General features: G+C 38.1%; 2 protein-coding genes, 1 long non-coding RNA gene and 1 pseudogene across 5 annotated transcripts; 2 read left to right on the top strand and 2 right to left on the bottom strand.

Moving 5' to 3' along the window:
- Positions 1–49,275: 49,275 nt before the first annotated feature.
- On the bottom strand, positions 49,276–160,801 carry LOC129012264 (uncharacterized). 2 transcript variants are annotated; one of them, XR_010123959.1, is made up of 5 exons: positions 160,558–160,801; positions 160,342–160,440; positions 145,332–145,448; positions 123,002–123,133; positions 49,276–49,324 (listed from the first exon to the last, which is right to left on the bottom strand). It is a non-coding gene; the product is annotated as an uncharacterized LOC129012264 (long non-coding RNA). The 2 variants fall into 2 exon arrangements; XR_008493590.2 differs by lacking the exon at positions 49,276–49,324 and having other exon boundaries at positions 122,043–123,133.
- On the top strand, positions 160,790–209,866 carry PALMD (palmdelphin). The gene is made up of 8 exons (XM_054447826.2): positions 160,790–161,374; positions 177,209–177,289; positions 182,449–182,573; positions 202,173–202,287; positions 202,427–202,460; positions 202,573–202,686; positions 204,266–205,363; positions 209,505–209,866. Exons 1-8 carry the CDS (start codon positions 161,330–161,332, stop codon positions 209,546–209,548), a joined length of 1,656 nt encoding a protein of 551 aa, XP_054303801.1. The 5' UTR covers positions 160,790–161,329; the 3' UTR covers positions 209,549–209,866.
- A 1,701-nt stretch (positions 209,867–211,567) lies between these two features.
- LOC129042909 (high mobility group protein B3-like) lies at positions 211,568–214,809 on the top strand (annotated as a pseudogene).
- Positions 214,810–222,867: 8,058 nt separating this feature from the next.
- On the bottom strand, positions 222,868–284,582 carry FRRS1 (ferric chelate reductase 1). 2 transcript variants are annotated; one of them, XM_054450987.2, is made up of 17 exons: positions 284,204–284,582; positions 266,287–266,391; positions 265,958–266,153; positions 264,702–264,838; positions 259,153–259,247; positions 257,753–257,900; positions 253,792–253,971; positions 245,690–245,788; positions 244,531–244,678; positions 235,592–235,705; positions 233,456–233,571; positions 231,627–231,713; positions 227,898–227,995; positions 227,584–227,642; positions 226,287–226,430; positions 224,670–224,731; positions 222,868–224,588 (listed from the first exon to the last, which is right to left on the bottom strand). In XM_054450987.2, exons 3-17 carry the CDS (start codon positions 266,151–266,153, stop codon positions 224,496–224,498), a joined length of 1,776 nt encoding a protein of 591 aa, XP_054306962.1. In that variant the 5' UTR covers positions 266,287–266,391; positions 284,204–284,582; the 3' UTR covers positions 222,868–224,495. The 2 variants fall into 2 exon arrangements, with proteins under 2 accessions (XP_054306962.1, XP_054306953.1); XM_054450978.2 differs by lacking the exon at positions 266,287–266,391 and having other exon boundaries at positions 284,204–284,240.
- Positions 284,583–288,358: the final 3,776 nt, after the last annotated feature.

The following is a 288,358-nucleotide window of genomic DNA, read 5'->3' as shown; positions in this document are numbered from 1 at the left end:
AGAATGCAGGGTCCATAAATACACTGTATCTGTCTTTCTGGGAGCAATTTGCCTATTCTCAGCAGCTGGAGCAGAAGGGAGGCCATACACACACATTCTAAGATAGCATTAAAGGCCTATGTTTAAAATACCTTTAAATCTGTTCAGTAACACCATGTGCCAGCTCACAGTCCCTCCCTCCCAGCAATCTCTCCACATCTCAGCCCCCTTTCCTATGGAGCTGCACAGGGGCCAGATCACCACTGTCGGAAAGAAAGAAAAGATAATCCTTCTCTGAATTAATGAAAAAAGCTTTATCTCTATGCTCCTTTGATGAGGTTGGGTTTTAGTATTTCTGCCGGTGCATTGTAAAGTATTTATTTTCAAAAAATTTGTTACCAGCAGATTGTTGGTGTACTCCTGTTTGAATACTGCAGCCCCCATACACCCATGCTAAAGAACATCCTGTGTCCTTAACATACTTCAGACAGAGTAATCATCACAGGTGTGAAGTGGTGCTCACCCGCAGACCATTGTGTACCTCTCCAATTTCCACCCTTGTCTACAATGTGTACAAAAATCTGTGGTCTTTAAAAAAAGGGGGAGAAGGTTCTTTCTAAAAGAAACCAATATACTTGCATATTGTTCTCAATTAGAAGACACTGCTCAAAGCAAGAGAATGTGCCTTCATGTACCAGTGGCTTGCTTTGACTCCACAAACGCTAATGTGATTGTCACTGCTGGCAAGTGTCATTGATCACAAGTGCTGGTATCAGTTGATACAGGGCACCTCAAGGAATCTATTGAAGGCCACAGTCTCAATCTCAGCAGAACTTTTAGAGGCCAGGTAAGAAAAAGGGAACTGCTTGTCACAGCTTTCGATAATTCCTTTCTCCCTTATGCCTAACTAAATCTAATTGAACTCGAGTTTTCAGAAGTCTCTGATGGCTAAGGATCTCCAAAGCTAAGTATCAAAGAAAAAAAATCATCCTCCAATCACAGTTAATTAAATTAAATTAAACTCATTAATTCAATTAATCCCTTCTCTGTTCAAGACACTGCTTGATGGATGATTGAAATACAGTATGTTTTGAAAGTTTTAAATACCATAGGAAATATGATGCTCTGAAAATGTAAGTAAACTTACATGAGATCAAGCAGCCAACAAAACAAAATGATTCTGGGCCCACTACCCTTATTACTATAACATGTTTAATATATAAATATATCAGATATATTTACATTTAACATAAATATATCAGATATATTTACATTTAACATAAATATATCAGATATATTTACATTTAACATAAATATATCAGATATATTTACATTTAACATAAATATATCAGATATATTTACATTTAACATAAATATATCAGATATATTTACATTTAATATAAATATATCAGATATATTTACATTTAACATAAATATATCTGATATATTTACATTTAACATAAATATATCTGATATATTTACATTTAACATAAATATATCAGATACATTTATATTTAACATAAATATATCATGTTGTAGACAAATTCTAGGTCAAAAATCTATAGATTTAATAAAATACTTAATGCTAATGTCAGAATTGAAGTTCTCTTTATTCTTATAAAGGAGTGGGTACACTTATAAATTATCTAAGTGGAAAAAAATTACTAAATTTTTGAACACCTTCAATCTCTATTTTTAACTAGAAGATGAAACTATACTATTTCTTCCTAATCTAAATTTTAATGACTTTAGTACAACCTTGTTTTTGTCATTTCTTTATTTTATAGCTGTTACAACAATACAAATTTGAGCTTTATTAAGGAGGTATCCAAGTACCTACTGTGTAAAGCACTGAAAATAATTATTAGAACATAATTAATTTGTTTTTTCCTTTCCCCTTCTTAGTGTCTGGGCATGGCTGCTTAACAACTACAACCACCACCGTGAAAAATGTGTCCTCTGACATATCTGAAGGTATCATCCTGAAAAGAAAAAGAAAGTGTTCTTTTACCTGAACTCTTCAATTTTCTCATTCTGTTCTCCACATTTCTTTTCTTTTTTTTTTTTTTTTAGACAGAGTTTCGCTCTTGTTGCTCAGGCTGGAGTGCAGTGGCGCGATCTCGGCTCACTGCAACCTCCACCTTCCAGGTTCAAGCGATTCTCCTGCCTCAGCCTTCTGAGTAGCTGGGATTACAGGCGCCTGCCACCACTCCCGGCTAATTTTGTGTGTGTGTGTGTGTGTGTGTGTGTGTGTGTTTTGTATTTTTAGTAGAGACAGGGTTTCATTATGTTGGCCAGACTGGTCTTGAACTCCCACATTTCTAAATCAACCTGCAGGACCAGCGTACAGGAAGGATTGCAAATGCTAAAGGTACAGTTGCAGCAAAGGGCCCTTCCTAACTCCCCAGAGAATGGCGGGAATTCATTTACCTAAGAGGTAATACAACAAGAAACAAGATTAGGATCTGCCCATTTCATCACAGGATCATTCAAGCAGCTTCTGAAGTTAGTTCTCCTGGTCTCCACATAAAATCTATTTCCCACAACCACAGTTCCTTTTAAATGTGTACAAAATGCCCTGACAATAAATAAAAACCCAACTGCTCTGAGCTGACACTTCCACCCACGGGACGTGGTCAGACATAGGTAATAAAACTCTGGCTGACAGTCTGTCAAAGGATCATTTATTTTCATTCTCTGCACAAAAAGAGAAAGAGCTTATGAACCTATGAAAGATACCGATGTGTATATTCAAATAAAATTTTCTCCATTGGAAGTTTGACTTTTGATGCAATATAAAGGTCACAAATCAAAATAAAGCAGGTGCAAGGAATCGGAAAACATTAACAATCCAAGGGCTAGAAATGTGAAATGGTTCAATAAAATGCAAATATCTATATTTTATTCACCAAGTGAAAAGTATTTTTGAGTCACTACAGAAAATGGAAGAGTGAGAAACCTAACAGATTAATAGACAATTCTAGCTAACATATTAAGCCCAAGACTTTAAGAAGTAACTCAAATTACCTTCAGTTACAAGTGATATAAAATGAAAAGTCACAATTTAGTTCTAGGAAGCAGATGGGAAAAAAATTCAGCCAATTTCTCAGTGTAGGAGAGATAGCTACTTGGTGATGCTTTAAGTGAAGAGCAGAGTGAGGAAATCTGTGCAGACTTCAGAGTTAGAAACTGGAAAAAATTTCTTTCACCTGTTAAAATTTGATATGGTGACCAAAAAATTACCAGTATTATATCATAGGAATGAAGGATGCTTCTTCACTCCCTACACACACTTACAAAATTAGACCTTTTTTTTTTTCTTTTGGCCACTGCTAAGGAGACAGTTAAGCATTTTGTTGTTATTGAGGGCCAAAAATGTTGGTACAGTACAGGTGGAGGTAGAACTACTTTGAAAAAGAATCCCCACTAATATCTCTATGTTGAAATATCTAGACAATTGATCTTATTGAAATGCCTATAGTGGCCAAGTCAGTAATAATAAAATAACTATTTAAAAAGCAATAATAATAACAATAACACCTACAAAGCACTTACTATGTGTCAGATAGAGTGATAAGTGGCACACATACACAAATCTGGCTACTCTTTACAACATTGTTATGAGATAGGTGTCTTATAGTATTTGCAATTTATACACGGGAAAACCGAGATACAGAAAGTTTACATAACTTGACCAAGCCACACAGCTAGTATGGGGTGGAGCTCAGAGTCGACCTTGGATAGTCTGGCTCTGGGGGTTGTACTCTTAACCATAAATATAAGAAAAGCAACAGTGAAAGGATGATAGCACAGATGCTCAGTTTCAATATTGGGAATCGAAAAGGAGGGGTGGAGACTGTAGTAAGTTGGGTAACAAAGCTGTCTGACAACAAATTTAATCTTTGGACTATAGGTTTGCAGCCTTATGCCTGAAACAGATAGTGACTATGTTGCCCAAAGTGGAACACGATGGATGACAGTGTGGCCTTGACTACTGAGTAGGGTCATAGTTCAAAGCCCAGATTGATCCCCAGAGACTGGAGAGGTTGGTAAAGGTAGGTTTTTGTGAAGTACCAGACACCAGCCTCCTTGTTCACAGCACCATTTAATGCACAGGACATTGACAGCTACATGAGTTCTTGTGGAAATGGAGGGCAATAGTATCTTGGCAAAAGTTCCTAGAATAAAACTTGGTACCAGAGGAGAGGTGCTACACACACACACACACACACACACACACACACACACAATTAGACCTTTTTTTTTCCCACTCCTAAGGAGACATTTGAGCATTCTGTTGTTGCTGAGGGCCAAAAATGTTGCTAGGGTATGAGTGGAAGTAGAACTACTTTGAAGAAAGTCCCCACTAATATCTCTATGTTGAAATATCTAGTCAATTGATCTCATTGAGATGCCTATGACAGCCAAGTGAGTAATAATAAAATAACAATAATAAAAAGCAATAAAAATTATTTATTATTTAAATTATTATTACTAATTATTTTCATATGTCTGGCAGATCCAGACACTTCAGAAGTATCTTACAGGTCCAGACACAGAGCGATGGTAACTCTGATGATGGCCAGATACAGAGAGAGGCAGGGATTGCTCTTGTTTTTCCTGGACTGTGTAAAATCCCAACATTCTGAAATAACCTAAGAGACAGAGCAGACTTTATGAAAAATGAGTGATACTGAACTTCATCCTGTGTAAATGAGAGCTAGAATAAGCTTCAGGAGGGCAAGAACTTGTCTGCCTTCTTTTCCAAGAATATCTGCAGAATTGAGCACATGTCTGACATACAGAAGCCATACAATAACTATTTGTGGAATAAATAAATTAACCAGATTTAATTTCACCTAGAAGAAAATGTGTGCTATTTCTTACATCTCAGGTTTTGGAGCAGTTCTTACTGTTTATTCACCACTGACTTGTAGATTATTTTTAAACTGAAAAGGACCTGTGCAATCATCCCTACATTTTATAGACAAGAAAACTGGATGACCACCAAGAACACAGTCAGTTAGCAGGAGAGCTAGGACTAGAGACCAACCAATCCCTTTTCACTTTAGCAATATTACTACATAGTTTTCTTCTTAGAAATTCTTATGGATCAAATTAAAATAGCTAATTAAGGGTCACAAAGTTTTAGACAACTACTCTACTTTTGCATTACAGACTTTCCGCTCTCCAATGCTGTTGCAATCATATGAAAGTAATTTCTACTTCTTACACATGCCCTTTGTGGTCTCATCTTCAACTTGCACTCATGTCATTTGCTTCCACCCAGAATACTCTGCCATGTGATTTCTTTGTTGGAACATTCCTGCTTAGAGAACAGCTCAAACTTTTCTCACCACGGAGTCTTCCTTAACTAACATTAATTCCTTCATTGGAAGTCTGCCCATTTTCAATTGGGAGCCACTATCTGGCCGGTGGGCCCTTCCCACATTTGAAGAGACAATTAGGGTCATTCACTGTAAACTGGGTTAAGTGAAACAACTCTTTGTAATAGATAATTCATTCAGTTGCTTTTTTTTTTTTTTTGCCTCTGAGTCATTAAAGCATACATTTCAAAAAACAATTGCTTACCAATAATTTTTAGTCAGTGTTTTATTTATTTTTAACTGAAGTTAGAGAGATTAATCGTACCCTTCCTTATTATGATGTTACTTTTCTATCCTTTTCTTACTCAGAGGTATGAGAAATATTTTCTCTCCATTTGATTTTGAAGATAACTGCTGAAAAAAAGAGCCTCAGAAATAGAGGTGCCAAAATGCAAGAATACAGTTAGATAAGAAAACTGAGGGCTCATTTTTTAATACTTTTTGATCAGATTTGTTTTAAATGATCACTTTCTTAATTAAAATGAGAAGAAATTCTTATTCCCACATTTGAGTTAAATCAGCTAATGAAGGCTATGGAAAAGTGATATTCATTTATCCATTCAATTAATATTTAGAGTTAGGCCTATTATGTGTCAGATACTATTCTAGATACCAAGGAAACAGCAGTGAGGAAAAAAACAAGCAAAAGTCCTTGTCCTTTGTAAAGCTTACATTCAAGTTGAAAAGAAAGAAAACAAACAAAATAGATAAGTTAAACACATAGTATGCTAAATTTTTGTGTGTTATGAAGAAAATAATAAAAAGGATGGGGGATAGAGAGTGAAGGTAGCTCATAGCGGAAGAGGTGAAGAAAGACTTTAAACAAGAGATTAAGAAAGGCCTCACAGAGAGGGTGACATCTGAGTAAGGACCTGAGAGAAATGAAGGAACAATTGTATGGTTATACAGGACAGTGTTCCAGACAGCAAGTGCAAAGTCCTAAAACAGAGACACATGTGAAGACCAACAGCAATAACAGTGAGGCGACTGACTGAGAAGAATAGAGGCCACAAGACCAGAGAGCAAGGTTACAAAGGGACTTGTGTACCATGTGAGAACTTCAGCTATTATTTAGAGTGAAATGAAAGCTATTGGCTGGTTTTGAGCATAGAAAGAAGACATTCTTAGCCTTCTCTGATAAGGCGAAGTTTAAGCAGAAACTTTAATTAGGCAAGGCAGCAGTCTGTGTGGATATCTGGGAGAAGATAGAGCTGTAAATGCAAGATCCTGGAGAAAGGAACAACCAACACTGGTACATTGGAGAACAGCAATGAGTAAAGAGTCACAAGAATGGGGTGAACAAAGTTGGGGTGTAACCATAATATGGGTTAGGAAGAGGAAGTGGCATTATCATGTAGGGCCTTTTAGACAAGGAGTTTGTGTAAGCTTGTCATGAAGTACAGCACAAGTATAGAAAGGTACATAAATCATAAGTGTACAACTCAGTGAATTTTTTCTTGTTTTTTTTCTTTTTTTTTTTTTTTTTTTAGACAGGGTTTCACTCTTGTTGCCCAGGCAAAAGTACAGTGGCACAATTCGGCTCACTGCAACCTTGCAGCCTTTGCCTCCTGAGCTCAAGCAATCCTCCTGCATCAGCCGCCTAAGTAGCTGGGACCACAGTCACGTGCCACCACACCTGGCTAATTTTTGTATTTTTTCTAGAGACAGGGTTTCACCATGTTGCCCAGGTAGGTCTCAAACTCCTGGGCTCAAGCAATCAACCCGCCTTGGCTTCCCAAAGTGCTGGGACACAGACGTAAGCCACCGTGCCAGGTCTGAATTTCCACCAACTGGCAAATTTTCACCAACCCACACATTTAGGTCACCATCCAAACCAAGCTATAGAACAGGGTACTATAGAACAACCCTGAAGCCTCCTTCATGTCTCCTCTGTCATTACTATCTGCCCATCCAAGGATAACCACTATTTATTTCACTTTCCATCACTCTGGATCAGTTTTTCCTGTGTTGAACTTTTTGCAAATGGAATCATACAGTATTACCCATTGATATCAGGCTTCATTCACTCAGTGTTATGTTTGTGAGATATGTTATTGTGTGTAGCGATGGTTCATTTTTTTCATTACCATGTAATATTGCACTGTGTAAATATACCACAATTTATTTATCCATTCAGAAAAGAAAAAAAAAGAAAGTGAGGTGGAAAAAGACATTTCATATAAATGGAAACCAAAGATAACCAGTAATAGCTACACTTATATCAGGTAAAGTAGACTTTAAATTAAAAGCTGTAAAAATATTACAGCTTGATTATAGTATTTAATATATTTAATATAAATATTAAACTTGAACATAATGGCAAAAACCACAATTACTTTTGCACCAACTTAATGACAAAGAAGGACATTATATTATGATAATAAAGGGATCAATTCAGCAAGAGGATATAACAATTCTAAATGTATAGGCACTCAAAACTGGAGCAGCCAGATATATAAAGCAAATATTATTAAATCTAAAGAGAGATACAAACCCCAATACAATAATAGTTAGGGACTTCAACACCCCAATATCAGCATTGGACAAATCATCTGGACAGAAAATCAACAAAGAAGCATAAAATGTAAACTATACCATAGACCAAATATGCCTAACAGACATTTACAGAACATTTCACCCCACAGCTGCAGGATATACATTCTTTTCATCAGCATGTGGAATATTCTCCAGGACTGACCATATGTTAGGACACAAAACAAGTCTCAAAAAAATGTTTAAAAATTGAAGTCATTTCAAGTATCTTTTCTAACCACAATGAAATAAAGCTAGAAATCAATTAACAAGAGGAACATTCGAAACTATACAAATACATGAAAATCTAACAACATGCTTCTGAACAGCCAATGGGTAAAGAAAGAAATTAAGAAAGAAATTTTAAAATTCCATGAAATGAATAAAAATAGAAACACAGCATATCATGTCTGCAACACAGCAAAAGGGGTATTAAGAGGCAAGTTTACAGCAATAAAAGCCTACATCAAAAAAGTAAGAAAACCTGGTATGGTGGCACACGCTTGTAGCCCCAACTACTTGGGAGGCTGAGGCAGGAACATCCCTTGAGCCCAAGAGTTCAAGGCCAACCTAGGCAACATAGTGAGAGCCCCCACCTCCAAAAAAAAAAAAAAATAGTGAAAAGATCTCAAATAAACAACCTAATGATGCAGCTTAAGAAACTAGAAAAGGAAGAACAAAGCAAACCCAAAATTTGTAGAAGGAAAAAATAACAAAGAGCAGAGCACAAAGAAACAAAATTGAGACTAAAAAGAATATAAAATATCAACAAAATGAAAAGTTGGTGTTTTGAAAAGATAAAATCAACAAACCAATAACTAAGCTAAGAAAAAAACAGAAAAGATCTAAATAAGTAAAATTAGAAACAAAAAAAAGATGTTACAACTGATACTAAGAAATGCAAAGGAGTATTAGAGTCTACTTAGGAAGAACTATATACCAAAACTTCAGAGAACCCAGAGGAAATGAGCAAATTTCTAAACACATATCAATACTGAACCAAGAACACATATAAGAACCTGAACAGACCAATAATGAGTATTGAGATTGAATCAATAATAAATAGTCTCCCAGCAAAGAAAAGTTTAGGACCAGAGAGGTTTACTGCTGAATTCTATCAAGCTTATAAAGAAAAACTGATACCAATTATTCTCAAATTATTCACCCAAAAAAGAAAGGGGAGGGATTTCTTCCAAACTCATTCTACACGGCCAGCATAACCTTGATACCAAAATCAGATAAGGACACACAAAAAAGGAAACTACAGGCCAATATCCCTGATGAACATAAATACAAAAATTGTCAACAAAATACCAGCAAACCGAATGAGATCATGTCAAAAAGATAACACACCAAGTGGGATTTATCTTTGGGAGGCAAGGGGGGTTTAACATATGCAAATCAATACACATGATACAGCGCATCAATAGAATGAAGGACAAAAACTCATCTCAATAGATGCCAAAGAGGTATTTGATAAAATTTATCATCACTTCATGATAAAAACTCTCAAAAAATTAATGATAGAGCCATAAAACCTAAAGTATAATAATAATAATAGTAATAATAATAAATATAAAAAAATTAATGATAGAATGAAAGTATTTCAACATAATAAAGGCCATATATGATAAACTCACAACTAACATCTTACCGAATGGGAAAAGCTGAAAGTTTTTTTTTTTTAAGAACTAGAACATGGCAAAGATGTCCACTGTCACCACTTCTATTCAACATAGTACTGGAAGTCCTAGCCAAGAGAAAGAAATAAAGAGCACTCAAATTGGCAAGGAAGAAGTCAAATTGCCCCTCTTTGCAGGCAACATGATCTTATATATAGAAAAACCTAAAGACTCTAAAAAAAAAGACTTTTAGAATGAATTCAGTAAAGTTGCAGAATACAAAATTAGTATACAAAAGTCAGTACCATTTCTGTACATGAACAACAAACTAGCTGAAAAAGGAATCAAGAAGGCAATCCCATTTACAATAGCTACAAAAAATAAATAAAATACTTAGGAATAAATTTAACCAAAGAGGTAAAACATCTCTACAAGGAAAATTACAAAACACCAATAAAAGAAATTGAAGAAGACATAAACAAATGGAAAGACAACCCATTCTCATTAGCCAGAAGAATGAATACTGTTACAATGACCATGCTGCCCAAAGCCAGATTTAGTGCAATCCTTACCAAAATCCCAGTGACATTCTTCACAAAAATAGAAAAACAATCTTAGAATTTATATAGAACCACAGAACACCCCAATAGCCAAATCAATCCTAAGAGAAAAGAAGAAAGGTGGAGGCATCACACTATCTGACTTTAAAATCTACTACAAAACTGTAGTAACCAAAATGGCATGTTACTGGCATTTAAAAAGACCAATGGGGCTGGGCACGGTAGCTCACACCTATAATCCCAGCATTTTGGGAGGCCGAGGAGGGCATGTTACCTGAGATCACGAGTTCGAGACCAGCATGGTGAAACCCCGTCTCTATTAAAAATACAAAAATTAGCCAGGCATTGTGGTGTGTGCCTGTAATCCCAGCTACTTGGGAGGCTGAGGCAGGAGAATCACTTGAACCTGGGAGGCAGAGGTTGCAGTGAGCCCAGATCATGCCACTGCACTACAGTCTGGGTGACAGAGCAAGACTCCATCTCAAAAAAAAAAAAAAAAAATGGAAGAGAATAGAACACAGAAATAAATCCATGTATTTTCAGCCAACTGATTTTCAACAATGGTGCCAAAGTCATTCATTAGGCAAAGTACAGTTTAATACATGGACCTGGGAGAACTGGGTAACCATACACAGAAAAATGAAACTAGACTCCTATTGCTCATCTTATACAAAAAAAAAATTAAAATGGATTAAACATTTATATGTAAGACCCAAAACTATAAAACTTCTAGAAGAAAAAGTAGGGGAAATGCTTCAGTACATTGGTCTGGGAAAAGATTTTATGAATAAGACCTCAAAAGCAAAGGTAATAAAAGCAAAAATAGACAAATGGGATTATATCAAACTAAAAAGCTTCTGCACAGCAAAGGAAACCATCAACAGAATAAAAAGACAACCTATAGAATAAAAGAAAATATTTGCAAACTATTCATCTGGCAAAAGATTAAAATGCAGAATATTCAAAAAACTCAAACAACTCAACAGCAAAACAAATATTCTAATTTAAATTGGGCAAATGATTTGAATAGACATTTCTCAAAATAACACAGGCAAGTGGCCAACGAACATATGAAAAAATGCCCAACATCACTAATCATCAGGGAAATGCAAGTCAAAACCACCATGAGATATCATGGCACTCCAGTTTGAATGACTTTTATTAAACGTACAAAAAAAAACAAAGCTAGTAAGGATATGGAGAAAAAGGAAACTCTTATACACTGTTGGTGGAAATGTAAACTAGTACAGCCATTATGAAGAACATTATGAAGGTTCTTTAAAAAACTACAAATAGAACTACCATATGATAACAGTAATCTCATCACTGGATATATATTAAAGGAAAGGAAATCAATATATCAAAGACATATATATGCACCCACCTATTTACTGCAGCACTATGCACAGAGCCCAGACACAGAATCAACCCAAGTGTCCATTGACAGATGAATGGACAAAGAAAATGTGGCACATATACACAATGGAAAACTATTCAGCCTTTAAAAAAATATAAAATCCTTTTGTTTGCAGCAACATGGATGAGCCTAGTTCCATGAGAAGGATGAGCCTTCTTTCACTCAAGTGAAAGAAGCCAGGAACAGAAAAATAAATGCCACAAGTTCTAACTCATATGCAGAAGTTAAGAAAGTTGATCTCATAGGAAAGAGTAGAACAGTGGCTATCAGAGGCTGGGAAGGGTTGGCAAGATAGGGATAGACTTGTTAAAGGATACAAAAATTACAGCTAGATAGGAGGAATAAGTTCTACTGTTCTGTAGCACTGTAAGATGACTATAGTTAATAATAATTTATTATATACTTTCAAATAGCTAGAAAAGAGGATTTTGAATGTTCCCAACACAAATAAATCATAAAACTTTGAGATAATGTGTATAATAATTACCCTGAGTTGATCACTTTACATTGCATGTATCTAAACATAACTATGTACCCCAAAAATATTTAAAATTATCATGTGTCAATTTAAGACATTGAAATGGGGAAAAAAATCATCTCATGCTCAAATGACCCCAGTGACTGCCATTTGTTTCCATAAACACCTGAAATCTATCCTCAGTTGCCATTTATAAATGCAGGAGGAACGTAGAACATTTAGCAACAATCAATCAAACTGCTCTCATGAGAGAATGCTGAAAATCTTTTACTGAGAGTCTTAACTCTATTCATTCACCATTTTGTGGCATCATGTAGTGAGATTAGATATAGTAACTCCTCAGGGTCTGAAACAAAATTAGCAAAAATAGTGTTTTTATCTCTTATCTTTTGTGAGAATTTCATGGCAGTTTTTTAAAAAATCAATTATAAGGACACATTTAGGATATTCTGGCCACATGCACTCTCAACTTACAAGTCCCTGGTCCATCATGGGACCATAAATATAAGGGATAAAATATCATAATATTTAAAATAAGTAATTGTTTAATAAGGAAATACAGATATGTACACCCCTGCCGCCCCCCCAAAAAAACAGAGTTCGTTAGAGTGTGTGCCAATGATCCTACTATGTTCTTGGCTGATAGAGAAGTCACTGATAGGCATTCACAAGTGTCCCAAAGTGATATCAAGTGTGGATCAGTTTTCATAATTCCCAATACCCAAAGCAAATATTAAGTCATTCTGATTTGTTTCTTTTTTTCCTTAGCAACATACTCCCTTGGTCACATTCCATTTTAGTTTCCTGGATCATAAGAATAAAATGCAGGAATAAAAATTTAACATAAATCTGTACCTAGATTTCTCAACAACCACCAAAACATAGCATATATTTTATTAAAAAGAAGATAAAGTTGTTGAATTATAAAGTTCGATTTGGGGAAGCAGAGTAGTGTTAATATAATTCTAATTGGATAGAGTCCTCTATTAAATATTTCCTTTAATTTCAGTGGGAAAAAAATCTTATCAATGCTTTTGATTATTATAAATCATTGGATCTTTTAACACTCTTAGTATTGAAATGGATGTAAACAGCACAGAATGTGAAACTGGAAAGACAAGTATTAAATGAAAGGTTGATACAGGTAACAGTATGAGCACATGCATTAAAACTATTACAGAATTTACTGAGACATATTAATGTATTGTTATTTAGTAACTCCTATATTTTTCATGTTAACTTTTATAAGGAAAAGATCCTGGGCTTGTACCAAAAGTTACTATGAATTAATTTTAATTATATTGAGATGTGTGCTAAAAAGTGGGAATAGAATTACATTTGAAACTGCTGCAGTCTGTAGGCTGCCTCAGCAAGTTTCTAATGCAACTGAATTTATTGTTAGCTTGGTGCTAAAGTAATTTCAGTCTTTGCCATTACTTTCTCTCTCTCTGTGTGTTTTTTTTTGTTTGTTTGTTTGTTTGTTTGTTTGAGACGGAGTTTCGCTTTTGTCACCCAGGCTGAAGCGCAATGCCACAATCTTGGCTCACTGCAACCTCCGCCTCCTGGGTTCAAGCAATTTTCCTGCCTCAGCCTCCTGAGTAGCTGGGACTACAGGTGTGCACCACTACACCCAGCTAATTTTTTTGTATTTTTAGTAGAGATGGGGTTTCACCATGTTGGCCAGGCTAGTCTTTAACTCCTGACCTCAGGTGATCCGTCCACCTCGGCCTCCCAAAGTGCTGGGATTACAGATGTGAACCACTGTGCCCGGTCTTTTACCATCACTTTCAATGGCAAAAACTGCAATTACTTTTGCACCAACCTAGTATGAGTATGTCCCAGATTTTAGCTGGGCATACTCAGAATGTTGACATTTCCCAACTATTTTTGTACCTATGTATGGCGATGTGACTGAAAGCTGGCCTGTGTCAATGTGGAAGTGGCATAAGGCACCTTCCAGGAAGTTTTCTCAAGGACAGGATGCTTCCCCTGCTTTATCCCTTTCTACTCTCTGGCTGGAATGTAGCCCTATTGGACCACCTGGTAAACTTGGAGATGAAGCCCACACATATATAAGAAGGTAGGAAGGAAATAGAAGCCTGTATTCTTCCATGATTCTTTTTTGGATGATGTGAGGTAAAAACAAGGAACAGAAATACCAAGAATAATATTTGAGAGATTTTTTATAGAGGTGAAACGAGAAATATAACCATATATAGGGTAATTAATTGCCTGAAATAATCTCTTCATTTCTGATTTTATCTAAGATGTTTATTTCTTAACACAAAAATTAAAAAGTGCTATCTTACACCTTGTTCTGGATCACCCATCCCCAAATAATAACAAATATCTTATCAATAACAGTGTACCCTAGGTACAAAACATGACACCATTTCTTACTAATGAATTTCACATGCCCAAGCAAAAGTGAAACCATGGATTTGGGTTAAGCAAGAGGATGGTTGTCTGTGCTGATAATGGTCTTGGAAGAAATAAATTCAGGGGATATTAGACAATAGTATCAAGCTATCCTAAAGGGGAAAAAAAACCAATGATAACTCTTTTCGGTAGAAATGCCTTTGATGAGAAAGACAGAAGGTAGTAAATATGGTCAAACAAGTAAATTGATGGTGAGGTTCACATAAGAAAACCCACTTGTCACATAACACATTTTGAACCTCATGAATAAAAAGGGTACCAAATTAAAATTTTTTCTACAACTTCTGATATGATTTGGCTCTGTGTCCCCACCCAAATCTCATCTTGAATTGTACTCCCATATTTCTCACATGTTGTAGGAGGGACCCGGTGGGAGATTATTGAATCACGGGGGCAGTTTCCCCTATACTGTTCTCATGGTAGTGAAAAAGTCTCACAAGATCTAATGGTTTTACAAGGGAGTTCTGCTTCCACTTTTTTCTCTTCTCCTCTTGTCTGCTGCCATATGAGACTTGGCTTTCACCTTCTACCATAATTGTGAGGCCTCCTCAGCCACACAGAACTGTGAGTCTATTAAATCTCTTTCTTTTGTAAATTGCCAATCTCCATTATGTCTTTATCAGCAGTGTAAAAACAAACTAATACATTCCAAAACCAATACATTTACCTTTTCTTCTCTGAATTAAGATTTTGTAATTTTTTTATTCAAAAATAAGGGTGTTTCTCTTTCAATAATGAGCACTGTTACATATCTGTGTGAACACAAGAACGTAACAGAGAATGGACAATTGTTCATATTTAACTCTTTAGGTATTCACACTGAAAATGGCAAAGAACATGTTTCAAAGTTCCTTTCCCCAAGATGCTTAGGTCTCAATATTACAGGACACCTATATCTCCACCTATCTCACTAACTTCTATTCTCAGAAATGCATAAGACTTTGAAACATTACACTATCAGCTGTCCTTACAAGAAAAATAGATTAAAGTCTAGAAAAGAGGTAAGTATATTTGGTCTTTCGTACATGAAGTGGTATACAGATTTTTGGAAAATGGAATGACATTTTTAAAATGCCTTCACAGAGAGGAGCAATCAAATTACAAAAACATCTTGATACCTGGGTTAAAATAAAGACTCCAAGGTAAAACCAATATGCCTGTGTATCAAAGAGAATGCACCTGTGATAAAAGTGCCTGTGCCTCTGTGTTGTGCATGAGTGGTAAAAAAAAAAAAAAAAAAAAAAAAAAGGCAGGAAAGGTGAAGGTATGTAACCAAATTTCTACCTCTGCATTTTAGGCACAGCTCACAAGAACCTGGTTTTGCTTCTAACAGTTAGAGTTAGAGAAGAGATGTACAAGTGCAATAAACTACCACAGGTACAGACCTAATACAATTAAACATGGTCTATTATTAAATACTATTGAACACAATAGATTGAGTAGCTTTTTTACTGGAAGATGACTGCTGCTTGGAAGACTCAATGACAGGAATAATCAAATGCCCTAAAATATGCCCAGATGATAACAACAAAACCCAAACCCAGCTCAGTTTCTGACTAGAGTGACTCAATTCCCATGCAAAAGGTTTAGCAAGTGGTATTACAAATCTCATGCTCCTATTCCATTTACTTCAGTCTCTACGTTCCTACACAAGATAAATGACATGCACACAAAACCTACAAAATACATGAGAAAGGAATAAACAAAAACACTGTGTCCAAAGACAAAATAATCAGCAAAACCAGGTTCAGACATGACCCAGGTGTGTAAATATTAGGCAGGGAATTTAAAATAACTATGCTTAAACTGTCGAAGATGCTAATGGAAGAGGTGGGAACACCACCTGAACTTATGAGAATTTCAGCAGAGAGGTGGAAACTATAAGAAAAAATAAAAGGAAATGCTAGAAGTAAAAAATAAAGTAACAGATGAAGAATGCTTTTAACAAATGTATTGGTAGACTCAACACAGCTGATGGAAAAAAAAAAAATTGGTGAACTTTAAAAGAGGTCAGTAGAAATCACCCAAATTGAAACACAAAAAGAAAAGATGAGGTAAAAAAGGAATGGAACATTCAAGAGCAGTGGAACAAAATCAAATATACATACAATTTAAATCCTAGTAGGAAAATAAAGATATAACAGGGGCATTTGCTGTGAATTTTCCAAAACTAATGAAATATACAAAACCATAGACACACTTACACATCCATGAAGATATATTAAAACTGTCAAAAACCAAAGAGAAAGGGGAAATTTTGAAGGAACGTAGAGAAAAAAAATTACGTATGGAACAGTAAAAATAAGAATTATAGCAGACTTTCTGTCAAAAATCATGCAAGCCAGAAGGCAGTGGAATGACACCTTTAAAGTATTGAAAGAAAAAGAAAAGGAAAAAACCCTGTCAACCAGGTATTCTAGACCTAATTAAAATATCTTTCAAAACTAAAGCAAAAATATACTATACTATACTACAAGGCTACAGTAACCAAAACCGCATGGTACTGGTACCAAAACAGAGATATAGACCAATGGAACAGAACAGAGCCCTCAGAAGTAATGCCACATATCTACAACTATCTGATCTTTGACAAACCTGACAAAAACAAGCAATGGGGAAAGGATTCCCTATTTAATAAATGGTGCTGGGAAAACTGGCTAGCCGTATGTAGAAAGCTGAAACTGGACCCCTTCCTTACACCTTATACAAAAATTAATTCAAGATGGATTAAAGACTTACATGTTAGACCTAAAAGCATAAAAACCCTAGAAGAATACCTAGGCAATACCATTCAGGACATAGGAATGGGCAAGGACTTCATGTCTAAAACACCAAAAGCAATGGCAACAAAAGCCAAAATTGACAAATGGGATCTAATTAAACTAAAGAGCTTCTGCACAGCAAAAGAAACCACCATCAGAGTGAACAGGCAACCTACAGAATGGGAGAAAATTTTTGCAACCTACTCATCTGACAAAGGGCTAATATCCAGAATCTACAATGAACTCAAACGAATTTACAAGAAAAAAACAAACAACCCCATCAAAAAGTGGGTGAAGGATATGAACAGACACTTCTCAAAAGAAGACATTTATGCAGCCAAAAGACACATGAAAAATGCTCACCATCACTGGCCATCAGAGAAATGCAAATCAAAACCACAGTGAGATACCATCTCACACCAGTTAGAATGGCAATCATTAAAAAGTTAGAAAACAACTGGTGCTGGAGAGGATGTGGAGAAAGAGGAACACTTTTACACTGTTGGTGGGACTGTAAACTAGTTCAACCATTGTGGAAGTCGGTGTGGCGATTCCTCAGGGATCTAGAACTAGAAATACCATTTGACCCAGCCTTCCCATTACTGGTTATATACCCAAAGGATTATAAATCATGCTGCTATAAAGACACATGCACACGTATGTTTATAGCGGCACTATTCACAATAGCAAAGACTTGGAACCAACCCAAATGTCCAACAATGATAGACTGGATTAAGAAAATGTGGCATATATACACCATGGAATACTATGCAGCCATAAAAAATGATGAGTTCATGTCCTTTGTAGGGACATGGATGAAGCTGGAAACCATCATTCTCAGCAAACTAGCGCAAGGACAAAAAACCAAACACCGCATGTTCTCACTCATAGGTGGGAATTGAACAATGAAAACACATGGACACAGGAAGGGGAACATCACACTCTGGGGCCTGTTGTGGGGTGGGGGGTTAGGGGACAGATAGCATTAGGAGATATATCTAACGTTAAATGACGAGTTGATGGGTGCAGCACACCAACATGGCACATGTATACATATGTAACAAACCTGCACGTTGTGCACATGTACCCTAGAACTTAAAGTATAATAAAAATAAAAATAAATTTAAAAAAGAAAGAAAAAGAAAAGGAAAAAAAAACCCTGTCAATCAGGTATTCTAGACCTAATTAAAATATCTTTCAAAACTAAAGCAAAAATACTTTTTCAGACATGTAGAAAGAGACAAATTGTTACTATCGGACAAGTACTATAATAAAATGTTAAAGATAGTTCTTCAGGAAGCATGAATACAATGCCAGACAAAAACCAGGAGCAATACAAAGAAATAAAAAATGCTGAAATTGAGACAAATAAAGATGAATATTAAATTTATTTTTTCTTATTTTTAAAAGCTCTGGAAGACAGTTGGCTCTCTAAAGCAAAAAAAAATAGTAACAGTGAATTGTACATTTATGGTGCACATAAAGTAAAATATATGTTAACAATAGCACAAAGAATTAGAAAAAATGAGAATATACTGTTGTAAGGTCTTTACATTATTTTAACCTGTATAATATAATTTAAAGGTAGTGTATAATTGATTAAATATATATAGTAAATACTAGAGTGTCTTAGTTCATTTTGTGTTGCTATAACAGAACACCACAGACTGGGTAATTTATAAAGAAAAGAAATGTATTTTCACAGTTCTAGAGACTGGGAAGTCCAATATCAAGGTGCCAGTATCTGGTGAGGGAGGGCCTTCTTGCTGCATCATTTCTGGCAGATGAGAGGATATGAGAAGGTGAGAGAGAGAAAAAAGGCAAGAGGGGGCCAAATTCATAATTTTAACAAGCTCACTTTCAAAATAACTAACTCAATCCTGTGATAACAACATTAATCTATTCATGAGGACAGAGCCCTTATAACCTAATCACCTTTTATTAGGTTCCACCTCTCAACATTATTGCATTGGGGATTAAGCTTTTAACACACAAAGTTTAAGCGACACATTCAAACCACAGTAAAGAGTATAGGTAATAAGCTAAATATAAAAAGCATATAAGATTTTTATGAAGTCATAAGAAATCCTCACTCCAAAGGAAATCAAAAGGTTGGGGGAAAAAATATAGAAAGAAAACAACTAGCAAGATAACAGATTTTAGTACAAGCCTGTCAACAATTACACTAATTGCAAACAGTCTAAACACATGAATTAAATGAACACGTTGGATTGGATAACAGAAGCAAGGCCCATTTACATAGAAGATATAGATAGGTTAAAGTAAAAGGATGTTAAAGATATACCTTGAAACACTAATCAAAGGAAAGTTGAGGTGGCTATAATAATATTAGACAAAGTAGACTTCAGAAAAAGACACTCTATCAGAAATAGAGTTTTACATAATGTTATTATAGCCACCTCAACTTTCCCTTCCGTCACTTAAAAGGCTCATGCTTTTTTTTTTAACTTTTATTTTAGGTTCAGGGGTACATGTGCAGGTTTGTCATATAGGTAAACTCATGTCACGGGTTTGTTGTACAAATTATTTTGCCTAGGTACTAACGCTAATACTCAATAGTGATTTTTCTGCTTCTCTCCTTCCTCCCACCCTCCACCCTGTAGCAGGCCCCACAGTCTGTTGTTCCCCTCTTTGTGACCACATGTTCTCATCATTTAGCTCCCACTTACAAGTGAGAACATACAGCACTTGGTTTTCTGTTTCTGGGCTAGTTTGCTAAGGATAATGGCCTCTATCTCCATGTTCCTGCAAAGGACATTATCTCATTCTTTTTTATGTCTGCACAGTATTCCATGGTGTATATCTACTACATTTTCTTTATCCAGTCTACCATTGATGGGCATTTAGGTTGATTCCATGTCTTTGTTATTGTGAATAAGCACTAAATACTTCATTAAAAAAGAAGAAATCCTCAAATCAATGATCTACACTTTCAATTTTAGAAACTAGAAAAAGTAGACCAAAACAATCTCAAACCAAACATAAGAAAATCACAAGGAAAAGAGCAGAAATCAATGGAATTGAGGACAACAACAGAAAAAGACAAAATAGATAAAACCAAAAGTGATCAGCAGGAAACAGCCAGCATAGCTATTTTCCTGGCACCTCCATTGCATGATTTGTAGCAACATACTCCTAGTAAGATACCTCCTCATTAGCATCTTTTCTTAGAACCCTAGATTCAGATTTCCAGCAAGTTCCACGTGTGCAGCACCCCCCAGTGAGTTCTCCACCATCTAGTTACTCATAACTGTCTCCTCCAAGAAGGTTTGTATCTCACCCCCAGGGGTTGGGGCAACGGGCAGGCTCTTTTTTTGATGTTCTATCCCAGCCCTGGAAGTAGTGGCTGCTTCTTATATGTGCTATTCTGTATTCTTTAAACTTCTGTTTGCTTTATATTAATTAACCCTTTATTACTCCAAACCCCATTACTACAAATTATTATACGTAACAATTCTATATATTTAACTTTGTCTGTTCAAATTACTTATCACTGTGCAGTTTCTGTCTCCTGATTGGACATAGACTGATACAATTACACATTATTCTTTTTCAGACTCAGTGATTTGAATATCATATGGAAAGCTTTTAACTACCCTGCTTCTAAAGATCTTCAAGCCACCGCACTGCAGTTCCTATGTTCAATCCCACTCTAAAGAAGAAGTGGGGAGTCTATTTTAATTTTCTTGTCATACAGGAAATTGCCAACATAGCATCTGCATATAATACGTAAGTCAGACGCCCAAAGAGGCTCGTATCTTTTTCTCCTTGAATAGAGCACTTGTGCCTTCCATCAATTATTCATTAAATCTCTCCCATGAGATGAGCCAGCCAGGAGAAAAGAATTGTTCAATACAGGAATAAAGCTTCCATTGATAGAAAAGCCCAACAGGAGAGCCAAAATCTTGATTTCTCATTTCACATGCCACCTAAGACTTCGTTACAAGACTGCATTTCTTTCCAAATTAAAAAAAAAAACAAATAAGTAAAACTCTGTGCATTTCCAAAATCCCATGTAATTTTTCATACTCTTAATATTTTCATATCATATACTTTTCTACTTAGAGGCTTATTCCTTCCATGTCTCTAATTAGTATATGTTAGGAGATGAGAACACCATCTACAATAATTAAAAGAGTATAAAAAAGGATACAATAATTTGCTTTTGATGTGTTTATTCATTTGTAATCAACTGATTTGGAAAAAGAAACGGCAAAATCCCTAAACTATAGACTCCAGGTAAGAAAAAGAATTTGAATCCATTTATTCACATCATTCACCAATACTTGAATACCCCACAGCACTCTCACCTATGTGAATATCTCACATTATGGGAAACTCAGTATCAACATGATGGTTCATCCTATATATGGACAACTCATTGTTAGAAAGTTCTCCCATTTATGTTGAACTATTATGTTGCTCTATTAGCATTGTTCCTAGTTTTGTTCCTTGGGTTCATGGGGCATGTGCTGCAGCAAGTGTTTCAAATAGCTAGACTTCTGTCATGTTCCCCTTGCTACACTCTGCACTTTTGGTAATGAGGAACTTTAGCCTACTCTGTAAACAAGATTCCTGAAACAACAAAGATAGTAATTCTAATCAATAATGATATGAGACAAAGATTTCCTCGCCAACCTCCACGTAATTACAAAAGATTATTAAAGAGGCTAAACACCCAGGTCCAACTTCACAAGAGTCTGAGAGAAGTAAAACTAAACCACCTGTCCAGAATCTCTTCTGACCAGGAGCCAACTCAGCTCAGAAGTACTTCCTTCTTCCCGGAGCACTCCCTTAGAATACCAGAACCTGTGAGATCTCTGCACTTCCGGAGAATGAGTCTCTGACCCCAGGATCTGGCCAATTTTTTCACAAAGGACTTGGCAGTATATGGCTATCTTGTTGAATATGAGATGTGAAGGAAGATATTTTATACTTACTTTCTCCAATGACAGGTAAATGCTGACAGCATTCTGTTTATAGCAGCTGGTTAGGATACAGACAAAAGGTTAAAGCTCAAGTTCGAAGACCTAGTATTTTTCATGGACCCAGTATTTTTTCACCAAGGGAGTGGCCACCACATGCTAAAATATACATTCAGTTTTACACCAGCTAAGAAGAGATGAAAAGATTCCAGGTCTCGTGGGAAAAATGACTGAAAAACAGCATCAATGGAATCTGGAATTTAGAGCTCGCAGATGGGGCCTTGCATATGAATCTTGGTTCTGGGAAATACAGGCTCCAATCATTTGCCCTCAAACCCACAAGGTAATCATTATTTCTTCCTTTTAAAATGTCTAAATGTTAATTAATATTATATTGTGTACACTATTTAAGGTAACATACGCATCTCAAAGGAAGTTCAAAATTGAAGATACCCACTAGTTATGTTCACTCTGTGACAGAATGTCTTGAACTCCAAACACAATTGTAAGCACCAAGTGTACAGATAATATCAAAACCTAAAGCTGGGCTAGATTACGGAAATAATATCAACTCTGTGAATGAGCTCCTCCTTTATATTGGGAGGAAGGGGCGATATGTTTCAATAGAAGACAGCAGATGCTAAGGGCCAAAATAGCTACGTACACAAAAAGAGAGATATGTCCTTGGAGGATCCAGCAGATGAAGAAAGCTTCCCAGAGAATGTAGCCCTTAAGCTGTACCCACGAAGGAAAAGTAAGATATAAATAAATGAAAAGGAGATTACAGGGCATTTCAGGTGGTAGGAATTGTGTGATTAAAAAATGGAGAAGCAGGATATGCAAAGCATCTCCATTGAACAATTTGTACCATTGGACTGGAAAGGATTCAGGAAGCGAAAAGCATAAAAGGCAGATAAGTCAGAAGCAGAGGGTAAAGGGTCTTAAAATGCTTAAGATGATAATGAAAATTTCAATTTGCTAGGAAAAGTAAGGTTCCCATAAAGAAGAGTTTTTTTACCATGACATTGCTTGGAGTTGCTGGTTCATGGTGATTATAAAAAGTAGACTGATTTTAATTGACATTGTTAGTATTTTTAAACTCTCTACGGACGATGCATCTCCTTTTTACCTGCACATAGGGACTGACTACTGCTCCCATCTTCCTTTTGTTATCCTACTGATTTAGAAAAAGTTACAAAAACTTTCTTTTGATATGTGATGTTCGTATCTGACATGGTTAAATTTCTCTCTCTCTCTCTCTCTCTCTCTCAATCTCTCTCTCTCTGTAAGTACTTACAATATCCTTGCTAGGAAGGGCTAAGTCTTTAACATACATTATCTCCCTTAATCCTAAAACAATCCCATAACTATTAATGTTCCCACTTCATAAATGAGGAAACAGAGCTTAGAGAAAGAAGCTAATTGGCTTGCCCAAGTTCACACAGCCAACACGTAGGAACACAGAGTCAAATTCAGGTATTTCTGGTACTACATAGCATGTCTATAACCAGTTTCTCTATCTTAGTTCTCGTCAATAATTAGTAGTTTTGCTACTATTTACAACATATTTGTATCATGTTTTTAACATTGCTCATGGAGTTTTTCTCACACATTCTGTGCTGCCACCATCTGGTCTCTTATAAAACTTTCAAGCTTTTCTTCTGGAGTCATTCTCAGTCTTAGAGTTTTGCATTCCCTTGAAAGAGGGCTGAAATTGGTGTGAACTGGATTTATATAGCTTGAAAATTCTTCATCTTATCAATATACTCCCCTTTACTCATCTGCAATGTGTAAGGGTCATAAAAGATTAAAATGGAAATTAATTGGCTAATGAAATTTTATTGGCAAAACAGAAATTCATAGCAAATCAGCCACTGTGCAAAAATGCTCCTGAGGGGATATGTGAATTCCAGATTCAGAGTACAAAGTGAGTTTGATGCACTTTTCCCTTGGTTAACTGTGAAAGCCTTGCATTAATGAGTAAGGAAAGGTAGGCAAAGAGGAGCAAATCAATTAGGTCATATAGAAGAGACTGAAAGGGCAGGGAAGGAACCAGGAGAGATTTAGTGCTTAAGTCATCAGTTTCTAAAAGGCTGATGGCCATAATCCTATGAAAAATGAAACATGTTCACATTTGTAAGAACAATGAAACCCTTGCCAAGTCCTTACTAACATCTGGTTTCTTCTGCCCAGTTTCTATCTACCACCAACCACTGATTGCATTAAATGTGATTCTCCCTCATGTGAGAGGCAGGGGAGAGAAAAAAAAAGGTTGCATGATAGGAAGACAACATGTTGATGTATGTACTTATCTATCTTGCATTGCTCTTAAGGAATACCTGAGACTGGGTAACTTAGAAAAGAAATTTATTTGGCTCATGTTTCTGCAGGCTGTACATGCATGGCACCAGCATCTGCTCAGCTTCTGGTGAGGCCTCAGGAAGCTTTAAATAAGGTGGAAGGCAAAAGGGAAGCAGATGTGTCACAGATGAGAGAGCAAGAGAGAGAGGAGGTGCTGGGCTCCTTTATTTTACTTTTATTTTTTATTTTTTCACTGAAAGTAATCAAGAAACTGGCTCCTTCCAACAACCAGCTCCCACATGAACTAACAGAGCAAGAACTCATCTGTTACCATGGGGAGGGCACAAAGCCATTCATGAGGGATCTGTCCCCATGATCCAAACACCTCCCACCAGACCCGACATCCGACATTAGGGATTACATTTCAACATGAAATTTGGTGGGGACAAATATCCAAACTATATCAACATGGAAGGAGGGAGAAACAGGGAGACTGTAGTTCTGTGTTCTGATGTGCCTCACCATCCTCCATCTGTTTGTGAATAGTTAAATCAGTTGATCTTAAAGTGCCTTTGCGGTTCCCACACCTTGATGCCCTTGTTAAGAGTATAACCTTAATACCATATTGAGATTATGGGAATATTGAGGATGAAAAATAAGACAGCAGGTGTTTAGTGCCTACTACTTTCCAGGCACCATGTAAGGTACTTCAAACCCATTGTATCATTTAATTAGTCTTCACAGTAGCCCTGTGAAATAAAGATCATTAAGCCTGACCTGGCTCTAACTGTGTGTCAAGCCCCATTCTAAATACTTTAATCGATTAATATTCACCACAACCCTATGAGAGTAGGGACTATCACTGACCCCATTTTCTAGATGAGAGATCTGCGGCCCTGAGAGGTTAAATAACTTACCCAATAGTACACAGTAAATGTGGAGCTGTTAGGCTCCATTTGGTTGCAGAGTCCATGCTCTTAAGAAGTACTATACTCTAACTTCTCTTCAATACACACATAACACCCTCACATACAGGTATGCACACGTGTCCATGCAACCTGACTTCTTACACACAAGCACATGGAGCCATAGGGAAAGTAGATTCAGAGTTCAGATGAACCAGGATGCATCACACTCTCAGTATCCATTGCAACACTCTTTCTCTATCTACCTGACAAGGAGTCAGAGGAAATAAACCAGGTGACAGAGAAGCTGACTACGATAACATTTACAACTGCCAGGGCTTGGAATACATACAACCTCTTAGAGGACAGAGATTGGCCTTAGAATTTCCATAGCTATAGCTGTAACTGTATTATAATAGCTTGCTCAGGTTACCATAACAAAGTACCACAGACTGGGTGGCTTAAATAAGAAATTGTTTTCTCACAGCCCTAGAAGACAGAAGGCTGAGATCAAGGTGTTGGCAAAGTTGTTGTCTTTTGAGGCCTCTCTCTCTGTCTTGAAGATGGCTGTCTTCTCCCCATGTTTCCACATGGTTTTTCCTCTGTTCATGTCTGTGTCCTAATCTCCTCTTCTTATGAAGACAACAGTCATATTGGATTAGGACCCACCCTAATGACCTCATTTTAACTTAATTATCTCCTTAAAGACCCTGTCTCCAAACACAGTCACATTCTGTTCTGAAGTACTGGGTGTTAAGAAATCAACATGTGAATTTAGAGGTATACAGTTCAACTCTTAACAACTACTCAATAAAAAATGACACTCTAACAGTTCATAAATTAATTATGCTCAGAGATGGATGCATAATTCTCAGTGACATCAATGTAAATTATCTAGGTCAATTAAATATTGAAATCAATAATGTTTAAAACTGTCCTTTTTATCTTTTATCTCTGTAACAAAATGAGAGATAAACACCTTTAATACAAAGGCAAAATAAGATTCAGAAATTTTTAAAAATTAATTTTGAGAAATGACTCCCTTTTGAGAAATGCCTCACCAAAATAAATACACAAACTACAATATCTGATATTTCCAGAAATAAAGTTCTGCTTCCTTTTGTGAAAATTCTTATCATAAGTCTGGGGTTTAAGCTTTCCAATAAAAAATAGACTTGGACTCTGTGACTTACAATTTTAATGTATCTGTAAGCTGGGACTATAGAGGGTTTGTTTCAGTACAAACTGATTCTAAATACTTTATTTCTTCAGTAACCATGTATTTGATTGCCCATAGAAGAACAAGATTTCTCAAACAAGTTACATTATTATTATGTCTAGACTACCAAGAACAGCCTGAGGAGATCCGTGTTTTCAGATATGCAAAGCTTTGGAATAAATTCCTATTGTCAAAATAAATAAAAATAACTCAGTAATTGGTTTTTAATTAAGTATCCATGTATATCATTATTAATTTTATATATTCAGTATAAATCAAACTGTCTCAATATAAAAGAAATTACTAGTGCATAGTAATTATAAGCCTACTATACTTATATTTTAAGTTCATGACTAACAATCAAAATAATAATAAACAGATCCTCGAAAAGTAAAATTTGCCGTAAGAAATAACAGAAATACCTTTTCATTCTAGAGCTGTATGCACACCTGGCTTGTGTTTTAGAGTTTGTTTTTATTTCTTCCCATAGCACCCCAAAAATAATAGCACCTGAGGAAACTCTGGGGTGATTTGCTCACTTCTAGAGTCTATTTCAACATCACCAAGCAAAGTTGGTTAATACTTAAAGACAAATGATAAGCAACATAGGAATCTTGTTTGTCTATAAAATTATGTCAAATTAGATTTAACTTGTAAAAAAATGATAAGCCAAAAAAAAAGTCCATTCAAAAGAATATAAACTCAAAATCACAATCACGCCTACTCTCTGTGTGTCAGGGCACTGTGTCAGACACTGCATGCTAAGCCAATGTGTCCTCAAACAAGAGGTCTTCAGTCATCTGTCTGAGAATGGCCCATGGAGAAAATCAAGAGAATCTAATTAGGCAACATTTAATTCCACTATGATAAACAACTTAAGCTGCATCTCTAAGAGAAGGTAATTATTGGCCCTTAGAGCTAACAGCAGAATCAGTTAAGGGTTTTTAAATTCACAGCTAAACAAACATTGTAAAGATAAATAAAAGGATAAGAAAGATAAATTAATAATTATATTCCTATTCTTCATTAATGGATTAATGACTTTCTACAGTATTATATGAAGATTTTTAAATTCCTTTTTACAGATAAATTAATAGAAATATAAGTACAAGAATAATTATAATTAAGGGAAAATGAAAAGTTTCATATCCCTTAAAATCCTAAAAGCTGTACACCACCACCAATATGTTCACTAAATAATTTAATTACATTACATGCTATTTTAGCCAAGCCTCAGTTATATGGACAAATTATTCAAATCTTTTGCCCTACCTCTTACCTTCTAATAACAATTCTTTGAGAAGGTTACAAATCATCCTTATCAAAATTGAAACATGATTTTTTTAAGTGGAATCATATCAATTTGTTATTTATTAGCTACTCTAGTAAAATATTTGCTCTTAGTGAGAGATTGAACCTTGTATCATGACTAATTGAGGTTTGAGATTGATTATTGGTAGATGCCATTATTCATTATATCACTATGGTTAATAAAGGTAATTCATAGTTTTCTCTATTTTAAAGTACTATTTTTAAACATCTATAAATGTCATGGAACTTCTTTGACCTCTACTCAAGGTTTCATATTGCATCACCCAAGATAACTATTTATTTAATCTTAAAGTGCTCCAAATGACAATGCATTTAAAATACTAACTTTTTTTAGTTCTGCAGAATGACTCAATATAGACAATCTGCCTTGAAAATAATTGTTCAATTTAAAGATTTTTGCAAAAGGAGGCAATCATTTCAAGCCTCTTCAAAGTAAGCACGAGATTCCCAGTCCCCACTTTGAAGGCTGTAGTAGAAATAGATAGTTGGAAATGTAGCCAATGATATTTTTCTATGTTAGGGATTTATATGAACAAACTGTCTTTTTATTTTTATGGCCCTTGGAGATATTTCTCTTCAGCTATAGAGAGCTTTGAACCCTGCCATAATTGATCCATTTCTCCTACTTTCTAAGGAAAGCAAACATCAACAGAATTCTGCTTGTTACTCCAATAACCATGTATGTTTTTTAGGAGCAGCACTTGCTCCAACATTCCTCTTAGATCTGCATGACACAGTGAACTGACTTCCTAACAAGCTGGCCTCTTAATTTCATCTTGCTCTGAAAGTAAAGGAATAATGAGCTCAGTGATGCTGAAGCAACACTCCCAGCCGCCAAGAAGAAAACCTTAGTGCCCATTCTGTCACCAGCCGACTGGGAGCAAGACTAATGAATTTCTGCCACAAAGAAATGTTTGCTCCCATATAAGACTAAGTCCTGATCTTTAAATTGTGACAGTCTTGCCAAGCAGCATAGCAATCAGCTGATGAAAGGATATGTCTTTGTTTGGTTTTTGCTTTTTGTTTTTTTGTGTTTTTTTGTGTTTTTTTTTTTTCTAAATACTCCATGTAAGAGAATGAAAACATTAGGAGAGCTGGAAATAACCATCCATTTCTCCCATCTATCTTGCCAGTTTTCTGACATGACAGGTTTACATTTACGTTCACTTATTATTCCTTTTGTAGTCTGGCTTCTGGCCCCAACCATTACCCCAAGAGTCATCAGACACTTTCTGCTTTTCAGATCCAGTGGTTTCTTCTTAATTCTTATCTGCCTCAGGCTCTGACATGTTTGACAATATATCTTTAAAAACCCCTGTTTTCCGTGGCTGCCCTGTCCTTGTTCTTCTCCCTTTCCTCTCATTTCTGCTCTACATTCATTCCCCAATAAGGGATTAGCACACAAGCTAATTCTTTGGGATGCAAAAATATTCTACCTTCATGTAAATCAGTAGAGAGGATGGTATTTAAGAATCAAATAGGCTGGGCATGGGGGCTCACATCTGTAATCCCAGCCCTTTGGGAGGTTCATGTGGGTGGATCATGAGGTCAAGAGTTTGAGACCAGCCTGGCCAACATAATGAAATCCCATCTCTACTAAAAATACAAAAAATTAGCCTGGTGTGGTAGTGGGTGCCTGTAATCCCAGCTACTTGGGAGGCTGAGGCAAAAGAATCTCTTGGACCCAGGAGGCAGAGGTTGCAGTGAGCCGAGATGGTGCCATTGCACTCCAGCCCAGGTGACAGTGAGAGACTCCATCTCATTAAAAATAATAATAATAATAAAATAAAATAGGCTCTCAAAGAATCAAGTTCTCAAAGTTGACATATCTGAACCTGACTCCCAACGGTACCACTGCTATGGACTGAATGTGTGTGTCCCGCTAAAATTCATATCTTGAAACCTAACCCCCACAGTGATGATATTAAGAGGTGGGGCCTTTGGGAGGTGATATGGTCATGAGGGCTCCACTCTCAGACATGGGACTAACGTATTGATAAAAGAGACTGAGAGGCCCCTTGCCTCTTCCATCACATAAGGACACAGCAACAAGGCATCATTTATGAAGCAGAGAGTTCTCGCCACACATCGAATCTGCTGGCACTTTGATCTTGGACTTCCCAGTCTCTAGAACTGTGAGAAATAAATTTATGTTGTTTATAAATTACTCAGTCTATGGTATTTTGTTACAGCAGCCTGAACAAACTACAACAATCACTTACTATGGACACATTATTTCTCTGAGCCTCAGTTTCCCTCATCTGTGAATACTGATCATAATAATGTTACCATTTTTTAGGTTTGTTTGAGAGGATTCAACTAAATATTTTTTAAATATTTATCATGTTCACAACACATTCACGTTTCAGTACAAAATACTATTATTATTATTTCTAATTTCAGTAGCCTTTGGTAGACAAAACTAGAGATCTTAACCAAAGAGTAACCAAATGACAGCTGGCTTTCAATTTGTTTGAATAAAATTACAAAATCAAGGAGCTAGAAAATACCTTTGCATCCAGGGTCATCAAGTTATATCTGCAGAATAAATGCAGCCCGCCTCCTGTTTTTATAGTCATTGGAACGGAGCCACGCCCATTCATTTATGTATTCTCCATGGCTGCCTGTGTTCCTTAACAGCAGCATTGGGTAACTGTGAAAGAGACCGACCGTGAAAAGAGAGCCTAATCAAATCTGGCCCCTAATCTAGTCTAACCACTTCATTTTACTGATGAGAAAATTAAATACAATCATTTAATTCAGAATATTGCTAAGAAAATTTTCCAATATATCATCTTTGTTAGTTTACAGGAAGACTTATGTGTATGCAGACTATTAACTGATATAAATAAAACCTGCTTCATTCGTTTGTTTTGTTGTTTCTATGGCACAGTTATAGTTCCTGGGAGCCCCGCAGAACATGGTGTTTTATTCTGACACTATATATCTAGCACTTGCACTGTAAAAATGGAAGTAATTCCCATTAGGACCAGCAAAACCTGAGGCTAAAAAAAGACAGTAAAAGCTCATGCCAAAAGCTGAATTTTACTTAATATAAAGAAAGGTGGCAGTTTCCAATTTCAGTAGAAAGTAGGAGTGTCAAATTGCTACAGAAACTGCCATCCTCCAGAGATTGATGACCCGAATGAACCCAGAAGCAATTTTTTATTCTCATGAGATGGCTTGCTTAGATATTTCTGGGAAGGAGCAGTAGGTCTTAGGAAAGGTTAGAATGTTGTTGTTTCCTGGTAACTACTTGCAGAGGTTGATAGGAGTCAATGAGACCAAACAAAAAGCAGGAATAGGGTGGGTCTGTGGCATTTAATCAGCGGCTATAGAGGATTTCAGTGGATTTTCCAAAAAGAGGAACATTTCATGGTTGAAGCTTTGATTTGCTTCTATTATTTCCACATTCTTCCCTAATGCAGTATGAATATCACAAATAGAAGCCACTTCTAGGATTCCCATTAGAAAAGCTTAGCTTCAACTTGAAACTTCAAAAAGAGTCAGATGCATGCCTTTTCTAGCAGTGGCATCAGACAGGCAGAGAAAAAGAAAATAGCATTTCCCTTTTGTGGAAACCAGTTCTGTTTTCTTCTCTCCTAAAAGGAGTGGCATTAACCCTAAATTGCACAAGATGTTTAAAAGATGCAGAAATAACTAATAGTTTTTGCTCTCAGAGCCTTCATATGTGATCCCTATGGTGTTGTCCTACAATCACCTAATTCAGAATCACTAGGCGTGTTTGTTTAAAATGGAGATTTCTGGTCTCTGTACCAGGCATTGTGATTCAGCACTTATGTGTGTCACAACCAGGCATATATATTTTCAACAAGTTTCCCGTGTGATTCTAATGCATGTGAGAGTTTCGGAACCATAGGTCTACTGAAGAGGGAACTGTTATGGGAAAGGAGTCCCGATTCGGACCCCAAGAGAGGGTTCTTGGATCTCACACAAGAAGGATTTCAAGGTGAGTCCATAGAGTATAGTGAAAGCAAGTTTATTAAGAAAGTAAGGGAATAAAGAATGGCGATTCCATAGGCAAAGCAGCGGCATGGGCTGCTAGACTGCATATACTCACAGTTACCTCTTGATTATATGCTAAACAAAGGGTGGGTTATTCAGGAGTTTTCTGGGAAAGGGGTGAGCAATTCCCAGAACTGACAGCTCCTCCCCTTTTTAGACCATATAGAGTAACTTCCTAACGTTGCTATGGCATTTGTAAACTGTCATGGTACTTGGGGGAGTGTCTATTAGCATGCGAATACATTATAATTAGCATAGGATGAGCAGTAAGGATGACCAGAGATCACTTTTGTCACCATCTGGATTTTAGTGGGTCTTGGTTAGCTTCTTTACAGCATCTTATTTTATCAGCAAGGTCTTTGTCACCTGTATCTTGTGCTGACTTCCTACCTCATCCTGTGACTAAGAATGCCTAATTTCCTGGAATGCAGCCCATTATGTCTGCCTTATTTTACACAGCCCCTATTCAAGATGGAGTTGCTCTGGTTCAAATGCCTCTGGCAGAACTAGCACTAAATTTTTTAGCTCTGCCACTGTCTAGCCCTGTGACTTTGAGCAATTTACTTAAAAATGAGTACAATCTAAGAGTTAGCCAACAAGATTAATACTTTTTTTTTGTTTTTTTGAGACGAGGTCTCGCTCTGTGGCTGGAGTACAGTGGCTCGGTCTTGGCTCACTGCAAGCTCTGTCTCCCGGGTTCACGCCATTCTCCTGCCTCAGCCTCCTGAGTAGCTGGGACCACAGGCGCCCACAACCACACCCGGCTAATTTTTTGTGTTTTTAGTAGAGACGGGGTTTCACCGTGTTAGCCAGGATGGTCTTGATTTCCTGACCTCGTGATCCACCTGCCTCGGCCTCCCAAAGTGCTGGGATTACAGGTGTGAGCCACTGGGCCCGGCCAAGATTGATAAATTTTGAGAATTAAGAGAGCAGATCCCAAGGTGTGATAGTAGTGTGAGGTATAATTACCTGGAAGATATTAGTACACCAAGCGACAATGGCTAAATTGCTTGAAGGCAGGATTGTGCAGAAGGTACCATGTTTGACAACATTGCCTTAAAAAATAATGTATTCAAGACAAAATATTCTGATTTTATAAAATGTTAGCTTAGCTATTCATGTTGTGTAGTCTCTTCCCTTTATCCTGTAAATTTGATAGGGTAGACTAAAGTCTAATACATATTTTCATGAGAATGAATAAAATCTCAGAAATAACCAATTCACCAGGGTTTCATGCTAGTCCTGCCTGCTCAATATATTCTGCACAATTAAAATGTCTTAGGGGCAGAGCTTGAGTTACCCCAGATGAGAAGCCATCTAAACATTTGCATATTGCTACAGACTAAATTAATGAATATTTTACTCTCACCAGCTGCTTCATAATCCTTCTCCTGCCTAAAAGCCATGAGATTACAAAGTCTAATTTCACCTTCTCTGTGGCTTTTATACCTTGTATATACAACACCCAAATCCCTCTGGTATTTTACTGACAAAACAAAAGGCGGCAAAAGAAGCTGTGATTGAAGTCACTGCTACTAGATAAATCCAAAACCTGTTCATTAGCAATTTTCTGCTAAACTATAGAGTTTAAAACTGGGCCTACACTCTTGATGTCATTATAGTTCCTGGGACTAAGGAAATAAGTAACCACTAAAATTAACATAGGTATGCTGGAAAGCAATACCTTCTCACATTCAGCTAAAAAAAAAGATTGATTAGAAGATAAATCTGAGCATATTAATATTAATTATATATATAACATGTACTGATTATGTAACTGACCTTAAGTACCTTTAATACATTATCTCATTTAATCCTCACAACAATTCTATGAAGTAGGTGTTATTATCCCCTTTTTACAAATGAGAAAAGTGGGAAAGAGCTTAAGGTTACAATGAATGTCACAGTACATGTGGTACTGAAAATCACCAGTCAGGTAGCCAGTCCAGTTTTACCTGGCTCCAAATAACACATTTCTAAGTATTACAACAAAACAGACCTGACAGTTTTTATGTCTCTACCTCTATTAGAATTGTTTGATTCTTGTTTGAATTGAATCAAGTATCTCCATTAGATATTATTATCATTTTTCTTTACTAGGGATCATCCCAGTTGAAGGGACTGTATTTTTAAGGCATGTAGTCAGGAACTCAGCAAATATTTGTTGAATGAATAAATGAATACTTCAGTACTCAGAGGACTTGCTAGGTGCTTAAACCCTAAATTCTCTTCTTTTCAATAACCAGCCATCAGCCTTATTCTTATATCAGCTGTTCATGTTAACAGTTCTTCACAGATTAATTTAGCGTGATTAGTAATTACAGGAACATAGTTTACAAATTATTTACTTTTTGAGTGGGAAGTTAAAGGGTAGTCCACAAGACTACCCCTACTTCTGACACCACTTCAAGTTTAGGATCTCTAAGACCATACTTAGGTTTAATAATGCACTAGAAAGACTCACAGAGCTCTCTGGATGCTGTTATACTTGTGATAACAGTGTAGGATGCAGGTTAGGTTAGGTTGAAAGGCTTGCATTCTGACTCTGACTAAAGAATCCTGTCGTGAGTTCCTCAAATCTTGTCGGGAGTTCCTCAAATTGTTGACATACTAATTAATATGTAACCTACAAACACTGAAAAGAACACTGATTTGTTTCTGAGTCATGAACTTTTACTGGTTGTCTTGCATGTAGAACATTTTAGCTTGTATGTTGTAATCTGTAGCCAATGATTATAACCTCTGTATTGCACCCCGCAATGAAAAGGACAATTCTGGTGTGAGGAGTCCTCCTCCCTTCTTCTAAACTTTCTTGTAAAAGCCTTCCAACTGGTAGTGGACTGTGGAATATGCCCAACTCTTTTGGTGTGTTTTCCCAGGTCAGTCCTCACAATTGGCTTCCAACAAACTTTTGTCAAATTATTTCTGCCTCAGCAGCCTTAATTTTGGTTGACATGACTCAAAACTTCCATCATAAATTGCACTGTTAGGCTGTCTGGCATAGCCTAAATTCCCAAATAAGACACTCCTATCAGGTATGACATTGCAAGAACATAGAGATTACCTCCCAGAAGCTGAGGGCAAAGACCAGATCTCTCTTTGGAAAAGGTTAAATTCCTTATTCCACAAAGAATTTAAATAAGTCCAAGGTTTTTTTGTTTTTGTTTTTGTTTTCAAAAACACTCTTTTCACTTGTATTTTGATACACTTTCTGAAGTAGGAGATCTAGAGGTCCAATTATAGCTACGGGGTCAGGATGTGAATGTGAACCTCATCTTCTTGGCATGCTGTTATTTCAGTGTCTCTACAAGGGTAAGCATAGATTAGCATCAAACTACAGTAGAGACCAACCTGCAATTATAGCTAATTCATATGACCAAATTAGGGAATCTAAATAAGGAGAAAGATTTTAGAGTGTCCTTAATTTAGGATCCAGCCCAATAATTAGACTCTGAAGCCAGGCCTATCCCGCATTGTTATCCCAAAAATCAGTCCTCTTCTTAATTCTACCATCTTTTCCCATAGCACATTTCAGACTCCTTGTTATTCATTTTTTTTGACTACCGAAAGATAAATAAATGGACCAGGTGCAGTGGCTCACACCTGTAACCCCAGCACTTTGAGAGGCCAAGGTGAGGCGATCACCTGAGCCCAGGGATTTGAGACCAGCCTGGGAAACATTAGGGAGACTCTGTCTCCAGAAAAAATACAAAAATTAGCTGGACATGTTGGTGCCTACCTGTAGTCCCAGCTACTTGGGAGACTGAGACAGGAGTATTGCTTGATCTCAGAAGGTCAAGGCTATAGTGAGAGTGAGCCATGATAATGCCACTGTACTCCAGGCCAGGCAATAGAATGAGAACCTGTCTTAAATAAATAAATAAATAGATTATTTATCCATCTGGATCTCCAAGTTTCACTCCATTCTGTCTAGAGTTGATCTTTGAACAATGTGAGGTTAGGAGTGCTGACCTCCCACACAGTCAAAAATTCACATACAACTTTTGACTCCCCAAAAACTTAACTACTAATAGCTTACTGTTGACAGAAAGTCTTACTGATAACATGAACAGTTAACATATATTTTATATTGTCCATGTATTATATGTTGTATTCTTACAATAAAGTAAGCTAAAGAAAAGAAAATGTTATTAAGGAAATCATAAGGAAGAAAAAATACATGTACTGTTCATTAAGTGGAAGTGGATCTTCATAAAGGCCTTCATCCTCATCATCCTCATGTTGAGTAGCCTGAGGAAAGGAGGAAGAGAAGAGGTTGTTCTTGCTGCCTCAGAGATAGCAGAGGTGAAAGGAAATCCACATATAAGTGGACCTACACGGTTTAAACCCATGTTGTTCAACAATCAACTGTATTAGCAAACCTACTGAAGTCTCAAAGGCCTAGGTCTTTCCATTGAAAGCAACAGTAACCTAATTCCAGTAAATCTGGGCAAAAAAAAATAAAAAGACACTGACATGCTCAAAGAGAGAACTCCAGGTAAAGATGAAGACAGAGATCAGGGTAATGCAACAGAGCCAAAGAATGCCAAAAGATAGCCAAAACCCACCAGAAACTAAAGGGATGCATGGAACTGATTTCTGCCTCACCCCCTAGGAAGTAACCAATCCTACTGATACCTGATACCTCCAGAACTGTTAGACAATAAATTTCTGTTGTTTAAGCCAGTTTATTCCCAACCTTTTTGGAACCAGGGACCAGTTTCGTGGAAGATAATTTTTCCACAGCCAGGCATGAGAGTTGGCTTCAGGATGATTCAAGTACATTACATTTATTGTACACTTTATTCCTATTACTATTACATTGTAATATATAATGAAATAATTATACAACTCACCATAATGTAGAATCGGTGGGAGCCCCGAGCTTGTTTTCATGCAACTAGTCAGTCCCATCTGTGGGTGATGGGAGACAGTAACAGATCATCAGGCATTAGATTTTCATAAGCATACAACCTAGATCCCTTGCATGCACGGTTCACAATAGAGTTCACACTCCTATGAGTATCTAATGCCACTGCTGATCTAACAGGAGGCGGAGCTCAGGTGGTAATGCAAGTGATGGGGAGCAGCTGTACATACAAATGAAGCTCTACTCACTCACCCGCCTCTCAGCTCCTACTGTGCAGCCCAGTTCCTAAAAGGCCACAAACAGGTACCAGTCTATAGCCCAGGAGTTGGGGACTCCTGGTTTAAGCTACCCAATTTGTGTTACTTTTTTACAGAAGTCCTAGCAAATGAACTCACAGACTAAATATGTACTACTAGGTCATTTTGAATGTCATTTTTGTAATTTTCTCATCTTATTGGTCAAATCAGTACAGTTCAGAAAAAGAACTTTCTCTTTTGCATATGCAACTTCAGTCTCTTCTTTTTCATTGTCTTTCATTAGCCTGTACTTACTCTTTTCTCTATTCACATCCCAGATTTTATTCTATGTGGTAGATAAATATTATTGCAATGAGAGTCCAGACTTGTGAGTCAGTTATCAAGCATGAAGAGCTTAACTTCAAATATTGTATTTTGCAAGCTCAGAATTTCTATTATGTTATTTTAATAAATTTCAATTTTCTGTTGAAGTACTCCGTCTTATATTGATTTTGACTATCTTTTTAATACATTAATTACAGTTATTTTTGAACTGTATTTACCAAATCACATATTTATATCATCTCTGAGTTTGCCTTTATTTACTGTCTTCTCTCTTGATTATTAGTTGCTTTTCCTGCTTGTTTGCATATCTAATACTTGCTTATTATATGCTTGACATTATAAATGATACACCATAGATGCTGTGGAATGTGTTATCTTCCTCTAGAGATTAAGTTTTTATCTAGCAGGCAGTTAAATTATGAAAAATCACCCTTATCCTGCCACAGTTTGATTTTAGTCTTTGTTAGAGTGGGTCTATTTCACTTTTTCCTTTATTCCTAGAGTCTAACCCTTACTCCTAGCATGCTCCTTACTTCTAAGATGTGATACTACCATAGTAACATCAACAACAGGCCCAAGGTAGGTATTCTTTAGCTGGACTCAAACGTCAGTGTCTCCCCAGAGTTGTGCAATTTCTGAAATCTCTGCTTATCTCTCAGCACCCCACATCCTTTCTCTGCTGTATCTCCTGAAATCTCATTATGTGAATACACACCTTTATGCATCAAAGACCCAATGTGAATTTTTATGTAGATTTTTGGAGCCACTTCTCTGTAACTCTCTCCTAATACCCTACCCCTCAAATCCCAGTCACCATTGTAACTCCTAAAACCAGTCTCTGTTTTCCCTGAGAGCAAGAATTTTGCTTGCTGCTAGGGCTGTATGCTCCCATACAGTGGTTTGAAAATTGCTCTTTGGGAGAAATCCAGAGTGAAGGCAGGGTGTAGGTCATGTGTTTTCCTTATCTCAGGGATATCAGCCTTGCATTAGTTGCTGCTCACTTTCTGCAAACACTCGTTTAAATTTTTTCCATATTTTACATATGTTTTGGTGGGTGGACAAGTCTAACATAAGCTACTCAATCATGGCCAAATCTTAAAGTCAGGCATAAAGTGTTTTTATTGTATTTATTTATTTATTTTTTAGAGACAGGGTCTCACTCTGTCACCCAGGCTGGAATGCAGTGGCATATCATAGCACACTGCAGCCTTAAACTCCTGGGTTCAAGTGATTCTCCTGCTTCGGCCTCCTGAATAACTGAGACTACAGGCAGGCACCACCATGCCCAGCAAATTTTTTAACTTTTTGTGGAGACGAGGTCTCCATATGTTGCCCAGGCTGGTCTCGAACTCCTGGCCTCAAGTGATCCTCCTGCATAAGCCTCCCAAAGTGGTCGGATTACAGGCATGAGCTACCACACCAGCCCATGAAGTTCTTAAGCACAGAATTAATCCTCATGACCCATTTATTTGCTCTTTTATATCCTCGCTCCTCTCTTTCTATACCTTACTAACTATAACATAATCAAAGCATGTTTCTAACAGATAATTTCCACAAATAACTATAATCCTACTATTTAAAAACTCAACATGCTATCATCCTAGAGAAGAAAATCTATAATATAGTGACAGTAGGAATGCCAACTAATAACAAATTGGTGTTTAGACTACTTACCTTCTGTAAGGCTCATGAAAGAAATATGTATTCATAATTGTCCAATTTCTTAAACACAACCTTATGGAAAGACAGAATCAGGGCAAAGACAAACACTAAGAACAACGCACAGTGGAGACATAAACAGAGTTCTTAGATTAAGATACAGGTAGGGGCTAGCAGAATTCACACTGTTTTCCAGATTCCCTAACCCATGAAGAGACACTTTGTCCAAGCACAGCCAGACATACTTTAGTTTTGTTTGAGGAAATAAACTCTGATTTGTCTCCTAATATTTACAGAGGGGTTGGGAATAAGGAGGAAACATCCACAATGAGTAGAAAGAGTCTTAGTCTTTGCAATTGGAGTGTCATTGATATCTACTCTCAGATACCAATTGCTCAATAAGTTTGAATAGCCACCTGTTTTCAACTAAAGACCATGATACTCTCCTGGATGAGCCAATGAGTCTATTTGATAAAGAAAACCAGGTTGTCTCTTTGCAGACAGTAAGTAACTGCCTACAGGTTATTATTTCAAGCTTACCATGAAGGTTTTTTTTTTGCGTTTTTTTGGTTTTGGGTTTTTTTTTTCTAAGATGGAGTCTCGCTCTGTTGCCAGGCAGTGGTGTGATCTTGGCTCACTGCAATCTCTGCCTCCCGGGTTCAAGTGATTCTCCTGCCTCAGCCTCCCGAGTAGCTGGAATTACAGGCACATGCCATCATACCCAGCTAATTTTTGTATTTTTAGTAGAGAGGGCATTTCACCGTGTTGGCCAGGCTGGTCTCTATCTCCTGACCTCATGATCCGCCTGCCTCGGCCTCCCAAGGTGCTAGGATTACAGGTGTGAGCCACCACGCCTGGCTCATAAAGAGTTTTTTCTAGCAGGGCCTTTGTTTCTGGTTAAAATACAAATACAGAATATCTAGGAGAGGTATTACAGATTAGTCAGTTACATTTCAGAATGATGTTTTTATTGACTCCTTTTCTGATAACTTATTTTGATAGTTAAGAGAGAGTAGAATCAAAAGCTGTGGGTTGTGAAAGGTAAATAGGAAGAGGAGCAAAAAGAAAGAAGAAAGAAGAAAGAAGTTTGGAGGCTTGAGGAAACAGCTTCAGATTTAGCAGTTTGGGCTCCTGCTTATAAATCTTCATGTCCGTATTGATATGTTACTAATAGCATATTTGTACACTAAGTGGTATTATACATCTCACTTACAACAGTGGTCTTCAATCTTGAGCTACACAGAATCATCTACAGAGGTTTTACAGCTCCAGATGTCCTAGGTACACCCCAGACCAATTACATTAGAGACCCTAGAGATGGGGCCCAGGCAGTAATGGTTGTTAAATCTCTACAGGTGATTCCAATATGTAGCCAAGCTTGCGAATCATGCCAAGACATGTTCTCTTGGCTTCAGCTCTCTTTCATAACAATAAAGCATCAGCTAGACAATCCCTGAGCATTCTTTCCAGTCCAAGTTCTTCAATTCTGTGATAATGCATGAAAAATTTCCCTTTTCTTTCACTGCTCGCAAAACTGAAGCAAATCCACTGAGTTGTTTTTTGCTTTGGCTTTCTGACTTAGGTAAATACAAATGTTCTCCAAAGTTTATATTGTTTCATAAGATGTTTTCCATCTCTGCTCACCTAGACATTCATCAGAGGAAAGGGGGAAACAGCTATTAGCTGTCCAAAGAAAAGCATAAGTCTAACACGATACATATTATAAAAATAAACACTTTACAAGTGGGATGAGCCCTTTTTGTAAACAAGGAAACACCTGCTTATTGATGCTTTGCTATTGTGGAAGTTTTGTGTAAGTGTTTTCATAATTACAGATTCATATTCCCTATATGTTAAGCAAAACTGTTTGCATGACTCATTTGGAAAAGACTTTGAAGTCTCTTGCTTAAGACCTAACAGTGCTCTCTTCTCTTCCTTTCTCTCTCCCCCAGAAGAGATGCCTAATGAGAAATGCCGAGATCGGCCACTTGAGCTTTCACAGAGAGGCTCTGGGAAGGAGAAAGCCTGGAAGTCAGGCCCATCTGCACAGCACACTCACCTGCTGTGAGTCATTCAGTCCATGTCAGGCATTTTTTTCCCACAGCTCTTCCTACCTCACAGATGTGATATTAAAGAGCTATATAATGTGTAAGACACTCCAAGGTACTGTGAAGCAAGAAAAGAAATAAATATACGATCTTTACCTTGCCAAAAAGCAACATCTCAGAATTTGCCAAGCCACCTGCTAAGGTCAAGTCATTTGTCATCTGAAGCAAACTGCCTCTATTAAAGACAAATGGCATAATATCCACAGCCCCCTCCCCAGGAAACCTTCAATATGGTTCACTTATATTCTCCTTAAACATAGCTGCATATTCAGACCTTCTCAACCTTGAGCATGTCTTTGTTCCACCAGCAAGATCCTCTGCCTTTTTTTCTGCCCTGTCTCCCCTTTTCCCTCTACCCCCACTCCTCACTATGGAAATACAATACATCATTCAAGCTCCTGTTTAATTAATAGCGCTACTCTATTGAGCATGTTCCAAGAACTTAGCTGAATGCTTTTCATGCATTTGTTTACCTAATTCTTCCAACACATCTACAAAATAAGTTTTATTAAGCCAGTTGAGTCAAAGACAATCAAAACTCAAAGAGGTAAAATAACTTGCTCAAGATCACAAAACCAAGATTCAAACCCAGGCCTATCTTGCTCCAAAGCTGATTCTATTACCCACTACATTGTACTGTCACTCTTTCCACAGAAGGGTGAAAACTTTCTTGATGACTCTACCATGCAGCAATTTCTCCCCAGTTGAAATCAAGCTCCCCTCCAGTATATCTTTTTACATGTTGCATAGTCTTGATCACTATTTTATATTGCTATTTAATTTAAAATGAATGTTTTCTTTCGTTCCCTTATTACAAGCCTATTAAAGCCACAGAACTATTCAAAGTGCCTAACACAGTGCACTTACATTCTATAGGCACATACAAAAACTGGTCTTATTTTTCAGTCGTGGTATATGCTTTTGTTACCCTTTTATCACCTAGCACATTGCTATGTACAGTAGTCTAACCCAGACAATAAATCCTTCCCATTTGTGTAGGGCACAAATGGAGGAATTAAATAACAAGGCATGAGGTGAAGAAGACCAGTAAAGGTGTAATTGAAGATGAACCTATCTATCTACTTTTGGGTCATCTTGGGTTATGATTTTAATGTTGATAACAGCTATCAGAACTTAAGAAGCATTTCTTTTTTATAATGTACAGAATACCAAAATACTGACATTAGACAGTATTCCATATTTGCATAAATTATAATTTCTAATCAGTTATTAATATTTACTAGTGTCTTTGTGCAGAATGTTTATCAATATGTCATAGCACAAAGGTAGAAACAAGCACAAAATAAATTAACATAGTATTTTACATTTTAAGAATAATCAGCCAGGCGCAGTGGCTCACGCCTGTAATCCTAACACTTTGGGAGGCCAAGGCAGGCGAATCACTTGAGGTCAGGAGTTCAAGACCAGCCTGGCCAACATGGGAAACCTCTGTCTCTATTAAAAATACGAAAATTAGCTGGACATGGTGGCACACACCTGTAATCCCAGATACTCAGGAGGCTGAGGCAGGAGAACCACTTGAACCCGGGAGGCAGAGTTTGCAGTGAGCCGAGATTGTGCCAATGCACTCCAGCCTGGGCAATAAAGCAAGACTCCATCTCAAAAAATACAATTTTTTAAAAAAGAGAATAATGAACACAAGATTTTTCTATGCAAAGCGATTTGGTAGGTTAAGAAAAATATTTAGAAAAGTCAGAAACAAAAACACTCTAGCCAGGCAAACTTAGGAAACTGAGGGAAAACTTTTAGAGCTTGACTAAGTAGATAATTACTTAAGATGAAAGAGTAAATTATATAAAAGAGAACTTATTGATGAACTAAAATAAATCTGATTATAAGAGATAAGAATAACTGGCATGCAGGAGATACTGACTCACAAAGCTTCCTGTACCAACCAGAGTACCATTTTTTCAGATAGGAGAGGAGTAAAGGTTATGCACTGTGGCTTCCTAGTGTGTATGAAATTACTCTGATGCTCATTTTTCTGATTCCAAGACTCTTGACTAAGAATGTTCAAGCTCTTATTTGAGACCATAAAATAGAATATGAAAATAAATAACTTGAAATAGAGAGGCAGGCATCTCAGCGAGTAGCCCATATGCACTCACCCCTAAACCAGTCGCGAGTACCTCCTCAGTAACACACCCTCTTCAGCATGCTAGAAATATGAAGCCAGTACATGACACAGAAAGACTAGAATATGATATTTGTCTTACTCTTGTCTACTGTGTAACGTGTGAGAGTGTAAAGGGTATTCTTCCCTCATTTATGAGTTTGTTTCCCTTTGTGTAGAATGTAGTATAAGTCCATCATATATAATATATAATAAGTGTGATGTATACATATATGCATTTTCATGCTGTTAAACATTATTTCTAAACATGATTAATGATGGCTGCCTTGTCTACTGTTTTACTGTGTGAGAGTGTAAAGAGTATTCTTCCCTTATTTGTGAATTTGTTTCCCTTCGTGTAGAATGAGGTAATATCCGTTTACTTTCCTTCAAAGTTCTCAGGAATGACTCATGAAAAAGGTTCTTCAATTTAGCCAGTACACTAAAATGTTTTCAATAACAAATAATTTCCTTTATGCCTGTAGAACATTCCATCTGCATGTAACTACAATCTAGACTCTCAGTACACATTTTCTATTTCTTGCTAATGCCCATGAGACTTTCAGGAATTAGAACTATAGGTTCCACCATTCCCTGGCCTTTCTGTATCTATAGATTTTCTAGCCATGTGATCTTACAGTCACCTTAGTTTAGTGAAGGTAGCTCCAGACATGGCGTCAAATGACCCATGTTCAAATTTCAGCTCTCCTTTTCATTATAGCCTTGTGACCTTGACTAAACCAAGCATCTCCCCGAGCCTCAGCATCTTTTCTATAAAGAGGACAAATAATACCTGCCTGCACTTACCCGTAGGATTGTAATGAGACTCAAGATGAAAACTATGCAAAAATGCTGCATAAATCACATCTCTGTAGCAGGAATTTTCTTGCTATTTTTAGTTGCTTGCAACTCTTTTTTCCCTATTAGCGAACAATAGCTACTATCAAAATTTTCATTGGTTTTCTTCTGGTCTTTAGTTTCTACAGTACGTATATATGTGTTTATGTATTATAGATGTACTTTGTAAAATATAAGTATTTTATTGTAATACAGTTATGTATTATAATAGTTTTATCCTACTTTTACAAAATGTGTTTTATAATACACATGCAATTTTATATATTTTATAATGTATTATGGTAAAATTATGAATTATACTGGCATATATAATAACATATGTGTATGTATATGTCCCTAGATTAATAAAATTTCTTCCAAATAACAGCTTTGTATAAGTCCATCATATATAATATATAATAAAGTGTGATGTATACATACACGCATTTTCATGTTGTTAAACATTATTTCTAAACCTGATTAATGACGGCTGCCTTAAAAATATGGTGGGTTTTTTTTTTTATTCTACCATACAAGTAAACTATAATTTATTTGATCATTCCCTATTTTTAACTCATTAGGAATACTTTTTCCCAGGTTTTCCCAGGTTTTTGTTTTGGGTTTATTTGTTGTTGTTGTTGTTGTTGTTGCTGATGTTGTTGTTGTTGATGATGATGACGGTACTGGGTTTATTTGCTATATAACAATACTGTAGTAAACGTATCTGTGCAAAAATCTCTGATTCCATGGGGGAGATTTCTAGAACTAAAATCACTGGATCAAAGATATGGAGTTTTCTGAGTCCCTTTCTAACATACGGTCAAATTCTATTTCTGAAGCATTGTACTAGACAATGTAAAATGCAATCAATGTTACAGTAACCTTGTCAGAATTATTACCTATTTCAATCATTACTAATGTCACAGGCCAAAAATAATATATCTTTATTATTTATGTTTATGTGATTATTAGTGAAGTTGAAAACTTGTCATGTTTATTGATTTTAATTATCTCTGCCTAGAATTATCTCTTCTCATTCTTGCTCCAATTTCAATATTTTCCTTATTGATTTATGTGTCATTTTTACTTCAGTGAAATTAATTTCTTTATTTTTCTTATAAAATTTTTCAAATTTGTCATCTGCATTGTAACATTGCTTATGATTTTTTATATTGTGTTTTAAATTTATGTTTTTTGAAATCAAATTCACAGCCATTTTCTTCCATTGCTTTCTTTTTATGCTTTGTGAATTAAGTAAAGGGAATTCCTACTGCATCCATATATCTATTCATTCTTTTACTAAAAACCAGCCCCTATGTTCAAAGACTTAGCAATCTAGAATAAAGTTAAAGCTGAAGATGCTGATTGTTGCCATTCTGCTAGGAAGCCAGTTTGAAACCATCAGCCAAGAGATTATTAAGTATTTCTGGTACAGGAGGAGTTGGCACCAACCCAGACATAGCTCTATTTATAGGCAGCACAGATACCTCCTGTGCTGTGGCTTTTAGCCAATGCTGAGGACCCAGAAGTTCTAACACTTGTAAAGCACGTCTGTACCAGTGATCGTATAAGTCAGAGGGGGTCAGGCTCAGGGCTAGCTGATACCTGGGGAACGATGAGAACAGAGAATAGGACACCACCACCAGAATCAGCTCTACTGGAGGAGAGTAGTTTGCAAATGTCTAGCAGGCAGAAATTGTAATTAGAAAGATGAGTCTAAAAGCAATTCATGACCTTCCAATTCTAAGGTTCTCTCTGTCACTGTTCTCTGGCTGTATTCAACTCTATGCTGAGTAAGGACAAGCCTCTTGCTTGCCTTATATTTAAATTCTACACTCCTGTCTTTAGAAATACCCCTGGACAGGCAAACGTGCTTCCTCAGCAGCAGGAAGATTAATCATGGCTAGTAACAATAATACTTAACATCAATTAAGCTATTTTTATATTCCAGACCCTGTTCTAAGCCTTTAATATTCATCAAACCCTTCAAAACTCTTTGAACTTATAAGAACTATAATTTTCTCTATTTTATAGTTAAAGAAACTGAGGCATGGAGAAGTTAAGTAGCTTGTCCAAGGTTGAGCCAAGACTTGAAACCAGACAGCCTGGTTCCAGAGTTGGCACCCTTATGATATTCCACGTTATTCCATATTAATATAACACAAATTTTGAGAACAAGTGTTAATTTTAATTTATGTATGTGGAAAGACATACACATATATTTATATATAGAAAAGACATATAAATATTATGCCCTTGGATATCTGTCTTTACTTATTCTGGTCAATGGAGGGGGAGGGTTAGAAATTAATTAAAGAATTATTGGATTATCCAGGCCTCTGATGTTCCCACCTTCTGATGCTTCCATCAGAAAACAGAAGGGAACAAAGGAAAAAAACACACATGGCAATTTTGCTACAGTTTGAAGTTAGTTCTGCTTGGAGTTGGCTTTAAAGGGACAAGAGAATGAATATAATGGTCAAAGTAACATCAGTTTTCATAACCACCCAGTCATCACAGGTGCTTCCCTTGGTACCAGCTTAGAGCTGAACAGTGGAGGGTGCAGAGTGTGTATGGGTGAATTCCCAAGAACAACACAATTTTAGCCATCTCTGAGTGAACTTTGCCAGATGGCAAGGTTGTTATTGGGTTGTGTTGTCATTGTATTGTTCTTAGGAATTCACCCATACACAGTCTGCACCCTCCACTGTTCAGCTCTAAGCTGGTACCAAGGGAAGCACCGGTGATGGACACTTGTCCCTGTAATCCCTTACTCTTCCCACCCGGTACCCCACACAGACTCGAGCTTTCTCATGGCTGCTGTTTCAGAAACATTCATTGCCAATTCGCTGCTCGAGGCCTCACACAGTGAGCAGGAGAGGTGCCTCCTGCCATCTCTTTGCCTCTCGTCGTCTCATTCCCACCACTCTATCCTCCACAGCACTGCTGGTATTTTACATTTGTGAATATAATCACATTCCTTCCATTAAAATTCTCCTGTAGGCTGGGCACAGTGACTCATCCCTGTAATCCCAGCATTTTGGGAGGCCAAGGAGGGCAGATCACTTTAGGTCAGGAGTTCAAGACCAGCCTAGCCAACGTGGCGAAACCCTGTCTCTACCAAAAATACAAAAATTAGCTGGGCCTCATGGCGGGCGCCTGCAATCCCAGCTACTCGGGAGGCTGAAGCAGGAGAATCGCTTGAACCCAGGAGGCGGAGGTTGCAGTGAGCCGAGATAGTGCCACAGCACTCCAGCCTGGGCAACAGAGTGAGACTCTGTCTCAAATAATAAATAATAAAATAAAATAAAATAAATAAAATTCTCCTGTAGATTCTCATCTCCTGTGGGATAGAATCTAACCTCCCCGACACAGGATACAAGACCCTTGAGGCTCTAGCTCCACCTCCCCTACCCTTGAAGTTTGCATTCTAAGCTTCACAACCTACTTGTAAGTCCTCAAATATGCTTTGCTATCCCACAGTTCTGTGTCTTTGCCTAGTCTATTTCTCTCCTGGAGTATCCTCCACTGTCCGACACCCACGTGAACATACACTTTATATGATTTACATCTTTGGATCTCATTTTAATTTCTGCTTCCTATGTGAAGCCTCTCTCACTGCATCAGCCTACTTTATGTCATTCAGAAAAACTAATTGTGTTCCAAACCTGCCTCTCATGTGCATGTATCACCTTGTATGCTAGTTGCTTGTGTATCTGTCTCCCACTTAGATTGTGATCTCCTTAAAGAGGGGACTATAATTTTCACCTTTGCAAATGGCATTTAATAAATATGTTTTTATTGGATGGGTAGATGAATGGATGGCTCAAAGAAAGAATGGATAAATAGTATCGTTTACACAGTGATAATTGCTTACATTTGTATTCTTTAAAATTAGCAAAAATACCAGTTTATATAATCTCACTTAAACATGACAACAAATCTCTGAGATAGGTATAACTGACAATTTACACATAAGGAAACAGATTCAGAAAGGTTAAGACACTTGCCAGAGGTCACATAGTTTTGGTCATACCAAAATCATAAAAATGATTTAAATGTATTCATTTACTGGTCCATAAATGTATAGAGTTTTACAGCTGGAAGACTTCCCTAGTCAATCCTTTTTATTGGAACCATGAAAAACTGAGGCCCAGAGGCTTAAAAAATTTCTTGAATTTGCACCACTTATTAGTGGCAGACTCACAGCTGGTAAAAAAAAAATGCTTTATGGCTCTTAATGCTAACTTTCTAGGTTCATAAATCTAGGGTCTTCCACTCATTGACTGCAATGATTTTAAACAAATTGCTTAACCTCTCTGTGTCTGTTTCCTATAGTGATAAATGGGGCTAATAATAGTACCTACCTAACAGGCTTGTTATGATGATTTAAATGAGATAATCCATGGGAAACTCTTACAAGAGCATCTGATCATTGTGAGTGCTTTAAAAATGTTAGCTATTAATCTTCATCATTTTACTCGGGTTGGTTCTGCCTCCTCCATGAATCAAGAGCATTAAAGAGGTGCTAGTGTAGTGATAACAGTCACACTCAAGGGAAAGAAGGTAAAAGGCAAAAAACAATATCATTCATGTGGCAGAAGAGAAATAGTAAGTTAGAGCACTGGAAGAAATTATGGGAAAATGATAGAGAAACCCAACCCTGAGTTCACAGGCAAACAAATTGTGTTAGGCTTTTCCTTCCCTGAAACTATTGAAACTACCCACTTTCTGAGGGAAGCCAATTAATATGAACTACATTGAGAGGTTGAAAAATAATAAAGCAATCAGTAACCCTTTCCATTACTTATCTTCCGCCTTTGAATAATTCGTTTTATTCCTCTCTCTGCTAACATAAATAGATAAATGTACAAATATATATACATAAAATATAACCAAGCAATAATCGCACTGCCTTATCTATTGAAGGACCATTAGACTATAAACATTGCCTCTCCTATTGAGTTCCATCAAGCTGGTTTTCTCTAGAAGTAAGGATTCTCCACAGTTTTCATTTATCAGCCTCATCAAAATTGCATTTATGCATTTATATCTTGCTAGTCTAGCTTTCAGTAACAGTCAGATAAGGCTGGGCTGTAGTAACAAACACAATTAGCTTACAAGAGTTGAAGTCCATTTCTCACCCATGGTTCACTGCAACTTTGCATCTTTTCTCATTCTGGGACGAGCCTGAAGGAGCAGCCTCCTTCTGAATCAATTGTAAGCATTGCTGCAAAGAAATGAGGGTGTTCAAGTTTCAACCAGCTGTCAAAGCTTCTGACTGGGTGTGATTCATATCAGATCTGCCAACCTTCATTGGCTGAAGCAAGTCACATGACCAAGTCTGTCTTTGGTAAGATGGGGAAGTAGATATTGATCAATAGTAATACAATCTATTACTTTATTTTTTCTTTGAGGCAGGGTCTCACTCTGCCACTCAGGCGGGAGTACAGTGGTGAAATCCTGGTTCACTGCAGCCTCAACCTCCTTGACTCAAGTGATCCTCCTGCCTCAGCCTCCTGAAAAGCTGGGACTACAGGCATGTGCCACCATGCCTAGCTAATTTTTACTTTTTTATTTTGTATTTTGTCACAACAGGGTCTCACTATGTTTCCCAGCCTGTCTCAAACTTCTGGGCTCAATCAATCCTCCTGCCTGGGCCTCCCAAAGCTCTAGGATTATAGGTGTGAGCCACCACATCCAACCCTGTCACACATTTCTACTCACTACTATGGTTGATTCTTTCTTCCCCTGAGTATCAGTAGATTCTGTTTTTCCAAAATAAATGTAAATTGTCTTTACCATCCTTCCTACTTATTTCTGTGAGACTCCTGATGAGTTCTGTGAAGTTTGTTTGTTTGTTTGTTTGTTTGTTTTGAGACAGAGTCTCACTATGTCACCCAGGCTGGAGTGCAGTGGCACAATCTCCTCTCACTGCAACCTCTGCTTCCTGGGTTCAAGTTATTCTCCTGCCTCAGACTCTCGAGTAGCTGGGACTACAGGCATGTGCCATGATGCCCGGCTAAATTTTTTTATAGTATTTGTAGAGATGGGGTTTCACCGTGTTGGCCAGGATGGTCTCGAACTCCTGACCTCAAATGATCCACCAGCCTTGGCCTCCCAAAGTGCTGGGATTACAGGCATGAGCCACCATGCCCAGCCAGTTCTGTGAAGTTTGTATTGAACATATTTCTGCCCCAAAGAGAACACATGTTATATAAAGACCAAATGTTTTGTTTTGTTTTTGCTTAGATTAGATTATCAGATTACTAAATGAATTTATTCTAAAGTAAATTCTCATTAATTTCTATATTGTTTCTCCATTCTCTATTAGACTAGTGAATTTCTCTTTTTATCTTCTAAATCTTTTGCCTCATAGGCCTGACATTTATATTCATTACATTTTTTGTGTTTCACAAATATTTGCTAATAAAATAATTAAAAGAAACTAAGTAAATCCCCTAAAATAAAAGTAATAGCCTTGAATCCCAACTCTACCAACAAACTGTTCTGTAATATTAAAAAGGGCTGGTTCATGCCCTTGGGTTTAGAAATTGATGATGTCATTCTTAATGGAATTGGTGAGAGATTGAAGAGTGTTCATTATTTAATGACTGTAATGGGCTCTGAAAGCCTTCTGCAATTCATGTGACTTACAATGCCAAGCCATCAAAATCAAGAGGAAAAATAAAATTACCCTGGAAGTCATTATTTCCATGAGTCAGGGAAAAACTAACTTCTACATAATTTACCTCACACATAGTTTCCAAATTATATCCACCAATTTGAGCTTGTAACATATTTTTACCCAAATTACCTAGATTCACCTCAATTCAGTACTCTATCTCGGTGAAAGGAACCAGAATCAGATCTAAGGTGGGACAAATTACTTTCTTCAGGGGCTCAAAAAAAGTCACAGTTTGGCCAAACCCGTCTAGAGCAGTGTTTCTCAACTTTTTTTTTTCAAATCATTCCCTTAAGGATCTTTTTATGATTTTTTCCTAATGCCCTTCCATGCAAATTTAATACCACAGATATACCTTGTACCAGATTACTTATTTTATATATACATATATATATATGCTTTATACATAAAAAAGTAAGAGTCATATTTTGCCCAGCCATGAACCTAAAGGAAGTTTTTATGTCTGAGGGTTTGCTCCTTATGGACATTTCAAAATAAACTGACTAAGTAGAATAGTAGAGATCTAGGTAATTAAGCTTTGCTCTATGTTTTGGAAGACGATTTTTTCTCTTTCTAAAGTTAAAACAAAAGATTTTAATTTAGACAAAATCATTTTAAATTCAAAGCTATGGATTTTCTTTTTAGAGTTAATGTAACCCCAAACAATGATACTCGGGCTTTATGTTGTTTTGTGAAAATGCTTTTGCACATTTTATGTGTCCTCCAGTGTCACAGAGTAGCATTCTATTCATTTTGATGACATAATCTTTTATTTAGACAATGCTTATACAGAGAAAAAATGTTACACTATGAGAAGATTACAGACAGCCAAGCATAATTCCAAATAGACCACTCAGTCCCTCCACTCAGTCCCTAAAACAGACTTTTATTCATAGCCAAAAGAAGCCCATGTTGTCCATTACTTTATTGTCTTTAAGGAGCTTAAGGACCACCCATGTAAGCTCCCCTTTCATATCCCATACGTGTCTTGACATCTTTGTGGAGGTCATCATCTTTCATCAGCCCACCTGATGTCCCCACATGGGGGAGGCCTCATTATGCAGCAGCCCTGCCATTTTAAAATTATGAATTATGTACAAAGTAGATGGATTTCACAAGTCTTCTAGTGCTATGAAATTAGGGATAACAAACCCTTTTCTGGGAGGTGTTTTGCTTCTAGAGACCAAATTATTAAGCAAACTTAATCAAATCTTTGGCAGTTTTTGTGCATCATTTTCCTCTTCTTCTGAAATAGAAACAATAGAAGTCCTAGCCAGAGCAATCAGGAAAGACAAAGAAATAAAAGGCACCCGAATTGCAAAAGAGGAAATCAAACTATCACTGTATGCCAGTGATGTGATCATATACCTAGAAAAGCCTAAACACTCCTCCAAAAGACTCCTAGATTTGATAAATGAATTCAGTAAAATCTCAGGTTACAAAATCAATGTACACAAATCAGTAGCACTGCTACACACCAACAACAACCAAGCTGAGAATCAAATCAAGAACTCAATCCCTTTTGCAACAGCTGCAAAAACAAACAAACAAAAAAATACCTAGCAATATACTTAACAAAGGAGGTGAAAAATTTCTACAAGGAGAACTACAAAACACTGCTGAAACAAATCATAGATGACACAAACAAATGAAAATGCATCCCATGCTCATAGATTGGCAGAATCAATAAATGTCATGAAAATGACCACACTGCCCAAAGCTATTTACAGATTCAATGTAATTCCTATCAAAATACCAACATCATTGTTCACAGAATTAGACAAAAAATCCTAAAATTTGTATAAAACCAAAAAGGAGCCCAAATAGCCAAAGTAATTCTAAACAAAAAGAACAAATCTGGAGGCATCACATTACCTGACTTCAAATTATACTGCAAGGCTATGGTTACCAAAATAGCATGGTACTAGTATCAAAGTAAATACACAGACCAATGGAACAGAATAGAGAACCCAGAAATAAAGCCAAATACTTATAACCAACTGATTTTGACAAAGCACACAAAAGCATAAACTGGGGAAAGGATACGCTATTCAATAAATGGTGCTGGGGAAACTGGATAGCCACATGTAGAAGAATGAAACTAGATCTCTATCTCTCACCGTATACAAAAAACAACTCAAGATAGATTAAAGGCTTACATCTAAGACCTGAAACCATAGAAATTGTAGAAGAGAACCCTAGGAAAAACTCTGCTGGACATTGGCCTAGTCAAAGAATTTATGACTAAGACCCCAAAAGCAAATGCAACAAAAACAAGAATGAATAAATAAATAGGACCTAATTAAACTAAAAAGCTTCCACACGGCAAAAGAAATAATCATCAGAGTAAACAGACAACCCACAGAATGATAGAAAATATTTGCCAACTATGCATCTGACAAAAGCTAATATCCAGAATCTACAAGGAACTCAAACAACTCAGAGAGAAAAAAAAAAACAACAAATAATTCCATCAAAGAGTAGGCAAGTGACATGAATAGGCATTTATCTAAAGAAGATATATAAATAGCTAACAAACATATGAAAAAAATGCTCAACATCACCAATCATCAGGGAAATGCAAATTAAAACCACAATGAGATACCACCTTACCTCAGCCAGAATGGCCATTATTAAAGTCAAAAAACAATAGACGTTGGCATGGATATGGTAAAAAGGGAATGCTTATACACTGCCAGTGGGAATGTAAATTAGTACAACCTCTATGGAAAAACAGTATGAATATTTCTTAAAGAACTAAAAGTAGACCTATCATTCAATCCAGCAATCCCACTACTGGGTATCTACCCAAAGGAAAAGAAGTCATTATATCAGAAAGACACCTGTACACATATGTTTATTGCAGTACAATTCACAATTTCAAAGATATTAAACCAACCTAAGTGCCCATCAACCCATGAACGGATAAAGAATATGTGAGATATATATACCATGGAATACTACTCAGCCATAAAAAAGAATGACATATACTGTATACTCTCACTTAAAAGTGGGAGCTAAAAAAAATTATTTCAACAAAATAAAAGTTAGAAATTATTGAAAGCTTGCTGAGTGTCATTTACTTTACTAAATTCTTTGCATGCACTGTTTCATTTCTTCTACAGCCCTACTATTATCTTTATTTACAAGTTAGAAAATTAAGGCATCAAGAGGATATACAGTACATGTCATGGGGGATTGGTAATAAAGAAATGTTGGTCAAAGTGTAAAAAGTTTCAGTTAGACAGGATGAATAATTTCTGGAGCTATATTGAACAACATGGTAACTATAGTTAATAATTTACTATATACTACAAAACTGCTAAGAGAGGAGATCTTTTTTTTTTGAGAGGAGATCTTAAATGTTCTCACCAAAAAAATGTTAAATATGTGAGGTGATGAATATGTTAATTAGCTTGATTTAATTATTTCATAATGTTTACCTATATCAAAACATCATGTTATACACTAGAAATACATATAATTAAACATTAATAAAGTTGGGAAACACACACACACACGCATACACACATACTACTAGGGAATATTGAAGCCAATGCTCTTTATCATTACATACTATTGTATCTGCATGTTTTTCATTGGGAACTTGACTTCCATTACCAGCCCCAGTTTCAGCCCCACTGCCAGCCTGCTAGTTCTACCCTAGAAGCAAACAGAAGTTACTGAACATAACAGAGAGAACTAACTAGATGAAATTGTGTAGCAAGTTGGTTAAGAATTAGACTGCCAACTCCATTTTACTCCTATTTTACCTGGGCCATTTGTTTAGCCTTCTTGTGTTTGATTTTCCCGTCTGTAAAATAGAAATGATGATACTGACATCTACTTGCAGGGCTATTGTAAGGATTAAATGAGATAATCCTCATAAAACATTTAGTGTCTGCCACTTACATCATTGATTTGTGTTAACACACAAAGGCTATCTTTTTAAGCTTTGTATTCCCCATGCCTACTTAATGCTTGGCTTATGGCAGGTTCTAGATAATTGATGAATTCATGACAAGGTAGGTAAGGATTCATTATCAAAGAAGTGTAATCCTACATCACAACCAGGTTTCATAGAAAATGTAGTCAGAGAAATTATTAAGGTCAGATATTGAGTTACCTAAAGGAGAAATAGCAGATACAAGCAAAATAAACATGACCACTGGGGCTAAGAGCAAAATCTAGGTCAAAGCTGGTAAAAGCTAAGGGAACAGAAGCAGGGCATTGGAATATGGGTGCATGCACCAGATTATAAAAGGCAACCTGTCTGCTATTCTTCTTCCCTTCCTACTGTAAACAAACATTTGCTGACTATTTTCCATGTATCCAGAACTGTACTAGGCTCTGAGAATACAAGTAATAAGGCCATTGGAATTACTTGATTTGCCTATTTCCTCATCATGCTTATTTGAACTGCAAAGCAGATTGCTACTAAAGTACAGAAGGATTTCTCCTGCCTTAATTTCTACTGAGGCACCAGTATGTTCTATATCATATGCCAAATTGAGTGTGAGACAGATCACCATATACAGAATGTGTCCCTACCAAAAAGTTAGAGAAATGGTTCCCTACGTCATCTCACTCACTTTGGACATATAAACGGGTTAGAGAGAGAGAAAAAATGAAAATGGAAAATAATTTGAGATTTCTGCAAAAAGAACCATGCTCTAAGTTCCTCCCACTTACCCAGAACAGAGGAGTTTCTGGTATTACCTTACTTCTCTGCCATAGTGAATGGACTTTCAAAGATACCAGTTGAAGAACAGGTGTTTCCTGAAGTTGATGGGAATGGAAGACTGCAACCTGGGCTAGCTAAAGTGATCTTTTGGGGGACAAGGGTTGTGTGAGTGGTTTAGGTGGATCAGACCTGGGTGCCTTGGTAGAGAAAGCTGGCATGGCATTGAGTTGGGTCCTGTGAGGTAGAGCCCCCTGGAGTAACAAGGAATCCCGGGATCAAGAAGCTAGAAGACATTGGATTCCTCCTGGGGACTGTGGAAGGGAGTCATTGTGGCTGTGCAATATAGAGATGACTCTGACAAGGTCAACAAACCTCAAGGTCAGGGTATCCAGAAATGAGAATGCCAAAAGAACTCACAAAATGCCCACTGGAGAGAGTCACCTTCGGAATAAACCCAACCCACAAGAACCAATGCATGACCTTTTCTACCCCAATACCTTTCAAACCTCAACAGCATCAGAAACATGCTCAAAAGGTGGGATGAGATGATCGTTGAAGAGAATGACAGCAAAGCATAGAAAGACAGATGCCAACCATGACACTCTCACCATGTGGAGTTTTTCTTCTGCCCTTCCCTGCTCCAAAGGCAAATGGTAAAAAGTGCCCAATTTTTCAGCCATCCAATATTACCATAAAATTAGAAAATCCTAAATTTTCTGTATTTTTATGAGAATATACATTCACATAGTCAAATAATGATTAACAATTTTATGAGTCATTGTGGTATACAGAGCACTTCCAGTATTCATTGCTCTTGCAATGCCCCCCGTGAATCATATCAGCTAGAAGAAGGCCTGACTTGGGAAAATGAACACATCTGGCATTGAATTAAGTTCAGTTTGTATTAACATCTTAAACTTGGCAAATCTTATTTATTCATTGAAACTATGTTTGTTTTTGTTTTTGTGTTTGTTGTTGCTGCGTTACTTTTTTTTTCTTTTGACAGAGGGTCTTACTCTGTCACCCCAGCAGGAGTGCAGTGGCACAATCTCAGCTCACTACCGCCTCCACCTCCCAGGTTCAAGCCATCTTCCCGCCTCAGCCTCCCGAGTAGCTGCGACAACAGAGGCATGCCACCACACCCAGCTTACTTTTGTATTTTTTGTAGAGACAGGGTTTCACAATGTTGCCTAGGCTGATCTCAAACTCCTGAAATTAAGTGATTCCCTCAACCTCAGCCTCCCAAAGTGCTAGGATTACAGGCATGAGCCACTGTGCCTGGCTAGGTTTGTTTCTTTTTTTTTTTTTTCCCAGTCTGTGACTTGTTTTGTTTGTTTGTTTGTTTTTTACTTTTTTCATACTTTAAGTTCTAGGGTACATGTGCACAACATGCAGGTTTGTTACCTATGTATACATGTGCCATGTTGGTTAAAAGAGAAGGTAGGATATGCTAATACTTAAGTGTCAGCAGAAAAGTTATGGAACCTACCCAAGTTCTGACTCAGCAGCAAGAGATCATTTCTTTCACTGGATGTCTGAAATAGCAATTAAAGGAGATAATAATAAAGTCGTGTTTATTTTACATGTCATCAGTCATGTTTTTCCAAAAAGGTCTAATCTCACAACTAATCTCTCTCAATCTCTCTCTGTGTCTCTCTCTGTCTCTCTCTGTCTTTCTCTCTCTCTCTCTCTCTCTCCTGTGTGTCTGTCTGTCTCTCTTTCTCTTTCTCAAGGGTCTTTGAATTTATCATTAAAAGGAATTTTAAAAAATAATATTATAACATGCCAACACAGGCAAATAACATACTCAACACAATTGAATTTGCATCCTCTATTAGGCAGTGTTCTGTTGCAGAGAACAGAACTCGCACACAAAGCACTTAGCCCAAATAGCATCTTGCACATACTAAGTGCTCCGTGAATAAAAGCTACTATTACTTTAAACACTACCTTTTGCGCATTGCTAAGGGATAAGCCATTCCTTATTTTTTCTCTTTATATGCTGTTCTGCCTGCTACTTACAAAGAAATGTATTATGCTTTCTCTTTTAACTCATACCTTTTATTTGCACATACCAAGACTCTTTCTAACCATTAGAAATAATAAATTACTCTTGTGCATTCCAAACCCTGAAGAAAGTTAAATATTTACAAAGTTCTGCATGGTAAATAAAGAACAATTCATGGAGATCGGCCCTATAAGAATGATTCTTTATACACTTTTGGAAAGCTCCATCAGAAATTTTGGCCTCAACATTACAGGAATAATTCATCTTACCTTTAATGTTATCACTGCTTTTAACTTCCTCGTGGACCCATGCAAGAATGAAATGCAGCAAAATTAACAGGAGCTACTAGTCAAACTCGTATTCTTCCACAGTCTAAATATTTGTTGCTCTCAATTGCAGTCGCTTGAATGACAAACTAGGGTGAAGCAAAATTTCTTCCCGTTTTTCTTCTACCCTTCCCTGCTCCAAAGCCAAATGGTAAAAACTGCCCAATTTTTCAGCCATTCAACATTACCATAAAATCAGAAAATCCTACATTTTCTGCATTTTTATGAGAATATACAGATACAAATATTCAAATAATGATTAACAATTTTATGAATCTTTATGGTATACAGAGCACTTCCACTATTCATTCCTCTTGCAATGAAGAGTACTTGTAATAAAGTCTAGCCCCCATGAGCCAGATTTTATTATTTAAAATTTAAGATTAAGATTAAAATTAAAATATTTAAGATTAAAATTCATCTTAACTTTAAGATTAAGAAACCAAAGTGTAAGATCAAGGAAGTAATAAATGCTGGAATTATTATATAACTCAACTATTAGAACTCTGAACCGAAATTCCTTGTTCATTTCAGTATTTCATGCTTTTTAAGTGTCTTCAAAGAAAAAAAGAAAATGCTTTCTGCTTTTCCTGAGAATTAGTCATCTATAAAGAAGTGGAGTGATCCAGCAGTTAGGACACGTGAGGAGGACAGAGGGAACTCTGATTCTTCTTTTATACTTATTGAATGACCAGGAAATATAGTAAATACTCTCTGGGCCTTCAGACTTCCTCTTGTGAATAGACATTTTCACTGCCTTCTGGGGCAGCTAATGAGACTGGGAAGGGAGAAGATAAGGGTGAGGAGGTGTAACCGATCTTGCAAAAAAAGTAGAACGGATTTCAGCCTTTCCAACTGTACAGCCTAGCATAGATCTTGGCAGGTGGTATGAACAAATTAAGGCAGGCTATAGAGAGATGATTAGGAAGATCTCAGCAGAACACCCAAAAGCATCTCTTGATAGCTGCAAATCCATCATTAGGCAGGGCTAAGGAAGCTTCATAGACTGATTCTATTAGTCAAAAACTCTGGTGAAACTCCCATTGTGGGCTGACTTAGTATAGATGCAGTGTAGGCTGATCTGAAAGGATAAGGGATCTAAAGAAATAGAGAAAATGTTCATGAAGCACTTTGAACTCTTAAAAACTAAACACTGCTAACTATGAAGTGCCATCAGCAATGACTGTTTGTGGTGCTAGAAGGGTGATGTTAATCGTGCATTACAAGTAAACTTGTTTTGCTTACGCCTACAAGAATAGTGGCTGATAAACCTGACTTACCAGATAGACATAGTTCTTAATCTCACTCTCACAAAGGAAAAGGTTTTATCATAACAGCATTGTTTGTTCTCTTTCTATGCCATACCTTAAAATTGCTCGCCTTCATCATTGCTTTGTGAGCTACGTTCTTCCTTTTTCTAAAGGCCTACAGTGAAGAGTTCCTACCTCCAAATATTATCTTGCCTTCTTCCCCTATTAGCTACCTCCTCACCCTTCTCTTACCTAACAATCCCTTCCATTTACATTCACATTATTACACAGATATGTCCAAATTTAAGAAAGTTTAAGAAATAGAAAAAAATTTGAACTTATAGTAATCATGAGACATGTTTCTCAAATATTCCTTTGTTTTACAAAATATTAGCATAATCTTGTAAATATTCTCCAAAGTACACTTTAAAATGTTTAACATATCTTTAAGTGTATTACCAAGAACCATTCCAATTGCATAAAATGAGGTGCCCTTATATTATCTTCCTTTAGAGAGTCATTGGAAAGCAAAAACAAAACAAAACAAAACAAACAAAAAAAGAATAGGATCAGATGTAATCCTCAATATTGTGTTATCATGTTCTTATACTGTGTTGGCCTCAGCAACACTATGAAATGGGTACTACTAGGTCAGCCAATAGATTTAGCAAAACTTACAGCTTAGTTTTAATTGGACTTCACTACAAAGATCATTTCAGGCCCTGATTACTTTTTGGCATGGACAATTTTGTATTTTCTCAACATACTAATGAGTCTTGGGATTTATAAAACGGAGGATTGGGCCATTTTAATACTCCACAGTCTACAAAAGACCACTCAACTCTAACCCATCCTTCAAAATCACAAGTAAATCATTGTGAAAAATATACTGGAGAAAAGTTTTGAACAGTTATTTCCTAACTATTTGCAAGGTATAATGTCTTGCACACAGAATTCTTTCAATATAGAAACCAAAAGCCAATTTTACATTTGTCAAAATCCCCTCAGCATGCTTGTTCTCTTAAGCCCCTCCAAGACATGAAGAAAACCAACATTTTAGAATGGTCTAAAATTCCATCCCATGAACACCATAGGAAGCTCTGTTGCAGAAAGAAAATCATGCTTGACAAATACATACAAGCTAATTTCTCAATTAGGTTAGCAAAAGAAAAATATATTATCCTCCTTACAAAAAAAATCTGTGCTTCTGTTCATAACAGCAAAGACATGAAATCAACCCAAATGCCTATCAGTGATAGACTGGATAAAGAAATGGTGGTACATATATACCATAGAATACTATGCAGCCATAAAAAAGGAATGAGATTATATCCTTTGCAGAGACATGGATGGAGCTGAAAGCTATTATCCTCAGCGAACTAATGCAGGAACAGAAAACCAAGCACCACACATTCTCACTTGTAAGTGGGAGCTGAACGATGAGAACACACAGACACATGGTGGGGAACAACACACACTGGGGCCTGTCAGAGAGTGGAGTGGGGAGAGGGAGGGCAGCAGGAAGAATAGCTAATGCATACTGGGGCTTTAACACCTAGGTGATGGGTTGATCTGTGCAGCAAACCACTATAGCACATGTTTACCTATGTAAGAAACCTGCACATCCTGCGCATGTACTCCTGAACTTAAAAGTAAAAGTTGAAGAAAAATATTTGACGGAGTCTTTCCCTGTCACCCAGGCTGGAGTACAGTGGCCTGATTTGGGTCACTGCAACCTCCGCCTCCTGAGTTCAAGCGATTCTCCAGCCTCAGCCTCCCCTGTAGCTGGGATTACAGGCCACCACGCCCGGCTAATTTTTGTATTTTCAGTAGATATGGGATTTCACCATGTTGCTCAGGCTGGTCTCAACTCCCGAGCTCAAAGTGATCTGCCCGCCTCTGCCTTCTAAAGTGCTAGGATTACTTCATCGTCAGCCACTGCGACTGGCTGATTTTTAAATTATCTTATCAAGTACTTCATCAAATTAAAATCCATTGAATTGTATTCAACTTCTCTACTGAAAAATTAATATGAAAGCAATCATATAGCATTCAGAATTAAATAAATATTTAGAGAATTTTAAAGAAAAATCTATGCTTAACGTGGAGCCAACTTTATACTCTCACTTTTCTTTCCCCAGAAGATTTTAAAACTAACAATCAAGGTGCTTCAAATTAATTAATGAGTGTCAGGCCAAGGTGATGTCACTGTCTGCTGGGGAGGAGACAGCCTTAGTGGCCTTAGCATCAGGAGACAGTTACAAAACAATCCCATGCCTTCTTCCAGATTCCAGAACTAACCAACTTGTGGGAGAATAAAGAGAGAAATGTAAGAGTCCCTCCTAACCCACTAAAAAGCTATAAAATTTTGTGTATTCTCACAGAGCTGTGGCTACATCCTCATAATATATATAGTTTGTTTCCTTAAGATAAAAGAAGTTACAGATCAAGACACATGCTTCTTCACTTCTATCTAGCTCTGACCCAGTATATAGATATCATAAATTTTTTTTTTATTTTTAGGTTCTGGACTCCCCCACTAAGATTATCAAATATCCAGCAACACTCAGTCTCCTTCAGATAATCCTGAAAAAGCTTGCTAGGGAGACATCACTCATCCTATGTTTTGATCTTTACAAATCTATACCATCAGAGTGAACAGGCAACCTACAGAATGGGAGAAAATTTTTGCAACCTACTCATCTGACAAAGGGTTAATATCCAGAATCTACAATGAACTCAAACAAATTTACAAGAAAAAAACAAACAACCCCATCAAAAAGTGGGCGAAGGATATGAACAGACACTTCTCAAAAGAAGACATTTATGCAGCCAAAAATCACATGAAAAAATGCTCATCATCACTGGCCATCAGAGAAATGCAAATCAAAACCACAATGAGATACCATCTCACACCAGTTAGAATGGCGATCATTAAAAAGTTAGGAAACAACAGGTGCTGGAGAGAATGTGGAGAAAGAGGAACACTTTTACACTGTTGGTGGGACTGTAAACTAGTTCAACCCTCGTGGAAGTCAATGTGGCAATTCCTCAGGGATCTAGAACTACAAACACCATTTGACCCAGCCATCCCATTACTGGGTATATACCCAAAGGATTATAAACCATGCTGCTATAAAGACACATGCACACGTATGTTTATTGCGGCACTATTCACAATAGCAAAGACTTGGAACCAACCCAAATGTCCAACAATGATAGACTGGATTAAGAAAATGTGGCACATATACACCATGGAATACTATGCAGCCATAAAACATGATGAGTTCATGTCCTTTGTAGGGACATGGATGAAGCTGGAAACCATCATTCTCAGCAAACTATCACAAGGACAAAAAACCAAACACCGCATGTTCTCACTCATAGGTGGGAATTGAACAATGAGAACACATGGACACAGGAAGGGGAACATCACACACTGGGGACTGTTGTGGGGTGGGGGGAGGGGGGAGGCATAGCATTAGGAGATATACCTAACGCTAAATGATGAGTTAATGGGTGCAGCATACCAACATGGCACATGTATACATATGTAACAAACCTGCACGTTGTACACATGTACCCTAAAACTTAAAGTATAATAATAATAAAATAAAATAAAATAATAAATAAATAAATAAAATCCAGAATTTCTGGGGTGTTCTCATAAAAAAAAAAGAAAGAAAATAGAAAAGAAATCTATCCAGGGATTTTGAAAGCCTTTTTGACTACAGGAACAAACTAGCTCTGGTAAAATACCCCACATTTTGGGTTAGGATTCCAAAGATTGAGCCTTAGGAATAAAGATAAACCAGAAGTGGGTCTATCTTTGCAGGGGCTGAAGTATAGCTTCATATTGTATCAATTTCTATAATTAGAATGAGATAATCTAGGATTACTGGTATCTATAGCCAAAAGAAAACATACAATTAATAAGGTCTAGGATGACACTATCCAGTGCTTCAAATTAATTTTATAGTTTTTCATATACATTGTTTAGCACAATCAAGAATAACCCAACAATGTATTTTAAAACCAAGAGAAATAAGAGACAACAGTTCTAGAGCTACAGAGCACCTAGGTGATGAAATTTTTATACACAGACTTTAAGCATTTAATAATATGTCCAAAGATACAAGAAAAACATACACTAAGAACTTTAAGAAAAAAGAAACTATAAAATAAAACCAAACAGATTTTCTGGACATGAACAGCATAATAATTGATAATAAAAAATCAGTGAATGAGTCTAAAATTAGATCATACATAGCTAAGGAGAAAATTAGTGAACTGGAAGCAAAATTGGAATACAATAATCAAAATGAAGCATGAAGAGATTAAAGTATGCAAAATACAGAATAGAGAGTAAGAGATACAGGAGATACCATGAAGTCTAACTTTGAAATCCCAGAAGAAAAGCAAAAAGTGAATGAGGCAGAAAGAAGGAATTTTAAAGTTATAGAAAAAGCCTCTTTCAAAGGAATTAAAATCAGCTGGCTTTAGCAGTACTTTCTGCAACAATCCATGCCAGAAAAAAATAAAATGACAGAATTCTCAGTCATGGCCCAAGAATTGTATAAGCAACTTAACTACCATTTTCCTAAATTCAGAAGCAAACTGTGAAAGTTATTCTTTTTTAACTAAAAGAAATGAGCATTGAAGTGCATGTTAATCATATTAATATGTTTTACATTTTAGTGATAAAATGGTTTTAATATGTTATTATGCTCTTCTGGACTTTAAATAACTTTTCACATATTATATATATTTTTTGCTTTAGTACTTGTGAATATAAAGTTTATTAGCCTAGAAAAATCCAAAGCAAAAAGTATCCTACAATTGCTTTAGGTAAGGTTTAAAATATACCTTAGGTTTCAAAGAACAAGACAGCAAATATTTGACATAGTCCTCAGTTAAATATTCTTAACAAAATAAATGTGACCAAGAGGTAGCTGAACTCCGGGGAATTTTTGCCTAGTGATGTGACACTGAGTAATCCACTGAAGATAAAATCAATGCCCAGGGAAATTTTTAGTTGTAAAAGCTAACTTTTAATATTAAAATATGTTCAAATTTCATAAAGTTTCTCTCCCAAAAGCTGCTGACAAAAATTTTGCAATCCCTGGGCACTACAGAAAGATGTCTAACGTGACAGCCAATTAACGTAAGGTGTATTTGGATTCTATTTGATATAGCATGAGATGAGCTTGATCAGACTAGTATTTAGCAGTGTGTGCTTTTGAAGTTGAGGGAAATTTGTTTATAAATTGCTTAACTCATTTAGCAACGAATGTCTCTGGCATACTACCTGGCACCAAAGTTATCTGAAAAGATTCATTCACTTCTAAAGGTGAATCATTTACTACTCACTCTCTAGTTGGATGAGGTCAGTATTGGTAAAACTTTTCCAATATTGTCTTAATAATATTCGTTTCCCAGATTCATAGAAGGGAAAATGTACTTGGTACACACAGCTTCTGGATAATTGTGCTTTATTATATCAAGCTTGATGAGTTGGCTCAAAAAACAATATACAAATGAAATTTCTTCACAATTCCTACACCTTGTAAAGGCCACTGGATTCCACATCCCTACAGGATCGACTTGAAGATCATTTCAAGAAGGGGGTCCTTTTAGATCATGTGGTAATGCTGTTGTTGTACAGAAAATAAAACTTAATGCTGAAATAATTATAGAGGCAACTCCATAATAGCAGTGATTTAGAAAATTATTATCTTTAGGAAATTGAAATATTTTTTGAAAGCCTCATTGAAATCAAAGAGAAAAGGAAATAGAACTCTGAGCAGAGAAAAAGCAAATATCAAACCTACAGAGCATACAGAGCATAGTTCATGTGTGAGTACTAGCAGAAAAGAGGTCAACAACACTAAAACTAGAATCCAAAACAGGGTTCACCAGTCAGAACAAAAGTCAAACTAAGAAAGATAAGAAGCCCAGTCCAGAGTCATTCCACAGATAAGCATGAAACTATTAGATGAACAAGGATACTGGGCAATCTATCTCATGTATGAAAGGAGAACTGACCAATAGCTTTGGACTTTGTATGATGCCGACGTGGGTCAATATCACTCTGCTCTCACCAATCAAAGGGCTTTATCTGGCACTTAGACACTGGCAGGACAATGTTTTCAATGTAAGTTCAGTGATTTTAGGTATAGTCAAATCTCCTCTTTAATGCAAAGCCTTCTTAGTTGACAAACTCATTTGATCTGAATAGATTTTCAAAGATCAAAACATAGGATGAGCAAATAAAATAAACATAGGATCCAAATAAATATGTCAACCTATGGATTAAATAGTAGAATGGAGGGGAGGGAAGAAAGAATTAGTGAACTGAAAGGTAGAATACTCAAAATTATTCTATGTGAAGACAGAAATTAGGATGAAAAAATAAAGAGTCTTAGGGACCAATTGGATTATAACAGATCTAACACTTGTATCACCGGTGTTCTGGAAAAAAAAAAAAGAGAAACAAAACAGGGTTTAAAAAGTGTTCAATAAAATAATGGATGAAAACTTCTCAAATTTGACAAAAGGCATAAACCTACAAAATCAATAGCTGGGAAAACCCCAAACAAGATCAACCTAAGAAAATTTACACCAAGATACATTGTAATCAAACTTGTGAAAACTAAAGAAAAAAATATATATATATTGGAAGCAGGGAGGAAAATGACATATTATGTATAGACAAGAAACAATTTGAATGACAGTGGATTTCTCATTAGAAACCACAGAGGCCAGAATAAAGTGGCACAATTTTCAAGTACTGAAAATAAAGAACTATCAACCTAGATCCTATATCTGGAGAAGATATCCTTCAGAAATGAAGAGCAAACCCATACATACTCAGGTGAAAAAAAAACTAAGAATTTGTCATTAACAGATATGTACTGTAAAAAAATAGATTAAATTCCCTAAACAGACAGAAACTGATTTTTTTTTTAAAGAGCCTTGGAACATCAGGAAGGAAGAACATGGTAAACAAAAATATGGTGAATACAATATTTTCCTTGTCCTCTTGAGCTTTCAAAATTATGTTTGGTGATAGATGCAAAAATATGATGTGGCTCTAAATGCAGGTAGAGAAAAAAATTTCAGACAATTTTATTGTGAGTGAGTAAGTGAGGGAAATATATATCAAAAAAGGCAATGTTTCTCAATGCCACTCAAATTAGTAAAATTATGAAACCAATAGACTATGATAAGTTATGTATAAGTAATGTAATACCTAGAACAATTGTGAAAAAAGCTATTCAAAAACACTATAAACAAAATAAAATTGAACTAATAAAAACCTTCCAGTAACTCACAGGAAGGTAGGAAAAGAAAAAAAAACAGAGGGAACAACAGAAAACAAAACAAAAACAATGATATGCTTAAGTCTTACATATCAGTAAGTACATTAAATAAAAATGGTCCAAATCTACAAATTAAAAAATAGAGGCTGAAAGAATAGACTGGCAGAGTATATGACCCAACTATTTACTGTCCACAATAATTCACTTCAAGTAAAACAATATAGGCAGGTTAAAAGGAAAAGGATGGAAAAAAACATCTAATAAAATAGGCTTTAAAAAAAGAGAAAATTATTAGAGATAAAGAGGCTCATTATAAAATGATAAAAGGGTTAATCCACCAAAAATACATAGCATTATTATAGTGTATGTGTCAAACAACAGAGATGCAAAATATGTGGGGAAGAAAATAATAGAACTGAAAAAATAAACCCACAATTTTAGTTGTTTTCTTCAACAACTAACTCTCAACAATTGATAGAACAACTACTCAGATAATCAGCAAGGATAAGGAACTCAACAACACCATCAACGAACAGGATCTAATCAACTTTTATAAAACAGTTCACCCCATAATAGTAGAATACACATTCTGGTCAAGTGAGCACAGAACACATACTGGGATAAACTATATCCTGAACCATAAAAGAAATATCAACAAATTTTTTAAAACTGAAATCATACAGAATGTGTTCTCCAACCACAAATAACTAAAATTACAAATCAATTAAGAGAAAGATAGCAGAAAGATAGCAGAAAAATGTCCAAGCTTGGAGACCAGACCACAGTAACCCATTGATAAAAGAGGAAGTCTCAAGGGAAATTAAAAAATATATTGAACTGAGTGAAATGAAAATACAATATATCAAAATTTCTGGAACACAACTAAAGCAGTGCTGAGAGATAATTTTAGAGCACAAAATTCATACATTACAAAAAAAAAGAAAAGTTTCAATTCAACAATCTAAGCTCCCACTTCAAGAACCTAAAAAAAGAAGAGCAAACTGAACCCACAGCAAGGAAAATGAAATAAATTATAAAGGTAAGAACAGAAATCATTGAAATTAAATACAGAAAAATGAATGAAACAAAGAGCTGTTTTTCAAAGATCAATTAAATTGACAACCTTTTGCAAGACTGAAAAAGTAAAAAAGATAAAAGACATAAATTACCAATACCAGAAGTGAAAAAGAGAATATCACTATGGACCCTACAAATAACAAAAGAAAAATGAGGAAATGCTATAAATTACTTTACATACATAAATTTGAGAAAGGAGATGAAATGGGCCAGTGTCTTAAGCTTTCACAATGAACCTAATATGAAATAATTTAAATGTGCTTGTAAGTATCAAGGAAATTGAATTTATAATTTTTAAACTTCCAAGAAAGAAATCTCCAGGTCCAGGTAATTTCAGTAGAGGATTCTTCCAAACTTGATGAACTCCACTGTTACACATTCGCTTTCAGAAAATTAAAGAGGGAAGAAGCTAATATTTTGTGATGTTAATATTACCTTGATACCAATACCTGATAAAGTTAGTCAAACAAACAAAACTATAGACCAATATCCACCATGAACATAGACACACATAATTTATTGCATATTTCAAAATAGCTAGAAAAAGAGAATTGTTAATGTTCCCAAAACAAACAAAAGATACATGTTTGAGGTAATGGCTATCCCAGTTACCCTGATTTAATCATTACACATTGTACACATGTATCAAAATATCACATGGACCCCAAAAACTATGTACAACTATGATATGTCAACTTAAATTTTTTTTTAAAAGTTAGCAAAACTTAGAGATTTTTTTAACAGTTGCTCATCTGAATCAGCAGGACCCCTAAGGTTTAACTCTAAAAAAGTCAATATAGCCCTGGTGTGGTGGCTCATTCCTGTAATCCCAGCACTTTGGAAGGCCAAGGCAGTGGATCATTTGAGGTCAGGAGTTCGAGACCAGCCTGGCCAACATAGTGAAACCCCCATCTCTACTAAAAAAAAAAATTTACAAAAATTAGCCAGGCGTGGTGGCAGGGTCTGTAATTTCAGCTACTAGGGAGGCCGAGGCAGGAGAATCACTTGAACCTGGGAGGTGGAGGTTGCAGTGACCCATGCACCGCTGCACTCCGGCCTGGGGGACAGAGCGAGGCTCTGTCTCAAAAAAAAAAAAAAAAAAAGTCAATATGATAAACATATATTTGTTTCACAAAGTTTATTTTTAACCACACTCAAGATTAAATATGCAAGACCTTTTAAAGACAAGCTAAAGACCAAGAGCAAACATTTGCAAACCACATGTTCAACAAAGGACTACTATTTAGTAACTAGAATATATAAAAAATTTTCAAACCCCAACAGAAAAAAAAATCCAATTAATAAGTAGGCAAAAGACATGAAGAGACATTTCACTGGAGAAGATCTACAGATGGCAAATAAGCACATGAAAAGATGTTTGACATCATTAGCCATTAGAGAAATGCAAATTAAAACCACAAAGACATATCACTACACACATGTCAGAATGACTAAATAAAAAATTGTGACAACGCTACGTGCTGCCAAGGATGCAGAGCAACTGGATTATTCACACTATGCTACTGGGAATGTAAAATGGTGCAGCCACCCTAGAAAATACTTTGCCAGTGTCTTCAAACACCAATCGTGCAACTACCATAAGATCAGATGGCAATTGCGCTCTTAGGCATTTATCCTGTAGAAATGAAGACTTCACACAAAAACCTGCACATGAATGTGTATAGCAGTTTTATTCATAATAGCCCAAAGCTGGAAATACCACACTGCACTTTGTGCACTGGAATTATACATTTGGAGTATTTTAGTTATTTGCTTCTATGTCTTTCTTCTCCAACTAAAAAGTGACATGTTTGAGGTCAGAGGGTTTACCTACCTGTGAAATGTAGTATAGAGTATTAAAGGAGGCCACATCTGGAGCCAGCCCAGGTGGTTCAAGTCCTACATGCTAACTCTCTGGCCTTGGATAAGTAATTTAATGTCTCTTTGTCTTTATTTCTTCATCTGTAAAAATGACAATAAAAAGGCATGTCAATAATGCCTTTTTATAATAAAGGCATGTCAAAAATGACAATAAAAAGGCAAAGGACTTAGAAAAGCTGCTGACACAAAGGAAGCCCACACCACAAACACCTGGCTTTTAATATCTAGCTCAGAGTTTGGCAAAATAGTAAGTGACTCAATAAATATTTATTGAATGAGTGAATGGGTAAGCAAATGAACGAATGCTTAAAGTTCTGAAATATTTTCCCCACCATATTTAAATTGTTGACTCCTTTCTATCCCTAGTACAATAAATCTAATCAAGGGCCTTATCATATCTCATTATTCTAACATAATAAACCACGACCTAATAAATGAGATAATGCTTAACACACTTAGCTGAATACTTGACATAAAATAAATACTCAGTAATTGTAGCCACAGTTAAATTACTTTAGTCTTTTGAACTCCACAATTCTGTCACAGGGAATCATTCTCTACTTGCTCCCATAATAAAGTTTAAGTGTAAATCTTTTAGCATAACATTTAAAATCTTACAATCTGACTTTAATCTAGTTTTATGTGCAAAGAAAGCACTCAGTAAATAATAGCTATAAATATATTTACTATCTTTCTCTCTAGATTCTTTTCCGCATCCTATATTTCAACTCCAAATTAGTATTTCCGGAAGAAGCCATGGCTTTATTTGAAACCTTCTGCCTCTCTTCCTTATCTGACAAATATTTTATCTTTAATAAAGCCTCCATGTCATCTCCTATCCCTACCTAAGCTCCACCTATCCATCTATCCTTCATAATCACTCGCCAATCATTCATAGATTATCTTTTTACCTCTGGTGGCCAGCACATGCCTGGCACATAGTAATGCTTACTAGAGTCTGTTGAATTGAACTGAGGAGAAGAGAAAAAAGTTCTAAAGCCAACAGTTTTCGAAAATCTTAAAACCTGTGCTGGTTTCTTCAAAATGTAATCATTATAATTGAGTATCACATGCAATGTTTGGGAAAGTGCTTGAGTTTCTAAGAAGTGGGGCACTTACTTTAAAAATATTATAAAAAGTTGCAACAGGAATTGCCTAGGAAACCCTAAGTGTGTCTCTAAGGGGTGCATCTAAGCTTGGTGTTAAAGGAGGCTGCATCATTCTTGGATCCCTTCTCTCCTTCAATCCCTGCCTTCAGGGAGCCCTCCTCCTAGACACCTTAGCCATGTGCTGTCAAAAGCTCCCAAACACACATTTACGGGTCCGCATTCTTGCTGTATCTTTTCCATCTTTTTTGGTGATATTCATTCTCTTTCCCATCAACAATCCCAATTCCTAGGGTCCTATTTGCAGCTACTTTAATCGATATTAATAACTTGAGAACTAACAGAATTTACCATTTTTCTTCTGTGTGTACCCCTGTTATATTATTTGAGCCCTTGAGTATTTGAGGTGGTTTCTGGTTTGACTTCAAAAGTCTCAGCCAGAAATTTTATCTCATCCTTCAAATTACTGCCATCAGATGCAGTGCCAATGATGAGAACGGAGGCTTTACAGAGCACTGAAACCAACTTTGTATAAACCTTAGTTTTCAAAAACTTAAACTTCTATTTTAAAATAAATCCATTTATATGCACTATATAATTGCATCAAATAATTCTCAGAGTAAAGACACCACTATCACGATATATGAATCCACTAAATACTTACATTGACTCAATTTTCTGTGTGGTAACTTTTCTGACAAGTTTTTGATAGACTTTTTTAAATAAATTTTTTATCGAAATGTTTCCCACTTCTTTCACTAGGTAGTTTTTTTTCATTAATAATTTACTCTTTGACCAAAATTGTCTATACAGAAATAGGGTGCTCTTTCCCTGGCTAGTTTTAACTCTTAAACATTGTTTCAAACTGACCGCCTATTTTAGTGAATCCTCACTTTTTCATCACTTAGGAAACAGAAGTATAACGTGATTTAAAATCTATGCCTTTGTTTTCTCTTTCCTTATACATGTGATACCAAGTCTGATTTTATACATGCATTTTCCACCTGTAACCCGAGCAAATGTCACAGGCTCCTCATACCTCTTAACATAGAACTTGCAGCAGCCCCAGGCTAATTCCACACTCCCAAACTCCCACCAGCTCGAGGCCTCTGATCCAGAAGTCACCAGCACCTGCAAAGCCATCTGGGGTGCAATGGGGCAATGCCTCTCTCCTACTTAACTTAATCTCTAAGGGTAGGAATTCTCAGAACTGTTTTTCAAACTTCACTGTTTATACTTCTAGTGAAATTTATTTTTCTATTTTCACTTATTCTCTCTCCCTTTCAAAGAACAAACACCACGCTTTCATGTTCAGAATGATTTTTCCTCTTCAAACTCTAAGGCTTTGTGGCTCAACCAAGCATGGAGTCTGGCTTTTTGCTTTGGGATAAATTTTCCACCCAGACATGCTCAGCCTGTACAAACAGTTCTGTCAACTGTCCCACTATCTCATCAGACATGTCCAGCATGCCTGAACCCTGGGAGGGGACAAAGCCTAGGCTCACCTTGATGCCCTACTTGCATAGTAAGACTAAATTAAGGATTAGGACAAACATCGGCTGTATGAATTTTTTTATTCATAGCCCTCTATGAATTTTTTTATTTCAAAAGAGAACATCTGAAAATGAGAATACTTTTACCCAAAGAAACAAATGCCTAAGGGCAAAATTTCTGACAGCAAGTAAGGACATATTTTTAGACACTTCTCTCAAATTACTTTGTAAACAGGACCACAGAAGCAGACCCCTCAAAAAATCTAGGCCTTTCTTAACTCAAGCACAGAAACACTCTCAAAGAGCATCATGGGCCTAGCAGACAGCCTGCAGCCCTGGGTCCTAAGTAGCCTGGGACATGCAAACGTCTGCACTCAGGGGCTGGCCAGCTGCCACCCACAAAGAAAAGCTTCCCATAGGTTTCCTACAGTGATTTTAGGATCCAAAAACAACCTGATATTTGTGTTTTACCACTAATTACTCAAACAATCAACCCACTGTTTTCCAATACCACCTCTAGTTTCTTTCATTTCCATCCAAGCTTTCTTTTTGAAATAAAAGTTATTTCTCATCTGACTGCTTTTGCTTTCCATTTATGGAGACTTGTGAAAATCTTTCCTCGAGATGTGTTTTATGTTTAAAACCATCTAGGACTGATCTTTATTCTATTTTTAGAGAGCTTCTTTTTCAAAGTATGTGAATAGTGTTTGATGGCATAGTTGTTAGATTGAGCATTTGCTCGATGTGGGGCTAGGGAGAAGCGGGGCGCTGATATTTATAGAGAACTATACTGGGCTCTTCAGGATGAGTAGTGCCGTATTGCCTTCATTTCAAAGATGAGGAACAGAGGCACCAAAAGACAAAGAAATATACTCAAGATCATATAGTTCTTAAGGCACAGAGACTGAGTTTGAACTCAGATGTGTCAGACTCTAGATCCCATTCCCTTTCCATGTATCAAAGCCTTCCATGAGTCAGAGAATTCCATAGAATTTCGTTCTCTTCAGGAACCAGCTCTTAATACATATAGCAATTCATTTCCCACCATGCCTCTTAATTGGCGCTCTTTTATTTACCATGTTAGAAGAGTATATTTGCCTTGTGTTTGTCTCCAAAAAAGTCTCCATTGTTTTGTCTTGTGTGTGTGTGTGTTTTCTATCTCAGAGGTGCACAGTTCTAGATTTAATCCATATTTTGTGACAGAGCCCTAGCCTGTAAATGTGCACTCTCTCTTTCCTGGAGAACTACTCTTTTGGATGAAATTACTTGGGGATATTTTGCCAAATTACAGCTATTATTGAGACATAAAATCAAGCTGAAAGATTTGAATCTGCAATCTCAAAAGATCTTGCTTCTAGATGGTAGAGTTAATTGCTACCTCTATCAATTAGTTGGAAAAGTTCCTTGTTATAAGAAAATTTTGGCATAGTTGACTGGGAAAACAGTGAGGCTGAAAGTCTATAACAATTTGATAAGCTGCAATGAAATGCAAAATGAATATTAATATAAATTGGTAAACATCAGTCAGACATATTAGGTGAAGGTTGCACAAAGTCAAGTATTTGTGTAGAACGTATCTGGAATTCTAGTACTTAACTTTCCTCTGTAAATGCTCCTGAATTTTTCTTTGTGTGGGCAGCTTTGCAAAAGAATCTCACAAACAAATACTCAACAAGTGAGGTCAGGTTGGTTAAGTATCTGTGGAAAAATAAAATGTGTATATAAGAATATAAATCTTTGGGTCAAGACTGCCTAGAAGAAAACATAGCACCTACGTACAAATACAACTAGGATTCCTAAACCCTGAAGTAATTTGCAATACATTATCTGGTTGCAATATCCTACAACAGCATCTTGCATATAAAGGACAAAGTGGCCAAAGCCCCGATTTGGGAAAAATTCATGTCACCTGCTTTGAATTGATCCTCATTTAAATAACTGAGTTATGTTAAAAACAATTTTTTTATTTTTAAAAGTATTTTCCCTTCAGAGGAAGATCTAAGTGTAAATAATATATATAGTATCTCTTTTCCTTATGTTGGGAGCAGATCTGTGGCACATCAGCCTACCCATTCTCAGTAAAAACACTCCCCAATTTTCCCAAAGTCCCCCTCCTCTGGAAAATATTCTATCATCTTCACAACACAAACACCATCTCCTGGTCCTAGTACTGTACTCATTGGCAGCATCTTTCACTTCTCATGTATTATGCATTATCTTATACTATTTATCTTTCATAATTGATTATTTGTATCTTACATGTACACAATCTGCACACCAACAATAGAACATAGAGTCCTAGAAGCAGAGGTAGACTAACCATCTTTATAGGATCCTCAGTGCCCAAAGTGCTGTTATACATGAAGAAGGTACATGATGCAGAGCTGTTGACTTGCTTAGCATTTATTTTATTTTAACCAGGGTTATCTTCTTTAATAAGCACAACATATTTGAGCTTAAATATTTTAATAATGTGAAAAGCAGAATCAGTTCAATTTTTTTAGTTCATATATAATATCTTTATTGCAATTAATATGTATATATATTTGGTGCTGAGATAGTCACTAATGAAAATTTGAACAATGCAAGAATTATAGAATTAAAATTCCAGAATAGACCTTGAGAGGTTGTCAAATCATCCTTCTCCTTCAGCATAAATGATCTTTTAACTGCTTGTTTCATAGCATAGAAAAGTGTTATAATGTCTAAAATTATTTTTATCTTGCCTTTGATATATTATGTTATTAATTAATAATTCTTGTATATTAAGATTTGATTGAAAAGTTTTGATACCTATCTACTACTCTATAGTTGCCAGACGATGCTGAGGTATAAATCTTTTCAAAGCTTTGAATCTTCCAGGCATTGGTTCATTTGCTGCTTTGGCAGATCTAACAAATGTTTCTCAATTTTATTATTCCATTTTCTTTTCAATGATCCAATGCTTCTTAGAGTTTTTCACCTCAGTATTTTGATATAGAAATTCAACTGACATTCAGCATGTACTTCATTCTAGCCTCGACTAATCCATAAAGCAAATATGTGATGAAATTGCCAAGAATCTCTAGACCTTACCAAGAATTTTGACTTTTTGGAAGGTAGAGGAGAGGTATACATAGCATAGTAATACAAAGCAACATGACAAATTAACTGATGAAAATGGTACTTTTTTAATTTTTTAAAAATGTATCAACCTTTAACAACCTAAGGTAATAAATTTTGAATAAAAGCTGAAAGCCTTCCCCTAGCTGTTTCCATACCATATCCAGTTTATGGAACTTGACCCTGTGTTAACTCAAAGCCTAATCTCAGGAGGCTAGCACTGAAACTAACATGGGAGGCTCATAATAATGAGCAGAAAATCCAGCGTGCCATCCAGTGCCCAAACTCCTGCTCAAATCTCTAATATCATTAACCTCGAGCCCTACTCCCAATGCTGAGAGAGATTTAAGAAACTGCTGCCCCATAGGAATATTTTGAGATGTGCCAGAATTGGGAAGAACTATATTGTTTGTGAGAGAACCTAGGGGACAACTCTGAAGAAGGAAATCTGATTTCACAATTGAAGTATAAAATCCCAGGGGACTTGAGACAAGTGGCAGCTTTAGAAGAGAAATCTCAATAAGAAGGAAAAAAATGGGAAATTGGAGTAAGGAAGTAGTGAAAGAGAAAAGGGAGGAGGGAGGCTAAGGCCAAATCTGAGAATTTCTTAGGGAGTAGGAAGGCGGGTAGCCCTTTCTCACCACTTTCTGAAAGCTGCCTCCTCAACTCTCTCTCTTTCTCTCTCTCTCTCTCACACACACACACACATGCACAAACCTATGCACACACAGACACACATATTCTAAAAGGCATTAGATTACAAAACAGTTGATTATAATAATCCTCACTGAGATGCTTGGCTAATCAAAGGAGAATGTCAGGAAAACAATCCTTGCCCTGCCCAGTAATGCAGGAGGGTTGATGAAGATGGGAGATGAGGACAAAGGAGTTGAACATTGAAGGGGAACTTGGAACAGCACCAGAACGCCTGTCAGCATATTCATATCTAGCATCTGCCTCCCTGACAGATTGGAATTTTCCCAGAGCACAGTGCCTTTGCTTAGTGGTTTCTCACCATGCCTGTAAGAGAGAACGCTGCTCCACAGGTGAAGACATCTGTTAGAGGTGGTGCTATTCCCCTTCCCTGAGACATTTCTGTTGTTAAAGTCTTAGACACAAATTATTTTTTAGACAAATCTGCCAAAGATTTATTATTACTACTACATTGTTTTAGAATTTACTAAGATTGGTTTATTTTATTTAATTATTTTAATGTCATTATATATATTTGTCTTTAAACAGGCATATATAATTGTACATAATTGCATGAATAATCAAATTATTTATCTTTATTTTACTTTAAGTTTTAGGATACATGTGCAATATGATTACTACTTTTTATAACATAAAAGCTAGCATTGCAATATCCCTAGTTTAACTTAATTGAGTAAATTTTTGTTTCAGCATCTTATTTCAAAAACAAGATAGCTAAATTGTGTTCATTAATAACCCCCCAAAAGTTCAGATTTTAATGCAATCAAGGGAAAAACTTTGTTAGGAAGTGTGACCCAAAACTGAATAGATTGCCTTTAGTGAGACTGAGATCATCACTACTTAACTTGTTCAAGCAGAATCTGGGCCTTAATTAATGTTTAGAAAACATTCATAAATCAGGTAGTTAGTGAAGTCAAATGTATGTGGGGCAATGTATGTACACAGAAATAAAGTAAATATGACAAAATGTTAGCAATTTTTGAATCCAGGTAGAAAATATATGGATGTTCATTATGTGTTCTCCTTTTCTGTATGCTTGATAATTTTTATAATGAGATATTAACAAAAAATGTGTGCAAACTTCCTATGTGCATGACATGACCATTTGTCAAATTATTATATTATAATTGAAATTTTTGTGACCCTTTTTCACAAACATATTATAGGTTCTTCTCCATAATAAATTTATGTTTACATTATCATTTGTAATAGTAGTCTATTGTATGGTTTTGCTTTTATTTTTTCAAACTAATTCTCAAATGTAGATATTTAGATGGTTTCCATTTTGTGTCGTGTGTGAAGCAGTAATGAGTATCTCACATATACATCTCATCTTTGAGGATTTTTTTCATTTTCATGTAACCAATCTACACATTTTTCTTTGGATTTTGGTTTTAGCTGTCATGTTTAAAATCATTCCTCATTTCTAGATTATGAAAATCTTGCTTAAATTTTCTTCCACTACCATTATGCCTTGTTTTTTTACATTTAAATTATCATCTATTTGGAATTTAATTTGATATAAACAGCCAGACCTTTTGCTTTGTTCTGATTTTCCCCAGATCCAGCAGGATAAGTATTTTTGTTTTTCATGGCTCCTTGTCTTTCCTAAATGTCATTTGCTAACACTGTTAGGGTTCTTCATTCAGCATCCTAATTGAGTTTACATAAAGCTCTTATAAAAGCTCCTAGGTTTACATCAACCTAAATTTCTTGCCAAAATGGACATTTTGAATTTAAAAAGTATTACTGACAAAAATATTCATGCAATGACATTTCAGGACATTCATACAAGTTTCTGAAGTTCTGAAAAATCTCTTCAAAACCACCCAAGTCCCACTTAAAATATCAGCTATTCTGCCACCCCACCAGCAGGAAATGGGCTAAGCGTCTCTGCTCATTTAAGAAGTGATTTGAGTAAAAGGTAACATTCCCAGCAGTCTGAGAGTCTATCAAAGTCTCCTGCTCACAGAAAAGGACTGGATTTTCTTCCATGCTGCTGTCACTTCACTTGCTCTACACATGTGACAAGTCAAAGTGTAAGGTTTCCTTTACAAAGACTTTTGAGAGGTCCTCTGATCACAGACATGACATTAGAAAGACAGGGAAACCTGAAGCCAATAGTAAAGAAAGAAATCTGTCCCACTGTATTTTGAAAAATTGGTCTTCCTTTTCCACTCAGGCTTATCCATAAGGATTTTCCCTTCACTACGTGGTGGCTGTGAGTCTGGAGTCTTCGTATGTATTTGGCAGAACTGAGGTGAGGGAAGGCATATTCCTATTCCTACAAAATGAAGTTTAAGGCCCTTTCCTTTTTTTAGTGGAAGTACTATGAAATCAAAGTACTTGAATAAAGTACTGTGAAAAATAGATTTCCATGAACCAGGCAGAATAAACAATGTGTTAGCTATTTCCACATCACAATGGCTCCATTTTCCTCTCTCAACCAAAAGTCAATAATCTCAGTGTTTTCACATCAACGAATTTGTTTTCTTTTGAGCCAGCTACTTTAGGCCTAAGGTTAAACACCCTTCTGTAAGTGTTAATCACAACTGTATTTCTTCTCATTCCGGCAGGTCATAACCTGTCCCTCCAACACCACCATTCTCCCCCTTATCCACCAGTTCCCCAGTGAAGAGGCTTCATTCTTGAATTTATTATTCTTTTGTTTTATTTTTTCCCAGTTACTAGAATAAGAATGAAGTCATCTGGTTAAACAAGTGTATTTCCCAAACAAGAAAAACCAGGCCATTCCCTTCCATAGGATAGCCACTGTGAGCTGTGGTCATTTAGAGATCTATTATTGAGCATGTGATCTACGAAACCGAAGCAGACGGCACTAGAAAGGTTGCCATGTTCTACTAACATGCTTAATAATGTAAGCAAGTATGGAAACTGTGAAACTGAAGTGCTTAACTGCTATAATCTAGCTGCATTCATGGAATTCATTACTTGAATTAGGGTCCATGAAGGATAGGAAAACTAGCATAAAATAAGATATTTTGTTATATATTTCTTTGAAGTGCAAGCTGTAAGCCAGTCTATTCTACTACTCTCTGTACACCTCAACTGTTTTTCTTCCTTTGGTCTCTGCCTAAACAGTGTCAGTCAGGTTCCTACTGAAAGATTGGCAGTGATACAGAAGATAGTTGGGAGGTACGATAGCATTTGAATGCTATGATTTAGCCATGTGGAATCCACCCTGTCTCAGATAGGGAGCTTGCAAGTGCTGGCATGTCTCTCTGTGCTGGTCTGCCAGCCTCCACACATTATGTTTTGAAAGCATTTCCTCCAACTGCCGCTGAATTGGCAGGGCGGATCTCCTGTGGATCAGTTTTTCCATTCTCTCAGTCCTGCTTAAGCACAGTGTTCTGTTGTCTGTCAACCTTCTATTCTAGACCAGGCCCCGCCCTTGGCCTACTGAGAAAGCTGGGAGCTATTGGAAAAGAAAGAGCCCTATTAATGGTACATACTATACAGCCAGGCATCTGAGTCTTCCCCACCTTTCCAGCCATATCCCACTGGCTTTGGACCAGCAATAGGCAGGGACAAAACAGAAGACATATGATAATTTGGTTTGTTTAAAACAGATAGTTTGACTGAATGTACACTGGGCACCTTGCATATCCCGTGCACATGCAATACATACCAGAATCTCTTTTGGTGCTCATGAAACCCAGAGATCATCTCTCTCTGCACCCAACCCAGAGCTATCAGTGACATCTCATGAGATGTCCTTTTGATTCATTCCTGTGGAAGAATATTATTTTAATGCCCTCTAAATACAAAGTAAAATCAATAGTAGTTTTCAACTACCATCTCTTTGCCCAAAACCATCTAGAATCTCAAGATCGTACAGATGTGGTATAAGGTATGATACCTCCCCCTGAAAGTACCTAAAATTCTATTAAGGAGACAAGACCATACCCAGAGCCACGTGAGAACAGTAAGTGGTGATAAATTAAATACAATGGCATAGGTCTTAGTAATATGAGTGATAAGAATTTTAAGAAAGAAAAGATACAAGTGAGACAGAAGTGCTGGGGGAATGCTTCATGAAGGAGATTGAGCTTAAAGGATTGATTTATAGTATTTTGCTTTGTAGAAAAAGTCAGGAAGTCACAAACAAATGGGAAAACATCCAATGCTCATAGATAGGAAGAATCAATATCACTAAAATGGTTACACTGCCCAAAGCAATTTACAGATTCAATGCTATTCCTGTCTAACAACTAATGACATTCTTCACAGAACTAGAAAAAACTATTTTAAAATTGATATGGAACTAAAAAAGAGCCCAAATAGACAAGGCAATCCTAAGCGAAAAGAACAAACTGGAAGGCATCACGTTACAGGGCTACAGTAACCAAAACAACATGGTACTGGTACAAAAACAGGCACATAGACCAAAGGAACAGAATAAAGAGGCTAGAAACAAGGCCACACACCTATGACCATCTGACCTTTGACAAAGCTGACAAAAACAAGCAATGGGGAAAAGATTCCTATTCAATAAATGGTGCTGGGATAACTGGCTAGTCATATGTAGAAGACTGAAGCTGGACCTCTTCCTTACACCATATACAAAAATCAACTCAAGACAGATTAAAGACTTTAATGTAAAACCCAAAACTATAAAAACCCTGAGAGACAACCTAGGCAATATCATTCTGGACATAGGAAGAGGCAAAGATTTCACGACAAAGACACCAAAAGCAATTGCAACAAAAGCAAAAAATGACAAATTAAGCTTAAGAGCTTCTGCACAGCGAAAGAAACCATCAACAGAGTAAATAGACAACCTACGGAATGGGAGAAAATATTTGCAAACTATGCATCTGACAAAGGTCTGATATTAAGTATCTAAAAGGAACTTAAACAAATTCACAAGAGAAAAACAAACTACCCCATTAAAAAGTGAGCAAAAGGCTGGGCGCAGTGGCTCACGCCTGTAATCCCAGCACTTTGGGAGGCGGAGGCGGGTGGATCACGAGGTCAGGAGATCTCTACTAAAAATACAAACAATTAGCCGGGCGCAGTGGCGGATGCCTGTAGTCCCAGCTACTCGGGAGGCTGAGGCAGGAGAATGGCGTGAACCCGGGAGGTGGAGCTTGCAGTGAGCCGAGATCGCGCCACTGCACTCCAACCTGGGCGACAGAGCAAGACTCCATCTCAAAAAAAAAAAAAAAAGAAAAAGAAAAAGAAAAGAAAAAAAGAGCAAAGGACATGAAGAGATACTTTTCAAAAGAAGACACACATGCAGCCAACAAGCATATGAAAAAAGCTCAATATCACTGATCATTAGAGAAATGCAAATCAAAACCACAATGAGATATCATCTTACACCAGTCACAATAGCTATTATTAAAAAGTAAAAATATAACATATGCTGGCAAGGTTGCTGAGAAAAGGGAACACTTACACACTGTTGGAGGGAGTGTAAATTAGTTCAATCATTGTGGAAAGCAATCTGGCAATTCCCCAAAGAGCTAAAAGCAGAACTACCATTTGACCCGGCAATCCCATTACAGGATATATACCCAGTAGAATATCTATCATTCTACCATAAAGACACATGCATGCAAATGTTCACTGCAGCACTATTTACAATAGCAAGGACATGGAATCAACTTAAATGCCCATCAATGACAGATTGGATAAAGAAAATGTGGTTTGTATACACCATGGAATACTATGTAGCCATGAAAAACAATGAGATCATGTATTTTGTGTGAACGTGGATGGAGCTGGAGGCTATTATTCTCAGCAAACTAACACAGAAGCAGAAAACCAAATACCACATGTTCCCACTTATAAGTGGAAGCTAAATGATGAGAATTCATGAACACAAAGAAGAAAACAGACACTGGGGACTACTTGAGACTGGAGGTTGAGAAGAGGGAAAGGAGCAGAAAAAAATAACTAATGGGTACTAGGCTTAATACCTGGGTGATGAAATAATCTGTGCAACAAACCCCCATGACACGAGTTTACCCATATAACAAACCTGCACATGTACTACCAAACCTAAAATAAAAGTTAAAAAAAAGTCAGGAAGTAGAAAAACTGAGTGCGTCATAATGAAAGGCTTTGACTTTTTCAAGAGACAGTTGAACAGAAAGTATCTTTTGCCAAAGTATATACTGGTAATGATAACAGTAAGTTACCACTTAATGAACACTTACTGTTCCACATTCATAGTGTAATATAATATATGCCATACTGTATAATGACATTTAATCTACATAGTAAACTCAGATACTATCATTAGCCTCATGTAAAAGATAATGAAACTAAGTTTAAATTGGCTATGTAGTTTCTCAAAATCACAGCAAGCAGCAGTGTTCAGATTCAAACAGGGCTCTACTGGACTCCTGAACCAAGACCTTGACCTGCTTCACTAATACCTCATGCTTTATTAATATTTCCCACAGAAAACAGTGTTTACTAGTTGTTCAAAAAATTCCCAGTCAGAACCCACCCATGTTGCTTAAGGTACCTAAAACCTCCATCCTTGAATGACATTAGTTTAGGGAATGATGATAGCAAAGCCCACCTTAGGAGAGCACCGTTCTCATTTGGTCATTGATTTTCTTAGTAAATAGACTGTGGTGACCTCTTGGTGAAGAATGTAGATTCTGGGGCCTAGACGGTTAGAGTGCTGCTCACTATAGTCTAGAGTAGTCCCAGAATTTACAACCTAGCTTTAGGTGATAAGCAGTCAAGAAAAGCCCTCAAGTTGTAGAGGGAAAGTATTCACTTAAGTCCCCATTGAGACCCTATAGGTTCCCTGGCTTGCTTTAGAACAAATGTAAATAACTCAGACCCACCTACTTGTGACTTGGCACAGTCTAGACATCTCAAACTGCTCTACTATGGGGCAAGACCCCTGGACCACCCAACCACCTAGAACAGCTTTGACATAGACTTCAGCAAAACCATCCATGGATCCATGTCTGTCTTCTCTTAATGCCTAAGGCATCATAATTTATTCATTTATTCAACTAATATTTATTGAGTGCCCACTAGTGCCAGTCCCTTTTCTGCCACACAAGCAGTATCAGGAAAGGAGTCTTTCTGCTTTTTTCGCTTTTTGTCCTTCCCCATCTTCATCCTTAGTGGGGAATGAGATATGTTGCCTAACCTAATAATATATTAAGGCTAATTCTTAGTTTTCCTAGGAAAGAACAAAAAATGGATCCCACTGGCCTTGTATATATTTTGGTGGCATCTGGACAGAACCAGGGAAGATTTCAAAGGGGTAAAACAGGAAGGAGGAGAGTTAGGGGGACAGGTCTAGAAAAGGAGTTTCTAGTGTCTACCTGTATTGCTTATTGATCAATAATTTTAAAAGTTACCTTCCAAAACTTTGAGACTTGAAACAAAAATAATCATTGATTATTTTTCAGGGTTTCTCTAGATAGATAAGAAATTCACAATGTACATAGGTGATGGCTTGTCTCTGCTCAAGGAATCTGGGTCTCAGCTGGGAGACTCACAGGCCAGGGGCTAGAACACCCACATGTGGTTTCTTCATGTGGCCTGGGCTTCCTCATAACATAATAGCTGGATTCCATAGGCAAGCATTCAACAGAGAGAGAGAGAGAGAGAGAGAAACAGAAGCTGTATCCTTTTTATTACCTAGCCTCATAAGTCACAAAGCATCACTTTCACCATACTTGATTAAAACCCAGATTCACAGGATGAGGACAGAGGACCCACTTCTTGGTGGGTGCAGTATAAGTCAAACTATAAGAAGAATATATGGATTGGAAGCTATTTGCATGGCTGTCTTTTAGAAAATACACTCTGCCATACCACTGATAGCCGAACCTGAATGAACTACCAGATGATCCAATGTGTATGGTAACTAGATGCTTTTGTACTCTCTCCTAAGCTCCATGCATATTGGGCATTTTTTGGTAGTAGACTATACCTATGTGCCCTTCCACATGCTACAGGATAGTGTTATTGGGCTGGCTGGATGGTTCTATTATCAACATCATTAAGCTGGAAACCAAAGTTCCCAGAATCCTCTTCCCTATATGGTTCTAGGTCTGAGTCGGCCAAAAGAGAAACTTGCATGAGATTTGGTAAGTGGAAGTAAAGCAGTAGGTATTTGTACTGAGATGTAGTGAGGGGCAGATGCAGAGTTGACTAGCAGGTTCAAACTTGTCTTTGTTCTCCTCCACTACACATCCAGCTCCTCTTCTTGACTGCTGACCCTGGTGACAAATGGTAACCTCATGTCCACCACCAGATGCCTCGCTGTGGACCCACAGAGGTGGTAGCTCCACAGATGCAACTTTGTATAAACATTTACATGAGCTTCTATTCCTATTCTCACTTCAATGGCTGGACATGCTTAGCTTCTCAGATTTTCCCTATGAACTTTGACTTCTCCATCTGTGAAAGTGCTTTAAAAGGAACAGTTAGTGACTCTTTTCTCATCCTCTAACTTCACTCGTTCAGCTACTCCCACAATTTTTTAAAGGTCTGATTCTTATAATAAATTCCAGATTCCATAACATTCAATAGTAGTTTCAGCTTTCTGGCTGGACCCTGTCTAACACAGTTCCATATGGGAAATTCATGGGAACATCTGGATCAGTGATAGCGAATCCTTTTCCTGCCTGTTAAAACGATGTGAACACTGGGGCACAAAAAGGACTTTTCACTCAATCGTGTGCATCTATCTCATACAAGGGCCCAAGCCAAGTATTAGAGTATCTGCTGTTTGTCTTAGCCTTGAAGATAAGCCATAGGAGGAAAAGTATTTATGAATATAGGTTGCAGATAATGGTGTATTAAAACTGTTTCTCATGTTTCTTGCCCTCCTGAGGCTAAGTACTTACATTAACATGAGAGAACAGAGAAATAATGGAGAGGTTGGGGAGACTTACAGGCATGATTTCTCTTTTTATTTTTAATGATAAATTAATCCCACGGATATTTATTAGGGTCTCTTTTGCCACCTCTGGCTAAACTCTGTCAGTGTCAAGCAAGGGAGATGAATAAGATATGAATTCTGCTAAAAACCTATAATCTATTGGGAGGCAGAGGTGGGTGGATCATGAGGTCAGGAGTTCAAGACCAGCTTGACCAACATGGTGAAATCCTGTCTCTACCAAAAACACAAAAATTAGCTGGGCATGGTGTCACGCGCCTGTAATCCCAGCTACTCAGGGGGCTGAGGCAGGAGAATCACTTGAACCTGAGAGGCGAAGGTTGCAGTGAGCCAAGATCGCACCACTGCACTCCAGCCTGGGGGACAGAGCAGGACTCAAAAAAAGAGAAAAGAAACTTAACAATCTAGTAGACAAGATGTCTAAAATGTAGATAACTCTGATGAAAATTAGATTTCTTTTAAAAGTGAGAGCAAGTTTATTAAGAAAGTAAGAGAATAAAATAATGGCTACTCCATAGGCAGAGCAGCAGCTTGAGCTGCTGGCCTAAGGATACTTATAGTTATTTCTTGATTATATGCTGAACAAGGGGTGTATTGTTCATAAGTTTTCTGGGAAAGGGGTAGGCAATTCCTGGAGCTGAGGGTTCCTCTCCTTTTTAGATCATAAAAGTGCCATGGCACCTATAAACTGTCATTTCACTACTGGGAGTGTCTTTTAACATGCTAATGCATTACAATTAGCATATAATGAGCTGTGAGGATGACCAGAGGTCACTTTTGCTGCCACCTTGGTCTTAGTGGGTTTTGGTCGGCTTCTTTACTGCTAGCTGTTTTATCAGCAAGGTCTTTATGACCTTGTGTCAACCTCCTATCTCATCCTGTGACTTAGATGGCCTAATCTCCCAGGAATGCAGCCCAGTAGGTCTCAGCCTTATTTTACCCAGCCCCTATTCAAGATGGAATCACTCTTGTTCAAATGCCTCTGATGTATTTCACCCCTCCCTTTCATAAGAGAACCCTTAACCCTAAGGGTTGTAAAGGGACAGAGATCCATCTTCTGTAACTTCCTCAGGCTGAATAGGGGTAATGATATTCCTGCCTAACTACTAAGGTCTCTTGTATTCAGGGTAGAGAGGAGTTCAGTCAGAAAGCTTCAGTATGATGAGGGCCATTCATAACTTCAGTATGATGAGGGCCATCTGACAAAAGGTGAAATTTGGAAGATTAATAAGTGTTTAATTTAAGAAAACATTCAGTAAGCTGTTTATCCTGCAGTCCTACACGAAGAGTACAATAGCGATACATTCCACAACAATAAAGCAAAATAAGCAAAATTATCCCAAGTAAACTAAATAAGAAAGTTTTCCATGAACTGGGTAAATGTTGGAACCAAGCTGCTACAGGGTTGCTAGCTGATTCCAATATGTGCCAAGAATTAGAATATTGATCCAGATTTTTACATCACCCATCTCTCGTTTCTTCTGAGCAGCAGTCAGATATCACTCATAGGCTCACAGGAATAAGCAGAGTTAGTCTAAATTGCAGAAAATAACTTAAAAAAAAACTGATGAGACTAGAATCTAAAAACAGGTGTACCATAGTTTGAAACATAATTTTTCTCTCTTCAGTTTCCCATTTTTACTAAAGACAAATCATGGTAAGACCGATTTGCTTTATTATACTTGGCCTGATTATTTGTATGAAGTGCAGCAAGAATAATTTTTCACAGAGGCTTTTTAAATTGGCTTCCATGGTACTTTGTTTCATAAAAGGAATCTTAGATAAGACTTTTTTAAAGCCTAGCCCAGCCATGGGTTTGTACTCTCAAATACCTATGAGTTGGATAAATTCCTCTTCTCTTGAGGTCCCAAGATAACTTAGGGCTCCTGGAGCTGTCAGAAAGTGACATTCTTTACTTACCACAGGTCAGGAACCCTGTACAGGGGCTGTGTAGACAAGGCATGAGGCCAGTTTTCCCAAAGGGCTCTTATTGGCTCTATAAGTCAAGTTTGATTCCTTAAAGGAATACACACCATTCCAGTCAAAGCCTTGGTAAAATAACCAGTTGTGTCCTATTGCAAAAGAAACAGATTCTTGTTGCACTTATGCAAATAACTACATTGCCATAAGTTAAGAATACTTACAGTTTCCAAATTCTGGAGAAGTCAGGTAGAAAGAAACAAATATGTTCCAAATTTTGTTCATAAGAGTATACTTTACTCAATTGCTACAAGCTGTAAATTGCTCAAAATAAAAGTTTCTTGACTCCAAAGTTGGCCAACTGGTGTTGCACACAAATGATTTTCCTTTGGGTCGGGGGTCTCTTCAGTATAATCTCTTCGTGGTTCACCACAAAGATGTTACCGTAAAGGGGTTCCAATCTAGACCCAAGAGAGGGTTCTTAGATCTCATGCAAGAAAGAATTCTAGAAGAGTCCATAGAGTAAAGTGAAAGCAAGTTTATTAAGAAAGTAGATGAATAAAAGAATGGCTACTCCACAGGCAGGGTGGAGAAGATATTTTTTAATGTGATGTGAGAAGTTCAAACATGGTAAATTAAGAGTTTACAACAAAATGAATTGCTTCTGGTATGTTACTGAGTTCATGCTCACTGGGTTCAGAGGGAGTTTCTTTGGTATTTGAGCAGGGCCAGAAAAAATTAGTAATATTTTATTCATTCAACAAATATTTTATTTATCTTACTGTTTTATTTCATCTCTTTTATACCAACACATAATCAGATATTGTGTAGACGTATAAATATTATCATATAGCCACACCTGGAGCTATGACTTGGAATTCAGAACCTTTATTTTGAAAGTGTTAGGAAACCATATACGCAAAAGGCAAGATGATATTCCACCTTTCTGGGACTTGAGGCCCTATAAAGCTAGGAAAATCTAGAATCATGAGGAGAGGAAGTATATTTTGGCAATGGACAAGTCTACAACAACACTGCTACCCATCAGCAGTGAGTTCCAAAGGTCACAAAAGCCACACCTTAGTTCACACAACCCACCAAACCCGAAGTGGAGCAACACACTCCCAGACCTTGAGAGAATGATTTGCCTAAGAAAACAAGGACAACAGTGAAAGTCTGTTAGAAAGAGCTTCCTCTATATGACAAGAGAAAAAGAACAGAACAGAACAGCTTCTGTTTCCAGCGCAGGGACCCTTTGTGAGAGAACATACTCACCTTTGTTTTCCTGCCTTTCCGATCTGGCTCTTCTTCATCAAGCTGAACCTCTTTGATCCCTGCCAGCAGGCACCAGCTTGAGCTGCCACCTTCCAGACGTCCCCTAGCACTCTGCATCATTGTCCTGTCCTATGGTAAAGCAGCAGGTGTCTACCACACACTCGGACCTCAGCCCAAGACCAGAGGAGCTTATGTCTCAGTTATTCCATAGGAGTAGAACTGTAAATCTTCATTGCAAAATAAAATTTCCAAGTCAAAACCAATCTTAAATCTTGGATTTCCTGAAGGAATGAGTAGAGCACTCAGGAAGGGGTTAGATTAGAGAGCCCCTAATGCAGACACAATCCGTTTTCTGGCCTAGCCAGAGTTGTCATCAGGAGAAGTGAAGAGCCTTTCACACAACAACCTCAGCCTCCATGTCTTTTCCCCAATACTGTAGCTAGACAAAATTATCCTATCAACAATGGGCTGGGCAGAGGTGGAATTTATGAAATGAAACTATTCATTGAAGTGGTATTATATTTTAAAGGCAGTGCTATCAAAGGGATTAGAACAGAGAAGGTCAAGGACAAATCAAAAGTGCTCAATCCCACTACTGTTTATGGGCTTCTAATGCCATCTAGAACATTGTTCCAAGTCACATATGCTCTAAAGCAACTAACATCAAAGTCAGACAACATCATCTTGACCTTCTTCATTGAATGCATTCAAAATCCAGTGCTCTAACCATATAAACTCTAAAAGAATATGCTAAATGAAAAATCAGTTTAAGTTTTTGTAGACTATAAGAATCAAGGACCCTGAGATGAGACATAGACAGAGTACGAAGAGAGACATTCATAGATGAGAGCAGTAGTTCTCAGCTGGGGGTAATTTTGTCCCCCCAGGGCATATTTGGCAAAACTGGAGACATTTTGGGTCATCACAACTTGGAGGAAAGGAAGACGCTACTGGGATATCATGGGTTGAGACCAGGGATGCTGGAGAACATCCTGCAATGCAAAAGATAATCCCCTTCCCCCTAACAAATAATTATCTGGCCCCAAATGTCAATAGTTCTGAGACTGAGAGAAATCCTGTACTAGAGCCATCAAAAGTTAACAGGTCTTTTCAGCAATTGTGAATGTTAAAGTTTAACAATTCCAATCTAAGTTCACATTTTGAGCCCCCCTCATCTTCCCTAAGGCCTTGTTCCAATCACAGTACTGATAGATAAAATAGGGAAAGAGTACATCAAAACTCAAAGCTGTGCTTATAAGCAAAATAAGCATCTCTGTGAACTGAACCAGGCAGCAATGTGAAATGGAGAGCCTTCCGGACTCTGTATACAAGGGTAGGCAGTGGCAGCCAGGAGTTTGGGTCCTACACAACAATGGAAAAAGTGGGGAATTAAACAAATATCACTATATGAAACCAGGTTGTAAAATAAGTTGAGAAAAGCTGCCACGTACAGCTCTCTGAGACAATAGCTTGCAGGAAGTGGAATGCTCGGAGGAGGTAAAAGAAACATACACAGACTCATGACCAGGATCTGAGCCCAGTCATTCAGAGCCTTAATTTGTCATGTCCTTAATAACACCATGGGATAGAAACCTCAGCCATCTATATGAGATGTGTTCTGGGCTTTGGGCCAAGCAGCCAGTGACAGCAACTACAACTAGATAGCAGAGAATGTGAGAGAATAAATCCACACATCATATTCCAAAACACATGAAGAAAACTAGCACTAAGAAAGTTACTTAAAAAAAATCAACAGAGCCTAAATTCACTCCAGATCAGTGGTTCTCAACTAAGAATGACTTTTTTCAACCACAGAGAACAACTAGCAATGACTGGAGACATGTTTGGCCGTCTCAAATGAAGGAGTAGAGGTGTTATCATCATGTAGTAGTAGGCAGAATCCATGGATGCTGCTAAACATGTTAAGTGCACAGGACAACCCACTACAACAAAGAATGGTCTGGCCTAAAATGCCAATAGTGCTGAAACTGAGGAACCTTGTTGTAGATGTAAAAAACATAATGGAAATGTCTAAAGTCTGCAAAGAGGTAACTGAGGAAATAACATCCATTTTGTAAATGACAAAATTTTAAAACAAAATCCGAGAAGTAAAACAAGTGAATGTAAAATGAATGTAAAATTAATGTGTTAGAAATTTAAAATGTTGTCACTGGCATTTAAAAATTCAAGCATGATAAAGTCTAAACAACACAGAAAATTAGTAAATTAGAAAATTAGTATGTAGTACCGGAAAAAGTTACCAAAATTCCAAAAAATAAAATAAAATAAAAAGATTCTGGACAAATATAAAAATTAAAAGAACTGAAAGACAAATTAAGGGTCTCTAACTCCTAGTAGCAGTGTCAATGATAGAGTATTAGAGGGAATGGTTTTGATGCAGTATTCAGAGAGATCAAGGCTACAGTCGCTTAAAATATGGAGAAGGCTGTGAGCGCTCATTAAAAGAGCATTCTAAGTGCTCAGTCAGGATAAACTAAGATAAATCTGCATCTAAACACAAGAACAAATCAGAAGAACATCACTGTGTAAAGAGAAAGCTTTTTAAAACTATGAAAGAAAAAGAGAAAATACCTAAAAAGTCATAACTGTCAACATTTTTCTTCACATTTTCATTGTCAGCAGATTTTTCATCAGTATGAATAGATGCCAGAAAATAATGGAGTAATATCTCCTAAAAGCTTAGGGCCAATAATGCTCAAGCTAAATTCTACACCCAGAAAAACTATCTTTCAAGAGTATGAGCAAAATGAAAATACCCTCAGAAAAAATAAGAATACTCACTGACTACATAAACAAGGTTCTATATGTGAGTGGAGAGAGAGACAAACATCTGTGTATGTATGTAAGATATACACATCTGTACATATATATAAATTCTTACAGGCATAATTGTATATAATCATGTATATTTGTATATACAATGCATGTGTATGTATGTGTACACATGTATGTGTGCGTAAAATTTTAATTTCTAAACCAGGAGAGGAACAAAAAGAGGAAGGATATAGAAAACTCTATCACTTCAACAGAGATAGAGAAGAAAGAAGGAAAGGTAAGAAGGGAGGGAGGGAGAAAGAAAGGAAATAAAAAAGAAGAAAAAAGCAAAGAAAAAGAATAATAACCAAAACACAGATATAAGATGGTAGAAACAAATCCAAACATACCAATAATCATAATTAATGTAAATACATTAAACCAGCCATTAAATAACAGATATCATCAAGAAAAAATATATATATGTGCAGTTTTAAAAAACACATTAAAAGTATACAGAAAGTTTGAAGATAATGGGCTAAAAAAGATGTATCATAAGAATACTAACCCAAGAAAGCTCATGTTTCAAACAAGAAATATTTTAAAGGGAAATAACTAATAAGAAAAACGGTGGGCACAAATAATAAAAAAGAGCATTCCACTAAGTTACAATAATAAACACATACACATCTAACAATTTGGCCTCAAATTTATAAAGCTAAAACTAACAGAATAATGAGAACTAAACAAAACAACGACAGTGGACAATTTTTAAATACCTCTATCAGAAACATATCAAGCAGAAAAAGAAACTGAGATTTAGAAAACTGAGGCTGGGCACAGTGGCTCATGCCTATATTCCCAGCATTTTGAGAGGCTGAGGCAGAGAGATTGTTTAAGTTCAGGAGTTTGAGGCCAGTCTGGGCAACATGGAAAAACCCTATCTCTACAAAAGATACAAAAGTTAGCTGGGCATGGTGGCATGCACCTGTAGCCCCAGCTACTTCAGAGGCTGAGGTGAGAGGATCTCTTGAGCCTGGGAGGTCAAGGCTACAGTGAGTGAGCCATGATTGCACCCCTGTACTCCAGCCTGGGCAACAAAGCAAGACCCTGTCTCAAAAAAAAAAAGAAAAAAGAAAATTCAGACAACATATTTTGACAAGATTAATCTAATAGAGATAAATAGAATCCTGCACCTCACAAATAGAGAACATTTTTATGCATATATGAAGCATTTGCAGAACAAATTCCATAAGATACTTTATTAATCTAAGAAAGTACATGCTAAAACTATTATATGCCTGGCCATTATCTAAAGAGAAGAGAGTTCTTAAGAAGAGGTGGTTAGAGGACAAACAGAGGTGAAAGAAATACATTCCAGTTTATTTAGTTGGCAATTACTTGTGGGGCACCTAGTATGTTCCATTCTCCCAACTCGTTTTATAAAAAGCATCCCGCATATTCCCTATTCATTCTCCCAAATATCTTTTTACCTTTCCCAAACAAGAAGCAGAAATTAATTTTGAAAGAGTCTCTCATAAAAATGGATGTATAATTCTTTTATGAATAGTGTAGCTATTATTATTTTAAATTATAGCAAACTTTAAAGGACAAAGTGGTCAGCACCTCATTAAAGGGTCAAGTGATTTATTTTGCCTAGTCTGCTAGTCAACATTTGTGGTCTTGGGTTTTGTTTCATTGCAGGAACTCAGATTTGGATGCAGATGCACTATTTTAAATCCTTTTTCCCACCTCCAAATCCACAAAACCTTGAACCTAATAAAAAAGTCTATGAGGCTGAAAGTCAGGGGAAAGAGGACTTAACGATGTTTCTGTCTTCTCTGAAAGGCAGCAGCAGTGTAAAGGAGAAATTTGTACAACAATCTGACTCCACTGTTTCTCAGTGTACAACATTCTTAACCTCTCTGAACTTCAATTTCCTTCTCTCAATTTCCTTCTCATAATGTATCCTATGCTATTCTCCCAGGATTGTTGTGAAGATTAAATAAATAATGTTCCAATGTTTAGTACAGGCCAAGTACAGAATAACTACTCAATCCCTGTTGAACCTAAATCTCTCATCCTGAAACAGTAAGCTGAGAAACCCCAAATCAGCTAAAGACTGTTCTTTCCCCTGTGGGCACCTTATCCTGTGATCCAGCCCCACCATTTCCTGAGTTGTTGACATCAACTTCCTGACAACTTCACTATTTCCATCCTGAAAAACTGACAGCTTAGATTCAGGGGGAAAAGTACATGTTAGGTATTAACGCCTACCAGATTTGGGTAGTCAGGGGATTTCATATGTGTATTAGGAAAATATGAAGACTAAAGTTAAAGCTCTGAAGTTCTGGGATTTAGGAGAGAAAAATATGCTTCTTTTCTTTGTGTTCCATTCTCATCAGCGTTTAATGTTAATGTTACTGGATAATGCAAAACAGTGGAAAAAAAACTTTAATCACTGAAAGATCTGAAGGGACACCTGACCATACTGTTATTTATGAAATAAAGTAAAATTTTGAAATCCTGCTAGATTAAAAAAATACAAAATGTTATTGTAACTTTTAGAAATTTTAAATGACAATACCTTAAATTCAATATGGTGGTTTATAACTGAGTGTTAAGTACTTTAATTTATAATCTTCAGCATAATACTCCTGTAAGAAAAATGTTCAGCTACATTTGGAAAGGCAAAAATATACCACAAATATAAGGCAGAAGATGCTTTTGACTTTTTATGATATAACAGCTACATTTATCTAGATATACACCTGGCCTTTTGATAGGTTTTCTTGGGTTTTTTTTGTGGTTTTTTTGTTCTTTCTTTTCCTTTGAAAAATTCCAAGTATTTTCTTTCACTAACAAGAAAATATTATTTTCCATGTTTAGCAAGAAAATATTTATCAGCACCTTCTCCCAACTTAGTGTCAAAGGAGATGTCACTCTGAATCAGTTCCCACAATCCTGAAGCTAGCCTGCAGTGAGACATCAACTTTCACACCAAACTTACATATGACTTTTAGCAAGATGCCCTCTGCCCCAGCTTTCTTTCAATGTAGCAAGGAAAAAACACTACTACTTTCCTCCTGGGAACTGGGAGAAGCGTCAAAGGAAATATTTTCAATGAAAGGAAAAAGAACATATCACACTTGTAATATTTTCTCTCTTGCTAAGCCATAGTTCCATGAAAATATTAATAGAAACCATGCCTTACTGCCCCATGCCAACAAGGTGAACCAGCAGATAGAGACTACACGCACGAGCTGCAACTGTGCCTGGTGTTCTGAGGGCAAAAGAATATAGGTACTATTTCATGCAAATCTCATGCAGGTTAATATAGTCAAACCCAGAATTATGATCCTTCAGGAAACAAATCCATCTGTTAGGAGGGCTCTAAATTATATATGGCATCCTAGCTGCAAGGGAGTCTGGACAATACAGTTCTGCAAGCTTTGCAAGGAGGCACAGTAGAGTTTGGAAGAGATGTTGAGCCAGCCCACATATGATATCTGTTATTATAACCAACACTTATTAAACGCATATTATGTGCTATGTGCTGCCCTCAATATTTCATATATATTAATATCACAGTTAAATCCTCATTACAATCTATAAAATGGATATTATTACTATTCTTCCCTTACATGTGTACCCACTGAGGCTCAGACAGTTAAGATCACAAAAGACCCCTTTAAACTTGCCATCTGACTCCAGAGCTCAAGCTTTTAACCACATTTTATTGTCTAAGTATTCATCTTGTTCACTGATACACTGTCAGTACCTTCTTTTTTTTTTTTTTTTTTTTTTTTTTTTTTTTTTTTTTTTGAGACAGAGGCTTCATCTGTTGCCCAGGCTGGAGGGCAATAGAGTGGTCACAGTTCACCGCAGCCTTGATCTCCCAGGATCAAGCAATCCTCCCACCTCAGCCTCCCGAGTAGCTGGGACTACAGATGTAGTCCACACCCAGCTAATTTTTGTATTTTTTGTAGAATTGAATTTCTGAATGGGTTTCACCAGGGAGCTGGCTTCATAAAAGGCTTCAGATTCAGGAGGGGAAGATGGCACAGCAATCTGTGTTGTGTGGACTAATGACCAGGGACCAGGTGGGCATGAGGACGCCTGGTCTCAAATGCTTGAACTCAAGTTCAAGCTCACCTTGGCCTCCCAAAGTGGTGGGATTACAGGCATGAGCCATCATGCCTGGCCACATTCTTGATAAATAGAAAATGCTCAATATGTGTATTAGTCCATTTGCATGCTGTACATAAAGACATACCCAAGACTGGGTAATTTATAAAGGAAAAAGATTTAATTGACTCACAGTTCCACATAGCTGGGAGGCCTCACAATCATGGCAGAAGATGAAAGAACAAAGGGATGTCTTACATGGCAGCTGGCAAAAAGAGAATGAGAGCGAAACAAAAAGGATTTCCCCTTGTAAAACCATCAGATCTCGTGAGACTTATTCACTACCATGACAACAGTATGGGAGAAACCATCCCAGTGATGCAATTATCTCCCACTGGGTACCTCCCACAACACATGGGAATTATGGGAGCTACAACTGAAGATGAGATTTAGGTGGGCACGCAGCCAAACCATATCAGTACATAATTATTAAGTTGAATACCCACCTCTGTGCAATTATGAAAGACTTTGGGTCTTTTAGTTTAGCTCTGTCCTATTTCTCCTTTTACTTGGCACATAATAAGTGCTTGGTAACAAATAACATTGGCTGACCCAATGAAACCTATTGAACCTTAAAGAGTTGTCAGCATTTGACAACTGTAAAGCTCTGAGAATCAAAATCTTGGCCTTGAAGTTGCAGCCTGAGACTCTTGGCAACTCAAGGCATCACAGAAGTTTTTGAAGAATTCAGCATAATTCAAAGACATCCCTGCCCAGAACATCACCCTCTTCCTCCATCTGAAACCACAGATGAGATAAATCTTCACAGCCAGATTAGTTGGGAAGGAAGAGCTGGAGGGGAGGCAGTGGCAACGGCATGTCCTTCAGAAGAAGAACTCTTCTCTTCCCTCCCTGAGTTGAGTCCTCTGTGATGGTGGAATTCACAGAAACCCAGATTGGTTTGGCAGATTCAAGAGCAAAGACTATCTTCACACTCTGGAGGAGGGATATCCTGCAGAGGTATCAAGAGCTAAAGTGCTTCTGTCACCAACTTAGTAAAGTAATAGTGGAGAAGAGATAGTTCTGTGGAGTGCTTAAGCAAAAGGAACTGGCAGAATTCTCTGTGTCCCAACAAAGTGTAAGAAGAGCCAAATGTTGCCTTTGTACCCAAAAGGCGCATCCAAGTAATGAAGGGAGCTGGCCACATAAAAGCATCAGATTCAGGATGGGAAGATGGCAGAGCAATCTGTGTTGTGTGGACCGATGGTCAGGAAGCAGACAGGATAAGGATTCCTGGCAGATGCCCACATGTCCAGACCAGGAATTCACTCCACTGCACTTGACCTCTTGCCTCCAAAATATCCCCCAAATGTAGATTTCAAATCAAGAATTAGAAGGAGAAAAATACTAACTGATGGAGATTAAGTTTTCCAGCTCCTGGTGGAAATATCACTTAAAATTTTTATCATCAGACAGAAAATAAACAAAATTAATTTTTTTCACACATGAGTTCTGGGCCAAAATTTACGTCCAAGAAGTTGAACCAAGCAGTCTACTAATACGTAAATACTCAATGAAATAACTTTTAAAAGTGCCAACTTAAAAAGTAGAATTGTCCTACTTTTTAAGGACTGCACAAGAAAGTCTATCAAAACGGAAAAAAAGAAGAGAAGAAAAAATACTGATTATTTTAACATTTTAATGTTAAATTAATTGATTAACACTATTATATTTAATATTGGCAAAACCCGCAATTACACCTGCACCAACCTAATATAATGGAAATTATAAATATGTGGAAAGTTTGACACCAATGAATGTGACTCTTTTTTAGTTCTTCTGGAATAGAGAATGTCAACATTGCCTCAGATGTAAATACAAAGTATCACTGTGAGCCTTCCTTCTTTCATTTATTCCTTCAACAGATTTTATTGCATAACTAGTACATCAAGAACCAAATAAGCACATAGAATAACCTGGCATCCAAAAGCAATATAGGAATCAGAACTCAAGACTAAGGAAAAAACTTTAAAAAACCATAACAGGACCATGCATAATCTATTATTTATTACCATAATATCTTATTAACATGTATTGAGTACCTACTAAGTGCCAAGCACTGTGCTAAATATATATGTGTATTATAGAAAGACGTGCTAATCTTCAAATCACTTTAGCAAATGAAATTGTTTCAGCTCTGGACAACTCACACTCCCTTACATAACTTCATATTCTCCTGTTTCTCCCTTATCAACAGGATGAAGAACATGGCTTGTTAAACAGCTCTCTCTACTATATATCAAACCTGATACCAAATTGATACCAGGGGTTGATCCAAATTCCTTTAACCTGGAACAGTTCACTAGCATTGTCGTCAGATTCAAAAGGGCTGGACTCCATCTAGATCACAATTTGTTCAGGAACACCTGAATTATGCGTTTCCTTCCCAAGTACACACACCCCTACCCTCTTATCAATACTCGCAGTCCTAGAAATGTGCAATATCCCACATAAACTGAAGAATATGGTTTTCCTGAGGCCCCTGGACCCTGTCGAGCTGGCAGAGGGACATCATGAGAGAGCTCCTGAACCCATATGAGTCTGTTCATCACTGATACCAGTACTGATACCTTGGTTTTACTTACAGTGAAAGTCAAATGAGATGATCTATGTGATAGGCTTTTTAAACATGCTATACAATACCATACAAATGTTCAGCCTCATAAGGTACTTTCATACTAAGCTCCCCTGGGCCAGGCTGGTACCTGGCTGAGGGCTGAAGTGACCCCCAACTTTTATTGAGTTGAATTTGACCTTATCTACTAATCTGTGTCTCCTCACTAGACTCCAAATGATGGGAAATTAAGGAAGAGGTACACATCATTTATATGGCTTATAACTATGGGAAGCAATTTTCTTTTGCACAACAGCCAATCCGGGAAAAAAAATTTATGTAGGCTGCAAAAAATTATTAAAGAAATGAAGACATTTTCTACAGGCCATGCAACCATCAGTTCTGAGCAGCAGCTGGAATTTGCACATCTCACTTAAGGCAATATTTACTGATGGGTGCTCAGGAAAGAAAGATGAATGAGATGAGCCTTCCATCCTCCACAGTTAGCCTTCATGGCTCTAAAGTTTTCATTCTTCTTGGCTGAATCATGCTTCTAGGAATGATACCATCACTGCTAGTTTCCTGGAATGACCAGCCTCCCAGGCTGGTTGGAGGCCAGGCAGCTGCACAAGTCTTTTGTGGTTCCCGATATCAGGGGGTCACACTGGGTCAAGGCCTGACTCTGCCACACAGAGTCCTCCACTCTGAAGACTGCACCTCTGGTTGCCAAACTGACGACCTGCAATTCTTTAAAGTCACTTCCGTGGTTACTCGAAAGGCCTCCCTCCCCAATACCTTTTCTTTGTATTAGTTGAAAAGCAGTGTTTACACTGGTTTGAGGCGTAAAACTACAGGGCCACTTGCTCAGGTTGCTGGTAGCTTCTAAGTGGACTCAAGTTTTTAAGTCCAAATACACAGGATCTTAATGTAAAACCCAGCACCAAGGTCAACTATCATTGCTGTATTGATGCTGCTGTCATGTTAGAAGGAAACATGACACAGACAACAGAGAAAGCTTGGCATCATAATTACTTACCTATATAATGGAGACAAAGTCCTTTGGCAACCTCTGTTAACAAATATTTGGATCTATATTGCCAAAATGAAGACCCTTAGCAATCTTCAGTGGCTTGGGGGAGTTCAATTTACCTAAGTAATAAAATTAGGTTAAAAAAATCTTAAAAAAAAAAAAAGAGAGTCTCAGACAGCCAAATCACTGGAGACCAACAGAGATGTACTAAGGATTGAGATCTGAAAAAGACCATAGGAGTCTTTCTATCAAGAAACAGTGACCATAGAGAAAAGACCACAGAAGAAAACAGTGACCATAGAGAAAAGATCAATCCAGCCCTACAGCTCCAAAGAAGACAAGTGGCGTATCCTGAGGGGAAATGTATAGGGGATTGAGAAACTTGTAATAAAAATGACTGAATTGGGAGATGTCAAGGGGAGGGGAAGACAGAGAAAAGAAACTGAGCTTTTTCTCCGCTGAGAAAGCGCACAATTTTTCGGAAAGCCCAAAACTCCATGAGAAAAAGGTTCTTCTTATTGTTTGCTCTTTCCTCTCACAGCAGCCTAGCTGGAAAGCAAAGTCAGCTGGAAAAACACAATGCAACCTTCTGTTCAAGGGAAAGTAGGGGAAAAAGAAGTCCAAGGTTGCCTCCTTCTTACCCACTCTTGAGGCACATTTTTATCCCATTGTTGGACTCTGCGTTTTCCCAGGGGTTGCCATGGCATCAAAGAGACAAATGCCTTGCTCCTGTTTTAAAGCTGAATTCCCTAACAAACAAAATTGTTTCCATTTGAGGATATTCTCACTCTCACATGCAACCAGAACTGCTTTCAAAAGAATGTGTCTTTTTAAAATATGGATGAAATGCATTGCATTCTTCTGGTAATAGAAGAAACATATTTTTATTTTTAAAATGCATAAAAACATTTGAAAAATGAAATGCAATTGCCCTATAGATCTTCACCTACAAATGATCATGGCTCACATTTTGGCATATTTATTTCAGGTCTTTCATCTATAAATGTATATATATTTTGTATTATACACTACAAAATTGCAGCCCAATTACATATGCAATTATGCATACTCCTATTTCTTCACTTGATATCCCATAGACACACTCTTCGGAAGCAGGGCTGTAAAATCCAGAGATGCTCTTTATAGAGCTTTAACATTTTGCTCATTTGCATCTTGCATATTCTTATGAAAAGAAGAATTTAATAAGACAGCAGTTTGGCCTTTATGTCCCCATGAATCTAAACTTTTGAGAGAAGTTAGCAGCAGGGAAGCATGGGTTAACTGTGTTAGAAAATGTTTGCAAAGAAAGGCCTTTGCTCTCCATTAATTTATGCTATGAAAGAGAGAACACAGATAGTTTCATATATTATCCTGGGACTATTTAAAGAAAAGAAACTGAGAAGTTAACTATAAAATGTCATGATTTTTCTTTCAATAGTTACATGTTCTTTAAAATTATAAGCATATTTTACAATTAGTAATTCATTAGCCCATTCATCCTTGCAAAACAGGTCAAGGTTAGTAGGAAACCGGACTCTGATGGGTGTAAAAACATGCATGAAGACAGTGTGCTATAGTGGAAATGTTTCTAGTTTCACATCAAACTAAAGTGGTTTCAAAACTAAGCCCTGCAATTAACACATGTGTGACCTTTGACGTTACTAAAGTTCCCTAACTCTCAATTTCCTTATCTCTAATAATTTAGATTGAAAAAATGTCCAGCCACAGGGTTGCACTGAGAATTAAATGAGAAGAAATATGAAAAAAAAAAACAAAAACAAAAAAAACAGCCAGGTGCAGTGGTTCATGCCTGTGATCCCAGCACTTGGGAGGCCAAGGTGGGAGGACTGCTTGAGGCCAGGAATTTGAGGCCAGCCTGAGCAACATGCAAGACCCTATCTCTATCTTTTTAAAATAAAAATTTTAAATTTAAAAAATGTAAAAATATGAAAAAAGTCTTACTCAATGCCTGACACATAGTAGGTGCTCAGCAAATATTTGTACTCTTCTTTCAATGGCAACCTGAGCTAGAACTTAAATTCTATCCTAGTATTACACCATTTCTATAAGCAATGATGTTTGCAGTGTTCATTATCCAAGTGGCTAGTGATTCTAGGTTGTTTTTTAGCTCCACATTAACAAACATTCTTGGTAAACACTGCGTCCAGTCTCCTCTTAGTAAAAGTTATGTGATGTAAAGTTTTCTAACGAAATTTAAGAGTCAGGAAGAATAGGAATGTTCACATTTCCAATAGGTTCCCTTTTCTGAATTCCCATCACAGTAGAGGAAACGAGTTAATTTGTGTACCATCAAAACCCAAAGAGAATAAAAGACTTCCCCTGTTTGCTGTTAAGAATTTCCTTAACTATTCTACCAGAGCTTCCAGAATCAAGATTAAAAAGAAAAAAGAAAAAAATTATGTCTCCACACATTTCATATCAATAGAAGGATGTTGAAACTGTACTGGTAAACAGAGTAAGGAAGCAAAAGCCTTGTTAGAACCTAATTGTTTTCTAATTAACCAGACTGGAAGTGGATGTTATCAGGGTTTGCTCAACAGACTTTTGAAGATTATGAGATTAAATTAGACCAAGTATTTACAAAAGCTCCTGAAAATATATAGCAGACACCAAAAACATTCTTGTTAATATGGCCAAGATTGATTTAAGGCCTAAGAAATAGTAAAAGCATGGTTTATTTTTGGATATTCGATTTATTTACTTAGCGTGTCTTAGTCAAGGTAACTAAAATCAAAACCACTTGCATAGGTAAATCAATATAACATTAGAAATGGGACAATTCATACCGCACATTTATATCCACCCCAGGTACTAATTAGTACCAGTATAAAATAGATAATTGATGGATTAGATAGACAGATAGATAGATATAAAGCAAAACACTATTTTTTTTTCTTTTTTTGAGATGGAGTCTTGTTCCCTTCACATAGGCTGGAGTGCAGTGGCGCAATCTCAGCTCACTGCAACCTCCACCTCCTGGGTTCAAGCAATTCTCCTTCCTCAGCCTCCCAAGTAGCTGGGATTACAGGTGTGCGCCACCATGCCTGGCTATTTTTTTTTTTTTTTTGTACTTTTAGTAGAGATGGGGTTTCGCCATGTTGGCCAGGCTGGTCTCGAACTCCTGACCTAGGTGATCCACCTGCCTCGGCCTCCCAAAATGCTAGGATTACAGGCATGAGCCACCACGCCCAGCCCACTATTTTTAACCATTTAAAAATTATTTAGTTACGTTAACTGACCTAGGCTGCTGAGATAACCTATAAATTTCTATATATTGATTTCATTTTACGGATGATGGATTTGGCTAATCATCTAAAGACTTGAAAATCAAAACTGAAATATCTGGATTTTCTTCATGCGACAATGAGGAGCCATTGAAAGTTTTTGATCATGAAGGCTATGGTTACATTGTCACTAAAATGTCTTTTTTTTTTTTTTTTTTTCAGAGATGAAGGACAATTTATTTTTCACAGCAATAGCAGTAGCAAAAATATCAACATTTTTGTCCTGTTCCCTGGGTCCCAATTTCCACAAGGCAACATGAAGTATACACATTACAAACCAAAAGGCCCTCAATTTAAGGAATGTCACCCCTTTATAATGGGCAATGAGCATGCCTCCCTTTGTTCCAGAAGATGCTATTTCTGTCTTCCAAGGCTGTCTGCTTTACAAACATGTTTTTAAAATAGTTCAGAACAAAAGCAGTCAATGATTCTTTCATAAGATGTGCAACATGTGAAAGACCCATGGAAAATTGTCTCCCAATAGTGACAAAAGACTTCAATAAGTGACTGTTTGGATAGGCTTCTTATCTGTGGTATGATATATGTTCATCCTTGCTATTTCCTAATGATGGAATGCATTAAACTTTTGTTATATGAGATTGATGAACCTCTCACTAAGACAGAAAATAAGAAGGAAGCTTTTGGAGCAAATACATTGTATTTAAACTGCAATATTAGAGTCTTAATTAGTAATTTCTGACTATAACCTATATAGATTACAGCATAGGGCATGTTAAAGAATTGAGAATTTCTACGTCAGGAAGTACAAATTTGAGCCTAAAGCACAAAATATATTAAGCAAATATTTTGTGTAATTATAATGTATTGTAAATCAAAATCATTAAGCAAAAATGTGTTATTACATATTTCCCATGGCCGTAATATTTCTCCAATGCTTATAGTTTGAAGGGTGTCCAAATTTTCCTAAATAATCACAAGAAAAAGGTGCAATGCTGCTTTAATATGTTTAGTTTTTTCAAGACTGAGCATAATTGTCATCTTCTCTAATAGGCATCTCCTATACACTAGGATTGGACACATGCCTTTCTCTGTATTGACACAATGGCAGGTTTATTTGTACCATTTTATGCCTTTACAACATCATGTTGGCCTTATATATTTATGTTTCCCTGACTGGATTACTCTGAAATTAAACCTTGTTGCTTATTACTCTTCGTACTCCTAGTGCCTACCTCCCCAACTGAAGCATGGTGAGTATCCAATAAATGCTAGTAGAGATGAATTGAAAGTAACAGTGTCTGTTAATGTTGAATTTACTTTCAGATATTTCAGACAATTATGTCCCATGAGGAATAACTGAATGGAAGATGTATAGCTGAAATAATTTATAAAATTTCTTAATGACCATTGTTTTACTTATAGTCATGTAAATATTGATATCCTGATACTCATTCCTAGTTTTGAGACATCCTGAAACATTTGAAATTTTGCATTTATAGTGAAACTTTAAGATTTTATGTCACTTTTATACTTTTAGACATTGAAGAGAGCGTCACAAAATTAAATGTAAGACATTGTTTAATTAGCAAAAGGTTTGGAGTCACTGATTTATATTATCCAGAATTTACTTCTATTCTAACCCTGCATTAGAAATTTCAAAGCATCTCGCCTTTCCTCTTTTTCAAAGAGGTACACTGGGTAGACTGAAGATGAATACGTGTCCCTTTCTCTGCCCTGATGCACAGATGTTCTTTCTTTATTTCTTTGTCATAGTTTTTTTCTCTCTCTTGCATTCAGATAGATGTCTGCTGCTCATACCTACCTTTGCAGTTTCTGTCACCACCCCACCTAATCATTATTGTTGTTATCACCGGTGCTGCCAACCCTGAAATCTGGTGTACTTCTCCCCTTCCTCTTTTCTCAAATTTTCCAATTTCTTCTGACTCTTATTGCTTACTCATATTCTAAAAACAACAAAAACATCAACAAAAGGACTGTCTTTAAGGGACAGCTGCCCTTTCCTTCTGCAGTGAACTTAAAGGATCAGATAAAGTGATGGGTTCTCTGGCTATTATTCTTTATTTGTTGGTTATTCAAGGGCTGGCTGTATCTTCACTTCACTTCAAGGGCTGTATTTTTCTGCTTTTTTTCCAGAGCCATTTTGGAAATTTAAGAATTCTAAATTCTTGGATTTTCATTAGCCAATGTTTTGCTGTTGTCTTCATAAAAAACAGGTTTTTGTAACTTTTTTGTCCCTACATTGCCTTGTTATTTAATAGCAACATTAACATGTGAATACCTTAGAACTTATAAAATATGTGTGTCATTTCAAGGAATAAAAAGTTTGGAGTGAATCAAACACAAGACAGATATGTTTTTATGGGAAGAATGGAAGGTCAGGAAATGACTGGCTTGCTTGGAGTATGAGAGTGGCAATCTTGTGCAGAAGAAAAGAGGGAGATATCGAACAATAGAAAAACAAATACTGTAGAGAGAAGAAGGGGCAAAGTAGAAGTTCTAGAAAAATAAAGACAAATATTTACCTATATTATAATAGGGCTTCATGGAAACACTGCATTATATGGGAAAAAAAAACACAGAGCTGTAACCAGATATAACTGGGTTCAAATTCTTACCTGTTTATTGAGTTAACTATTTGACTGGTGCAAAAGTCATTGCGGTTTTGGCCAGTACTTTTAATGGCAAAGGAATGCTTAATTAAACATTAAGTAATGTTTAATGTTTTTAATTAAACAAAGACTTAATATCAACTATTTAGCTGAGAGATTAAAGTCAAATTTCTTAGTATATCTAAGACTCTTTTTCCTATTACATAAAAATTCTGCTTAATTGAGTGTGGAATTTGATAATATGTAGAAATCTTTAAAACACTGACTGGCACTGTAAATTTGCATTCAATAAATGTTACATCTTCTCCATACTTAAGAATTTAAGAAGACATAATCATTTCGGTTTGTGACAAATAAAATGAGCCTATTTCCCAAATAGACAATTAGCAAGTGACAATTAGATAATCCAATTCGATAATCAGCAACTAGGAGAACTTTGGAACTTTCGGAATATCATATAGTAACGAAGGAAGAAGCATATAATGAGCACTGAAGAGCTAATTAGAATCATACTTTCCATGACAATATGAAGTAACCACTTAGAAAAGAAGTTATCTATTTTAATAATTATTCAATCACAGTGGTATAAAATTTTTTCCACAAGAATTAAAAGTCATGAACAGGAGGAGTTCCTCTTTTAACCAGGATGAACAAAACTGGAAAGAGTGTCAATCCCACCACCACAAGGCAAAGCCAGATGAACTACAAAACCAAAACTTGTTAAACCTGTTGTAAAACTGAGTTCACCGTGCAAACAAATATCTAGGTTTTCAGGAAATGATAGGTTCCTCCACTGAGAAATGAGTCATGGGGATGGTGTCATATGTGGCAGAGAATAGAATAGGACCTGGCTGTCATACAAGTGATGATAAAAAGTATTATTATCTAAATTGTCTAACAAGAAATTCTGTAAAAAGCTAAGATCATTACAAATTGCCAAAGACTGACTGACAGTTTAGAAACTCTGGTAATCCCTGACACAAGGGTAGTTTGATGTCACCCATTAGGGCTTATATGCGGACTTCCACCAGGTACTTATGAGAAATATTGGAAGCAGGGTGGGGACAGGAGGGAGCCTCTTGGTAATACAGGTGCAGAGTAAGGGATTGGCTGCCACTTCAGATAAAGCACAAAATCCCAGTCTATTCAAGCTCGCATCCCACATCCTAAGCACAAGACTAGAGGAGTGTGAAGTCTTTGGCACCCTAAAGGTCAACTCTTGACTAGAGTAACTCAATGCCCCAAACTAATGGCTTTAGAATAGCAAAAGTACACTCTGTTTCTAGGTATAAATGATTGGCATCATTCTCAATTATTTTGCACTTGATATTTGACATTTAATTGACAAATTATAAGATATACAAAAATTTAAGGAAAAAAAAACGATTGTCAAAAGAGGTCAAGCAATGAACAAAACCAGATTTAGGGATGATCCAGGAGTTGAAATTATCAAACAGGGACTATGACTAATGTATTAAAGAACCTAATAGGAAAAAGTGGACAATCTGCATGAAAGGATGGAGAATTATAGCAGAAAAATTGAAAGTGCAGGAAAGAGCAAAATGAAGGTGAAAAGTGAAAGGAAATATTATCACAGATCACAAATTCTACAATAAGTGGATAAACTTACCAACAACAATGCCAAATATGTGTGCAGCAAAGAACAGAGTTTCAGAATCCAAGAAGCAAAATTGATCAAACAGAAAGGATAAAAATATAAATCCACAACTGTGGGTTTTTCTGATGACCAGAACTCCTCTGTCTGTAGTTAATAGAACAAGTCGAAATCAGTAACTATATAGAAGGCCTGAACAACATCCTCAACCAGTTTGACATAAATGATAATTATAGAATACTCCACCCAATAACAACAGAACATGGAAGAAAATACTTACAAAATACACATCATAAAGGACTGATATGCAGGATATATAAAGAATTCTCACAATTCAATGATCAAAACCATATAACTCAATAAAACAAGTTGCAAAATATTTGAACAGACATTTTAACAATGGAGATACATGGTTGGCAAAAAAAGTAGGGAAAAGATGTTCAACACTGGTAATTACTAAGAAAATTAAGCAAATTAAAATCAGAGTAAGATATCACTGTAGACCTATTAGAGCAAAACGAAAACAGAACAAACAAACAAAAACATGACCTTAGCAAGTCCGAGTGAAAATGTGGAGCAGTTGGAACACTGGTACATTGCTGGAAGGGATGCAAAATAGTACTGCAATTTTGGAAACTGTTTAATAGTTCCTTATAAAGTTAAAAATACCAATACCATCTCACACCAGTTAGAATGGCAATCATTAAAAAGTCAGGAAACAACAGGTGCTGGAGAGGATGTGGAGAAATAGGAACACTTGTACACTGTTGGTGGGACTGTAAACTAGTTCAACCCTTGTGGAAGTCAGTGTGGCGATTCCTCAGGGATCTAGAACTAGAAATTCCATTCGACCCAGCCATCCCATTACTGGGTATATACCCAAAGGACTATAAATCATGCTGCTATACAGACACATGCACATGTATGTTTATTGCGGCATTATTCACAATAGCAAAGACTTGGAACCAACCCAAATGTCCAACAATGATAGACTGGATTAAGAAAATGTGGCACATATACACCATGGAATACTATGCAGCCATAAAAAATGATGAGTTCATGTCCTTTGTAGGGACATGGATGAAATTGGAAATCATCATTCTCAGTAAACTATCGCAAGAACAAAAAACCAAACACCACATATTCTCACTCATAGGTGGGAATTGAACAATGAGAACACACGGACACAGGAAGGGGAACATCACACTTCAGGGACTGTTGTGGGGTGGGGGGAGGGGGGAGGGATAGCATTGGGAGATATACCTAATGCTAGATGACGAGTTAGTGGGTGCAGCGCACCAGCATGGCACATGTATACATATGTAACTTACTTGCACATTGCGCACATGTACCATAAAACCTAAAGTATAATAATAATAACAATAAAAAAAAACAAAGAAAAAAAAAGAAACACATGTTCATTCTACTTGAGTAAATACCTAGAAATTGTATTGCTGGGTCATATGATATTTGTATTTTTAACTAAAATGTCTTAGAAAGATCATTCAGAAAGTAGTTTGCAGAATAAACTGAAGGTGGGAGAAATTGGTGGCAGAAAGGTAAAATAGGAGGCTAATGAAATAATCCAGAAGAGAGGTCATTTTTAAAAGTGTGGTATTAGACAAGTGTGCTTCCACTGAGAGGAATTTTATTTGGTTTGGTTGATTTGGTTTTGGTTTCAATTTCAGTGTTTTGTTCCTTCTACCCCATTAGTGATACCTTTTCTATTGTCTTTTATTCTTTCTTTTTTTTTTAAATTTACCAAATACCCAGACTTCAAAGAGATACCTGTTTTTCTTTAGAGGAAATACAGCTGCTTTCCCACTCCTTCCCCAACACATTCTCAGAAGCTTCTGGCTTGCGACCTTCCATTCATGTTTTAGAGTCCAGCCTCTGGTTCTCTGTAGCTATAGGAGCAGATGTTGAAATCAGCCACAGTGTTTTATATTCAACTCCTATCCTCTCCTCTCAAAGTACATACAAATGTGGGCCCCTCAAAGAAGCCACCTTTATATGCAGTCATAGACTATAAATTCTTTGTGAGATTACTTCTCAGCAAAAGAGAGACATGAAATGTCTACTAGCCAGCGTTCCCAAATGAATCTTGACTTTTAATCCCACAAGGTCTTTCAAACTGAGGTGAATTTCTTTGCAGTGAGACTTTGCAAATCCACAAAAAGTATTTCCTTTTAAGATGCCCATTCCTGAGGTTTTTGAGCTAAGGAAAGCTGACTAGGCTTGGCAAGTGCAGAATTTGTGATTCTAGTGGTCTGCATTTTGGGTCCCAGACTTTTTATGATGGTAACAAGGCTTCTCATTCTTTTGAAAAGTATTGCCTGCCTCAGGGAATATATGTATTTTCCTTTTTCACTATGGGAATATCTTCCTTCTTTGGAATACACTTTTCTACCTGAAATAAACTGAAGAAATAGGAATCTTGATGATGAAAGAAAAATATCATGTTTGTTTTTACGTGATCAATAAGTAAACCTTACTGATCTAATAAACAGCCAAGAAAATAGTACATAATTGACAAAGCTCAATGACGTTTAAAATTGAAAGATATTTTAAGAATTATCTAGTTTAACTTTTCTTTTTTTTTTTTTTTTTTTTTTGAGACAGAGTCTTGCTCAGTCGCCCAGGCTGGAGGCTGGAGTGCAGTGGCGAAATCTCGGCTCACGGCAAGCTCCGCCTCCCGGGTTCTCGCCATTCTCCTGCCTCAGCCTCCTGAGTAGCTGGGACTACAGGTGCCCGCCACTACGCCCAGCTAATTTTTTTTGTATTTTTAGTAGAGACGGGGTTTCACCGTGTTAGCCAGGATGGTCTCGATCTCATGACCTCATGATCTGCCCACCTCAGCCTCCCAAAGTGCTGGGATTACAGGCATGAGCCACTGCGCCCGGTCTTAACTTTTAGTTTTTTACATGAAAAGGGAAACAGTTCTCTACTTTGTAAGAAAATAATTCCTTGCTGAGTGTACTAGTCTGTTCTCACAGTGCTAATAAAGACATACCCAAGACTGAGTAATTTATAAGGAAAGAGTTTTAATGGACTCACAGTTCGACATGGCTGGGGAAGCCTCACAATTGTGGCAGAAGATAAAGGAGAAGCAAAGGCACATCTTACGTGGTGGCAAGCAAGAGGGCATGTGCAGGGGATATAGAACCATCAGGTCTGGTGAGACTTGCTCACTATCACGAGAACAGCACAGGAAAAAATCCACCCCATGATTCAATTACCTCCCACCAGGTCACTCCCATGACACATGGGGATTATTGCAATTTAAGGTGAGATTTGGGTGGGAACACAGAGCCAAACCATATCACTGAGCAAAGTATAATGAACTAAACTAAAGAATATTCTCAAATTTCTCTAATAAAAATCTAAAACAATACCTGGCAAATTGTTCAGAGTTTAAGGATTATCTGATATGGAAAATATTCAGGAGAAGTATTATTTGAGGACTAATATGTTTACTATGCTCCCAGATCTATTTAACATGCCAGATTTATTAATTTAAATATAGGAGAAAAATATTTTTAAAACCTCTGGCACTTTCTCAAAGCACTTATCAAATAATTTTGAACATCCCTGTTATCTTTATCTGCCAGTAAACTGTAAGCTCTGGAAAGATAGGGATGGCATCTGACTTGCTAATAACCATTATTATAGCAGTGACTAGGGACAGCAAGTTTTCCGTTGCTATGTGTTGAATGAATTCACTAAGTAAGTAATGAAGTTTCTAACATTAGGGCTGTTTTAAAAATAAACTTTTTACTTTTGAAATATTTTTAAGTTTACAGAAAAGTTGTGAAGATAGTAACAGAGAGTTCTCATATACTCCTTACCCAGTTTTAGTTTTTCCTAATGTTACCATCATACTTTTTCCATGGTACATCTGTCAAAAGTCAACATTAGTACATTGCTACAAGGTAAACTCCAGACATTTCTTGGGCTTGAATTAATTTTCCCAGTAGCATTTTTTTCTATTCCAGTATCCAATCCAGGGAGCCACATGTGTTTAGTTATCATGTCACTGTGACTTTAATGTACTCTGGTCTGTGACAGTTTCTCAGAGCATCCTTATTTTTCGCCACCTTGAGAGTTTTTAGAGTATTGATTATGTATTTTGTAGAGTGTCCTTAGAATTGATTTTGTATGATAATGCTTTTCTCATCACTAGACTGGGATTATGTGTTTTGGGAAAGAATGCCACAGAAGTCAAGTGTCCTCATTACACATATTAGGGGAACATGATATGCATATGACATCACTGGTGATGTCAACCTCGGTCACATGGTTAAGACAGTTTTCTGGGTTTCTCCACTGTAAAGTCACCATTTTTCCCATTTCCTACTCTATTCTTTTTTTCTCTCTTTTTTTTATTTTATTATTATTATACTTTAAGTTTTATGGTACATGTGCACAATGTGCAGGTTAGTTACATATGTATACATGTGCCATGCTGGTGTACTGCACCCATTAACTCATCATTTAGCATTAGGTATATCTCCTAAAGCTATCCCTGCCCCCTCCCCCCACCCCACAACAGTCCCCAGAGTGTGATGTTCCCCTTCCTGTGTCCATGTGTTCTCATTGTTCAATTCCCACCTATGAGTGAGAATATGTGGTGTTTGGTTTTTTGTTCTTGAGATAGTTTACTGAGAATGATGATTTCCAATTTCATCCATGTCCCTACAAAGGACATGAACTCATCATTTTTTATGGCTGCATAGTATTCCATGGTGTATATGTGCCACATTTTCTTAATCCAGTCTATCATTGTTGGACATTTGGGTTGGTTCCAAGTCTTTGCTATTGTGAATAGTGCCACAATAAACATACGTGTGCATGTGTCTTTATAGCAGCATGATTTATAGTCCTTTGGGTATATACTCAGTAATGGGATGGCTGGGTCAAACGGTATTTCTAATTCTAGATCCCTGAGGAATCGCCACACTGACTTCCACAAGGGTTGAACTAGTTTACAGTCCCACCAACAGTGTACAAGTGTTCCTATTTCTCCACATACTCTCCAGCACCTGTTGTTTCCTGACTTTTTAATGATTGCCATTCTAACTGGTGTGAGATGGTATCTCATTGTGGTTTTGATTTGCATTTCTCTGATAGCCAGTGATGGTGAGCATTTTTTCATTTGTTTTTTGGCTGCATAAATGTCTTCTTCTGAGAAGTGTCTGTTCATGTCCTTTGCCCACTTTTTGATGGGGTCATTTGTTTTTTTCTTGTAAATTTGTTTGAGTTCATTGTAGATTCTGGATATTAGCCCTTTGTCAGATGAGTAGGTTGCGAAAATTTTCTCCCATTTTGTAGGTTGCCTGTTCACTCTGATGGTAGTTTCTTTTGCTGTGCAGAAGCTCTTTAGTTTAATTAGATCCCATTTGTCAATTTTGGCTTTTGTTGCCATTGCTTTTGGTGTTTTAGACATGAAGTTCTTGCCCATGCCTATGTCCTGAATGGTAATGCCTAGGTTTTCTTCTAGGGTTTTTATGGTTTTAGGTCTAACGTTTAAGTCTTTAATCCATCTTGAATTAATTTTTGTATAAGGTGTAAGAAGAGATCCAGTTTCAGCTTTCTACATATGGCTAGCCAGTTTTCCCAGCACCATTTATTAAATAGGGAATCCTTTCCCCATTGCTTGTTTTTCTCAGGTTTCTAAAAGATCACATAGTTGTAGATATGTGGCGTTATTTCTGAGGGCTCTGTTCTGTTCCATTGATCTATATCTCTGTTTTGGTACCAGTACCATGCTGTTTTGGTTACTGTAGCCTTGTAGTATAGTTTGAGAAGTCAGGTAGTGTGATGCCTCCAGCTTTGTTCTTTTAGCTTAGGATTGACTTGGCGATGCAGGCTCTTTTTTGGTGCCATATGAACTTTAAAGTAGTTTTTTCCAATTCTGTGAAGAAAGTCATTGGTAGCTTCGTGGGGATGGCATTGAATCTATAAATTACCTTGGGCAGTATGGCCATTTTCATGGTATTGATTCTTCCTACCCATGAGCATGGAATGTTCTTCCATTTGTTTGTATCCTCTTTTATTTCATTGAGCAGTGGTTTGTAGTTCTCCTTGAAGAGGTCCTTCACGTCCCTTGTAAGTTGGATTCCTAGGTTTTTTATTCTCTTTGAAGCAATTGTGAATGAGAGTTCACTCATGATTTGGCTCTCTGTTTGTCTTTTATTGTTGTATAAGAATGCTTGTGATTTTTGTACATTGATTTTGTATCCTGAGACTTTGCTGAAGTTGCTTATCAGATTAAGGAGATTTTGGGCTGAGACAATGGGGTTTTCTAGATATACAATCATGTCATCTGCAAACAGGGACAATTTGACTTCCTCTTTTCCTAATTGAATACCCTTTATTTCCTTCTCCTGCCTAATTGCCCTGGCCAGAACTTCCAACACTATGTTGAATAGGAGTGGTGAGAGAGGGCATCCCTGTCTTGTGCCAGTTTTCAAAGGGAATGCTTCCAGTTTTTCCCCATTCAGTATGATATTGGCTGTGGGTTTGTCATAGATAGCTCTTATTATTTTGAGATACGTCCCATCAATACCTATTTATTGAGAGTTTTTAGCATGAAGGGTTGTTGAATTTTGTCAAAGGCCTTTTCTGCATCTATTGAGATAATCATGTGGTTTTTGTCTTTGGTTCTGTTTATATGCTGGATTACATTTATTGATTTGCGTATATTGAACCAGCCTTGCATCCCAGGGATGAAGCCCACTTGATCATGGTGGATAAGCTTTTTGATGTGCTGCTGGATTTGGCTTGCTGATATTTTATTGAGGATTTTTGCATCAATGTTCATCAAGGATATTGGTCTAAAATTCTCTTTTGTGGTTGTGTCTCTGCCCAGCTTTGGTATCAGGATGATGCTGGCCTCATAAAATGAGTTAGGGAGGATTCCCTCTTTTTCTATTGATTAGAATAGTTTCAGAAGGAATGGTACCAGTTCCTCCTTGTACCTCTGGTAGAATTCGGCTGTGAACCCATCTGGTCCTGGACTCTTTTTGGTTGGTAAGCTATTGATTATCGCCACAATTTCAGAGCCTGTTATTGGTCTAGTCAGAGATTCAACTTCTTCCTGGTTTAGTCTTGGGAGAGTGTATGTGTCAAGGAATTTATCCATTTCTTCTAGATTTTCTAGTTTATTTGCGTAGAGGTGTTTGTAGTATTCTCTGATGGTAGTTTGTATTTCTGTGGGATCAGTGGTGATATCCCCTTTCTCATTTTTTATTGCATCTATTTGATTCTTCTCTCTTTTCTTCTTTATTAGTCTTGCTAGCAGTCTATCAATTTTGTTGATCCTTTCAAAAAACCAGCTCCTGGATTCATTAATTTTTTGAAGGGTTTTTTGTGTCTCTATTTCCTTCAGTTCTGCTCTGATTTTAGTTATTTCTTGCCTTCTGCTAGCTTTTGAATGTGTTTGCTCTTGCTTTTCTAGTTCTTTTAATTGTGATGTTAGGGTGTCAACTTTGGATCTTTCCTGCTTTCTCTTGTGGGCATTTAGTGCTATAAATTTGCCTCTACACACTGCTTTGAATGTGTCCCAGAGATTCTAGTACGTTATGTCTTTGTTCTCATTGGTTTCAAAGAACATCTTTATTTCTGCCTTCATTTCGTTATGTACCCAGTAGTCATTCAGGAGCAGGTTGTTCAGTTTCCATGTAGTTGAGCGGTTTTGAGTGAGTTTCTTAATCCTGAGTTCTAGTTTGATTGCACTGTGGTCTGAGAGACAGTTTGTTATAATGTCTCATCTTTTACATTTGCTGAGGAGAGCTTTACTTCCAAGTATGTGGTCAATTTTGGAATAGGTGTGGTGTGGTGCTGAAAAAAATGTATATTCTGTTGATTTGGGATGGAGAGTTAGATGTCTTTTAGGTCCGCTTGGTGCAGAGCTGAGTTCAATTCCTGGGTATCCTTGTTAACTTTCTGTCCCATTGATCTGTCTAATGTTGACAGTGGGGTGTTAAAGTCTCCCATTATTATTGTGTGGGAGTCTAAGTCTCTTTGTAGGTCACTCAGGACTTGCTTTATGAATCTGGGTGCTCCTCTATTGGGTGCATATATATTTAGGATAGTTAGCTCTTCTTGTTGAATTGATCCCTTTACCATTATGTAATGGCCTTCTTTGTCTCTTTTGATCTTTGTTGGTTTAAAGTCTGTTTTATCAGAGACTAGGATTGCAACCCCTGCCTTTTTTTTGCTTTCCATTTGCTTAGTAAATCTTCCTCCATCCTTTTATTTTGAGCCTATGTGTGTCTCTGCACGTGAGATGGGTTTCCTGAATACAGCACACTGATGGGTCTTGAGTCTTTATCCAATTTGCCAGTCTGTGTCTTTTAATTGGAGCATTTAGCCCATTTACATTTAAGGTTAATTTTGTTATGTGTGAATTTGATCCTGTCATTATGATGTTAGCTGGTTATTTTGCTCGTTAGTTGATGCAGTTTCTTCCTAGTCTCGATGGTCTTTACAATTTGGCATGATTTTGCAGTGGCTGGTACTAGTTGTTCCTTTCCATGTTTAGTGCTTCCTTCAGGAGCTTTTTTAGGGCAGGCCTGGTGGTGACAGAAATCTCTCAGCATTTGCTTGTCTGTAAAGTATTTTAGTTCTCCTTCACTTATGAAGCTTAGTTTGGCTGGATATGAAATTCTGGGTTGAAAATTCTTTTCTTTAAGAATGTTGAATATTGGCCCCCACTCTCTTCTGGCTTGTAGAGTTTCTGCCAAGAGATCTGCTGTTTGTCTGATGAGCTTCCCTTTGTGGGCAACCTGACATTTCTCTCTGGCTGCCCTTAACATTTTTTCCTTCATTTCAACTTTGGTGAATCTGAAAATTATGTGTCTTGGAGTTGCTCTTCTCGAGGAGTATCTTTGTGGCATTCTCTGTATTTCCTGAATCTGAATGTTGGCCTGCCTTGCTAGATTGGGGAAGTTCTCCTGGATAATATCCCGCAGAGTGTTTTCCAATTTGGTTCCATTCTCCCCATCACTTTCAGGTACACCAATCAGACGTAGATTTGGTCTTTTCACATAGTCCCATATTTCTTGGAGGTTTGTTCGTTTCTTTTTATTCTTTTTTCTCTAAACTTCCCTTCTCACTTCATTTCATTCATTTCATCTTCCATCACTGATACCCTTTCTTCCAGTTGATTGCATCAGCTCCTGAGGCTTCTGCATTCTTCACATAGTTCTCAAGCCTTGGCTTTCAGCTCCATCAGCTCCTTTAAGCACTTCTCTGTATTATACATTCGTCTAAATTTTTTTCAAAGTTTTCAACTTCTTTGCCTTTGGTTTGAATTTCCTCCTGTAGCTCAGAGTAGTTCGATCGTCTGAAGCCTTCTTCTCTCAACTCGTCAAAGTCATTCTCCGTCCAGCTTTGTTCCGTTGCTGGTGAGGAGCTGTGTTCCTTTGGAGGAGGAGAGGTGCTGTGCTTTTTAGAGTTTCCAGTTTTTCTGCTCTGTTTTTTCCCCATCTTTGTGGTTTTATCTACTTTTGGTCTTTGATAATGGTGATGTACAGATGGGTTTTTGGTGTGGATGTCCTTTCTGTTAGTTTTCCTTCTAACAGACAGGACCCTCAGCTGCAGGTCTGTTGGAGTTTGCTAGAGGTCCACTCCAGACCCTGTTTGCCTGGGTACCAGCAGCGGTGGCTGCAGAATAGCGGATTTTTGTGAACCACGAATGCTGCTGTCTGATCGTTCCTCTGGAAGTTTTGTCTCAGAGGAGTATCTGGCCTTGTGAGGTGTCAGTCTGCCCCTACTGGGGGGTGCCTCCCAATTAGGCTGCTCAGGGGTCATGGGTCAGGGACCCACTTGAGGAGGCAGTCTGCCTGTTCTCAGATCTCCAGCTGCATGCTGGGAAAATCACTGCTCTCTTCAAAGCTGTCAGACAGGAACATTTAAGTCTGCAGAGGTTACCGCTGTCTTTTTGTTTGTCTGTGCCCTGCCCCCAGAGGTGAAGCCTACAGAGGCAGGCAGGCCTCCTTGAGCTGTGGTGCGCTCCACCCAGTTCGAGCTTCCTGGCTGCTTTGTTTACCTAAGCAAGCCTGGGCAATGGCGGGCGCCCCTCCCCCAGCCTCGCTGCCGCCTTGCAGTTTGATCTCAGACTGCTGTGCTAACAATCAGCGAGACTCCGTGGGCGTAGTACCCTCCGAGCCAGGTGCGGGATATAATCTCCTGGTGCGCCATTTTTTAAGCCCGTCGGAAAAGCTCAGTATTAGGGTGGGAGTGACCCCATTTTCCAGGTGCCGTCTGTCACCCCTTTCTTTGACTAGGACAAGGAACTCCCTGACCCCTTGCACTTCCCGAGTGAGCCAGTGCCTCTCCCTGCTTCGGCTCACACATGGTGCACTGCACCCACTGTCCTGCGCCCACTGTCTGGCACTCCCTAGTGAGATGAAGCAGGTACCTCAGATGGAAATGCAGAAATCACCCGTCTTCTGCATCGCTCACGCTGGGAGCTGTAGACCGGAGCTGTTTCTATTCGGCCATCTTGGCTCCACCCCCCTACTCTATTCTTTGAAAGCAAAGCTGTAAGTCTAACAACATTCAAAAACGGGAAAGGAAGTTTCATCTACATAAATTATTTGAAATTTTTCTGTCAGGAAGATTTGTCTCTTCTCCCCTATTTACTTTATTATTCAATCATATTTATCTATTCTAATACTGATATATATATAAATAGATATATATAAATTTATAGATACATTCATATATATGAAATAGAAAATAAATGTATGGATATATTCATACATAGATATTCATGTACATTCATACATATGTACATATATATTCATGTATATTCATACATACATATGTATTCATACATATGTATTCATATATATGTATTCATACATATGTATTCATATATATGTATGAATTTATCCATAAATTTATTTTCTATTTCATATTACATTTCTAAATTATGCTACTTATTTTGTTGCTCAGATTAGTCCAGCTTTGGACATTGGGCATTCCTTCAGTTTGACTACTGCATTGTATTGATATGCTCCCATTCTTAAATTTCATTTAGCACATCCTTACTTTTTTGTACTACAAGATGCTCCAGGACCATCTTGAATTTTTTTTCCCTGTTCTAGAACCAGCCATTTATCCAAGGACCCCTGGTTCATTAAATTGGAAAATCATATTTATAAACCAAGATCTGTTCACTGGAGTGCTTGTCTCTCCTGGGTGTGAGGGTGTGACTGCTTCTAGATTTTCACTGTGGCAGAGCCAGATAATGTACGTATATTATATGTATAATATATACACATATCAAAATATTTCCTATTTGGTTTTGGTTTGTTCCTTCTGTGTATGTATTTGGGGTTTTTTGTATGAAGTTTCCATTGTTTATTTATTTCCAATTTTTCCTGTCATTTATTACTTTTTTTAAGAAATTCAACTTCTATTTTGCATATGGGGTATGTGTGTTGGTTTGTTACATGTGTATATTGCAGCCAGGTAGTGAGCACAGTACCCACTAGGTAGTTTTCAACCCATGCTCCCTCCCTCTCTTCCCCTTCTAGTAGTCTTTAGCATCTTTTGTTCTCATGTTTATGTCAATGTGTGCTCAACATTTAGCTCCCACTTATAAGTGAGAACATAAGGTATTTGGTTTTCTGTTCCTGCATTAGTTCACTTAGGATTATGCCCTCCAGCTGCATCCATAGTGATGCAAAGGACATGATTTCCTTCCTCTTTATGGCTGTATAGTATTCCATGGTATATATGTACCTTATTTTCTTTATCCAATCAACCATTGATGGGCATCTAAGTTGATTCCATTATCTTTGCTATTGTGAATGGTGAGGCAATGAACATACAAGTAGATGTGTCTTTTTGGTATATGATCTATTTTCTTTTGGGTATAGACCAAGTAATGGGATTGTTGGGTTAAATTGTAGCTCTGTTTTAAGTTTGTGAGAAATCTCCAAACTGCTTTCCACAGTGGCCGAAATAATTGATATTTCCACCAACAGAGTTAAAGCATTTCCTTTTCTCTGCAGCCTTGCCAGTATCTGTTGTTTTTTGACTTTTTAATAATAGCCATTCTGACTAGTGTGAGATGGTATCTCATGATTTTGATTTGCATTTCCCTGATGATTAGTGATGATGAGTATTTTTTTCATATGCTTGTTGACGACATGAATCTCTTCTTTTGAGAAGTGTCTGTTCGTGTTCTTTGCCCATTTTTTAATAGGGTTATTTGTTTTTGCTTGTTGATTGGTTTAAGTTCCTTATCGATTCTGGATATTAGACTTTTGTCAAATGCATAGTTTTCAAATATGTTCTCCCATTCTGTAGGTTGTCTGTTTATGCTGTTGGTACTTTCTTTTGCTGTGCAAAAGCTCTTTAGTTTAGTTAGGTCCCACTTGTTGATTTTTGCTTTTGTTGCAATTGCTTTTGGTGACTTAGCTAAAAATTCTTTGCCAAGACTGATGTCAAGAAGGGTATTTCCTAGGTTTTCTTCTAGGATTCTTATCATTTGAGGTCTTACATTTAAATCTTTATCTTGAGTTAATTTTTGTATATGGTGAAAGGTAAGGGACTAGTTTCATTCTTCTATGTATGGCTAGCCAGTTATACCAGCACCATTTATTGACTAAGGAGTCCTTTCCCCCGCTTGTTTTTGTCAGCCTTGCCAAAGATCAGATGGTTGTAGGTGTTCCATTGATCTATATGTCTGTTTTTGTACCAGTACTATGCTGTTTTCATTACTCTAGCTTTGTAGTATAGTTTGAGGTTAGGTAGTGTGATGACTCTAGTTTTGCTCTTTTTGCTTAGGATTGCTTTGGCTTTCCAGGATCTCTTTTATTTCCATACGAATTTTAGAATAGTTTTCTCTAATTATGTTAAGAATGCCATTGGTAATTTGATAGGAATAGTGTTAAATCTGTAAACTGCTTTGGGCAGTACGGCTATTTTAACAATATTGATCCTTTCAATCCATGAGCATAGAATGTTTTTCCATTTATTTGTGTTGTCTCTGATTTTTTTCATCAGTGTTTTGTAGTTCTCCTTGTAAAGATCTTTTGCCTCCTTGGTTAGCTGTATTCCTAAGTATTTCATTTTCTTTGTGACTATTGTAAATGGGGTTGCGTCTTGATTTGATTCTCAGCCTGGCTGTTATTGGTGTATAGAAATGCTACTTATTTCTATACTTTGACTTCGTATACTGAAATATGACTAAGATCATTTATCAGTTCTTATAGCCTTTTAGTGAAGTCTTTAGGATTTTCTAAATATAGAATCATGTTTTCAGTGAAGGGAGATAGTTTGACTTCCTATTTGAATGACTTTTATTTCTTTATCTTATCTGATTTCTCTGGTTAGGATTTTCCATCTTTGTATATATGAAGCCATTCATGAGATATACTGGTGTCTCCAACTCCAGCCCCACAGAATTCATCCTAGCCTTCCCCTCTTGCTTACCTGTAACCTCCCACTCCAATCGTGGTACCTACCATCAACCACCCATTTACTTATTTGTTCAACTTACTTAGGTCAGCTCTTTTCCACTCACACCCTTTAGTGCAGTTATGTTGTATATTTGTAGTACAACTGTTAGATTCATTTGCTTCCATCCTAAGATCTGTGACATCCAAGCTGATTTTTTATAGTTTGCATACATTCAAGTTCACTGCTTGTGATGTGCAGTTCTATGGACTTTAAAAAATGCAGTTATGCACCCATCAACCCAGTACCATTCAGAATAGTTCCACCACCCTAAACTGTTCCTGCATGTCCCCTTTGTAGTCAACCACTCCTCCAATCCACCAATCCTTGGCAACCACTGACCTATTTTCTGTCTATACTTTTGCCTTTCCAGAATGTCATATGAATGAAATAATACAATATGTATCCTTTAGGATCTGGCTTCTTCCCCTTAGTAAAATGCATTTAAGATTCATCATGTTGTTGTAGGAATCAATTGCTCATTCTTTTTTATTGCAGGGTAGTGTACCATGGAATGTATATACCACAGTTTGTCTATCCATTCCCCTGCTGAAAGACATCTTCATTGTTTCCAGTTTTTAGTAATTATGGATAAAGCTGCTCCAAACATTTATGTGCAGGTTTTTGAATGAATATAAATTTTCAACTCACTTGAGAAATACCTAGGAGTATGACTTCTGGGTCATATGGTAAGTGTATGTTTAACTTTATGAGAAACTGGCAAACAGCTTTCAAAAAATATTACAGCATAGACTGCAGATTGAAAAGCAGTCTTAAATCAGTTCAACCATAAAATTCAATATAGCTTTAAGCATTAGTAGTTTATCAACATAATTTCTAAAACTGTTCTAGTTAAAAGCTCCTCTAAAAATGTCAACAATTGTGGGTAACTGAAGATCTCAGGCCAATTACTCATCTGTGAATAGCGCTGTATTACTCACAAACAAAAATTACCAGGTTAAATTAGTCTCTGTTTTGAAGATGTGTAGCCAATGTAGCTAGTTCATATGAGTAAACTAATATCAGACAAAGAAGATGGTAATTCTCCACAAAGCACATTAAAATTCTGCAAATGTTAATGAACAACTTGTTTGCATTACTTTAAAGCATCATACCTGTCAAATATAACAGTACCAAACTATTAATTTTCAGAAAAATTACATGATGGTCTCTCAGACTCATTAGTGAAACTCATCTTTTGTATATCATATGTCTTAAATGGTACCTTTTCCATTGACCCTCTGATTCATGTAGAATTACTCCAAAATTATTTGAAAGTTGTCTTTATATTATCCTCAAACTTCTTAAGTTCAGTCATACAATTTCTTAAGAAATTTTCTAAATATGTTTGCTAAAATGTAAGCTAAGTTGTCAGCTCTTCAAAAAGAAGCTTGTTTCTCTTATTTCTTTACTTTCTCTACAGCTCCAGAAAGTCAGAAGACAATTAGTAGGCATTTTCAATATTTGCATTTACAACTCAATGTGTAATTTATGTGCAACTTTTCTTTTATCCTCTCCCCAAGAAGAGAAGATAGAAAAGTAAGTTATCAATAAATAAAGAAAATACATTTTTTATGTTCTGATTACCTCCTCTGTCTATGATGCTATATGCAGTTTCTGAACAGCTGAGCTAATTACGAACTCAAATTCTCCTTCATTTATTCCAATAAATATCTCCCACTCTTTGGTCCTTCTCTCAAAAATTCTAGAGCTTTTCTGTGCCTGAAAATATCATGCAGACTAATTTTTTAAATTTAATTTGAACTTTTACTCTTTACAACCCTATTAATGGGTATAAACTATCAATCTTTATAGCAAGCTATCTTCAATGTAGATCAGTTTAAAAAATTGGGAGAGGTAATTCCTTCTCTGCATTCAGGATCCAGGACCAACTTCAAGGTATGCAATCTGTGTACAGCTGCATAGGGCCCTCACTTGGTTTAATGCTTTGCTGTCTCTGTCTTGAAATTAATAATTCTTTAACAAATTTAAATTCACTGCTGAGTAGCGTACCACTGAGTATACATACCACAGATTGTTTATCCTTCCCCTGCTGAAAGACATCTCCATTGCTTCCAGTTTTTAGTGATTTTGAACAAAGCTGCTCTTTATTCAAAAAATAAATTGCAGCAATAATCACTAAAAACTGGAAACATTTTCATTTTTCACTGGGCCTCACAAGTTATGTAGCTAGCCAGTCATGTCAAGACCATATTTCAATCACTAACCAAAGCACTTCAAGAGCTTTCTGTAGAACAGTGCATACTTTTCCTAATAACAGGATCATAGCCTCCTGAATTAGCCAACTTTGTTCTGCAAATACTACAGTTCTACAAATTCCTTTTTCCTTCTTTGTCAGAAATGAGGGAGGGGTGGGGAATAAGTGGGAAGGGATATTATATTCGAAAAATCCTTTTTGCAGTTTTTATACTCAGTAGACCCTCTCTAATGGCCCAGATAAACAAGGCTTATTACTTAGGGGCACATCTAGTAATCCCACCCCTATTTCCCTATAAACTCCATATTTTCTATTCCAGGACCTGAAATCAGAGGGAACAAGGTATGTTGGATGAAATTTGGCATTAGATAGATATGGTACGAATCTCATTTTTACCACTCCCCAGGTTTTTTATCATGGAGAAATTATTTAAACACTGAGGCTCAAGTTTTTTTATTGTATATATTTATGGGGTACAAAGTAATGTTGTGATATATGTATAATATGCAGAATTATTAAATAAACCTAATTTAGTATCCATCACCTCAAATACTTATCACTTTTTGTGATGAGAACATTTGAAATTTACTCTTAGCAATTTTGAAAGGTACATTATTATTAACTATAGTCATCATGCTGTGGAGTATATCTCAAAACATTTATTTCTCCTGTCAAAAAGTTAAACGTTCATGCCCTGTGACCAACATTTGCCATAACCCCAGCCTCTGATAACCACCATTCAACTCTGTGCTTCTAGGAGTTCGACTTTTTCAGATTCCACATATAAGTGAGATCACATGGCATTTGTCCTTCTGTGCCTACCTTATTTCACTCAGCACAATGTCCTCCAGGGTCATCCATGTTGTGGATGACACGTTGCAAATGACAGGATTTCCTTCTAAGACTCAATGGTATTCCATTGGGCATATAGAGCACCTTTTTAAAATTCATTCATCCATTGATGGTCAGGTTTTTTTAATTAAAAAATAGACAGTGGGCTGGGTGCAGTGGCTCACGCCTGTAATCCCAGCATTCTGAGAGGCCGAAGCGGTTGGATCACGAGATCAGGAGTTCAAGACCAGCCTGGCCAAGATGGTGAAACCCCATCTCTACTGAAAAAATACAAAAAATTAGCCGAGTTTGGTGGTGGGCACCTGTAATCCCAGCTACTCGGGAGGCTGAGGCAGAGAATTTCCTGAACCCAGGAGGTGGAGGTTGCAGTGAGCTAAGGTTGCACCACTGTACTCCAGCCTGGGTGACAGAGTGAGAATCCATCTTTGAAAAAAAAAAATAGACGATGATACTTTTCCACAGATTTTTATAAGAACTTTTTTGAAAACTAGAAAAGGCATATGCTCAATAAAATTACTATGGAACCATTTCCTCTACAAACATACACACCCTTGGGCCAGTAACACTGTAAAGACTCCTTAGGTTTCCTCCCCTTGGACTCTTCAGAGCTCTTCAGTTCAGGGATCTTTTCTATGTCATCATGTTGCCATCAAACTTTCGTTACATGTATTTGTGTCCTGGCTGAAAAACACAAAGGGATAGAGAATAAGTGCCAGCATATATCACTGTTCCTTACATTTGGCAGATCCTTATTAAATTGTTGAGATAGGAATGAAAGGAAAATGGGGAGTGCATCAAAAACAACCTTTATTCATAGTTTTTCAAGAGCTAGCCCAGTTGCATCACCAAAGGCCTAAAAGCCCACAGCTCTCCTTCTAGGTTTGATTGCTCCAGGTTTCTCTTTCTTCTTATTATTTAAGATATTAGAAGTAAAAAGAAAGTTTCTTAATCTAAGTTTTGCTTATAAATCTTAACTTTTGTTTGTGAAAAATGTCTATTTTTAATTCATCATCTTCCCTTGAACACTAATAATATGGTTTACTTCAGAAGAAACATTATACATTTTCAATGCTTGATACTGAGGAAATCAGGCTACAAATTGTTTCATGCAATTATCATCACTAAAAGATGTGGCCAAATTCCAAAGGGACGTCTTCATGGAGGACACTCCTTATCAAATCTTTTCAGAGTATTTATAATTGTTTCAGCTGATGAAGGTAATAAGTAATCTAGATGCTTTATCAAATTCCACCATTAAAACTCAACTTGCCACAGAAACTTTGACTCAATGGCTTTATATGGATATGTTTGATTGTTGACATTGGCTCTTGAGAAGAAATACGTTAAACAGATTGGTATGCCAGGGTGCAGTCTTGCAGCTAGCCCTCTCACCTTCCTCAAAAAGTTCAATTCACTTAAAGCCAGTTAGAAGATTAGTTTATCCTGTAAGACTCTGATAAAAGTTTTAAAGCCATAATAGGTCATTTAATTTATCTTTCAAATCTTTTTTCAGATTTTTTTCATTTTAATATGACTCTGTATTACTTTCCAGAATAATGACTTCAGTTCTGCTACTTAATAAACCTATATTTCCCATTATAATTGCCTTTAAATTTTAGACAGTACCTTTGGAATTAACTCATTCATCCCCTTTGTTTCACAATACAGAAAACTGAAAACAGATAATTTAAGTGATTTGCTCAACTCTTACAGCATGTCAATGGCAGAGCTGAGGCTAGATCTGAAGAGTCTTCTGACTCCTGGGCCCAGTGCTCTTTTCATTAGGAAGTGAAACTACTCTTAAGCTTATTATACCTGTCTGTGGCCCCATGCTCACTTCCATAAGAATTTACTGTCAGGGAAGCAAGATACTCAAATATGGATGAGAACCTTAGATATAATAAAAAATATTTAGTTTATTGTATCTGTAAATTCTTGCCCACACTTGGTTAAAGATTAGGAAAACAAACTTTTTGAAGTACGGAAATTTCCCCCATACACATGTAGCACTTTTAGAATATCACATGTCTAAACATCAAGAGAGTATAAGACCAGGGAGCCGATATAAACTGTCACACACATGAAAGAGCACAGAGCAAAGTAATTTCCTGATGGCTGCACCAAATTGGCAAGCTTTAAACTTCCTTTCCTCATGTGTTCACCATCTCATCAATGGTCTAGATGTGCATTTATTCAACTATGTTTTTTCTTGCCAAAACAGAAATGCACATGGCATAGTCTCGAGATCTTCCTGGAAACCCACAGATATGGCAGTGTGTGCAGCACCAGGCCCAAGGGAATTCATCCAAATGTTTAAAATGCTAGGCTCACCAGGCACGGTGGCTGACATCTGTAATCCCAGCTACTCAGGAGGCTGAGCTGGGAGGAGAGCTTGAACCAAGGAATTCTAGGTTATAGTAAGCTATGATTGCACCACTGCACTCCAGCCTGGACCACAGAGTGAGACCTCATCTCTAAAAAAAGGAAAAGAAGAAGAAAAAAAAGGAAAGGAAAGAAAATGCTATAGAGTCAGGGAGACATTGATTCAGTGCCAGACTGCCTTCAGGAGCAGTTTGTGCCTTCCCTTCCCAACTGCCTGTCCTGCAAACTTTGGGCTTCATTATCAGACAAGGAAATAATAGCCTCATACAAATTGTGCACTCAGTTCCCATAATTACACAAGGTTAAAGCTCTAAAATAAATAAATCCTTTTATACTATGTGTGTGTATTGATTTTTATATATTAAGGAATACACACACACACACACACACACACACACATAATCAGTGAGCACCTAAAGGACTTCGAGGAAACTGCTAGCAAAAGCCTGATGTGCAAAAGCCTGATATGCTTTAGTTTAAGCAGGCTTTGAATGAGAGTTTAAAAGAAAGTAAGTGACTAAACTTTGACCCATCCAGACAATAAAGTATTAATCGGTGCTAAAAAGAAATGAACTGTCAAGCCATGAAAAGGCATGGAGGAACCTTAAATGCATATTACTAAGTGAAAGAAGCCGATCTGAAAGGGGTACGTACTGTGTGATTCCAACTATATGACATTCTGAGAAAGGCAAAACTATGGCGACAGTAAAAAGATCAGTGGTTTCCAGGCACTGAAGAGAGGAGGGATGAATGGGCAGAGCACAAAGGATTTTTAAGGTAGCAAAAGTACTCCTTATGATACTACAATGGTGGATACATGCCACTATACGTTTGTCCGAACCTGCAAAATGTATAACACTAAGAATGAACCCTAATGTAAACTGTGGATTTTGGGTGATAATGATGTGTCAATGGAGGTTCACTGATTGCAGCAAATGTACCACTCTGGTGCTGGAGGTTGATAGTCGGGGAAGATGTGGATTTGTGGCAGCAGTGCGTATATGGGAAATCTCAACTTTCTGCCCAATTTTGCTGTGAACCTAAAACTGCTCTAAAAATAAAGTCTATTTTAAAAAGAAAATAGTGAGAAAATGTTATGGAAACCTGGAGGAAATGGTTTCCTTTTTATATAGTGGCAGAAAATTTAGTAGCATTGTTGCCTATAGTAATGGACAAAGTAAAAACATGTACCTGATGGACTGGATGACCAAGCCCCAGGAGATTTCCAGGCAGGGTGCTAAAAGTGCCACCTGGCTTCTTTTTGCTGCTTACAGTAAAATGTGAGAGGAATGATGAGATAAAGAAAAAAATCAGATGTAAAGAATCCAGGACTTGCTGAGTTCAAAAATAAAACTGTTTCTCATTCTCAGCACTTCCAAGATTCTCAAATTAAGAAATAACTTCAGAGCAAAAACCAAATCCAATGGAGAACTATTAAATCCTTTGTTAAAACCTTAGAAAGATCTAATACAGCCCCTGAGAAAACCATTCAGTCAGACAAAAGGCCTTCTAAGACTCCAAAAGTAAGCCTCACAAATTCACTCCTTTAAAGAAAACTCCCTCTCAGACTCTTAAACGGGATATTCCTCAGTCACCTTGCAGGAAGATCACGGTAAAGAGGGTATCTCTTGGAAAAAAAAAAAAAAGTATATATGTGACTTTTGTCTAATGGAGCGGTCTATAAATTAGTTCATTTTAAAATACGAAATTGTTTTAAAGAATTATATCTTCTTGGATTTAAAGGAACTGAAACAGTGCAAAATGAGAAGGCTTTGGTTCCCTAAACTTCTATGGGCAAGAAGCAGGTTTAGAAAACCACTCGTCTGCAGATACAGGCCATTTCTAATGAGAAAGGAAGGAAGACTCAGAAGATGATAGAACCAGGCTGGGCATGGTGGCTCACACCTGTAATCCCAGCACTTTGGGAGGCTGAGGCGGGCGGATCACCTGAGGTCAGGAGTTTGAGACCAGCATGGCCAACGTGGTAAAGACCCATCTCTACTAAAAATACAAAAATTAGTTGAGTGTGGTGGTGGGCACCTGTAATCCCAGCTACTCAGTAGGCTGAGGCAGAGAATCACTTGAACCCAGGAGGTGGAGGTTGCAGTGAGCCGAGATCATGCCACTGTACTCCAGCCTGGGTGACAGAGCAAGACTCCACCTCAAAAAAAAAATTAAATAAATAAAAATAAAAAAGAAGATAGAACCAAGAGCTCAGAAAGCAGAGGTAAGAACCTTAAAGAATCATTCTAAGGCAGCAGGATTGAGCCTGAATTAAGGACTTGGCAACATGTGCCTGGTTAGATTTCAGAACTGCCATGGACCAGTGACTGCTGTGTGACTCCTATTCTCCCCCCCTTCTAAAGAAAGTGGAATGCTACTACCCTACACCTTTCCTGTAATTTAGGGGTGCTGGTTGTATGAGGAACAGATAACTTGTCTCCATAGTTCACAGGTCTCCAGATCTAGAGGATCAATATTCAAGGAGCTATACCCAGATATGACTTAGGTGACCCAATCTTGGACTTTCAGCTGATACTGTAATGGCATGAGACTTGGTGGCCTTCAGGAAGGAGATAAGTATATATTTTTAAGTAGGAGGAACATGAATCACTGGATGCCATAGGGTGGACTAGGGTATTCAGTCTCAAAAATGGCCTCCAATGATCCTCCCCTCCATGTACTCATGCCCTTTTACAGTTCCCTCTTCTAATGTGTCAAGGCTGCCCCTGTGTGACCAGTACAACAGGGCAGAAGTGACAGTCTGTGACTTCTAAGACTTAGTCATAAGAAGCATTTCAGCTTTTGTCTTAGTATCTCAGTTCATTCACTCTAGGAAAAGTCAGCTATTTTACCATGAGGAGACTCAAACAATCCGTGGAGATTCCCATGGCAAGAGGAACTGAAGCCCCTGGCCAATAGTTACATAAGAAAGCTGCCTTGGAAGTGGATCTTCCACCCTATATCAAGCCTTCAGATGATGGCAGCCCCACGTGACATCTGACTACAATATCACAAGATGCTCCTAAATGCTTGACCCACAAAACCAAAAGAGATAATAAACGATTATTACTAATTTAAGCCACTAAGTTTAAATTAGCAACCCACAGAGCAATAAATAACAAATATAGCAAGGTTAAAAAGTTAGGAGATAATGGGGGAAAAAACTCTATCTACTATGATAGATAGCACCTCTCTGATATGATTAACAACAAAGTCCAGGCTACACAGGAAAGCAAATGACACCTAGAAGGAAGATCATGATTTTAATAGAGAAGTTTTACATGAAGTCTATGTATTATGGGAAATTCTGGCATTCCCTAATTAAGGTACCAAAATGGCATATATTCCTATGGTTAGAAAAGTATGGTTGTGGTGACAGTCATTCATATGTTTTTTGTTTGTTTGTTTGTTTTGAGATGAAGTCTCACTCTGTTGACAGGTTAGAATGCAGTGGTGTGATCTTAGCTCACTGCAACCTCTGCCTCCTGGGTTCAAGCAATTCTCCTGCCTCAGCCTCCTGAGTAGCTGGGACTACAGGTGCACACCACCATGCCCAGCTAATTTTTTTTTTTTTTTTTTTTCTGAAGTATTTATTGATCATTCTTGGGTGTTTCTCGGAGAGGGGGATATGGCAGGGTCATAGGATAATAGTGGAGAGAAGGTCAGGAGATAAACACATGAACAAAGGTCTCTGGTTTTCCTAGGCAGAGGACCCTGCGGCCTTCTGCAGTGTTTGTGCCCCTGAGTACTTGAGATTAGGGAGTGGTGATGACTCTTAAAGAGCATGCTGCCTTCAAGCATCTGTTTAACAAAGCACATCTTGCACCACCCTTAATCCATTTAACCCTGAGTTGACACAGCACATGTTTCAGAGAGCAGGGGGCTGGGGGAAAGGCCATAGATCAACAGCATCCCAAGGCAGAAGAATTTCTCCTAGTCAGAACAAAATGGAGTCTCCTATGCCCACCTCTTTCTACACAGACACAGCAACAATCTGATCTCTCCTTCCTTTCCCCACACTTCCTCCCCTTCTCTTCAACAAAACCGCCATCGTCCTCATGACCCGCTCCCGATGGTCGCTGTCTCTTCGGAGCTGTTGGGTACACCTCCCAGACAGGGCAGCCGGGCAGAGGCGCTCCTCACCTCCCAGACAGGGCGGCTGGGCAGAGGCGCCCCTCGCTTCCCAGACGGGGCCGCCCGGGCAGAGGCGCTCCTCTCCTCCCAGACGGGGCGGCCGGGCAGAGGCGCTCCTCACTTCCCCGACGGGGCCGCCCGGGCAGAGGCGCTCCTCGCTTCCCAGACGGGGCCGCCCGGGCAGAGGCGCTCCTCAGTTCCTCCCAGACCGGGTGGCAGCTGGGCAGAGGCGCTCCTCACCTCCCAGACGGGGCGGCCGGGCAGAGGCGCTCCTCACTTCCCCGACGGGGCGGCCGAGCAGAGGCGCTCCTCACTTCCCAGAGGGGGCGGCCGGGCAGAGGCGCTCCTCACTTCCCAGACGGGGCGGCCGGGCAGAGATGCTCCTCACTTCCTCCCAGATGGGGTGGCGGCCAGGCAGAGGCGCTCCTCACTTCCCAGACTGGGCGGCCGGGCAGAGGCGCTCCTCACCTCCTAGACGGGGCGACCAGGCAGAGGCGCTCCTCACTTCCCAGACGGTGTGGCGGCTGGGCAGAGGTGCTCCTCCCTTCCCAGATGGGGCAGCCAGGCAGAGGCGCTCCTCACTTCCCAGACGGTGTGGCGGCCGGGCAGAGGTGCTCCTCCCTTCCCAGATGGGGCAGCCAGGCAGAGGCGCTCCTCACTTCCTCCCAGACGGGGTGGCAGCCAGGCAGAGGCGCTCCTCACTTCCCAGAGGGGGCGGCCGGGCAGAGGTGCTCCTCACTTCCTCCCAGATGGGGTGGCAGCCAGGCAGAGGCACTCCTCACCTCCCAGACGGGGCGGCCGGGCAGAGGTGCTCCTCATCTCCCAGACGGGGCGGCCGGGCAGAGGTGCTCCTCATCTCCCAGACGGGGCAGCCGGGCAGAGGTGCTCCTCACTTCCTCCCAGACGGGGTGACGGCCGGGCAGAGGCGCTCCTCACCTCCCAGACGGGGCGGCCGGGCAGAGGCGCTCCTCACCTCCCAGACGGAGTGGTCAGGCAGAGGCGCTCCTCACTTCCCATATGGGGTGGCGGCCGGGCAGAGGCGCTCCTCACTTCCCAGATGGGGCAGCCGGGCAGAGGTGCTCCTCACTTCCTCCCAGACGGGGTGGCAGCCGGGCAGAGGCGCTCCTCACCTCCCAGACGGGGTGGCCGGGCAGAGGCGCTCCTCCCTTCCCAGACGGAGTGGCCAGGCAGAGGCGCTCCTCACCTCCCAGAGTGGGCGGCCGGGCAGAGGTGCTCCTCACTTCCTCCCAGACGGGGTGGCGGCCAGGCAGAGGCGCTCCTCACCTCCCAGACGGGGCTGCCGGGCAGAGGCACTCCTCACCTCCCAGAGTGGGCGGCCGGGCAGAGGCGCTCCTCACTTCCCAGAGTGGGCGGCCGGGCAGAGGCGCTCCTCACTTCCCATAGGGGGTGGCAGCCGGGCAGAGGCGCTCCTCACTTCCCAGGTGGGGCAGCTGGGCAGAGGTGCTCCTCACTTCCTCCCAGACGGGGTGGCAGCCAGGCAGAGGCGCTCCTCACCTCCCAGACGGGGCGGCCGGGCAGAGGCACTCCTCACCTCCCAGACGGGGCGGCTGGGCAGAGGCGCTCCTCACCTCCCAGAAGGGGCGGCTGGGCAGAGGCGCTCCTCACTTCCCATATGGGGTGGCAGCCGGGCAGAGGCGCTCCTCACTTCCCAGACGGGGTGGCGGCCAGGCAGAGGCGCTCCTCACTTCCCAGATAGGGCAACAGGGCAGAGGCGCTCCTCACTTCCTCCCAGACGGGGCGGCCGGGCAGAGGTGCTCCTCATCTCCCAGACGGGGCAGCCGGGCAAAGGCGCTCCTCACTTGCTCCCAGACGGGGTGGCAGCCGGGCAGAGGCGCTCCTCACATCCCAGATGATGGGCGGCCGGAAAGAGACGCTCCTCACTTCCTAGACGGGGTGGCGGTGGGGCAGAGGCTGTAATCTTAGCACTTTAAGAGGCCAAGGCAGGAGGCTGGTAGGTGGAGGTTGCAGAGAGCCGAGATCACACCACTGCACTCCAGCCTGAGCACCATTGAGCATTGAGTTAGCGAGACTCCGTCTGCAATCCCAGCACCTCGGGAGGCCGAGGCAGGCAGATCACTCGAGGCCAGGAGCTGGAGACCAGCCCGGTCAACACGGCGAAACCCCGTCTCCACCAAAAATACAAAAACCATTCAGGCGTGGCGGCGCGCGACTCCAATCCCAGGCACTCAGCAGGCCGAGGCAGGAGAGTCACAGGAGCCCGAGGCAGGGAGGTTGCAGCGAGCCGAGATCCCGGCAGTACAGTCCAGCTCCGGCAACAGAGGGAGACCGAAAAAAGAAGGAGAGGGAGACCGAAAAAAGAGAGAGGGAGAGAGGGAGAGAGGGAGAGAGGGAGAGAGGGAGAGAGGGAGAGAGGGGGAGAGGGAGAGGGAGAGGGAGAGGGAGAGGGAGAGGGAGAGGGAGAGGGAGAGGGAGAGGGAGAGGCAATTTTTATATTTTTAATAGAGACAGAGTTTCACCATGTTGGCCAGGATGGTCTCGATCTCTTGACCTCATTATCTGCCCACCTCAGCCTCCCAAAGTGCTGGGATTACAGTCATGACAGTCATCCATATTTTTATGAGCAAATACTCTGAATAATTATATGGTGTTTATATATTTATTCTCACCTACCTTACGTTTAATTCTCACATTAACCCTGTGAGATGGCTATTACAGATGAAGAAGCTGTGACTTGAAAATTTTGCCTAAGGTCACAGTGAGAAAACGGCCGAGGCAGGAATAAAATTCAGATCTTCTGATTCAATGCATGGCTTTCCTTCCTTTGGTCACAGTTTCCTTGTGGTGGACACAGAAGAAATGCAAGGTCCTGCAATTCAACCTTCTCAGAACATAAACCCTTGCTTCAAATCCTCATGGAGGTCATGGGTGTTTCAGTGAAAGAAAAGTAGAATGTGGATAGTGGGAGGAGAGGGCTTATTCCTCTCAAAGGCCACAGAATAAATCATAAGCAAAGCTTCAAGGGGGAAGCACAGCATATTTAGGAAACAAAAATGAGACTACTTGGATCCAACAAAAGATCCAAACTTGACTCCGAAAGAACTAGAGGTGAGGTATGTTGGAGGCTGATGTGAGGAATGAGCTGGACATGGTATATAATGGAAAGTCACTGGAGATTTCAGAAAAGGCAGTGACCCACAGAACTGTGTATTCACAGAGGTAAGACCCTCTTCCAGAGTCTAGCATAAATACTGGCATACCTCTTTTATCTTTCCAGTTAGTTGCTGGAAACAGCATCTGCCCTAGTAGGAGTCTAGCATTTTTCTCCTAAAGATAGCATCCCATCCTAACCCTGAATTGTGCAAGAATTCCAGGGGCTTTGACAATTCAATTCAGGGCTCACTTGTTCTTCCAAAAGTTAGGAAAAGGGAGACAATGGAAGGCCCCCTGTCCATTAGCACCATAGCATGGTTCATAATCACAGAGTTCCTGCACCACCTTTGAGACAATTGTTCACTGCTAAGGTGATGCCCATGCTGGACCACATCACAAGCGTGGCCACACGGCCACCCATACTCTCATTTCAAGCTTATTTCTCTTTAATTTCCGATGCTTACTCATTATTTCCAGTCAGGGCAGCTGGATCCAAGAGGGCATCCACCACACACTGTTTGGAATCAGTCACCGCCCTCCTTCGACTCTTAGCCCATGTGTGGAACCGAATCCCTAGCCATTCAGCCCTTCCCTTGAGTGGAGGCCAATAGGACCTATCCCACCAGGTAGTTCTGAGAATTAAGTGTGTCGATATACGTAAAGGATCTGCACTGTCTGTTGCATAGCAAGTTTTCCCTAAATGTTATTGTTACTATTATTTTACGTTTGAGAATGCCTACAGAGTGGTGGAAAACTTCTCACAGGTACAAGCTAAGCATACTATTATTTTCAAAATGATTTCTGGCTCTTAACAACACCTTAGAACTAAAATTTGATCCCTAGCCCTTTCCTATAGCAAACACTGAGCACCATCAAAAAGGCAAATACCTATGCTTAGGTAGCGATTAAAGGTGAGAATGAATGAATCAGGATTTCCAATCCACACTAAGCTATATGTGTTATAAATAGGACTTTGTAATAGAGTGAGCAAGTCAAAGCAGGGCAACTCTGTGAAGAAAAAGAAGACAAATTATTGTTTAAAAAAAAAAAACAATGGTTAATCCTCAGGAACTATCCTTTGCGGAGGTCATTACTGCTACAGTGAGATGGTAATTTAAAAAAAAAGTAGGCCCAATTCAAAGTCAGCATGTACAGTATAGAACACTGTGGACTGAGTGATCACTCATCCAGATTTATATGTATAAAATATAGGTACAATTAAGACACTAAAAGTGTTTATAGGACTTAAAACTTTGCATACAAAGCCCTTTTCTTATCCTGTATTCCAAACTTTGCCCAAATTCTGCACATTAAGTATGTATCAATGAAACTAAAAAAGAGTATTACTTTATGCCCAGTTTCTCTGCCATTAAGAACCACAAAAGGTACTAGGATGGGACAAGTTTCCTCAGAATAATCTGGATGGGTGAGCACTCAGGCCACAGTCTTCTATACTGTTTACACTGTCTTTGAAATGGGCCTGCTTTTTTTTTTTTTTTTGGAAATTATCAGCTCACAGTAGCAGTAATGACCTCCACAAAGGATAGTTTCTGAGGATTAACCACTTGGAAGCGGGGAGGATTTTAGGCGATATCAGCACTTCCTCCTCCTCTTCAGGAAATGCCAGGCCTTTACTTACACAGAACTGCCAAAGTAATTTCGTTTCTAATTAGCCTCAACTCCCCACATTTACCTGTGCACTGAAACCATGGTTTAACTAAAAAACAGTATTCCCAATTCTTCCCCTTCTGTTTCCCAAGTCTGTTCTGCATCGCCAAGATAGCGATATATAGTGCTGAGAAAACTTGAACCAAATCATCACTTCTCTTTTATGAAGAATTTATTTTCCTTCATTGGAGCTTTTTAGTAACACATCGTGACCCTTTTCTGTAGATGTTTCACCAGGTTTCAATAATAAAGCTGCCTTGGTAATGAAGAAAGCAATACTATAATCAAGTGTGACCGTGGGTGTCTGTCAGTCATATGGAAACAAAGAGGAACCTTCTGGAAAATAATACAAAATGTAGTAAGTTCCCTGTGCAGGTAATTTGCCTCCAGGCCCCTAATCCCCCTCCGAGAGAGCATTGCCTTGCCTGGGCACTGGGTCTAGCACCTGTTGCTCTATGGCTCCACAGGACTTACTGAAAGATTCATGTGACTGAGGGCATCTGTCCTCCCACACTCTGGCTATGGTGACTGACCAGCTATGAAGCAGGGATGACTAACAAAGAATGGAAGGCCCCATGTTTCAGAAGGCGTTTTAAATTTCAGGGAAATATCTGTGAGCTGGAAAGGAAATGCTGGGGTCCTGCACCTGATGAGCAGCTGATCACGCTCTCAATGTCATCATTATGGTGTGTCATCTAAGGAACAGAATTGAAATAGCTAGACTCTCTGGAACCAAAGGGTCAGACCCAGGCAAAATTAGCTTAGCTTGCTGTATGGGTAATGACTGTAATCCTTTGCGCTCCCTGGAGTACTTTATGGTCAAGGATCTTGGGGAGAGTTTGCCAACAATTAATCTCAGTAGAGGCCTGTGGGTTTCAGGATGAATCATACTACTCATTTACCTCTTTCTCGTCCATAGCATACTCTCACATGGAGCTGCCTGCAAGGACTGAGTCTATCAAAACATATGTAGTAATATTACACGTTTTAACAAGTGATCCTATTGAGGATTCAGTGGTCTGTGCTGAGTCCGAAAGCAGAAAAGCACATAGCAGAGCTGGCTGTGAAGCAATGCCTTGACCAAGAGTGGGAAATGCACCAGCATCTTGCCACCAAACTGCCCACCAGCCCCAGTTAGGGGCTTCAAATCCACACACCCAGAAAGCGGGTCTGAGACAGAACTGCCTTCTGTGAAATATGCTATAAGCAGAATACTATTTTAGGTTCAAATCATAGTCCTGTGACTACAAAAAGGGAGAGAGAGAGAGATTAACCAAACAAAAGGGATAATTCCACAAGCATGGTGAAAATGGCACAATTTTATCAGGAAAGTTATCATCCATAGTTTTTATTGCCTGAAAGGAGACTCACAGAATCACAAGATTTTAGAGCAGGGAGCGGTCGTGGATACCATCTAGATCAATTTTTTTATTTTGCAGAAATAAAAATGCAGTCTAATATATTTTCCTCAACAACCCACCAGTTAAGAACAGGCAGCCGGGCATGGTGGCTCACGCCTATAATCCCAGCACTTTGGGAGGCCGAGGTGGGCAGATCACAAGGTCAGGAGATCAAGACCATCCTGGCCAGCATGGTGAAACTCTGTCTCTACTAAAAATACAAAAATTAGCTCAGCGTGGTGGTGCGTGCCTGTAATCCCAGCTACTTGGGAGGCTAAGGCAAGAGAATTGCTTGAACCCGGGAGGCGGAGGTTATGGTGAGCCGAGATAGCACCACTGCACTCCAGCCTGGCAACAGAGCAAGACTCTGTCTCAAAAAAAAAAAAAAAAAAAAAAAAGCAGGCTTCCATTGAAGGTGAGGGAGCCAGGCAGATCCGAGGGGTGCATAAGGCACTTCTTGAGAAGGGCAGACCTCTGTGGGATTCCCCATGAGCAAACCCAATGGTAGGATCAAGATGCTGAAAAGAGAAATAAGAGTGCTGGAAGGGCAAATAGAAGCAAAGCAAACATGACATTGCTTCACGTCCAAAGCTCTACTAGACTTTGGACGCAGTGGCTCACGCCTGTAATCCCAGCACTTTCAGAGGGTGAGGTGAGTGGATCACTTGAGGCCAGGATTTGGAGACCAGCCTGGCCAACATGGTGAAACTCCTTCTCTACTAAAAATACAAAAAAAATTAGCTGGGTGTGGTGGCACACGCTTGTGATCCCAGCTACGTGGGAGGCTGAAGCATGAGAATTGCTTGAACCTGGGAGAGAAAAGTTGCAGTGAGCTAAGATTGAACACTGCACTCCAGCCTGGGCAACAGAGTAAGACCCTGTTGCAAAAAAAAAAAAAAAAAAAAGAAAGAAAGAAAAAGGAAGGAAGGAAGGGAGGGAGGGAGGGAGGGAGAAAAAATCCTAAATTCCACCACCTGCCCTGGAAGCTCACAAACAAAAATGAGACTCCTAGGGCTAAAATGAATTCAACAAATTAAAATCTGATTCTGAATAAAATTGCCACATGCATTTCTGGGGAGCCTTGAAAGTACTCCTATAAAAGGTAGCAATATACACTGCCCTTTGTCAAAGGCAGGTCTTTGTCCCATGTTCTCTCATAATAATGTTAAATAACACATGAATGCATAGAGAATGAATGAAACCTCCCTTGGGAGGAGGCAGGAGGTCCTACAAGCTATTCCATTTGAGTTTAGAACAGTAAAATATATCGTTAAGATATGTGCTATTTGACAATTAATGAGTATCATTTACTAAACTTTCTGAGAATGCTATAGTCTCACTCTGCTTCTCAAAATTCCTTTCACAGTTGGCTGTATGGAAGTTTACATTCTGCACTATTCTTAGCTCTCGCAGCTGGAGAATTCCGGGGAGTCCTCAACGCCAAATTCCAGGACATGAAGCTAATACCACTGTTTCAAACTTCTCTTTTTAAAATAAATGCATGATTTTAGAAGATTTTAGTTATCAAAAGAATGCTACTTTTAAATGTAATGTAGACTAAAAGATTTTTCTATTGCAAAATCTTAAAATAACAACCATGTCAATGAAAGCTTACAATATGGGTGGTAGTGGGGATGATAATATATCTATTTTTTAATAAGCATCAGATTTAATAAATGATTTCAGTATCAAAATTTCAAAGAAGATTGATATTTCACATAGTAGAACAATTTGGTCAATACATTTAATAGACGACCCTGAATGCATGTCTCAATTTCAGATTAATTCATTGATCAAATATTTACTGAGTACCTACGATGACCCAGAACTAAATGCTTGCGAACAAAACAATCAAAAGCCCCAGACTTTATGGAGTTTACACTCTAGTGGGGAGAGACAGACAGCAAAAAATAAACATTTTCTAAGGTGGACCTTTTTGATTTGAAAGGCAAGACCTAGGTACTGTGGACCCCACTGAAATGCTGCATGTTAACCCATGTTATTGGGTGTGAAATCCAGAAGGGAATTCTGGGAAGACACTAACAAGGATCACCAGTCCTTTTAGTCAAAGAATACTAATTGTTTAACAAAAGCACCTCAAACGTGGCAAAGCCTCAAAGTGTGACATATTCCAGAACTGCATTCATTATTTTTTTCTTCTCCCTATTTTTTCCTTTCTAGTGACAGCAACACCTGATAGCCAGTTGTTACAAAAATACAAACCTGGCAGTCAGGCTACACTCCTCACTTTCCCATATCCATGTCCTAGAGTGCTGACATGCTCATAGTTCACTTTTCTGTCCCCACTGGGTCCTGTTCCTCACTGCTGCACCTCCATCACTTTTCCCTGGGATTCTTGGAGTCATCAACAACCACCTGTTCTCCCTAGCTCCATTAGGCACTTCTTCCATCTCCTTTTCCTCACTGTTGCCCAATGATCTTTTTGAAATGTGATTGCATCTATTTCTTATTTAAAATTTTTCAGAGGTGTCAAGTGATTCTAGGCATAAAGATTTGGGGGATGTTGTTGTTGTTGTTGTTGTTGTTTGAGACAGGATCTTGCTCAGTAACCCAGGCTGGAATACAGTGGCACAATCATGGCTTACTGCACCCTCAATTTCCCAGGCTCAAGTGGTCCTCTGCCCTCAGTCTCCCAAGTAGCTGGGACTACAGGTGTGCACCACTAAGCCCAACTAATTTTCTTTTTATTTTTTGCAGAGACAGGGTCTCACTATGTTGCCCAGGTGGGTCTTAAACTCCTGAGCTCAAATGATCCTCCTGCCTCAGCCTCCCAAAATACTGAGTTTACAGATGTGAGCCACCATGCCTGGCCTAGGATTTGTTTTCTTTTTCAATTGAGAATTTTTTTTAGTCAAGGTAATACAGATACAAGTTTAACATTTTAAATATTACCAAAGGGTAATTTTTTGTCATTGAAACTTAAGGGTCATTTTCATGAAATGTAAGTTTTTCATTGATCCCAGTTCCCTCAGGACTCAAAAAATAAATAAATAAATAAAAATAAACATGTTAAAAATAAAAAAAACTATATGGTGTATTAGATGGTAACAAGCATTATGCAAAAACAGAACAGGGTAGGAAGATCTGGGTGGAGATGCTACAAAAATTTAAATAGTGTTTCCTGGGTGTACCTCATTAGGAAGGGACACTGGAGAAGGCTTAGAGCAAGTGAAGGGGGAGAGTGCTCCAGGCAAAAGCTATGTTCCTGTGCAAAGGCCCTGAAGTAGAATATGCCAGCTTCTGTGAATAGGAGGGGAAAGGTAGTAGGGAAAAATCCAGAGATTAGTGGGGGCCCAGTTTGTCCAGGTTTTTGTTGGCCATTGTTAGTACTTTGGCTTTTGCTTTGTTGAAATAAAAGGTAACAAGCAAGAATGGAATCAGGGGGATCAATTAGGGAGTAAGTGACAATGATTGGCTTATACCAGAGTGTTCATAGTAGAGATGATGAGAATGGATCAGATGAAGTATATAGCTTAAAGATATAGCAAATGGGATTTTCTGACTAATTGGATATGGAGTATGAAAGAAAGAGAAGATTCAAGGGTAACTAAGAATTTGACCCAGAGCAATTAAAAAAGTAATATTGCCGGCTGGGCACGTGGCTCACGCCTGTAATCCCAGCACTTTGGGAGGCTGAGGTGGGCGGATCACGAGGTCAGGCATTCGCGATCAGCCTGGCCAACACAGTGAAACCCTGTCTCTACTAAAAATACAAAAAATTAGCCAGGCATGGTGGCGGGTGCCTGTAATTCTGGCTACTCAAGAGGCTGAGGCAGGACAATCGCTTGAACCTGGGAGGCAGAGGTTGCAGTGAGCCGAGATTACACCATTGCACTCCAGCCTGGGCAACAAGAGTGAAACTCCATCTCAAAAAAAAAAAAAAAAAAAGTAATATTGCCATCAACTGAGATGAGACAGCTGGGGGTGAAGTACTACAAAGTTAGAGATCAGATGTTCCATTTTTGATATATTAAGTTTGAGACACTGATTGGCTCTTCTAGTGGAAATCTCAAGAAGTTGGTGATAAGAGACAACTGGTTCAAAGAGTTTTGCTGCAAGGGAAGGCCCAGGAATGGGGTAGTAACTGGCAGGGATGATGGAGTCAGCAGAAAGCTTTGGTTTTCATTGCATTAAGATAGGAAATCTAATAATATATTTGCATATTGGTGAAAATGTTCCCAAAAAGTGAGAAAATGATAAAACAGGAGAGAGCAGAACTGCTGGACCAATGATCTTTAGTAGGTAAGAAAGGATGAGATCTAGCACACAAGTGAAAAGATGACCTTTCTCTCTAAGAAGAAACAATAGAAATAAGCACAGATGTTAGATTTCATGGATGCAGACACTAGTAGATGGTAAATATGGTGGTTGGAGTCTGGAGAATTCTCTTTCAGTTGTGATTGAAGATAACGGAGGAAGTGTTGAGGTTTTAGGAGAGCTGTGAAAATTTAAAAATTAACTAGAGAAGTGGGGCTGGGCATTGTGACTCACACCTGTAATCCCAGTACTTTGGGAGGCTGAGGTGGGAGGATTGCTTAAGCCCAGGAGTTGGAGACCAGCCTGGGCAACATAGGGAGACCCTGTCTCTACAAAAAAAAAAAATTTGAATTAGCCAAACATGGTGGCACACACCTGTAGTCCCAGCTACTTGGGAGGCTAAGGCCAAAGGATGGCTTGAGCCCCGGAGGTGGAAGACAAAGTGAGCTATGAACTTCAGCCTGTGTGACAGATAGAGACCGTGTCACAAAAAAAAAAAAAAAAAAAAGTGGAAAAGTCAATGGACTAGAGAAACATAATTTCCTGGCAGCATTAAGGATGAAGCATAAAGCATCAGAGGCCCACATGAAGTAGGTAGTGATTAATTTACAATGGGACAAACCTATACAAATTGTACAGAGGAGCAAGATTTTCTGTTTTCTTTAGTCCTATTCAGATTCATTGGTGTAGGTATATAGCAGACAGAGAGGGAGACTTAACTTGTGGCTTTGTCAAGGAAGAAAACTGAAGCCAAAAAAGGCAAGGAATTGAGGGTGACCCCAAGGGAGTGACTAGAATGGTTGAAAATTGAATTTAAGTTTGGTCAATAGGGACGAGAGGATGTCAAGAAGATGATGGACAGTTAAAAAAAAAAGATGTCAGACAGATCCTACAGGTAGTAGGATCAATGAACTGGCAATGTAGGTAGGTTCAAATTGTTGGGATCATGGTTCTAGAAGGAGTGAACTAGAAGAAAGGGAAGGTGGTGATAGGGTGAGAAGAGATTATGGAAAGGTTGCAATTATGAGTAATGACAAAACTCAGGACAATAATCTTTTTGTTTACACAGAGAACATTGCTGTAGAGAAGAAAAATAGAGTGTGAGCAGAAGAAAATGAAAATGGATTAGACACTGAACTGCTCACAGGCTTGGCAGCTTTTCAGGAGTGGGATGCTAAGTAGCTTCTTTGGGCATTTTGTGGGTGTGGAGAAAACAATGACAGGTGGCGGCTAGTGTAAGAACAGGAAACTAGGAAGAGCTCGTTTCTCAAAAGGAACTGCCCGCAATGACTTCAACAATTAGAGGTGTATTGGGTTTATAACACTCCTCTTTTAAAATGCATATAGTGTATCAGTCATCTATGCTGCAGTATGAATTGTAATAATTAGACTATTCCAGTGTTCTCTGATCCCAAACTAACATCTGTGCAATGAGAACGTGGGAGCTTTGAGTAGAAATATGAAAAAAGGGCATAAGAAATTTTGAGTGATGTCCATAGCAGCATTATTCATAACAACCAAAAAGTGGAAATGAACCAAATTTCCCTTAACTGATGAATAAATAAGTGGTATATCCACACAAATGGAATATTATTTGGCAATAAAATTATATGAAGTTCTGATATATGCTAGAACATGGATGAACTTTGAAAACATTATGCTAAATAAAAGTCAGACACAAAAGGTCATATATTGTATAATTCTATTCATATGAAATGCCCAAAATAGGCAAATTCATAGAGACGGAGAGTAGAATAATGGCTTCCTAGGGTTATGGGTACAGTGAGATGGGGGAGACAGATAAGGAGCACAGGGTTTATTTGGGGGGTAATAAAAATGTTCTAAAATTGATTGCTGTAATGGATGTACAACTCTGTAAAGATACTAAAAACCACTGAATTATACACTTTAAATGGGTGAATTGTATGATGTTAAATTATATCTCAATAAAACTTTTTAAAAAAAAAACAGAAACTCTGAGTTCAGGTGAGCTTTGGACAGCTGCAAGCATCATTCAATAGACTATAAGAAAGAAGAATTCGGAAAACACTAAAAGAAACTCTATTTTTCTTGAAATTTGACCTAGAGCCCTGCTGATATGTCACACACCCAAGTGTCTCTTAAATCAACTCCAACATCATCTTGGGCCTTTCTGCCCAAGGTTGCTAATGCCTCCCCAGCAGAAACACACACTGACCAAGTCAACCTAGAGTTTTCAGAGCACAGTGATTAGGGTTCAGTCTCTAGATCCAGGCAGAAATAGTTGATATTCTCACTCTGCTGCAGGTTGTGTGTCTGTGTGACTTTAGGCAAGTCACCTTATGGCCCTTAGTCTCAATATCCAATGGAAATAATACAAGTACCTTCCTTACAGTATCGTTGTAAGAATTAAATGAGAAAAAAAGGCAAAGCACTTATTGTAGAAGCTGGCAATTAGGGACAGCTTAGTTATTATCATTATAAAATGTTAGGAATATAAAGAGGGATGGCTAGAGATCCCAATATATTTTATGGTACATACTCCGGCACTCCCCACGTATGCCCTTCCAGAGGAGTCAAACTGGAAAGAAAGAAGGGGAGTGCATTCAAGAGAAGTATGTTTCCCCACTTTCCTCTCTCTCCATTTGGCACTTACCCTGTGACAAATATTCCTGTCTTTGGGTTAAAGCTGTTCTTGCTATCAAGAAGAAATGATAATGTTGTAGGAGCAGCTGCATTTCCACCCAAATACCAGACCCAATGCAGAACTGCTGTGTCATTACCCTTTTGTGAAATGAATCCCACCCGATGCCATCAAATGGCCTTTGTAAACCTATAGAAAAAATTCTCTAAAAACGTATCTTATGAGTTTGGCATTAACAGTTAAACAAGCAGTTACTTCCAGATGACTAGAACATTTTCTGAACTTGCAGACTTCATGTACTAGCAGGCAGACAGATATCCAGATACATCTGAAGCCTCAATTTATTAAGGGATATAATAAAAGTAGATACAATGTGCTGTGGAGACACATATGAGAGAATGATTTGTTCTATTAGTAAAGGGAGGCTTCAGACAGCAGAGGTCCTTTCATCAGGCCTTGGAAGAATGAAAAGATGTTCTAAAGCTAGGGAGAAAAAAAGAATCTGTGTAGCGTCACAGATGTATTTCATATCAGGGAGTGGTTAGTAAACTGGGGAGAGTATGGGGGGCAGGTAGGTGAGCACAGGCTACAAAAGGCTTTGACTGCCAGGCCAAAAGTTCGAGACCAGCCTGGCCCATCTCTACTAAAACTACAAAAAAAAAAAAAAAAAAAAAATTTAGTGGTGGGTGCCTGTAATCCCTGCTACTTGGGAAGTTAAGGCAGGAGAATTGCTTGAACCTGAGAGGCAGAGATTGCAGTGAGCCAAGACTGTGCCATTGCACTCCAGCCTGGGTGACAGAACGAGACTCTGTCTCAAAAAAAAAAAAAAAAAAAAAAGGTTTGCACTTCATTTTGAAATTAAAGGGAAAAGCCAACAATCTTGTGACAAAGACTGCTTGTAACTCCCCCCAATATCATTTTTTTTTCTTCTTCCCTGGTAAGAAAATCCCTAGCTAAGCACATTACTAGGCAGAATGAAGACTCTATTCCAGTCTCCCTTGGACAAATGAAAAGTTGACAGCAGAGGCAGTACAGACCCCTGGGGGGAGGATGATATTCCATATGCTAGAACACATGGTTATCCATCTCCCTTCTAGAAAAGGCCAATCTTTCCACCTCCACTGGGAGATGCACTCCTCTCATCTTCTTAGTTATCCCTTATTTCTCTTACAAAATCAATTGTTTGCCTTTCATGGGATCATTACTATACATTTACAAGCATCTTCCAATATCTGCACTCATTGAAAACAAGAACGTTTACATACCCACTTCTAGCACTGCCTCAATCCCTGCTCCCATAAATAGCCAGATTTCTTGAGTTTTAAATACATGTTTACTCCACTACCTCATTTTCCATTCTCCCTTTAGCTTATTACTATCTTCTGAACTCAATATGTCACTAAAACTAAAGAAAGAAAGAAATCACCGAGACTTCCATGTCGCCAATATGCTTCTCTACGTTTCTGCTCTCTTCTCATTGGATACAGTTGTCTCACTTGATCCCTGATGTCACACCTTCTCATTTTGCACACTTTTCTGGCTTTCCTCCTACCTTTCTGGCTGCTCCTACTGTCTCCTTCTCCTGGACACTTTCATCTTTCTCTACATAGTCTCCCCCAAAATGATCACAACTACTTCCTTGGCTTTAAATACCTTCCATAAATGATGGCAACTCCAAGACTGATATCTCTAGCCCAACTCCCTTCTCTGAGCTTCTCTGTAGTGTATCCACCTCCACGTGAATGTCTCAGGTATTTCAAACTTATCATGTCCAAAACTATACCTTCAATTTATAAGCAAAACAAAACAAAACCATGCCTGTCCTTCAATCTATCATTCTCCTTCACTGAAGATAAAATTCTAGATATTAAGCCTCCCTTCAAGAAAACTTGCTTTGAAGGTATGATTGACTGACAGCCTCCAGGAACCCACCTTCAGATCCATCCAGGTGTTCACTCATGAGGCTAGGGGAGGCAATGCTTCCCCTGGCTGCTCCTGGGATGACTAAATGCAGTAGGAGAACTAGAGCCAAGTGGTTTCATCATGGGACTTCTCTAATGGGCAACCTTGGTTCAGGAACTCCCCATAAACCTATCCAAAACTTTCTCAAAACTGCAGAGGTCTGAAGCTCTTCCTACACAATCCTTCCTTTCTCGCCCTTCTCTTTTCACAGGTAGCAGACCTGCATCACAGTCTAACATCTCCCCACCTATCCATGCAATGCCTCCATAAATATTGGTGAATAAATGAATCCAAAATGAACAAAAACGCCTCATTCAAACATTCCTGTAAATCAGCATCACTTTTAAAAGGGCTTTTACAATTTTTCTGTTGTGGAGCTGTATTTTCTATTTAACTCTGTGGAGGAGAAGGACAGGGTGGCCTCCAGGGCAAACCCCCAATGGATATCTCCTGAAGCATCACAGGAGGGGGCATGAGGACAGTAACTGACTACTCTCTCAACATCTAGTGGAAATGGATTGGATTCGAGGGTACAAAAAATTATCACTCTTGCAAGGTTCACTCCAGAATCTAACTACACATGGAACTGGTTAAAATGAATAAAGAAGGAATGTCCAGCAAATTGATTTAACAGTGAAGACATGGGGTAGGAGGCTGATGGCTCTTCCATAGGTGGGAATTACCTAAATTAATTCTCTTTTCTCACAGCTAACCTCTGCAAAGGGCTGAGATGACTTCTTTGGTAACTTCTTTGAGTGGGAAGCCATCAATAAGACATAAGTACATAAGTACAGGGAATTACTGAAAGCAAAACAGCTTTTCATTAGGAAGAAAATTCTATTATCTCTGAAATAGCTATGTACACAACTAAAGCCTGGCTATTAAAGTCATGAGTTTCTTTTTTGTAAAGTACCACCAATTACCCAGAGGCAACTTCCCCTAGTTGTGAGATATTTACTGTGATTCTTAAAAGGAAAGAAACTCTTCCCTATGCCCAATTTGCAAGCTTATTAAATGTTTACATGGCAACAGAAAAAAACGTTTGCCTAATTTAGAAGGAGCAAATAAAAACCAAATAAGTACTATATTTAGCTGAACTTCATAGGTCCATAACTAAGAAAAGGGGAATCTAATTCAGAAGGAACCCTGAGTTTTCAGCTTGAGACAATTCAAACGTTATCTCCTCAAAGGCCTTCCTTGACTTCTCAGTCTAAATTAACTGCACATCTCACTACCACCACCACCCCAACCAGTAACTCTATTCAAAGTCCTGCTTTGTTTTCTTCATAGCACTTACCATGATCTAAGACTCTGTTTGCTTCTTTCGCGTCTTCCACCACTGAAGGCTAAAACCCAAGAGGGCAGAGACAGCTTCCATGTTGCTCAATTCCACCACCAACTCCTTGTACAGTAACTGGTTCATGGTAAATACACAATAAATATTTGTTGAATGAATGAAATCAACCATGCCACAACAATCATGACTTCAAGGTGTGCATCACTGAAAACTTTCACATTGCCAACAGAGTTTCAGATCTCAAGAGACTTCCAATTATCATTTGATTCCCAGCAACATGTTTGAACCCGAAATTATATTTGTCACTCCAAGCGACTTATCCTTTCCAACCAACCACATAGGCACCAACACATGACCAGTGGACACACAAGTGGTATGTAAAATGTAATTCCCACAGTAGGCCTACTTATTTCAAGCTAGTTCCTTAAGGAAAGGATCACTGCTTTTCTTTTTTATTTTTTTAAGTGAAAGCAAGTTTTTAGAGAAGCAAAGAAACAAAAGAATAGGCAAAAGCAGCAGTGTGGGCTACTCAACTAATTACACTTGTAGTTATTTCTTGAATATATGCTAAACAAGAAGTGGATTATTCATGAGTTTTCTAGGAAAGGGGTGGGCAATTCCCATAACTGAGGTTTCCTCCTTCTTTGAGACTATATAGTGTAACTTCCCTACATTGCCATGATTTGTAAACTGTCCTGGTGCTGGTGAGTGTCTTTTAGCATTCTAATGTATTATAATTAGCATATAATGAGCAGTGAAGACAAGCAAAGGTCACTGTCACAGCCATCTTGGTTTTGGTGGGTTTTGGCCTGCTTCTTTACTGCAACCTGTTTTATCAGCAAGGTCTTTGCTACCTGTATCTTGTGCTGACTTCCTATCTCATCCTGTGACTAAGAATGCCTAACCTACTGGGATCATTTCTTTTCATACATGAGTTGACCACTCAGTAAAGCATGAATGCATAGGCTCACATTCCATTTAGACTATGGAAAGTGTTTTCTCCACTAAATATACTATTCAGTTTGACCTAGACACTTTGAGAGGTGGTAGATTAACAAATAGACTCAGTTAGTTGTGTTTTCCCTTAGAATGACAATTCTGTGGTTAAAGGGAGGGAGGGAATATGAGAAGGGGCAAGATGGGCTTCATACAGGTAGTGAGGATACAGGATATAATCAAGACCTCTGTGCACTTTTGGATGAAAGGGAAGAAATTAAACTGGCCATGATGTGGAATTAATTATGCATGCCACTTGAGTCAGAATGTTAGCTACAAGTACTAAATGTGTTAGAACTCCTTGATTTGGCGAAAAGAACTAAAAGCTATTGTCAATAATAGGAATAAAAGCTGCAGCAATATTGCTGTATGAAGCAAGGGCTCTCAACTGTTATTCTAATACTTTAACAATGCAACTTCAGAAAAAATATAGCTTGTCTTCAAATTGTAATCTTTTTCTGTAGAGTGTTTAATTTGTATCTTGGTAGTGGAATAGCCGTTGTGCCCTGAAAGATCTTCCCCAGGCCACACCACTCCTAGAGAGCCAGGGAGACCACGAAAGACATAGTAACACTTGCAATTATCTTTGACTCTTTAGCTCCTAGCCTGTGAATGTGTGCCACTCCTAAAAGTCCAAGTCCTTTTCGTTCATCCCAGGGGGCTCCCATGCTCTCCTAGTTCTTTGTTGGAATTTTCTGCCCCATCCTCTGATAAGCTGTACTCTAGCAACTGCTACTTCAATCATGCTGGTCCTCTCTTTCTAGACTTCTCTCTTCTCTCTACTTACTCATGCTCAGAGCTCACTAATTTGGAGCTAGGACCTCTCCTCCCTAGTCTTTAGAGTTAATCTTATTAGGCCCCAAATGGCATAATTTTCCATTAGTTTTTACACCCCTTCCTACTGAGAGGACCTGAGGTCAGCTTCCTTCAGATTGAAATCAGAGACATTTAGGTCATACACACAAAAGTATATCTCCCCCAAAAATAATCAGTATCCTAAACTGAAATATATGTCTTTTCAATAGTCTCCTATATCAAGGTGAGTTTTCTTACTACTCAGGGTGCTTCTAGAAGTTCCTGGAGCCCCAGAATCAAAGGATCAGTTCTATAGTTGTCTCCCCATTTCTCCTAGAAGCCCGCATGCAAATACCCTGATCTCACAGCATTCCCAAAATGTGTGAAGATTAGGCTTCCTCCTACCCAACACCCTACCATCTTTTTCTTGTTAAGGTGAAACTCTAATGTAGCCTGAACTTGGTGCCTTTGAAGGAAATGGAGGTGAAAAATTATAAAGCTCAAATTCGCAGCCCAAAGCTACTTGTTTATTGCAGAATCTGACATGAAGTAGAGAAACATCCTACTGGTGAAAAAAAAAGAAATAAACTAAAGTCAGTGGTTTGGTCTTCAGTAAATACAAAAGAAAAAAAACTGACCATGAATCAGCTAACATTTAGGACTTCTCTGTAGGAGTTGAATATTTGTCCCAAATAGAGAGGTCAGTAGGCTGCCATGTAACATCTATTCTATCAGATGGAACATTTTGCTCTTTAGTAGAATAAAGCTTGTAAATAAAGCTAAGCTCTGAGTTGTTTCCTAAGGGGAAGATCATGCAGCCTGCTTTGGTGGAATGTCAAGACGTAAGGGGAAAAAAGAGATCATCAATAAACAAATGCACAGAACTGAATTGTTACATTCTTTTTTGTGAACAAACCCGTCTTTATTTTGAGCCGTATGTTAGGGAGTCACTGCTTCTCCTTTTTATAATTAACTTGGCACTTGGAGGCTACCATTTGTAATGGCATGTAAGAACATTTCTGTACATTTCCCCTGCTGTGTACCCATGGGGTATCATTTGTTTACATTCCATTTGTCACATGTACATTTGTGCTTAGTAGATCCTAGGATGGGGGAGAAGACCCAGTAGTCATACAAAGCTCAACACAAAACTGAGGGGTGTTTACCTTGCTCACTTAGAAGTGGGCTTACTGCCTTCAATAGCTCTGGGAAACATAATAATGTACTTACTCCATTAGGCCCCAAAAAATGCATTTCCTTGCTTCCTCACACAAACAGATTTGGTAAATTCAAAGAAAGGAAAATTGATCTGCCCCATACCCTAAAAGGTTGTGATTTTTATTTCATTCATATTCATTTCCAAAAGAGATATATAAATAAAGGATGGAGATAAGAATATAACTTGATAAAAATCAAATGTCAAATGGGCAAACCATAGTATGTTAATAAAGCCTTGGACAAAATTAACACGAGATATTCATCTGGTTTGACCTTTGTTTCTCAACTGAATTACTGTTATTATTCTATTCAGGGACTCCCTTTAGGAGGCTGGTTACTATTGCAATACCAAAATAGCTTAGGATTTCATATTTAAGAATTCCAAGGCCTATGAGGAAGAGTAGACTGCTCTTTGGAATTTCACTTAGAAAGAAATTTACACTTAAATTGCTTTTAAATGTTTTCTCTGAAGTATTTTTTATGTTATGAGGTTGAAATTAAATACATACAAAGGAATATTTTTGTTGCTGAGTTTTTTTTTTTTAAGTGGCTGATGGCCAACTAATGTGGGTACAAAGTGGCAGCTCCCTATGTCACTATTTGGGCTATGCTCTAGGCCTTCAAATTTCACAGGAAGTAAGGACTCTAATTAACCTCCAGCTCTAAAGGAGTTCCTACAGAACTGTTTGTGGCAACTATATTTCTTGGAACTTAATATTCTTTTAAATCTCACCCCACCCATACCACTGCTTCACTGCATAATGTAATTCTTTCAGTCTTTACCCTGGACACCCATTAAGCAATCTAACTCCTACAGTTAGAATCTCACCAAAAGGAAGAGAAGAAGAGGGAGAAGAGAGGGGAGGGGAGGGAAGAGGAGAGAAAGGAAAGAAAGGAGAGGGGAAGAAAAGAAAGAGGAGGAGAGGGGAAGGAAGGCTATAAACCCAAAAGAATTTCACTTTGCATGACAGATCTAATAATGAAATAACAAAAATTTTTTAACACTATGCAAGAGTAAAACTTCTAGATGGAAAATGTGTGGTTTTATTTTTTAGTTTTCTTTTTCAAAGCCTATCTAAGGCATGCAATAAACATTGGCCCCTACAAAGTATCCATCTCTCCAAAGAGAGGCCATTAAATATTTCGGAAGTAAACTTTCAGTTGGCATCTTTCAAAATACTTATTTCCAAAAATCTTCAAGCTAGAATTACAATTGTCTGGAACCCAATCTGTTGGTAAATGAAACCTCAGAGCCTTCACTCTTAATAGTGAAATGGACTGAAAGGCAGACACACTGACAGCTGGCTCATTTCTTGCTTTGCATGTAAATCCACTTTAACATAACTGGCTTGCACCCTAGCCTTCAGAGTGATGGCTCTGCCTAGAAACTGATCTAATTGGATAATCTTATAGGATATTTCCATAATGAAAAAGAATCGGACCTCAGACCGAGCCCTCCAAGATTTCCATAGGGAATCTAATGGGAAGACAAGGAGTGTTATTATTTAATGAATTGGCTCCTTGCCCAAATCAGTCAGTCCATCTATGCCTCAGTTTTCTCATACTGGAAATGAAGATATCTGGTAGCTTCTTGGTTCATGGGGAAGAATGAGACTCTGGTCTTTCTCCCGAACAAGTCAATTGCAGTATTAGGTTATATACGTCAGAAGAGGCATTCGGCAAATGTAATAGCACTGAAAGAAATAATAATACGCCTGCAAGATTTAATATACCTTTCTAAGAACAGGACTTGTACAATAAGATAAATAGTAATAGTAAAGTTGCCATTTATTAAGCATCTATTGTAGCCTATTACCATCTTTACCTAAATACTAATTTAATCTTGATGAAAAAAATTTTTGACATATTTCTTATTCCCATCATTGTACACCTGAAAAAATGCACTCTCTCAGATATTAAGTGATTTTCTTGAGTTCACTCATCTAGTAAATGGAAAGGTTGGAAAATAAGCCAGTATCTCTGATTCCAAAACCATCTACATTCATTAACTATCTAATGGAAGAGAAACAAGATTTTGATGTACATGAATTAGCTAAGGATCATTAATAGAGACAAACATATTTATAATACATATGTGTATATATGTATACACATAGAGTCTTTGAATATCACATACTTTACATAATAACCTGTGGATGTATAAGCCTGTTCATGGACAATTTGGTAAGATGTCATTCCATCACCTACTAAAAATTCTGCACCTAGAAAAATTATTCAGTTTATCTATAATGATCTAGAAATTCAGGGGCTGTGACAATGCCATGTCCCCCTTACTTCCCTATACCTCCTATCCCAGAATCATTATCTTGGTTAATTAACTCTTATTTGTCCAAATCTGAAAGACTCAAGCACTCAGCTCAACTGCTGTCTCTGCTAGGATGACTTCGCTGAACTCTGGCCTTCCTTGTCCTGATTCTGACTTTGGTGACCTTTTCACTTTTAATACAGTATTCACTTGTCTTCTGTGTACCTCTTATGTTCTCCACTAAAAAAGTTCATTGTCTTATTTATCTTTATCTCTGCACATAGCATGATGTCAGTTACACAGTCAATAGATGTTTAATCACTACGTGATGTATGAATAGATGAATGACTACGTGATCAGAACTCAAAGTACTGGGCTTCCACATAGCGGTGACTTCTTTTTCCAATTCCATATTCAGTTCCCAAATTGTATTCCTATGATGGCCAAACTGTTCTTCAAGACTTTATGGGGGAATATAAGTATTTTAGATATACATATTAGGTCCATATCTACATTTGGGAGTCTAGTAGATCTACAGAATCAATAACTTCTTTATAGGCAAGGCAGCTTCTCAACGATCAGTTTTAATTTCTCTATTTGCATTTATGAGATCAATATAAATTTGAGGGTATTTATTTTGCTATACCAACAAAAATTGAGATTCAAACTTAAGGAGAAAAAGGGAATGCAACAAGTTCAGTTGATAGAAGAAACCCCACTTAGTATGTCTTTGTGCAAATCCGGGGCAAAAACTACCCAAATGCTGAAACTTACAACCAGTTACTCTTTAAACTAAAATCACAAACTTTGAGAGAAAAAGGAGAAATAACCCTCAAAACAACAATCAAAAAAAGCTCACATTTTTAAAGCTCATATAACAGCTGAGCACACACAGAAGCAACCTGGATAATTTAAACATCCAGTTTAGTATGCACTACCACATATTATTAACATATTCAAGATGCTTTTGATTTCAGGAACATTTTTTGGTCCAAATATTTTAAATATTATGTTGAATTGACTGGCTAAAAATGAAAATGTCAAGTAAAGGTATCACAGTGGAACAGCATTTTTAAATACACCCAAATCCGAAAACAATGCTGAGGAAAGGGCGGCTTCCTTACACTACTAACAAAGGAAGGAAAGTGAATAAGGCAAATGGTCCACACTGAATGCTCTTACTCATACCAAATACATCTAAAGTTCAACCTAGATGGTCTTTTTCATCCTCCTGTATGGTACACACTGTACAAGGGTATAAAAGCACCACAAGTTGTGGACGTGTAAGTGGGAAATTGATAGAGAAAAATGCACTGTGCTGAGGTACCCTGTAGTACTTGATCTTTGTGGAATGATAATTACAGACTGTTTAGCCTCCTGCTTTTTCTCCAGTTTAAAGCTATGCTAATACTTTCTATGATGCTGATTATTTTCATGTCCATTTGTAAACTGAGGCAGAGGAAACTAAGATATAAGATCTCAAATATGTTAAATATTGGTTTCTCATGTTACATGGACATGAGAAGGGAAATAAATTATAGAAGATTTTCAATTTGTTTGATGGGTATTTGGGGAGACTTTGCTGTGTGCTTGGTTTGGTAATAGGTTATTTTTTATCTGTGGTTATTTTTGATAGGATATTAGATAACTTAGGCTGTGTTCAGAAAACAGCTGCACCTTTTATCTCTAAAAAGTCAATTGGTTTAGTTAAATATCCTTTTCCACTAAATGGAGCAGTTGTTTGACCTCTAGGAGACTTAGCTGGAAAGCACTGCATAGCTGTTTAAAGAGACAGCAGCATGCTTAACCACACACACACACACTATTTGACTACATGCAAGTAGAGGTTTTTTTTTGTAGTGGTATATCTCTGGAACACTTTGCTTACAAAAAATTATAGTCTAAGCTTCAAGTAAATTTCAAAGAAAAAGTGATTGTGGACTCTGTTTGCTTACAAAATGTTATATTCTAATCTTTAAGCAAATGTCAAAAAAAATGGTTGTAAACTGTTTCCAGTCTTAAAAATCAATTCCACAAATCATCAAAATGATTGAATTTGCGGGTCATGCATAATATCGTATTCTATGTCTGGTTAAACCTTGTGCTGTGGTGTCTCATTGCAACTAAGGAAAAAATAGAGGTAGGATAGTATGGTGAATAAAGATGGAACCTTTTGTCCAGACAGCTCTAGATTTAAATCCTGGTTTTACTGCTTATTAGATATATCACCCATTGGTAGATTAGTTAATCTTTTTGAATGTCAATTTCCCCAATCCATTAAGTAGGCCTATAAGGCATTTGACACATACTGTACAATCAAATGGATCATAATGATTACCATTCAACAATTATCTATTGTGTCCACTATGTACCAGTCTGCTCTAAGTACTTAGACTACAGATAAAAAATAGACCTTCTCTGCATGGAGGTTGCATTCTAGTGAAAGAAGACAGGCAATAAACCCCCCAAAAAAGTGTGTCATATAGTATTACAGAACATGATAAAGGTAAAAATAAAAATAGAGCCAGATGAGGAGGATACGTAGTTTCAGAAAGAGGGATTTGTGGTTTTGTATAGTGTAGTCAAGGTAGCCTCATTGGGAAGGCAGCATCTCGGCAAAGACCTAAGAAGGTGAGAGAATGAGGCATACAGATTTCTAAGGTAAGGGAGTTCCAGCACAGAAGAGAAGTCTAGGCTGGAGATATAAATAAATGCATGAATCTTAGCATCTAAATGGCATTAAAATGAGACTAAATGAGATCTTGAGAGTTAGTGGAAAGGAATAGAAAAGAAAAGATCACCAACAACTGCAGCTTTAGTGCACTGCAATTTTAAGACATTGAGAAAAGGAGAAAGAACCAGCAAAGAAGGCTGAGAGGGAGAGACTAATGACATGGGAATAAAATCAAGAGAGGTGTCCTGGAAGCCAAGTGAAGAGAGAAGGAGAGATTAACTCTGCCCAGTGTCATGGAGAGTTCAAGTAAGATAAGCATCTGAACTGTACATTGTCTTGAAGCCTATTATTTTTTCCTCATTTACTCTTTAAACCATAAAGCTCAAATTACCTCACAATGAAATGGGTATGTTATAGTACCAACAAATCAAAATAATTTTTATTTGATTTATGTGGTCAAATTTTTTAATTTGATTTATGTGGTCACCCTACTCACATACTATTTGTTACTTGCCTATGGCAATTAAATCCCTTCCAATGGTCTACTAAAGAATAAAAGGTCTTCTTCTAGGGTTTTTATGGTTTTAGGTCTAACGTTTAAGTCTTTAATCCATCTTGAATTGATTTTTGTATAAGGTGTAAGGAAGGGATCCAGTTTCAGCTTTCTACATGTGGCTAGCCAGTTTTCCCAGCACCATTTATTAAATAGGGAATCCTTTCCCCATTGCTTGTTTTTCTCAGCTTTGTCAAAGATCAGATAGTTGTAGATATGCGGCGTTATTTCTGAGGGCTCTGTTCTGTTCCATTGATCTATATCTCTGTTTTGGTACCAGTACCATGCTGTTTTGGTTACTGTAGCCTTGTAGTATAGTTTGAAGTCAGGTAGTGTGATGCCTCCAGCTTTGTTCTTTTGGCTTAGGATTGACTTGGCGATGCGGGCTGTTTTTTGGTTCCATATGAACTTTGAAGTAGTTTTTTCCAATTCTGTGAAGAAAGTCATTGGTAGCTTGATGAAGATGGCATTGAATCTGTAAATTACCTTGGGCAGTATGGCCATTTTTACGATATTGATTCTTCCTACCCATGAGCATGGAATGTTCTTCCATTTGTTTGTATCCTCTTTTATTTCCTTGAGCAGTGGTTTGTAGTTCTTGAAGAGGTCCTTCACGTCCCTTGTAAGTTGGATTCCTAGGTATTTTATTCTCTTGAAGCAATTGTGAATGGGAGTTCACTCATGATTTGGCTCTCTGTTTGTCTGTTGTTGGTGTGTAAGAATGCTTGTGATTTTTGTACATTGATTTTGTATCCTGAGACTTTGCTGAAGTTGCTTATCAGCTTAAGGAGATTTTGGGCTGAGACGATGGGGTTTTCTAAATATACAATCATGTCGTCTGCAAATTACCATTCAGGACATAGGCATGGGCAAGAACTTCATGTCTAAAACACCAAAAGCAATGGCTACAAAAGCCAAAATTGACAAATGGGATCTAATTAAACTCAAGAGCTTCTGCACAGCAAAAGAAACTACCATCAGAGTGAACAGGCAACCTACAAAATGGGAGAAAATTTTCGCAACCTACTCATCTGACAAAGGGCTAATATCCAGAATCTACAATGAACTCCAACAAATTTACAAGAAAAAAACAAACAACCCCATCAAAAAGTGGGCGAAGGACATGAACAGACACTTCTCAAAAGAAGACACTTATGCAGCCAAAAAACACATGAAAAAATGCTCACCATCACTGGCCATCAGAGAAATGCAAATCAAAACCACAATGAGATACCATCTCACACCAGTTAGAATGGCAATCATTAAAAAGTCAGGAAACAACAGGTGCTGGAGAGGATGTGGACAAATAGGAACACTTTTACACTGTTGGTGGGACTGTAAACTAGTTCAACCATTGTGGAAGTCAGTGTGGCGATTCCTCAGGGATCTAGAACTAGAAATTCCATTTGACCCAGCCATCCCATTACTGGGTATATACCCAAAGGACTATAAATCATGCTGCTATAAAGACACATGCACACGTATGTTTATTGCGGCACTATTCACAATAGCAAAGACTTGGAACCAACCCAAATGTCCAACAATGATAGACTGGATTAAGACAATGTGGCACATATACACCATGGAATACTATGCAGCCATTAAAAATGATGAGTTCATGTCCTTTGTAGGGACATGGATGAAATTGGAAATCATCATTCTCAGTAAACTATCTCAAGAACAAAAAACCAAACACCACATATTCTCACTGATAGGTGGGAATTGAACAATGAGAACACATGGACACAGGAAGGGGAACATCACACTCTGGGGACTGTTGTGGGGTCGGGGGAGTGGGGAGGGATAGCAGTGGGAGATATACCTAATGCTAGATGACGAGTTAGTGGGTGCAGTGCACCAGCATGGCACATGTATACATATGTAACTAACCTGCACATTGCACACATGTACCCTAAAACCTAAAGTATAATAATAATAAATAAATAAATAAAAGAATAAAAGGTCGATGAAAAACTCACCTTGTCCAGTGATGTGAGAGAATAAGGGTCAAGGATTAAAAAAAAGAAAATAGAAACAGACTCATTAGCACATGGTAAATCTGAAACTGAAGATTTTTCTAATGATTCCTTCAGAGATGTAGTATAAAAAGTAAACACCATATTCTTAGCGTGACACTAATTCTGGCCTCCAGAAGTCTGAGAAGTTATAAAGAGAGAAAGACGGGAAGAAAAAGAGAGAGAAAGAAAGAGAGAAGAGACAGAAGGAGAATGAGCATCCAGTTGTTTTTTTTTTTTAATTTATTATTATTATACTTTAAGTTTTAGGGTACATGTGCACAACATGCAGGTTTGTTACATATGTATACATGTGCCATGTTGGTGTGCTGCACCCATTAACTCATCATTTAGCATTAGGTATATCTCCTAATGCTATCCCTCCCCCCTCCCCCCACCCCACAACAGTCCCCGGTGTGTGATGTTCCCCTTCCTGTGTCCATGTGTTCTCATTGTTCAATTCCCACCTGTGAGTGAGAACAGAGCATCCAGTTTTTTAACATGGGATCTGGTTTCAAAAAGGCTCTAGAGACGTTTTTCACATATACATTCTAAAAATATTGACTTCCTGCCTTTGGCATCCTTCAATTTTCTCCTGTCACTATTTCATTAGATTTCATTTCTTTGCGATTTTCTATCTGAAATTTCTAATTCAAGCTCCTATTTTGTACTTCATTTGGAACCTATCAAATTCTCATCCTTCTCTCCAGTTGAACGCTCTTATTGAAATTTCTTGTAGATTTCTTCCTTATTGGTCATTCCCATTGCCATCCCCCTTGGGTTCTAACACATTTGTATTAGCACCTTAAATACTCCTCCTCTACTTACTTTGTCCTTCATGTTCATCCAGTTTGTGGTCCTGAGTTCAGACCTTCTGAAGGTGAGGAAGAACCCTGGGGACTTTTCCTTTTGTGGAACATCAGTAATTTTTTAGTCTCCTTCTACAGGCTCTTTCTACAGACTCTTTCATAGTCACCCTTCCTGATGGATCTCTTTACCTGAATTTTCCCTCTTTCTATATGTTCTGAGACAGTTGGCAGTTTTATTTCCCTGAAATATGAATCTGATCTTTTCTCTCTCACTTTCCCTGAACATCAAGTTCTATGTATAAATGTATATCTCTATCAATCTCTCTAATTTCTCCTTTCTGCTCCAGACAGGACAATCTCCCTTATGGACCTCTAACACATTGTTTCACCCCCTCTGATGCTCAGAAATGCCTTCTCTGTTTCTAAAGTCTACTTTCTCCCTGCAGTAGCTTTCCTGCAACTCACATTAATCTCAATTTTCAATTCATGTTGCACTCACTGCTAATCCCACACACTACTATCATTCACTATGATATACTTTTCTGGGCTCAAATTGTGCAATAGTTAGCACTTTGTTTCATCAGAATACAATAACGGTTGGTTTACTATTCTTTTGTCTTCTAATTGTTTTGAGCATGTGTCTTATCTCTCCAGCTAGACAGTAAATTCATTGTAAGAAGGAGCACTGTCTCATAATCGCTTATATCCCTACTTCCTAATATAATGTCAACTAATTGACTGTAACTTTTAACTCTTGCCATCCTCATTTACACTGGTTGGAATACAACAAAAATACTTAGTAAAAGTAGTTCAATAAGATAAATGACAGCAGATAGCGCTCTATTATACATCTATTTTACAAAGGCTGAATTTGGTCACTAATATAAGGTTAATATTTAATGGAAGCTAGTTCACTAACGTACGCTGCTTTTTGAACTATAATTCTGTATGTTTTGTGATCCTTCCGTAGTTACAATAAATTTTATAAATCCACCTGAGATTTCTTTCCTGAACTCCAAATTTGTATATCCAATTGCCTACTCAACATCTCCATGTGGAGAACCAATTGACTTTTCCAAAACTTGGTATCCATCCTCTCCCTCAAAAGGAAAAAAAAAAAAAAACCTAGTTCATCAACCTCACTATCTCAATTGATGGCGACTTCTATTCTCTCAGGCAAGGAGTGATTATGAATCCTCTCTTTCTCTTAAACCCCTATATCCAATCCACCAACAGAATCAAAAGTTATCCATGATACAACCACGGTACAACCAAGGTGGTAACACTCTCATTGTTAACCACCTTGACACAAGCCACCATCATCTTTCATCTGGATTACTGTAATAACATCCTATCTGGTCTTCCTGCTTTCACCCTTGCAAAACACTCCTCTGCTCAAAACACCTCAATGCCTTCTCATCCCACACAGAGTAAAAGCTGAAGTCCTTACAATGGCCTACTAGACCCCGCATGAATTGGGACCCGTTACATTTCCAACCAAATTTCCTGTTAAGCCTCTCTTAGTCCCAGCTCTCTAACCACACTAGGCTTGTTCGTAAAACATGGCAGGTATGACCCACCACAGGACATTTGCACAGGCCCTTCCTGATATGCTCTTCCCATAAATATCCTCATCACTAACTCCCACCTCTTCTTCAAGACCTTGCTCAAATGTTGCCTTCTCACTGAGGCTACCTTAGTGACCCAATTCTAAATTGCAACATTCCCTGCCTTAGCCATCTTTATTCTCCTCCCTGCTCTATTTTCTTTCCATAGCATTTATCACTGTGGCTGATGAGAAAGTGCCTCTCAGACGTTGAACTCCAGGAGCATAATTGACCCAAGAGTCCCAGCTGTTTCTCTCTGAAATCCATTCCTATGTTTGCTTCAAGGCTATGCTTCCCAGGGGCTACTCCCAGCCAGTGATTGAGCATGGCAAGAATGCTAAAATTCCTGAGAGACACTGGACTACTTTGGTTGCTGACAACTGATGGGTCTCATCATGTGTTTATTCATTGGTTTAGTTGATAATATTAATAATTGTTAATTTTTTAAGCATTTGTTATTCATTCTGTACATATTTATTGAGAACCTCTGATGTGTCAGGCACTGTGTTAGGTGTTTTAACAAAATTTCTCCTCTCCTGGAACTTACATTCTGGTAGACAATAAAAGATTAAGTAAACAAAATATAGTAGATGTGGAAATGATGATGTTATTCTGGATCCTTTGAGAAACAAATGCCAAGATGGGTTAAATGTACAGAATTTTATTAGGAGAAATGACTGTATGAAAGAACATGGGAGGACAGGCAGAAAAGGCTGGAGCTGGACGTGTCTAAGAGGCAGGTGAAAGAGAGAGGGAGGGAAAGTTGAGTGGAAACATCCTAATCGTATTGCAGTCCAAGGGAGATTGTCAAGGCCATCAGAGGTCTGGCTCCAGGATTCCACTCAGGTCCCCCAGATTTTCCGAGCTCCAGGCTTTTCTGCCCACCACCCACATGATGATACCAGTCAGTTGTTGCAACTCTGCTCCCTCCTAAATTCCCACATCCTCTTTTTTTTAATCTTGTCCTCCCCTACACTAGCAAAATCTTGGGCTTTCCTCTAGCAGAAATGAGATTTGAGAGGTAAATTGTTTTTAGGAAAAGATCCAGACTAATAATTGGATGACTGCCCATTTGTTCTGGGCACCAAATATGCAATTCTGACTGAGATATTTATCATTACTGCTTTCTTGTCTTTAATTTCAGCCAGGATCTACAAACAAACATAATCAGAAGTCTTGAAGGTTTGATTTTTTTTTACGCTTAAATATGCTTCCAACAGTAATCAAACTTGGCACACATCCAAACAATCTTCCCATTCTCTGTTCTCCCTAAGTATCCCTTCTGAGGATGTATGAGAAGGACAAACTACTCTCAAGTATAACTTCAGACTCTTAAAACATGGGTTTCTCCTTATAGGGACTGACGGGATGAGGGCTCTGTGGTTGGGGAACTCCAGTCAACAATGTAGGGAAACCTCAGTAGGGCCAATAAGTTTCTCCAGAGGACATTCCCACACCGTTCCGCCTTAGGCTGTTACACCCAGCTGTAGTATTCTAGGAGCTAGACAGAGGAGGAGGCTGGGGGTCCAACCCCTTCTCATAAAGACTGACTTAAGCTTCAGCCTGTGCCTCTCCTTGCCCCGTGTCCTTGGGCAGTCCTTGATGAATGCCACTTTTAAAGTCAGGCAGCTGGTGTTCCAATCCTGGCTTTGCTACTTACTAGCTATATGGCAAATTACCTCTCTGAGCCTGTTCCCTCATTTTTAAAGTAGGGATTATACCACTTATCTCTCAGCACTTTGCAAGTATGCATTTGCCTATAGAAAGAATGCAACAAATATTAGCTATTATTATTACTAATATCAACACTGCAAAGGAAATTAAACCATATGTTCAATGTTTGGGTTGTCCTTTTAACCTCTTCAGCTGAATGTTGATATGAAAGTGCTCAATAGCATTCAAACACATAATAATAAGGTAGCTGGTAAGTAGGATTTACTTCAGCAAAATTTAATTAAAGAACCTGTAGGGAAAAGAAAACAGACAGAGCCAGTTGTACAGCTTCCCAGCCTCTGCTTTGACCTAAGAGTCTCACTGGGCTTGCCTGCCTTTTTCTAAAGGATGGGGGAATACTCACACAGTGCCGGGCTCCAGGCAGTTACCGAATGTCTCATCACATTTTCAAAGGCTCACTCCTCTCTCTTGCGTAACCGGTGAGGTCAAAATGGGCACCTTCCTGAAAGCCAAGAGTGTCATTTCTGAACAGCGTCCAAGAAAGAAAACTGCATTCCATAGAAATCCAAGTCAAGCAATAACAAAAGGTGGCACTTGGTGTTTAAGCCACACTAAATACCTTGGTGGGCCAACTTCTTAATATAGTCACATTAACACCTTTGATTTCTCCATGACCTAAAGATTCCAAAGTTTGCAACAAATTGCTGAGCAGGGGGGTCGGGGGTGGGGTGTAGAAGGGGGAGAACAAACCAGTGTAGATTTACCACTACATGAAGTTTAAAGTAGCTATAGATTGTTGTATTATTATCAAATCCAATCAGTGGAAGAAAGGCAAACAAGTGACTCGGCGCTTCTGCCTCAGTCAAGGTAAGGCTCTCTCCCCTAGAGCTAGCGAGCAGGTAAATGAGCTTTGTACAAACACACACAGACCCACACATCCGGGGATGGCTGTGTGTTGCTAGAGTAGAGGCTGATTAAACACTCAGTGTGTTGGCTCTCTGTGCCACTCCTGGAAAATAATGAATTGGGTAAGCAACAGTTAATAAGAAAATGTGCCTTGCTAACTGTGCACATTACAACAAAGAGCTGGCAGCTCCTGAAGGAAAAGGGCTTGTGCTGCTGCCGTTCAAACTTGTCAGTCAACTCATGCCAGCAGCCTCAGCGTCTGCCTCCCCAGCACACCCTCATTACATGTGTCTGTCTGGCCTGATCTGTGCATCTGCTCGGAGACGCTCCTGACAAGTCGGGAATTTCTCCATTTCTCCACTGGTGCAAAGAGCGGATTTCTCCCTGCTTCTCTTCTGTCACCCCCGCTCCTCTCCCCCAGGAGGCTCCTTGATTTATGGTAGCTTTGGACTTGCTTCCCCGTCTGACTGTCCTTGACTTCTAGAATGGAAGAAGCTGAGCTGGTGAAGGGAAGACTCCAGGCCATCACAGTAAGTCTGCATACAGTTATAACTCATTAAGGTGGTTGCTTAGAGGAAGCCAGACCGTGGCCGGCTGCCCCTGTTGCTGAGCCCTCGTAAGTGGAAAAACAGAACTGTCAGCCTTCATGGACGCGTCTCTGTTTCTCTCTTAACTCTTATGACCCTCTGTAACTCTGGGGCTTCAGAACCTGAGTGCAGGGCAAACGTTCTTGATTTTCAAAACGGCTGTGCCTGCATTTTAAACAACAATCAAAAGCTGTTAAGGCAGTCTGATTAACTATCTTTCACACTCCGTGGTGTACCTTAGAAAGGCAGTTTTTCCTTGAATGTCCATTTGACTGGCATTAGACAAAAAAACAGATCCCCAACATGGAAACTTTTTTAAGCTATGAATGCCTCAAAGAGTTAGAATTTTTTTTAAAAGAGAGAAAAAGAAATTTTAAAAATGACCTGAAACTTTGTATTTGTAGTGTGGTAGCATGTTCCAGAAAGCCTAAGATAATTAAAATGAATGTTAATATACGTAATTTAAGCATTGAACAAGAGAAAAGTAGGTAAAAGCATGTATCAGATTAATTCTAAGATATCAGTTTCCAGCAGAGTCACAAACTGAATAAGATCCTAATAAAAGGAATGCAGTGCATGCAGTGGATTTGGAAAATATTTTGTTAATACCGAGAAGGAAAATTGTACATTTTTTATGTTTGTTCCGGGAAAAAGTCAAAGCCAGAAATAAATTACTTTTCTTAAATGATCCAGGTTTCTTTTTAATTTTATAAAACCCTGTATTTGGCAGTAACTTGAAAATCTGTGTCACAATCATTTATCACTAGCTATAACTTTTGATGTAATTGTTTTAAGAAGAAAAAGATCTTTGGAAAGCAATATCCCAATTTCTCATCATTTTCTGCCACTGACATTCGGTATAGGAAAAAAATGAGTACTTTTTAAAAACTGATGCTAAATCAGGGATTTTTTGTTGTTGTTCTTAAAATTTTCATTGCATAACTAATTACGATAATCCTAATTTAGATTTTTTACTAAATTGATACAGTGTCTTAGTTTCACCCAGAAAACATTCAGTAAATTGAAATGTCTTCTTAGCCAATAGTAAGACACCAGAAGTCTATTGATAAGGTTGGCACTTTTCCATAAAACAATGCTTTGTTAAATGTCTAGCTTCTAATTATTACATGTTCCTCTCTTCAGAAAACCTTGGTCGGGATTATTGTTTGTTTTGTTTTGTCCTTTTTTGTTATTAAACTCAGCCACCATCTCAGCTGTCCTGCTTTAAGGGACAGGAACTCGGCTCTGCTCTGTTGTTTTTGGCATGGGCCTTTTACATTACAGCTGTTGTCTAAAGGTTACTTTATTAGACTGTGTGAGTTGTGTGGTCACAAGCTCCACTATTTCTAATGCTTATATCTCCTAATTAGCTAATTGAAATAGACAAGTAGGCTCTTGTTCTGAATTTTCCTCTTTCAGTTGGGGCACACCCTTGCTCGAGCCCTTTTTCCCTCCAGTGCACCTTATAACTCTTACCAAAGCCACACATGTTCCAAAGATATGGCTGTATACAGTTATTTCTAAGGCTAGGAATCTTAGTCACTGAAGGTTCCAAACACAAATAGAGACAGAAAATCCTCATAATGTCTTAAAAGCCGTCAAGAGAGTAAGTAGGTTCCTGAATATGCAGATGTATGCTTTTTTGATGATTAAAAAAAAAAATTTTGGATTATTCCATCAGCCTAAATATATCCCATTAGAAAGGATTAAACAAATCTCCCAAGTAAGATCACAAAGTAATTCTAGCTTGGAAGTAATATACTTGTATAAAGGTTGTAGGGAAAAAACTGGAAAAAGTTTATGGGAACAAATTTCTCATAAACCAGCCTACACCTCACCAGGCTAAATCCAGTCACATTTGTCACCACCTAGAGGAAAAGTGGAGCAGTGGTGTGTCCATGGAAACAACACATCCACTCTCCTCCCTCTTGGACGCCCTGGGACATGCCAGCTTTCCTCGCCCTCACCCTTGCCTTGCCCAGGAAGCCACCTCAGCTAGTCTCTTTCCCCTAGGAAAATAAAATCACAGAGTATGCAGAGAGTTTGCAAGAATTATTTCATTTTTGGAAGTGCTTAAGCCTCAGAATCTCCAACCTAGACTAAAACTCAGAGAGTATCTTCTCATTTTAGATTTTTCCTCCTACTTACCTACACTGAAATAATTTTTTGTATACTTCAAGAATGAAATCAGAAGGCAATTCCCCAATGCACCCAGACATAGCAACACAGAGACCTCACTTTGGAGGAAAAAAAACAACTTTTACACTCTAGGATCTATTTGATTTTTACATTAAAATTTGTTTCTCCAATTGCTGGCTATAAAATAAAATAATCTTCACAGTTGTATTTATTCTACCTGGTTTCAAGTGCCTAAAAAGTCATTATTTTTCACTGCAAAGAATTGAAAAAATAAATGTATGTACCTAGAATTTGACAGAACAAAGATCCAAGTGCCAGTCTTTTTTCTTTTTCTCAAAAAAAAAAAAGGTTAAACACATTAAGTAGTTGAAATGTGACACTTAGGCTCTCAAATTGAAAACTAAATTACTATCGTGATGCCATTCGTTTCTCATATCAGATCAGTAAATTGAATTTTAGATTAGTCAGATGTCTTCTTAAAGATTTAAAGAGAATAAGAGCAAAATTATGAAAGTATGCAGAAACAATTGTTCAAGGGTAGATACTTCAGTTTGGGTATACCAAATGTAGATTCTATTTAACACAATTACTATCATGTTCTTCCTTAATACTTTATCCATGCACCAACTCTTCCCTTACTAAATTAATGGTCAAAGTACCCCTTTGCCTAGAAGTTCAGTTTTCAACTATAATTTAAAAACAGGGCTGCTTAAAATTAATTAACTATTATGTTTGATCTTTAAAATGTCTCTTGAGGCCCTTTTCAAGTCAGTACACACTTGAACAAATAGCTGATCTTTCTACAAAAGGTGAGCTAATTGGAACTCAATAGTATTTTGAAACAGACTAGTAATTTGAAATTCACCTTTAACAATACTGGAACTGAGGATACCAATGACTCCAGCATTCTCGAGAAGCGTGAGATGAAGGACTGAATGTACCACTGACAGAGTTATCCCTACAGAGATACTGTCTGAAAGTGAACGTGGCCCACACTGAAGAACAATGAAAAGGCCCAGGGTATCTCCTCAGAAACACAAAGATTCCCTTAGGATGAGTAACGTTCTGTATACTCTTAACAACTCCTCCACAGCTAATACATTTTCTTACCCCCATGCCTACAGCGACATTGGAAAATACCATTACAAATATGGATATGCTCAAACTGGAAAACTAGATCTTAAACTGTCTTGCGATCATAGACTCAGTTCTATTTGAAGGATGAACTCAGAGGAAGTTTAAGAACTGGAATCCAATTTCAGAGAACAGACTCAACTGAGGAAAAGAGAGTAAGAAGAAAGCTGACATTTTTATTCTCCTCCAGGCTTACCTTTAACTGTAAGGAATGTGTGTTATCAACACAGTCTCTCATGCCTTTATTCAATTAATGGTTATTAGGCACCTACTATGTACCAAGCCTTGTGCATTTAAATGAAAAGAAGTGAAATAAGGGGAGTCTGGAGTATGAGGAGTGGGGATGGGAGTGCGTTGTAAGTTAAAATAGAGTGGTCAGTGTGGGCTTCACAAAGAGGGTGACGTTTGAGCCTAGATGTGAAGGAGGTGAGTTCTGTCAAAAGTTAGACAATAAAAATAATCACAAGTACAAGCACCTGCCTAGGACTGCCTCCATTTGGAAAGGAGCCATATAAAGTCCTGACACTGGAATTTGAGCAACAGAGCCAGATTTTGCTGGCCAAAGCTGCTCATGATGAAAAAAAAAAAAGCTCTCACATTTCCCCTGATCCACTCCCTACTGCTTTCCACTCCCAAATACCCAAATAAATTTATCTTGACTTGTAAATATAGGAATTTAAGAGACATGGAGTTCTTTACATAAAACAGAAATCTCCACAGTACAAAGACCAATATTAAAACAAGAACATGAACACAGATGGGTTCTAGTTATTTCTTTAGCACATGTTCCCTGTTACAAGTGTCTCTGGGCACTCTACCTCATCTTGTTCCCTTTTTGTCAATATCTGGGCTCTTCTAACAGTCAGTAAGACAGTTAGTGACCCAAAAGCAAGACCTGCTGTGTGATTTGTGAGGCCCAAAACACAAGGGAATGTGGTGGCCCTCGTTCAAAAGGTATTCAAAATTTCAAGGTGGTGACAACAGAGCTTTGATCTAAGTGTTAGGCCCTTCTGAGCATGATGACCTGGGTGACTTCACAGGTCACAAACCCAAGAAGTCAGCCCTGTTTCTGTATTCCAGACTGGCCATATATATTTTTCCTTATTCGCTCTATCTGAACAAATAAGAGAGTGAAAACAAGTGTAAACTAGCCTGGGTCTTTAACAAAGGCATACCTTAACATGTGTTTGGATCATTGTATTATTTAGAGTTCTAAGGAATTCTTAAAGTACTAGTGGCCAAAGAATGCATTAATGCCCCATTGTTAACCAACATACCTCATGATTAAGACATAGTTAGGGGAACAACTTCTAATTTGTCAGGAGCTTCCAAAGAAATTCACATGAAGATGGTACATGAAGATGTAGCAGTCTTCTAAATATAAAAGTCCCATGCCGGAATATTCAACAGTGAAACCTCAGCACAATTTTCCACAGTGCTGTACCAAGATTACATGTTTCTTCCAGAGAGGGAAAGGTTTCTTCAAACAAATGTGGTATGCCACACTTCTTTGCCAAACATAATAGCCCACCCATAAAGGAGACCATGTGATGAGGTATAATAATTTTGATAGCTCATTAAGGAAACTGCTTTTTGTTAACTGGGGAAGGTTTTTCCACTGTGCAACAAAATGATAATGCTACTTTGCTAACTCCTCTACTGACAAAGATCCCCATGAACTTTCTGAACATTACTGGATGGTTGAAAGGAAAAGCTGCTTCTTTAGAAAACTGTGATTAAAACAAATTAGAGAATAAGCATCTAAGACTAACCAGAGTATAAACAAATGCAACACAGTTCAATGCTAAAACTGCAATAGGACTTCCACTTTTTAATCTGCAGTCTCAAACTACCTACCCTCTCTTAAAAAGAAATAAGAATATTTTAATTTATTTAAATGATAGTAATGTCATTTTGGGAAGAGACTCCATGAAAATTTACCTCCTTAAGAAGTTCCCTTACCCAGAACCCTGTGGCATGCACATTTTTCTAAAACATCTATACTTATAGTTTTTACATAAAATCCCAGGGACTGAGAGGATTCAGTCAAGCCACTTAAGACGTAGAGCTAGGTTATCCTCGGAAGTTCTGAATGGAATTCAAAACTAGCTTCTGTCCTAAGCATCAAGTTTTCAATCTATTAAATGCATCAGTGATTGACACAGGATGATGTAACATAGCAAAGTGGGCTACAACAGCTATTCCTAAACAATTATGCTAACAACTCTGGAATAAAATGGACATCTCCTAAGAAAAAGAATTGTGAGATTTCTAACAATTATAACAGTGCCTATTCTTACGCAGCATTTAGGCTATGAAAAATAAAACTTTCACATCCATTTTATCTCATTTGTCCAAGCAGTCCTATGAGTATTTTCAAAAGCATATGTTATCATTCCCATTTTATGGCAGAAAGCCTAGGCCAAGAAAAGCTAAGGAATTAGTCAAATGTCGGAACTTGAATCTATTCCTCTGCTCATGAGATTCTCTGACCACGGCATCATGATAAATTTTTATAAACATCAAAATCACACCCCTGACCCCTGTTCAGGACTTCTTTAGATTTCTGGCTGGGCATGGTAGCTCATGTCTATAATCCCAGCACTTTGGGAGGTTGAGGCAGGCGGATCACTTAAGGCCAGGAGTTCAAACCCAGCCTGGCCAACATGGTGAAACCCTGTCTCTACTAAAAATACAAAAATTAGCTGGGCATGGTGGTCTGTGCCTGTAATCCCAGCTACTTGGGAAGCTGAGGAACAAGAATTGCTTGAACCTGGGAGGCAGAGGTTGCAGTGAGCTGTGATTGCATCACTGCACTCCAGCCTGGGTAACAGAGTGAGACTCCATCAGAAAAGAAAAGAAAAGACAGAAAAGAGAAAAGGAAAGGAAAGAAAAAAGAAAGAAAGCAAAGGAAAGGAAAAGGAAAGGAAAGGAAAGGAAAGGAAAGGGAAAGAAAAGAAAATAAACTTCCTCAGATTTCTATTGTTCACTCTTATTAATACAGTTTGACGTGGAGCCAAGAGAAGAAACTATGGAGTGTCTGCTTTGCTTAACCACATTTTCTAACCCGAAACAGTTCTCCACCTCTGCAGTCTCCTCCCACCTTCCCCAGTTTGCAAGGAATAGAAGTGGGCAAGAAGAGACTGTGGTGTCATTTCAGAAGTATTTGTTATTATTTTTAAGAGGTTTGGAACAGAATCAAAGTCATTTTTCAGAGCACCTAATAGTTCAGGCCCCTTTTGCCTCTGCCTTCCTCCCCATCCCACTTCCTTTACGTAGCCTCTTCCCTGCAGCCAGGAATTCTCAAGACAAAGACATCCTTGCATCTTTCACAGTTCCCTCAACAACGAGCTCAACACTAGCTGGAGCACCAAAACAAAACAAAACAAAAAAACCGTCCTAAGTGAGTGAATGAATGAACGAACAAATACAATCAAGCTGAGAAAGGGTGAAAGCTAATGATTGTCTGGCCTGCAGACAGATTTTTTTTCACTGAAGACCCAGCCAAATTTACCATCGCCCCTTGATTATTCAGGGGTCTGTTATGTGTTTGTTGTTTATCCTGGTTTTGTTTTGTTTTGTCACTAGTTGTTAGAACAAACAAGATAGGGTAGACAAAGGAATAAAAGAGTAAAACACACGCTGGATTCTGTTTAGAGGTATGTGAGAATGTGTTGTAAGGTTGGGAAAGAAGACTACAATTATTTGATAAATGAGGTTTAGAAAATTTGTGCTTTTTAATTCACCCCATAAATAGTAGTGATAACCATGCCCAATTTCCATGGCTAACTTAAGAATTAGGATATTTCAAAGCTAGATGCAGACATAATTATTGGAACAGAAGAAAATGTAGAAACTTCTTTATCCACATCCTCACTCTCTTTACACCATGCTCAAGTTCACCCAGCTTCTCCTTGAGCACTTCAGTATCACATGGATCAACACCCCCCAAAAACACCCTTTTCCATTTGAGAACAGCTCTCTGGGTTAAGAGTTCTGCCATAATGTACCAGAATCTAGTTGCCTCTAACTTCCACCCAATCTTCATGACTCCTGCCACTGAAGCTATACAGTTTTTTTTTTTCTGGATTTCAGTCATTCTTCACAGACTCATTCCAGACAATCTCCAAAATGTCAGTGTAACTGTTAGAAGTTGGTGCTAAGAGTTGATCAGAACTCATGAGTATAGAGACCTTTGGTGCTATAATGTCCCTTATTTGGGGAATTGTATTTCTACTGATATATTTGAAAAGCAATAAGGAAGAAGGAAAATAATAAAAATAAAAGATAAAAAAGCATCACCCCTGGAATTGTAGAAAATCAGGTTCAACACAAGTTCCACCACTCGATCAATCACGTGACTTGAGAAAGTTAATGAACTCTCTAGTTTTCATCTTCAGTGTCTCTAAAGTTAAGAATTGACTTGAAAGTTCAGTAAAGAAGCCAGATACACAGTGAATATATAAAAAGCAGTAGCTTTCTGAAAAACAGAAATTAATCAGAAAATATAGTGTGCAAATATCCTACCCTTAATAGCTATAATATTTTACAATGTTAAAATTTAAAAATAATACTAGTAAGGAAGTATGCCAGATTTAGATGAAGAAATGTTTGCATTTTTATACCTACTAAGGAAACGTGCAGTATTTGTACAACAAAACTTTACCAAGTGACATGCTATATGTGATGAGAGACGCACACTATTCCTGAAAGTGCAGTTTTAAAACAGAAAAGCTATCATATACTTCCAAATTTATTTTAAGTTTAATACAGTTTCAATCAAAATCTCTAAGGAGGTATTCGCATCCACAATATAAATTGTGGTTAATTTATATTACTAAACATGTAAAAATAATCCCAATTTTATATGAACTATAATAAATTATGCAGATATAAATCTTATATAACATTATCAATCTCTGATTATCTCTGGATAGTGACCATTAAGAGTAACTTTTTAAATTTCATCAAGGCATGTAGAATTTTGTTTGGTTGGTTAGTTGCTTGGTTGGTTGATTTCTCTGATTTGGTGGGGAATGTGGATAAATAAGGAATTAGTTGGGTTTTCAATTTTGTTTCTGTTGGAATTTAACAAAATGATTCCAAAGTCCAACTAGAAAAACAAACTATGGCTATTAATCAATACATTTTTGATAACAGCAATAAAGGAAAACTTGAATATATGTAATTGGTAAATGATCTAAACTATGCAGTGTTGGTACCAGAATCAATAGTTAGAGAAACTATACAGATAACCTGCAACTGACCCTAATGTACATTTTTAAAAATTAGTAAGTAATAAAAGTTTCATACTAAGTCAATAGGAAAGAATTATTTGATAAAACTTCAGATACATAGTTAAAAATTTAGAAAAACAATTACTCAGCATCTATGATGGATCAAAATAAATTCAGCTGAATTATGGTCATTTTTTAAAAGAAAAATGGATGAATAATTATTGAGTCTTAGATGATAATATTAAAAACATTTAAAAACTTAATAAATGTTAGTTATTATTAAAACCATCTTAAACCTTCATCATCTGCAGATCTTGAAATAATTAAGCAATAAAAAATAGTGTGAGTTTTAAATGCTTTGTTTTTAGTCATCAACTGCTACCACCTAGACCTATTCCTTGTCTAAATACCACATTCCTTGTCTGGATGCAATTCATTCTACAACTTTGCTAGGGATTAATCTGTAATTTCACCAGTCTTTAAATACTCATCATTCACCTCTTTGCCTCTTCAAAAAAATTGGGTCACTTGCCACTTTCAGTCTTCCAGTATCTTTTCACTTCATCCAAGATTCCAAAGAGGTTACTTAACAATATTTTTCTGTCATGTCTATAAATTTTTCTACCCCCTGAAATGAAACTCATCAGAGACTGAAGACTAGAGCAGCTCTGTCTTCAGTGCTGTATTTACTCTTCAGCTTTGATTTCGCTTTAGACATTTTTGTTCTACCCTTTAGATGATCAAGATTATTCTCCTTAATCAAAAATATGAAATTAAAGCAGAAACGGAATCATATTTTATCTCTGTCATTTTAATATTACGCTATGTATCTCAGCAGTCATCTTGTTGCCTTTATCTTTTTGTTCTCAGCATAACACACATGCACACACACACACACACACACACACACGCATGCACTTTTTGTGCCCTCAGTGTTTTCATGTTTCACATCTTCACATCACCCTGAATTTTTACCTTATTTACACTATTATAAATAGGTGTCACTGTCTTATCTTTATTCTTGGTTGTGTGAGCTTATTGGGAAACTCTCAGTGATAGTAAATGATTTGGTTTTATTTTTTTAAATAGTAGCTCTCTTTTCTTCTTACCCGACATCATTTTTAATTGTGTGTCCATGTTTCCATTCGTAAATTGCCCATGCCTTATAATCTATCTTCCCTCTTGAAATTTTTGCTCCATTTTCAATAATTTTTTTAAGAATGTTTCTCAAGAATCGTAAAATATACTTCTACTGAAATCTGGTAAACTTTTAATTATGCCCTGGATTCTTTCCTAAGAATACTGTTAACACATCTCTTTTTCTCAAAGTTACCATTATTTGCACTCCACCAACTCTGCATTGTTGGTAGTACTTAAATTCAAATAAGCAGTTTCTACTAGTGTTCTTTTCAGACCCTAAGCAATGAAAATATCAGCAAAGCTAATCATGAAGTTATAAGATTATCAGCTTCTAGAAAAATGAATCTGAAAACATTCAACTATTTTAATTCTTCAATCATTGCACTAACTTGCCCCTTCCAATTGTTTCAGTTGGTTTAGAAAAACCACCTATACCCTCTTTCTAGTCAAGTAGTAAGATGGCTTCTGTTTTTCTTTACTTTTATCCTTGCCTAAATGCCCACAACCATGCTTTTCTTTTGTAGAGTTAGTGAGAAGTAAAAAGAGCCCAGGACTGAGAATTAAGAAGATCTTCTTACTAGTCTTGGCCCTGCTACTAAATACCTTTCTAAGCAAGCCACTTAACCTCTTAAGGTTTCAAACTCTAATATGTAAAATGAAGCATTTGGACCGTAGGATCACTAGATCTCTCCCAACTTGCAATATCATGACTCAGTGGTTGCCCTTTGTGCTCCCCACAATCTGTTTATTTGAAATAACACGGTTCGTTCATTGCTCCTTTCAGTTATGTGGCCAAATTCACCAAGTCCTGTTACAAATAATATCAGACTGACCCAAAATAAACTTCCATGTGGGTTCCCCTTCTCCTATGCCCATTAAATGTAGGTGCTTCATGGAGGCTCTCCTTAGCCTCCTTTTCTTTTCATAAAAAATGTCTCTCATTGCGCTCTCATCTATCCCTTTCAAAACTCACACATCTTTATCTCTAGCTCTGATTCTTCATCTCTCTCCATCCAACATTCCAACTGCCTAGCAGATAATTCTACCTATTTGGCCCAAGGACACCTCAAACTTAGCGAATCCATCATCTTTTTTTCCAAACTCTTCCTTCTCCTGATACTCCTATGTCTATGCGTCATTCTGCTCTCTCGTCAGTTTCCTGAACATAAGAGCCTTGCATTCCATTTGACACTTTCCTTTTCCTCAATGATATGTCATCAGTTGCCAAGTCCTGACAATTCTAACTCCTTGCTAACTCTGACATCCATGCCGTCTGCTCCTTCTTGTTCAAGCTCTCATGGCCTTATGTATGAGTTGTGCAGTGGCCTAACTGATTCTCCTCTTCGTCTTCTCTCCTTTCTATAGCTATTACACAATGAGGCCATATTCAACTTCTTAAAACATGCTTTTAACTCTATCGTTCTTCTTCCCCTGAAAACTTTTTATTGCTCCTTATCTCAATATGTAAATAAATTCTGAACCCTTTGTCATGCCATTCAGTATTAGCTACTGAAAATCTATCCTCATCTGGCTGTTCTTAATTTCCTGCCACTCCCTATATGGTAACTTAGATTCCAGACTTGCTGTTCTAAATAATGTCCCACATTTTTTAGAATTTGCTCACATCAAGCCCTTGACTTGAACGTCCTTTCTCCATACTCCCCAGCCTCATTGTAACCACCCAAAATATTCCACTCAGATACTACTCCAAAGCTTCTCTTAATGACATCAGCTAGGAACAACCTCTCCCTGTCTCCCCTCAACCTGCATCGTACATTACTAATGCCTTAGCGATAACATGTATTACTACTAAAGTTGTTATTACATGTTGGCTGGCACAGTGGCTCACGCCTGTAATCCCAACACTTTGGGAGGCCAAGGCGAGCAGATCACTTGAGGCCAGGATTTCAAGACCAGCCTGGCCAACATGGCAAAACTCCATCATCTCTACTAAAAATACAAAAATTACCCGGGCGTGGTGGGGCATGCCTGTAACCTCATCTACTTGGGAGGCTTAGGCACGAGAATCACTTGAGACCAGGAGGCAGAGGTTGTAGTGAGTTAAGACTGTGCCACTACACTCCAGCCTAGATGACGGTGCAAGACTCTGTCTCAAAAAAAAAAAGAAAAAAGAAAAACTATTACGTGTGATAACTTTATTTCTCAGACTATAGTTACTTACACAAATGACTTTCTTTAGCCAAGGTAGGAGGATTGCTTGAGCTCAGGAGTTTGAGACCAGCCTGGGCAACACAGAAAGACCTTGTCTCTCTTAAAAATAAAAATAAAAAAATATAGCCCGGGCACGGTGGCTCACGCCTGTAATCCCAGCACTTTGGGAGGCTGAGGCGGGTGGATCACAAGGTCAGGAGATCGAGACCATCCTGACTAACACAGTGAAACCCCATCTCTACTAAAAATACAAAAAATTAGCTGCGTGCGGTGGCGGGCGCCTGTAGTCCCAGCTACTCGGGAGGCTGAGGCAGGAGAATGGCGTGAATCTGGGAGGCGGAGCTTGCAGTGAGCCGAGATCCCACCATTGCACTCCAGCCTGGGTGACAGAGCGAGACTCCATCTCAAAAAAAAATTAAAAAATAAAAAATACAGCCAGGTGTGGTGACGTGCACCTGTAGTCCCAGCTACTTGAAAGGCTGAGGCAGGAGGATGATTTGAGCCTGGGAAATTGAATCTTCAGTGAGCTACAATTATGCCACTGCACTCCAGCCTCAGTGACAGAGCGAGATGCTGTCTCAAAAAAAAAAAAAAAAAGAATGTAAACTCACATCTGTCAAATAATTTTTAAACACTGCACAACTCCTAATATCATCTTGAATATAGTATTTGCACATAAGTAGCTAAGTATTGAATAAATCAATAATCAAACAACTCAGGATCAATTCTGCCTTCTTGACAGGATTAGGCATATTAGAATTTAGCACATTGTTAGTCAATAATATAACTAAAATACTTATACTCTTAAGCATTGTGCTTACTTTTATCAAATATGTGATTGTGTTAATATCATTGGATCATATTAATAGATGGTCACAATAACTATAGTTGTATAAGGCGAATAAATTAATTTTCAAAATAATTAAGAGATAACCTTTAACAAGTTGAAATTTGTGGGCGTCAGTTGCTAAAATAGGCTGTCAGATGGCTAAAAATCTAGGTAAACGTCCATTGAACAAAAAGTCAAGGTAGTTGGACATTGAGAAATAAGCAACAATATGTTATTCATAATGGTTACATTAATAACCAGTAATGTCTGATGTGCCACGTTGCAACAGCTATCTATAGAAGTGCTCCAGGTTCTGGGAAAATTTGGGGAAGCACATGGCATTTCACATTTATTTGCTCCATGAAAAACTGGGAAGAAATTAGCTTACTATGATAATTTTTGGTACACTAGCAATCGAGCTAGATAAACATCTTAAGGTTGACTTATAGTTTATTCTGCTATACTGAAACTAAGTTATTGTCATATTATTTTTCATTAATGCTAACAGAGTTCAATGAAATTTGGCAAAGGAACAATAACTCTCTGCTGATGAATATCTTATGAGGAAAAAGTATGCCTATCTTAAAATAGGATCATGCCTATAAACATTATGAAATTTCCTTCCTACCTACCTAGACTGATATAAGAGAGGCATCATATTACCCCTGAGCGACAAAACATTAGTATTCCTTAGCAACTCTTGTATAAGCCTGGTGTTGCCAAAACACTTCGGATGGCATGCCTCTACCCACAGATTCAATTGCCTGATTACTAACCCCAAGATGAAACTAGCCCAAATGGCAAACTAGCCCAAACTGGCAATGAGCAGGGGTGGGGAGGCATTGCTGGGTTCAGCAATCCTGTCCACCCCACAAAACATGCTCTTCTCTATGGGCTTTTCACGGAGAGCTAGTTGCAGCACCAGCATCTAGGGAGCTAAAAATGTGCTCCCTGCTAATGAGAGGTCACACTCAGTGCTTGTTGTCCTAGTGGTGCCTCCTGGCCACAGTACTTCACGAGGGAGAAGAAAAAGGCAGAAATTGTGACCAGCTTGATTAACTTTCCACTCCAGGGAATGGCACAGTGAATTGGCTAGGAGTGTGGAGGCTGACTTCAGACTGCCTGAGTTCAAATCCCGGCTCTGACAATTGTCAGATGAAACTTGGATGAGTTAATTTCCCCTAAATTTCCATTTCCTTTTTTCAAATGGAAATTACCATAGTATCTCTTTGTTATGACGAGTATTAAGTAAAATTGTGCCTGAAAAATAACTACCAAAATGTTTGGCACAATGAATTTAAAATACAATTAATATTTGCTCAAATAACAACCTCTAGAGAGAGTGAAGAATTGACTCACAGAGGCTTTCAGAGTTTTTGTTACTAATGGCCAGATTTCATCCAAAGAAAGAAGTGATTCTCAAGATCCATGCCTGTTGCCTAGCTATTTTTTTTTTCAAAAGAAATACTCGTGAAATTTTAAAAGTAAGCTGATATAGCCTGAGTCACATAGTGAGACCCTGTCTCAACAAAACATCAAAAAATTAGCCAGGCATGGTAGCATGCGCCTGTAGTCCCAGTTACTCAGGAGGCTAAGGTAGGAGGATTGTTTGAGCCCAGGACGTTAAGGCTACAGTGAGCCATGATTGTGCCACTGCACTCCAGCCTGGGCAACAGAATAAGACCTTATCTCAATAATAATAATAATAATAATAATAATAATAAGCTGATGAAGTCATATATTCTCCTTACATGCAAAGAGAAACGCAGCATACAGTTGGAGAGCAATATATTTCTTTTCTTCAACAAATGTACCTGAAATTATACATCAAAAAAGAGTTTTTATCTTCAAAGTAGTCACATCAGGGAACCCATGCACTTATATATCAATAATGCACTTATATCAATAATGCTGCCAAACATTTTTGGATCTCCTTCTTCTAAATTACCTTTACAGCTTACTTCTTTTGGATGTCTTTATTGGCAACAAAATTTTATCCTTTGGGAGTTTTTAATTTTGAAAGCAGATTTAAAACCAACACATATGAATAAGATGGAGAACAATGTCACCTCTCATCAAAAATGAGGAAATAAAGACCTTTTTGCATAACTAGTCAAATGTCTCAAACAATTCCAGAGAATGTCTAAAACACTTCAAGCTAATGAAAGCACTGTCAGATTTAATGTGTTGCTTTCTATGTGATTAACAAGTTATATATTTATTTATTTAATGTTATTAAATACCTCTAGAGCACTGTGACGAGCACTGTTCTAGAAACTTTTATGTATATCAGTTCATTTAATGCTCACATCTTATGAAGTCAGTACTCTCAGTATCCTCATTTTACAGATGAGGTGACTGAGGCACAGAGAAGTTAAGGATTTTGTCCCAAGACACAGAGCTAGTAAGTGGAGGAGGCAAAAGTCAAACCCAGGCTGTCTACTTAGTACATTTGCTATATTTTCTTAAAAGTACAACCTTTTTGTATCAGTAGTTATGCTTTCTGGGTTGTCTGAGGTAATGTAATTTAAACTTGGTGAAAGATACAACATATCTTCATGAGTTTTGTTTTACCTGAGCTAAAAGCCTTCTTAGTGTTAAGAAGCACTATCTAAACTATTTTCCTCTATCTTCCCATAGCAGGCTATACAAGGAGGAAACAGTCCCAATTTCCAACTTCCTAGTTTTCTAATGATCCATAGGTTGACCTGTTTTTCCACATAAGGAGTCCTTTCACCCAGAAGCTTCTTCAACCTTGGACCAGGATCAGTCTCTTACGATGTTTCCTCACACCTATTTCAAAACTTGTCTGCTTACAATTCACTTTTTCTATTACATCACTCAGTAGGTCAATCTTGCTAGACTAATGGGGAAGAAGGAAAAGGGGAGTGAAGAAGGATGTTTAAGCCCTCTTTGAAAAAGTACCTTTTCATATTTTCCCATAAGGAAAATGCTTCAAATGTCTCACTTTGCTCTCCTTTGCTTTGAAATAGGAGTTTCCAAAGCAGCTTCATACCAATGCCAAAAAAAATCACTAATGGGCCATTCAGGTAGTGACAACAACCCCAAGGAAACATAATTAAGCAAATTTTAAAAATAAAATATACTGGAACTTTTTTATTTCAGGATAAAAGAAAAATACAGGAAGAAATCTCACAGAAGCGTCTGAAAATAGAGGAAGACAAACTAAAGCACCAGCATTTGAAGGTAATTTATGGCTTTAATTTCATTTCAATGATTTTGTAATCAAAAATTCTGTTGGTACTCAAATTTCAATAGTAGAAAAGCTTTAGGAAAGAAAAAAATTTCAAGATAGTTTGACTAACGTTGTAATAACCATAGGGGAGGCCAACAAGCTAGTAACATTTGCATATGAGATTAATACCTTCTAGCAAACATGTGCAAAGTTGAACACATGGTTTTATTACTTTTATCCTTTATAACTGAGTTTCCCAATTTTCTTGAGCAACCTTGAAAATTCAGCCTTGAGAATATGGCCCTGCTCGCAGTCTTGCTTAATATCCCTAGGGAGTGGATCCAGCTAGGAAGTGCCTTTTGAAATCAATGAAAGGCCAGTCATTCCCCCGGGGGTGCAGAACAGTGTCTGGCCTGGTCAAGGATGCTTGTATTTAAAAGCTCAGTGCAATGAGTCCAATGTTGTTTGAGTATGCTTCGGGTTTTTGTTTTATTTTGTTTTGACAGAACATGAGATCATAACCAGAAATAACTCTCCACGTTTAAAATCAGATTTTACATCTTTCACTGGGTGTGGCCATTTCGTAATTAAAGCACATTGAGTTTCAACATTTTATTACTTAGCTTAGTGACAGGATGCAAGCAAATGACAAACAGCAGCTCCTTGTGAAAAGGGCCAAGCAGGAAACTACTTATCTGACAGAGCTGCTATCAATAGATTTAATGAATCCCCTTAATGATACAAGGCTGCACACTCACGGGGTCTACAAACTTAAGTTAAACTTGCTGAAAGCAACTGACTTCACTTTTCTAATGGAACAAGTACCTGCCTCTGAAAAGAAACATAATTTAAGATTCCAATTAGCCTTATTCTCTGGATTCTGTTTGCTTCTCTGCTTCTAAACAAGTTGACATTTCCGATGTTTGATGGATAATTTCAAAGCACAGTTAGTCTGCTCCCCTTCCAATATGTCACATTGAATTTACATGAGTAGTATACATAGTCAAGAAATGTAGTGTGTACTCCTAGAAAATCAATGAAATTAAAAAAAAAAAAAAAGTTCCAAGTTGTTCCAGTGCAATTCAAATGAAGTCAACAGTCAAATCTAAAAAGTTTTTTAGATAGGCCATTTCTAACTCCAAAACCAGAGGTCATTTGCTCTCCTTTCCTCTCTCCCTCTCTCCCTCACACACACACTTGCACAATTTACACACACACACACACAATTACACACACAATACACACAATCTGGATCTCCCAATGAACTACTTCCTGCTTCTGAGTAAAATGATAGCTCTCTAGCTATCCTTGAGAATGGGCAATTGCTATCCTTGCAGAATGGGTAGCCACAAAACAGTGGAGCTCACGGTAGAAGAGAAGATTTAAATATCCCCTTAGTTTGTTCTAGAAGTAAGTTTCACATGAAAAGCCTGACTCACTGAAAGTTCCATTTCTGAAGTAGCACCTCATTCCAGCACTTGCCAAAAACAGTCTGGAAAGTAGTAGATGATCTTCCTTATTGGTTTGCTCTCCAGAACACAGGAGACCTCTCCTGATCCAATCCAATCAAAACATTTATCATGTTTTGGACTGCCACATACAGTTGTGCAGATTGTGTACTGCACAAAGGTACCTGAAATGATGGTGCTAAAATCTTGCCCACATTCCTTTGCCAGTCGTGCACTCTGGTTCAGGGATGCTTATACCTGGAGCGAAAGGTTTCCGTTTTCTCTGCACAAAAGTGCTATCCACTTTCCCAAGCTGTTCACTGGACAAAAGGGGTGTGTGTGGCATGGAGCAGGGCTAGGAGTTGGGGGAAATGACACATTGTCCTAATTTGGGAAATTCAAGATTAAATAAACAAGATAAATGATATTTGTTTTAATTTAAACTACAGTATAAGTATTCTTTAATCTGGGGTGGTCAAGAAGCCACCATTAAAGGTATCGGATTCAAGCTGAGTCTTAACTGATAAGTAGAATTTATATGGATGTATATAGGGCCTTTGGTCAATAAATATTTATTAAGTACATATTATGTACAAGGTATGAAGCTAGACACTAAGAATATAAAACAAGTGAAATTTGGCCTGCATCCTTAAGATGGTAACTGATACATAAACTCATAATAACAGTTATTCTGTGGTAAACACTGTATGGGAGGCACAAACTGCACAGGGCACGGAGAAGAAAGAGTGGCTATTTCAGTAGAGCACATTCTTCCAAGTTTTGCAGAAAATAGTTGTCTATACCGAACAGCAACAAGGCATAATTCCAAAATGGGGTTCAAAATGTGCAAAAGTATTTTTAAAAACAATTCTACAATGTCTTCACCAAATTAAAAAGCTCTGTTGGCCTCTATAGCCTGTCTCTTATTTTCTTCATCCGTTTGTCCTAGTCTTCATGACTATCCTCTCCACTTTCCTGATTGCAAACTAGTTCATTATACTTCAGTGACACACATTAAACAACATAAGCATAAACATTTACAAAGTGTTCCTCCTATATCAGAATACACACATTTCAAAATAGTTGTAGTAACTCACTCTGATATTCTTTAGCTCCTGAACCTGATGATCATTCTCATAATGTGCTAGCAAGGGAATTTCTGGGACATTTTTTACATCTTAATATTCAAACTACTCATACAGAGATTTTTTTTCTGTATGGATCTTCTTGCCTAGCAATATGATCACAATCTCATGTTACCAGGAAACACAAAATACAGTCAATCTGAAAAATTTTTGATTTCCATGAGCCCATTCAATTCAATCTATGAAAAAACAATTTATTCCTACTTTACTGTAACTTCTGGGTAGATATAGAAGTGGTTCAGGAAAACCTTTTCCTAAAAAAACTGCAGAAAGACCTATCACCTGCATGTCACATATTTTCATTTAGTTCATATGGCTTTCAATTCTGAATTTCATTGTAAAGTAAATTTTATTATACTAATTAGCCTCATATACTAAAGCACAAGTCTAAACTGTGACATAAAAGCAAAATAACTCTTTTGATTACTACAGTATGTATGTGATTGCATCATATATTATTTCGATTGCACATCCAAATTGAATATTTTATATTTAAGTTCAAAGAGTTCTCTACCAGGCATAAATGAAAATTTATGAAGTATGAACAAAGTTTTACAAGACTAAAATTAAAATTATCTCTAACCAGACTAAAAACCAAGAATATAGCCCCAAGTTAACCTAATCACATCACAAGAATGATTCGCTACTTTCTATAATTCAGCCTCATAAGACCACCCCATCTGAGTGTTTCTTACAGAGCTATATATGCCATTGGCTGGAACTTTCATTATAGGTGGTTTGTAAGGAGTAAAACTTACTTCTATAGGTGTTACTGTCTTCTTTCCTATGCATTAGCTAAAATTCCATTAGATAAAAATAAATTAGAATCAAGGTAAATTATTAAAATGCTGCTATATTCAGAGTTTCTTAGCATCTTTGACCCCAGGAGCTGAATCTTGACCAATGTTAATCATATTTACTGGGTCTGCAGGAAAACATTTTTGCAAACAGCTAAACAGCTATAATCAATGGTTAAGATAACACTGGGGTAAAGAATCTCTGGCCACAGAGTGGAGTAATACAAATTACTCTTATGGTGTATATCGTCCACATGCAATTGCTTAAGATTCTGAAAAGGCCAACACAAATGTGATGATCAGGGGTGAAGCTGTTATTTACTAAATCTAGTAGTTTTCAAACCATGTTCTGTGTATCCATAAGCTTTCAGGCCCCCTCACTGCTTCAATTAGAGCAGTCCAGAATTCATCTGTTTTCCAAACTATAGTTCCATATAACATTTGTTTGTAATGTTATAAGTTATAATGTTATATTGGTTTTTTTAAAAGAAAAAAAAGATTTAAAAGTCATTGCCTCAGTAAAAAATAATCATCCTTTGGTAATTATCTATCACAACTAAACTTAATTTTAAATGTTTTTTTAACTCAGAGATACTTGTATCTCAGTGGTATTTATTCTAGCATCCTTAAAAACACACACACACACACACAAACACACGAAGTTATTCTTACTTACTCTCATTTAAATTTCAATATAAGAGAAAGAAGTCCCAGAAAATAAAGTTCCCATTCTCTCCTCACGGATTTTAAATATAGTGAATCCCCAATGAATAATTAACAATGAATAACTGAACAAATAATTTATAGAGCAGATTGGATACATAATGAGAGCCCTTTTATTCCAGGAGAAAAAAAGAAACTTGAACTCCTTGAAAATAACATGACCATACATCTGACGCTTCCCACTTGAGATGTAGACTACATGCTAATTAAAGCCCATCAAAAATTTACAGGTCTTTTTCATTAGTTTTAAGTCTTCTTAGGTCTTTAAACTCCAGGCCCAGGCGTTTAATTTCCTCATGCAAATTCAAGAGGAGTTTTTTTTTTCTCCATCTGGTGAAACATAATTTTTTGTGTGTTGTTAAAGTTGACAAAAACTCACCAACGTTTAGACAGATCAGTAAATTTTGCGCTTAAGAATGTCTATAACCAGGGAGATTCTGAGAAGAAAGAAGGGGAGCTAAGTAGGCAAAACAATAAACAGCTGCCACAAAGCCTAAGAATAACACTGAATATGTTTAAGGTACAACAGCAACCTTCTGTTTTGCCCACCATTCCAATTAATCCCACAAAAGATTTTTTTAAAGCAGTTATTGCATGCTCTTACTGGGGGAATATCAAAATAGCTTCAAGAAGCTTTTGACTTTGTTAAGGACACAAGATACATACCCATCAATAACAGATGACACTAAAGACATCATATTATGAGGTCCCATTATGACTGTGATAAACATACAGTATGGCATGGTTCTGAAGACAGAAAGTGAGGGTCAGGATGGGGCTGCCAGGAGTATGGGGGCCAGGGATCTTCATGCCGAAGGAGAGACTCAAACTAAACCTTGAAGTGTAAATGGGATTTAGATGCATAAAAACTGGCTTTGAATAGAGTCAAGAAGGTTACAATGAAAGAAAATACCAGATTTATTCAGGCAAGGCACTGAGAGAAAATAATTCCTCTTTAAAGTGTCACCTATTGAAATTCATAAGATTTGAAAGCAGTAAGAGATTTTGGAAATTATTGACCGATATAAGAACATATCTTTATGTTTCCTGACATCAGAAAAAGGCCTTGAGGGAGAAATGGCTTCTAGATGGGATCAGCAGCGGAAAAGAACAGGAAGAGATGAAGAAGCAAAATCAACAAGACCAGCACCAGATCCAGGTTCTAGAACAAAGTATCCTCAGGTATGGCCCTCACTGAGATACTCCACAACTACCTTTATTTTGACTTTGTCCCATGTTGTGCATAGACATGCCATTCTCACTTTCAGGGGCATAATCAAATCTTCCATTTGAATTTCTTTCTTTTTTTTTTTTTTAAGGCATGCTTTCACACTGTCACCCAGGCTGGAGTGCAGTGGCATGATCTCGGCTCATGGCAACCTCCACTCCCGGGGCCCAAGCAATTCTCCAGCCTCAGCCTCCTGAGTAGCTAGGACTACAGGCACCCACCACAAATGCTCAGCTAATTTTTGTATTTTTGTAGAGACAGGGTTTCACCATGTTGCCCAGGCTGGTCTAGAACTCCTGAGCTCAAAGTGATGCACCTGCCTCGGCCGCCCGATGTACAGGTGTCAGCCACCGCGGTCAGCCTTCCATATGAATTTCTAAAAAAGACTAGGGAAACACACCAAAAGGCCACAGTAGAAATTTTACTATAAGTATCACCTGAGTATAGCAACACTAGATTTATTTTTAAATGCATATTGATGACTTACTCATACCTCCCTGAGCCTATTTCCTGCAGAATGGTAGTAACAATGCCTACCTTTTAAAAAATACATGCGCTAAACTACCAGCACCTACCTAGCACATGGTAGGTACACAAACAACAGCCCTTCTTCACAGCCCCAGCCCCTACTCTCACCTTAGGACAGGTGACAAGTCTACAGGTGTGTTTACCCTGTCCTTCCATCATATTTCTCTCAGCCCCCCCCCCCCAGTCACAACCATGATATTGGAAAGAAGGTTCTATAGGAATACTCTACTCACAGTTTCCCTCTTCTAGTTCTTTGATGATTTGGTCACAGGTGTTCACTTCATTTCTCAACAACCTTTCCTGTTTATTTTGTGAGATCAGTACAGTCAGGCAACTGCTGGTGTAAGAAGTAATGTTCTAAAATTATCTTGGCTTGAAATAAGGTGATGGACATGAAAAAACCGGAAAGCTCAAATGTAAGATGGGATTATTAGTATTATCACACGCAAAAAAGCACAAAAGAAACAGATACGGGAAAGGCCAGAATCATTTTCTAACCTACACAGGGAAAACATTTAAAAGATGGAATTTCTTGTGTTATAATCATGACAACAAATTAAAGTCTACCCATCTTTGAATATAGACGACTTTCAAAACCTCAATTGCTTTAATGTATTGCCTTTAGTGAGGACTACAGAAAAGATCTGAAACACATAAGTATTTGGTATCTGTGCTACGACCACATTTTGTCCATACTCACTGCACTATACAAACAGATCTCATTAGGCTTAAAACTGACAACATGAAAAAAGGCTTCCTCTCTTCAAATGATTTCCATTTTACTTGATTAATTGCATGCACTTGTATATTTAATAGCTAAAATAACTGACTGCTCATCCTTATCTAGATGTTTTTGAAATTAACAATTCTTAAAAGGTTATATAATTGAAATGTTTGCATTTATAAACCCCTCAGTTGTTTACTCAAAGATTTGAAGTGCTTCTAAATAGTGGATAATAAATACTTTAAAAATAACCCAATAAATCAACTCTATAGTTTGGAAAACTCAATTCTTATCAAGGCATCCCTTAGCAAGACTTTCTCACCAAGATCCCGGCATAAGTGGGTGATTACTTTCTTTATTCCTCAACACAGAACCCTTATCTCTGAAGGAGTCTTGAACTTAATCCCCATAAACCTTTCCCACTGCACAGACACCTACTTGCTTCCCCTCAAAACCTCCTTTTAGAGTCTTTCCACACACTGAACACCTACAACTTTCTCTGCATCTGATGATAATTGAAGTGGCTACATACACTCAAACTCCATTAACAGGCTTGGGCAGCATTCTGAGTAATCCGAGTATTAACCAGGACTCTACTGATTGCTTTTAGGCCTTGCCTGAATGCTCTGAGAAGCACATAAGCTCCCAGAAGTATTGATAGTAGCTTGTCTAGTTAGAGCTGCTTCCTAACCAAAAATTAAAAAGGAGAAGGAGGAGGGAGAAGAAGAGAGAGATATATTTAATAAGCCATAGTATACACCAGGCACTTTACATATATTGTCTCATTTAATCTTCATAACCCGGTGAGGGTAGGTATTATTACCTTCACTTCTTTCAGAGAAGTTAAGGAATTCACACAACTAGGAAGTGGGAGGTCAGGGACTGACCCATTTGACTACTCCACAGTGCCTGTGAAATGATGGCACACAGCAGCCTCTGTGGACTGAAAAGGTATTCTCTCTTATAGAAAATCTTTGAAGTGTGTTCTGTCCCTTTGCTCTTCTTTCTCCAAAATCTCCAACCACACTTAGGGTCTCCTTCTATGTCCCCCTATTCTCTTTGGTAAATTACCGATTACATGTTTGTTCATTACCCAATTTCTCGCATCTCACTACAACTTTTAGATCTTCATGATGCTATGAATCCATCAATACTCCTTTGTGAACACCAAATGAGTTTAGTCCTTAAATATAAGTGATAATAACAGTAATCGTTCATTTTTAAAGGAACTTGTATAATTTACAAAGCACTTGAACTTACATTAAGTCATTGAAAACAACAATCCTAGAAAGAAAGCACCAACACCTCCATTTCACAGATGAGGAAATAGGCGCAGAGAGAGAAAGTGACTTAATTAAGGCCACAGAGTCAGTAAAGGGTAGACTTAGATCTCAAAGCAAGCCAGGTTCAGTGCTCTCCAGCTGAAAAATGAAAAGAGAGCTATAAATGCAAATGCTCTAGAAATAGTAAAACATCTAACACAGACAAGTATCTCTAATAATCAGCAAACTGCTTTGCTTAAGGAATGATCCTAAAAAGATATATTTGCAAAAAAAAATAGTAAAGAATTTGTTTATCTGGTTAAAAATATAAAAACAACAGAATGTTCCAAAGCAACTCACGAAGAGAAAAAATATCTATGCCTTGTCTGTATTAAGCAACCTCCCCTACTGCCCAGCATTATAAAAATCACATTGCCAAAGCAGCTTTACCTGATAATGGAACATTTTCTTCTCAGATGTTTGTAAAGCTGCTAAAAAAAAAAAAAAAAAAAAAAAAAAAAAAAAAGCCAAATCAGGTGCATGTTTTTAAATTCAATCTTTCTCCTAAACAAGTACCCACAGTACTTGAGAAGCTCTTATTACCAGCTAAATCAGTACAATTTCCTGTTAGCACTGAGTAGCAATGGAGCCAACTGATGAAGTTGAACCAGGGAGAGCCACTCACAATCCCTAAGCAGGGAAAGTAACTCAAACTCTGAATGTGATTTATCACTTGACTTACGTGCCTGCTCGAGGGTGACATTTGCCACTCTGCCAGGCCCCTCAGCTAGAGGATAAGATTTTAATGGGAACATCAAAATAGAAGTATTGCTATTACCGTGGAGTCCATAGCAGGGCCAGACTTTGCCCATGAACCTTTCTTTTACTTCCAAGGCGTTGCAAGATGAATTGAAACAGCGTTGCCTCTGGCATTCAAATCCCTGTTCTGCTGACATAGTACACAGGCTTGGCCATGTTCTTTCATTTCTTTGAGCCTCAGTTTCCTTGCCTGTAATGTGGGACAGTTATAGCCACTTCACAGGACTGCTGTGAATGCAGAGTGCCTGACACATGGTAGGTGTACAAAAAATATTAACTACTAGTCCTTACTAAAAGGTGAATTTAGAGCAACACTACATGGATCTTTATCCAGGTATTTTTATTTTTTGGCCAAGTTCTCTCCTTTCTTTATGCTAGTACAAAGAGTGTTTTTCTTGGAGTAAACTGAGAATACCAACCGATGAGGATTCTTTCCATTTGGAAATAATCTATGATTTTTTTTATGGCTTAAAGGCTAGAATGCTACCATAGAGGTTAATTTTTGTGGAACATTTGCTGTGCACCAGGCATTGTGCTAAACATTTCATGTGTATTATTTCATTGAATTCTCACAACTACCCTATTAGGTAGGTAACATTTAACAGATGAGAAAAATTGACATTACAGAGGCTAACTCACCCTAAGTCATACAGCGAAACGTAAAGAGCCAGGATTTAAAACCTAATTAAAAGTTCTAATCATAAAAATAAAATTGCACCTCAGATCCTGCAGAAATTTTTTACAAATGTTAAATTCTGTAAACTCTATACTTTTATAGCATTTTTAAGTTTCCAATCTATGCTATAATTTCACTTTTATGTGTACCACTTTATGTAGACATTTACCTGAATATTTAACATATTAAAGACATTCAGAGGGTACCCTGACTCACAACTAACCTTTAAGTAAAGCCTATCTGCTTATTCATCCTGTCGTCTTCTCTTCCAAAGAGAGGCAACATTTCAGAAAATAAGTGGGTTTCCATGGTTTCTGTCTCTGAGTTACATTCTTAGCTTTGGAACAATATTGTGGAGTATTTTGCCTGGTGCCCTGATTAATATCTTAGGAGGAAATGTTCCCAGGGGAAGCCTATACTGAACATCTCCTTCTGAATCACTTTGCTTAAATAGAGTTTCAATTTGCCTCCCAAACGAGCCCTGCACTTACTGCGACCACTGAACCATTTACTGCCTGATTGTAGGCACAGGTGCACTGATTTTTCAGTCCAAATATCCATGTGCGCAAATTTATACCTGGTTTAGAAAACTTGTCCTAACACTTCCCTTGCTCTCCTCTATCCAATAGCCCACACCCAAAATGACACCCCCAATAAGTCTCCATAGGAGATATGCGCCCAGCAACTTGTTCACATCCTGGGTTCTTCTTTCCTAACCAGCTGCCCTGCAGTTGTCCATGACCTCCCTTAGCCAAACTGCCCTGCACCAAGCTCCCGGCCAGACACTCTACTTCTTGAACTGTGTCCAAAGACCTCTGACTTTAATTGGAGCACACAGAGCGCCTGACAGAAATGTCATAAGCATGAAATGTAAAAGGTTAACTGCCGAGGAGAATGATGCAAATACACTGCATTCCCTTCGGGAAGGATAAGCTACTTATGATTAAACGTTCTCTAGTACGGATTTTTTTTAATACTCCAAAGTGCCCTTCTGACCTTCTGCCTTCTTTTAATGAACTTTCATTTGTCCCCCAAATAGTTAGAAACCACCTTCCACAGATGATACAAATGGGCAAAGGTGTATGTGAAGCCTTGGATGTCTGTGTGACTACGTGTCATGAGAAAAGCCAAGTGGGCTGGCACAGCAGCTATAGCCACATCCCACATAACTTAAGGAAAATTCCTCCACAAAAGGAGCTGAAACCCAAGAAAATGCTTTCTGCTCAATATCACGTAAAGCAATAATCTACTCAATTAACTAAAAAGAGAGCAGGCAAAATTCAATTCAAAAGGGAACCCAAAACACTGATGTAGAAATATAAAAGTTAAATTTTTTTGTTACTGGTTATCATTTATCAAAGTTTAGCTCATTATTATTTCCATCCAAGTTTAACCCCTACTTAATGCTTTTAACTACCTGTGCAGGTCAATTGTACCTTAATGAAACTAATGTTTGGTCAAACACGGGTGAGATATGCTACGTGAAAAATACTACATTCTAGATGTTTCTGCCTTCCTACCCTAACCCGTATCTAATACCACATAGCAGAGAGATAGACAAGCTGCTCTTTTATGACAACATAAGAAAAAAAAAAAAAGATGCAAAAAAAAACTCTACCATTTGTTTCTTATTAAATTTGCTGTTGCCTAGAGACACTCAAGAAATTATTCTAAGGTAATTACATGAGTCAAAATCGTTCCAAGCATGTTTTTCACTCTCCATATTTGACTAATTGGTTTACCAGATTTGTAATAGTTCATCTGTTGTTGTTTTCAATTTCCCAGATAGTCTGATTATTTTTAATTCAGGAGCTTCACTTTTAACAAAAAAAAGCCAAGTAAACCAAACTTAAAAGCAAAAAAGGGAAGAAGTCTACCCACTCCAACCCACCAAAACACACACATACAAGCCCCTAGTACAACACCTAGCACATAGTAGGAATACCTGTGAATACATAGCTTAATAAATGAATTAATGAGTAAAATAGATGATGTATAGATGAATGTTAGCACTTAAAAATACTACCTTTCTAAGAGGACCAGCTAAAGAAGCCTAGATAATGACTTGAACATTAATGAACTGAAAAGGAAAGCCTTGAAACTCTTAAAAATAAAAAAAGAATAAACATCCAGCTATTTTGAGTCAAGGGCAAAGTTAAATGGTAGTAGTGCCCTGGTTTTTGAAACAATTATCAATGGCATGTTTTAACATCTCACCAGCGCTTTGTTTACTTTCTCTCCATGTTCCCTTCCTCCATATGCCCTTTTATTTCCTTATCCTGACCTTTCAGCATTCATTCTTGCTCATACCTGCCAATCTCATCTATATGTTAGTAGAAATAAAGATTAAATGGTTACTGGCCCCCACCATGATAAGCTGAAAAGCAGATTACAGTAACCTCTGAGGGTCCTCCCTCCACTCCACTTCAATTTATTTAACAACAGCTACCCTTTATGGAGCACTATTCTGAGAATGACAATTCTCTGAGGGAAGTCTAATTAGCCTCATTTTGTACATAAGGACACTAAATCATAGAAAGCTATAAATCTGGCAACAGTCATGCCAGGAGTCACATGTAGGTCTTTCTGACTCCAGACCCTTCCCACCAGACCTCACACTGCTTATTCTTGATTCATTCCATGAACATTATTGAGAACTTGCCATATGTAAGTCTTTGAGTCTTATAGAGAAGATTCCATATAAACTCCCCCCAAAAAAAAAAATTTGTGTTTTTCTCTCTTCAAATCCTTTAACTTTTCAAAATGCATTTACATTTATTATCTCACTTCAAACGGTATTCAGTGCCTTGAAATACAAATTTGACACCATTAGCAGAGTTGTCACAGATCTTTGGCTGTGCTGACATGAGTCAAGACATAACAAAGGAGCAACTGAACAATCCGGAAAGTGGGAGGTGAATTAGTTTCAGTGACCCGTTCTCCAAGCCTTGGTCATAAAGGAAGAATGTTCAACAGCAGCGACTTATTGTAACAGAGAAAGGACCTGTGCTGCCTGCCACCAGGCCTACCCTTCTCCATTCTCCAGGAGAGTTTCCCGTGACTAATTTTACCAGCTCAAAAAACTTCCACACCCACCCCCTTGCGATGCATCTTTTGTCTGCCATAAGGCAAATGTCACTTCGTCCATTTAGACCACCCAAGGTTATCTGATTCTTGTTGGTTATTCTATGTTTTATTAGGATTGGAATTTATATTTGTTGATCTTCAAACAATAGAGTCCTGTTCCTTGGTATCAAATATGAACAATTAACATCAAGAAACAAAGCAAAAATGAAGTGGATAAAAAATAGAAAATATAGTGGCTGCTCTATAATATAGCCAGGGATAAATGTTAAGGGTTACCAAGGCACAAAGCCAGGAATTATTTCTGAAAGGAAAGAGTCACTGGCTGTCTACATCATTGAATACTTTTTGCCATTTCATTATATAATTACAAGTAGTTTATTCATAGAAATGTTTTTCTCTACAATTTTTTTTTTTAGGAAAAGAAAAGAGGCTTACCAGAATCATGGATAAGTATATCTTCAGTTAACTTGCCACGTCCTGGCCACAACAGTAGTTGACGGTCACTTGGGAAACTCATGACAGCTGGGTACAAGTCAAATTATTACAATTATTTCACTCCTATTAAATGTTTGGCATGTACTACAAGGTCCTCTACAAGCCCTAATTAAAAAACACACGCATCTAGTTTCTGTCCCACCAGAGCAATTGAGAAGCTCATAACAAACCAATCCTTCATATCACATCAACCTTGAGACTATATGTTTATTTGCATTCATTTGAAAATGACATTTGTTTAATAACTTGTTCATGCTAGTGGCTGATTCTCTGAAAACCAGTTTGGTTTCTTATTTTTCATGGCAAATGAAACCCTCAGTTTGCAAAATATTGTTCTGATTAAGAGGGTTTGCTTTTCTACTAAATCACTCTCTTCTAACGTTGCATGCCTACACGGCAGTTTCAAATCAGGATACTATCATCTGCCCATATGATAATTATTAATATTTGCAGAGTTATATTAGGAGATGAGATTCACCCATGCAAAAGCTATTCACATATAATCAATTATTCAGCTTTCTAAACATCTGCTCTGTTCCCAACCATCAGAGCAAACTAATGCTTGTTTTAATGTCATTGTTCCCTTGCCTCTCTGCTTCTTGTTATCTTAAAACTGCTGCATTGTATTGTTTCTCCTATTCTTAAATGCTCAGGATTAGAGGCAATAGATCTGACTTGTGGCAAACTTAGTGTTTGCTGTATGCCAAATGCCCTTTAATTCTCTGGCATGCTTACCACTAGCATGTGACAGTTTGCACTAGTAGGCTAGATCTTCCTTATTATACACATGCCCTTTGACAATGGCTGGTTCTAAGGCAGTTCTTCTTCTTCTTCTTCTTTTTTTTAAGGACAGCAGCCATATTGGATAGTTTTTGTTCTCACCTACTGTCTATGCATTGAATTATTCTTCATCTTTTTTGATACGCACTTTTCAAAAATTTTTGTAGATGTAGGGGGTACAAGTGCAGTTTTGTTACATGGATACACTGAATAGTGGTGAATTCTGGGCTTTTAGTGCAATCATCAGCCAATATGTTCATTGTATCCATTAGGTAATTTCTCATCCCTAATACCCCTCCCACCCTCTCACCCTTCTGAGTCTCCAGTGGCTATTATTCCACTCTATATGTCCATATATACACATTACTTCACACCCACTTATACGTTAGAACACGTGGTATTTGTCTGTTTCTGAGTTATTTCACTTAAGATAATGATTTTATTTCAGCTTAGTGAAGAAAATATGCCTGATATATAATAGGTCCTTAATAAAGGTTTGTTATATTTTGATGAAATTAAACCCCAAATTTAAAAAGCAAAAAAAAAAAAAAGCTCACCTTCTAATAGATTACATTACCCTCAACTTTATTAAGAAAAGGTAGTTTGGCACTACCATTGGCCAAATTATCTGTAAAGATGAAATATCTTTAATCTCTGACCCATTAGTAGTAATTTATCTGCCTATTACGTATGACTAACACACTGCAGTCAAGATAACTTAACTAAAGTCAACTGTATGTACCCAATAATAGCCATTGAATTTCCAGAGAGATTATTTTAGATGAGTTACGATTTAAAAAAATAAAAAGACCTTTCATTTTTCACTGCAAACCTTAACCATTCAGTATTAGCTAGTTGTCAACACAAATCACGCCAGATTTGATACACTTTTTAGAAACACATAAATCCTTTTTTTTCATTTATTTATTATTATTATACTTTAGGTTTTAGGGTACATGTGCGCAATGCGCAGGTTAGTTACATATGTATACATGTGCCATGCTGGTGCGCTGCACCCATTAACTCGTCATCTAGCATTAGGTATATCTCCCAGTGCTATCCCTCCCCCCTCTCCCCACCCCACAACAGTCCCCAGAGTGTGATGTTCCCCTTCCTGTGTCCATGTGTTCTCATTGTTCAATTCCCACCTATGAGTGAGAATATGTGGTGTTTGGTTTTTTGTTCTTGAGATAGTTTACTGAGAATGATGCTTTCCAATTTCATCCATGTCCCTACAAAGGACATGAACTCATCATTTTTTATGGCTGCATAGTATTCCATGGTGTATATGTGCCACATTTTCCTAATCCAGTCTATCATTGTTGGATATTTGGGTTGGTTCCAAGTCTTTGCTATTGTGAATAATGCTGCAATAAACATACGTGTGCATGTGTCTTTATAGCAGCATGATTTATATAGTCCGTTGGGTATATACCCAGTAATGGGATGGCTGGGTCAAATGGTATTTCTAGTTCTAGATCCCTGAGGAATCGCCACACTGACTTCCACAATGGTTGAACTAGTTTACAGTCCCACCAACAGTGTAAAAGTGTTCCTCTTTCTCCACATCCTCTCCAGCACCTGTTGTTTCCTGACTTTTTAATGATCGCCATTCTAACTGGTGTGAGATGGTATCTCATTGTGGTTTTGATTTGCATTTCTCTGATGGCCAGTGATGGTGAGCAGAAACACATAAATCCTTTAACCACTGAGAGCATAGACTGATTTTCTGTTTTTCTAGTTAACAACCTGAAATGCAAGATACTAATGAGCAATTCTGCAAATCAATGAAAAAAATTATGAAAAATCTCATAAAATGTGTCACACTACAATTCATTCCCCATAAAGTTACACAATAGTCAGCATATGGGTTTTGTCACTTTAAAAGGGTCCTGAAGAACAGTGGCTTAAATGAGATAGAAAGGTTCATTTCTCTCACATACATCAAATCCTAACTGATAGACATTCAAGCAGAGGAGAGCATCAATGTTACATGAGGTTATCTAGAGGCCCTATTTCTTTCTGTCTTGTTGCTTTGCTACCTCCTAAGGGATGCCCTTGGCTATACAGTCAAAGCCAGCTCACTACCTCATCTGCATTCCACTTCAGGAAGGGAAGATAAATGGAGGACAAGCAGTTCTATTTTAATGGCATGACCTGACAGTTGCAGATGTCAATTCTGCTAATACCCTGTTGGCCAGAATTTACTCACATGGTACCACCTGAATGCCAAGGACACTGGGAAATGTAGTCCATAGCAAGGTAGCCAGGAAGTCGTATAAAACTCAGGGCATTCTATCACTAAAAAGAACAAAAGGAGAATAGATTGGGGATGGGGTGTGGAGAGAAGAAACAACAGGTTGTCAAAAAAGACTAGAATGTTCTTTCTGCACACATTTACTAAATAGACATCATCCTCATACATATTATTACAACTCTTCCAATCATGCTGGATCACTGTTGAGATTTTCTGTTTAGATCAGTGTTTGCAAGGACAAGTGTGTCCCTGAAGCTATATTAGTACCATGCTTGCTAAAGTTGCAGATCAAACACCCAAATGGACCTGCTAGATTTTTGTCTTCCAATGGGGTTGTCACAGGTGGCCCTCCTCTCCCAAGCAAACTAAGAAGGAGAAAAGGGTAAGTCCTTTTTTTTGAGACAGTCTCACTCTGTCACCCAGGCTGGAGTGCCGTGGCATGAATTTACTGTGACCTCTGCCTCCCAGGTTCAAGCGATTCTCCTGACTCAGCCTCCTGAGTAGCTGGGATTACAGGTGCGTGCCACCATGCCCAGCTAATTTCTGTATTTTTAGTAGAGACAAGGTTTCACCATGTTGGCCGGGCTGGTCTCGAACTCCTGATCTGAAGTTATCCACTCGCCTCAGCCTCCCAAAGTGCTGGGATTACAGGCGTGAGCCACCATGCCTGGCCCAGTAACTCATCTTTACTAAGGAACTCCTCTACATCAAGCCCTGTTGTAGGGGTTTCTGAACAATTACCTCAATTAATTCCTTAAAACAACCTTTAGTGAATACTACTATTATTCCCTAAATGAGAAAAAAATCTTAGAGGGGTTAAATGATTAAGCCAAGTGTATTAGCTTTGAGATGGGTTCATTTTCTGTTTCCACGGGTAGAGCTGTAAAAAGTCTTTTTTTTCCCCTGAGAAAGTGGGCTTTCACACAAAAACTCACAAAAATATAGGTAAACCACCAGCTGTTTCCTGTTCTCCCAAGATTTAGTGGGGAAGAAAGGGAAGAGAATCTCTAGTCCAAGGGGAGAATCAAGCTAGAATTGCTCACCACTCTAGGCAGAATTCAATACTTGTCAGAGGCAAAGACATTCTGAGAGCCTGTGAGTCCCAAAAGAAACTGGATCCAGCTGGACATGGTGGCTGACACCTGTAATCCCAGCTTTTAGGGAGGTCAAGGCAAGGTGGGAAGATCTCTTGAGCCCAGGAGTTAAAGACAAGCCTGGGCAATACAGGGATACCTTGTCTCTTAAAAAAAAAAAAAAAAAAAAAATCCTTCTTTGTCTAGCTTGGGGAATGTTGGGAGTGGGGGTTTGGTCCTAGCACTTCCATCAACCGGCCTCAGAGGCACATCAGTAGTGGCATAACACCTGCTGACTCAGGCTATCCCAGAGAAATAGCCATTGGACCCTCTCTTTAGGTGTAGTCCTGGCTTTTAATAAGAGAGTTTGGGCTACTGAAACGCAAGTAATTCATCAGTCCCTTCCAAGTATAGATAAGAGCCAGTCATAAACTTAATTTCATACCTAGCATTGGTGGTTACATTGAAACTGCAGTAATATAATCAAATTGTATTAGCCAGCTTTATATTTAAGACCTACTGCTTCAATTACTTTGAACAACAGTCTTGTGTGGAAGCAAAGAAAGTCTTGCTATAAAGTGGCCTTAGCTTAGAAAACCCCAGATTCTTTGGAGACTGTTCTAAGAACTCCTACCAGAACCAAAGTCAAGCAGCCAAAAAAATAAAAATAAAATAAATAAAGACCGGACTTTAATCCTTGTTAGATGGACTAACCCACTGAGCAGAAAAATCCCCAGTACAGCAAAATAACTCTAACAAAGATTAGGACAGAAATACTACCTTTATATATAATGGGTCAACACTTTTACACACTTGTGGGCCCCAGCTATCATTTCAATCTTCACTTCCTCCATTATCATAGAAAGTAAAAAATCCCTTTATACTGCTGAGCAAAATGAATGTTGTGTCTAAGTTCCTAAGAATCAATTTTTTTAAGTTTTCTTTCTACAGTGGCTAACTGGAGAGGAGTTAAGAGTTCAGACTCTGTAAGTAAAGATCTGATTTCAAATTCCATCCTGCCTCAGGCTGCCTGTGAGACTCTGGGCCGGTTGCCTTTTTAGGTGCCCAGCTTGCTCATCTGTCAATTGGAACTAACAGCAGTGCTCATGGGGGTTGTTGTAAGGACAAAATAGGCCAGTGCCCGGTGCAATGTAAATATGCAATATGTGTTAAATGTTATAAATGCTAACACATGAAGTACTGAAAGGTAGGATGATGACTTTTGAATTTTGGTTTGTGTGGTTTTTCCCCTCATGAGTTCCAGTCTGTTTGGCCCTTAATGGCAAACTCTATCAGGTTATGAGTCCTTGTTAACTCCACCAAAAGCTGAGAGAGATAAATGGACCCTGAGCAGCAGAAAAATTGCCTTCTGAAATAACCTCTTCCTGATGCATCCAGCATTTATGTGCTGTCCTTTTTTCCAAGACAAAAAATTGCATGTTGGAATTGGATTGGAGACATTATCTCGTGATGATTAAGGGAGGTTATTACTACAACAGTTCATGAAATGAAAGCTACCTGCTTTTACCTAGGGAGCTCTTGAAAATAACCCTCTTTTTCCCCAGCAAATAGGCAAGGAAAAGAAAGATTCCAATAATGGATAGCATTACAAATCCTTTTTCATGTACTCTGCTTATCTAAATTGGCACATGATGCCTGCCCACCATCTCTCAGAAATTGTGAGAGGTACTGACTCATCCATCAAGGCCCACCTAACAGCCTGGGAGGCACCAAGGAGGATATTTCTCTTTCTCTGCTGCCTGTTCCTCACCAAACTGAATCAGCATTTCAAGGAGCTCAATTCCCATTCTGAAAGGTAATACCTTCTAAAGATGGGGATGGCAGCACTTATGGAAATTCTAACCCATCAGCTGAAAGATAGGCATATGAAGGTTAGAGAGTTACCCCACAGTAACCTCCCCAAAAGCTCTCCATTTGAAAAAATTTTAATTTTACATATATATGTATATACACCCACACATAAACACACATACATACATATATATATATGTACATGCATACATGTATGTGTATATGTGTGTGTATATATATATGCATATATATGTATTGCCTTCTGAAATAACCTCTTCCTGATGCATCCAGCATTTATGTGCTGTCCTTTTTTCCAAGACAAAAAATTGCATGTTGGAATTGGATTGGAGACATTATCTCGTGATGATTAAGGGAGGTTATTACTACAACAGTTCATGAAATGAAAGCTACCTGCTTTTACCCAGGGAGCTCTTGAAAATAACTCTCTTTTTCCCCAGCAAATAGACTATATATATATATACACACACATATATATAAATATATATACATATATAAATATATATACACATATGTGTATATATGTGTGTGTGTGTGTGTGCGTGTGTTTGTGTGTGTGTGTATATATGTATATATATACATATATATATATATGTGTATATATATATATATATATATATATATATATATAAAGCCCGGACTTTAATCCTTGTTAGATGGACTAACCCACTGAGCAGAAAAATTCCCAGTACAGCAAAATAACCCTAAGGAATATATGTATTTTTTCTATAGTGGCTAATTGGAGAGGAGGTAAGAGTTCAGACTCCGTAAGTAAAGATCTGACTTCAAATTCCATCCTATATATTTTCCCAATACTTCATTTATACTTGCCAAATTTTTTCTCTTCCCCAAAACTACCTTTGGGAAGGGATTAGGAATGAGTCCCTAATTTAAGTCTTGCATTGTTTAAGCTTTAAATCAGGGCTGAGTATTCTCTTAACTATGAACGGTCATTGAAGAAGGAAAAACAACAGATACACAAACGTATATGTATCTTGGAATGGGAAGGAATAATGAGGAAAAAATAAAAATATAAAAGAAGTGGATATAAATAAATTCCTTATAAAGTACCTATCAAGAACTTACACTATACCAGGCATTCTTTCAGGTATCCAGGATTCCTCAACCCCAGCACTATTGACACTTTGGGCTAAATCATTCCTTGTTGTGAGGAAACTGTTCTGTGCATGACAGGACATTTAGCACTATCCCTGGCCTCTACCCACTAGATGTCAGCAGCACCCCTCACCCCCGCCAAGTTACGAGAAGCAAAAATGCCTCCAGACTTTGCCAAATATCCCCAGGGAGCAAAATCGCCTCTGGTTACGAACCACTGTACTAGATACACAAAAATTGCCCTGCCTACTAGTTGCAGTTTTTGTTTTATGCTCCTTAAGGACAGTCAGTCCTCAAAAACTCAGTGCATTATCTGGTGTAGAGGTTGTCAAACCTCCTCTTCTCCATTGCTGGGCTACTGCTGACTTCTGACCAAGTGGAGGGGGTTGTGGGGGTTCTGGGAGCATCCAGTTCCTTACTCTCAGTTATGCTTTCTAAGTCTCTCATCATTTCCATTAGCATTGTGATCTTTTAGAAAGCTTTTCTAGAGCAACAAATCTCTAACATTCATCTGATATTTATATTGTCCATAAATGTTTGAAGTATCAAATGAACATACAAAAATAAGAGTCAAGTTTTGCATTGAAGTGGAAATTTTAGGAAATATTCTACATCAGTAGGCATCTAACACAAACTTGTTAGAGGTTTGTGATTCTAAGTAATTAGTACCAAGATGTTTCCTAGTTATCCTTTTTAACTCAGAGTTGGCTGTGACTAAGGGATAAAGAATGGGAGGGAGGTATTTGTTTATGTTTAGTTTTCACAAACATGTCATGATGTATTGTGAGACCACAGCGACTTATTAATGCAACTTTCATCCAGTGACTTGAAAACCTTCAAAAATATTCATTAACAGATATGCTGATGAGGTTTGCAGGCTTTCAACCTCATATTCTTACCATATTAGTCTAAAGAGATTCTTGGGATGAATCATATGGCATTACATTACCCATGGCTTTATCTTCAGAGAGAAACAACAACAAACACCAGCGCATCTCAAAATTCCCTAAGATGTCATTGGCCAAGCAGACCAAGAGCTTTGTCTCTATGCCCCAGGAAAAGAAAGGGGCAGGGACAGGAAGAAACTAGCTGAAGTCGTCAGGCTCATACCTGTAATCCCAGCACTTTGAGAGGCCGAGGCAAGCAGATCACCTGAGGTCAGGAGTTTGAGACCAGCCTGGCCAACATGGTGAAAGCCCATCTCTACTAAAAATACAAAAATTAGCCAGGCGTCGTGGTGCACGCCTGTAGTCCCAGCTACTCAGGAGGCTGAGTCAGGAGAATTGCTTGAACCTGGGAGGCAGAGGTTGCAATGAGCCAAGATTGCACCACTACACTTCAGCCTGGGCAACAGAGCAAGACTCTGTCTCCAAAAAGAAAGAAAGAAAGAAAGAAAAAGAAACGAAAACCCTATGAAGTTGTTAACATTGACCAGATCTCTAAATGTTGAATTGCTCCAGATTCAGGCCTTGAAATTCTTATCTCTTTCACTTTCTAGGAAAACTTATCCACTCCTGTGGTGATAAATACCAACTCCCAAATGTATATCTTCAAACCCAGACTTCTCTGAGCTCCAGTCTTGTATATCCAACTGTCTTCTCCATATCACACTTGATTGTCTCAAATTTAACACATCCCCCACAAATCCCCTTTCTTCTCTCTCCCAGATTTCTGTTCAGCCATTTGTATTTGCATGTTTCCAATTATTCAGGTCACAAACAGTGGAATCACCTTGACATCTCCCTTTCTCTTATCCCCTGCATGTAATCATCAACAAATTCTGGCAGCTCTTTCTCTCAAATATTTCTAGAATCCAACCACTTCTCACCCTTCTACTGGCAACCAACCTGGATTACGCCATCTTCATCTAGATTTTTAGCACAACTGACCTCCATGTTTGCCCCATCCAGTCTATTTTCCACACAGCAGCCAGTGTAACTGTTTACATTTCAAGTCATAGCATGTTTCCTCTCTGTTCAAAATTCCAATGGCTTCCCCAGAGCCTTTTCATGCACAAGGCCCTGTCTATCTGGCCATCTGCCTCCTCTCTGACTTCATTTCACCTTTCTACTCTCTTGGCCCTTCCTTCGCTCTCTATAGTTACTCTTCCATCTCTCTGGAGCACACTCCCTTTGAAACCCTCATGTTTCCCGCTCTCACTTCCTTCATGTCTCTGCTCAAATGACACTTTATCAGAGAAACTTCCCTCACCACACTGTGTGAAATGGTGCCCCCTCCTCAGGCTTTCTCTATATTCTTTATCTTGCTGTTTACAGCCCCTATCCTGCTTTTCTCATCAAAAATATTTTTTCTTCATAAATAAATGTGTTTGTGTGTATATATATGTATATATATATACATCTGCAATATATACATATTTGTATTACACATTTATTAATGCAGGGATTGACAAACTATGGCCCAGGACCAAATCAAGCCCTGGCCTGATTTTGTACAGACACAAGCTAAAAATGGTTTTTGTATTATTAAAAGGATGTAAAAGACAAAGGGGAAAAAAGATGAATAAGCAACAGAAAGCATATGTGGACTGCAAAACCTAAAATATTTAGCATCTGGCCCCTTATAGAAAAAGGTTGCCAGCTCCTGTATTGTCTCCCACTAGAATATAAACTCCTTGAGCTCAGGGACTTTGTTTTGGTCACTGTAAGATACCCAGCACATAGAAGAGTTCCTGGTTCAAAGTAGATGCTAAGTAAACATTTTTAAAAGAATGAATGAATAAAGACAATGAGTTTTGTTTGTTTGTTTGTTTTTGAGACCAGGTCTCACTCTGTTGCCCAGGCTGGAGTGCAATGGTGTGATCATGGCTCACTGCAAGCTCGACCACTTGGGCTCAAACAGTCCTCCCACCTCAGCCTCCCAGGTAGCTGAGACCACAGGTGTATGCTCAGCTAATTTTTTTTAATATTTGTAGAGACTGAGGTCTCACTATGTTGTCCAGGCTCATCTCTAACTCCTAGGCTCAAGCAGTCTTCCTGCCTCAGCTTCCCAAAGTGCTGGATTATAGAGGTGAGCCACTTCTCTCAGCCCAACACTGAGTCTTAGTGAGGTCAGGTGACTTGTCTAAGGTCACACAGGAAGCTGGCAGATGAACCAGGTTTCAAACCCAGGTCCACCTGATTCCACAGCTAGGTCCCGATGTCCAAGAGCTGCTTGCAGCAATGATTTGAACCTTCTTGTTTTCTACCAAAAGGCTTTCCTTTGTAGACTGTCTCTAACAGGCAAATTAGGTAAGCACCCTGTGGGACAGGGGATGAAAAAAGAAAGACATACAGTATGTTGCAGAAAACTTTTAAAAAGTATATCATCACATATTTACATCTGATATCAACCATATTCAATGTACTTTCATATACATCATCTCTTAGTGTCACCAAATATCTGTATACGGTAATGAGCGTAATCTGTAATTATGCTCATTACACACATTACAAAACAGAGTTTCAGAGAGGTTAAGGGAACTGGCTTTCACAAGAAGTGAGTGGCAGAGACAGAATTGAATCCAGATTTATCACTTTTAGTGCAGAGCTTTCCCCTTTACCAAACTGGACCAACATATATCCCCACAGCTCTGCCGAAGGGTAAAAGTGCTGCCATGGATGTGGAGGAATTTTAATAAAATGGCAGTCACAGTTCAGTCACTTCTAAGAAACCAGGGGCTACTCCATTTCACCTAGAGGTCTGTGGCATGCAAGAAAACCTCGTCAGTTGTAAACGGCAATCTACCAATGGCCAGAGGCAGCAGCAAAGTAAGAACTTTGAAACTGAAGCAATGAGCAAGAGAGCTGTCAAGCTGACCACATCTTGGGCTTTTATTGGTGTGACAATAGTGCAGCATTTTTGAGCTACCAGGCCCATGACCATCTTCAAGAAGGAAGCCAAGAAAACTGACAATTCTCTTAGCTGACACGAATATCCACAGCTATCACCTCCTGTACCAGCTGCTGAATCTAATCAGCCATCCTCTGAGGCAGCTGACTTTAGAGCCTTAGTGTATTTGGCTGAGAAACCACGTGTGTTACGTGGCTGCCAAAGGCCAGCCTTCTGCGTGATTGCCAGTGTCTGTATGTTTTTATAGAGGAGAGGTCACGATGCTGCCCCCTGGAGTTCATTTGAATCTGACACGTAGCTGTATGCTGGCCAAGATACCAGCTCAGAATGCTTACAACAGTCTAGTTTCAAACATCTGTCTCTTTGTTGCTGTAAGTTCCTTATGCTGTGTCAGGCCATGTGTGCCCTCCCTCCGCCCCAGAAAATGTATCCTTTATAAACAGCAGCAGTTGAAGCTACTGTGCTATATTTGGTCCATTTCTGCATCTTTTCACCTTGCTCACTCTAATATGGCCCAACTCTTAGGAAACTGAAATTAAATCAAAGTGTCATTTTCAACGGTAGAATATGCAAGAATTTTAAGTATTAAATGACTATGATTATTAAATCAGTTTAATAATTGTAATGTTTTCTTCCAATAATTTATATGATGACTTGGATGTGAAAAACTGATGAACTACATAATAACTACAAATGTACCATTCCTTTCGGTACAACTTTAAACTTACGTCTCTGTATTTAAAAAATCTCTTTTATTTGGAAATAACATTAGTAATTGCAATGAAGAAAATGGAGCAAAGGTCAAATGCTTTACCTAACATATTCCTTTGTCAAAAAAAGAAAACTTGAAAATTGTTCAAAGTCAGGCATTAGGTACCTTCTATATATTAAGTATCATGCTTGGTGTGATGCTAAGTGTGATGTTATGTTCTTAGAAAGTGTCTGGCTACTTACATGCATATTCCAAGGAAAATTTATATACGGGGAAGATATATTTGAGAACTCTGCATTTGTACTGTGTTAAGCAATAAAAAGTATACCTTTTTGTTGTCAGGCTTGAGAAAGAGATCCAAGATCTTGAAAAAGCTGAACTCCAAATCTCAACGAAGGAAGAGGCCATTTTAAAGAAACTAAAGTCAATTGAGCGGACAACAGAAGACATTATAAGAGTGAGCATTAACCAATTTTAAAACTGTAATTCCCTCTCAAAATGAATCCACAAATACTGTATAATTTTTCAAAGCATATCCACATTTAGATTCTATTTTTTAAACTGTATTAATCATGGAGAATTCTTTTTTCTTACAGTCTGTGAAAGTGGAAAGAGAAGAAAGAGCAGAAGGTGTGTTTTTGAATAACTTATTTTATGTTAAACTAAGTTTTTTTGGTAATTTGAAATTGTTCCCGTTGTAAATATATTCTAAATGTATTTTGAATTCATATTAATTTTACAGAGTCAATTGAGGACATCTATGCTAATATCCCTGACCTTCCAAAGTCCTACATACCTTCTAGGTTAAGGAAGGAAATAAATGAAGAAAAAGAAGATGATGAACAAAATAGGAAAGGTATATGAGAAATCTGTGTTGAAGGGCATGTTCTTAATATCAGATTTTACGGTGTCAAATATTCACAACTTGCTATGACATATTATTCTTCCAGGTTAAGCAATGGTTCATTTTACAAAGTTCTGTGAGTTATGTGAGTCACTGCATAGGTGAGGATAATGAGGGTATAATAATAGTATTTATTCCATGCATTTTATTCCCTAACAAACCAGACAGGGATAAGGAAGATAGGGACCCAAAGGAGACAAGAAGCTCTTAAAAGCAAAGATTTCCTGGTCAAAAATATTTCTCCTGATATATTCCATCCAATAGAACCTCTTTGAGGGTTACAAAGATCTTTTTTGAAAATGAAAATATTCCTTTGGGAAGCTTAGGCATTATTTACCTCCATGGGAGATTGAGTTACATAAAACTGATGCTTCAAAGCTTCTAGAAAAATGAAGGTTTGCATTAGAGCAGAGAGGAAAACTTTGAATTTTAGAGTGGAAGGAGAAGCTACTCTTTATTTGCAGATGGCAGTCATTTATTCATTCAACAAATATTTAGAGAATAGATACTATGTGCCAGGTTCAGTTAGGCACATAGTAGGTATTCACTAAATATATCATGGTAGGGAGTGCAATACAGAGAATAAAGCAGAGAAGCTGGACAAGGAGAGTGCAGATGAGGGGTGTTGCAGTTTTTCTTGGGTAGTCAAGGAAGGCCAAGAACCACCAGGCTAAAGAAGAGGTAAGAAATACAAAAATGGGTTCAGAAAGAAAGGTGGGAGGACACAACAAAAGCAAGCTGTAATTTTGCACAGAATTCTATTCGCTTTACCTTTCCTGTTGAAATTCCAGCCGTAGGGATCTTACCTGGGTCATGAAGCAAATCTCAGCTTCCCCGGTTCTCTCCAGTCCATTTGTCTCAGTGCAGCTGATATTGCTCTATTTTTTAGCCCTTCCTCTACTTGAAATGGGAGTGAAAATGAAAAGAAACATAAGGCAGAAAGAGAAGTGTGTGATTGTAGCCTTCTCCCTCCCGTTTCCATCCCAGTTCTACATTTAAACAGCCTCTCCATTGTGAAAACTTTAGAACACACGTCTATAATTTCACCAGGCTGCTGGCCTGTACAAGGATGTAACTTTATAAAATATACTGTACTAGGCACTTTGCCCACTGTGATGCACAGTCCAACATATTCTTCTTGACTAAAGAATAGATTGATTCTGCCCATTGAGAAATGCAAAAGAGTATATCCATCTTGCTGAATTTATTAATAGGAAAGAAGATATCTTTCGGTTCCCCATTGAAATTCTTTCCTATTTGGAACCATCAGCTTATCTTCTCTAATCAACTTCCGTTCTTCAACCCTTTCCATTTTTCAGTAACAATTCCGTACACCATTACACAAAAACCCATGTTATTCCAGTTGGTCATTATATCTTTAATGAGTAAAATCAGAAATTTTAAAAATAGACAACATCTCACATAAAAGAACATGAAGGGTATACTTAATATAAAAATAAACACTGTGAAAGCAGGTTAGTTTACAAAAGAAAAGTTAACTAAATCAAAGATCAAATTTGTTTCTTAACAGCTTTATATGCCATGGAAATTAAAGTTGAAAAAGACTTGAAGACTGGAGAAAGTACAGTTCTGTCTTCAATACCTCTGCCATCAGATGACTTTAAAGGTACAGGAATAAAAGTTTATGATGATGGGCAAAAGTCAGTATATGCAGTAAGTTCTAATCACAGTGCAGCATACAATGGCACCGATGGCCTGGCACCAGTTGAAGTAGAGGAACTTCTAAGACAAGCCTCAGAGAGAAACTCTAAATCCCCAACAGAGTATCATGAGCCTGTATATGCCAATCCCTTTTACAGGCCTACAACCCCACAGACAGAAACAGTGACCCCTGGACCAAACTTTCAAGAACGGATAAAGATTAAAACTAATGGACTGGGTATTGATGTCAATGAATCCATACACAATATGGACAATGGTCTTTCAGAGGAAAGGGGAAACAACTTCAATCACATCAGTCCCATTCGGCCAGTGCCTCATCCCCGATCAGTGATTCAACAAGCAGAAGAGATGCTTCGCACCCCGCAAAAGAGGCTAATGACTCCTTGGGAAGAATCGAATGTCATGCAGGACAAAGATGCACCCTCTCCAAAGCCAAGGTTGAGCCCCAGAGAGACAATATTTGGGAAATCTGAACACCAGAATTCTTCACCCACTTGTCAGGAGGACGAGGAAGATGTCAGATATAATATCGTTCATTCCCTGCCTCCTGACATAAATGATACAGAACCAGTGACGATGATTTTCATGGGGTATCAGCAGGCAGAAGACAGTGAAGAAGACAAGAAGTTTCTGATGGGATATGATGGGATCATCCATGCTGAGCTGGTTGTGATTGATGATGAGGAGGAGGAAGATGAAGGAGAAGTAGAGAAACCGTCCTACCACCCCATAGCTCCCCATAGTCAGGTGTACCAGCCAGCCAAACCAACACCACTTCCTAGAAAAAGATCAGAAGCTAGTCCTCATGAAAACACAAATCATAAATCCCCCCACAAAAATTCCATATCTCTGAAAGAGCAAGAAGAAAGCTTAGGCAGCCCTGTCTACCATTCCCCATTTGATGTTCAGACAACTGGAGATGGGACTGAGGATCCATCCTTAACAGGTAATAAAAATGACAAGGCATGCCACTGCTGTTCAGTCATGTGACCAGCTTCTCTTGTGCTAATGCAGTCTTGCTTTCAGGCTTCTCTGACCACCTCATAAATTAATATGCACTGCGATTTTTTTTATTAGTGCTGATAGGGATTATTATCACCACAGTAAAGTGATTAAGCCACTTCAAAAGATAAAGAAAGTAAAAATAAATCATTGCCTTATTTGATATTGTATTGAGGAACTTCAATAACTTGAATTTCATCTTCTATCATGGTATGGTGCTGCTTGTGAGTGTATTTGGATCACTAATATGTTGGATCATCAATAACATATCTTTTTCCACTAGAATCTGATGACTACTTTATTTGTGCCTCACTGTGATTTATACTTCTTATATAAGTTAACAAATTGCCTTAATTCTGCAAGAAAGTACAAGAAACAAATTTTATTTTCAGAGTATTTTATTACCTTGCTGTATCTTGTTTCTCTATATGTCTATAGTTTCATTAATTTTATTTTCCTAATTTTTCTACATTTTAAAATAGAATGGTAGTTTATTTTATGTTTTCTATAACCTTTAACTTTGCATAGTGTTCCCAACTTAGCATATTTATCTTTTCTATTTTCTATATATTTGCATTTCTCATTCTTTGTAAAATTTTTATAGCTTTATAGCTAACCAGCTATTTTAGCATTGAGTGGAAAATAACTTTAACACTTTTTTTCTACAAAAGTGATAGCTTCTCAATTTTAGATTCCTTGTTATCACTTAAGTACTATATTCTAGTTATCATTTATAAAGAATCAATAAGAACCTAACAAAATCAGTTATAATAGCTGTACTTACCTTGGCTAAAGATGTAAATCAAATTACCCTGACATACAATTTCTGTATGTTTGCTAGGGATAGTAATTTTAAATGTCTCTAATGGAAGGATTCTCATTAAAAAGCAATAAATATTAAGTACTGGCTAACTTCACAAGTCAAACTTGATAATTCTATGGCAGTGTGGTAGTACCTGCACAATTACCTACACAATTCAATAATGTTTCTTCCTCTACAACCCATAAGCCCAATATTAGGTAGCTAATAATACAGTAAAATGAACCTTCTCCCATTATTTTAAGTAGTTAAAGTAGGTATCCCAATGATAAATTTAACTACCTGAAGAATTTCTAAGCTTTTGGAAAGTATACACGTATATAACTTCCTCAATCAGAGTTGAGTGATATGTCCCACAATGGAAAGTTGCAGATACTAAGTTTCTTTCCATCTTAGGAAAGAGCTTTGTTCACTGATCAAACTTTGCCATCTTAAACTCACTTTAAAGACAAAAAACACAGAAGACTTAGAAAAGAGGAACACACTGTTTACGGTCAATAGCAGTGACATAATCCGCTATAAAACCTCCCTTTTCTGAACTTGGATATTAGCCAGCTCCTCCTGAACACCCTTATTTCTTCTCCTCTAACCTTGTCAACACATTTACCACATGGAAAATGACAGGAAGTGACTAACATTTCCAGACAACACTAATCATGCCCCTGAACTAAAATAATGAAAACAGGAAAACCCATTCCAGACAAAGTAACAATACAGAGTTCTGTATTATCAATCAAAGTATCTTATAAACAGAATGCTCCAAATTCCTTGCCTTCCACCATGATATTGTTTTACATTGCTGTTTTCCAATTCGGCATACAGACTACAGAGCTGATGTGTATTTTTTAAGTAGGTTTTAAAAATAAGTAAGTCACAGTGTCATATGCCCCCACATGCCATCCATATACAAAGAATACATAACCACCTATGTACTTCCATTTCACAAACACCAAGTGGGTTGAGCTTCTCCCCATAACTCCCCCAAAAAATGCTTATGATACTTGAAAACTCACCATTTAGGTCAATTCCTTTATTTATGGTACAAATCCCCTATTTAATATAAATAGCCCTGGTAGGCATAATAGTTAAGAATTGTTAGTCTCTTTTCCCTTGGTATAAATATGGTTATAAATGCCTTATCTAAGAGCAATTTTAATTTGGAAAACAGCATGAAGAAGAAAGAAATAGAAAAAGGTGGACCCTGGAGATTCAAAAGACAAGATTCTTCTAGTCAAAATTTTGAACAGAGTAAGACATGACAGAAAAATTCAGGCAACATTACGTCCATCTGCTTCATGTAAATATAACATGTTCATAGGATAAAGCTCAATGCCAGACACTTCCACCATTGCATGGTCCCAGCCAGCTTTGCGTAGGAGCTCACTGCTACCCCTACCAATCGGGAGTAGTAGTTGGCTTTCTTTGGTAGTCCTCACCAAACTATTCTTGTACTTCCAGCTCTATTCTGTCCTCTTAGAGATGTCAGTGGCATTCCAGGATGAAGTGGTGGGGACCTCAGCTCTGGGAGTTCACATGCTACTGGTGCTGATTGCCAACCATTAGAGCCATTAGAGTCCAAGGGATAATGAGAGTAAGGAGACTTCTATCAAGTTCAGCCAGCTGAAACCATGCATCTAAAATGCTATGGGAAGAAGAGGCAGGGATCAGAGAGGAGCAGAAAATAGAAGTAAAAAGGAGAGCTGGTGGGCCACGGTTTTTAGCTGCTAAACCAAGCCTTCTGTTGCCAACATGCACTGGCCCCATGCATTTACTGGAACTCACACTGTCTACTTGCCATAGGCTTGAAAAAAAGGAAAGAAAGAAAAGCAGACTCTAGCAAACTTCTCTGAATGTCCACAGCACAGAGGATGTGCCTGATTATGGAATCCTATGGTGAGGAGTGACTGTAAGAAAAAGCAATTTGCCCGTGACTTAAAAGAGACTCTTAAAAAGCCCCTCACTCCTACTCTCTTTTGTTGGTAGGGGCAAGATAGAGGTCCATAAAATCCAACAGTATAAAGTTCATAAAGCCTTGCCTTCTGCCTTCTGTTCACCTTCTGCTATGTAACTACAGCCTCTCCCAGCAATCGAGACCTGCTTGCTACAGAGCGCATTCTCTCAGCTCGTCCTAAATTCTAGGGAATACTCTTGGCCCTGCCACCAGAAATGATCATCCCTCTTAAAGTTTCAAGGGAAATAATGCTCTTTAGCTTCCTTGAAATTAAAATATTTAATATAAGTGGAGTGACAATTAAAATAATCATGGTCTTGTTACAGAATTAGATCCCATCCCTTCTCATATTTGTGCAAAAAGGTTTCTTAGGTATGGGGTCATTTCCATTGTCAAAAGGTAACCAATATATGGCATAGAAATGAGAAAACATGTCTTCCATTTTACTTTCCATTAGACAAAATTGTGCAATCAGTTACATAGCTTGTTCTTGGGCCATATTACATGTGAATGTAATATTAGATCATTAACATAATCTTTAGATCAGTGCCTTGAAAGCATCTCTCAACTTTTGGAACATGACTAAGGCAGCTCTACACTGAAATCCTAAATAATAAGAATAGAATACCAGAATACTCATCCAGAATACCAGAAAAGTGTTATACATTCTAAATCTACATTTTAAAAAATGCTTTCTCCATTCAATATATTATTAGCAGAAGAATATATCCCAAAAAGATATATTTGCCATTTTAAAACATACTTATATCTTGACAAAGACATTTTATAATCACTCCAACTTTTAATAACTTGTTCCTGTTGTTTCATTCATAAAGAGATTTGTTTTTGTTATTAGATATCCAAAGGCCAGAGCTCCTTTGGGAAAGGAAGTTGAATGAGCTGAAAGCAAACATGATCATGAAATAGAGTTTAAGTGTAAATACCATTTTATTTTGGCAGTACATAGCTCAGAAATGTACGTAAAACACAGTCATCAACCTATAGGAATCTGTATGTATGGCTAATAGGGAAACTGTGCACTAATCCTGTACTTGTTCCACTTGTACTGTTTGCTCTACTAATTTTTCTAATCTTTATAGAAATAGGTTCCTTCTAGTTCTGAACCTGTTTCCGCCCTAAGTTAACCATAGCTTATTATTTCTACTATCTTTTTGTGCTACTAAATCAATGCTCACATTGTTGGATAAAACCATCTGAGGTATGTTCTAAACTTTCCTGCATTCTACGAATGGCCATTTAGAGTAAAAATTGAGGATTTTTTTATAACTCTCTTTTTTTTTCTTTAATTTGCAGCTTTAAGGATGAGAATGGCAAAGCTGGGAAAAAAGGTGATCTAAGAGTTGTACCACCTATATAAACATCCTTTGGAGAAGAAACTAAGAAGCATTTGCAAATTTCTCTTCTGGATATTTTGTTTATTTTTTCTGAAGTCCAAAAAATTATCATTACAGTGTACCATATTAAGCCATGTGAATAAGTAGTAGTCATTATTTGTGAAAAATTCCCAAAAAGCTGGGGAAAACAAATGTGTAACTTTTCCAGTTACTTGACATGATTCAGTGGGGGAAAACCAGCATTTTTTATTCTATTGATACCAAAGCATTTCTAATAAGAGCTTGTTAAATTTAAGAATAAAGTTGTTTAAAATATTCTGAGTATAGTATATTAACTGGCATTGTAATTTTGATGATACAAAGATCGAAAGATCATAGGAAAGCATTGCACTTCATCACAGAAATATTCAACTTTGACAAATAAATATGTCATCTTGAATTAATAATGCCTTAATAAAAGTACATCCTCCTGCTAAGTATCACTTCAGTTGGTTCGGTAGAGACTTCAAACCCTTGCACATATCCAAAAGGTGCATCCCGTAATGATCCTCAGATTTGGGGACTGAGTTTGGATTGTCCAGCCAGTGCACAGATGATAATTGGCACATTCATTCTTCTTAAATTATCATCCTTTCTTTCACTCAGTTCAATGTGAACCCTGTGGTACAATGACTGATTATGACCTCAGGGTGATGGATAGAGGATGTCCCATACCCTCAAAGAGCACAGATCTGGTCTAGTATTTCACTGATTCTTGTGAACAAGTTAGACAGGGGTGGCCAATCTTTTGGCTTCCCTGAGCCACATTGGAAGAAGAATTGTCTGGGCCACACATAAAATACACTAACACTAACAATAGCTGATGATCTAAAAAAAAAAACGCAAAATAAATCTCATACTGTTTTACTAAAGTTTATGAATTTGTGTTGGGATGCATTCAAAGCCATCCTGGGCCACAGGCGGCCCGCGGGTGGCAGGTTGGGCAAGCTTGAGTTAGAATCTTCATATTAAAACTAATAGGAATGTTTACAGTATATTACTTCTAAGTATTCTTGCCAAGATATTCAATCCCAATTTGAAGCGTAGTACTCCCAAGACAATAAATTCTTTCCTACCCTGCCTTATTTTACGTCCCTCCTTCCAACCCCCTCGAGATCCACTCCTACACACCTTCCCCTGAATCATGCCAGTATATATTAACCAGCTCATCCAAGTCTTTCCATGAAAGTCTGTTTCCTCCCAGGACAGAAATTGAATTTCCCTGCTGGGACTATGTATGATCAGACTTTATCTTAATTATTGGTCTGAAGGTAATGAGAGGTCAGAGAAGCAGATGGTTCTGAGGAGGACATGCATTAACGTGCAAAGCCTCCATTCCAGCTGAGTGGTTTTGCAAGGGGAGCTGTTCTCTAGCGGGAGACAGCAACTTCTGGTAGCCTGAAATGTTCTGGGAAACCTGGAGGTTCAAATTTTTGAACTAAATTACTTTCAACAAATACCCCTATTCCAGGTCCAGGGACTCCTTCCCTTTCATGGATCTAAGTTTAGCATAAGTGACCTCTCAAACCTGCACATTCCTTTGTTGCCCTGCCACCCTTAGGATTGAAGCATGGGTTTTATTTTCACACAGTTTGCCTTCTGTCTACAGCAGACATAGTTCTCTTTAAACATTGCCATGATGCCTGCCTGGCTTTCTGGAATGCCCCGAAATAGTTGGCTGGTCTGAGCCCAATTCTTTTTCTTCAAAGCTTCTAAGGCAATTATCAAAAAGCAGCCAACTTCACAGCACATGTCAGTACATGACAATATTTTGCCCTGTATTAGTCAAGTGTAGAGCTACTTTATAACCTACCTTTTCCCTTTTCACCTGTACCTCATCTCAATCCAGTATAAGGGAGAGTCTTAGTAACTATAATAGTACAGAGACAAGGTACTGCCTTGTGTTCACCTTCTGCTATGTAACTACAGCCTTTCAGGCAATCGAGACCTACTTAGCAGGTATTTTGTACCTGAGTACAAACCATGGGTTATAATCGAACACAATTTGCTGCTCATATTGGTCCAGGTTTGGCTATTGAAAGCTCCTTCAGTTGGCTCCTGTGCCCCTTTGACTTATCCATATAAGTGATTTTGCTTTGTTTTTTCCTTACTTTCTGGCATTACAAGATTACCCAGTCTCAGCTTCTTAGTAACTATAATAGTACAGACAGCCAAAGGTTGTTACCATTAACTTATCACACAGTCCTCATTGCCCTCTGACCAGTGAGTGGACAGTCCAGTTCCAGAGTCCCATTCAGAGCATCTGCTGTGTAGAGCCACTCTTGGTTCCAACAAGAAGTACAGCCTGAAATTAGGACTTGGGTACAGTAGTTTGAGAAGTGATCCCAGGAGCAGGAAGAAAAGCACAGGAGAGAATGGTAAATATAATGGTATGTAATAGAAGTCAATGCTTTAAGCACCAGAGACAGAATTTCACTATAATCTCAAAAAGAGTGTACAGAAAGCAGCTAACATTTTCTGTCTGAAGGAGAGGACTTTAGGGCATTTATCCACCAGCTCAGGTCCCTCATTGAATGAGGGAGCATAAATTCCCCCACACTTCTGGATTGCAGTTGCACGAGAGTCACACAGGTTCCCTTAGTGCCCAGAGTAAAAAGAAGAAAGAAGCACAGAACATGCCTCTAGAAGGATGGTAAGTCTGAACTTACTCCAAACCGTCCACTGCAGCTACGGTGTTGCAAAAATGGACCATGGGGAAATGACACAGGCACCAACAGTGCTTGCCACACTAGCTGTATAACCCTGGGCAACGAACAACTTACCTAAGCCTGTATCCTTATCTATAAAATGAGGTACATGTCACATGTCTAACACAGTCATGTGAGGACTCAATTTGTCAGTGAATTAAAAGAACCAGGTGTCCTGCCCATCATCAAGTCTGGCTGAGGTGTCACACATGAAGGTAGACACCATATACCCTCATCATTTCATATCTTGGTGTTTTGTATGTTTAGTGCTCATTTTAGGTCAATGGGGCATTTCAAGTTAAGTGGAGTAGAGGTAAGTAAAGGAAAAGTTTGGGGAAGGGTAAGTGAAATAAAAGCTCAGGGTATTTTTTCCCAGAGACATTCAGTTGGTCCAGCTCTGTTTGTTGAAACACTATTATTTTTCACATTGAATTACCTGGACACCTTTGTTAATTAGTTGGTCTTAGAAGCGAGAGTCTACATATGGATTCTCTGCTCTATTCGATTCATCTGCATATCCCTCATGAATACTGCACACTCTATTTATACTGGTTAATATTGTAGTTTTATAATAAATATTGGAATCAAGTCAGGTTAGGTCCTCCAATCTTATCTTGTTTTTTTAATACACTTTAAAAACAGTTTTAGATTAACAGAAAAATTGAGAATACAGCACAAAATTACCACATACCCTGTACCCAGATTTTCCTAAACTTCTTACATTAGCATTGTACATCTGTTACAATTAATAAACTAGTAGTGATACACTATTATTAACTAAAGTCTCAAACTTTATTCAGATTCCCTTAGTCTAACTAATGTCCTTTTTCTATTCCAAAATCCCAAATGGAAAACTATGGTACTTTTAGTTGTCATGTCTCCTTTCGCTCTGCTTGGCTGTGACTCTTTTTCAGACTTTCCTTGTATTTGGGTGACCTTGACAGTTCTGAAAATTACTGAGTAAGTATTTTGTACCAGGGTACAAACCATGGGTTATAATCCAACACAATTTGCTGCTCAAATTGGCCCAGCTTTGGCTGTTGAAAGCTCATTCAGTTGGCTCCTGTGCCCCTTTGACATAGCCCTGTGATTTTTGCTTTGTTTTTTCCTTACTTTTTGGCACTACAAGATGGCAATACAAGTCTCATCCTATGTATTTCTTACCCCAGTTCTAGAATCAGCAATTTATCCAAGAGTTTCTGTTGTTTTTATTGGAGAATGGTATAGAAAACAAAATCTGGGCACTAGGCATGCTCATTGCTACTTTGTCTTTTTAAATAGTCTTGACCATTTAAGGTTCTTTGTCTTTCCATGTGAATTTTAGAATCAGTCTGTAAACCCCTTCAAATGACGCTGCTAAGCTTTTGATTGGAATTAAATTTATAGATCAATTTGGAGAGAATTTTCATTCTAATATTGTTTGCTGATCCATGACCCCAAGAAACCAAAGTGCAAGAAAACAAAAGGCAAGATGCCTTCTTTGTGCAGATGTGCAGAGAAGAACCTAAGAAGAAAAACCCAGTGGTCCCTGTCAATTTTGCATAATTTTCCAAGAAGTGCTCTGAGAGGTGGAAGACAATGTCTGGGAAAGAGAAGTCTAAATTTGATCAAATGGCAAAGGCGGATAAATTATGCTATGATCAGGAAATTAAGGATTACGTACCAGCTAAGGGAGGCAAGAAGAAAGATCCCAATGCCCACAAAAGACCACCATCTGGATTCCTCCTGTTCTGTTCAGAATTCTGCACAAGATCAAATTCACAAAGCCTGACATCTCTATTGGAGATGTGGCAAAAAAGCTGGATGAGATGTGGAATAACTTAAATGACAGTGAAAAGGAGCCTTACCTCACTGTATTATTGAATAAAAACCTGAGACTGGGTAATTTATAAAGGAAGGAGGTTTAATTGACTCACAGTTCTGCATTGCTGGGGAGGCCTCAGGAAACTTACAATCATGGCAGAAGGCAAGGAAAAACAAGCACCTTCTTCACAGGGCGGCAAGATGGAGCGAGTGCCAAAAGGGGAAATGCCAGACACCTGTAAAACCAACAGATCTCGTGAGAACTCACTATCACAACAACAGCAACCGCCCCCATGATTCAATTACCTCCACCTGGTCCCGCCCTTGACAGGTGGGGATTATTGAGATTACAATTCCAGGTGAGATTGGGTTGCGATCACAGAGCCAAACTATATCAATCACCAAGGCAGCAAAGCTGAAGGAGAAGTATGAGAAGGATGTTGCTGACTATAAGCCTAGAAAGTTTGATGGTGCAAAGGGTCCTGCTAAAGTTGCCCGAAAAAAGGTGGAAGAGGAAGATGAAGAAGACGAGGAGGAAGTAGAGGAGGAGGATGAATTAAAAAACTGTTCATCTATTTTAAAAATGCTTTTCTATAATGACTTTGTTTCCTACAACTCTGATAAGTTCAATTAATTTTAGCTTTTTTTTATATATTCCTTAGGATTTTCTACTTAACAATCAGGTTGTCTGCAAATAAAAACAACTTTACTTCTTCCCTAATCTTATGACTTTTATTTCACTGCTTTATTGCACTAAGGCTTTCAGTACAATGTTACATATAAATGCAGAGAGCAGGCATTCTTTGCCTTGTTCTGATTTTTCAGAAGGGAAGTATTATCTTTCACCATTGAATATAATTTTGGCTGTAGGTTTTTCCTGGATGCTATTTTTTACATTGAGAAAGTTTCCACTCCTAGTTTGCTAAGTTTTTACTATGAATGTGTTTTGAATTTTGTCAAATGCTTTCTCTGCATTTACTGAGATCATCAAATGGGTTTTCTCCTTTTTTATCTAATCTGGTGAATTTCATTGACAAATTTTTCAGATGTTATGCCAACAGTGCATTCTTTGCATAAACCTCATTTGGCCTTGATGTATTCCTCTTTGTGTAAGTTGCAGAATTTAATTTGCTAGTATTTCATTAAGTACTTTTTTAAATTATGGATTTTCAGTTTATGGTCACAGGGAATATAGTCTGTAGTTTCCTTTTCATGTGATGCTTTTGTCTGGTTTTAGTATCAGGGTAATGCAAGCCTTATAAAATTGGTTGGGTAATGTTCCCTACTGCTCTATTTTCCAAAAAAGTTTATGTACTCTCAATATTAGTTCTTCCTCAAATGTTTGCTGGAATTCATCAGTGAAGCCATTTGGACCTGGAGTTTTCTTTCTGGGAAGGTTTTTTAGTTACAAATACAATTTTTTAATTTTTATTTTTAATTGTGGTAAAAATACATTAAGACAAAATTTACCATCCTAACCATTTTTAAGTGTACAATTCAGTAGTGTTAAGCAAATTCACACTGTTGTGCAACAGAGCCCTAGAACTTTTTCCTCTTGCAACACTGATACTCTGTACTCACTGAACATCATCTCCCCATTTCTCCTTTCCCACCCCTGGCAACCACCATTCTACTTTCTGTTTCTATGAATTTGACTACTTTCAATTCCTCATCTAAGCAGAACCATACAGTATTTTTCTTTTTGTGATGGCTTATTTCACTTAGCATCACGCTGTCCAGGTTCACTCATGTCATTGCATGTGACAGGATTTCCTTATTTTTTAAGGCTGAATAATATTCTACGATGTATTTATACCACATTTTCTTCATCCATACATGGGCATTTGAGTTGCTTCTGCCTCTTGGCTATTGTGAATAATGCTACAATCAACATGATATGCAAATATCTCATAGAGATCTCACTTTCAATACTTTTGGGTATATATCCAGAAGTGGAATTGCTGGATAATACAGTAATTCTATTTTTAATTTTTTTGAGGAACATCCATACTCTTTTCTGTAACTGTTGTTCCATTATACATTCCAACCAACAATGCACAAGGGTTGCAATTTATCCACATCCTCACCAGCACTTGTTATTTTCTGGGTTTTTTTATAGTAGCCATTTTCATGGATATGAGGTGAAATCTCATTGTGGTTTTGATTTGCATTTCTCAATTATTAACAATTTTAAACATCTTTTCATACACTCGTCAGCCATATGTGTATCTTCTTTGGAGAAATATCTATTCAAGTCCTTTGCCCATTTTTAAATTTGGTTACTTGGTTTTTTGTTGTTGAGTTGCAGGAATTCCTTATATATTCTGCATATTAACACCTTATCAGATATAAGATTTGCAATTATTCTCTCCCATTCTGTGGGTTGCTTTTCACTCTATTTCTTTTGATATACAGGAGTTTCGGGGTTTGATGTAGTCCCATTTGTCTATTTTTGCTTTGTTGCCTATGCCTTTTGTTGTCATATCCAAGAAATTTTATGACTAAATCCAATGTCATGAGCTTTTTCCCCATTTTTTCTTCTAGGAGTACAGTTTTAGGTCTTCAGCTTAGGCTTTTCATCAATTTTGAATTAATTTTTGTATATAATGTAATGTAAAGGGCTCACTTCATTCTTTTGTATATGGATATTCAGTTTGCCCAACACCATTTGTTGAAGAGACTGCCCATTCCCCACTGAGTGATCCTGACACTCTCATCAAGGATCATTTGACCATAGACAAGAGGGCTTATTTCAGGGCTGTCTGTTCCATTTGCTGATCTATATGTCTGTTTTTATTCCAGTACCACACTATTTTGATTATTGTAGCTTTGTAATATGTATGTAATTCAAAAATAACAAAGGGTATAGATATAGAAAATTGTATTTTTTGATAAAAATGCAGATATTCCTCACTAAAAATATATACTCTTCCTGTGTTAATTCTTCCAGCATAGAAATCTTTAAATGACTATATTATATAAGATAATTCATACCTTAGAGGTAAAGGTGGTGTATATTTATGCAAATTCTCTGCATCCTTCTCAACACTTATTACCTTTTTTTATTACAGCCATTCCAATACAACATTGATGCAAAGTGACAAGAACAGACATACACTTGTCCTGTTCCTGATCATAGGGGCAAAGTGTTCAGTCATTCACCATTAAGTGATATCAGTTGTAGGTTTTCCTTAGATGCTTTTTATCAGGCTTCACATGTGTTCAAGGGTCAACCAGAGAGAGATGTGGGCAAACAGTATTGGGGATCCCCTCTCTAGCATTTTCCTTTTCAGGATCACCCACTGACTCCAGCAGCTTCAGTTGCCCCGGCCATCAGTCCTCTGATTTCCTATGCTAGAGAAACTGCAGCTTTTCCACTGGATCCTCTGCCACCCAGCACTCTACTGACTACAACTGCCCTGATGCTAAAATGTAGAAACAGAGCTCATTCCAAATAGTTTTCCTCCTCTGCATGTGGACTCCTCTCCAGGAATCTTCCTAGAGGTGTTAAAATTCTTTCTATATTCGATACTAGTCTCTTATGTGATTTGCAAATACAAATACATTCTCCCAGTCTGTGGGCTTTCTTCATATTCTTGATGCTGTCATTTAAAGCACATAAGTATTTATTTATAGCATAGTCCAATATAACTGTTTTTTTTATTTTATCCCTGTACTTTTTGTATTATATCTAAGAAATCAATGCTTAACCCAAGGTCACAAAGATTTAGTCCTGTGTTCACTCTCTGAGGTCTTCAGGCAGCTGCTTTCTGAAGTTTACACTGGTTTTCTGGAGAAGGGTTGATTTGGTAGGCTCTTACTCAGACATTACATGCCGTGCAAGTCAGATATTTAGAATGTGTGATTTCAGGAAATTCTTACCCCAAGAGTTTGACTACCATACATCAATGTCTAATTGAAAAATCCAAAAGTGTGTTTAGATCTTCATAGAAAACCCAGAGCACAGTACAATTACTTTTACTTGTGAATAAGATATCACATGAAAAAGATATACTCTTTAGCACGTGCTCTAGGAACTTCCTCTCCCCTAAAACAGAGGTATATGACCAGGCATAATATACAATTACATTAACTTCTTTGACAACAAAATAATAAATTAGATGGATACCAAATTTATGGCCAGCAAAACCCCCAGTTTTTTTCTACCCAAAGGGATAATCCAAGAGCAGTAACAAGATAATCTTTTTACTGAGATGAAATTCACATAACGTGAAACTATTTTAAAGTGGACACTCAGTGACATTTCTTATATTCACAATGTTGTCAACTACCACCTCTATTTAGTCCCAAGACATTTCACCATCCCAAAATAAAACCTTATACTCATTAAGCAATTACTTTCTATTCCCTTCTTGCCCCACACCCAGCCCCTGGTAACCATCAATCTCTCTTCCCTCTATTGACTTACCTATTCTGGATATTTTATACAAATGTAATCATAAAATGTAAATTTTGTGTCTGACTTCTTTTACTTAACATAATGTTTTGGAGGTTCATCCACATTATAGCATGTATCAGCACTCTATTCCTTTTTATAGCCGAATAATACTCCATTGTATTTACATACCACAATTTATCTGTTCATCAGTTGATGGACATGTGGGCTGTTTCCATCATTTGGTTACTGTGAACAGCACTGCTATGAACATTAGCTTTTTTCCACTTTTTTTATTGTGGCAAAAAATACATAATAATGATAAATTCTACTAAAGTATAGTTTAGTACATTACGCATATTTACAGTGTTGTACAACCATCACTACTATCCATCTCTGAAACTTTTTATCTTCCTTAACAAACTTTGTGCCCATTAAACCCTAACCTTGGCCAGGCGTGGTGGTTCATGCCTGTAATCCAGCACTTTGGGAGGCTGAGGCGGGCGGATTGCTTGAGGTCAGGAGTTCGAGGCCAGCCTGGCCAACATGGTGAAACCCCGTCTTTACTAAAAATACAAAACTTAGCCAGGAGTGGTGGCACATGCCTGTAATCCCAGCTACTCGGGAGGAAGAGGCAGGAGGATCACTTGAACCCGGGAGGCATAAGTTGCAGTGAGCTGAGCCCACAGTAAGTTTGTCAAACAGGTCAAAGTTGTCTGCAGCTCCACTTAGCCTAGAATCCAGTCATGCCACTGCACTCCAGCCTGGGCGACAGAGCGAGACTCCACCTCAAAAAAGGAAAAAAAGAAAAAAAAAACAAAACGCTAACCTCCCATTTCCTTTCTCCCACCAGCTCCTGGTACCCGCCATTGTACTTTCTGTCTCTGTAAATCTGACTACTTTAGGTACCTCATATAAGTGGAATCATATTAATACAATAGTCGTCCTGTATCTGGTTTATTTTATTCAGCATAATGTTTTCAAGATGAACATCAAATATTTTTTATAAAAAGTACACATTTTACATGCAAAATTTATTAAGTTTAACACTGCAATCAAATGGCAAAGACATCATCAAAAACATGTACGAAGCAAGCACCTTTTGCTGGCATCACTTCATTGGATCCTCACAGCTGCTCTGTGAGATGGGCTTTACAGATGAAAGAATAGAGCCCAGAGAAGATAAGTGACTTACCCAAGAACATGCAGCTTGTAAACCAACAAGCAAACATGCACATTCAGGTCTTCTAATTTCCAGTCCTTTTTAATTTACAGGATCAGCTGCCTCCCATCCCATTTATAAGGATGGTCAAAACAAAAAGATACCAATGTTGGACAGCAAGTCAGGGAAGGAGCTAGAACTTGATAAACTAGCTTTTGTAAGTGATACGGGAGGGAAGTGCTGGAAAAGGGGTGGCCCCTTTAAATAATAGGAAAGGGAAGGGAGGTGCTGGGTAGAGGAGGGCGTGGTCCCTGGCGAGGGCTCCACCCCCAAACCCGTGCCCAAGGGCCTAAGGACCGGCACCCCTGCCTTCAGCGCCCAAATGTTGCATTTCCCAAGACCACCCTGGCTCACCACGCCCCCATCCTGTGCCTATAAAAACCTTCAAGATTCTAGCAGGCAGACACACAAGCAGCTGGACGTGGAGAGGAACACATCGCAGAAGACACAAGCAGCTGGACAGCGAGAGGATGTGGATGGGAGCACGCCAGAGGAAGAGCACACGACAGATGCCGGCATGCCGACAGGCCACTACTGGTGGAAGGAGTTGGCGGAGTTTGGCCGGGGCAATCAGAGGAGAGCCCAGGCAGTCTAGCGGCCCAACTCCAGGGGAAAACCATCTCCCTTCTGGCTCCCCCATCTGCTGAGAGCTACTTCTACTCAGTAAAACCTTGCACCCATTCTCCAAGCCCAGGTGTGATCCGATTCTCCTGATACACCAAGGCAAGAACCCAGGGATACAGAAAGCCCTCTGGCCTTGCAATAAGGCAGGGGTCTAATTGAGCTAACACAAGCTAACTATGGACGGCTAAACTAAAAGAGCACATGGCAACACATGCCCACTGGGGCTTCAGCTGCAAACATTCACCCCTAGACATTGCTGTGGGGTCGGAGCCCCACAGCCTGCCCATCTGTATGCTCCCCTAGATTTGAGCAGTGGGGCACTGAAGAAGCCAGCCACATCCCCATTCCACACCCTGCAAGGGGGACAAGAGAACATTTCCCGTTTCACTGAGAAGGGCATTCCAGGCTGGTAACCATCTGTGACCTGGGTGCAGAGATGAGCTTGATAGGGGCTGCACAAGGAAGAAAGAAGCAGGATGTGGATAGGAACTGTGAATATCCTAATCTGATTTTAAAAGGGCTCTTAGAAGAATCTTTCCTTTCATTCCAACCTATAATGGATTATCTTAAACAAGGACCTTTGTTCTTTTTTTCCCTGCCTCATGAGAATATACAGATAAATAGAATTTCAGCCAAACACTACATGTGCCCTGAGAGCTTCCTGGTTGGCATCTGCTGCATTTGTCTTTTCCCACTGCAGCCTGGACTGGTGCAGGATGTGGAAGGGATGAGGTATTGCTTAACACACATTAGAGACAAAATCCTTGACAAAAATAAGGTACTAAAGTGAATTTGATTCATTTACTTGATAACCCATACTATAGACTACCTTTGCCCTTAAGACTGATTTCTGCAGACCAGAGAATTTTTTTATTGCCTCAGCTATTAATGCCAGCCCAACCACAATTTTCTAGAATTTCTTTCATTTCTTTCTGAAAAGCACACACATCTTTATTTTATATTGCATCGCTTCTTTAGAAGAAAACATGATTTTGCTCATTGTTTTTGGCAACATTGCTAAAGATATAAAAGCATTTAATTTAACAATAATTACTATCAAAAGAAATAACTTTTGAAAAACTGCCCAGAGTGTTTATTACAGAAACAAAAAGAAAAACTGAGAGGAATGAAGACTAGGCATTTGCAATTTGTGGATACCAACCACCCATAAGCAGAAGAATAATAATTTGGTTCTAATCAAAAGATTTGGTCTATTTGGGGCCAGGTGCAATGGCTCATGCCTATAATCCCAACACTTTGGGAATCTGAGGCAAGCGGATTGCTTGAGCCCAGGAGTTCGAGATCAGCCTGGGCAACAAAGGGAGATCCCTTCTCTACAAAAAAAAAAAAAAATTTTTTTTTAATTAGCTGGCTGTGGTGGTGCACGGAGTTGGTGCCTGTAGTTCTAGCTACTCTGGAGGCTACGGTGGGAGGATCACTAAAGCCCAAGAGGTCAAGGCTGCAGTGGGCTAAGATCGCACCACTGCACTCCAGCCTGGGCAACAGAGTAAGACCCTGTCTCAAAAAAAAAAAAAAAAAAGATTAAATGGCAAAGGCTTCTTTGGGCAACTCTGTATGTAAGTTGGCAAAGACCAAAATAGTGCCAACATATGAAGCACTGAAAAAGAAAAAGTTAAAATATCTTAGCCTCAACGCTGGAAATATAGCAAGCCCACATATTCGAAGACCAAACACATCAAGACTCATCTTTCCCTTAAAAGAATTTTCAGCTGGGCACAGTGGCTCGTGCCTGTAATCCCAGCACTTTGGGAGGCTGAGGTGGGTGGATTACTTTAGACCAGGAGTTTGGGACCAGCCTGGCCAACATGTGAAACCCCCGTCTCTACTAAAAATATAAAAATTAGCCAAGACTGGTGGTGCACACCTGTAGTCCCAGCTACTCAGGAGACTGAGACAAGACTCACTTGAACCCAGGAGGCGGAGGCTGCAGTGAGCCAAGATTGCACCACTGCCCTCCAGCCTGGGCAACAGAGTAAGACTTTGTCTCAAAAAAAAAAAAAAAGAGAGAATTTTTCTTTGTCAGATGTAGAATATAACTTAAGAGAAATTTATTAACATTTAAGCTCCTTAGTATAGAAAACTGGAGGAAAATAACTTTGGTACACATTTAATTTGCTATACTAAATTTTTTTAATAAAGACATTCAAAAGGAAAATTTAGATTATAAGTAGCATGGCACATATAGAATATGAACACAGAAAGTTCATATCTAAGCCCTAAGCCACTTATGATAAACACCTATAAAAGGAACAAAAACTAAACTTCCACATTATTTTACCCAGTAAAAGATGTAGGCTATTAGTAGACAGTTGGTTGAGTAAATTCAAAAAACAAAAATATAAAAAAAGAAACAATGAGAAAACTTTTGAAAAATATTAATAAAATAAAGATGTAGGCTACATTGCTGAGGCTATTATTCACACCATATAGAAATTAGGTTCTCGGGCAAAGCACAAACTATAACATAATCAGAAAGAATACCTAAAGAAATAAAGTATGACTTCCTACATTTTTTATTTTAAAAATGCCCAGTTTATTTATTTGCTTTGCCTAAGATAGCTGCATTCATTATTACAGGATCAGGGGACTGTAAAAACAAATATCAAACAATTATTATAAATAATCACAGAAAACAAACAAACTGGAAAATAAACAGTGGTTACTAATTTAAGGTTTTAACCCATTACCCCAACCACCCAAAAAAAAGTAGACATTTTTAAAATAAAGATTAAAAGCTGGTGGAATTTAAGGGAAATGCCATCCCATAATGTTACCTAAATACTAGAAAGGAATCAGCACAAGGAAACAGGAACAAAGCAGTACAGTACTTCGGTATTACGGCGCCACCCACTGGCTAGAAGTCCTCATAGCACATATGAGATGTAGCCATAAATAGATGAATTCTTGAAATAAGGAAGATAACACTGACTATTCTGATTCAGTAGAGCATAAAAAATGTCTAACAAAAAGAACCAGACACATTATATTATTTCTACAAGTAAACAGAATATCTATTAGATATGTTCACAAGGGTGAGTTTTATCAATTTTGAAATCCAAGTGTATAATCTCCAAATGCTATAAGGACTTAAATTTTATAGCCAAAACAATTAACACATAAAATGCTATTTCATCTCTGTAGCTGAATACATAAATAGTATCTTTAAGTAAAAGATGCATACTTGCATTTCATTGCTAAGCAATTCATAATATATTTAAATGCTGGCAAAACCTACAATGGCATTTGCCTCACTTCTACCTTTACTAGAGAAGTAATGAAATACACTGAGCAAAGTGTATGTCCAAAAAACTAAACTGAAAAACAGTTTCTAAATAAAGTCCACAGACCATTCAGATAAACTAGTAAAAATAGTTTTTCTTTAAAGTACCACAGCACCTTTGTAGTTCAAAATATATTTACCGTAGGCTGGGCGCGGTGGCTCATGCCTGCAATCCCAGCACTTTGGAAGGCTGAGGCGGGCAGATCACAAGGTCAGGAGATCGAGACCATCCTGTGAATGGTGAAACTCCGTCTCTACTAAAAATATTTAAAAAATTAGCCGGGCATGGTGGCGGGCGCCTGTGGTCCCAGCTACTCAGGAGGCTGAGGCGGTGGAATGGCGTGAACCCAGGAGGCGGAGTTTGCAGTGAGCTGAGATTGCACCACTGCACTCCAGCCTGGGCGACAGAGCGAGACTCTGTCTCAAAACAAAAAAAAACAAAAACAACAACAACAACAACAACAACAAAAAAAAAATATATATATATATATACCGTAATATATCTCTTTTTTATCCTAGTGACATCTGTTGTGTTTTTCCAAATCACTATTTATTTTCTTAAATACCAACATTCTTAAAATCTTGGCATGAAATATTTGAGAGTTACTTCTCCTGAAGTACAATCTTTCCTTTAAGACCCAGAATTACATATAGGGCATGACATTAATTTATAGTCTATATGACTCTCTTGAATGTTGGTCTCTAAAGGCTGGACTTCAGAATTCCTCTACAGACATGACCCCAGTCTTCCAAGTGAGAATTCACAAATATGCTCCAGGCAGTCAGGACAGGCTTCAAGTTTCTTTGGTTTGATGATAATTATCACTTGGCCTGCAAAAGCCAAGGTCTTTGCTTGCTCATAGATGGTTGATTGCAGACAAAAATATGATGAGAAAAGTAACATTCCCACAGACATAAATTGCCAACACTGCCTTTTTAAAAGCATGACCCTGAAAGAAAAATTGAGATATGAAAAAAAAAAAAAAGTATTACCATTAAGGTTTGTGTCAATGAACAAGAAAAGGACTTACCTCTGTTTCCACTGCAGTAAATGACTGAAGGATCTGAATTCTGTCATTATCCAATATTTCAACTGTCAAGAATAATAACATATGTTTTTAAGGGCAGCGTTATGCAGGTAAATTAAATTTTTTTAAAAAACCTGATTTGTACTGTTCACCCTAATTTCCAGGGTAGAAATTCTCCCATTCCAAGCTACTAATTATTGCAAACTTCCTGAACAATTAAGCCTCTCACAAATGTGGACAATCTGGCAAGAGCATACATTTGTTAAATAACTTAAAATATGCCTTCTTCTAGTCAATAAACACCACCTCAAAGTCATAACGATCTAAGCTCTTTGGTTTTCTTTATTTTTGATTGACAAAATATTGTATATATTCATGGTGTATGACATGATGTTTTGATATATGCATACATTATAAAATAGCTAAATCAAACTAATTAACATACGATAACTATCCAGGTTTTAAGTATATATGTATTTTAGACAGTAAGCCATCAGCCAAGCATGGTGGCTCACACCTGCAATCCCAGCACTTTGGAAGGAAGAGGCGGGTAGATCACTTGAGCCCAGGAGTTTGAGATCAGCCTGGGCAACAAAGTGAGACTCTGTCTCTAAAAAAATTTAAAAACTTAGCCGGGTATGGTAGCACATCCCTGTGATCCCAGCTAGATGGGAGTCTGAATCAGGTGGATGGCTTAAGCTCTGGAGTTCAAGGCTGCAGTCAGCTATGATCACACCACTGCACTCCAGCCTGAATGACAGAGTGAGACTCTGTCTCAAAACAAACAAACAAAAAAAAAAAACAGTAAGCCATAATTCAGTGGTCATCAAAAGCCCCACGAATATAAGCCTATCAAGGATCAAAAGTAGCAGGACAGATATGTACTACTCAGCTCCTAAAGCCACCCCAGGCTCTCCAAAGTTTACAACATATACACTAGACAACAAAGAATTTTTGTTTTTAGAAGGCCACCTTCACTTATTTTGGTGGATGAAAACCAGGCAGGACACAAAGGACATTTAGCCTAGAATCCAGGGTAGTTTAAAATGATACCCATTCCCTACTAATTTCTCCACTCCTAATGGTGGCTATAGGTATCCTGACCCTGCCTGGCACCAAAACAAACCTTGTCACTAAAGAGCAAAAACAAAATCAGTCCTTCCTATCTAGCTGGCTTGCTCCTAGCTACATAATTATGCACGTGACAACCTAAATGATAGCACCCAGTAAATCTCAAATAGGTCAAAGTTGTCTGCAGCTCCATCCAGTGTTGACTTTGAGTCTCTTCTTTCTCCATCTCAGGGTTCCCTCAGCTCTAGGCGTTCAGAGTTTCCAGTCCATACTGGCTCTAAGTCAGACCAGCAAAGTAAAAGTACTTACAAGGAAGACTCCCTCCCTAAAACCTAAAACCTTTCCTTTATATCTTATTCACAACTTCTAATAGTAACAAATGTAAAAAAACAAAGGCAGGAAATCACAATTTCTACCACTGGCTGAGTGATCACAAATTTTTAGTGAGCTAACAATGTAACAGTCAGCCATTACTATCAGGAAACTCATTCTTTTCCAATGGTTTGTATAAAAGTGATTCTACATAACGTGGCTTTTTTAGCAGGTTACCTTTGCGAGAGAGCCGATAAGCATGTACCTCCAGAACAATCTCAGTCCCAACATGCCAGGCTACAAATCCAATCATTGCATAGGTTTTCCGTGAATCAGGAAGATTCAGTCCTGGTAAATCCATTCCCAGGAACATCGCTGCCACTACATACAAAAGAAAAAAGTTATATTCAAATGTAGACCCACCAAGAGACAATTGTGTGTTTGTGTATGTGTATTATCAAGTAAAACATACTAAAAGAGTTTGAGATAAAAGAAGATTAATATCTAAGACCAAATAGTTAATTTAGACTTTTAAAATTATAAAGCTAGATAAGGCAAGATGGGCAATTGATTATGAATTACTAATTGTTGGGGGCGGTTTAGGGCATATTGCATAATAATGCTGGAGTTTGGCCTTCTAGTGAATCCATCACCCAAGTGGTGAACATAGTACCCAAAGGGTAGTGTTTCAACTCTTTCCCCCATTCCTCCCTCTCCTCTTTTGGAGTCCCCAGGGTCTATTGTTTCTATCTTTATGTCCGTGTGTACTCATTGTTTAGCTCACATTTATAAGTGAGAACATGTGGTATGTGATTTTCTGTTTCTGCATTAATTCATGTAGGATAATCACGTCCAGCAGCATCCATGTTGCTATAAAAGACATGACTTCATTCTTTTTTATGGCTGCATAATCTACCAATCCTTAAAAGAGATGCACCCACATTTTCCAGATTGTTTTAAGTCTGCAATATATGAAAGGAGAAAAGTATAGAAACCATGGTTGATTGGACTCCCCCTCTGACAAAGAATCCCATAGACTATAGCAGTGTTAAGGCAGAAGGTGCCTACTTAGGTGTTTATTATACAAGGTATCAAAATACACTGCACAATTATTCCTGACTTTTGAAAACCACCCTACTCTGGAAGATACAAGCCCCATGGAAAGGACCTGGAGATGGAAAGCTTGAACCCAGCAACCCACCTCAACCCAATTCACAAATGACCCTCAATTTGAGCTACTCAAATGTTTGCCCATCAGCATAGCTTACTTCGCTGGCAAAGGCAAATGCTAAAATAAGTCTTTAAATGAGAATTTTAAAGTTATTGTAAAGACCTTAAACTTAAAACTGAAATAGTGACTTAAATCATTACCTCTAGAAATTACTTTCTGGATTTCAACGTTTAAGGCGGATTTCTCCTCAACAACCAATTACTCCAATTACTAATGCATCTAAAAATCATTTAAGCCAAATTACAACTTGCAATATAAGCAGCTAGCAATTATATATGAATAAGTGGCATCACAATCTCTTACCTGCTATTATTCTAGCAGCTGTTCCCATACTCCAATGAGTCCAGTTAAACATTTGCCTTCTACCAAAATAAGAACCAGTCAGTATTCTTAAAAGCAATGGAACTATAATTAATTCCCAATAGAATAAAAAGCATGTAATTTCCCTTGTTGTCTGGGAATTAGATATCTGAAATGCATTTTAAAGCATTTCAAAGTAACTATAATTTATCACTGAATTTTATAAAATGCAAAATTTTTCCATTTGAAAACAGATTAGTTTGCCAACTAATGATATCTACATTAAGAGAGCATTTATATAGAAAGGCTCTAAGTACCTTGGGTCATGTAAAGGTGGCCTGAAGACTGCCAGAAGAGGCTGAAGAACTGCCAAAGTCATCACTATACAGCCGAGGTATGGGTGGTAACCTGCATGCTAAACAAAGTTACATCAGTTTAATGGCCTCAATCTCTCTCATCAATTTAAATCCTCAAGTTAAAAATAATACACACAGATGTATTCTTAGCATTTTTCCATGGCTTTAAAGATTCACTAATGATGATAATAATAATAGGCAACATTCACTGAGTATACACGTGGTACCAGGCACACACTTTATACACACTAATTCTCACTACAATGTTTGACAACTGGTTATCAATATCCCAATTTTACAAATGGGGAAACTGAGGCTCAGAGACATCAAGAACTATGTCCAAGGTCACAGAGTACGTACATGGTTGTGGTGGAATCCACGTACAGAATGCTGCCTTTCCCCATCAGGATGTTGTAGGTTAGTACAAAAGTAGTTGCAGTTTTTGCAGTTTTTTTCAAGTATTTTAATCCACAATTACTTTTGCACCAACCTAATAGATGGCCACCAACATCAGAACAGCCATCTGCAGCCCAGCTGGGACTAGTTAGTGTCCCCATGTCAAGCGCAATCACCCCAATGTGTGCTAATAATTGGTTTAGCCCTCTATGTTTCCCTGAACTGCAGGTTCTATATGACTCCCTGTAACCCTAGAGCTTAACAGAGTCTTTGTCACTCAATAAATGTTAGTTGATTCAGTGAATAACCTATATAGCCACTATATTAAAAGCTTATCACTTCTGTTCAGAATGAAGATCTAACCCAAGAAAAAGTATTGAGAGTATCACAATAGTTTCTGCTGCATTCCTCCCTTAGTGATGTCATGTGCCTGCTCAGAGCAGCAGATATTTGGATTAGACCACTTTGTACAATGATTTTTCATTTAAACACTTAAGAGAAAGGCTAAGAAGATGCTCTAACCTGTGACACATTTGGATGGAGGGATACTACTGTCTGTTTTCAGTGATGCCCATGCTCGGTAGCACAGATTTCTATCTGTGACCTAGAAACAGGGACATAATGGTTTCTAAGCCATGATAGGAAGTCCTTGTAAATAGGAACTAAAGGCTAACAAAAGAATAATATGAAAACATTCTCAAACCATGGACTCAGTTATGCATGGGTAAAATTATAACCATGACTTTAGAGATATAAACGGTCTCTATCTAATAAAAAATAAAACAGCAGCAGCAACAAGATTCTTGCATGTTTTTAGAATGTGCTAGGAACTGTCCTAAGTACTTTCAGTTATTTTAACCCCAATCCTCACAGAAAGCCTATAAAATAGATACTATACCACCCCCATTTTACAGGTGAGTAAACTGAGGGTCATAGTTAAATAACTTGCTCAAAGTGCCCCAGGTAATAAGTCATGGTGCCAGGATTTGAATCCAAGGAATCCAGCTTTAGAATGGTGCTCTTAACCTTTGTTCTATCATATTCATAAATTGCAAAGGCTATAAACTAGACAATTACAAAATAAGTGTTACCCTTGTCCCAAATGTCTGAATAAAATAAAGTTCTCATGTCTCAATTCATATCACAAAATCTTCATAACTTCCTTAAAAAGATAGGTTGACTGACCCATAAACTACCTAAAAAGCAGGAGGGAGATTTCCTAGTAATATCTGTGACCCAGGATTCATCAATCTTATCCCTGTGGCACCAGCCCAAGCTCTGAAATATGAAATTTTGATATCAAATTCTCATTGGCTATAAAACTGGAAAAGCATAATAAAAGCACAGGCTCTGAACTTAACATATGTCACTTATTCTCAATAAGACTTACTCATTCATTCACTAAATGTTTACTGAGTACCTGCTATATACTTAAATCTGTTCTGAACATACCAGTGGATATCCCAGCTCTGACTGAGCTGACATAGTAGTGTTGGAAGGGAGATTAAGAAAAAATATGACAAGTAAGTAAATTATATGAAATGGCATAAAGAGTGCTATGGGAAAAAAAAGAGCAGGGCTGGGCTCTCTGAGAGGCTTCGATTTGAGCAAAAACTTGAGGAAGGTGAGGGAATAATGGAAGCGTGTGCCAGGCAGAAAGAAGAATCATGGCAAAGACTATAAAGCGGGAGCATGCCTGGCATGTCTGCATACCAGCCAGGAGGCTGGTATGGAAGGAGATGGACTAGATGGAGAGGACAAGGAGGTCAGTTCAGAGAATAACTGGGAGCCAGTCATGAAGGTCCCTGGAAGAACTCTGACTTTTACTCTTAATAAAATTGAGAGACATTAGAGAAACTAGTTTGGGGTACAAGAATGGCATTGTCTGGTTTACTTTTTTTTTTTTTTTTTTTTTGAGATGGAGTCTCATTCTGTTGCCCAAGCTGGAGTGCAGTGGTGCAATCTCAGCTCACTGCAACCTCCGCCTCCCGGGTTCAAGTGATTCTCCTTCCTCAGCCTCCTGAGTAGCTGGGATGACAGGTGTGCACCACTACGCCTGGCTAATTTTTGTGTTTTTGGTAGAGACGGGGTTTCACAATATCGGTCAGGCTGGTCTCGAACTCCTGACCTCGTGATCTGCCTGCCTTGGCCTCCCAAAGTGCTGGGATTACAGGTGTGAGCCACCATGCCCGGCCTGGTTTACATTTTTAAAAAAATAACTGTCTTTGTAGAAAATAGATGGTGCATGGGCAAGGGTTGAAGTGGAGAGACCAGTTAAGCGGCTACTGCAATGGCCAAGCAAAAGATGATGGAGGCTCCCACTCCTACAGTAGTATCTGATGACAGTGACAAGTGTTGGACTGTGGATATACTTTACACGTAGAGCCAGTGGAACTTCCCAGTGGATTTGACATGGGATGTGCAAGAGAGCACAGTTAATGATAATTCCAAGGCTTTGATCTAACAATGGAATCCCAGTAGCTACCATAGAGGTGGCAGTGGGTAGAACAGGCCTGGGAGAAAAGATGATCAGGAGTCCCATTTTGGCATGTTAAGTCTGATGTCTTAGACATGGAAGTCAAGGTCCTGCATGCAATGTGAGCTAGATGTGTGAGTCTCAAGCCACGGGAGAAGTCTGGACTGGAGAAAAAGATTTGGGAATAAGCATCAGTTTCTTCATTTGTGACATGGGATTATTATTAATACCTACTATATCTGAGATTTAAAAGATTTTTTAATAAAAATACATAGAGATGAGGCCTCACTATGTTGCCTAGGCTGGTCTCGAACTCCTGAGCTCAATCAATCCTCCCGCTTCAGCCTCCCAAAGTGCTGGGATGACAAGTATGAACCACCACACCCAGCCTGAGATTTAAATTAGATAACACATATAAAGCACTTAGCACCGCTGGGTACAGAGTAGAAATCCAAATTATGTTAGCTTAGTGGTCATCACAGCACTAGTTAGAGGAAACCACTCACATTGTTCATGTTCCTTAGATATCACACATTGAATTGTCACCACTCTATAGTGAGAAAAATTCACTAAGGCTATAGCATGTATATAACTCATGATGCACCCTAAAAATACATTTCATTACTAAGTAATCTGTACTGACATCCTCACTATACCCCAACCTCCAACCATGTTAAAGAGCCATCCAATGATTCAAATGGGAAAGAAAGAGGGATTGATGCTGAAATATCTTTTTACCCATCATTTGAAAATAAAACAGCAATCTGTTTTGACATAAAATGGATTTATTTTAAAAATCCTATTTAAGATATACTTACCCTACTCCAGCCTCCCCTGTATATAAACGGCATAACAAAAGCAATGGAGGTGAGGACAGTTGTGGTGAACATGAGCATCCGATGCACCTGCAAGGTAAAATGACAAATTGAGAAGACATTTATCCATGTAAAAGAAAGGTGGTGTTATAATGGGGAAAATGGGGAAAAGACTATAGGGTAAGATTCACTGAAGGCATGCATTCAACTGACATCTAATCACAGTTTGTAGCCAGGTTAAAAAAAAAAAAAAAAAAACTCAGTATACAATTAAACTTTAAAGAAAACCCTAAGCTGCCATTCTCGTCATTCAAAAGTGTTTGCCAAGACTTCACCTGCACAGAGCAGCAGGAATGGATATTTCACACACAGAGCATATTTACTTGCCAAGTCCTTCATTTCCTTCCAAAGATATTTATTAAGCTCCACCATCGAGCACAGTGCTATAACAGGTGCAATGAGATAGTAAGGAAACAAACAAACAAAAAATACTGTATCCTGAGGAGCTTCGGATATAATTGAATCAATACAAGAAAAATATGTGAACTATATAATTGATGATACAAATTAGGAGAATAAGTGTGAAAATAGCCACTGTTTATTGATTATGCCAGGATAACTGGTGCAGACCAAAACTATCTTGGGGAAAGTAGGAAGTACCCTGTGTATGTGTGTGTGTATGGATGGATGGCTGGATGGATAGATGGGTGGATGGATGGATGGATGGAGATAGAGATAGAGATAAAACTATGACGTGTATATACACACATCATCAGCATCATAAATTTAAAGGCAGTGGAGGATTTGAGTTGATAAAGAGAATACACAGAGTCTTCAAGCTGGGAGTATCCACATGAGCAGATGAGAGAGAGAGAGCACAAGAGCAAAGGCACACAAGTGCAAGCAAGAAAGTCGTCACCTAGCAGCAAACCACAGGCAGAGAAAGAAAGGAGCAAGGTGAGCCAGGTAGCAGCATCGAGAACAAATCAAACAGACTGGCCCTCCCAGGCAATAGTGAGAAATGAGGCTGGATACGGTAAACCTTACAATCTACAAATTTATATGAATATTAAGTGTCAAGGATACCCTCTTACAAAGTCAAAACTGTTCGAACAAGCAGTATTTTTTTCTACAAGCATGTACATTCTAAGTCAACATGAACTCAGTGATTTTCCACTACATATGTAAATATCTATACTCCATGACCCATGCAAGATAAGGTTTGTTTTGCTTTGTTTTGAAGGATATTCACTGGCTCTTGCTATGTTCCTTTTAGTAGACTGCCTCCCCATCTCAAGGGAAGGAAGGGCATGAAAAAGAACACGTTCAGTTTCTCTTCCCACCCATACAGGAGATAGATGATCCCAATTGATGAGTTAATCTAACATTCAATGGCCCACAACCAGAGGAGTGACCCTTGCTTTGAAACACAGTAAGCCCCACTATTTCTTTCTTCAGCTCCTCTGCAGTCCTTGGCCTGACTTTACTCAGTACAGTGCAGTGGGTGAATTCTCTTCCCACATCTCCCTCTACAAACAGAGGTATAAGTAAAGGTCATTTGGGTCCCAAAGTCTATATTACAAAGGGACTCACATGGCCCTGACACATTCTCCAGTCCAGCCTGACTCTTCCTAAAACTGTCTGTATTCTTATCTCTATCAAGCACATTGTGTCCACTCTCAATTGATCAGGAAATCAAAGGGAAAAAGGAGGATCCCAAACCTACAACTGCAACCACAAAACGCATACACATACACACATACTTCATATGTGTTCATGTTGCAATGTTCAAATATTATGAAAATTGCATTGAACTTTTTTCCCTCACCTACCTGAAACCAAGCTGCTTCACCAAGGAAGAAAGCTTTTGACCAAACTGGTTTGAAGAACCGGGCAACCAGTACACCTATGCTAACAGTAGTCATCCATGCCACAAACATTAAGGCACCTACAAGTGAGATAAATGCAATAGTAGACAATCACAAACTAATCAAGCCATTGCTTAAATGACCAAGCCAAATGCTCACAAAATATAAATAGCCAGCAAAATACATTCAGCTGACATAAGTACAACCTAAAAAACATGCTATACGTCATAGTTTTACTACCATTACTCTTTTGAACAGCAAACACTTCCATAGCTCCCATTATGTGCTAGGCATTCTAAATGCTTTACATATAATAACTTAGTTGATCTTTACAACAATCCTATGATGTATGAACAGCAAAACTATTCTTCCAGTTTTGCTGAATGGGGAAACAAAGCCATAGAGAATTAAGTAGCTCTTCCGAGGTTACAAAGTTGGAATACAAACCCTATCTGGTTTCAGCAACTGTGCTCTTAACCACTATACTAATACCTGCCTGTCTGTAGTTATTTCAAAATCTTCTCACATCTCACTCCAAAAGGCAGTGAAAAACAAATAGGCACATTATTTCTGAATCCAATTACTACCAAACTGGAGCTACAACATGAGTAGAAGCAAATCAACAACAATAAAGTTACTTTCAAGCTTAACTGTGATGGCATTTATCAAAAACTATACCATAATGGATAACTCTGGAAAATATAAAGGGAATATCCCAAATAAGGAAAGTTTCCCCCAAAACACTAAGAGTTTACAGTAGTTTAGTATACACTACACTATTCCCATACTTTTAAATCCCACCTTTTTAACAATAAGCCAGGCTAGTTTTCAAATGAAATCAACTTTCATCTGTAGAACCACAGTATATTAAGAGTCTTGGGTGTTTTGTTTTTTGTTTTTTGGGGGACGGAGTCTCAGTCTGTTGCCCAGGCTGGAGTGCAGTGATGCGATCACAGCTCTCTGCAACCTCCACTTCTGGGTTCAAGAAATTCTCCTGCCTCAGCCTCCCAAGTAGCTGGGACTACAGGCTTGCACCGCCATGCCTGGCTAATTTTTGCATTTTTAGTAGAAACAGGGTTTTGCCATGTTGGCCAGGCTGGTCTCAAACTCCTGACCTCAAGTGATCCGCCCACCAGACCCTCCCACAGTGCTGGGATTATAGGCATGAGCCACCGCGCATGGCCTAGAGCCTTGTTTTTAGGCTACTGTTCTGCCAACTTCATTCTATTCCTCATTTAGGTATTATATATGATGCCTAAGTATAGCACTACATACTTTGTATGCTCTCAAACACTTGTACATTGATCAATGCAACAACAAAATTGTACCTCTGAAACAAAACTACTGTTATAATTAAACAATCAAAATCACAGGCCACTCTTTTATTAGCATTTATTTTAATAAATGGTAAAAATTAAGGTCTCATAAAAGTTAAATTAACCCAGTAACACTTGACCCTGGCTGCAGTTAGAAACAACTAGGATAGTTTTTCAAAATTATAGATGTCTTAAAAGCTCCACTGGTGATTTTAGTGTGTAGCCAAGGTTAAAACCACTGAATTAGCCCTAGTCTCCATTTTTAATGAAAATTAGCAAACATTAAGATAGATGATGCTTACCAACAGCTGTGTCAAAAAAAAAAAAAAAAGCTGATGCTGCCTGCAAGTGTTAGTGCTTAAACATAAAAGCTTTATAGGCTAGGCGCAGTGGCTCACACCTGTAATCCCAGCACTTTGGGAGGCCTAGGCAGGCAGATCACGAGGTCAGGAGATCGAGACCATCCTGGCCAACATGGTGAAACCCTGTCTCTACTAAAAGTACACAAATTAGCTGGGCGTCATGGCAGGCGCCTGTAGTCCCAGCTACTCGGGAGGCTAAGGCAGGAGAATGGTGTGAACACGGGAGGTGGAGCTTGCAGTAAGCCGAGATCGTGCCACTGCACTCCAGCCTAGTGACAGAGCGACACTCCATCTCAAAAGAAAAAAAAAAAAAAAAAGCTTTATAAAAATTAGCTACATTATGCCCACAGCCATTCCTAATCCAGCCAGCACTGAGTTAGCAGGTAAGTTGATTCCACAAAGTAGTTACACATGTAACCTACCATGAACCTTCAGAAGGAGTACAGAATGGGATCCTCCTATGTTCTTTGGAGAGTCTGTCACATCATATTTTTCATAGGTAATCAAAGGTTGCCGAGAGTGCTTGTAAATTCGACCTACAAATTAAAAACAAAATTAAACATGACAAAGAATAATTACTTTCTCAAATAAAAAAGGAATTGAGATATGGGCAGGGCATAGCAACAAAATTTCTTAAGGTAATAAAAAATAATTAAATATCAACAGAGATGTCATTCATATGCAAAAGCAACATAAAGATATATGCAAGGGCACACAGACTTCCTGAAAAAAATTAAAGAATGTAGCCAACCAAGAGATGAATTAAAATGAGAACTAGGAATGGAGAATGTATAGTAAAAGAACTGGTGGTATAAAGAGACAAGTTAAATAATAAAATAAACACTGTTAATATGGTCACAAATCACTGAAAATGTTAAAAAAAAATTGAAAGAGAATACATATTTTTTAAAAATCTACAAGCCATTGACCACCACCTGCATATAAAATCCTAGAATAAACTAACTGAAATTGGGCTGGGGGAAAGAGGTTGGTTGGAAGACAAAGAAAAGCATTTTATGATATATTATTTCACACATGGTCAATTCGAACTGACAAAACAAAATTCCAAATAGTAGTAGTGACATAAGCAAATTGAGGATAAATTATTTTATTATTACCATTTATTGTGTACAAAATTAAATCAGTGAATGTATAGAATTATTCCAAATGTGTGTGGATCTGTGTGTGTTCTTTCTAGGAATCTATCTTACCAAAGATATAGGTAAAGGAATGTTTATAGCAATGTTTCTATGCTGGCAAAAAAAAAAAAAGCAAACAAACTAAATACCCATCATTAGAGGAATGAGTAAATGAATTCTGGAACATACATATTTTTAGAATACTGTGCTGCATCAAAAATGAGACATTTAATATAACAAATATATATATGAACCTTTGTCTAAAACAAATGATAAATATTAGACCACAAACTACATCTCAATAATTTCCAAAAGGAAATAAAAGGATACAGGTTATATTATCTGCCCAAAATGCAACAACACTAAAAATTAACACTGAAAAGCTAGGGGAAAATTGTCCACCTAGATATTTATAAAACTACTCTTTTTAATAACCTTTGGATTAAATAAGAAATTAAAACTAAAATCACATGTCTTCATCAAGATGTATAACAATAAAGACACTTCATAACAAAAAGTGTGATGCAATCAAGGTACTATTCAAAAAAAGTTGTTATCATCTTAAAAGCATTTCCTAACACACACACCACACACACACACACACACACACACACACACACCGAAATCATTTCATTCAAGGTGCATTTAAAGTAACAAAATATAATCTGGGAAACCAGAAAAAAAAGATCGATTAAAAATAAAGGTAGAACTTAAGCTAGTAACCCTAAAAATCAGAAAAGTCAATCTTCTAAAAGGATAATTAATATCGATTGAGTTTTTGGCAACTCTGATCACACAATGAAAAGAAACATCAAAATGTTAGAAATTTAAAGGATGGCTGGGTATGGTGGTTCACACCTATGATTCCAGCACTTTGGGAGGCCGAGGCAAGTGGATCACAAGGTCAAGAGTTCGAGACCAGCCTGGCCAAGATGGTGAAACCCTGTCTCTGCTAAAACTACAAAAATTAGCCGGGTGCACTGGCGGGCACCTGTAATCCCAGCTACTCAGGAGGCTGAGGCAGGAGACTCGCTTGAACCCAGGAGGCAGAGGTTGCAGTGAGCGGAGATCCCACCACTGCACTCTAGCCTGGGAGACAGAGCAAGACTCCGTCTCAATTAAAAAAAAAAAAAAAAGGAAATTTAAAGGGTGACATAGCTGCTAATATCGAAGACAATTTTATATAAAAACACTGTATACAACTTTAAATCAGCCCCCAAAAGTCTCAAAATCTAAACAAAATAGGTGAATTTGGGGGGAGAAATATAGAATTACAAAAATTGACCAAAGTAGTAGTAACCGTGGAGAGTAATAACAATAGAAAATTTTTTTTTTTTTTTTTTTTTTTTGAGATGGATTCTCATTCTGTCGCCCAGGCTGGAGTGCAGTGGCACGATCTTGGCTCACTGCAACCTCTGCCACCCAGGTTCAAGCCATTCTCCTGCCTCAGACTTCCAAGTAGCTGGGATTACAGGAGCCTGCCACTGCACCCAGCTAATTTTTGTATTTTTAGTAGAGACGGGGTTTCACCATTTTGACCAGGCTGGTCTTGAACTCCTGACCTCATGATCCACCTGCCTCGGCCTCCCAAAGTGCTGGGATAACAGGCGTGAGCCACCACGCCCGGCCGAAAAATTCTTTTTAATTAGTCAAATATTTCCATCCAACATCCAGACCGTTATACGGGTGAGTTCTACCATACCATTAAAATTTTTCCTTAATTGTTTATTTATTTTATTTTATTATTATTATTATTTTTGAGACAGGGTCTCACTCTGTTGTCCAGGCTGGAGTGCAGTGGTATAATTACAACTCATTGCAGCCTTGACCTCCCAGACTCCAGAGATCCTCCCACCTCAGCCTCCCAAGTAGCTGGGACCACAGACGCACATCACCACGCCCAGCTAATTTTTGTATTTTTTGTGGAGATGGGTTTCATCATGTTGCCCAGGCTGGTCTCAAACTCCTGGGCTCAAGTGATCTGCCCGCCTCGGTCTCTCAAAGTGCTTGGATTACAGCATAAGCCACTGTGCCTCACCTGTTAAAAATTCTTTTTTATTTAAACTCTTCTAGAGTTTACTCTATGAGTTTAGTATAACCCTGAAATCAAAACTACGCATGTGTACATTCACACAAGCACCCCACACATTCGCACACAGTCACAACATAAACCAAAATCACTTATGAATATAGATTTAAAAAGCTTAAAGAAAATATTAGTAAATCAAATCAGTTATATATGAAGAGAATAATAAAACATGACCAAGTAAGGTTTATTCCAGGAATGTGAGGATCATTCACCGTCCAGAAATCTATTAAAGTAATGATAAAATATCATCTCAATCACTGCCCAAAAGACATTTGATGAAATTCAGCACACATTCATATGAATTCTTATTAAAGTTAGAAACAAAAGAATATTTCCTCAACACCATAAAGGATATCCACCAGAAAAATACAACAAACAAGACATTTAACACTGAATATCAGACGCATTTTCATCAAAATAAAAAATAACCACAAAAATTCTTGCCACCTCATTTACCATTCTACATTATTCAGCAAGAACTAAACAATGCAATGAGACAAGAAAGAAAATGACGGCTATTAACCTGTCATTATTTGCACAGGATATGACATTTATCTAGAAAAATCCAAGATAATCAACTGGAAATTAGGAGGCTTAAAATTTAGATAAATATTCAATAATGAATAACTTTCCTATATGACAACATATTTAGAAAACATATGAAAAACAATTCCATTCATAATAATTTGCTTTAGAGAACTATAAAATACATAGGAACAAAGTAACCAAATATATATATATATTAAAGCCCTATATGAAGATATGTAGAAAACCATAAAATTTCATTGAAAGACACATATGCAGGATCGGAATAAATAGAATATCCCGATGTGTTCCTGCATAGACAGACTCACTATTGCACAGAGTTATTATTCTCTAACTTGCTCTAAAATTGCATTACAATTTCAATCACAACCCCAACAGGATTTTTAATAGAATTTGACAAATCAGCTTGAGCTGGGGAGTTGGAGAACAGCCTGGGCAACTTGACGAGACCCCACCTCTACAAAAAATACAAAAAATTAGCTGAGAATGGTGGCACATGGCTGTAGTCCCAGCTACTAGGGAGGCAGAGGTGGGAGGATGGCTTGAGCCCAGGAGGTCGAGCTTCAGTGAGCAGTGATCGCACCACTGCACTCCAGCCTGGGCAACAGAGTGAGACCCTATCTCAAAAAAAAAAGAAGAATTTGACAAATTATGTCTAAAGTTTATCTAGAAGAACAGATACATATGAAGTGGCAAAAATTCTTGAAAAAGAAGGCCAGAAGGGGAATCATGTTCTATCAAAACTCACAAACCTATTATAAAGCAATAGCAATTCTAACTAATGCAGGAATAGACAAATATATCAATAAAGGAACAGATACACTAGAAATAATTCAATTTATTGATAGATTTTTAGTATATGATAAAGAGGCTTTTAAAGCAGTGAGAAAATATGGACTATTCAAAAAATGGTGTTAGGACACCTGGTTACTCATCCAGTGAATACTATTTTACCATGGCTTGTTATAAAGCAGAAAATGAGAAAGAAGAGTTTTATGTAATGAATGCCTAGAGAAGAGAATGTCAAGAAGAAAAAGACAATAACTGTCAGGAGCTACAAAAGTGTCAAAAAGAAAATGATCAAGAAAACTATCAAACATGACAAGAAAGGCACTGGGGAAGCTAAAAATCCTGCATTCATTGAGTGGTAGTGATGAAAAAGAGACTCCAAGCCCAACAAGCCTGAGAGACAAGTTGGAAGAAAATGTGTTTAAACTCTGAATCACTATAGAGCCATGAACTAAGCATGAACTTAACCTTCATGAAAGCAGAAGTCCATTATGATTTCAGAGTTCCATTGTGGGGCTCCATTATAATTTGGCAGTCTTGCTCAAAGGGAGTTCATGCTTAGTGCAAGAACCGGCAGTAATAGGTTACCTACAGTATTCCTAAATTCTTTAAATAACAGGTCATGTGATAGCTGTGTCTCTACTTCATTAATGATTAAAATTGGTAGATTTCCTCATTGTGAATTACTTAATTACCCAAGTGATTTCTATCTTTCAGTTTAAACACTCAGTATTTCACGTGACTGCTTATCCCAAGACAGGACAATGTCAGCAACATGAAGAAAATAGAAGTTAGAAAAAGGTTTTAAATGGTTAGATTGTTAGGAGACTTTATTGAAATTGGATACATTTTACATGTATATGGGTTACAGAAATTATATGATTGCTTTGAAAATTGGCTTAAACCTTACAAAGTCTTACTGCTTTTAAGCAGAATTCAATTTATAAATGGTCCACATACATAAAGCTAAGTAATAGAAGAGGCAATGATTTATGTGATAACTGTCCTTTGTTCCCCAGTACAAAAAGATTGGAAAACTCATTCCCAGGAATAGCAATCTCCAGGTTTGTTTATTGGAGTGTTTTGTTTTGTGTGCTTTGCACTCTACCAGTTAAAAAAAAAAAAATTAGCTTGTGCTCCAAATATATGTATATTTTTGTTAATAAACAGATTCATGTTTATTGTATTATATTGTATTAATATCTATTACACCTAATTCATATTGTATTAATATCTATTATATCTAATACTTATGAAGATATTAATATGTATTAATACCTTATGTACACCAGCAGTCCCCAACCTTTTTGGCACCAGGGACCAGTTCCATGGAACACAATTTTTCCATGGAAGAAAGGGAGGGATGGTTTTGGGATGAAACTGTTCCTCCTTAGATCAAAATGCATTAGATTCTTATAAGGAGCACACAACCTAGATCCCTCACATGCGCAGCTGACAATGGGGTCTGTGCTCCTATGAGAATCTAATGCCACCGCTGATCTGACAGGACAGTAATGCTCGCTTGTCCACTGCTCACCTCCTGCTGTGCGGCCCAGTTCCTAACAGGTCACAGACCAGTACCAGTCCATGGCCCGTCGGTTGGGGATCCCTGATGTACACTATAAAATATATTAAAATATTTAAAATTTCAATGACATAAAAGTAAATCTAAACAAGGTTCTAGTATTGTTCCCTGTAGCCCCTGGACTGCCTTGCAATGTGCATAGCTTACTTGGGAAAACCCCATCCTAGAGCAGTAAGTTATCAAACTACAGCACACATAAAACCACCTGGGATGCCTATAAATGCAGGTTCCATGCACCAACAAAAGAGACTCAGTGGGTCTGAGATGGAGTTCAGGAATCTGCATTGCTAGCAGTCACTCCAGTTCTGAAGCACATTAAGTGCCACACTTGGAGAAACACCACAGAGGAGCCAAGACAGAGATTTTCCCTCCCATGCCATCAGCGCAGCAACATCAGCCAGCAAGGGAGGGGGAACAATTCTCTGTTTTCACATGGATCATCCATCAACTAGGTGTTTCTGAGGGACTGTTAGAACTATCATTTAAAAGAAAACATGTTCTGATTTCTACATTGCTAACCTATGAAGAAACATTTCACCTGCTGTATACCCACACATATAAAATTCATTATACAACAGAATTCCTCCATTTAAATGAAATAGTTTTCCTCTAAAGTATAATTTTAAGTATAAAACTTTAAAAAGTATAAACCATTAAATCCCCTAGCAATTTAAGAAATCCATTTGAATCAATAATCATTTATGAAGCATCTGTAACACCTTGGGCACTGATATGGTTTGGGTCTGTGCTCCCACCCAAATCTCACTTTGAATTGTAATCTCCATGTGTTGGAGGAAGGGCCTGGTGGGAGGTGATTGAATCATGGGGGAACACTTCCCCCTTGCTGTTCTCATGATAGTGAATGAGTTCTAAGGAGATCTCGTTGTTTAAAAATGTGTGGCACTTCCACCTTCACTCTCTCTCTCTCTCCTGTCACCATGTAAGATGTGGCTACTTCCCCTTTGCCTTCTGCCATGATTGTAAGTTTCCTGAGGCCTCCCGAGCCATGCTTCCTGTATAGGCTGTGGAACTGTGAATCAATTAAATCTATTTTCTTCATAAATTACCCAGTCTCAGGTAGTTCTTTACAGCAGTGTGAGAACAGACTAACACAGACACCAAAAGAAGCAGTCTGATATTATAGAAAGGATACAACTTTTGTAATTGGAAGCAACCTGGGTTTAATTCCTGACTCTGCTACTTGTTTGATTTTGAACAAGATGCTTGACCCTACTAGGTCCCAGTTTCCTTATCTCTAAAAAAAGCAACAAAAATACCTACATGCAAAGCCTCTGTGAGAAATAAATGAGATACATGTAATATGCAACAAGTGATATCCGCAATCATAACAACACAATGATCTGCACTTTAGTAGTAGTTGTTTAAAAACACAAATACTTGACCTTTTCCTCATTAAAAATTAATTCCCTACATTTCCCATGTTCCTTTTCTTTTTGAGGCAGGGTCTCCCTTAGTTGCCCAGGCTGGAATGCAGTGGTGCAATCATAGCTCACTGCAGCCTCAACCTCCTGGGCTCGGGCAATCCTTCCACCTCGGCCTCCAGACCAGCTGGGAACACAGGTGCACACTACCACACCCAGCTAATTTCTTTTTTTTTTTTTTTTTGAATAGAGACTTGGTTTTGCCAAGGCTGGTCTGGAACTCCTGGGCCCAAGCAATCCACCTGTCTCGACCTTTCAAAGTGCTGGGATTATAGGCGTGAGCCACTGCACCCAGTCCATTTCCCATGTTCTAAAAGTACTGAATACATAGGCTCTAAAGGCCAAATTCCAACTGCACCGTTTACTTGTCTGGGCAAATTACTTCACCTTTCTAAGTATGAATTTCCTCCTAGATAAAAAGGATAATAATAGTACATCTCTAGCTTGTATTTTATGAAGATAAAAATGAAGAATCTATCTAAAATGCCTAGCCACTGACTGGCACTCAATAAGCACTGAGTAATTTTTACTCATTATTATCAAGCCATATTAAGAAATTATTACTCATATTAGGAAATTTTTACTCATTATCAAGCCATATTAAGAAATTATTTTCAAGCCATATTTGCTGCTGCTGGTGCAAACAAGAGTAAATGATTTGACTAAGATAACTACATGTATCACCTATATCTAAATCTAAAAATGTTCCTTTAGCATTCTTCCTTCAGCTAAAAAAATAAATTAATAAAAATAAGCAAGTTAATTAATTTAAATGTTCCTAAATTTTAACATTGAGCAGATATTTTATTCTGCTTCAAAACTTTTTGGGAGTCTGCTTTACCAAGAGTAGAAAATCTAAAACACATGATAGAATTGTAGGCTTTTCACAATTTGTCTGTATCACATTTCCTGCTCTTCCTTTCCTTTACCCCATCTCTGTCTCTCCACTCTAGACATCTACCTTCTCACCATTTTAAAAGGGGGCTATATTCTCAAAGTTTTGGAGCAATGTTATCTCCTAAGAGATGAGTCATTAAATATTACATTGGTGTTTCCTGCAGTTCCTCAAAAACCATTAGCCAAGACCTCAAACAAAATCAAATTATTCCTATTAATATGTGTTGCAATATCCACCAGTGTAGTCTTCTTGAGAATAAAGATTCAGACTCATAAAACTATGTTAGGCTGTACTTGGCATCGGTCACATAGAAACATGCGAGACATGAAACATACCACACCAGCAGGGCAGTGTGAGGCATTCTCCCCTCAATGGAAGGTATTACAGCAGCTTACTCAGCTGTCCAGAAGCTATTCTCTTTTTCCCCTCCCCATCTTCCTAGAGAAAGCTCAGGTCTAAGGAGACAAGATTCATACTGGGCAAGTTTCCCCACAGGAGCCAATATCTCTTGCAACAACCTCAAAGGCACCGCTTCTAGGTCCCCTGCAATGTTAATCTACTATCACTACACTCAGGGAAACCCAAATATACGGCTTCTTATTAGGTATTTATAGTTCTTCTGATCACATGCATTTTACTAATCAGAAGCCATCTTGATCTTGAGCAGTGTTGCCTTATAACACAATGGACACTCTACCTCTATCTAGTTTCCAGCAAAATTTTTCTACCTTTATCCAGTTTCTGGCAAAGTTTGACATTTATAGGAAAGCATGTGCCTTAAAAATGGGCAATTACAGTAGTTTTTCCAAAAATGGGGGAGAGGGAAGAAGAGAGAAAAAGACACTTGAAAAGACAGCTTAACAATATACTTACCATCATTAGCTGCACCATCTGCTAGAAATATGTAATAGCTTGTGTTTAGATCAAATCTATTCTTAACTCCAGGAAGGGTAATGTTTCTTCTGAAAGAACACTGCATAACACCATCCGCCAACCTCCAAGCCATATCCTCAAGGGTATCCTACAAACACACACAATGGGTCTTCTCAGCACTTTCCAAAGATTTGCTAAAAATAAGATATGATCAAAATCCTGCCCTGTTCAGTTTCCTTTCTCTAAGATCGTATGTGCATGCTTTGTCTGCAGTGTCATTGTTTTTCCACTTCCTCTTTGAAGAGAACAAGAAACATTTTCTCCCAGTTTATTTGTCTTTATCCCATTTGGCAAAAAGAAAATATATTATTTTTACTTTGAGCCAGAACCCCACAATTCCTCTACCTAGGTTAGAAATTTTAACAGATGTACCAACTCCATCTGGCCACGAGTATACAATCAAAAACACTGAAAAAAGCAATTAACAAGTACTACCCTAGTGGCCAAAATGCAACATGCAGCTGGGGAGAAGTTCCAAGCCAGCCGTGGGAGTCAACCCCATGGGAAGGCTGTGCACAGTTATGTCATTAAGTGATAGCTACTGCTCAGTCAGAGCTCATTTGCTATGTCATTAAGTGATAGCTACTGCTCTTTCAGAGCTCATTTGCTTGTCAATTGTCCTGCAAAAAGACACTTCTCTACCAGAAATAGCCCACCTTTGACACACATGCCAACAAAGGGCACTTAAGACAACTGTCCAAGGCATCTCCAGCCTTCATCAAATGTGCTCCTCGTTCTCACTAGTCAAGAAATTTTGTCACTAATGTCATACTCTTCTTAGAAACCTGTCTGTAAGCTTTTGAAAGGAAGCTGATGCCCTGACCATCTTAATAAACCATAAAGTACTTTTTTGTAAGATACAACCAAAAGGATGTAAGTGACACAAGCAAGAATTCATCTTTTCCTACAAGAGAAACTTCTGAAGTGTAGAAAAGTTTCTCAGAAATCATTACGAGAGGAGCCCTGCTGGCAGGCCCCTGCTCAAGCTAGGTGTAACTGTGGGGGTTGGAGGCGATCTAGCAGCACAGCCACACCAGTGACAGCCACACAGCCGGAAAGCGGGTCTCCAGGTGGAGGTTCCCAGAATTTTCACACCTACCCTGGAGTCCATTACAGGGTGACTTCGCCCCGTTAAATGGGAAGGCTGGATGTACACAATCTGATCTTCATGAATACACAGATAAGCATCATCATCACCCTGAAAAACAATTGCAAATGAGAAAAAAAGCTCAAAGGAACTTCAGCATTTTATTTTCTCTTTTTAAAAAAGTACCTCAGGAAACCAAATATTATGTGATGCTTTGAAAACATAATTTACTGAATCGTGAATGATGCTATGAATTCTAGAGAACTGGCTATCTAATTTGCGAGTTGCAAATAATTTTGTTATAATACAAAAGCACTAGAATTTCAGTGTAAAATAATAGATTAAGATAGATATATAACATGTTTATATGTTCATAAACCCATCACTAATCGAACACCACTTTAATATTTTCATGTATATTCATCCAAACCTATTTGTCTTATACCTATTTTTTCCTTCCCAAATGGGAAAATATAGAGTTCTGTTACCTTTTTTCAATTAACTTACCATAAACAATATCCCAGATATTTATTTATTAATAAATATCTATATCCTACATATTTTAATGACCAAATACACTGCATTGTACTGGATATTTTTTGGTAACTTCTAAGATGGAAGACACTGTAAAGAAATATTGCTACATAATGTACATATTCAATAGATTTAATGTTATATAACTGAGGCAAAAATACCTGCACTCAAGGAGGAATTAGTCAAACAGTCTACCTCTTATCTATCCTTTAGTCTCCAAGGATCCTTAACTCTGAAAGTTAGATCTTATTCTTTAAAGTGATAATCAAGCCAGGCACAGTGACTCACACCCATAATTCTAGCACTTTGGGAGGCCAAGGCAGGAGGATTGCTTGAAGCCAGGAGTTTGAGATCAGCCTGGGCAATATGGTGAGACTTCATCCTAAGAAAACTTTTTTAAAAATCAGCCAAGCAAGCCGGGCGCGGTGGCTCACACCTGTAGTCCCAGCACTTTGGGAGGCCGAGGCGGGCAGATTACGAGGTCAGGAGATCAAGACCATCCTGGCTAACATGGTGAAACCCCGTCTCTACCAAAAATACAAAAAATTAGCCGGGCGTGGTAGCAGGCGCCTGTAGTCCCAGCTACTCAGGAGGCTGAGGCAGGAGAATGGCGTGAACCTGGGAGGCAGAGCTGGCAGTGAGCAGAGATCACGCCACTGCACTCTAGCCTGGGCAACAGAGCGAGACTCAGTCTCAAAAAAAAAAAAAAAAAAAAAAATCAGCCAAGCATGGTGATGCATGCCTGTGGTCCCAGCTACTCAGAAGGCTAAGGCAGGAGAATCACTTGAGCCCAGGAGGTCAAGTCTGCAGTGTAGCATGATCATGCCACTGCACACCAGCCTGGGCAACTGAGGGAGACCTTGCCTCCAAAAAATAGAAATAAAATAGAATAAAATAAAGTGATAATCAAAAAGCAGACTGTCAATTAATAGGGGAAAAAAGAATGAAAAAGAATACAAAAAAAGAAGCAGACTGTAACTTCAAAGTACATTTAAACAATGGCACACAGGAATAATCTTGATTTTAAGTTATTATCCATGGTTTGGTCTTTCACTTGGTTTCTCCATAAACTATCAAACAAGGTTCTTTATGTGCTTTAGTCACCCAATTCCTTAAACAAGGTCCAAGACTATCCGGTTATAACAAATCTTGCTATAAATTCCAATATTAGATTCTAACATATTTCTATAGTTTCAGATTCAACTTTATTTTTAAATGTTCCACTTTTAAAAACTCTCAAGGATGTACTCTTAGCAAAGTAATTATGTACTGTTACACATATTACAGTAAAATCAGAATTAGCCCAATTCAAGATAAGAAATTTGGAGCAATTATGACTTAAACCAGGAGTCAACAAACTATGGCCGGCAAATCAAATTCAACCTAAAGCTTGTTTCTATATAGCTCACAGTTTAAGAATGACTTCTACATACTTAAGTGGTAAAAAGAATGTTTCATGACAAATGAAAATAAATCAACCTGAAATTCAATGTCCATGTTTCATTGGAACACAGTCACATTTATTCATGTACATATCATCTATGGCTGCTTTTATGCTGCAACAGAGTTTAGTAGCTACAACAGAGACCTTATTGCCCACAAACTCTAAAATAGTTACTATCTGGTCCTTACAGAAAACGTTTTCTGAACCCCGATTTATTTTTTATTTTTTAAAAAAGTAGAGATGGATTCTCGCCCTATTGCCCAGGCTGGTCTTGAAATCTTGGGCTTAAGCAATCCTCCTGCCTCAGCCTCCCAAAGTGATGAGATTACAGGTGTAAGCCACCATGCTGGGCCTGAACCCTGATTTAAATAAAGCATGTTTTCTAGAATATCCATCATGAATGAGACATAGAAATTCTTTTGTTACATAAAAAACTTTAATACAAATAATGGTTGATTTGAGGCAAACTGAGGACAAGAAGTCAAATAAAATCAATAAAAGTAGACCTCCCAAATATTAGAGAAGATGATGGGGATAGACAGCAGGTAACTCTCAGTTCTCACTATTCCAAATGAAGAGTAAGTGAAGGTGCTACTCCAACCTCAGGCTCCAGGCAGTTCTAGAAACCTCAAGTTTGAAAGCATAAAAATACACCATATAAGAACTTCCACCAAATCCCTGGGTTGTACTGAAACTCTTTCCCCAGTTTGCCCCTCTCAGGTCAAGCATTTAGAGAGCATCCTATGAGAAAACATTATGCTAGACACTGTGGGAGAAACAAAGATGACTTTATTATAAGAATACGGCTCTTATAACCTAAAGCTATATTTTTTTGAGGCAGACAGATTGGTAAAGTGACATGAAAAGACAAATTATGTATGGCCAGAGAATTGAAAATGGCTTATCAGAAAAGACAGTAATTAAGCAGACCTTAGAAGATAAAACATATTTATAGGAGGACAAGGTAAAGATGAGATTAAAGGAAGGGTTTTCCAAGTTGAAGAACTTCTAGGACCAATGATATAGAAATATGAAAATTTTAAGAAACAGGTAGTTCTGCTAGCTAAAATATATAAAGGATAAAAAGAGAGCTCTAAGGCTGAAAATTCCAGAAGTATTCCCAAAGTAGTGAGCACCATGCTTTAAGAAAAGAACAGTTTTTCTGTAATTACTATATAATTCTATAATTACTATAATTACTAAAGTTTTGCCAAAGGTTTGGAGGGATATTTTTGAGACAATTTTTTTTTTTTTTTTTTTTTTGAGACAGGATCTTTTTCTGTCACCTAGACTGGAATGCAGTGGTGCAAATACAGCTCACTGCAGCTTTGACCTCCTGGGATCAAGTGATCCTCCTACCTCAGCCTCCCAAGTATCTGGAACCACAGCTGCATGCCACTATGCCCAGCTAATTTTTGATGGATTTTTTGTAGAGATGAGGGTCTCACCATGTGTGCCCAGGCTCATCTTGAATTCCTGGGCTCAAGCAATCCTCCCACCACAGACTCCCAAAGTGCTGGGATTATAGGCATGAGCCACTGCGCCCAGCCAAGACGATCTTAAATGTGGCTTGGGGAGAAAATTCCAATGGCTGTGTGAAGGATGAAATGGAAGAGGAAATCATGGAAGCAAGAGGACTAATGAGGGGTTACTACAGCAGCCCAGGAAGCAGACAGTAAAACTACAAGCCAAGTCAGAGATAGTGACAATGCAATAAAGAGAATGAAAAAGGTATGTCAAAGATAGAATCAGAAGTACCTGGATATCAGTAGCAGTGAACATATTAGCACCCAAATCTTGATTTCTAGATCTATTCCTACTAAAAGGAAATAAAGCTCTTTTGAGAAATGATGAAATGCATGAAAGTATGAATGGAGAACATCTTGTTACACCAGAAACAAAGACATGCTCAAAAGTGGTGGAGACACATCAAAAGGGCACAGAAGCCTGCTTGAAAGGGCTCCCATTGGCCGCATTTGGGTCAATATGACCCTCTAAAAGAATGAATGGTGGTAATAAACTACAACACAATGGACAAAAGAAACCCATTAGTCCATCGTGTTACTATAAAAGGGAAGGGCAAGTGCAGAGAAAAGAAAACTCTTATTTTCATAAGAATGTCAGCTAATAAGTAAGTTAGCAGATCACCATTTTGCAACCACAAATGTAACAACTGATTCACAGGAGAAACATCAATAAATGCAAAAACCTAGTTACAAGCTATTGGGGAACAGATTATTCATACAGACTCAAAGTATCATCCCATGTATTACTTATTACAAAAAGAAAATAGACTTCATGATACAGAAATCTGACAGACACCAGTGATCAAACATAGTATCATCAATAATAGAACATTGGACATTATGAAACTTTTGAAATAATGCACTGATGTGGAAATAATATCCCTTACGTAGCACTTGTGCCAAAAAGTCTTAACATAAATCTATTATATAAATTGTAGAATATTCTACAAATAACTGGCCTGAATTTAATTTATAAAAAAGAAAAAGGATTAAGTAACTGTTCTAAAGTAAAGGAGATCCAAGAGATATAACAACTAAATGCCCTGAGTAATAACTGATTGGATCCTGAATAAGAAATATTTTTAAAAAACAAAGAACTTTATTAGGACAACTGGGAAAACTGGAATACAGATTGTCTGTTACATAAAATTAATGTTAAATTTTCTTAATGTGATAAAAATATTGTGGTAATTGTAGGAGAATGTCCATGTTCTTAGAAGACACACGTTGAAATCCTTAGAGATGAAATGTCATCATTATCTATAATTTACTTTCAAATAATTCAAGAAAAAATATGTATTTATATACACCACATAAATCAACTGAGGTAGATAGAAATAGAAAGATAAAGTGGTAAATCTAGGTGAAGGGCTTATGGGTGTTCACTGTACTATCTTTTTAACTTTTATTGAGGTTTAAAACTTTTCAAAACAAAAAATTGGAAATGGCAGAAGGAAGGACCTGAAAGATGGATGAAAAGAAGGAATCCAAGTCAAAACCAACATTTCTCTGAATACCAAAGAAGATGCTGGCAGCAATAAATGATGTGTTTATAAATTGCCTAGGACAGTACCCAACAAGAAACAAGCCATCAACAATGGTGTCTGCTTTCCTAACATTGCTAATCACCAAGAATGGGGAAGACAAGGAGACATCAGGAGGCATAATAAAAAGTTCAGTCTTTTAGATGTTGCTTTGTGCTGTCCAGGAACACACATCTGGACGAGACCAGCCTGCAGCTGGAAATCACAGTCTGGAGTCCAAGGGAGTTCAGGATTGGGGACATCCTGGAATTGGGGCATGGAGAGATCATGTATGGAGTAAGATGATACAGCGCAGTGGAAGGAGAAGGAAGGAAGCTAATAATGCGCATACTTGATAGACTTCACATTATTTAACAAAATACCTCAAATAGGAAAGAGGTATGTACAGTACATCTTCACTTAAACTCATAGGTAAGTTCTTGAAAATTGTGACTTTAAGCAAAACAACATACAACATGGCCAATATTTTTTCCTCATCAATGTCATAACAAAACGATATTGAAGGAAATGATATTATTCAAGGAACTGCTGTATGTAGCCTCACTTAAAGTCAGAGGCTCCAAGAACCTATTGACGACATGAAGTGAGGACTTATTGTACTTGGAAATTAAGTTAAAATTCACAAATTAGCAAGTCATTATTATCAGAAATAGGGTAAATTACACATTTTGATTTTAGTGATGAAGTCTAACATACCAAAATAATTGCTAACATTAATTTACAAGCCAAATTGAAAAAGGGGTATAATTTAGGTTATCGAATGAGTATTTGTGACATCAGATACCTTCAGTATTTAAATTTACATTATATACTCCAAAGAAATAGCAGGTCACAAAAATACCTGAAAGTTTTAAAAGTAATAACTAAAAATAGAAATAACCACTTAAAAATATATTTTGAGGATGATTCATTTCCCCCAAGTTAGGCAAACAGGTGTACAGATTATTTTAATCATTAAACAGGATTGCTCTGTAAATCAACTGCACCTGCATAATTAAGTCTTTTTTGTAAACATTTTTGATGAGTACTATACTGGAAACAGATAAGATTTCTAAGTAAGATAAATATATCTTGAATTAGAGATAAATGCTTTTGTGCCATCAATGCCTACAATTTAGAACAGAATAACTGACCTACCTGTGGGCTACTCATTACCATACTGAATGCAGTAATAGTCTTTCCCTCTTGCTTACAGGTTTTATGTAACCAGTAAAAGGAAATGTATCCATATACTATAGCATGAATCTTGGCTATAAAGTGACTGGAATAAGTTGGGTGTTTTTTTTTTAAGTGACTAGAGCATATATCTAAATGAGTGCTGTAACTCAGAGATGAACCTTAATGAAACTATACATTCATTCAACAGGTTAATCCTTTTTGGATTCATTTTCAGAATTTCCTTTCTAGCCAGTTTTATCACATTCACATGACAGCAGCACTACCACCACCTATCATTATTGCTTTATAGTCACATTTTATTTTCAACTCAACCTCATTCACCTTATACACTAAACGTAGTTCATTCTTGCCAACACTAAGAATATCCAAAAGAACATGCTACAGGTCTGATGGCAATCATAAAAGGAAGTGGGGAAAATGTTTTGAACAATCAGTGCATCAGTTGAGCAAGTATAAAATTTCCTATACAAGCAACTTGGAAGGGGAAGGATTCATTATTTCTCATATTTTTTTTTAAGTACATGGTATCTTTTGTATCTCATAGACTTAAGGTATATCTTTTGTTTAATGAAAGAAGATAGAAGTGCATTCTAGAGGTGTCTAGTGAAATATGTAGGTCATATATACATACTGAAATGGTATCCTACTAAAGAAAGTTAGTTACATCCAGCATCTTACAATATTTGCAAACACTGCTCCAGGACCAACGTAATCAAGTGCACTTTCAGGACGAGCATTAGTTTTTCTATTACAGCCATGTCAGAGTTCCTTTTCTTTTTCTGAAATATGATTCCCTAAAGAAGTGGCGTTAAGTTTAAATCCTGATAAGAAGAAAACTCTCAAGACAAGACCCCTTGCCTGTGCTATTAAGGGACTTTCTCCATTTCTGGTCATCCCTATGCCCCAAGGCCCACTCTGCTTGAACAGGACTTATACACGTCCTGGCCACAATACTCTTCCTGCTCTGTGGTGTGCTTATGCAGGCCTCTGCTCTTCCACACCACAGCACAAGGCTGCCATCTACAGAATCATTTAATCCATTTCAGCACTACCTAGGGTGAGTGAGAATCGGCTTAAAATAAATGCTGCCTTCTGCTGATTTGACAAAGGAGCCTACTGTAATACATGCTGCCTGGATATACAAGTTTAATACTCTGTTTAGGAAATGCACTGATGACTACTAAAATAGGACAAAAGAGCAGGAACACATGCTTTAGTTCTGGCCACTTGAATAAACAATTCTGGTTTGAAAAGCATTACAAAAAACATGACATTTTATGCAGAACAACTTTTCTTAACTGTATTTCCTGCTTTATCACAAAGAGATAGACAGACATAAAATGGCAAATACACTGGAAAAAAAACGATCTTCCTAACTTTCCTCAGGACAGCCTGTTCTTGGAAGTAATTGCCCAACTGTTAAAATCATACAGTACTCAAAGCCGTTTAACTTAGAATCTGTTCTAACTTAGTTTCTCCTGTATGATCATTTGACCCTGGAACAAACAGTTTCAGTGATTCTCCTTTTGGTTTTTTGTTTGTTTGTTTTTTGGGGGTTTTTTTAGATGGAGTCTCACTCTGTCGCCCAGGCTGGAGTGCAGTGGCACAATCTTGGCTCACTACAATCTCCGCCTCCCAGGTTCAAGTGATTCTCCTGCCTCAGCCTCCCGTGCAGCTGGGATTACAGGTGCCCACCACAACCCTAGGCTAATTTTTGTATCTTTAGTAGAGGTGGGGTTTCACCATCTCGGCCAGGCTGGTCTTGAACTCCCGACCTCATGACCCACCTGCCTCGGCCTCCCAAAGTGCTGGGATTACAGGCATGAGCCACGATGCCCAGCCGTGATTCTCCTTTTGTTACCACTTATGTAAGTGAGAGGTACCAACCATCCACTGGTCATGAGACAATGCAAAGGATAAATAGCCTTTACTGGGGCCACTCATTTCAACCATCACCGATTGGTCATCTCTTGTGAAGGACAAGAAGACACAGGAAGCCTCCTCTGGGTCACAGTTCAAAGGACTCCTAATACAGAACTTCTTGTTCCCACAATCTGAGGCACTGAACTAGAAAAAAGACAGAGGAAAAAAAAATATTAATTATCAAACAAGCAGTTCATTGGCAATGACAGAAGAATAACTACCTTCAAGTATGGGTAGCTCCCAAATTAATGAGAATACCTTTCCATAATAAGCATTCAAATAAGGAAACAAAAGACACATCCCAAATTAAAAATGATCGGAGCAGTAGTTAGGTTATGAACTTTTAAACTTAATTAATTTTAATTAAAATTTGGAAAACATACACTTGTTGGGCTGTAATTGTGCAAGAGTATTAAAGCTCCTGTAATACACAAAACATTTCACATTAAGTATGTTTTGGAGCAAAGTTTCTGATAAGTTTTAAGAAATTTTTCAGGTAATATTTCAGTCCCTAAGACTTAAATGACACTAACATTCCTGCCTAAAGGGTATCCTCTAGTTCTCAGAGATGAAGTTTTAAAAAGCAAACAAACAAATTCTTAGCAAGCTATTACATTTAGGTTGTGGATTCTGCTTCTAGAATTCAGATTCAAATTTCATACTAAAATGATATAAGAAAAAAATGGTTGCCCCAATTTACCAGTATTCCAAATAACCGTAGTAATTTATTGGGGGGAGAAATAAGCAACAATCAGATGACTTACTCCAGAGCTTCTTGATAAGGAATATAAGACGAAGAGTCTTAGAAAAAAAAAATCAGCTGTTATAATCTGATAAATGAGCAGAGTTTGTTCGAATGCTGTGACAGTAAATTTCAGAAGAGAGCTAAACACTATGTAACTAGAGTTCATGGAAATGTAAAGACAGGTCACACTAGGGTGAAGAGAACAGGCCACTGGGGAACTAAGAAACTTGGACTTTGGTCTCTGCTCTCCCCGTCCCTACATCATGTTTGCCAAAGGACTTGTTCTCTCAGGATCCCTGAACCTTCAACTACACAACAAGAAAACTATAAGAAATAGACCCTGAGGTATCTTCGAGCTCTAAAAATGCTATAAACTTTTGACTCTGAATGAACCTCCCTATAATTAGAGATTATAAACATGGCACAAAGACACAATAAAAGTTCCAACAAGAGCCTTTGATTGAATATACGGAAAGACAACAATATTGTCAACAGATTCCTACTGGGAAGCTCAGGCCCAAATTGACTGTGTATTTCCCTAAAGCAGCTTTTAATTAAGTAAGGATTAAGCCTAAACTGAGAGCTAGTACAAATAACAGATCTAATTGTATGGTCAAACAAAAGTGCAACAATCATAATAATGTAATCAATTATAGTGCCCATATGCTATAAGATGTTGAAGAGAAGCAAAACAAAATAAGGAGCAAAGCGCATTACTTTGTCTTCTCTATGTGAATAAAAAGGTACAAAAGGATAATAAAAAGAAGGAAAAAGAAAAGGAACTAATGTTTACTGAATATCTATTAAATGCAAGACACAGTAATAGAAAACTTACATTCATTATTTTAATTCTTACAGTGATACTAAGAGCTAAATATTATTACATCTCTTTCTATAGGTGAGGAAACTGAGACTGAAAATTAAGTAATTCGCCCAAAGACACACGAAAATTAGGCAAGTCAGTATTTAGGCCCACGTTTGTTCTTTCAACTGAAACAACCTTTCTCAACACCTTTTTTTTTTTATTGTATCCACTTCTGAATTAAGAAGTCTAACTTATCAGAATTTCCTGCAGTAAAACCCTTCTTCCTAATGTTTCCAATATGCATAACACTTTCCAAGATGTGCCTTGTCAATTATAAATCTTTTGAATCAGAGGGCCTAGATGAAATTCTAACTGATGAATTTACAAGAGATTTTCTGTTGTTCAGCATATACAATTCCCTAGGACTCTTTGACCTTAATGAAATGAGATCTAAGAGTTATATCACCACTTCAAGAATCTCCTCCAGAGCGCCTCTGCCCGGCCGCCCCGTCTGGGAAGTGAGGAGCGCCTCTGCCCGGCGGCCCCGTCTGGGAAGTGGGGAGCGCCTCTGCCCGGCCGCCCTGTCTGGAAAGTGATGAGCGCCTCTGCCCGGACGCCCCGTCTGGGAGATGAGGAGCGCCTCTGCCCGGTCGCCCCATCTGGGAGGTGAGGAGCACCTCTGCCCGGCCACCCTGTCTGGGAGGTGAGGAGTGCCTCTGCCTGGCTGCCACCCCCTCTGGGAGGAAGTGAGGAGCGCCTCTACCCGGCCGCCCCGTCTGGGAGGTGAGGAGCGTCTCTGCCCAGCCGCCCCATCTGGGAGGTGAGGAGCGCCTCTGCCCGGCCGCCCCGTCTGGGAGGTGAGGAGCGCCTCTGCCCGGCCGCCCCGTCTGGGAGGTGAGGAGCGCCTCTGCCCGGCCGCCCCGTCTGGGAGGTGAGGAGCGCCTCTGCCCGGCCGCCCCGTCTGGGAGGTGAGGACCGCCTCTGCCCGGCCGCCCCGTCTGGGAGGTGAGGACCGCCTCTGCCCGGCCGCCCCGTCTGGGAGGTGAGGACCGCCTCTGCCCGGCCGCCCCGTCTGGGAGGTGAGGAGCGCCTCTGCCCGGCCGCCCCGTCTGGGAAGTGAGGAGCGCCTCGGCCCAGCCGCCCATCATCTGGGAAGTGAGGAGCGCCTCTGCCCGGCCGCCCCGTCTGGGAGGTGTACCCAACAGCTCCGAAGAGACAGCGACCATCGAGAACGGGCCATGATGACGATGGTGGTTTTGTTGAAAAGAAAAGAGGGAAATGTGGGGAAAAGAAAGAGAGATCAGATTGTTACTGTGTCTGTGTAGAAAGAGGTAGGCATAGGAGACTCCATTTTGTTCTGTACTAGGAGAAATTCTTCTGCCTTGGGATGGTGTTGATCTATGGCCTTGCCCCCAGCCCCCTGCTCTCTGAAACATGTGCTGTGTCAACTCAGGGTTAAATGGATTAAGGGCGGTGCAAAAATGTGCTTTGTTAAACAGATGCTTGAAGGCAGCATGCTCTTTAAGAGTCATCACTACTCCCTAATCTCAAGTACCCAGGGACACAAACACTGCAGAAGGCCACAGGGACCTCTGCCTAGGAAAACCAGAGACCTTTGTTCATGTGTTTATCTGCTGACCTTCTCTCCACTATTATCCTATGACCCTGCCATAACCCTCTCTCTGAGAAACACCCAAGAATGATCAATAAATACTTAATTAAAAAAAAAAAAAATCTCCTCCAAATCTTGTCTAAATTTAACTTAAGTGCTTCATTTGATATCTGGCTGTGTTTAAAAGAAAGAAAAAAACTATTGCTTCATCAGATTTATTTTCAAATAAAAACATATCCACTACCAGAAGAGACTACAGGTGAATGTCATGACCACACCTTGAACATTCAGGGTCTTGCATTCCCTTCATTCTAACCTATAAGTCAAAAGGTTGCAATGAAGGCTTCCTTCAGATTCCTACAGAGGACCCCAAAACGTGCTACCACTACCCAGCACAGCTACTTCTCTATGCACTTTGCCACACAAAGTACACAGAACCACAATTTCCAACCACAAATTTACCTCTTTGCTCACATAGAGAAAACTAAGTACAGCACTTTACTCCTATGTAATGTCTTATTTTGTTTACCTTCTCTTTTGTATTTTATAATATATGGACATTATATTTGGCCACATATTATTTAGATTACATTTAATGAAGCTATAAAAATGTTGCTTAAGCTTGGCACAGTGGCTCACACCTGTAATTCCAAGCACTTTGTGACTCCAAGGCAGGAGGATCACTTGAGCTCAGGAGTTCGAGACCGGCCTGGGCAACGTGGTGAAACCCCATCTCTACAGAGAAAATAAAATTGTTACTTACTGGTTTGGTTAAGTGGGAAACTGGAGGTAACGTTGGCAAAGGTATTATTGTAGCTTTAGGTGTTGTAAAAGGAAATGCATTTGGTTGTGAAATTATAGGACCAGGAATCTTCACCCAGTAGATTTTGTACTTCTCAACAACTGTGACTCTGAAATGCAATACCAGTGAGATTAGAACCCTAACTGTGTCCTGTCACAATCAGATCAAAACGTTAAAGGAAAAAAAAAAAGAGAGAGACTAAACTAGAAAAACATGAATTACTACCTAACAGGACTATTAATTTTGTCTGAGGCAAATCTCTAACCACTCTCTCCCACCCCATCACTTGACGAATTTTTATTGCTTTCTCTCCCTCTGTCCCTCTTTTCTTATTTGTCTGTTTTGGGGGCATATTCACAATAGCCATGATGTCAGACCCAGGGACAAAACTGCACAGATTTCTACTGCCTGGCATATGAAGAACATACTACTAGTCATTTCAGAGTGCAATATTCAATTCTTCCAAAGGGCATGTGTAGCAAGCAACTACAGCAAGAAGCTATAATAGAGGCTGCATCAGTAACCATCAGCTTTCACTGGGGTCACACCCCCTTTTTCACATTCTATCTAACATACCAGTGCAGAGTTGTGTTACTGTGTGTTGGGGACCCACGCACAAAGTGAAGAAAACAGTCATGTCAGGATAGCAATCCTTCCCTTAAAATATATGTCCATATCACCCCTCAGGAATCATTAGATGGCATTATAACATTCCACTTCCCCTTGTATGTAGGATAAGGAAGAAGTTCTGTTTTAATTCTACTGAGTTTCATAATTTGAGAGGCATGCAGTCTTTTCTGAGAGTCTAATCTGCAAGTTGTAACACTGCAAAAGAGTAAGAGTCATCCAAATTTCAAGACTTTCATTTGTATTCTCATGCTAATACAGGAGCAAGTCTAAAAGTAGTATTATATAACATAAAGACTCAAGTATTAATTGATAGCTCTTATTAGGATTAAGGCAGTACAAGACTTCATTCACTCAGCAAATGTCTATTAAGTTCCTATTTGGTGGCAGGTCCTGCACTAGGTGATAGGTATACACTGGTAAAAAGCAAAACAAACTCCTACATCAGGAAGGTGGTGTTATTACTACACCAAAGCTCTCCTACATGCATGAATGTCCAATAGGTACAGAAAATGATACAGACTAATTATGGTTTCAATTATACTAGTAGTTACAGAGTTGTAAACTTTTTTTCCTTTTTTTTTTTTTTTTTCAGAGATGGGGTTTCACCATGTTGCCCAGGCCAGTCTCAAAATCCTGGGCTCAAGTGACCCACCACCTTGACCTCTCAAAGTGCTGGGACTACAGGCATGAGCCACCATGGCTGGCCCAGAATTATAAACTCTTATACTCACAGAAACTGTGTGTGATTTGGAGCACTGCTTGGAGCATTCCAGTAGACTTTAATTTTTGTTTTTTTAGATGCACTTCTGTGACTCACCGCTGATCCCTGAAATAAAAGGGAAAAGAGCTACCATTCAGTCGCTCAGCATGGCTGGAACTTCTATCATTTTGCAAAGTAATTTATCATTGCATGACATTAGCATTCTGGTGAAGACTATTTTATTTAAAAGAAGGACTCAGGCACTCCATAAATGAAATGTTGATTGGTTGAGAACATATTAGCAGCTGGCTCTGTGAATAAATGAGAGTCCACAGAAATCTAAGAACTGAAGAGAGCTGTGAACACTGGGTACATTAACACTAGATAGAGCTTGCTCATTGTTTCATGTATATTATAAATTTATATCTCTTCCATTAATAGATAAAATAGAATGCAGAAGATTCTTTGAAAGAGAAAAACTTCCTGCCTTCAAATACGTAGCATGATATTTCAGTAATTCCTTTCTCTAGAATAATCTTGTTTCCCACTTTCATGCACCTGGCCAACTCCTACTCATTCTTTGAGGCCTTACTTGAAGATCACCTCCTCCAAGAAGCTCTCTCAGTTCCTTCCAGGCTGTGTGTGGCTCCCTCTGCTATGCTTCCCACTCACTGTGTATGCTTCTAACCAAAGTTATCACACTGTTCTACTTATGTGTTCATAGATGTGCTTATATGTAAAGTAAGGAGTTCTTCAAGCAGCAAGAGTAAGTCTTGTCCATCACCTATCTCTCCCATTCAGGACCATTTTTGGTGTAAAAATAAGTGGATGAATGAATAAATAAATGAAAAAAAAATTAGACTCCTGTCATACTCTAGATCTCTGTCTTCAATATTAAAACCCTTCAAAAATTAATATAATAAGAGCCAATATTCATATAAAACATCACAAGCTATAAATTCTTCAAACTACTCTATCTTTTATAGGGTGCTGATGTGTAAAAACATATTGCAAGTAAAATTAAGGAAAAAGTCTGATTGTTGTGAATCCATTTAGATGTTTACAATACACGGTTAATGTCATCACTTATCTTGCAACCACCACCTTATAGTGAAAAGATCCCAAAAAAAACTGACAGAGAGCAATTTCAAACTACAGTTGACCCTTGAACAACACAGGTTTGAAGTGCATAGGTCCACTTATATGCAGATTTTTTTCAATGAATATAGTAGAAAAGCGTTTGGAGGTTTTCAACAATTTGAAAAAACTCAGACAAACTGCATAGGCTAGAAATATTGAAAAAATTAAAAAGTTAGGTATGTCTTAAATGCACAAAATATGTAGGTATTAGTCTATTTTATCGTTTACTACCATAACATATGCACACACCTATTACAAAAAGTTAAAATTTATCAAAACATACATACACAAACAGACCGCACATGTGCCATTCACAGAGACATATAAACAAATGTAAAAATGCAGTATTAAATCATAACTGCACAAAATTAACTGTAGTTGGGACTACAAGCACATGCCACCATGCCCAGCTAATTTTTGTATTTTTTTGTAGAGACGGGGTTTCGCCATGTTTCCCAGTCTGGTCTCAAACTCCTGAGCTCAAGCAATCCACCAGCCTCAGCCTCCCAAAGTACTGGGATTAGAGGGATGAGCCACTGCACCCAGCTTTTATCGTGTTTTGTGCACTACTGTAAACCTTGAATAACACCATGGGGCCCATACGAAGTGCCACTAGTGATGTGGTAAGTGTTCCCAAGAAGCAGAGAAAACTCACGACATTACAAGAAAAAGTTGAATTGCTTGATATGTACTGTAGATTAAGGTCTGCTGCTGCAGTTGCACACCATATCAAGATAAATGAATCCAGTATAAGAACCACTGTAAAAAAAAAAAAGAAGAAGAAAAAAAGAAAAAAGAAAAGAAAATTCGTGAAGCTGTCACTGCGGCTATGCCAACAGATGCAAAAACCTCACACTTTTTGTGAAAGACCTTTTCATCTCATATCGGAAATGCAGCTTTTAGGCAGGTGTAAGAATTGCTATAAGAAAGAGATACTTATAGACTAACATTATTCGAGAAAAAGCAAAGTCATTATATGACAACTTAAAACAAATGGAAGGTGAAGGGTCTAAAGCTGGAGAATTTAATGCCAGCAAAGGATAGTTTGATAATTTCAGAAAAAAAGTTTGGCTTTTAAAATGTCAAGATAACAAGAGAAGCAGCTTCTATTGACCAAGAGGCAGCAGGCAAGTTCCCAGGCGTCATTAAGAAAATCATTGACGAGACCATCCTGACTAACACGGCGAAACCCCATCTCTCCTAAAAATACAAAAGGCCAGGCGCAGTGGCTCATGCCTGTAATCCCAGCACTTTGGGAGGCCGAGGCAGGTGGATCACCTGAGGTCGGGAGTTCAAGTCCAGCCTGAACAACATGGAGAAACCCCATCTCTACTAAAAATACAAAATCAGCCAGGCGTGGTGGCACACGCCTGTAATCCCAGCTACTCAGGAGGCTGAGACAGGATAATCGCTTGAACCCAGTAGGCGAAGGTTGCGGTGAGCTAAGATCCCGCCATTGCACTCCAGCCTGGGCAACAAGAGTGAAACTCCGTCCAAAAATAATAATAATAATAATAATAATAATACAAAAAAGTAGCCGGGCGTTGTGGCGGGCGCCTGTAGTCCCAGCTACTCGGAAGCCTGAAGCAGGAGAATGGCGTGAACCTGGGAGGCGGAGCTTGCAGTGAGCCGAGATCACTCCACTGCACTCCAGCCAGGGCGACAGAGGGTGACTCCGTCTCAAAAAAAAAAAAAGAAAAATGTCCAACAATGATAGACTGGATTAAGAAAATGTGGCACATATACACCATGGAATACTATGCAGCCATAAAAAATGATGAGTTCACGTCCTTTGTAGGGACATGGATGAAATTGGAAATCATCATTCTCAGTAAACTATCGCAAGAACAAAAAACCAAACACCGCATATTCTCACTCATAGGTGGGAATTGAACAATGAGAACACATGGACACAGGAAGGGGAACATCACACTCTGGGGACTGTTGTGGGGTGGGGGGAGGGGGGAGGGATAGCATTGGGAGATATACCTAATGCTAGATGACGAGTTGGTGGGTGCAGCGCACCAGCATGGCACATGTATACATATGTAACTTACCTGCACATTGCGCACATGTACCATAAAACCTAAAGTATAATAATAATAATAATAATAATAATAAAAGAAAAAAAAAAAAAAAAAGGAAAAAGAAAGAAAAGAAAATCATTGAGGAGAAAGTGTATCTGCCTAAACAGGTTTTTAATGCAGACAAAAGTGCCCGATTTTGGAAATAAATGCCACAAAGTCACTTATTAGTAAAGAAGAGCAGCAAGCACCAGGATTTAAGGCAAGAAAGAGCAGGCTATCTCTACTGTTTTGTGCAAATGCAGTCAGTTTATGATCAGGACTGCTCTTACCTATAAAGCTGCTAGCTGCTAATTCCCGAGCCTTGAAGGGAAAAGATAAACATCAGCTGCCAGTGTTTTGGTTGTAACTACAAGAAGTCCTGGACAATAAGAAACCTTTGTCTGGATTAGCTCCATAGACGTTTTACCTCTGAAGACAAGAAGCACCTTGCCTGTAAAAGACTGCCTTTTAAAGGTTCTTTTAAAGGCACGGTGGGTCATGCATGTAATCCCAGTGCTTTGGGAGGCCGAGGCGGGCAGATCACTTGAGGTCAGGAGTTCGAGACCAGCCTGGCCAACATGATGAAACCCCATTTCTAGTAAAAATACAAAAATTAGCCATGCATGGTGGTGGGCACCTATAATCCCAGCTACTCAGGAGGCTGAGGCAGGAGAATCACTTGAACCCAGGAGGCAAAGGCTGCAGTGAGCTGAGATCGCACCACTACACTCCAGCCTGGATGACAGAGAGAGACTCTGTCTCTAAATAAATAAATGTTCTATTGATATTTGATATAGTTTGGATATTTGTCCCCACCCAACTCTCAAGTTAAATTGCAATCCCCAGTGTTGGAGGTGGGAACTGGTGGGAGGTGTTTGGGTCAGGAGAGCAGATTCCTCATGGCTTGGTGCTGTTCCTCGAGATAGCGAGCAAGATCTGGTTGTTGTAAAATGTGGCACCTCCCCCACCACCAACTCTCTCTCTCTTGCTGTTGCTTTCACCATGTGAAGTGCCTGCTCCTACTTCAGCTTCTGCCATGAGTAAAAGGCCATGAGGCCTCCCTAAGGCCTCCCCAGAAGCTGAGCAGATGCCAGTGCCATGCTTGTACAGCCTGCAGAACAGTGAGCCAATTAAGCCTCTTTCCTTATTAAATTACCTAGTCTTAGGCACTTCTTTTAGCAACACAGGAACAGCCTAATACAATATTAGACAATGCTCCTGCTACCCAGAACCCCATGAGCTCAACACCAAAGCCACTAAAGTAGCCTCCTTGCCTCCAAATACAATGTCTCTAACTCAGTCTCTAGCTCAGGAAGTCTTAAGGACATGTAAGGCTCTTTACACACAGTACTCGATGGAAAGGATTGTCAACGCTATGGAAGAGAACTCTGATAGAACATCATGAAAGTCTGGAAGGATTACACCATTGAAGATAGTATCGTTGTTATAGAAAAAGTCAAGACAGCCATCAAGCACAAAACAATAAATTCCTGCTGAAGAAACACTGTATCTAGATGTTGTGCATGACTTTTAAAGATTTACAGAGCCAATCAAGGAATCATAAAAGAGACTGTGGATATGGCAAAAAAAAAGGTGGGGGACAAAGGGTTTCAAGATATGAATCTTCAAGAAATTCAAGAGCTAATAGACACCACAACAGAAGAATTAACAGAAGACGACTTGATGGTGAGTGTTCCAAACCAGTGCCAGATGACGATGAGGACTATGGAGAAGAAGCAGTCCCAGAAAACAAACTGACATTAGACAACCTGGCAGAAGGGTTCCAATTATTCAACGCTGCTTTTGCCTTCTTGTACGACATGGACCCTCCTATGATATAGCACTGAAACTAAAGCAAAGCAGGGAAGAACTGGTACCATATAGAAACATTTTTAAGAAAACGAAAAAACAAAAAGTCAGATAGAAATTACAATGTATTTCTATAAAGTTACACCAGTGTGGTGCCTCTCCTGTCTCCCCTTCCACCTCCTCCACCCACCCCAAGACAGCAAGACCAGCCACTCCTCTTCCTTCTCCTCTTCAGCCCATTCAACATGAAGGCAATGAGAATAAAGACCTTTATGATAATCCACTTCTATTTAATGAATAGTAAATATATTTTCTCTTATTTTCTTAATAAGATTTTTCTCTTGTCTAGCTTACTTTATTGTAAGAATACAGTGTATAACACATATAAATACAAAATATGTGTTAATCAACTATTTGTTATCAGTAAGGCTTCTGGTCAACAATAGGCTATTTGTAGTTAAGTCTGGGAGGAGTCAAAAGTTATACACAAATTTCCAATTTCCCCAGGAGTGGGGTCAGCACCTGTAACCTCCACATTGTTCAAGGATCAACTCTAAACACAAACCTGTATATCTTCACAGGTCAAAAGTTGTGACACTTCACTGTCAATCAATGTGAAGGAGCCAATAGGAGGGCCATTCAGATCCTCAGCATTACGCGCTTCTAGGAGAAAGCCTTTAAATGGATGCCCTGACAAAGTAACTGAGAAAAAGACAAAAGGGTTGGTTAAAAATCTTAGTAATATAAAAAAAAAAAAATGTTTACAGGTCGTATGTTACAATTACAATGAGGTCTACATATGCAAAAGTACTCCTGGAGAGAAAAGAGTCATCCTATAGGCAAAGAAGCTCTAAACTGTGTTCTATAAGATATTCACTCTGTGAGACATTAATAGCCATTCCACAAAGAGAAAAGAAAAATAGGTGATGGTCCAGGGGCAGTCCATAAGGCTAAGTTAGTTTAAAAAATGCTAGATGATACCAATTGGGTACTATGCTTATCACCTGAGTGATGAAATAATCTGTACACCAAACCCTCGTAACATGGAATTTACCTATAAACAAACCTGCACATGTACCCCGAACCCAAAATAAAAGTTTAAAAAAAAAATGTTTACTTAACCTCATTAGAGGAAAAAACATGAGGTGTTTTCTTTTGAATTCCAGTATTTAACACAGTGTCTGGCTCATAGTGACACTCAATAAATTCTTATTGAATTAAAAAAAAGAAAAACACTAGATGAAAGTAAATACTTGTTTCTTTACTGCAAATTTCTGAGGGTATTTAATATCCTACTGTACAGTGTGAACTCTAAGGTATATTATATATCACACAGAATATTCCAAACTTATTTTTCTATATACTCTCTATGTAACAGAGTACCTGTTAACATTTTGCACTTCTAGAGTTGCAAAAAATAAAGTTTGCAAAATGCTGTTACAGATTTATCTTTAATAATCAGCCTACATTTTACCAGAGAAATTAGAGAATTGTTCTTGAAATTATATGATGTCAAGAAAGACAAGGGTTTATTATATTTTCAACAAGATAAAATAAACTTTATTTTTCTCTTGAAGTGATAGCACAATTAATAAAAATAGTAAATAACGATAAAAACTTATTTTAAAGCCTGTTCTGGATAGGGAATACACAGACTACTTAAGTAATATAGTCATCTGGAACCAAAAATAAGAAGTATGATAGTATCTTACAAAAGAAAACAGATTTAAATGAAATCGTCTAAATCAAATAATAATAAAGATTCAATAAACAGTAAAAGAGCGAAATCCAAAATGTAAACAGTTAATCCCAGCACGGTACCTTCAATCTGATCTCCTGGCCTGAATGTCATCTGACTCACATAAATGTCATGAACAGGAACAGACTGTGGACTATGACCATGTTCAGGAATCATTCCATGGCATGACTGTGTTACTTTTCCATTGGGATAATTAGCCACATAACTAATGTGCAACAGAAGTATGCAGGTACCAAAAGTAAATCCAGAAACTGCCATCTCAAAAAGAAGAGTAAAAGCCCATTATTGTCACATATAATTAAAGTAAAATATAAAAGCTTTTACACAACAGGACTATAATTCTAGATAACTACTTGCTTTCTGTGTTCAGCAAACCATATTCTCAACATACCTGATAAAAAGAATGTGATATGTGAAGTTTCACCTGAATTTCAATCTCAGCTCTACAAATTACTGTGAGACTTTGGGCAAATCATTTAATCCTCCACTTCCTTACCTGAAAAATAAGGAAACAAAGACCCTCTTTTCAATGTTGTTTTTTTTTTCTCGAGACAGAGATCTCGCTCTGTTGCCCAAGATGGAGTGCAGTGGCAGGATCTCGGCTCACTGCAACCTCTGCCTCCCAAGTTCAAGTGATTCTCCTGCCTCAGCTTCCCCAGTAGCTGGGAATACAGGCATGCGCCACCACACCTCACTAATTTTTGTATTTTGGTAGAGACAGAGTTACACCAGGCTGGTTTCGAACTCCTGACCTTAGGGATCCGCCCACCTTGGCCTCCCAAAGTTCTGGGATTACAGGCATGAGCCACTGTGCCTGGCCCAATGTTGTTTAAATAAAAATGAAAATATAGCTCAAAATCTGACAAGGAAGATAATAAATAATAGCTTTCTTTATTATTAATTGGGAATAATAAACTAGTCAATAAAAGCAAAAGGTTTTACTCCACGTGATCCTAGAAAGCTTAAAGAACAAAGAAGAAATGTTTCTTCTGGATTTAAATATCACTACCTGAATAAATCTACGATAAGACTTTTCCCAACTTGCTATTAAACTGATCATGATGACTGGGTGGATTATTCAATTTGCAATACCGAAAACTGGGGATAACAGAGAACCAACTGGTAGAGATAAAAATTCTACTGCCTGTAGCCCAGATACGTCTGAATTAAGAAACACAATTGTCAGCCCACACAATCTTCTTCCCTCCCATGTCTCCACTCTTCCTCTTAGCATCTGGATAATAGAAAACCAGCTACTTTACCTCAGTCCCACCCTCTTGTAGCCCAGATCAACCACTTTGTTTGATGCATATATTCAAAACCTGCAAATCACAGGACTCAACAAGGCTGGAGGTGATAAGCAGTGACATGATACATGGCAGTAAATAAAGTTAACACCATGGACGGGTTGCAGATGGGAAAAGCCTAAGAGGCAGTTTATTATTTATAGAAAAGGAGTTTTGTATATCATATATCTGGTCATAGACAAAAACAATAGCAGCCTTAGAATCACTAGAAAAAATTATTGTTTTTTAGTTATGTCAATCAGGGGCAACTATCTAACTGCAGCCTAACCTGCTGGGGTTTTATCAGAGCCTACATGACCTGGAGGAGGGGAAATACCCAACTCCTGCCCACATTAGCCATCCTGTTTCACTTAAGTGGGGGAAGAACCTTGAAGCAGTTGTGAAGTTCACACTCCAGGGGCATAAGCTCACTAAAAGACTGAGGTCTACTCACAGGACTACAGAACAGTTCTCCTCCTCCCACTCCTTACCACCACAGTATTAAAGGCCTATTTACAGCAGTTCCTTTTACCCACTGCATCATGTCCAGTTATTAAGAACAAATTACAAGGCATACTGAAAGGCAGAGAACACAATTTGAAGAAACAGAGCAAGCCTCAGAACCAGACTTAGATATGATGGAGATGTTGGAATTATTAGACCAGGAATTTAAAACATTATGATTAAGATGCTAAATGCTCCAATGGATAAAGTAGATGGCATGCAAGAACAAATGCACAGAGATGGAAATTCTCAGAACCAAAAAGAAATGCTAGAGATCAAAAACACTTTAAAAGAAGTGAAGTATGGGCTTATGGGTAGACTGGACATATCTAAGAATCTCTTAGCTTGAAGATATCTCAATAGAAAAATATCAAACTGAAAAGAAAAAAAAAGACTGAAAAAAAGAGAACAGATCCAAGAACTGTGGAATTACAAAAGGTACAACAAACGTGGAATCGGAATTCCAGAAGGAGAAGAGGGAAGGAAACTGAAGAATTATTTGAAACAATTATGACTGAGAATTTCCCCCAAACTATTATCAGACACACAATACCAAGTAGGATAAATAAATAAATAATAAATAAAAAACTACATCTAGGTATATATGATGGTTAATTTGTATGTCAACTTGACTGGGCTGAGGGATGTTCTGATAGCTGATAAAATATTATTTCTGGAAGTGTCTATGAATGTATTTCTAAAAGAGGTTAGCATCTCAGTCAGGCAACTGAGTAACAAAGATCACCTCACCAAAGTGGGTAGGTATTATCTAATCCTCTGAGGGCCTAAATAGAATAAAAAAGCAGAGGAAGAGGGAATTACTCTCTCTTCTTGATCTGAGACATCCCTCTTCTCTTGCCCTCAGACATCAAGGTTCCTGGTCCTGGGGCCTTAAAACCACAGGACTTACACCAGCAATCCTTTCCCCAACCCAAGGCCCTCAGACCTGACCAGGAGATGCGCTATGGGTTCCCCTGGTTCTTAGGCCTTTAGGCTTACACTGAACTACTCCAGCAGCTTTCCTGGTTCTCCAGCTTGTAGACAACAGATTTTGAGACTTGTGGGCTTTCAGAATCACATGTCAATTTCCATAATAAATATCTATAATAAATATAAATAAAATCTTATTTTAATCTGTAACTTTGGAAAACCCTGATTAACATGGCATATCATTTTCAAACTACAGAAATCTAAATGCTTTTTTAAATCCTGAAAGAAGCCAGAGGAAAAAGACAGGAACAAAGATGAGAACTATATCTGACTTTTGCTCAGAAACCACATGAGCAAGAAGAGAGTAGGGTGAAATATTTAAAGTGTTGAGAGAAAAAAGTGGCACCATAGAATTCTATACCCCAAAAAATTATCTCTCAAAAGTGAGGAAGAAATAGGAAGACTTTCTCAGACAAACAAAAATTGAGGGAATGTGTTGATGGTAAAACCTATCTTGCAAGAAAAGTGAAAAGAAATTCCTAAGAGAAAAGGAAAACAATAAAGGTCAGAAATTCAGATCTACATAAAGAAAGGAGAGGACTGGAGAAGAAATAAGTGAAGGTAAAGTAAAAACGTTTTTCTTCCACTTAGTCTAACATGAAAGTTCGTTCAAAATAATAATACATATAATTATTTGTATATGTTTATGTATGCTTACTTTCGTATGCTTCTATATCAGCAAAATAAATGACAAGATATAAGGGATGGTGAGATAGAGCAGGGACCTCTCTCTTAGGGACCTACCTCTCTCAGCCTTCATAGAATTAAAGAAAGGTAGGACCTTGCTCTGGATTAGACTTTGGCTTAAGGAAATGTTGTGGTTGGTTTGATCTTCTATCCAGACCACTAAAACTTTCTCCATATCAACAATAAGGCTGTTTTGCCTTCTTATCATTCATACGTTCACTGGAGTAACCATTTTCTTCAAGAACTTTCTCTTTGCATTTACAACTTGGCTGACTGGAACAAGAGGCCTGACTTTCAGCCACTCTTGGTTTTTGGCATGCCTTCCTCACTAAGCTTAATCATTTCTAGCTTTTGATTGAAAGTGAAAGATATACGACTCTTCCTTTCACTTGAACACTTACAGGCCATTATAGGGTTCTTAAATGGCCCAATTTCAATATTGTTGTGCCTCAGGGAATAGGGAGGCCTGAGGAAAAGGAGAGAGATTGGAGAATAGCCAGTTGGTAGAGCAGTCAGAACATACACAGTTATCAATTAAGTTTGCCATCTTATATGGGTGCAGTTTGTGTCTCTCCAAAACATCAAAGATCAAAATAGAACATCAAAAATAGAAACATCAAAGATCACTGATCACAGATCATCATAACAGATATAATGAAAAAGTTTAGAAACTTGCAAAAGTATGACCAAGCATGGTGGCTCACACCTGTAATCCCCGCATTTTGGGAGGCCAAGTTGGGAGGATCACTTGAGCCCAATAGTTCAAGACCAGCCCGGGCAATATAATGAGACTCCCATCTCTATTTTTTAATTAAAAATAAAAATAACAAATAATAAATAATAAAATAGAAATTTACCAAAATGTGACATAGAGACACAAAGTGAGCACATGCTGTTGGAAAAATGGTGCCAACAGACTTGCTCAATGAGGAGTTGCCACAAGCCTTCAATTTGTAGCCAGGCACGGGACAAGGGGGCTGGTCTCCAAACCCTGGGCTCAAGGGAACCTCAACCCTATTATCCCAACACTTTGAGAGGCTGGGGATGAAGGATCCCTTGAGTTCAGGAGTTCAAGACCAGCCTGGGCAACATGATGAGACCTCGTGTCTACAAAAAATGAAAAAATTAGCTGGCTGTGGTGGCTCGTGCCTATGACTCCAGCTACTTAAGAGGCTGAGGCAGGAGGATCCATTGAGCCCAGGAATTCAAGGTGGCAGTGAGCTACAATCACACCACTGCACTCAAGCCTGGGTAATAAAGCAAGACCTCTGTCTCAATTAAAAAAAAAAAAGAAAAGGCTGGGTGCCGTGGCTCATGCCTGTAATCCCAGCACTTTGGGAGGGAAGGGCAGGAAGATTGCTTGAGCCCAGGAGTTCAAAACCAGCCTGGGCAACATAACAAGACCCTTTTTCTTTTTTTAATAATTTTATAAATTTTTTTATAATTTGATTTTTTTTAAAAAAGACAAACCTTCAATTTGTAAAAAACACACTATCTGCAAAGCACAATAAAGTGAAGTGCCATAAAACAAGCTATCCCTGGCCAGGCGCGGTGGCTCACACCTATAATCCCAACACTTCGGGAGGCTGAGGCGGGTGGATCACGAGGTCAAGAGATCAAGACCATCCTGGCTAACATGGTGAAACCCCGTCTCTACTAAAAAAATACAAAAAAAATTAGCCGGGCATTGCGGGCGGGCACCTGTAGTTCCAGCTACTCAGGAGGCTGAGCCAAGAGAATGGCGTGAACCCAGGAGGCAGAGCTTGCAGTGAGCCGTGATCACACCACTGCACTCCAGCCTGGGCGACAGAGCAAGACTCCAAAAAAAAAAACAAGCTGTCCCTCTATATCACTAATCACTTTAAATGTCAATTGTCTAAATGTAGCAATTAAAAGACAGATTGTCAAAGTGGATCAGGAAACAGACCCTATTATGTGTTTTCTACAGGACACCCACTTTAAATATAAAGACACATATAGATTAAAAGTAAATGCATAGAGAAAGATATACTACGTTAACACTAACTTAAAGAAAGCAGGAGTAGCTACATTAATTTCAGACAGTAGACTTCAAACCAAGGAAAGTTATCAGAGATAAAGAGAGCTTTACCTAATAATAAAAGGGTCAATTCTCCAAGAAGACATAACAATGCAATAGAGCATCAAAATAAGTGAGGCAAAAACTAATAGAACTATATGGAGAAATAGATGAATCCACTATCAGAAATGGACAGATCCAGGCTGGGTACCATGGCTCATGCCTATAATCCCAGCACTTTGTTAGGCCAAGGCGGGAAGATCACATGAGACCAGGAATTCGAGACCAGCCTAGGCAACATAATGAGACTGTCTGTAAAAACAAACAAACAAATAAGTGAGTAAATAAACAGTTGGGTGCAGTGGACTACACAAGTAGTCTCAGCTACTCAAGAGGCTTAGGAGGGAGGATGACTTGAACACAGGAGTTCAAGGTTGCAGTTAGCTATGGTCACACCACACCCCTGCACTCCTGCCTGAGCAACAGAGAGTGAGACCTTGTCTCAAAGAGAGAGAGAGAGAAAGAGAGAGAGAGAGAGAAATGCACAGATCCATAAGGCAGAAAATCATTAAGGACATGGGTGAATTCAACAACATCCGTCAACTGGATATAATGGATATCCATAGACTATTTCATCCAACAACAGAATACACGTTCTTCTCAAGTTCACATGGAATGTTCACCAAGATAGACTACATTCTGGGCCATAAGATACAACTTAATAAATTTAAGAGAATAAATTTGTGGGATGCCGCAAAAGCAGTGCTTAAGGGGAAATTTACAGCATTAAACATATATAGTTACATAAACAAATCCCTCACTAAATTAAACTACAGGAATTCCTGTTAAACGCCAGATATTGTGCTGGGAGATATACACTTTAACCAGCCCTGCACCTAATGCCAGGAGCTACTAAGTAAACAGCATAGGGTCCAACAGTACCATATACCCCACTATTTATCAAACATGAAAGCTGCTGAGAATTCTTTTCATTTAAGGAGGAGTGAAAGAAACAAATGAAACATTTAAGGAGGAGTGAAAGAAACAAATGAAACATTTAAGGAGGAGTGAAAGAAACAAATGAACCAACCAAGAGCTTCTGAAAAACATCTACAACATAAAAAGAGCTTAAGATTTCTCCGTGGAGAAAATAATAATAATAATAATAATAATGGTTGATTATTATAGGAAACAGAATATTTAAGGAAATAACTGCAGCCAAGTGCAGTAGTACACACCTATAATCCCAACACTTTGGGAGACTAAAGCAGGAGAATTGCTTGAAGCCAGGAGTTCAAGACCAGCCTGGGTAACAAGTGAGCCCCCCGTCTCTCCAAAAATTTAAAAAAAAAAAAAAAATTAGCCAGGCACAGTGGCATGCCTGTAGTCTCAGCTACTCAAGAGGCCGAGTTGGAAGGTGGGTTCCTTGAACCCAAGAGGTCAAAGCTGCAGTGAGCTATGATTGTGACACTGCACTCCAGCCTGGGGTTGGAGGGAGAGAGAGAGAAAGGGAGAAGGGACAGAGGGAGAGAGGGAAGGAAGGGAAGGAAGATCACTATTTAATCGACTTCGCCATTATTAAGAAGATTAAATGTAGTCATGTGCCACTTACCTAAAGAATGGTATAGTGAAAATCGTTACTTCAGTTTAACAAATATTTATTTGGCACTAACTTTCTGTCAGTGAAAATGGAAACAAAACTTAATATCCAGTCTCTGCTGTGCACTAAACAGCTGAACAGCATCAACCAAGTCACTAAATCTGTTTCATCAGTTGCAAAATACACCAGGTGAACCAGAAGACATTCAAGGCCACCTTCAATGCTAAAATTTTATGATTTTAGAAAAGCAAAGTGGAAAAGCTTATTGGGAATTATTTGAGCAAGAAGTATAAGACAAGAAAGGGAAGTGACTAAGACACCACCACCCATCATCAATTAGGAAAATATAACAAGGTCAGAGAGGAACCTGTACAATGGCAACTTCTTTGTCCTCTGTCAAATGCTGACTGTTCAAGGTAAAGTTCTATTTTCATTATAATAGCTAATTATGGTTTTCTAGTTAATGTTTTAAGGTACAACTTTTTTTCAAACTAATATATAAAATCATTAGCCAACCTATATTAACAGATCACATAATTATGACAGAATAGGAGTTAGTCATGGAAACATTTAAGTTAAAATTATAGACTGTCAACAATAAGCTATTATATTATGAAATCATCCTTTAAGCACAGAAAGGACTCCTACCAATTATGTATGATTTTCTTAAATTAATATTCACATTCTATTGTCTATAAAAAATAGAAGATAAAACAAAAAAGATTTATTTTGTCCACCCAAGACGGAGCAATTTATTATTTTAAAAAACTAAAAGAGCAGTTATCCTGATTCTCTAACTAAAATATTCCAAACCTGATGAGATTTGTACAGTTTTCTTTCTTACCTGAAAGACAAGTGCTTAGTAAAAGGGTATGATGACTGCTTACACCATGTTCTACATATATCTCACATAAAGATAAAACCTCAAAGCAAGTATATTCTTTATTATGTAAATACAAAATTCTTGTACTTAGATGAAAATGTAATTATTATTTGATTGTGGGCCACAGAAGCAAGTGATGTTAATCAAGAGAATATATTTATTACAAAGTAAAAATTCAGACAAAACTAGAATTCAATTAAAAATATTTAGATGTAAGAAAGTCATTGGAAAAAGGAGAATGTGTTAACAAAAGACTTTTAAAAATAAATCGGTCATCAAACGTCTTAGTATTGTGCAACTCTAAGAACATGTGAGAATAAGAAAAACGGAGGAAAACAATCTTTTAAAACCATGTCAGATGATTAAGCTGGCAAATAGTGAATCATGTCTAGTTATATTGCATTCAAGTTCTAGCTCTTGTTAGTCATTTATTTTAAATTAAAGCATCAAAGGAGCTCAAAAGTTGACATGCACACAAAAAAATTGTGGGAACTCAGCCCAGTTACATCTACTCTACATTACCTAAGATATGAGTGAAGCATGTACTGAGAGTCTTAATTAATGCATAGGTATGAGGCAACAAGGAATTCTTAATTATGAAGAATGAGATGCAAAAAAGCAAAAACTTAGCCAAAATAGTTCACTATAAAATATCTACATAATTTGGAAAAGGGTCTCTTTTTTTTGCAATATATAGTGGTTTTAATTTTTGTTTACTACATCCAAAATAAGAAATATTTTTACATTATAACTCAACAAACATTTCATGAAACATTATTTACCTTTACTACATGTTATAGATGTGTATGTTTCCTATTTCCTTTTTTTGTTTTATGCTGGTTACACTCTACTGCATTATTTCACGATCTACCAATGAATCTTAACCTGCAGTCTGATGAACATTACTTTATGGCATGTATAGACCATTAAGTTTCAGCCTTTAATCAAGTTCTAAATTAGGAGTATCAAGAATTTCAGTAAAAAAGAAAAATTCTCAGAATCAAAGGAACAAACGGCTAAGCAACAGGGAAAACTTTTGGAGATAGGAGCTGGAGTTATCCAAAGAAAAATGACTTATTCTCACTTCATTCTATTTGTGAGCCTGAACAAAAAGTATAAATATGGCTAATAAGTTAGCATTCTCACAGTAATCTTCTGTATGAGAAAGGTTGTTGTTTAACTACCCATAATATAAAAACGTCCTTTTTTTTTTATGTCAATAAAATCTTTAAGTCACTTGGAAGCTCCTTTCAGAATTTCCATTAGTTGCATTCTTGTTTTTTTCTTCCATCAAGTACATTCTACAATGTTTAAGGTAAATAGCCACTTCCTACTAAATATTGTTTTCATTTTATTTTACTATGAGAATTACAATGGCATTATTTTCTTTTATTTTGGCACAAGTGCAATACATTTTAATTAATTTATGTCTTAAACATGCTTTTATTTCTAGGCTTTTGGCCTGAAAACAGAACCACCATTTATAATATTTGGAAACCAAAAAGTAATCTATGACAGGTTTTAATCAACTTAGAAATTTATTTTGCCAGGCTAAGGACAATGCCTGGGAGAAAAAAAAAAAAAAAAAAAACAGAATCACAGAAAGAGTCTATCATCTGTGCCTTTCTCTCAAGATGTCTTTGAGGGCTCCAATATCTAAAGGGGAAAAGTGGGCTGGAGGGGAAAGAGGATCATGTCATTCACATGTTCCAAGACAAAATGAGCAGATAGAGGAATAGTCAAGTATGTATTGGCTTATGCTCAGTAAGCTGGCACTTTACATAAGATAAGGTGAACATACAGTAGCTACCTGTGGAGATATCTAACCGTTTATCTGTAGCTCTCTGCTTTGAAACAAAAGGAAATGCAGTTGCTTGCATGACTCAGCTTTCAGTTTAATTTTTTCCTCCTGGGATAATGAATTGAGGTCAAGTTTCTGTTTTTCTTTCACATATTGCTTCTATTAGAAAATGAAATTGAAATTCCAAACTGAGTTAGAAACTAATCTGCTTTTGCGGGAAGTCAGGGACCCCGAACGGAGGGACCGGCTGGAGCCGTGGCAGAGGAACATAAATTGTGAAGATTTCATTTTAATATGGACATTTATCAGTTCCCAAATAATACTTTTATAATTTCTTACACCTGTCTTTACTTTAATCTCTTAATCCTGTTATCTTCGTAAGCTGAAGATGTACGTCACCTCAGGACCACTATGATAATTGTGTTAACTATAAAAATGGATTGTAAAACGTGTGTTTGAACAATATGAAATGAGTGCACCTTGAAAAAGAACAGAATAACAGTGATTTTTAGGGAACAAGGGAAGACAACCCTAAGGTCTGACTGCCTGTGGGATCAGGCAAAAAAAGCCATATTTCTCTTCTTGCAGAGAGCCTATAAACAGACATGTAAGTAGGGAAGATATCGCTAAATTCTTTTCCTATCAAGGAATATTAATATTAATACCCTGGGAAAAGAATGCATTCCTGGGGGGAGGTCTACAAACAGCTGCTCTGGGAATGTCTGTCTTATGAGGTTGAGATAAGGACTGAGATACGCCCTGTTCTCCTGTGGTACCCTCAGGCTTACTAGGGTGGGGAAAAACTCCGCCCTGGTAAATTTGTGGTCAGACCGGTTCTCTGCTCTCAAACCCTGTTTTCTGTTGTTTAAGATGTTTATCAAGACAATACGTGTACTGCTGAACATAGACTGTTATCAGTAGTTCTGCTTTTGCCCTTTGTCCTGTTCCCTCAGAAGCATGTGATCTTTGTTAGACCCTTATTTGTAGTTCTGCTTTTTGCCCTTTGAAGCATGTGATCTTTGTACCTACTCCCTGTTCTTACACCCCCTCCCCTTTTGACACCCTTAATAAAAACTTGCTGGTTTTGAGGCTTAGGGGACATCATGGTCCTACGGATATGTGATGTCACCCCCAGTGGCCCAGCTGTAAAATTCCTCTCTTTATACTGTCTCTCTTTATTTCTCAGCTGGCCGACACTTATGGAAAATAGAAAGAACCTATGTTGAAATATTGGGGGTGGGTTCCCCCAGTAATCTGGGGACAGTGTACATTTGTTAGCTCAGCATTTCATCTAAGATTTGGGGCAAACCTGGTGGGCTTAGCATTGTCACCAAAAACCTAGACTGGGGATAGAGGTGGAAATAGGTGTTCACCTGTTGAGTAGCAGAGTTAGGTAGGAAGACTTTTAGAAAAATAGGTAAAACCACAGAAGATAAGGAGATTGATAGAGCCAGCAAGTCAAGACTAAGCACAAGATATATACAGACAGCAATAAAATTTTGGGGACAAAGGGAAAGAAAAGGATTGTAGTTTTACTGTAAAGTCAAAGGAAAGGAGACATAGAGAAAGAGGAAAAGAAATGAACACTCGGTGATGACCTGGCAGTTAGAGACCATGTCTGATGGAATCCTTATAAGCAGCAGATTTATCTTCATATTAGAGATGAGGAAACTGAGGTTAAGAAATATACCCTAAATCACGCATACTTTTAGGATTTGAACCAAAATCTAACTGCAATAGCCATGTTGTTTTCACTGTTCGTCACTGTTCTCTGTTTAGAGAGAAGGTGAAAAGTAAACAGGTCCAGCAAGGATCCACGTTTCACAGGGACAAACAATGTGAGTGGGGAGCTATTGGGACAAAGGTTGAAATCTAAGTTCACCTACCTAATTCAGAATGTTAAATCTGCTTTATAAGAGACTGAATAGCAATGTAGAGATTTATTTCATAGAACTAAAACTCCAGAAAGAATGAATGTAAAAATCCACAGATGCCTGAAAACAGTAAGTTGTCAATAAGTGGTAATTGCCACTATTTATAATATCACTATTAACTTTCCATCTCCTCAATATGTGCTCATTTCTTCTGAACACTACTGGGCTTAGATAAACTGAGATTTTTGCATATTTCTTGCATCTGTATTTAATTTGTTCAAACGTAAAATATTTCAGAAAATGTGCTCCTTTTCTTTCTAGTAATTTAATTTTACCTTCATTGAAAACTTCTACACCAAAAACTAAGTTGACTTTGATAACTGAATCTCAAATTATAAGGAAACTGAAAAATAGGTCAAGTATTTCCACTTCCCCAGATAAAAATGTTTCAGACTCCATTTTCACAGAAGGAAGTGAAGAAAAAAATGATTTTTTTAAATTACCAATCACAGTTATGACATTTTCAGAGAAGGTTCTAAAAAACAAAGAGCATAAAAGTGGCACATTCAATACCAATTTAAGATTTGTCAGACCTGACAACTTAAGACGGTAGGAAAAGCTGCTTCTTCTTTTTTTTTTTTTTTTTTTTTTTTTGAGATGGAGTCTCATTCTGTCACCCAGGCTAGAGTACCATCGTGTGATCTCAGCTCACTGCAACCTCCACCTCCTGGGTTCAAGCGATTCTCCTGCCTCAGCCTCCCAAGTAGCTGGGATTACAGGTGCCTGCCACCATGCCCAGCTAATTTTTGTATTTTTAGTAGAGATGGGGGTTTCACCATGTTGGCCAGGCTGGTCTTGAACTCCCGACCTCAGGTGATACACCTGCCCCAGCCTCCCAAAGTGTTGGGATTATAGGCATGAGCCAACGCACCTGGCCAGTAGGAAAGACTTCTGAAAAAGATTTTAGAGTTTGAGTGAAAGTAAGACAAAGTAAGGGGAAAGGAAGAAAAAAATACTGGGAAAAAAAGTAATTTGAAACTCTACAATCTAATCCTAGTTTCTCTAATAACAGCACCATCAGCAAGTAATCTTTCAATTTTCTTTTTAATTTTGTTTTGGGGGGGTGGGGGGAGGGTCTCATCTCACTCTGGCGCCCAGGATGGAGAGCAGTGGTGCGATCTCAGCTCACTACAACCTCCACGTATCAGACTCAAGCAATCCTCCCACCTCACCCTCCCAAGTAGCTGGGACCACAGGTGCATACCACCATGGCCAGCTAATTTTTTAATTTTTTTGTAGAGACAGGGTCTCACTATGCTACCCAGGCTGGTCTTGATCTCCTGAGCTCAAGCAATCCTCCCGCTTGGCCTCCCAAAGTCTTAGGATTACAGACGTGAGCTACATCACCTGACCAATTTTTCCATTTTCTTTATTCATTTTCTGGAAAAATGATTGGAAACAAATATCTTATTACATGATACACAGGTTTCATTTGGATCACTCCATGTAGCCCTCACAATAATTCTTTCCTTAAAACAAAATTCAGTGCTAAGTGGAATGGCCCCTTCACTAAAGACCCAAAACTAATAGATAAAACAATAGCAAATACTATTAACCTATAATTTAATAATGTTACTATTTATTAAGTGCCTGCTCTATTCCAGTCATCACAGTCCTGCTTTGCATGTATGAATGCTAATCCTTGGAAGAAACATACAGGGGTTTTTGTTGTTGTTGTTGTTGTTTTTTACAGGTATGGAAACTGAAGCTCACAGAGCTTACAAAAAAAAATAGTGCCTAAGATCACACAGGGACAGAAATTTTAAAACTGCATTTTGTTATAGTAACGTAGAGGTATGGGAGAAATAATAGTAGAAGAGTTAACAATTACTAAGGGCTTACAACACATCATGTCAAGGACTTAGTATGCATTCCTCACAACAACCTAGGGAACTATGGGAGGTATTGTTGTCCCCATATGTAAAATAGGGCACTGATTAAGACACTTGCCAAAGCTACAGAAAATGAGAGGTGAAAAGCATGGTCTCTGGCCTACTTTGTGAGGTTTTGATCACCAAACTATCCATAGCTTCAAATCAGACCCTTAAGGCTGACATGGTAAGTAAATAAGGCATTATGGAGAAAGAGGGATGCTGAATGAGCATGATTTGAATTGGAGCAATGGAAGAATCAAAGGTAGAAATAAAAAAGTGAGAATGGACTTTTGGGGGGACTGCTCTCTCCGCAGAAACTCCATAAGCGTTAGTTTTTCCTAATAAAGTTTATCATGTTTTTCCGCCACATTTTTTAGAGGCAGTAAGGAAGTCTAACTAGAATCAAAATCAAATGTCAGAAATAGACATTCTAAAAATATTTTAATTAAGTCTGGTTCCTCTTTTATGTCTCTTTCATGAAGATATCCTTCTCCAAGACTTTTTCTCTTGGCTTTTCTTTCTTTCTTTTTTTCTTTTTTTTTTTTTTTTCTCTCTTTTTTGCCCTATTTCTCTGTAGGATCATCACTTCCACAGCCTCAATTATAACCTCTAGGATAATATTTCTTAAATCTTTCAATTGCTCCACCCCACAGCTCTACAATGCTGTGACACAGATTTCCAACTGGGTATGGACTTCTGTTTAGATAACAAAAAACTCAATTTGTCTGAAGTGAAATTCATATTTTCCTCCAGACTAGTTTTTGAACCTCACTTTCCTAATCTGATGGTGGTCTGTCAACACATTTCTCATCAGCAGGATTTCAAACCCCGAACTCTCAAGATTGGATTCCAAACACTCTTTTGGTCCCCAACTTCCACACAAGCCCTGCAGATTCTACCTCCACCAATTCTGCACTCTACCTATCCCTCTTGCAACTCTCTTCTACTTTCCATTCTATTACATTTGTCTACTGTTTTCCTTTCTGCCACCACCTCCAAGCATGAAGACTTCATTACCTTCACCCAGATTAATAAAACACTTTCAATTGGTCTCCCTGTTTCTGTATCTCCTCAACACAGGACTATTTTCCTAAGGTACAATTCTCATTATACCTCTCCTCTCCCCGCAAAACACTCAGCAGCTTCCCAAGAATTATTAGATTAAGAAGCAAAGGCGCTCGACATTTAATATTTTATACTTTTCTACACAACCCAAATTTCAAGGATTTTTTTTCCCTATACTGTAATAACAATGTGCCATCTGCTATTCCAAGAATAAGCTTCTCTTTTTTCTCCTGAAGTTTTGCCTTCTAAATGGGACCCCTAAAACCTACATGGGACCCCCTATTTTTTTATGGACAGGAATTTAACTAAATTTGGTTAAATTCCTGTCCATATAAAAATAAATGTTACACTGAAAAATAAGATACAATAATCTCTGTACACTATGCTCAAACTAGGTAGAATTGTGTATTCCCCATTATTTCATGTAATATGCAAAAGAGTAATAATATCTGATATAAGCAAGAATGTGAAGAAACGAGCGCTCTCATACACAGGGACAATGGTAAACTGTCACATTTTTAGATGTTAACAATATCTTAGTAAATTAAAAATGTTTATCCTCTGACCTGGAAATTTCATTTCTAGAAATGTATCTTACAGATGCGGCGCAGTGGCTGACACCTGTAATCCCAGCACTTTGGGAGGCCCAGGCGGGCAGATCACCTAAGGTTGGAAGTTCGAGACCAGCCTGACCAACATGGAGAAATCCCGTCTCTACTAAAAATACAAAAGTAGCCGGGCTTGGGGGTGCATGCCTGTAATCCCAGCTACTCGGGAGGCTGAGGCAGGAAAATTGCTTGAACCCTGGAGGCGGAGGTTGAGGTGAGCCGAGATGGCACCATTGCACTCCAGCCTGGGCAACAAGAGTGTAACTCTGTCTCAAAAAAAAAAAAAAAAAGAATGAAAAGAAAAGAAATATATCTTACAGAAAAACCCATACAGTTATGCAAGGATTATTTCCAGTAGCAAAAATGTTGGATAATTTAAGTGGTCACAAAAATAAACTACGCTATACCCAAACTATATAATACTTGCTAAACGTTAACAAAAATGAAGTAGAGTAAACAGATAACAAATACATCAGCTAATAATTATTGAGTGCATTCTAGGAGGTAGGCATTGTTTTAAGTACTTTGCAAGTATGAACTCATTTCACAAAAATCCCAAGACATGAATCTGCATGTTCTTAAGAAAATACATGCTCATGCTCCACTGAGGAATCAAAACAAGAAAACTGCAAAATGATATGGAATGTACCAAAATATACATAACTTAAAAGGAAAAGAAAAAAAAACCTTTATACATGCTTCCAATTGTTCTCAACAGTGTTTACCACTTAGGAAGGTATGTGTTTTCATGATGGGAAGAGGAGTGGGCTTCCTTTCTTTAATGCCCTTTATAATGTGCATTTTTTGAAAGCATGTAGTGTTTTATAATTTTAAAAAACACTACAAAGTATGTACATGTAAGACTGTACAGAAACTGATTTGAAGGTGGTTAGATTTTTTTCTTTTTTCTATTTTCAAACATTCTATGTTACTTTTACTATTTTTGTTTGTTTTGATAAAGAAGACCTTTACCCCTCTTTCAAAATCCATTTAAAATGCCATCAACTACTGTCCTATGATACAATGAAGTGTATGGACTTTGAAATATCACAGACCTAAGTTTGAATCTGTCCACTAATGTAATCCAGCAGGCACCACCATAGTGACCCTGGACAAATTATTTAACCTTACTGAGTCTTAGTTTTCTCACTTGTTAGAGACAATGCCACCAATATCAATGGCTTGCATGAGGATTAAATAAAATACTGTCTCCAAAATATCTAGCACAATGACCACCATTAACAAAGTCTCCCATATAAAACTGTCTTCCTTTCTTGGATTCTTATCTAATTCCACCAACCTGAAATAACTGTTCACTCCATAAGCTTTAGTTTTTCCTAATAAATTTTATCACGTTTTTCTGCCACATTTGGTGACTTGTCTTATGGTAAACCTCTGGATATCAGTAAAGGTGTCCTACACATTGATCTCCATTCATTCTGAGTAGCAGACAACCTTCAAAACAGTACTCATACAGTGTGATTGTTATGTGAATTTTGAGAAAATCCAACATTAAAAAAGCAGACAGGTGTGAAACAGAGAGTACAGTTCACCAAAAAAATCAACATACTGGCTAACTAAATGATGAATTAAAACTCACTTCTCCAACCTAACAAAACCATGTTTTAAAAGGTCTTTGTTTTCAATAAGCTGATAGATCAAATTAAGCCCCCAACTTCAGTTCTATCCCAGTATAATACTCAAATCTTACCACTTTTTTAAAAATACAGAAGTGGCTGGGTGCAGTGGCTCACGCCTGTAATCCCAGCACTTTGGGAGGCCGAGGCAGGCAGATGACCTGACGTTGGGAGTTCGAAACCAGACTGACCAACATGGAGAAACCCCGTTTCTACTAAAAATACAAAATTAGCCGGGTGTGGTGGTGCCTGCCTGTAATCCCAGCTACTCAGGAGGCTGAGGCAGGAGAATTGCTTGAACCCGGGAGGCAGAGGTTGCAGTGAGCCGAAATCCCGCCGTTGCACTCCAGCCTGGGCAACAAGAGCAACACTCCGTCTCAAAAATAGTAAATAAATAGGCCAGGCGCGGTGGCTCAAGCCTGTAATCGCAGCACTTTGGGAGGCCGAGGCGGGCGGATCACGAGGTCAGGAGATAGAGACCATCCTTGCTAACACAGTGAAACCCCGTCTCTACTAAAAATACAAAAAATTAGCCAGGTGTAGTGGCGGGCGCCTGTAATCCCAGCTACTCAGGAGGCTGAGGCAGGAGAATCGCTTGAACCCGGGAGGCGGAGCTTGCAGTAGCCGAGATCGCGCCACTTGCACTCCAGCCTGGCGGACAGAGCGAAACTCCGTCTCAAAAATAAATAAATAAATAAATAAATAAATAAATAAATAAATAAATAAAAATAAAAAATAAAAATACAGAAGCAAATGAAAATATCTGAACTGAAAAGTTTAGCTATGTTAAGAAATATTCCTAATAACACATTTACAATTTGAAAAATCCTCTTTACCCTTTAGGGCAGTATGACAAGCACACAAAAATAAGTGCAGTGATAACACCTTGCCACCCTGGAGTCTTTCTGAAATTTTAATGACACACAAGGGCTAGGCAGTGGGGGGGGGTAAGGGGACTAAAAGTTCTAGATAAAAAGACACTTTCAAAACCAAATAAGGCTCTAAGTAACCCTGATATAGGTAACCATGCCATTAGCTTTAAATATAAAAAAAGAGTTCCCATAGTTTTAAATTTAAAATTAAAAACAAAAAAAACTCCTGCAAGAATAAAGTCGATGATTTTCAGGATCCCAAACACGTCTCTACTTATATAACCACCCATTTCTTGGAATTAAAGCTTGTTAGTCAAAGTCACGGGACATATTAACCTAACTCGTTAGTGAACACTCATTAGCTCAATTCAAGCTCCAGAACATAGTTTGGGAATACAGCACCCGTTCTGCCTGGCCGACTGCCCTGGTCAGCACAGGCGCTGGCTCTCCAGTCAGTCGCTAAGCTGGATTTGATTTTTAACGCTTTACAAAGCAGCTTTGACATTAAGGAAAAAGACGTGACACTTACCTTGAGAAGCGAAGGCAGCCTAACCAACTTCCGGTTTTGTTACAACTTGTATCACATTTCAGCAGCTGGGTGGAGCCAGTTAAGCCTTGAGCCAAAAGGGAACCTTTCCCAAACTAAGCTGCAGAACTTGATTTGCAAGACCAGTGCTAGTTTTAGGACTCCATTTCTGAAAATTTAGAATTCTGTTTTACACAAAGGAACACTATTTGCCAACTAGTACCTACTTCGCCACAAAAATTATAATTTTTGTGTTTAATTGCAAAACTATTTGAAAATACCTATCTGTTCTATAATAGTGCTAAGTAAAAGCAAATTAACTTTTAAAAAGTGGAAAAAGATCAGATTGCATAGAACTGAAACCTTTCTGCAGTGTGAATGATATAATGCAAAAGAAATCTCTTATTTTGCAAATTACACCCTGAAATTCAGGAGTTTTGTTTTGTTTTGTTTCTTTTTAAGCCTTTAATCTGTTTCACAAGACTCTTTTGCAAAAGAAAAATTTTAGGGCTAGGAAAAGACAATGTAATTGAATTTTTAAGAATCTTTTTTATTTTTTTATTTTGTTTTTTGTTTTCCTGTTTTTTACTTTTTTCTTCTCTTTAATGTAATTGAAAATATTAAACATTCCGTTTCAGACCTTGAGCGACATTGTAATTGCCCAGTGGGTTCACCTTGCCTGCTGTCTAGACAGAGCCGATTTATCAAGATAGGGGAATCGCAATGGAGAAAGAGTAATTCACGCAGAGCTGGCTGTGCAGGAGACCGGAGTTTTTCATTTTGTTTGTTTGTTTGTTTTGTTTTGTTTTGTTTGAGACGGAGTCTCTGTCTGTGGCCCAGGCTGGAGTGCGGTGGCATGATCTCAGCTCACTGCAGCCTCCCCGTCCTAGGTTCAAGCAATTCTCCTGCCTCAGCCTCCCGAGTAGCTGGGACTACAGGCGCCCACCACCACGCCCGGCTAATTTTTGTATTTTAGCAGAGACGGGGTTTCACCACGTTGGCCAGGCTAGTTTGGAACGCCTGACCTCAAGTGATTCCACCTGCCTCAGCCTCCCAAAGTGCTGGGATTACAGGCATAAGCCACAGCGCCCAGCCTCGAGTTTTATTATTACTCAACACAGTCTCCCCAGGATTCGGAGATCAGAATTTTTAAAGATAATTTGGCGGGTAGGGGCTTGGGAAGTGGGAGTGCTAATTGGTCAGACTGGAGATGGAATCATGGGGGGTCGAAGTGAGGTTTTCTTGCTGTCTTCTGTTCCTAGGTGGGATGGCAGAACTGGATGAGCCCGATTACCGGTCTGTGTGGTATCAGCTGATCCATCAAGTCCAGGGTCTGCAAAATATCTCAAGCACTGATCTTACGTTTTACAATAGTGATGTTATCCCCAGGAGCAATTTGGGGAGGTTCAGACTCTTGGAGCCAGAGGCTGCATGACCCCTAAACCATAATTTCTAATCTTGTAGCTAATTTGTTGGTCCTGCAAAGGCAGACTGGTCCCCAGGAAAGAAGGGGGTCTATTCAGGAAAGGGCTATTACCAATTTTGTTTCAGAGTCAAAACATGAACTGGATTCCTTCCCAAAGTTAGTTTGGCATATGCCCAGGAATGAACAAGGACAGCTTAAAGATTAGAAGCAAGATGGAGCCAGTTAGGTCTGTTCTCATTCACTGTCATAATTTCCTCAGTTATAAACTTTTTGCAAAGGCACTTTCAACATTTGCAGACTGGAAAATAGATTATGACCCGTGCCTTGACCTGTGAGTGCTGGTTATCAATCAACCCCAGTAAATTCTTTAAACCATTTTTAAAGAGAGAACAGAGAAAGGAACACCATCACGTTACTCTTTCTCTTAAAGAACTAGTCACAATTAACAAAAGCCCCTCTCTACAGGATATTAAAGAGAGGCTTTAAATAAAGATGACCCAGAGTTGGTTTGCTATCCTAAAGCTGCTGGGAACATGAATAGTTTTAAACTAAGTCAGCTGATCTTCAGTTCTTCAAAGCCTCAAGTGGTGAAATAGCCTTCTGCAGATAACAGACCCTTTCCAGGAACTGTCCCCATTGCATGCCAAAAGTATGATATGTCTATAAAACAAAAACTCTTCAACTCTTCGACTATATTATCAGAATCCTACATCCTAAAGCACTCTTAGGAAGTGGTACGACACAGTGGGAAGAACTGAATGGAGAGAGAGGCTAGCTTTGTCTAAAACAACCCTTTCACCAGGCTCAGTGGCTCACATCTGTGATCCCAACACTTTCGGAGGCTGAGGGGGATGGATCACGATATCAGGAGTTCAAGACCAGCCTGGCCAAGATGATGAAACCCTGTCTCTACTAAAAACACAAAAATTCGCCAGATATGGTAGCACACGCCTGTAATCCCAGCTACTCAGGAGGCTGAGGCAGGAGAATTGCTTGAACTCGGGTGGCAGAGGTTGCAGTGAGCAGAGATCACACCACTGCACTCCAGCCTGGCCAATAGAGCAAGACTCCATCTCAATAAATAAATAAATAAATAAAACACCACCCTTTCTGAGCCTATCATTTCTCTCCATGTCTCCAGCTATAATTCCACCGTATCATTCCCTTCCAGATCACCTCTACCAGACTATTCATCAACTCATCAGTTGTCACAAAGGAGACCAATTTTATTAAAATTAGTTTAGTGGAGCTTAGATCCTAAGAAGTTAAAGCTACCCTACTGGTTACCATTCTCATGCCTCTATATCAGCAGTTCTCAAACTTTTTTTAATTCAAGGTCCCTTCACAACTTTGAAAGATTATTATGTCCATCAGAGATGTTTCTTTATGTGGGTGATATCTATTAATATTTTTTTATTAAAAATTAACAGAAAAAGTTAAATAGTCATAAATTTGTTTTTAAGTGACAGTAATAGTTACATGTTAACACAGTATCTTTTCTGTTGCTTGTATTATTGTTTTTCAACAATAAAAAATTTAATGAAAAAGTATAGCATTTGACTAGTCTAAAAAAAAGAAAAAGTATCATTGTTTAAATTGTTGCAAATCTCTTTAATGTCTGGCTTAATAGAAGACAGTAGGATTCTCATATCTGCTTCTGCATTCAATCTTTTGTGATATCATGTAACACCTCATGTAGCCACTGGAAAACTCCACTGTATATTCATGAGAAAATGAGAATGAAGAAAGCAAATAAAGTATAGCAAGAACAATAATTATCATTTATTAAACACTCATTTTAACCAAGGCACATATATTATCCTATCCATTATGAACATCCTACAGCTGAGAATGTTAAGGACCTGCATGGCTAAGTAAATTGCTGAAGATTAGACAGAGAAGTGGTAGACAGGATCCTAAGCCAGAACCACTGTCTCCACTGAGCGCCACCGCCAAGTCTGAATGAGTTCTGATGGACCAAATTTAGGAACTTCCCTGCCCTATTAAACTCAGCACTTCAAACAAATTTACATTCAAAGAGAACATCTCCAGTTGATTAGACACAGTCTCAACTCAGTACATCCAAAACCCACCATCTAAAATAAACTTATTCTTTCATCTCACCCAAACAGCCAAATTCACCCCCTCTTCTCCATCTCCACTGCCACTGTTCTGGTTTATGTCCTGGACTGTTGTCTCAACTGAGCTACAGTCATTATCTACTAAGTGCTTCCAGTTTCTCATCAACCTAATTAGCTATCCCACGTAATATGGGATAGCTAATCTTTTTTTTTTTTTTTTTTTTTTTGAGACACACTCTCTCCCTGTCACCCAAGCTAGAGTGCAATGGCACAATTTCGGCTCACTGCAACCTCTGCCTCCTCGGCTCAAGAGATTCTCCTGCTCAGCCTCCCAAATAGCTGAGATTACAGGTGTGCACCACCCCACCCAACTAATTTTTGTATTTTTAGTAGAGACCGGGTTTCACCATGTTGGCCAGGCTGGTCTCAAACTCCTGACCTCAGGTGATCTGCCCACGTCAGCCTCCCAAAGTGCTGGGATTACAGGCATGAGCCACTGTGCCCAGCCTGGGAGAGCTACTCTTTCTCAAGTATAACTCACATCTTGTAACTCCTATGTTCAAAAAAGTCTTTACTTACCTCCTTATACTTATAACTGCACGAATGAATGTCCAGATTCCTCAGACAGATGTTGTGCCAAACCTCTATCAA

Source organism: Pongo pygmaeus, chromosome 1 (genome assembly GCF_028885625.2).
Source record: "Pongo pygmaeus isolate AG05252 chromosome 1, NHGRI_mPonPyg2-v2.0_pri, whole genome shotgun sequence".
In the NCBI taxonomy this organism is placed as follows: Eukaryota; Metazoa; Chordata; class Mammalia; order Primates; family Hominidae; genus Pongo; species Pongo pygmaeus.
Note: the sequence above shows the minus strand (reverse complement) of the source record. Positions and strands in the feature narration are given on the sequence as shown.

Bases quoted from the DNA above. Each gene is read 5' to 3' on its own strand.
- PALMD (XM_054447826.2), top strand. From the start codon at position 161,330: ATGGAAGAAGCTGAGCTGGTGAAGGGAAGACTCCAGGCCATCACA. The intron at 177,290-182,448 runs GTAATTTATGGC...TCCTGACATCAG, and splicing joins TAAAGCACCAGCATTTGAAG to AAAAAGGCCTTGAGGGAGAA. The intron at 202,687-204,265 runs GTATATGAGAAA...GTTTCTTAACAG, and splicing joins TGATGAACAAAATAGGAAAG to CTTTATATGCCATGGAAATT.
- FRRS1 (XM_054450987.2), bottom strand. From the start codon at position 266,153: ATGGCAGTTTCTGGATTTACTTTTGGTACCTGCATACTTCTGTTGCAC. The intron at 259,248-264,701 runs GTTTGTGTTTAG...CTTTTATTTCAG, and splicing joins TGACCTGTGAAGATATACAG to GGATCAGCGGTGAGTCACAG. The intron at 257,901-259,152 runs GTGAGTATAAGA...ATTGCATTTCAG, and splicing joins CCAAATCACACACAGTTTCT to AGTCACAGTTGTTGAGAAGT.